This window comes from Notamacropus eugenii, chromosome 4, assembly GCF_028372415.1.
Source record: "Notamacropus eugenii isolate mMacEug1 chromosome 4, mMacEug1.pri_v2, whole genome shotgun sequence".
Classification (NCBI taxonomy): Eukaryota; Metazoa; Chordata; class Mammalia; order Diprotodontia; family Macropodidae; genus Notamacropus; species Notamacropus eugenii.
Window position 1 is genome coordinate 34588919 of NC_092875.1, and position 288358 is coordinate 34877276.

General features: G+C 41.9%; 3 protein-coding genes and 2 long non-coding RNA genes across 18 annotated transcripts in view; 2 read left to right on the plus strand and 3 right to left on the minus strand.

The window, feature by feature from the left end:
• Positions 1-12292: 12292 nt before the first annotated feature.
• On the minus strand, positions 12293-17200 carry LOC140499269 (uncharacterized). The gene is made up of 4 exons (XR_011965333.1): positions 17031-17200; positions 14360-14492; positions 14090-14267; positions 12293-13391 (listed from the first exon to the last, which is right to left on the minus strand). It is a non-coding gene; the product is annotated as an uncharacterized lncRNA (long non-coding RNA).
• Positions 17201-24578: 7378 nt separating this feature from the next.
• ATXN2 (ataxin 2) lies at positions 24579-143519 on the plus strand. 8 transcript variants are annotated; one of them, XM_072600448.1, is made up of 25 exons: positions 24579-25208; positions 52516-52552; positions 53438-53497; positions 54052-54123; positions 59217-59367; positions 92421-92545; positions 95286-95377; positions 95826-96023; positions 96532-96710; positions 98366-98575; positions 101573-101755; positions 104987-105184; positions 111210-111317; positions 113696-113766; positions 116186-116490; positions 117963-118026; positions 118908-119060; positions 119541-119607; positions 126123-126307; positions 126856-126988; positions 132219-132272; positions 138252-138397; positions 139529-139756; positions 141940-142108; positions 142930-143519. In XM_072600448.1, exons 1-25 carry the CDS (start codon positions 24931-24933, stop codon positions 142956-142958), a joined length of 3495 nt encoding a protein of 1164 aa, XP_072456549.1. In that variant the 5' UTR covers positions 24579-24930; the 3' UTR covers positions 142959-143519. The 8 variants fall into 8 exon arrangements, with proteins under 8 accessions (XP_072456549.1, XP_072456544.1, XP_072456547.1 ...); XM_072600443.1 differs by having other exon boundaries at positions 24580-25208; positions 119541-119601; XM_072600446.1 differs by lacking the exon at positions 141940-142108 and having other exon boundaries at positions 24580-25208.
• Positions 143520-146560: 3041 nt separating this feature from the next.
• On the minus strand, positions 146561-237394 carry SH2B3 (SH2B adaptor protein 3). Of its 5 annotated transcripts, none has more exons than XM_072600453.1 (8): positions 237308-237394; positions 214897-215700; positions 149707-149808; positions 149493-149584; positions 149068-149165; positions 148640-148854; positions 148350-148521; positions 146561-148246 (listed from the first exon to the last, which is right to left on the minus strand). In XM_072600453.1, exons 2-8 carry the CDS (start codon positions 215671-215673, stop codon positions 147942-147944), a joined length of 1761 nt encoding a protein of 586 aa, XP_072456554.1. In that variant the 5' UTR covers positions 215674-215700; positions 237308-237394; the 3' UTR covers positions 146561-147941. The 5 variants fall into 5 exon arrangements, with proteins under 5 accessions (XP_072456554.1, XP_072456553.1, XP_072456552.1 ...); XM_072600452.1 differs by having other exon boundaries at positions 237248-237341; XM_072600451.1 differs by lacking the exon at positions 237308-237394 and adding an exon at positions 235706-236223.
• A 23423-nt stretch (positions 237395-260817) lies between these two features.
• Positions 260818-272248, minus strand: LOC140499274 (uncharacterized). Of its 2 annotated transcripts, XR_011965334.1 has the most exons (5): positions 272159-272245; positions 270819-270933; positions 263273-263408; positions 262856-263010; positions 260818-260982 (listed from the first exon to the last, which is right to left on the minus strand). It is a non-coding gene; the product is annotated as an uncharacterized lncRNA (long non-coding RNA). The 2 variants fall into 2 exon arrangements; XR_011965335.1 differs by lacking the exon at positions 270819-270933 and having other exon boundaries at positions 272159-272248.
• Positions 272249-272493: 245 nt separating this feature from the next.
• Positions 272494-288358, plus strand: part of PHETA1 (PH domain containing endocytic trafficking adaptor 1) — a 26883-nt gene continuing 11018 nt past the window's right edge. Inside the window, exon 1 of one of the 2 annotated variants that reach the window (XM_072600457.1) lies at positions 272494-273098. In XM_072600457.1, coding sequence (XP_072456558.1) covers positions 272611-273098 — 488 coding nt within the window. In that variant the 5' untranslated portion in view covers positions 272494-272610. Of the gene's footprint in view, positions 273099-273184; positions 273487-288358 lie in introns of those variants that run through there. The other variant, XM_072600458.1, reaches the window with a different exon arrangement.

Below are 288358 nucleotides of genomic sequence, written 5' to 3' on the forward strand. Positions count from 1 at the left end.
ATGTGACTTTTACCTGAATTCAAACCAGATATTGACGAAGAAGTTTTCTAAAGAAGTTTTCTCCTGGTATACCTACTATGGGTCAGTCTGAAAAGTTCTGACTTGATATTTTTACAGCCTTGTCCTTTATCCTTCTTTTATGGCAGGAAAACTTTAAGGGTTTTATAATTAATCTTATTGCTATAACTTTGGATTTGACTGTGCAACATGGGAGACACTGGCACAGGACTGGCATGCCCACATCAGAAAGAATGCTGTGCTCTGAACAAAGCAGAATTGAGACAGCACAAAGTAAACATAGGATGTGCAAATCGGGGGTATCCACCCCAAATATTCACCCGGACTATCTGTGCTCAACCTGTGGTAGAGCATTCTGAGCTCGTCAGACAAGCTGAAATTTCACTTTGTCATGGTGATGTCATTTTGGTCCTCTTCGAAGGAGAAGGACAACTACCAACCAACCAACCAACTATAAGGAGATGAAAGTATGTAGGACCCTGCTGTTTTTATTTTTATCGTTCTAAATTTCTGACCATCTTCTGACTAGAGAAAATCAATTGTTAGACTTGCCATCTTCTTGCTTATTAGTTTATTTAGTTACATGATCACATATAAAATTACATCCATGTAGTATTACATCTTTTCCGAATGATATGAAAATAAAATGTATCTTCCAAGTGGAGGATATAATGAAGATGCCAATTGGTAAAGATGTAAAAGCTTTAAATTTAATGGAGAGTAAATTGCAGTTTGAGAAAAACACTAAGATTAGGTTGTTTATATACTATATGTGATTGGCTATCAAATATTTTCTATTGAGTAAAAGAATATACTTAAAGGACTCCTGATTGTTGCAATTGTTTTAGTAGCCTTATAAATTCTGCTGCTGTGCCAATGAATATAATAACAAAAAGCTAAGTAAAAGTGATGGTTCTAAATGATACATTTTAAATTTGATCCTGGAAGTATTAGAGACTATGGCTAGAAAAGATAGATCAAAGTGCAGAATCTCCTTCAGGTCCATTTGAATATCTGCAAATGTCATGAAAATGCCTAATATCTATATCCAGGATATAGATATAATCTATATCCAGGCTTTGGATATAGTTTAAATTGTCTGTAAGGTTTCAAGTTGGTTTGAGGCTCCCATATACAATTGTTTTAATTAGTCATAAAGAAACTTTTAAATCATGATTTTTTTTTTCTGTTTGTGATCTCTCTGCAGATAAGGATTTATTTATAAAGCCAGGTCCTTAAAGTTTTTTTTTTCCTAAGATGATTCCTCTAATTGGTAGATAGCACTGTTCATACAATGTATAGGGCTCAACCAAAGATGGTATTTGAAAACTGAAACTCTTCAAATTTCCAGATTGGATATAGGTGGCATAATTTGATGTTCTTCCTATAGCTCTAATGTTCATAAGGTTCATTGTTGTTCAGTCATTTTTAGTTGCATCTGACTCTTTCATGATTCCATTTGGGGTTTTCTTGGCAAAGATACTGGAGTGGTTTGGCATTTCCTTCTCCAGACCATTTTACAGATAAGGAAACTGAGGCAAACAGAGTTAAGTGACTTGCCCAGGATCACATAACTAGTAAACGTCTCAGGCCAGATTTGAACTCAGGAAGATGAGTCTTCCTGATTTATAAGGCACCACTCAGCTCCCCTTGTTCATAAGGTTAACTAGCTCCATAAATTTTCTACTGACTTTCACTACACAAACTGTTTACTGGAAGGCCAATGTAATTAGGTTTTTTAAGATCCCATTAAATTACAGTCTTATTATTAGCAGGTTTAAGCAATATTATCTGGAAAGTCTCCACAAGAGGCTTAGAATCTGAAAAAAATCTTGTCTACTGGAACCAAATGCCTCTACAAAATTTGCAGAAATAATGTAGAAGGCCTATTCCAGTTACTATTAGCAACTGACATCCAGTTAAAGACACCAAGATGTTGACTGAGGGATGCAAGCTTCTGAGTCTGAGTGAACCAAGTTAGACAATTTCTGGACAGTGTCTAGGACAGACTCCTTTGACACGAAATTTCCAAGGGAAAATGTTTCCCAGAAGTGGATGACTTCATATAGTAGATAGCAATTCCCAAGATAATGAATCAAGAAGTCTATTGTTAAAATGGACATTAAGATGCATAACTATTCTCTGTTTTTCTCTTTCTGGTTATAGTTATGTTTATTGTCCATTGTTTGTTACAATACCCTGACCCTTTTGGAAAAGTACCTAGAGGTCAGATTTAAAACACAACTGCAAATTTAGATTCAGGTCTTCTATGTTAATTCCTTGTAAAATTGTTAATTATATCTCAGTCTGTGATTGTGAACACCTTAAGTCTCCATAAGATACTACACTTGAGGTCTGGATTCTCCACCTTTGAGGGTGGGTTGTATTGCCAGATAGTTACAGCTGTTTAAATCAGTAGCACCAGAATTAGCGCAGGGTGCCATTGAGTTTTGGACCCTCCAAACTTGTTAAGAGATTTTGTTTAGACTACTTTTATTTTCTATTCCTTGTCACATTTTCTATGGTCTGTACAGATAACTGTCTTGTAGTTATCAATCTACAATCAATCTTCAGATGGCCCAATGATTTAAAAAAAAAATTTTTATTCAGGGCCAAAAGTGGATTTTTTTGGAGAACATAACTGACTTAATTTTGTGCCATATTTGCTGTTATTATAAAAAACATACTGAGTCTCCAGTACCTCCATACCCCCAATCTCTACAGTTTCAGAAGAAAATTCATAGGACTTTTAATAGTTCTAGGAACTTACTCACTTTTCTTTATTCTGTCTAATAAAGCATATAGAGGAGCATCACAAATGCTGACTGACAAAACACTATTTTCTTTGGTCTAGTGCAAATGGCTATGCTAAAAACCTTTGTTATAGTTTTAACATCCTTTTTTGGCTAAAAATGTACCTCTTCATGTCTACAGGCCCTGCCTGATCTTACCCAAAACAGCTTTGTAACCCTGCTTACATGATACAGCTAATGTTACTCAAACTCTCGATTGCGTAGTTCAGGGGGTGAGACTACATAGTCATCTGTGAAATTATGAGATGCTCATGTCTATTACCTTACTGAGGGGCAAGGTGATTTACCTGCTTTCACATGGATCTATGAACTGCAGCGTACTTGTCTGTAACTGTTGCTGTCTTATTTGTGAGTGGTTAACAAGGACCCAGAAAATTCTCGTGAACAGATGGAGGTTCAAGACTTTTTTCATTCTCACCTTTTGTGTGTTGCTAAGGTAACATAACTCAAATAGCTTAACTTGAAAAAAACAATATGTAACACCATTTGCCAAATACGAGATTCCAGGAAATCTTCTGTCATTCTTTTTTTGTTTGTTTCATTCATTAAAATATTTTCTTAATATCTTTTGTTTCCACCTATACCCTTCTCCTTCCCCTCTCCTAGAGAGCCATCCCATCTAACAAAGAATTTCCTCCTGTATCATTCTTGTTGAAAAGTCAAGGCTTTATTGGCATCCCTTCATTTTGGAAACGGCTCCTCTACGTTTGTCCTCTTACAGTAGTCTGGCCTCTCTCCAAAGCCTATAAGCAAAGTTTCATCCCTGAAAAACCTGGAACTAGTTGCTGGGTTAGTTATCAAAACCAACACTATATTTTTATTGGACACTTTCCCTATGATTCTGCTGGGATTTACAAGGACTTTTCTTGCTACTACAACCAAGAAAAACTCCCACGATGAGGGAGTTAAAGGCTGTTTTCTGCCCTAAAAATATGGAACTCCTGCTACAGTTGGCAATGAGACTATTGACCCAATAATGATACATTAGCAACTGACACTGGCCAGAATGTGTCTTTCTTCCTCCTTCAGAGATCTCAAAGAGGTTATTTTTGTATTTGGCTCTCCATCCCTTCTTCTGCTGCAGTTTCTTCCCTTCTCGTAAACTGGGTGATAGAACAGCCAAGTTATATCCAGGTAGGAGAGAAGGGAAGGAAGGGGAGGAAAGGAAGTACTTGAGGGCTGGTTTGATAGTATCTTTAATTTCCCTTTCCCTCAGTCATAAGCACGTAGGCATGAGTATTTTTTGTTTTTTGCTATCATTTTTCAGCCCTCTCTGACTCTCCATGACTCTCTGCGGCATTTTCTTGGCAGAGATACTGGAGTGGTTTGCCATTTCCTTCTCCATGTCATTTTACAAGTGAAGAAACTGAGGCAAACAGGGTTAAGTGACTAGCCTAGGGTTAGACCACACAACTAGTAAATGTCTGAGGTTTGAACTCAGGTCTTCCTGGCTCCAGGCCCACCCAGTGTTCTAACCACTGTGCGACCTACCTGCCCCCTTGGGTTACTTTAGAATGGGGCAAGTGAGGGAAGTAGAAACACTCTTAAAATGTTTAATCTAAAGCAAAAGTTCTTAACCTTTCTTGTGTCATGGACCCTTTTGGCTGTCTGGTGAAACCTATGGTCTCCTTAAAATAATGTTTTCAAATGCATAAGATAAAGTGCACAGGATTGCAAAAGAATATTGAAATACAGTTTTCAAATTAAAAAAAAGAAAAACAATGAACTCTATCTGGTTAGTCCCTTGTCTAAAAAGATCAAGGCATCAGAAACTGATAGCTAGAAAGGCCCCCTATTTTACATATGACAACAATGAACCTCATGGAGGTTGGAGAGAGTTGCTGTAGCTCACTCACTTATTAAGTGGCAGGAGAAGCTGTTATGAGGCCACGTTCTTTCTTCTGTCTCTCTCCACCATCCCAGAGGCTTGTGCTCCAAGTCCAACAGACAGTAATTGAAGAGTCTAAACACAACTGCTCAATTACCCAGAACCCACAACCAATCCTGGCTAACCACTAAATGCTCCTATTTCCTAACAAAAAAAGGAAACCCAGCTTTTATGGCTCCAAAATACTTCTCAGGAATATTAGTTAACATTTTGTCTTCCGCCCTGTTTCTCAGTTCAGCTCTGGCTTCTTGACACATAGGCAAGAAAGGGTGAGAAAGTTTACTTCTCCATATTGAAGGAACTTCCTTCTGGCCCAGCAAAAATCACATCTTATGATCTACCAAGTACACGGGAAAGGCAGAAGATAATTCTAAATTACATTTGCCTCATCAAGGTGGATTGCCTCAGAATTAGAATCACTGGGTAGTTGTTGGTTCAATTACATTTTGGCTAACCCATATGTTTACATGTGTTCCTCAGTAGTTCAGGGAGGACAGAGTGGACTATCTCTCCTAGAAATTCAGCCTAGTGACCTCATGTAATGAGAACCGTTTATTTTCTAATGGTCATCCCACCCTGGTAAAGAGCTGTGGCCTTATGTGGGTCACTCCTTAGATCACAGAGAAAAACAGTTCTATGACAAAATGACAGCAAATGTTTTTTCCCTTTGTTTTTATGGCCAACTGTAATAGTAATTTAAGGTTAATGGTGGGATGGGGGAAGAGTTAAAAATCTTCTCAATACCTTTTGTTAATTTCCATTGAGGCACTGGGTCAGAAAGTCCTGCCCTCCAGCTCTGAAAAATGTGTAAATGCTCTGAGGTGAGGTTTTACTTTGGGGTTTACTCATTGGAAGTATTTGTTTGGCCACATGAGACTCTGAGTAGCTGCTAAGGAGCCCCCTGGCTTTGAAAATCCAGAAGATGTTGATGTTTCTCTCTCTGATAACTATGTATATATTGCTTATGGTCAGACAGTTGAAAACCCTGTCTGTTGGTTTTTATTTCTCTGTGTTTTCTCTGACATTCAGGGCACTGACTTTTCCCCTGAACTAAGTGAATGATATATGTGCTTGATTAAAGTAGATTGTTGACCCCTCAAAAGTTGCTTTCCTTTTATAAAAGCAGATCTAAGAACCTATACAGCAGGCCCTCCTGTGTACGTCAGGGTCCTTGTTGTTACACCAACTCAGTATTTCTGGAGGTAATTATTTAGTATCTCACTATATCAACTCATTTACTCTCCTCTCTCCTGCCCTCCAGACTTTTGGATGCTACACAGCTCATTAACTCTTCCACCAGAGAAAGAGGGAAGAACCAGAGGTGGGGAAAATCAAACCGATTGATTTGATTTGTTAGCTGCTTGGTAAGAAATCTGAGGATCTAATCAGTCAGGAGGTTGACATCATCGGGCTTCCACTGTGAATAAAACACTAGAGATAATGGAGTAGGTTGAAACCCTTAGCTACAATGGAATTTTTACATCATAGGTAGATTTCACTGACACTTATTAACCCTCACTCTAAGGTCATTAAAGTGTGAGCATGGACCAACTAGGGAAAGAGAATAGGATGAATGGAGATCCCTTTATTATCAGGATGGATATTGTTTTTCTCTTCTCTATCCTCAAAACTTTTTGAGTGATATTTGGCTTAGAAAAGATAAATAATATATTTTTAAACCACTGAGCCTTTTTACAAAGCCTTTGACAATATTTCATAATAAAATTCAATGACTTCTCGATAACTTAAAGAGTATGAAGTGACTTGATTTGAAAAGAGTCCAATGCAAATAAAATAGGATGACCAGTAGGACCAAAATCTCAGGATTAATTCTAAATGGCCCAATGATTTAAAATTTGAGGCTTCCTCATCCCAACCTCATTCCAAGGAGTCCTGGGGGGTTAACTTGCTCAGGTCAGAAATGTTCTCAGCTGTATAATTTCATTGAAAGCTGCTATACAAAGTTACTGTGAAGGAAATTAAATGGAATCTCTTCCTTGAGTTAGTTGAATGGAGAGTTAAAAATAAAGTTTAGAGTAGAAAGGTTAAATGTTAGCAAAAATAGCTAGTGTTTATATAGGGCATCTAGGTGGCATAGTGGATAAAGTGCCAGACCTGGAGTCAGGAGGACCTGAGTTCAAATCTGGTCTTAGACACTTACTCTCTGTGTGACTATGGGCAAATTACTTAACCCTGTTTGCCTCAGTTTCCTCATCTGTAAAATGATCTAGAGAAGGAACCCCTAACAGGGTCATAGAGAGCCTGAAACGACTCAAGAAAAGCATTTATATAGAACTTTAAGGTTTGCAAAGAGTTTTGGAAATATCTTATTCTAGTATTATGTTTTGGTTTGTTTTATGACTTTTCCCATTCATTTTAGTTCTATGCAACATGACTAAGGTGAAAATGTATTTAATAGGAATATGTGTGTAGAACCTATATAAGACTGTGTGCTGTCTCAGGGAGGGAGTGGGGAAGTAGGGAGGAAGGAAGGGGAGGGAGGGGAAAAAATCTAAAATATATGGAAGTGTTTGTAGAACACTGAAAACAAATAAAATAACAATAACAATAATTTTTTAAAAAGAAAGAAATACCTTATTCTGTTCTCACAACAACCATAGAATATAGGCATTAAGTATTATTTCCATTTTACAGATGAACTAATTGAGGTTAAGTTACTTTTTCAGAGTCCCACAGCTAGGAAGTTCTGTTGCCAAATTTGAATTCAGTCGTTCTTGACTCCACACCCATGACTCTATCTACTGTACAATCTAGCTGCCCAAGGCATTCATTTAAAATACATTTATATAACTTGAAGCATAGACAGAAACAGACCTTTGATGAAAATGAGATCCCTTCACTTACCCCTCCTTAAGCCCACAAAAATATTATCCATTTAAAATAATTGAGATATTACCTGATTGAAATACACACAGCTTATGGTCCGCTGGGCAAGCAAGGTGTGTATTCATCCTTTGTTGCCGAAGAAGACCATGCCATCAGATAACTGTTGACATGACTTGCACTTGACTTTGTTTTGAGTGAGGGAGCGCTGTGCAGGTCACCAGCCTCACTTCTCCAGAGCCATCTGAATGCAGTGACCAGATATTCATCAGGATGACTGGAGATGACCCAGGATGAGGCAATTGGGGTTAAGTGATTTGTCCAAGGTCACACAGCTAGTGAGTGAGATTTGAACTCAGATCTTCCTGACTCCTGCACTGGTGCTCTATCCACCGTACCACCTAGCTGCCCTCCACTGGGCAAGAGCCTAGTTGAATGGATGAAGATGTTATAGAACTGGACCATGTAGCATTTGGATAATAGCCCAAGGTGAATTTCTACTTTTAATTTTAGACTTTTATGTCAGTTAACTATCCTGGAGGATAGGGCTTTGGAGATGTTCAGCTATTACCTAAATCCCTGTATATCTATTCCTTAAAGAATCTGCAGGAAAAATTACACTGGTGAACATTCCTAACCACACCTACTTGAACACATGTATAAAAATATATAAGTCTGGGAGAAAAATATACAATAGAAGCCAAGCACAGAGTTGTAACACAATAAACAATTCATTGAAAGAACACAATATGATGTTACATAATCCTTGTCAGCCTACCCACTTTTGACAAAAAAGGGGTTACTGCCCATATTATAGTATATCAGCAAAAGTAGGTTTTTTTGTAGAGAAGTAATTAATGTAGAATCTTGTGAATCTGAATATGGGCACCATCTTTGGGAAGCTGGACTCCATTCCCTCAGGCTTATAAATGCTACAAACTGATACAGGTATTAGAACAGTGGCAGACCAGGGACTTCACCTGCCTCTCTCTCAGACAAACTCTCTAAGGAGCCAGACAAAGAAATACAGGGATTTTTGTGGATGCTAGACCACGTTAACAAAGCTGTATTCTGAAGTGAGAGGGCATGGGGGCATAGAGATGTTAGAAGGTCCAGGGGAATAAGTTAAACTGATTTCTCAGATGGTTATTAAAGAGGATCCAAGATGACAAACTGCAAACCTAACTCTAAAACAAGGCAAAGTATAAAATGACCCAAATTTGATGAGCTGAGATGGTGTTGTTAAACACATGGCATAAGATCTGTTTTTAGACCCAGTTGATTATTTATACAGTACTATTAAGAACGGAGCTAACAATGAATGCCTTTCAGGGGGTTGGGGACAGAAAGAATGTTAAGACCAGTTTGGAAAATGGTGCATTTGTTCAGTATCCTAATATTCCCAAATCCAAGAGCTTGATAGATTCTTCAGTCAAGTCTTAGAAGAACAGTGGGAAAATATTGTATATTAGTATATATGTGTATTGTATATATTAATATATGTATTATATGTGTGTATATATATGTCTGAACCTTTAACTTGTGACATATAAAAAGTTAGAGAGACATAGTTTCTGGGTAATTAATCATTTCATTAGTTATTGCTAGAAGATAATTTTAAAAAGGGGTTTCTTGAATACCGAAGACCAATCATGGTGGCTTCTTAACTCTTATACACCTTTGGAAGAGTGGGTGTTCTCAACAGAGGTAATCAATACTGATTGTGTAACAATTAATGAGAAGAATGAATATTATAATGAGAGATGGACCTACTCTAATGAGAGACTAGGGGATGTGACTGATTAAGTCACTCTTCCTCTCTGCACACCCACAATCCTGGGCAATCTAGACAAAGATCTTAACCACCCACCCACCAACCCCAAGCAGGAGGAGAACACCACAATGGACTGAAATTCACTCAGTTTAAATTCTTGGTAAACATCTCCACCTGGATAAGATGGTCCAGGTTGGGCAAGGTCAGAGATCTCTTTGAAAGACTGGACTTTGAGTGAGGAAATAGGAAAAAGGAAAAAACCCTGGATCTCCTCAATAATTGGTTATTTAATAATCATTTCTCTCAAACTTCACCATGTGAGGAACTCTTGTTGTGTAAATTTCTTCCATCGAGGGATGCAGAAGAGTTTTCTGCCACTTAAAGTTTTAGGGACCTGTTTGAGGTACTGAGAGGTTAAATGACTTTTCCACAGTGACAAGTCTCAGTTAAAGTCCTTTCCTAGTCCTTCCCCTTCCCCCACCTCTTTGTAATGCTATGCATTTCATCTTATGCTTTTAAAAACGTGATTCCAAGCAGGGGTCCCTCCACTTCCTCAGCACGTCAAAGTGCTTCAATGCCCAAATGATGTGCAGAACCCTAGTATTAGATAATACCTGACCTTTATCTGAGTCTTTACTATTTGCAAAGCAATGTGTAGACTTATTCTTTATTTTCTTCTGAAACTTCTCCCGATTTTCTTGTGTATTTCTTGTTTGTATGAATTAGTCTGCATATTGCCTCTCCCATCAAACTGTGAGCTAGCTCCTGGAGCACAGGGACTGGTTTTCGTTTTCTCTTTCTTTTTTAATAGTGCCTGGCACATAGTAGGTACTTAATAAATACTACTTGACTGATAGTAAAACAGCCAGTTTTTTTCAAATGCAGAACTTGAACTCTGGTCTTTCTCAGTGCCAGCTGATCTCTATCTACCTTAAACTTCTCAAAGTCTCAGTTTTCTCATTTGTGAAACAGGAATAATATTTTCTGTAGCACAATGCCTTCCTTGCCCACAGTAGGCCATTTGTTCCTTGGCTCTGGGCATCCTCTCAAGCCTGGAATGCTCTCCCTCCTCTACCCTGACCTCCCTGGTTTCCTTTAAGTTCCAGTTAAAATCTCACCTTCTACAGGAAGCTTTGCCTAACCCATCTTAATTCTACTGCCTTCCCTCTGTTAATTATATAACTACAGATGTAGGATAACCAGTGTAGAGAGTACAGTAGGACTTTCACGACTCTTGTTAAATTCGATTCAGTAAACATTAATGCGCCGGGTCTGAAGTCAGGAAGACTCAGCTTCCTGAGTTCAAATCAGACCTCATATACTTACTAGCTATGTGACCCTGGGCAAGTCACTTCACCCTTAGATGTATGTGTAGATATACATGTGTATCTATACAATATGTATGCATATACACACATACTCATATACATTGTGTAGATGCACATATACATACATACACATATGTATTGTATATACACATATATGTCTATATACCACGTGTGTATGCATTGTATATATACACAGGTATGTGTATGTACATGCATATTTCTATGTGTATGTGTATGTGTATATATACATGATTGATTACTTATTACAAGTTCAATTTCAAAGCCACAGAAATTAATTCAAATCAAACACTTTACACACACACACATATATGAAACTGTCCTTTCCAAATTGTTCACACCAACCCTCATTAAGGAAGAGCAGGCATAATCTCCGAAATAGGAGAGCAGCTAATTAAGTTGGTGGTTTTAACCATGGTTACTCAGAATTCTTAGAGACTAATCTATTTGTAGACACTCTAGGAATCCCAAAGGATTGAAAGTAATGAAAAAGAAAGAGTGGAGGTAGGAGGGGGAGGCTGTGGCTAGGATGGCATTATTTATACACCTTACTTATAAAGTAGCGGTTTTTCCATAAGAGTGTGGGCGGTGTGCTACAATAGGAAACAGCATGGCTACATTATTTGAAAAACTTTTAAATTAGACTTTCTTCTCCTCCCTTTCCCTCCCCCTACGCTGTTGCTCATCTGGTTGTTTAGTTACTTGTTTTGTTTTTACCTTGTGGGACTGAATAACGATGTGGTGACATTATTCACCAGGCAAAAGCTAGATGCCAGCTGAAACACACAGAATAAAGAATTCTTTATCTTGTACTGGAAATGTTCGTGCTGTGCAGAGCCAGAAATTTAAAGAAACTCAGCTTTTGTTTTTCGACTTTTTTCCCCCCTTCCGTCTTTTGTGAATTTTGAAAGCCGCTGGTGATTTCATGGCCAGAGAATTATGGAACCCAATGTCTCTAAATATGTACCATTTGGAGAATGTAGTCATGGTTCTGAGTCCTGTTTGTACAGGAATGGTGACAGCTAAAATAATTAACATTTAGGATTTTTGCAGATTTGCCTTGGAATTCTTAAATCTGGCAAGAAAAGAGAAACCAAAAAAACCCCACCAGAGAATTATGTCTTAATTAAAACTTCTGTCTATGCTGATATTTTACTACCAGCCTATCGACAAAAGAACATGAATTTTGAATTGTTTCTGTGCTCTGCGACAGATTTATTTGCACTCTCACCTCATCTCTCGTGTGACTAGGAACTTGCATTTTTAAAAGGGCTGGCCTGGAGTTAAGAGGATAGTCAGTTTTCATGGAACAGAGTGAAGCAATAAACTGGCACATAGACCAAAGTCATGCCTGATTAATTAGTACAGTGCACAACTCAAGTGAACTAACTTAGCTACTCACATACATGTGATTGCTTTTCTTGATGCCTTGAGTATGTGATAATTTTAAAACTGAAAATTCCCCTTCATGAAGCCGTCCTTGAAAGTTATAATTAGTATAAAACTTCTAAAATAATTTTATTCCACAGAAACTGTCCATTAACTCTAGGCATCAATTCTCAGGCATACTATGGTGAAAATAAAACAAGAGTTCAAAATACAACCAGTATTGTTTTCCAGAATTTTAATGTATTACATGGTATTTTCTCCTCAAGCTGGTAACTTTTTTTTAGTAGTATTTTATTTTAAAAAGTATTTTGAGTCAGAGGACTGGGGTACAAATCTCTCTGCGCCTTACTTATACAACGCTGGAAAAATCATTTAATTTTTCTGGCTCTGTTTTCCTCATCTGAAAAGTGAGGGGGGTTGGTCTAAATAGAAGTTGGTCTAAGAAGGAGGGGTTTTTAACCTGTCAGTTTTGTACTTGTTTTAAAAAATATTTAGGTAACCATTTAACTACTTACCTTAGTAATACTATATATTTTATGCATTTAAAAAGCTGAGTCTAAGAAGGGGTCATTAAACTTCACAAACTGTCAAAGAGGTCCAGGACACAAGAAAAGGTTCTGAACCTCCGTTCTGAATCATCCGTAAGGTACTTAACCATCTCTAAGTTCTAGGATCTTATCACAATAATCATTACAAGGTAGTAGGAAACAAGGGCACAAGCAATTGGAAGGATCAGGAGAAAGTAGTATTTGTATAAAATCTTGTAGAAAGGGATTCTAGGAGGGGGAGGAAGGAAAAAAACTGACATAAGTGATTTACAAATATCTCATTGATCCTCACAACAGCCCTGGGAGGTAGGTGCTGTTATGACTCCCCTTTTATAACTGAGACTGAGACAAATAGAGGTGAAGTGATTTGCTCGGTGACAGACAGCTTCCTGCCCTCAAAGGGCTTACCTAAGAATAGTTAACATTTATATGGTTGATTGGTTGGTTGGTTGTTGTCTTTCTGTTTTCCTTTTTTCTCAGAAGAGGACCAAAATGACAACACTATGGTTACAATGCCTCCAACTGCGGCGGATCAGATCGTCAGTAACATTTATATAGCTTTACGTAGTTTACAAAGCATTTTGGATATTCCCTTCTTTGATCCTCCCAAAACCATAGCTAGGTGGCGCCATAATGAAAAAAGCGCCAGGCCTAGAGTTAAGGAGACTCATCTTCCTGAATTCCAATCCAGACTCAGACGCTTACTAGCTGTATGATCCTGGGCAAGTCACTTAACCCTGTTTTCCTCAGTTTCCTCATCTGTGAAAAGAACTGGAGAAGGAAATAAGACAGTATTATAAGGATTATAAGCTAAGCCACTCCATTATTTTCCCAATAAAATCCCAAATGGGATCACACAACTGAAACTACTGGACAAATGTGTATGTATATGTGTATTTTCATATCTAAGTGTGTATATGTGTATGTATATGTACGCGCATTGTGTATTTCCTGACCAAACAAGTCCATTTAAAAAGAAATTGCAAGAGATAGATGGTGGATAAATAGCCCTCTCAGAATCTAGAAGTTGAAGTTTAAAAAAAAATAAAAAGAAATTATGGCCATGGTTTGTGGCCATGGTACTACCAACTATCCCATGGTAGTAAATGAGGATGTGGATCACAGGATTTCTAGTTTACATCACTCCAGGGACGATAAGGACTTATAGGTCAAACAGAAAGGTCAGGGAGCTTGCTGAGGCAGGACAGAAGAATTTGGGAGGAAAGAGAACCCAGATGACTAGATTTCTCAGTCTTCCCCTTTTTGCTGGATATTTCATATCTACTTTTCCTTCTGAAATGCTGGTCATTTGCAAAGAAGAACATAAGGTCCCTGATGGTTGCACTTCTGCTGAACATATCCTCATACACTCTTTCGATCATCCCTCTCCCCAGTATAGCACCTGACTGGCAACAAACATTAATGTTTGTTGTTGAATTGAAATGAAACAAAATAAAAACTACCCATACTTCTATTTCGGTGAATCTGTGATCTCATAGCTGTAGGAAGGACCCCAATCAGGGTAGAAAGATGCCTTTTCACCCTGAGATGTTCTGGACCACATTCTTCCATGAATCCTTAGCAGAGGGCCCACCTCACCCACCGTTCATTTGATATATGCCTGCCAGTAGATCTTTGCATGTTCACCTGTAAGAAAGGGAAGTACTAGATATCACCCTATAGGATGAGCACAGATCTTTTTTTTCCTGCTGTTTACTTTCTTAAGGATATAGTCTTACCTCATTTCTTGTGCATAGACTGTCAGAGGAAATACAATACACCCCGACTGGGCATCCCATAGGTCTCTCAAAGGCTCTTTGGGTCCCCACGAAATTGTGATTCCTTCAAATTTAAAAGGATGTCTTGGTTTTGCTAAAATTAATATTTTGAAATAGTTACAGAGATTAGTCTAGATTTCATACTCCATCAGTTAATATTGATTATTGATTTCAACATTTGCCTTTAAAGAATTTCTAAGGCATGACAACTTTAGAAAGTTTTTCTCCCCTGAAGCTTTCTTTCGGTGCTAAACTCTTTGAACATTACAGTTGCTAATAACAGCTACAAATTCAATTCAATAAGCATTTTTTTCATGCATATACTGTGTGCAATACACTTTGCTAAATGCCAAGGGGAGATATGGAGTGAGAACTGGCTTCAGCTTCGAAGGAATTTAGCCTAGCTTGGAACAAAGGGTTCTTTAGGAGGAGGGATGCTATCTCAGTATAAATACTGGTTGGTTGGTTGGTTGTTGTCCTTCTTTCTCGAAGAGGACCAAAATGACATCACTCATGTTTCAGTGTGTCTGACTGTGGCTGATCAGACCAATACGAGCCTGGAATGCTCTACCAATTTGGGGTGGATACCCCAAATTTGCACATTGTACATTTACTTTGTGCTGTCTCAATTCTGCTTTTCTCAGCACAGCACTCTTTGTAATGTGGGCACACCATGCTGAGCGGTCCTGTACTAGTGTCTCCCATGTTGCACAGTCAAATCCAAAGTTCTTGAGAGAGACCTTGAAAGTGTCCTTGTATCGCTTCTTCTGAACACCATGTGATCACCTGCCCCATGCAAGCTCTCCATAAAATAGTTTTTTTGGCAAGCGTACATTTTGCATTCGAACAACGTGGCCAGCCCATTGGAGTTGTGCTCTCTGAAGATCGTTTGAATACTTGGTAGTTCAGCTTGAGCAAGGACTTTAGTATCTGGTACTTGATCCTCCTAAGACAGAATCTTCCTAAGACAGTTCAAATGGAAGTAATTCAGTTTCCTGCATGGTGCTGGTAGACTGTCTATGTTTCACAGGCATACAGCAACTAGGTCAGCATAATGACTCTGTAGACCTTCAGCTTGGTAGTCAGTTCAATACCTCAATACCTTTTCTCTCCCAGACTTTTCTTTGGAGCTTCCCAAACACTGAGTTAATTTTGGCAATGCATGTGTCAACCTAATGTGTATATCCCTGGAAAGTACACTAACAAGGTAAGTGAACTTATCCATAGCATTCAGAACTACTCCATTTGTTGTAACCAATGGTTGCACATATGGATGGTGTGATGGTGGCTGATGGAGCACCTGTGTTTTCTTGGTGTTAATTATTTGGCCAAAATTAGCATAGGCAGCAGAGAATTGATCCATACTTTGTTGCATCTCAACTTCAGAGGCTGCACTGAGTGCACAATCATCTGCAAACAGAAAATCATGCACCAACATCCCCTCCACTTTGGTCTTGGCCTGTAGTCTTTTCAAATTGAAGAACTTACCATCATCAATGTGGTAGCTGACCTTGATGCCGTGTTCCTCCTCGTTGAAAGCATTTGACATCATGACTGAAAACATCATGCTAAAAAGCATGGAAGCAAGCACACAGCCCTGTTTCACTCCATTGGTGACTGGGAAGGCATGAGAGCATTATCCACTATCCAGAAAACCCTGATAAACATGAAATTGATGTACGACACTGACGAACTTCTCTGAGTAACCAAATCTTGACATAATTTTCCATAATCCCTCATGACCAACAGCGTCAAAGGCCTTGGTCAGATACACAAACATGTACAGACCTCTGTTCTGCTCCTGGCATTTCTCCTGGAGTTGTCAGATAGCAAACACCATATTGACTGTTTCTTGGCCCTTTCTTAAGCCACACTGACTCTCAAGTATATGGCTATCTTCCAGGTGAAGGATCAGCCTCTAGGCAAGAATCTTACCAGCAATGACTAAGAGACTCCCCTGTGGTTATCACAGGACAATCTGTTCCCTTTGCCTTTATAGAGATGGACAACAGAGGCATCCTTCAGCTCCTAGGGGAATAACCTCCTCTTGCCATATAACCTGGAAAATTCCAGTCAGCTTCTGTATGAGCAATGGTCCCCCTACCTTGTAAATCTCAGCTGGAATAGAATCAGCACCAGGTGATTTGCCACATGAAAGGAGCCCAATGGTCCTCAAAAACCTCTTCTTCAGTTAGAAGTTCAACTAAGGAGGGATTGACTTCAACCTGAAGTAAATGGTCTATGGCCTCAGCACTGATTGACAATGGTCTACTGAGAACATTATGGAAGTGTTCAGCCCATCTCTCTAGGATCATGTCCTTATCACTAATCAATGTGGCTCCATCAGCACTGAGTAGTTGTGATGCACCATAGGTTTTTGGTCCATAAATAGCTTTCAGGGAATCATAAAAGCACTTTGAATTGTTACTACCAGCATAAAACTGAATTTCATCTGCCTTCTTACTGAGCCAAGAATCTTGCATCTCTCTAAGCTTTGTTTGTACTGTCCTTTTGATGGAATTAAATGCTGCCTTCTTAGAGGTGGATGAACTATCCTACTAGTAAATCCTGTGGAGTTCTTGTTTTTCATTTAGCAGCTTCTGAATTTCCCCATCATTTTCATCATACATACCAGTCTTGGTGTTTGTGAGTGTTGTGACCCAGATGAGCAAATGCAGTGCTGTACACCAAATCTCTGAAAGCTGCCCACTCCTTTTCTGCTCCACTATTACCAACTGTGTGTTGGCTCAACCTTTCCTCCAAGTTAGCAACAAACTGTTCATGCTCAGAGAAGAGCTCTAATTTGTTGACATTATTAACAGCCTAGCTTGAAACAAAGGGTTCTTTAGGAGGAGGGATGCTATCTCAGTGTAAATCTACCAATAAAATGGGAATAAGACTGAGACAATGGAACACTTTCTCTTGTTTACCTTCTAGCTTTTTGTCATTTGCATAATGATTTGATTTGTAGAGATTAGCCAAAAGGTTTTTTTTTTTTTAGGATTGTGGTTCTCAGAGTTCAAAAGTTTTCAGAGTCCCCAAACCAGAAAAACTGGTATTCCTTTTATTCTCTTCTGTTTCTGAGAATTGAACCAGGTAGTAGCAGTGAAGGGAGAGTTCTTGCAGAGGGAGGTTTTGGCTTGATATAAGGAAAGACTTCTTACCAAGTAGAGGTCTCCCAAAGTGATATGAGCTGCCTTAGCAGGTTCCTCCTCCCTGGAGGTCTTCCAGCTAAGGATGGATGACTACCTGTAAGGGATAGCTTGGATTTGATGGTCTCTCAGAAGGAGTTTTCTAATACTGAGATTTCATAATTAACAGGAGGAAGCATGGCAGATCACAGTCAAGAGCCTTTGGTACAAGTCTTAGGGTCCAATACTCACTAGTTGTTTGTTATTCAAAACTCTTTTTCTCAGCCCTTTTGAGCCTCAGTTTCCTTACTTTCTAAAATGAAGATAGTAACATACCACCTACCTCACAGGGTTGCTTTGAAGACTGACCTATGCTAAAGAACTAGATAAACAAAGTTAATACCACAGGAAGAAACAGTGACTTGTACAGGACTGCCCAGTTAGGGAAACAGAATGGGATTACTGCTTAGAGCACTGATTTTGAAGTTGGAAGAACCTTAGGTGATAATCCTGTTTCTGCCACACTTGGTAGCTTTGTGACTTTAGATATATTTTCACCTTCCTTATCTACAAAATGGAATGAGGTGTTGGATTAAATGGTGGATAAGGTCCCTTCTAATTTAAAATTTTATGATCCTAAGAACTGTAGTCAAAACCCAAACCCAGGTTTTCTTACTCTGAAGATAGTTTTCTTTCTCCTAGACCTGAGTCTAATACATGGAAACAAATTTTCATTGATAATGGTAGTCCAGACTCTCATTAAGTTAGTGATATATGTATGTAGGCTCCATTCCCACACAGAAATGAGCCAACTTCTGCGCTAAAGAAGAGTAGAGGACAGAACCTTCTACCCCACATCAGTTCTCCCTTCACTTTCTCTATCCCTGGGTTTAACTCGAATTTAAATCTGAGCCTCACTCCTGGGATCTTGACCCCAGTGGTAGTGAGCAATCAAACTAATTAAATCTTGAGATTAACTCTGCTTTATCGTATTCTTAATATAACCTTTGAACCAGAGGTTTAAAGAAACTCCACAGATAAGAATATAAACTCCTTGGGGTCAGGGCCTTTTTTATTTTGTCCAGCATAGTCCCTGAGACATAATAAACACTTAATAAATATTCCTGGAATTGGATTGAATTATTAGTTAATGTGATGTAATGAACACTCGATGGGGAGACAGAAGACTTGGCCTTGAGTCCAGTCTTCTGCCATTTATGAGGTACGACCTTGAATAATTCAATTCACCAAACATTTATTAAATGCCTACGACTTAAGGTGCTAGGCACTGGGGAGAGAATTCAATTCAACAAGTATTTATTCAACTCCTATAACTCAAGTTGTTTGGTACTGGGGAGAGAAAGACAACTGTCCCCTCTAGTAACTGCCCTCCAGGAGTTTATCTTTTATGTGGGGTGGGGGTGGGGATTAACGCGATAAATAATAATGACAATAATAATAGTGTTATTAGAGCTAACATTTTTTAATAGTGCTTTAAGGCTAACCCTAAATGCCATCCATTATCTCATTAGTTTCACCTAACAACTCCAGGAAGGTCGATACTATTATTACATTCTTATTTTACAGAGGAGGAAACTGAGGCTCAGGGTTAACATCGTATGTGTGCCAGGATTCAAATCCTAATGTTCCTGCCTCCTAAATCTGGCGTTCCATCTTCACAAACACAAGCACATCATCTCAGTAGGGTTGCTCGGCTTCTTGGAACCCCTAGCTACCTAGAGGAGCTAGAGCCATGGATTTTCTTGACTCCTCTTCCCCACTTGTTGGTGATATCTTCTCCAAATTACTCTGTGTTCATGTTGTTCCCCACACCCCAGTGATGTGCAGGTCTCTTGAAGTCAAGGACAGTTGCTTAATTCAGGTTGAACTGAATGGACTTGTCCATGGTCACATAGCTCGAGTGCAGAGGCAGGATTCCAATCAGAGTCTTTTGACTCCATTTCCTGAGGTCTTACAGTCACATAATGTTACTGCTTTTCCCAGATAAGTAAATATAAGATAAATGGGCAACTCTAACTCACCCTCACTTATCCTCCCTGGGCTCGATTTTCACATGGGGAAAATGAGGACCTTGGACTAAGTGATCTCTCAGGTCCTTTCCAGTTCTCTAACATTCATTTCTATGGTTCATTACAAGATGTCCATCCAATCCTCATTGGAATATCCCTTTCGCCAATAATGGGGAAACAAAATGGGTTTCTGAATGCCTGCAAGTACATGACCAAAGGAAGTCTCTACAGTTAAAGCACAGAACTTTGATGACCTTAATTTGGTCAAAGATTATTTTTACCTGAATTATCTTTTTGTTTCCCTTTATTCTAAATTCAATGAGTGGAAAGACCTGGCCTAATCCTGCTCCAAATTTGTTTTGATTTTAAACAATGGAAGAGATCACTGGTGGGGAATATGGGTATTTTCCCCAGCTACTGAGGAACCTCTACTGATTAAAAACAATTGGAGCCCAAAGGCACATCTACATAAGAAGTAGTTAGATGAAGAGTTTCCAGTTTAAAATTCAACTAGAGCATTGATCGACTCCTGTGCAAGCTGGCCAGCTACCCAAGTTAAATTAAAACTCAAAAGGGGCCAAGGTCTAAAGTTCTTACTTTTTTTTTTTTTTGTGAAGTCCAGTTTCTTCTACTTCCATTAAGGGAGATCCAGCTATTTTTATCTCCTCATTTCCAAATCCTACTCACTTCCCTATTGCCTGTGCCTCCCTCTCATGATAAACTAAGTGCTACTGGTCAAATGTCAAAACATTCTAAGTTTTTGGAGGGGGCAGCAGAGCAATATGGTGGCCTTACAATAATCTTGTGAGGCGGTTGTGCAAATTTTACTCTTCCTGTATTAGAAATGAGGAAACTGGGACTTAGAAGGTTAAATTACTTGCTTTCAAAGACACAGCCAGTAAGTATCAGGGCTAGGATTTGAACACAGGCCTCTGCCGACTTGAAGGCCACTGCTCTTTCCATTGTAGTGTACAGGAATACCTCATCTTATTGTGTTTTGTTTTTTTTCGCTTTGTAGATAGTGCAGTTTTTTTAAAACAAATTGATGGTTTGTGAGAACCCTGTGTTCTATTGGCACCATTGTCCCAACAGCATGTGTTCACATCTTGTCTCTGTGTCACATTTTGGTAATTCTCACAATATTTCAAACTTTTTCATTATTATTATATTTCTTATTGTGATCTGCCATCAGTGATCTTTAATGTTACACTTGTAACATGCCCATAAGTTGTTGAACATAGTTGATGAATGTCGTGTGTGTATGTGTGTGTGCGTGTGTGTGTTATGACTGCTCCCCTGACCACCTGTTCTGTCTCTCTCCTCCTATTCTTTGAGACACACCAATATTGAAATTAGGCTGATTAACAACCTCTAAGTAAGTGAAAGGAAGAGTCCATCGATGCCCCCAGCTTCATGGCTGTCTTATTTTAAGAAATTGCCACAGCTACCCCAACCTTCAGCAACCACCACCCTGATCAGTCAGCAGCTTGTCAACATCGAGGCAAGACTCTCTACAAGCAAAAAGAAAAAGACTCGATGAAGGCTCAGATAATGAATATCATTTTTTAGCAATAAAGTATTTTTTCGTTAAGGTATTTACATTTTTTAGACATAATACTATCAAACACTTAAGACTTCAGTGTAGTGTAAACATAACTTTTACATGAACTGGCAAAACAACAAAATTCATGTGACTGGCTTTATTTCGGTGGTCTGGAGCTGGACTTGAAATATCCCTGAGGTATGCCTCACATCTCTGTGGTCATCTATAACTGTAAAACCCATGGGCCTAGCTAATCAAGCCTAGTTGGTCTTCAGGCGCTGAAACATTCCAATACTGGAAGGTAAAGTTATCTCTTCAAAACTGATTTGTAAGCATTAAGGTCTTATATAAGTATGAGTCATTATTATTAATATTAGCTAAATGGGCAAGACATAGAAATCTGTAAAGTGAGGGGGTTAGATTATATGATTCTATAACATGTGACTTCAATACCATGGGAAACCCTGACATTCCTGCCCCTCAAGTTTCCCTTCCTGGATAAATTCAATTTCCTTTGACTGGTGGGAAAGTCATTTTCTCCATTAACGCTGAGGAGAGGCACGTGGACATCTAGTCAGAAGACTCCAAGGGATCAATGATGAGGCATCTTCTGAGGTTTTTTTTAAAAGGTAAAAAAATATGAAACACAGACTTATCACGTAGTGCCTTAAGATTTGCAAAGCATTTCTCTCACATAGCACTGATAGAGACTGTAATTTTTTTTGGCCTAGAATGACTCCAGTGCTTAGTACAGGCCTTGTCACATAGTAGGTGCAAAATAAATGCTTACTGACTGACAATAAAAATAATGTATTTATGGACTGGCATCCATAAAAAACGTGGACGTTCAGGAGCTCACATCATAGTGCATGAAACAGCGATGCATATATACTGAGTAAGATTAGTAAATTCATAAATTATATCTTAGGAAGAGTTGCCTAGACACTGAGAAATTGTGTCTTACCCAGGTCCACACTGCTGGGATGGGTTATGAATAGGATTTAAATTAGACTCTACTTAGGAGTAGCCTTAGTTCTTGTTCTCTCTTCTGAATTGAGCAACATTTATTGAGTACCTACTATGGTCCGGATACTTTGTGGACACCAATGTAAAAAAAAGTTCCTGCCTTCAAGAAATTTATTTTCTATTGCGAGACAAATCTTTTTTTTTAATTTAACATTTTATTTTTCCCCTAATTACACGTAAAAACAATTTTTAACAATTATTAACATTTTTTTAAATTCCAAATCCTCTCCTTTCTTCTCCTTCCCCCCCCCCAAATTGAGAAGGCAAGGAATTTGATATAGGTTATACATGTGCAGTCACATAAAACATATTTCCATGTAAGTATGTTATGAAAGAAAACTTTGTGCTTTGTGCTTTGATCTGCATTCCGACTCCTTCAGTTCTTTCTCTGGAGAGGTGGATAGCATTTCTCGTTGCAAATCCTTCAGAATTGTCTTGGATCACTGTATTGTTCAGAATAATTGTCATTCACAGCTGATCATCACACAATATTGCTGTTAATATACATAATGTTCTCCAGGTTCTGCTCATTTCACTTTGTATTGGTTCATTGAAGTCTTTCTGGGTTTTTCTCAGAGCATTTCTTACAGCACAAAAGTATTCAGTCACAATCATATACAACAATTTGTTCAGCCATTCCCCAATTGAAGGGGATCCCTTCAATTTTTAATTCTTGCCACCAATGAAAGAGCTGCTATAAATATTTTTGTACATATAGGTTCTTTTCCTTTCTCTGTTTTTTCTTTTGGGATACAGATCTACCAGTGGAATATCTTGGTCAAGGGGTATACATGATTTTACAGCCCTTTCGACATAATTCCAAATTGCTCTACGGAACGGCTGGATCCGTATACCACTTCAACAACAGTGGGACACAAATCTTACACTTTAACCCCTCTACACACTTTGTGATCAAAACCACATTGGCCTAGATGTTCCACTACAGGACAATCCATTCCTGGCTCCGCTGACCTGCACCTTGCTTCCTTCAAGACTTAGCTCAAATCTTGCTGTTTTCAGAGAGGCCTTTCCGCTTGTGCCTTTCCCCCTGGATTACTTTTCATGTACATATCTTGTATGTACTAAGTTATTTGGGGTAGCTAGGTGGCAAAGTGGATAGAATGCTGGGCCTTGAGTCTGGAAGACCCCTCTTTCAGAGTTCAAGTCTGGCCTCAGATACTTCCTAGCTGTGTGACCTTGGTCATCACTTCACCTGGTTTGCCTCAGTTTCCTCATCTGTAAAATGAGCTGGAGAAGGAACCAGCAAAACCGCTTCAGTATCTTTGCCAAGAAAAACCCAGATGGCAGCGCAAAGAGTTGGACACAAATGAACAGCAAAACCTTTCATGTTTGTCACCCCCGTTAGATTGGTAAGCTCCTTGTGGGCAGAGACTAAAACTTCGCCTTCTGCTAGATGCCCTTCCTTCATAACCACTCTTAATGCCAGTGACTATCTCCAACTGATCCTGCATCTGTCTTGTTTGTACATAGCTGTGTCTCCCTCTGTAAACTCCATGAGGGCAAGGACTCTTTTATCTTCTTTGTGCCCTGTGCCTGGCACGGTGCCTGGCACACAGTAGATGCTTAACGAACGTTTGGCGGCTGGTATTTTGTACCCTTAGCACTAGGGTTCGATTAATAAATGTTCAGACGTTCTTTGGACCCCAGCTCTTAGAAAGGGCCTGGCACAGGGTAGGCACTTCCTAAACTTGATGACGGACCTTCTTCGGACCAGCAGGCGCTGACTCAGGAGGCCTGGCCCCCGCGGCCCCCTGCGGAGAGGGGCGCAGCCCCACGGGGATGCTCCTAGTTATTACACTGGAGGGCAGCCAGGGGTACAAGGACTCAAGGACTCGCTATCTCTCGGGGTGACCTTGGCCAGGGGCTGCCTTTCTCCTTAACTGGAATACGGAATATAGGCTTGGCCTCCAGGTCTTCACCTGGGTTTCCCCTTGGGGTCCCCCGCTTCTCCCTCCCGTCAGGATTCTCCCTCCTCAGACGGGTGGCCTGTAACCCCCAGCCCGGGCTCGGGGTCGGGCGGCGAGAGTCCGGCCCCTTCCCTGAGCTCGGGCTCGCGTCCGAGAGGCGGGGCCTGTTACGGCCCCGCCCCCTCTGGCACCGCCCCTTCTGAGACTGCCGGCCGGTCCGCGGGAGCCCCACGTGCGGCCCTCCAGCTCTTGCTTCAGCTCCGGCCGCAGTGCCGTCTCACGCTCCCCTTCCTGTCCGGCCCCTCCGACTTCCGGAAAAGAATCCCCTCCGTCCGACCTCCCTGGACCACTCCCCACACCTGCTTTCGGGGAACATCCCCTCCTCCGCTCTTTCCTCCTATAGTGTGACCGGCCTTTGGGTTCAGGAGAGGGGTGTCTCCTTTTGAGGGTCGGCAGACAAGGGAGCGAGCAAGCGCGCGCGGTCGGAGGAGGTATCCTTCCGCCGCCGCTTGTTCCCAGGCGTCCCCCGCGTTCCGTTCGCGGCAGGTCCCCTCCGGGCCCCCGTCCCCCTCCCCCCTCCCGGCCGGTCCTTCCCTCCTCCCTCCTCCCTCCGCCCGCCTTAGACTGTTTTGGTAGCAACGGCGGCGGCGGCTCCCGGCAACTCGGTGTCGTCGGTCGGTCGGGCGGCCTTCCCCGCCCCCGACCCTCCCCACCCCGCCCCCTCCCTTCCCTCGGGCTCGGGCTCGCGGCCGCCGGCTCCTCCTCCTCGGTCTCGACCTCGGCCTCGGCCTCCTCCTGCTCCGCGGCCCCGGCCTCGCTTCTCGTCAGGCGCCCGGGCCCGGCTCGGCCCTCGGTGTATGGGCAGGTCAGCAGCATGTCCCTGAAGCCGCAGCCCCCCCAGCAGCCGCCGCAGCCTCCGCAGCCTCAGCCTCCGCAGCAACCGCAGCCGCCGCCGGCCCCGGCGCTGCCCCCGGCCCAGGCCCAGGCCCAGCCCCCGGCTCAGGCCCAGCCCCCCGCGCCCGGAGCCCTGGCGGCGGCGCCCGGGGGCGCCCGCAAGCCCGGCGGCCTCACGTCCTCGGCCTCCTCGACCTCGGCCTCCTCATCGTCGGCGGCCGGTGGCGGCGCCGGTGGAGGGCGGCAGAACCTGGGCAGGTGGGTGCGGGGGACCCCCGGCGGGCTGGGGAGGGGGGCATCCCTGGGCGGGCGGGGGGGATGGGCCGGGCCCGCGGGGTAGCGGGAGCCGCAGGAGGAGGGGGCGGCCGGGACCCGGCCGTCCTGCCCCGCAGTGGGGGAGGGGGACCGGTCACCTCGAAAACGCCCCGCGGCCGCACGGGCCGCAGCTCCTTGCCGTCGTGGCCCCGCGGCCCGAGCCTCCCAAGGGCACCGGGGCCCCTGGGTGGCGCCTGGTCATCCCGGGCCTACTGTCCCGACCGAACCTTTGGGAGACGTGTTGGCCTGGCCGCGAAGGGAGAGGGCCCCGGGGTGGGTCGGCCCGGCCCTGGCTCAGCTCGGAAAGCCAGACGGGCCCCTGGGTGGCCGAGGGACTGCAGTGGGCTCTCTTTTCCTTGGCCCTACCCAGTTATCTCTTTAACCCTTCCGGGGGAAAAAAGGACAAACCTTGAGCCCTTCGATGTTTGGGGAGCTCCGTTTAAAGGGAGGTTTACCCCGTTATTGAAACAAGAAAGCCAGTCCAAATGAATGAGGCCGTAGCTATTCCGAGGGTGATTGTGAACGCTTTTTAAACTTCGGGAAAGTCGGGCGCAGGTATTTAAAAGTTTCCAAATACTATCCAAATAGCAGACATTTCCTTATATCCCTTCCTAGGTAGCCGATTAAAAATCAGTCTGCTGCATTAGGGGGGTCGGTCTGGCGGAATATTTATAAACAGACCGGGTGGGAGAGTGGGGAGAGCCCCCGTGCCCGCGTCAGGACGTGGCCTGTGGGGGCTTGGACCAGATGACCTCAAAGCTGGCGTCCAGCTCCAGGGTTCTGTTAGGTCGCCGGTCTGACGGCCTGGGTGAAGTGGGAGGGCCACAGGGGTGGGGTGAAGGGGAGGGGGGGACCAGCGGAGTGCCACGGATTCCTTCCTACGGTCGGGAGGTTTTCTCTTAGCAGAGTTTAATGCTGTTTCCCCCACTAGGGCCTTTGTCGTAAGAGCCTTCGTTTGGCCCCTCATTGCTGTAAGCTAGTTTTTGATTTCTCCTTGCTTAAGAGTCCTTCGGTCCCCATCCTTTCAAGAACTGCATAAGATTTCTTTTGGAACATGTTGTCCCGGGGTTTGTATCATGTGAATTTATATCCTTGCTGCCGACCTCTTATTAATACTTTTAGAATCACCTTCACTTTCAGTATTATCTGAGTCCTTTTGTGAGGCTAGAAATAAAATCAAATTTCCTAGGGCTGTTTGGCTACCCCTATTTCATCTGAGTTGGAGATAAAAGTGGGTAAGACTGCACCGTAGTGAAAAAGATCACCAAAGTTTGACCTTTATGCATAGTAAGTAAAAAGACAAAGTGCAACATTAGTACATTATAGTGTTTTCTGTGAAAATGAGAACCTCATTTTCAGAAAAAAGGTTTTTTTGTTTTTAATTAAAACGGCTTTAATTTCTACTGTAGTTTGTTTCTTCACAGCACAATATGCTATGCACACAGTAGACTCTTAAATGTCCCTTTTATTGTTGTCTGAGACTCCTGTTCTGCTGACTACAGTTGTGCACATAAAAGGTGGCCTCTCTTTAGTGTGAATTTTGAGTAGTTTGCAGAATCCCTTAGGGGGTAATTTCAAAACAGAAAAATACAATCAGAATGATTATTTGAGTACTTACTGATACGTTCAGAATTAAGTGCTTTTGCCTATTATCCGGTTCCATATTTTTTTTTAATTAAAATTTTGATGCCTTTTGTGTTTCCATCAGTCGTTTCCCACATTTAATCTTTGCCTCCCCCTCATCACCCCCTTTCTATGTTGCTAAGAACCAAAGGACACAGTAACTACTTGTTACGGGATATTCAGCATTCTGCAGTCTGAGTCTCCCACCTTCAGGGGAATCAGTTAGTATTGCTCAGCACCTGCTGTGAGCCACGCTCTGGGGATATGAAGAAGGTGAAAGCCAGCCCCTGCTCTTACGGTTCTCAGTCAGATGGAGACTACAAGCAAGTAGCTGTGTACAAACAAGATGTATGCAGGGTAAATTGGAGATGATCTCCAGAGGGAAGACGTGGTGATTAAGGAGGTCTGCAAAAGACTTTTTGCAGAAGTTGAGACTTTCAGCTGAGGATGGGAAGCCAGGAGGTGGATGTGAGGAAGAGCATTCCAGGCATGGGGGATAGCCAGGGAAAATGCTCATAGTCTGTAGATTGGGGAGTAGAGGGGGGTGTCCTGAAAGGAGCAGCCAGGAGGCTGCTGCCACTGGATCTCAGTTCTGTGGAGTGGAATCAGGCATAAGAAAAATGAAAAAGTAGGAGTCGTTCTGCATGTAGAGGGATTTAAAAACCAAATAGAATTTTATATTTAGTCCTGGAGACATTGGGGAGCCAGTAGAGTTTATTGAAAGAAAGGGAAGGCACTAAGGCTCCTCCTAGGTGATGCAGTGCCTAGGGTGCTTGGAGTCAAACAAGATGTGAGTTCCAATCCAGCTCTGACACTTGCTGTGTGGCCCTGTGAAATCACTTAATTTCTGTTTTCCCCAGTTTCCTCATCTGTAAAATGGGGATAATAATAGTACCTACCTCACATGGTTATTGTGAAGATCAAGTGAGATAATAATTGTAAAGCACATATCTGGTACTTAGTGGAGACCCTTAAGTGCATATATTCCCTTCTTCTGCTCTTAGGAGTTTTCCCATTTTTTTTAGTTTTATGGTATGTCTTATGGTAAATACTTCGATATATTCATATATTAATAGCTTGTTAAACTCTTCACCATTAATGTGCACCCACTTTGCATTTTTTTTGCCACCACAAAAAGTGAAAATGTTGGTTTCTGTTTGACCTTGTTGGTATATGCCTGGCTGTGGGCTCTCTATGTCAAAGGGCATAAGCTTTATTGAATAAACTTCAAGTTGGCAGAGTAACTGACTTGAGGACATCCAGTGTGCTATGTAAGTCTCTGGGAACACTGAAGTTTTAAGGTTCTTTTAAACGTTTTTACTTATGCTCTCCCGTTTCAGGGTATATTTTTAGTAACTAAAATCCACCAGCAAGTAGTTTTTGTTTTGTTTTGGACTTCATTTGAAGCTTTTTGGGGGAAGTCTTTTTGTAATTCATGGCATGCCTGAGACAGCTAAGTGGTTAAAATGCTCACCCCTGGGGTGGATGGTTTTTTCGTGAGGGGCACAGTAATCTTCTGTATACCAAGTAGTTTGACTTAGGGATCCCTTTGCATACAGCATGTTTTATTAGAGTAGATTTTTGTCTTCAGTGCTTTTAATACTTCCTTTTCCTTGGAACTTGCAGATACAAAAATAAAAACTAAGAAGTGTCCCAGTACTTTAGAAGATTGGGTATTGCTTTCCTTTTTAAATATTGGTGAAGTTTGTGTATTTAAATTGGACAACTTTAAAAATGGCTGAAAGTCTCCTATGTTCATGTCTTTTACTCCACATTGTTAAAGCGTGCTACCTTATTTGCCATGGATAATATTAGGGTGCCATATCCGTGGTTGTGGTTTACATGCTTGCATAATATTCACATGTAAAGATCAGTCAAAAAATTAACTGGTACTTAGATAATGAAGGGTACAAATGGAACCATTTGTTAGCATAGGAAATATTAATGCTTCTCCTAACAGAATACTGTGTTGTAGTTATAATTTCCATCATTTGACATTCAAGTGAATTTTCATTTTATGCCACTGGAAACTACATCATGCACAATTGGGAAAAGAACTAAAACATTTATGTACTAAGTTTCTTAACATTTTCACTAAGCAGAAAAAGACTGTTCAGCCATAATGGAAATTGGGCTATCCTTATCCTTTTGTCCATATTATGGACAATGCACTTAATCCACAAGCATTCATTTCCTCTTACACTGTGACAGGCCCCATGCTAAGTAATGAAGATAGGAGGAACATCAAACACACAACAGTCCCCGCCTACTGGGAGATTGCCTGCTAATGGCAGCTAAGGGGTGCAGTGAATAGAATGCCAGGCCTGGAGGCAAGGAAACCTGAGTTCAAATTTAGCTTCATGTGCTTATTACCTATGTGACTCCAGGCAAGTCAGTTCACCTCGGTTTGCCTTAGTTTCCTCATCTGTAAAACGGGGATCATAATGGCACCTACCTCTCAGGGTTGTGAGGAAAAAATGAGAAAATAATTGTAAGGTGCTTACCACAGTGACTGGCACATAGAAATGGTATATAAATGTTAATTATTGTTATTAATGGGGGAGACAACATATAAATAAGTAAGTACAAACAAGATACAGCATATGTATCTTAAAAGGGAAAGTGCAAAAGTAGAGGGAACGAAGAGGGAAAGCTCAGATACAGCTCCCTCCAGAAGGTAGCCTTTGAACTTTTGAAGGAAGCCAGAGATGGTGGAGGTCAGAGGTGAGGAGGAAGAGTATGCCAGGCAAGGGGGACAGCCAGTAAAAAAGCACAGAGATGAGAGGAACACCGAGAAGGTTGGTGTGGCATTCATGGAGAGCAGTGAAGAACTTGAACTGGATGAATAGAGGGAATAAAAATTTATTAGGCACCCACATGCTTTGCAAATATTGTATCCTTTGATCGTCACAAAAACCCTGGAAAGTAGATGCTCTTTTTATCCTCATTTTAAAGATGAGGAAACTGAGGTAATTAAATAATTCAATAACCACATAGCTAGTCAGTGTCTGAAGCTGGATTCGAACTCAGGTTTTTCTGACTCCAGGTCCAGCACTCTGTATGCTGCACTGCCAAGACAAATAGAGGATTTGACATTTGATGCTGGAGGAAGTAGAGAGCCAGTGGAGTCTACTGAGAAGAGGGATAGTGACATTGTCATATCTGGACTTTGGGAAAATCACTTTGGTAGCTGAGTGGAGTTAGGGAGACCAGTGAGAAGACTATTGCAGTAGTTGGTCCTCAGTGCTGAGGTTGTATTGTGTTTGTCCTTCATTCTGGAAGAGGACCATGACATCAGAGAGGTGGTGATGTGACTTGCAGTTGACTTGGATTTGACTGAGCGAGGGCTGTGCAAGGTCACCAGCCTCACTGTCTCTTCCAGAGCCATATAGGTCCAGTGGCCAGATAGTTATCAGGATGACTGGAGATGGCTGAGGAGCTGAACTGTAGCAGTTGTGGCCGTGGGAATGGAGAACAGGGGAGAAATAGGGTGGATGATGTGAAGGCAGAGAGTACAAGGTTTGGTGACAGGATTACTTATATGGAACAAGGGAGAAATGAAGGAGGACAAACCTCAGTGACCGACTGGTAGGCTGATGGGTCCCTTGATAGTAGGAAGGATCTTGGAAAGATTTGGAGAGGAAAGAGTTCATATATCTTAGACTTTTCAAGTTGTAGCTGTGGGATTGAAGCTAGAGACTAGCTTGGGTCTGTAAACTAGGAATCATCTGCTGAGAGATAATAATTGAGTCTAGAGATCACCAGGTGAGATAATAGAGACCAGAGGAGAGGGCCCAGCACCAAGGACAGATAGTGTGAATGGTCAAGGGAGTTGGACTCAGAATTAAACGGGAGGAGAGCAGATTAAGTTACATTGGGGAAACTGCAGTTCTTGTAAAGGCCATGATATCCTTCCTGAAACAAAGTCTCATCTTCATGATACCAATATTCTACTAGTTGTGATATTTGGCTGTGCGTCATGGAATTAAAAATGTGAGTAGGGTTCAATGGAAAGGAGCTTGGTGGGTGTGGGCAGGCTACAATACCGAACAAATATGGAACTGCCAAGAAGAGCCCGAATAAAGGATGTTGGCTAGAAAAAAAGTTTGATCAAGGACATGGCTGATCATGTGGTGAGGAAAGATAAAAATGGATACTCCACATGGTACACTAGTTATTTCCTTGACATGTCAAGAGAAAGTGAGGACAGCCATCAGCACACATTGGTGAACAAATTGTGGAAAGATGGTAGAAGGATATGGATAAGCTATGATCAAGAAATTGAATGGGAAACTGCAAAGTTCTTTTAATGACCATAAGATCCTCCCTGAAACAAAGCCCCAGCTTTTTAATACCAACATTCTACTAGTTGTGCGAGTATAGTGGGCTTAGGGCAGCTAGGTGGCTCAGTGAATAGAGAGCCAGGGTCTGGAGTCTGGAAGACCTGAGCTCAAATCCAGCCTCAGACACTAGCTATGTGACCCTGGGCAAGTCACTTCACTCTGTTTGCCTCACTTCCTCATCTGTAAAATGAACTGGACAAGGAAATGGTAAACCACTCCAGTATCTCTGTCAAGAAAACCCTGAATGGGGCCATGAAGAGTTGAACATGACTGAAATGACTGAATAACAATGTCTTCACGGTTACCAGCCAGACTTTACTGGTGGAAGGAGCTTGCTAACTAGAGTTTACTACATACAAAAGGGAAATCATAGATTCATCAAACAAAGATTTTTGAGTACCCATTTTTGAAGTCAGATTGTACAGTGGATAGAGAACTGGGCTAGGAGTGAGGAAGACCTGGGTTCAGAGTCTGCCTCAGATAATTAGTTGCTGTGTGACCTTGGGCAAGTCACTTCAACTCTTGTCAGCTTCAGCTTCCTCATCTCTAGAAACAGGAAAATGATAGCAACTCCCAGGGTTGTTGTGAGGATCACAACAGTATTTGTAAAGCTCTTAGCACAGTGCTTGGTATGTAGTAGGCACTTAAGAAATACTTGTTCTGTTCCCTTTCTTATCAAGAGGATGATAGACTGAGCTACAGTGGAAAAATTATTTTCTTATTGTGATGATAGTTTTTTTATATCTTGATTGAAATTTCCAACTTCATACACCTTTATCTAGAATTGCTATTCTCCATTTTGACTAGATGGCAGGTATTATTTCAATAGCCTCTAAGAAGGGAATCTGCTAAATTTAAACCACATTCTTAAAGTTGTTTTGTGGCAATTAAAATTCATTTTTGTCACTGTTAATTTACCAGTCTAACTTTGTTTTAAAATTATATTTTTTATTAATGTTATAATTTTACATGACATTCATTAGCTCACATTTCTGAATATTTCCTTCCCTCCACTGGGATCCTATCCAGTGATAAATTCCCTTATAAAAAGAAAAGAAAATGACAATTAAGAGACTGTTGGTAACTGTGGAGAGAACCATTTCAGTTAAGTGAAGAGTTCTGGTCCAAAGTCAGATTGAAGAAAGAAAGGAGAGGAGAAGTAGAGCCAAGGAGTAGAGATGGCTTTTTCTAGGAACTTGGCTTTGTGAAGAAAGAGGAAGAAGGAAAGAGAGCTTGAAAGGGGGGGCAGGCAGGGTCAAGTGAAGGTTAAAACATTTTTAGTGATATCTTTTGTTCATATAAGCTTTGACGAAAATTGTACCTCAGCCCACCCCATCCTGTGCAAAGAAGGGGCAAGTGACATTTTCTCCTCATAGGGTCAGACTTGGTCATAGTTAGAGCAGGCTTCAAATGAAGGGGTGTTTTTTTGTTTTTTGTTTTTAATGAATGGAGGAAAGCCAGCACATGTTTGGAGGCAGCAAGGAGGGAACTGGTAGAAAGTGAGAAATGGAAGGGGATGCTAGTGGAGACAGTAGACCTAAGGATATGGAAAGGGATGGGATCTAGGGTATAAATAGAGTGGGTGGTGGAGCATCAAACTTGGAACCAGGAAGATCTGAGGTCAAAAACTACCTTAGCCCGTAGGTGAGTGATCTTGGGCAAGGTATAACCTGTCTCACCTTATTTCCTTATCTGTAAAATAGGGTTAATAAAGTCAGTTCTGCTATAATGCTTGTTTTGAACATGCAGATTTGTTCCAACATTATTGGTATATTAGGGAATAATTTGAGTTTTAAATTTGCTTATTTGAGATTTTGTCCACAAAAAAAATAGCTAGAGCACATTAAATTGCACCACTTCAAAATAACTCACAAGCTTGCAATCCTAAAACCCACTTCCATAAGCAACCTTCAGGTCTTTTTCAAGGTGGAGAGTCATTTGGTATAGCTTCTGGTGCAGTAGGAGCTATGGGCTTCCTCCTCTTGAACATCCACCTTATCTGGATCCCCAAGACTCATCCCCATAACTGGGGACTTTACCAGCACCCAGTTCAGGCCCTGTCCTGGGGCCCTTGAGATCAGCATTCTCAGGTCATGGACACTTGTCACTTTTACTGTAGTATTTATATGTTTCTTAACTATATAACATGCATAAAAATGTACTTCCATTAAGATACATATCTTTTAAAAATATGTCACTGATGATATTTTTGAGTCTTGTGCCTCCTACCCCATTTTTTCCATAAGCCCTGTGGTTTCTGTTGCTCTGTTTTGCATAGCATGGTGACTTTTAGGAACACAAACCTCAAGTTTTAGCTCAAGTGCTTCTCTTCCCTTCTCCCTTCCCCCTTTTTCGTAGCAGTGCTGACTAATGACACCTACTTGGGCTGTCATGAGGAGCAGATGAGGTAAAACACTTTACAGTAAAATATGAATGCCCTTATTATGGGTCCCGTAGAGGAGAGAATGGCCAGTGATGACCTGGAAGCTTTGGGCAAATGGTCTCTAGTTTTCCAGTGAGTGGGAGGTGTGATTCCCCTCCTATGAGGCTGGGAGGCTTGTGTAAGAGAACCAGATTTACAATTTTGTGGGTTCTACACATACATTCTTATTAAACACATTTTCACAATAGTCATGTTGCAAAGAATAATTAAAATGCATGGGAGAAACCATGAGAAAAACCCAAGCAAAACAAAACATTACACGAGAAAATACTCTGCTTCATTCTATTTTCCAGTTACATAATTCTTTCTCTGGAAGTGGGTGGTATTTTGCCTCGAGTCCTTTGGGAATGTTTTAGGTCCTTGCGTTGCTGTGAAGAGCTAAGTCTACCAGAAAAATTCCTCGCACACTGTGGTTGTTGCTGTGTACAACGTTCTCCTGGTTCTGCACGTTCACTCAGCATCAGTTCATATAAGTCCTTCCAGGCCTCTCTGAAGTCCTCCTGTTCATCATTTCTTATAGCACAATAGTATTCCATTGGATTCATATACCACAACTTGTTCAGTCATTCCTCAATTGATGGGCATCCTCTCAGTTTCCAGTTCTGGGCCACCACAAAGAGAACTTCTAGAAATATTTTTGTACATGTGGGACTCTTTCCCATTTTTATGATTTCTTTGGGATACAGTCCTAGAAGTGACGTTGTTGGGTCAAAGGGTATGCACATTTTTGTAACCCTTTGGGCATAGTTTCAGATTGCTTTCCAGAATGGTTGGATTAGCTCACAGCTCCACCATCATGTACATATTTTTCATAGATGAAATACATATTTGTGAATATAGCAAATCTGTACTAAATTTTATTTCTATGTAATATTTTCTTAAAATTTTCATTATGTGGGCAAAAGCAAAATATTGTATGACATAGAGTATATATATTGTGGTATTCCTACTAAATATATAGAGAATTACATAGAACCAAGTAATTTAGGGTTAGAATGGACAACAGAGGTCATCTTGTAAAACTTCCTCACAGGCAGGGAAACTGACTCCTAGAGAAATGAAACACCTTGCCTAGAATCGCACAACTAAGAAGTAGCAGAATTAAGGTTCAAATTCTCATCTGACTCCAGTTCTCATTTGAATGTTAGATAAACCTCAATTTCTCAGTTTTGTGTATGCAAACAAAACCATCTTTCTTTCAGAAATGTTAAGAAACTACTTTAAGAAAATGTATATAGAAAGTTCAGAAAAAAAGCTAAGCTCCCAAATGGATTAAGGGTAGTAACAAGTATAAAATTGGAATCAATCTAATGAAGGTCTTTGTTTTTCCCCATTCCCTGAAAGGATCAGGGTATTGATCTGTGTGAAGAAGGAAGTCTTTTCTTATTTACTTAAGTTCACTTTTGACCGACTGTAAAGAACTCTTAAAAGAAGTGGTCATAGAGAGATTGAGCGGTTTTCAGAAAATGATTCTCTGACAGTATACCAAAAGTTAAATGATTATTGTTCTGTTTGATGGAGCAACTCTTAACTGAACCGTTAACCTAAACTGGGCCAATCTTAACTGTTGAGAATCCTGTAAATTGGAACTTCTAAATGACTTGTATGTTGAAGAGATGTCCAAGAGTGTGAAGGGAATTCTGTCATTTGGGACAATTGTTTCTCTGAGTAGAACAATGTTTGGATTAGACTATGATAAATTAATAAAAAGTGTTCCTGGCAAGCTTGTGCCCACGATTGCACAGTATAGTTTTTTTTCCCTTGGTTAGACTGGTTTCACCAACATTTAAATAACTTTAAATGTCAAATTCAGTCCTGACTTATGTCCTTTGTATTGCCTTCTAACTCACTTCAACCTCTAATTCAATAAAGATATAGAGCAGTTGCAAAAACATAAACCGACATAATAGAAACCACTCATGGTGGAAGTTGACCAGCACCAGGTGTTGTATATGTTACTGTATACAACACTTAAACATTTATCTAGGAAAAAATAGGAGTCCTGTTATTGTAACAACCTTCTGAGTTATTAGTTCCTCAGAAGGTTTTAGCAAAATGTAAAGGATGAATTGTTATAATACATCTAGATTGTTTTTACCTATTTCCACAAGACAGAAATAGTAGGTAATCCTGTGATATTTAGGTGGAGTTGCAATATAACATACTTTAAGCTTTTGAAATAAATAGGCCATACAGACCCCATACAGTTTGTGGCTTAGTGTTTAGTAGTGTCCATTGTCACAAAGTGTTGATGGAATTTTATGATATTAACAGAAAGCCAGGATCCCACTTAATGAGGTCATAGGTCTTTGAAAGTGCTTAAGAGATCTAATACTTCCTCATTTTATAGATGAGGAAACTGAGGCCTTAGAGAAAAATTTCCTACTGCAGTTGAAGCATCCTATAGGCTATCATAGGATCTTCCACCTATTTAGAGTAGAAGGATTCAAAATCTGGCATTGGCAGGTCTATTAGCACAGGTATGTAGTTTCCTTAGCTGGACAATGAGAGAGTTAAACTAGTCTTCTGAGGTCCCTTTCAGGCGTGATCTGTGAAATAAAAGTGAACCTTAGAGGTCACCTAGGCTAACTCTTAAAGATTAAGCCCAGAGATCCAGGAAGGACTCGCCCAAGGTATTGGTGGCAAAGTTAGGATTTAAAACCAATTTCTCAGGTTCTTAATCTAGCACTCTTAACCTACTAGGGAGTAAGGGGTTTAGTAACTGCTTAAAAAACAAAACAAAACAAAACACAGCCTATAATTCCAGTTCTTTAGAAAATGTTTTCTTTGTGTGGGTACTTCCTGCATTGATGTAGGTCCCATTCAAGAGTTGAGTGTGAAAAATGCATCACTGTGGGTTGTCAGTCAGGTAAAGCTCTTGAAGCTTAAACTACTCTTAAAATGTGATGTACAGTTCGTAAGCAGGTTTGGTCACTTAATGGGACCTGCCAGAACGAGGACTCCACTGACCAACCCTTGGAGAACTCATTGCCTGTTCTGTGCGAGGGTGGCCCATCATTTTGGGATTTAGAAGAGATTTAAAAACTTCCCTGAATTAGCACATCTAGGGGAGACTTACCCCACTCCCTTTACTGCTTTTGAGCCTCTTGAACACGATCTATAGGAATTATAATGTTTACTAAAAAGAAAAAAAGTAAGTAGTAAATAGATCTTGAGGTGATCCTGAATGCGTATGATGCAGCAACTGACCTTTACATATTACTTTGCACAGTCTTTTACACTTAATCTCATTTGCTTTCATCAACCTTATAAGGTAGTGGTTAGTTACTGCTGCAGTTATTACCTGTTCTGAACATAAGAAGTTCAGTGATTTGCCTATAGTCACACAGCATGTAGGTGTCAGAGAAGGATTTGCACTCAGGTCTTTCTAAACTCAAGACAGATGAGCCCCAGATGAGCCACACTACTTCACCCAGGGGAAAGTCTACCAAACTGTTGAATGTAAATTTTATTGAACTAGACTTGGAAGGAATCAGAAATTATGTAGTCCCTTTGTTTTTCAGACAAACAAGCTTCTGGTTACCTTAAATAGCAGAAGACTAATCCATGGCAGAGCTGTTGCAAGAGCTCAGGTTCTAGTGTTTTGACTCTCAGTCCAACATTTTTTAATGGTTCAGCAGTGAGGGTTGTGGTACTTACGTCTGATTGATTACTTATAAAGTTATAGTTACTATAGCCACAGTAATTTCCTATTTTATATTTCTATTGCATTAATTATTTGAAATTTATTTTTGTATAACAAAGCTAACTTAAACTTGGGATTTCTTGCTTATGGAATGTATATTCTTATACAGAAGTAGTAAAAGAGTATTGATTTTGGTTCTAGTAAGCCTGGCTTCAAGTTTTGACTGCTGCTTTATTAATTGTTATCATGGGCAAATTAATTAAATACTCTTGCTACCAATCTCATAATATTGTGAAGAAAGTTTTACATATATATGTGCTATTATATACCATTAAATGCAGATTTGTAAATTATTCTCTCTCCTTTGCATCTGGCATTAAAATTATTTACAGTTCAGATCACTAAGAGTGGGAGAAAATTTTATTTTTTTCTCTTCTTGGCAACTTAGTGACCTTGAAATTTTAAATGTTGGTGAGAGTTGTATTTGTGTCATGAACATAATAAGACCTTATTCTTCATTCTCTTAGGATAGGCAAGAGCAGCTTTAAAATGCACAGATTGGAACTGCTGTCCCAGGGTTTCTCATTAGTCAGTTTTATCATGCTTCCCAAGATGCCTGAGATTGGTGTTGGCCCCATGCTTTGGTCGATTGTGTCGTTAAGCTTTCCTAATACTCTAGCTGGTGGCTATAAAAAACTGAGTTTTGTATGTACATACTGCTACTGGAGGAAAATGGCTGAGTGCCTTTTTTTTTTGTTAATGACTTGGATGGAGACTTGGAAGATAAGCTTATCAGATTTCTGTATGACATAGAGTCTAATGTGATGACTGAGCCAGGAGATGTGGACATCTCAGGGAGCCAGCAGGATGTGAAATGGAAAGGCCTGTCTTTCTTGAAAGCAGGCTCACTTGCACAGGTTCCCAGAAGGATCTCATGGTCTACTACAGGAACATGGTCCTCTGGCCCTTTTGTACCTTTCCAGTCTTTACATCTTCCTCTCCAGGCTTCCTGTGCTAGTTCCAGCTTCGATAGTTAGCACACCTCTGTACTTAAAAAACAACCGTGTGACTTTGAGTCAAGTCACTTCACTTCTCTCTTTCTCATTTTCCTCATCTGTAAAATAAGGGAGTTGATGGGACTAGGTGACCACAAGGTTTCTTCCAGCTCTAAATATATGATCCAACTGCAGTAATGTTTCCATGAATAGAGGAAGAAACAGAGACTCAGGAGAGGCTAATGACTTGCCTATGGTCACAGAGCTGAGTTGATATTGTAAGCCAGGCCTTTCTGACTTCTCTCTGTGCTGTTTTGCTTCTCCTTCTTCTTGAAGGAGAACATTGTCCAACTGAAAAAAAAAAGCACACTAAGTGGGAGCTGGGATGCTTGAGAGGACTTTGGAAAATTTCATGGTTGTTTTCAGTTATTTGAAAAACTATCATATGAAAGGCACTGTCAAACAGCAGAGAGTGGGGAAGGGAAGGGAAGAGGAAGTTATAAAGCACCTACCATATGCCAAGCACTGTGCTGAGTGCTTCACAGGTCACTCATTTGAGCCTCACAACAACCCTGGGAGGTAGGTGCTGTTATTGTCCCCATTTTGAGGAAACTGAGCCTGAGGCAAAGTGACTTGCCCAGGGTCACACTGCTAGTAAGTGTCTGAGGTCAGATCTTCCTGAGTCCAGGCCCAGTATCCTATCTGCTGTTACACCCAGCTGCCAACACTTGGATTCTAGTCTTGGCCCCTGACACATACTAGCTTATGTGATTCTAGACAGATCATTTAATCTCTCACTCCTCTGGACACCTTTCTTTAAGTTGATAAGAAGGCCTTAGCTTGCTTTGGTAGAAGGAATTTCCTTAACCAAGTGTTCACTCTATTAATGAAATTGTAGGTGCATTCCCATTTCCAGTCCCAGTGTGGGAGAGGGAGGTGAATTACTTTTTCCCCAAATTTATTAATTTATTTTGTTTTCAGTTTTCAGCAATCACTTCCATAAGCTCCAAATTTTCTCCCCCTTCCTCCCCAAGATGGCATGCAATCTTATATGGGCTCTACACATACATTCCTATTAAACACATTTTCACATTAGTCATGTTGCATAGAAGAATTTAAAGAAATAGGAGAAGCCATGAGAAAAAAACCAAAACATAACAAAAGAGAAAATAGTCTGCATCATTCTGTGTTCAGACTCTAGTTCTTTCTCTAGATGTGGATAGCATTTTGTATTATGAGTGCTTTGGAAATGTTTTAGGTCCTTGCATTGCTACGAAGGGTTAAGTCTATCAGAAACAGTCCTCTCACACTGTGGCTGTTACTTTGTACAATGTTCTCCTGGTTCTGCTCACTTCACTCAGCATCAGTTCATATAAGTCTTTCCAAGTTTTTCTGAAGCCCACCTGCTCATCATTTCTTACAGCACAATAGTATTCCATTATATTCACATACCACAACTTGTTCATCCCTCCCCAGTTGATGGGCACCCCCTTGGTTTCTGATTCTTGGCCACCACAAAAAAAAAGCTGCCATAAATATTTTTGTACATATGGGTCCTTTTCTCCTTTTTATGATTTCTTTGGGATATAGTCCTAAAAGTGGTATTGCTGGGTCAAAGGGTATGCACATTTTTACATATATCTTTGGGCATAGCTGAATCATTTTTTGTGGGGAGGTGGTTCTTTGACTAGATAATATCTAAAGTCCCCTCCAACTCTATGATGCTCTGTGTTGCTGAGGTGGGCAGAACTAGAAATAACAAATGAGCATCACAAGAAAGCAAATTTTGTCTTGAATGTTACACCAGTTAGAGCTTTTTCTCAGTAAAATAGACTGCCTTGTAAGCATGCCTGTGTGACATGTAACATGTAACATTCCTTCCAGATCTAAATCTGTGTGTGGTCCAGGCATCATTCTCATTCTCTTCCTGGACTCTAGTAAGTAGGAAAGAAGTTATTTCAAGACTAAGCAATTGGAAGTTCACAGTCGATGAATTGAAATTGAGGCTTGGTATTAAGCCTAAGTGCACACAGTCACAAAAACCCAGCAAACACTGTTTGTTCATAGAAGCAGGGACCTCTTTGAGTAGAGCACAGTAGTGTTTGAAGCCCATGGGAATGGCCACTGACTATGTCATGTGACTGCTGAGTCAGGGTCGGCACTTCACTCTGACTAGCTTTGGGCTCTTTTGCTGGAAGAATTAAAGGGGGTGGGGCAGGCAGCAAGGGCTGATTAGGCTCCCTCCTGGCTGCATCCTCTGTGCCCCTGGGTGTTAGACAAGGGCTTATCCACACTTTTCCGTCTGTGCTTTCGTCCCTCTCCATATAGTTGACTTTTGTGAATCCAGACTTGCATCTCTCTCTGCCTTGGTGGGGTCACTCTTTGACTGGCCTATCAGCATATCTAAAGCAGGGTCTATCTTCCCCCTAAGTTAGTCCTCCCTAATTATCCTTGGTCCCAACACTGTTTCCATTTTAGGAACTTGAAATCTTTCTCCTCCCTCATTTTGGGTATCCGGTCAGTTATGTAGTGCTGCTGCTTCCTTTGATTTCCACTTCCATCGAGTCCAGGCCCTCACACTACCACTTTTCTGCACCCTTGTGGCAGCCTCCTGTCTCTTGGGCTCTGCTTTCTCCCTGTCTGCTCTGTGTTTTGAGTTCCTCTACCTCCTTGTCTAGAGGCTTAGGTCTGGAACACCTTCATGTCACTCACTTGAGTTAACTCAGGCGAGGTGTCTCCTCTTCTCTTTGGGAACCTCCTCTGATCGGATCACACTTTGAACTCTCCGTTGCCTCTCCGTTGCGTGCTCTTGGGTGTTCTGTTTTGATGCCTCTTATGCTAGCTTTGTACTCATGTTGCAGAACGGTTCTTATTTTTGTTAGACTGTAACCTCTTATTAAGGCAAGGACTACCTGGGCTATTTACTCTGCCAGGGCTTAGCACTGTGTTAGGCACATAGACACTGGTTACAGAGTAAATAAATGTTTGTTGTATCTCTGTTCCGTTTTTCAAATGAATGAAATTAGTCCAAACAGGTGTCAAGTCATTGATTTTATCAAGTGAAGAAAAGTGCACATTCAGACTTAGTGGTATGAAAGTAGGAGAGGAACTGTATAAGAAACAGTGGAAAATTGTTAATTAGTTGAAATATTATGACCAAATTATGGAATTTAAAGCTATGTACATTTTGGAAATGTAGGAAAAAGTAATGGTAATGTTTCTGTGGGGCAAAGACACAAAGAAAAATCAAAACTTGGACTCTAATACTTCCATCTGCCTCATTTGTCCTCTTTTTCCCTGTTAACCTGACCCAGCCCGCATTCAGTCAGCATCTCAGATTGGAAAGGGCTTCTGCAGCTGTCCTGTGCAGCGTAGCCCTTCTGTGTATGACACAAGGGCACTGAGGCTGGCACAGAGGAATATAGCTCTCCTTTTTGAAGTGCTCCCTGCCAGGAACTGTTTATTCTTGGCCAGAAAAGGCTTAGGACTACTTTTTACTCTCCTCAGCCCCCTGACCATCTGAAGATAGGGACCATGGTGACTTACTGGATCACTTACCTATCATGTGCAAAGTATTCCTTTAAGTGCTAGGGGAGGTGGGAGGTGGGCTACTACATACAAAAAGTTAGATGATTGTCCATTGTAAGGTAATATATTCCGTTACATTTACATACCACAATTTTTTTTCACTTATTCTCTCATTAATGGATACCCAATTTTACTACAAAAAGATATTAATATTTTAATATAGATAGGACCTTTCTGCCACTGCTCTTGGGTGGTAGACTATCTGGTGGAGATGTACACATGGTAGTGGTGTCATTGGGTCAGAGGTTATGTAATGTACTATTTAGTGACTTTTTTGTTAAAAGAATAACTTCAAATTTTCTTCCAGAGTGGTTGCACCAGTTCACTGTTCTGGAAACAGCCTTTAGTTTGTAAAATTTACAATATTTTGCCAATTGAATAGGAGTGAGGTGAAATTTTAGTTTGTTTTAATTTGCATTTCTTTTATTGGTTGTTTGAAGTACTGTTTTCATGTTTGTTTGATAGCCTGTTTCACTTTGAAAACCTTCCATAATGTGCTCCCTTCCTACTTGTTACCTGCCACATAGGACAGTTTAACTACTTGTGCTCAATTTCTCCTTGGTGGCTTTGCTTGTGTTGTTCCCTTTCACCAGATTATCCAAATCTGTTGAAACCCAGAATCTTCCTTGAAACCTTCCTTCGCTACTTAGTCTTCTTTTATATAGACTCCTACGCTGTCTTGAAACTGTGCTACATAACATGGCACCTGGAGGCAAGCCTGCTCTTTGGGAGATCTTGAAAACTGAATAGTGACTATGAGAGAGCAAGTGACTATTTTCTCCAGTTTTGAGTGGAGGCCAAAGCTTGCAGTTACTCTCTTCACCACTAGATGGAAGAAATGACAGGTGTGGATTCTGCTGTGGGTATTTTTAGAGCTGGAAGGAGCCTTAGATCTTCTAAGGCGATGAGGCTTGGAGTGAAGAGACATGTTTATACTCTGTCCCCACCAATTGGTGGGATCATGGGCAAATAGCTTCACCTTTTTGAGCCTGTTGCTGCATTTATAAGGGGAGATTATGCTACTTCTATTACCTATTCGAGGTACTCTGGGGAGAGAATTTTATAAATCTTAGAAGTGAGAGATTTTCATTCAGTCAAATCCTCTCATTTTACAGAGTAGGAAAACGAAGTCCTAAAGTGGTTAAGTGACTTATTCAAGATTGCATGGCTATTTATTGGCATGTTCGTTGACTGATGGGAACTGATGAATGTTCTGAGGATTGTTCTAGTTGTGACATTCCTTCTTAACTCTGTAAGGTTTAGCGAAGAACAGATCTTTTCAAGAGCCTCTTTCTCCTTCAGCACTTCAGCGTAATAAGGAGAGAGAAAATCTTTAACATCAGAAAGAGGGACTAAGAGAAGACATGAAGCAGCAGGGCAGAGAGTGGAAAGAACACTAGATGTAGATATTAGAAGACCTTGGTTGGATTTGTGTGACTAGAGTAGATTGAGCAACAAGTCAGCTTCTCTGGGCTTCATCTTCATTCACCCTTAAATTGAAGGAATTTGAGTAAAGTCATCTTTAAGGTCCCTTCCGACTAAGGCGTTGAAGAAATAGGAATGACTTTTTAGGCAATGTTTGAATAGATTGGCAAAATGCCAAACTTTAGTCTTACTGTAATGTCATGTTTTGCATTGTGCTATTTATTTATATTATCTGTATTTGGCCAACTAGAAGTTAAGCTTTTGAAGGTAGGATTCCTGATTTATTTTTTTCTGTATTCCCATGGAATCTAACACATTGTTTAGCACATAGGTATTCAGTAAAGACTTTATTGCTAATTGATTGAAGGTATTTGTGACAGCTTTGTCCTAAGAAGCTAAAGGTTCGTGACTGTCAGTATTGCCATATTGCAAAATTCCTGGGACAAAGGCATAGTAATTAGATTTTTATATAATCAGTATAATGCTGGGGAATTGTAATTTTTTTCTCCATTGATGATTTTAAGAAGTTAAAAGTCACAAAAACCAGATTGAATATTACCTAGATTCTTTGTCTACATCAATCATATAATTTGAGGTCCCAGAAATGACTGTCTGTTTTTTTTGGAAACTGGGGAAATAAGTTCCCACCCCCATGCGAAAAGACTTTAGAAAAAAACGTCCTTCTCTCTGGCTCTTCACATGTCAATTCATATCTTCTACATAAATTTATGCAAAAAGCATTTTAACATAATAAGCACAGTAGATAGTATGCAGTGTTTTAAAACTGGCAAAATAATCCTATATACAGTGTCACTTTGTGTCAGTGTATAGTGGTTAAGATTCTGAATCTTAGCAAAATTAATCGGCTTATCTCCTACAAACAGCTAATTAGCAAGATTGATTCAAAATGTAGAGCTCTGTAAAGTGATAGTTGATAAAGGAGGGAAATTTTAGTAGTAATGCTGTGGAGTAGTATAGATGCCAGTTAATCCACAAGCATTTATTAAACATCTAATATTTATGGACCAGTGTGCCATTGGAAGCTAAGAAGATGTGTTTGTAATACAGAAGAAGAGGTAGAGAGTGTTCACTTTATGGATTCATAGGATGAGTACATAGCAATCTTCTCTGTGGATATTGCTTTCCTGTGCCAGTACTCACACAGCAGAGAAATCTTCTGGATGTTGAGAGTAAGCTTGAGCAAATTTCAAACCAAGTCAGTGTCACAGCATGTAAAACAAGCAGCATGACGTGGTGAAAAGAGCCCTGAATTTGGAGTCAGAAGACCTTTGTTCAAATTCTGATTGACACATCCTACCTGTATTGCATTGGTCAAGTTGTTATTTCTTTCTGGGCCTCAGTTTCCTCAACTAGGAAATGAGAGAGTTGAATTAGATGATATTTAAGATCTCTTTTGTTTCTAAATCCTCTCTCTAAAATGCTTTAAGTGACTTTAATCAGTAGTTACTTTGAACTAAGTAGATAAATGTGTATTAATATGAAATGTGCTTCATCTATCTTCAGAGATCATTTAACCCTCTGCTTCTCTAAAACTCTTCTGTGATAATAGAACACTTTTATTTGCCAACCGCATTCAATTTAGACTTATGTGGAAATTATTATCCTTAATCAGAATTTCACCATCCTTCAAGATCACATCTGCCTTCAAACCACTTTCTTAGTACCTTTCCCTAAGGCTCGTCCCTCTGTCTGGTTGGAAAGTGTAGAGGGGGGAAAATGAAGAGGGGGTTCCCAGATCCTTTACTTAAGGGCGTGTGTGTGCCTAGGACAGTCAACTCAACAATTTCTCACCCACTGCATCTCATCATTTGCCACCCTGATTGCCTTCTTCTGGACTTCATCATGCCCCCTGTATAGGACATCCTCTCTCCTGTGTATCCCCATTTTCCCCCTTTGACTTGGCAGGTGTTTTCTTTCCCTATTAGACTGTCTATCTTTTATTTAGTTCTTTTTTTTTTTAGTTCAGCTTTTTGTTGTTGTTCTCTTTACTTTTTTTGTAGTCTTTATTGTTTTCCTGGTTCTGATTTCTTCATTCTGTATCAATTCATATAAGTCTTTTCCATGCTTCTAAATTCTTAATATTCCCTCTTCCTCATGGCACAGTAGCATTTCAGTACATTTATGTACCCCAGTTGTTCTTTAAACTATTCCTCAGTTGATGGGACATCTACTTCATTTCCATTGCTCCCACAAAATGTGTATTTCTTATAAGACTATTTCAAAGACCTTTAAAAAAAATTTTTTTAATCAAAGTTAAAAAAACAGCACGGTTTCTTTAAGACATCTCCATTGCATTAGAAAAATCTTGTAATAATAAATTTTTTTTTGCAGTTTGACTAGCTTGTCAAAGAAAAAATATACTTTCCCCCCCTCCCCCATACTGTGAATATTGAATGAGTATGTTGTTTTGGAAGTAGCCAAAAATACTTGACTTTATAACTTCATTTTGATGATAGAAATGCCAAAATAATATTTCAGTAATGTGTCTCTTGTAAGCTTTTTTGGGGGGGCGGAATTCCTTAAATTTATTGAAAACTGGACTAGAGAGGATTTTAGATTATAGATTAAGATTTGAAAGAGATGCTAGAGACATCTCTTCCACACCTGCAGGCCTACTGTATGCTAGGCACTGTGCTAAAGACAGGCAAAAGACAGTCTTCAGCAGGGGAGACAACAAAAGAATTGGGAAGACCCCAGTTCAAATGTGACCTCAGATACTTAATACTGGGAAAGTTACTTAACCTCTTTTTGCCTTAATTTGTTGGAGACAGAAATGGCAAACCACTCCAGTATCTTTTCCCAGAAAACCCCATGGACAGTATGTTTATGAAGAGTCAGGCACAACTGAACAGGGAGATAACATGCAAAATAACTGTACAAATAATATAGAGACGGGATAAATTGGAGATCTCAGATTAAGGGAGATAGGGAGAGGAATGCATTTTTCTTTTATGGCAGTGAAAGTGCTTTTCACATCTCACCTATCCCTAATTTAAAAAATTTTTAAATTAAAAACTTTTTCTTATTTTTTGTTTGTTGGTGATTTGTTTGGATATCACATTTCCTAATAGATTTCTTTCCTCCTCCCCTCACAGATAGCTATCCGTTTTAATAAAGAATTTTTAAAAATAGAGGAAACCTATGGAGTTAAACACATTAACCAAATCTGATGTTGTTTCTGCAATGTTCCATACCAAAAGGGAAGGAACATACATTTATTAATCACCTACTATGTGCCAGGCATCGTGCCAATAAGCATTTTACAAATATTATCTCATTTGATCCCCAGAACTCATTTTACAGTTGGGAAAACAGCATACCTACCCAGAGTCACACAGCTAGTAAATATCTGAGGCTGAATTTGAACTCAGATCTTCCTGACTCTAGTCCAGTGCTCTATCCACTATGGTCTGTCTTATAGTCCCCTGTCTCTGTAAAGACTGAAAAGAGAAGTATATTTCTTTTTTTTGGAGGGGGGCACTCTTGGTGATAATCTCATTCAGTTAAAAATTTAAAATGGATATCTTTTTGCATCACCTACCTTTCCCAATTTTTCCGTTCTCTCTCCCTTTTCCAAAGATCCTTTCCCTATAACAAAGAATAAAATGGAGGTGGAAATGAAAAGATGGTAGCAGGGGACCATGGAGAAATTAAACAAAATTAACCAATATAAGGAAAAAGCTTGTCAGTATTGGCTACATCTGTAGTTTTTCTTACCTCTACAAATAAATGGCAGGTGGGGATAAGGGAGGTTTCTTCTTGTCTCTCTTACTAGCAGCTAATCGTCATCATTCCCATTTTGCAGATTTTACACTTGCCTTTTGCTTAGATTTAATTTTTTTCAATGAATTATATATACGTACATATGTATATATGTGTATGTGTGTAGATGTATATCTATACATCTACACACACACACATACATTCTCTTCCCCATCTTCCTTCCCTCACCTCATTGGGGAAAAAAACAAAACTTTTGTAATAAATAGAAATAGTCAAGCAAAACAAATTCCTTCACTGGCTATTTCCAAAAAATACATGTCTTGGCAGTCTTCATTCTCAGGCCATTGCCTCTCTGTCAGAGCTGTGTGCAGTTCTTAAGTCTCCCAGAGTTATTTGTCTTTACGGTATTATTGTTATATAAATTGTTCTCCTGGTTCTGTTCATTTCATTGTGCATCAGTACGAGTCCACCCAGTATTCTGTGAAACAATCCCTTCATCATTTAATAGTGATGATGATGATGACGACAACTAAACTTTGTATAGACAGACACTGTGCTAAGTGCATTACATATATCATCTTATTTGATAGGTGAGATAATTATATCATAATTACAATATACATAATTTATAATTATCACAGCACAATAATATTTTATTACATGCATATATACGCATTAACGTTCAGTCATTCCCCAGTTGAGGAGCATTTCCTTATTTCTAGTACTTTGCCACCAAACAGTTGCTCTCCTTTTGTACCTGTGTGTCCTGTTCTTCCTTGATATCATATTTCTGGGTCAGAGGGTATACAGAGTTTAGTAACTTTAGGGGCAGAGTTCCAAATGACTTTATAGAATGGCTGGACTAACTGACAGCTTGAGTAACTGTATTGGTGTATAGTTTTCTTGTAGCACCTTCAGGATTTGTCATTTCCTTTGTTAATAACTTTGTTCATCTGATGGTTGTTACATTTCTCTAATTAGGGATAGGGAGCATCTTTTAGTATAGTTTTTTTTTTGTAAAATAAGGTTTTATTGATGCTTTGAGATTTTTTTATTGTCAGAATTTCCCCCAGTATCCTTTCCCTTCCCAAAGGATAACAACAAATTTTTTAAAAGACAAAATTGGCAAAACTGATGAATAAATGACAAAAGTCTGAAAATATATGCAGTGTACTATACTTTTGGACCTCCCATCTTCGCTACGTGGCTGTTACGGTGTGTGCTGTATAAATGCTTCCTCCCTTCCCTTCTTCCCTAAGGGTTGATGCTGTCTTCTCCTTTCTTTTCTTGGGAGCCTTGCTTGTTTATGATTTTGTAACATTGACTTTTGATTTTTTTTTTTGTGGTCTTTGTTTTTATACTGTTGGGGTCACTGTGCATGCGTTTGTGTAAGTGTGTATATACACAAAAATTTACATATATATTTTTATCTCTGCTCAATATGCATCAGTTCGTGTAGCTCTTTTCCATGATTTTGTATTCATCATATTCATCAATTTTTACAGCTCAGTGATCTTGCATTACATTTATGTAACTGTTTTGCCATTTCTCAGTTTTGGGGCAGGCATTCACTTTTTTATTTCAGTTCTTTGCTGTTGTAAAAAAATACCACTATAAATATTTGGTGTATATGGGTACTTTTTTCTTAGTAATGACCCTCTTGGGGTATGATAAGCCTAGTAGTTGAGTCTCTTGAGTGATTTTACTCCCTCCCAATTTCTCCAGTACATTGCCCTCTCCGTCATTCCCAAAATCACTGCCTACCTTTCCTTGTCTGCTGGCTGCTTTCCTGCTGCCTCCAAACATGTATGGTCTCATCATACTCAAAAATCCATCACTTGATCCATCCATCCTCACTATCTCTGTTCCCATATATCTTCTGTTTTTGACTAACCTTCTTGAGATAAACTTTGTAAAGCTAAGTGAAATATAAAAATTCATTGGTAAGAAATATAGATCTACAATCTCTAGGATAATTTTAAAAAAATAGAAATAAAGAGGCAGTAGCACTTTTAGACCTCCAGTTATACTATAAAATAGCAGTCATTGAAACTGTTACAAGTTAAAAGAGGAAAAGGAGAACACTAGAACAGACTAGATAGGGAGAATTAGAAAAAATTAAACTGAATTACTCATTCATAAATCTGAAGATCCAAATTATTTGTAGATAAGAATTTCTTAGAAAACTAGAAAGTAGTTCGGCAGAAATTGCCTCTTGAGGTCCATATACCACATGTCACGATAAGCTAAAAATGGATACTGGACCTTAAATGTTAAAGGTTAGTTAGTTGATGGGTTGTTGTCCTTTGTTCTCAAAGAGGACCAAAATGACATCACCATGATAAAGTGAAATTTCAGTGTGTCCAACTGTGGCTGATCAGACCAAAATGAGCTCGGAATGCTCTACCATAGGTTGGGCACAGATAGTCCATGTGAATATTTGAGGTGGATGTTAAAAGGTAATACATCTTCAAAAATGATGAAAGAACCAGATTAGAGACATTTCAGTAGTTAAGATAAACAGCTGAGCCAGGAATAGACTCAGTCATAAAAGATAAAATAGATAATTTAGATTATGTGAAGTTGAAAAACTTTTGTACAAACAAAATTAATGCAAGTGTGTTAAGATAAAGTGAGCCTTCAGTTGTTTAGAAAAAAAAAGAACCCTTTCCTTTAAAATCCTTATGAAGGAATAAACATGTCTCTATTTTGGAATTTGGGGAACAGATTTAAGAAATTGATTGTTAGCTCGCCTTAGCAAATCACCAAGTCAGTTATTTTTAAAATCAGTTGATTAATGAACAATTATTAATCACCTACAGTAATGGTGAGGATACACTATAATGAATGAAAAGATCTCCACTCTACAGGAGCTTATGACATTCTAGTGGGGGAGATAACATATAAGTATATATGAAATGGTCAGAATGCTGGACCTGGAGTCAGGAAGACCTGAGTTCAGATCCCTCTTTAAATTTATTAGCTGTGTGAGGAGGAGAGAGTGTGCCCTTTGACTGAATCCAACTTCACAGAACAAATCCCCTTAATAAAAGAATTTGTTCTGTAAAACTTGGACTCAGTCAAAAGGCTGAGTTCGCCACCCCAGCTCCAGATGAAGGAGCATGCCTGCTAGAATTAAGATTATGGCTGTGCAAATGGAGAGAAGAGGTTAAACCTTCAATAATTATTGTATAGGTCTAATGACCTGCCGCTTCCCTCAATGACCCTCGCCACTGATACTCTGCCTAGAGTACACTGATTCTTCAACACATAGCATACTTCCTTCCCCCTTACACTCTCTCTAACTCAGTAATTCAGAGTAATTCAGACTTCAAAACTGCAGATGTACAAGTCCTTTTTACCTTCCCAGGTGCCTGTTTCCTTACTCCTTCCTCCCTCCACCCTTCACGGTCTGGATCTGCTTGCCTCTTGTGCTCCTTCAGTTTTATGACACTGAAATTTGGCTTCCGTCTCTTGGTTACATTTCTTCTCTGGCTGCTTTTCAGGCCTTGACTACCCTTTTTCTTATACTCCCTTCATTACTGTTTGTGGTAAAGGAATCACTATTCCCGGCTCCCCATTGCTACTTGGAGACATTGTGCCTACCACCATCACTCAGCAATCTCTTCTCCTTTGAGGTATAACTTTGTCAGCTGGTCTGTGTCCTTTTGTCCGCTTCCTTCCTCAGTGAGGTCAGTGCTTGGCTTTATACCGACTAGTAAGATATGTTAACATCTATATTGACATTCCCTCAAATCATCTCACTTTCAGTTCCTCTGTCTAATCAGTTCCCATAACCTATTCTACCATATTATTATAGATGCACCCAAAAAAAGGTCATTTGATTTTTGATTTTTATATCATCTTCAAGTGTTCTACTTCTTACCTGTCTGATGGCTCCTTTTCAGTCTTCTATATTATATTTTCCATAAATGTTGCATCTGCCACCTGTGGGTTCTGTCCTGTGCCCTTTTCTCTCCTATGTTGCATTTTGCTCTTATCAGTTCCCATGGATTCAATTATCATCTCTTTGCTGATGATACTGTGTATGCAACCCTGATCTCTCTGTTGACCTCCAGTCTTGCATCTCTGACTTTCTGTTAAGATATCTTAATTGGAGTATAAGCATAGGACTTAGACTCAAAGTATCCAGAAATGAACTCCCCAACCCTCTATTCTTCCTTACTTTGTTATTCCAGAGGAGATTACCAATATTCTCCTAGTTAGCCTGACTCACAATTTGGGTGTCCCTCTCAACTCTTCCATTTCCCTCCTACTGCCAAATAATGTTTCTGCCTTCATTCGCATTGCTCTTATACCCCTTTTCCCCACTTTCCTCTGATAGCTGTCAGAACTCTCCACCATCCTAGTACTTAACTGGACTATTATAATAGTCTTTTGCTTGCTTTCTGCCTCAAATTTCTACCCACCAGTCACTTCTCCACTTAACTGTCAAATTGATTTTCATAAAGTGAAAGTGTGATGTATCTTATACACTCGCATGTGTGCTCACACACAGTCCCATTCAGTTAGAATCAGCTAGATGATGTAGTGGGTAGAGCTCAGGAGTTGGATTCCTGCCCCTTGGGCAGGTCACTTAACCTCTGTCTCAGTTTCCTCACCTGTAAAATAGTTACATTAAGAGAGATAATGGGGCTTATCACATTTGCCTAGCAGGATGGTTGTGAGGATCAAATGAGATAGTGTTTGTAGAACACTTTGCAAACTTTAAAGAGCTGAATAAATATTTGCTATTAATCAAATCCAGTGGTTCCCTAATGCCTTCATTCTTAAAACCTTGTTTGGTATTCAGAGCCCCTTGTAACCTGGCCTTTTGCTGCCTTTCTAGCTTTCTCACACCTTACTGCATTCTCTCCCATATGCCTGCCCTCCATTGTCCTAGAATCCAGTCATTCTGGCTTTCTTGTTTTGCTTTGAAGAAGACATTCGATCTTCAGACTGTGTCCCTTGGTTGTTCCCATGCCTGAAGTGCTCTTCCTCCCTCTTCATCTCTGACTTCTCTGAATTCCTTCAAGTCCTAACTAAAATCCTACCTCTTACAATAAAGAGGCCTTTCCTGATTCCCTTTGTTTGAGTAGCTCCAGCTTATCCCGTTTATGTCTAGTGTTTGCCCATGGCTGTTGATATGTTTTCACTGTTAAGACTGTGAGATCTCTTTGAGAAGGAGGACTTTTTTTGTCTTCCTTTGTGTTTCTAACACAGTGTCTGGCACATAATAGACTCTTAATAAATAAATGCTTGTTGACTTGACTGTCTTCCTTACTCCTCAGTTTTCCCTTATCAAAAGACAAAAAGTTTTAACCTCTCTTGTAAGCATGTATTTTTTCTTCCTATAACTTAACTTTAGCTGGGTTATTAATATTTAATATTTCTAATTTCTTTGTAGCCTATTGCATTTTTAACACATATTAAATCTTTTCAGGGGCCGAAGCAGTGGCAAAGGACTTCCTCAGTCTACAGTAAGTAAATATGAATATTTTAATTTGCTTTAGGAAACAAATTAAATAAAAATTAAATTTCATTGACTTAAATTATAAACTTTAGCTGAAAGAAAAATGATCAGTCATACCAATTTCACATTTTGTAATTCAGATGTATACAGAGCTAGTTAATGATTATATTTTTTAATTTATCATGTCATTTATCTAACATCATCTGAGAACATAGTACTTGGATCCATAAAATAGAGAAAATCTTTATAATCCTTTGCTTAAACTAGACAAATTTAGATTAGGAGTTAGGATTAAGGAAAAATCAGGAATAGATATGGGAAAAAAACTATCAATTGAAATCGTAGTATTTTGAACTCATTCTGGTTTATAAATGCTAACATACCTTCTTTAAACAGTCAGCTCATCTCTCTCCCCTTTTATCTTTCTTCATTGAAAAGAGCCTTCTGGTCACAGATTTTGTCAGTTTTAGGGTAGCTTCAATATGATTAAGTGAGATGTCTCAAATACTAATAAATTTACCTTTTTTCTAACAAGTACAGATTGTCACTATGAGAAATATTAATTCTACTTAATGGGATAGGAGGTTACTCGGACTTTGGATTTCTTTTTGGTTCAGGAGATGGTAGCTTTGAGAGAAACGAGGATAAAGAGGGTAAAGTCAAAGTTCAAAAAATAATTGTTCTTTATATCCTATGCAGTTTTCATGTGATCGATACCTAACACTAAAATTCATTTGTATAAATTTACTTGTGAATATGTGAGCTTCTATAATTCTTCAATAGAACAGGAACCTTGATTTTAATTTATAATCTAAATAAAATTTTCCGAGCTATATTACAGTTGATAAAAGTAAACAAATATGTTTTTCCAATCATTCTTTTTACATTCCAGATTTCTTTTGATGGCATCTATGCGAATATGAGAATGGTTCATATACTTACATCAGTTGTTGTAAGTTTTCACAGTATTTCTTAAAATTGTGTTTTTGGTGGCATAATGAAAGTACAGTGAATTGTGAAATTGCAATGTGTGTGAAAAGATACTTGAAACCATTACTTCATCTGGGTCTTTAAGGAAAAGTAAGAGTGATGTTTACCAAGGCAATTTGAAAGCAGATTAGATTAGGAGTACTATGTATAGCACAGTATAAACTATTCTATTCCTGATGTCTTTTACAAAGGTTGGCATTTGGTATTCTTGACAGTGGTTCACACTCTCCTATCCCTTATATTGCCAAATTAAAATAAATTTAAATTGGAAGTATTTGTACAAACTATTTAAACTGACAAATATGCTGCCAACTTACTTTTAGATAAATATATTCTTTATATCTGAATCATTCAATAAGATCCACAGATGCTCTTCCCCCCCACCATATCTTATCAAAGTCCTTTATCTACTGGGATAGATTTTAGTTACCTCTTTTGAAACATGCAAACTAAATAAAAGTCATACTTCATGGTTTTATAGATATCTTATTTGATTTTTTTATTTTATGTTTTTAGGGATCCAAATGTGAAGTACAAGTGAAAAATGGAGGTGTATATGAAGGAGTTTTTAAAACATATAGTCCTAAGGTAATGGAAGAAAACCTGTTTTTCTATTTTGTTTGTTTTCTCCAGACACTGTAATTTCTAAACTACTGTGCATTCGCAGTGTTGCTGCTTAACTGACATATAATTAAGATTCTTGAATTTAGTATGTTACAGTTTTGACCTTTGACCTTTCTGGGGCAACTAAGTAGCACTGTGGATAGTGTCCTGGACTTGAAGTCAGGAAGAGATGAGTTCTTGCCTCAGACACTTAATGGCTGTTGACCTTGGACATGGCACTTTTCATGTCTATAGGGTCCGCTTCACACTGTTATTTTGAGGATTAAATGAGATAACATGTGTAGTGGTTTATGAAACCTGAAGCACTCTACAAATGCTAACTGACACCTAAGCCAGGGAGAGATTAATCAAAGAAAACTAAAACTGTGGACTAGTATCTTGTGAGTATTGTTGTGAAAATATTCAGTAAAATAATAGAAATGAGTTTAAACAATTAAAGTGATTATTCCCTGTGATCATGTTGGATTTGTACCTACAATGTGAGCATTGTTCAGTATTTGAAAAAGTATAAATATAATTGACTCTAATCACCTTCCAACCCCCCACAAGTCAGAATTATATTACTAGATATATTTTTTCACCAACTTTAAAATTTTGGTCATTACCTGAATAAATAAGTCTTTCCTTAAAATGATAAAAAGTGTCTGTCAGAAACTGAGAGCTAACATTATCCCTGCATTGAAGAGATATTAGAATACTCTAATAAGATCAGAGGCAGAGCATGGATAGGTGTCTGGTGTCATTACTTTTATTTAATGTTCTAGAAAATTCTAGGCATAGTAATAATAATAATATTAGCAACAATAACGTTAATGATAATAATTAACATTTACATAATATTTATTGTTTACAAGGCACTGTGCTAAGCGCTTTACCGATATCTCATTTGATCTTCACAACAACCCTGGGAGGTAGGCAGTGTTAGTATCCACATTTTATAAATGAGGAAACTGAGGCAAACAGATGAAGGGACTCGCTCAGGGCCACAGAGGTAGAAGTGTTTCTGAGGCAGGATTTAAACTCAGGTCTTCCTGCCTCCAGGCCCAGTGTTTTATTTACTGCACTACCCACCTGCCTCAGTAAGCAAGGAAATAAAATTGAGAATCTCTGCATAGGTAAAGAGAAAACAGAATTATTACTAATTGCATATATAATGGTCTAATTACAGAATATTAAAGATTCAACTAAAAATTTAATGGAAACAATAACATCTGTAAAGTAGTTGGCTATAAGCTCACACATGTAAGCTTATTTGTGTTACTAAAAAAGCCTGTCTTGAAGAGACAGAAAAAGGCATGCCATTCAAACTTAAAGAATATATAATGGGGCTTGCAGTCCACCAACCAAAACACCCCCAGTACTTACATGAGGACAACTGCAGAACCTTTTGTACAGAAATACAGGAAGTCTTGAACAACTGGAGTGATATCAACTGATCAAGGTTGAGCTGTGTCGTTATGATAAAAATGGTGATAAATATGCAGATCAACTTATAGAACTGATGTCATATTATTCAAACTACCTTGGATTTATTTGTAAATCTATTCAAAATAGCAGAATTTAAGAATTAAGATTCTCAAGAGAAATAAGTTTTGTTTTGTTTTTTTTTTAAGGAATGGAAAGGTCCTGGTAGTACTAGATTTCAGATTGTACTATAAAGTAATCATTAAAAGTTTGGTCCTGATAAAATTGGTCAGAGGAAGTAAATAGCACCTAGAAGCAATGCAGTTCAATAGTAATGTGTTGGAAGGTAAAGATTATTTTTGAATGTAAGAAAATTGCTGAGAAAACTGAAAAGTCACCCAGCAGAAATTAAGGTTAGCCCAGAACCATTTATTGAGCGTACACAAATTCCAACTATATTCGTGTCCTAAATATAGAGGGTCATATCACTTACAAACTGTACAAAAAAGGAAGAGATGTATCTTTCTCATTTATTCTCACCTAAACAAGGATAAAGATAGTCATAACAGATAAAATATGTAATTTTGGTTACATACAATTGAAAAGCTTTTACACAGCAAAATATAAGCAATTAGATCCAGAAATGTAACAGTTTGGAGAAAATCTGACTCCCCCATCTCTTAAAGTTCTAAGTTATATAAAAAATTAATAGAAATATATTAAGAACCATTTCCAGTAGGTTAATGGTCATGAACATGAACAGCTAATTCCCAAAAGAATAAATGCATACTCTCAGTGGACAGCTTGGTGATGCAGTAGATAAGAGTGCTGAGCTTGGGGTTGGGAAAGCTCATCTTCCTGAGTTCAAATCTGGCCTCAGACTGTGACCCTGGGCACATCACGTAACTGTGCTTGCTTCAGTTAATTCATCTGCAGAATGAGCTGGAGAAGGAAATGGCAAACCGCCAAGAAAACCCCAAATGGAGTCAGAAGAATTGGACATAACTGAAAAATGACTGAACAATCAATAATTTGTTGGGACAAAGCTGCATTCACAATGGTTAATGCTGAAATGAGTGAGAGGTTGTTGTTCATAAGTGTGCACTTACCACACAGTTGAAAAGGGAAGCAGGCACAAGACTGAACCTTAATCTTAGGGATTTCTAGACAAAAAAATGAGTCTAGGATTCTGTTATACAGATACCAACAAAGTGAAAAGCTGTTATCAATCAGTATGTTACTATGTGCCAGGCACTGTGCTAAGTGCTGGGCAAACAAAGAAAAGCGAAGTCAGTCTGTGACATTGTGGAACTCACAATCTAACAGAATCTTCTTGGGAAGATGGGACACTTAGGAAACCCAAGAAGTTTATCTCTGTAACTAAAACAGTCTTTTCTTAGAATAAGAGGAAAAGAGAAAGGACAGACTTGATTGCATATCTCAAAAGAAAGCTACCCATGAGTAATATGGTTATCCCTTCCACATTGCAGCTTCTCCATTGAGGTTTCGATAAATCGTGGGTCAGTATAAGAAATTAAATGGGAATTTTTGAGGTGTTCTGTAGAAGCCACAGATGACACTCAAAAGCCAGCAGACGAGACAAAAAGTTTAGAAACTCAGAAATGCATGAAGTGTATGTATGGTATTGTATAGTATCAACCCAAATTTTACAGTAAGGTCCTGTAAACACCCCATGAAAAAAAAGAAGGAACTTAGACTTCTCTGATATGAAGGGAGGGCCAAAATTTTTTATGCAGATTTTCCAGATCACGGGGGCACTGAGCTCCTATAACCCCTGTTATGTGGAAGGGATAACTAGTTGTCTACTGTCTTAGATTTTCCTATCATCTCTTTTTTAACATGTACCATTAACTGTCCTCTTTAAGTTGGTTTTATCAGCTGGAGAATTTTGATCATGAATGGCTATAAATGAATTATACAGATTAGTTAAGCTTAAAAGAACATGATTATGTTTACTTTGTTTTGGTCCTAATTGCAGCCACAGGTTACCATGCTTTTTTATTTTAAAAGATTTGGTTAGGGTTGGCGTTCAATTTAGTTGTTTGTCCAACCTTTATTAACTAAGGCACTTTTCCCCCTCTACCTCAATATTGTGGAAGATTTTTTTTTTTTGAGATCTGTTTTAGCATAATGTATTAAATAATGGGAAAGCCTGCTTAATAGTTTTGTATACTTTAACCTGTGGTGTTCTTTGAAAAAAACAATGCCATTGGCGTGGGAAAATTGCAGATGATAGCCTTCATGCCTCAGGTTTTTTCAGAGGGAAAAACTGAAGCAGGTCCACTGAATTCAAACAAAAGTAGGCATTCCTGGTTTAAAATTCTCTAATTTTACTCTTGTTGAGCAGCCTTATTACAGTTCTTTGATTAAAATACTATATTTCATTTTGGTTTAGTATAACAATTTTAAGTAAAGGGTATCATCACGTTTCATATTGTGAGTAATCTTTGAATGTCCAGTGCTCAAGAGTTCTGGGTGGTCAAGGTCCACATAAGAGTTCAGTTATATAGATGGCTTTCTCTTGTGTTGTATATCTAGTTCAAGCTAAATTATGTCTCACAGTTTGCTTCAAAAGTCTATTTAATTTTCAGTTTGCAAAGGATATAAAGATATATCTTCAGCACAAATCTGAACTACAGCTATAGAACCAATCATTCGTACTCTTATGTGGCCAATCTCTTGATCTGTCCTACTTGACTATACGCAATACACATATATGTATACATACATGTACATATATTGTTAGGAGTGAGATGGGGTATGAAAAATAAAGCATTTTGTAATCATCTGGGTAAGATTGTTTATCTTATGTATGTATTTAAAACCTAAAATTCTGTATGTGGTAGGATTTCAGTTTCTGATACTGTTCTCTGTCCTAGTCTTTGTGTTTTGCAGTATTTAAAAAACAAGAATAACTTTTAAGCATAATCTCTAATAGAGTGACAGTGGTTGACTGAGTGTGCAATGTTCACTGGCCACCTCCAGGCCTGGAATTCTGTCTCACTATCCCTGCCTCTTGCTTGAAGATGCAACAAGACGCTGGCTTCTTTAGGAAAACTTTCCTATTTCTCCTCTCCTAGTATCCTACCTCCCAGATTACCTTTTATTTAATTACTCTGTATATATTTGTATTTATTCACTTAATCTTTATGCTCCACATAATTTTATGTATGCTTGTCTCCCCTGCTAGAATGTAAGTTCATCACAAGTCAGGATTATTTCATTTTTTGTACAGTTGATGTGCTCTCTAGGACCTAGCACAATGCCTAGTAGCCTAGTAGGTACTTTACATTCTTATTTGTTTGATTCTGCACTCCTAGTTTGCAGCCTCTCTAATCAGAGCAAAAGTATTTCAACATTGATGACCTTATTTCTGTCTCCCAGAGAAGTAGGCTTGTCATATTGGAAATTTGAGTTGTTTTCAGAAGAGCTGGGTTCAAGTATTTATTAACTCTTAAGGAAAGATCGGACCATTGACCTAGGCTAGGGAGTAAATGATTTTTCATGTACTGTTGAGACAAGTTAATTAAGGCCAATCCCCTCATCCCCTCCCCACCTTGACAAAGTGCATTGTAAAATCTATCTGCAATTTGATTTTTAACACGTTTTAATACTTCTATTTTCAATTTTAGTGTGATTTAGTGCTTGATGCTGCTCATAAGAAAACAACAGACTCCAGCCCTGGGCCAAAGCGTGAAGATATCGTGGAGAGGATTTTGTTCAAGTGTTCAGACTTTGTTGTGGTGCAGTTCAAAGACATGGATTCCAATTATGCCAGAAGAGGTAGGTTTAAGTTGGTGCAGATAGCAGCATATTACTGAGTAGGCTTATTAAAATTGTTTTTATATATTTATAATGTATTTTTACTGATTTGGTTTTCACTAATTTGACTTAAAAATGACTTTTATAAAATTAAGGAGACAATGTACATTTTAATCAGTCTTGATAGAAAATACATTAATTAGGACATCTGTATCTTAACTGGATTCCAATTAAACCATACTTGAAAACATTTTTATTGCACTTTTGAAGTTTCTTGAAGTGTGATATACTTTATTCTCTTCATGGTTTAGAGTTTGCCATGGGACATTTAGTTGACAGTTTACTTAAAAGGTTTGGAAAAATTAGTTGATGTTGGAAGGGAGATTGATAGAGAAGAGCTGGCACCTGGTGTCCCATTCTTAGCAGGGGACAAATAAGTTGGGTCAACAGATAACCAGGCTTCAAGGAGTCAGTGAGGAATATACTTCCAATCAGAAAGGGTTGTGGAGGTTTATGGAAATTGAGTTCAGTGCTATTGTCCATTGAGAATGTGGGAATTTGTGGTTTATTATAATAGAGAACATAGTCTTCCAGGCTCGGTAGCTTTAGTAATGCAGAGAAAAGTTTTCAAAGGCAGTTGTCAAGTATGGGTTTTTAAGTTATTATTTTTTGCACTTGAAAAATAAATAAACTTCATTATTGTTTGCTAAAATTAACACAACTTGTAGTGTGACTTGGACTATAGTTATTTATGTATGTCTTTACTTTTCCTCCATGTCTTGTAAGCTTCCTTTTTTTTAACTTTCACAGTGTTTTTGTTTTTATTTTTCCTTTAAAAATTCTACAGAATGGTGCCCCCAAAATTCACTAGAATGTTTAAGCACTTAAAAAAATATTCAGACAAACTTGGAAATTCACAGTGAAGTTAATGTATTGGCTACAAATGTACACAAATGTATGTCAGTTATAAACTGATTCGTTTTTGATGTTATAAATTTCTGCCCAAAAAAAACTCAAGAAAAAGATTTCCTTCCCTCTTATCTGTTGCTATGTTATCTTTGCATTCTCAAGTTGGCCAAAAATAGGGGGGGAAAAAAATGAAACTATCTTTTGAAATCTTTGAATATTTTTAGCAGAAATATTCTCATTCTTTTTAAAAAAAATTTTTCTAAACTATTATTTGTAACAGTTAAAAATAAATTCTCTTCCTCCCTCCAACTCCTCCACCTATTGAGAAGGAAAGCAATATGATATCAGGTATACGTCTAAAATCATGCAAAGCATATTTCCATATTAACTGTGCTGCGCAAAAAAGCAAGAAAATAAAGTGAAAACATATACATCAATTTGTATTCCAAGTTCATCAATTCTTTAGGTAGCATTTTTCATCATGCGTCCTTCAGAATTTTCTTGGATCATTGTATTGCTCAGAGTAGCTAAGTCTTTCACGTTTGATCATTGTTACAATATTGCCCTTACTGTGTATAATGATCTGCTGCTTTTGCTCTTTCACTTTAGTAGTGCATGAGTCTTCTCAGGCTCTCTTGAAGCTGTCTCCCTCAGCATTCCTTGTAGCATAATACTATTCCATCATAATCACAGGCGACTCATTCGGTCATTCTCCAATTGATGAGCATCCTATCAGTTTCCAATTCTTTGCCACCACAGAAAGAGCTGCTGTAAATATTTTTGTACATGTAGGTCCTTTTCCTTTTTCTTTGATCTCTTTGGGATATAGACCTACTACTAGTGATATTGCTCGGTCAAAGGATATGCACAGTTTTATAGCTCTTTGGGCATAGTTCCAAATTTTTCTCCAGAATGGTTGGACCAGTTCACTATTCCACCAGTGGTAACATTAGTGCCCTCTTTTTCTACGTTCTCTCTAGCATTTGTCGTTTTCCATCTCTGTCATCTTAGACATTGTGATGGATATAAGGTGGTATCTCAGAGTTGTTATAATTTGTATTTCTCTAATTATGAATGATTTAGAGCATTTTTCCATGTGATTATTGATAGCTTTGGTTTCTTCCCCTGAAAACTACCTGTTTGTGTCTTTAACCATTTGTCAATTTGGAAATGGCTCTTATTTTTAGAAAATTGACTCACCTTCCTCTGTATTTAAGAAATGAGGCCTTTATCAGAGAAACAGATTTTTCCCCCTAATTTTCCTGCTTTCGTTCTATTTTGGCTGCATTGATTTTGTTTATGCAAAACCTTTTTTACTTTCATGTGCTAAAATTATCCAGTTGGCTGCCTGTGATCCTCTCTATCTTTTATTTAGTCATAAACTCTTCCCCTATTCATAAATCTGACAGGCAAAATTTTCTGTGATCCCCTAATTTGCTTATATCATCTTTTATGTCTAAATGATGTAACCATTTTGATCTTATCTTGGTATACAGTGTGGGATGTTGGTCTGTACCTGGTTTCTGCCAAATTGCTTTCTAATTTTCCCAGAAACTTTTTTTTCTCCCCCCCCCACCTCCCGAAATTTTTGCCAAATATTGAATTCTTGCATGCAAATCGTGGATCTTTAGGTTTCTCATACACTTGATTACTGTGGTCATTTACTACTGTGTATTGTGTGCCTAATCTGTTACCTTGATCTTACATTCTATTTCTTAGCCAGTAGCGAATTGTTGTGATGATTACGGCTTTAGAATTGTAGGACTCTTGAAGGAAGAGATTATCTTAAGCATGCCTTGCAATGCTTAGCTCAGTAGACAATAACTAATTATTGAATTAAACTCATGCCAATTTTTGTCTTGTTCTTAATTGAGCACAAAAGAAAAGTGCCTTTGTTTATACTGTTCAATTTTTTTTCCTTCTGGCATAGAAAGTAGTTTTTAAAATCCAAAGCACTCACTGGGTAGTTTTTAATTAAAAAAAAAAATTTGCCAAATAAGTTTGAAGTAAGTCAAAAAGAATTACAAGGGATTGTTTACTGTATTGTTGAATATTAGACTGTTATTAATTTCCAGTAATTCATATCCATTAAAGTTTTTCTATAATTCATGGCACTGACCCTGGGTATTTACTGACTCTACCTGTGGAGCATAGTCTATCTTGTGCCAGAGACTTTCCCAGTTCTTCTTAATGTTAATGATCTCTCTGAAATGAATCAATTTATCTTGTGTTTATCTTGTATGGACATATTTTGTATATTTGTTGTCTTTTCCCATTAGAATGTGAGCTCCTTGAGGATCAGGTAGAGTATTGTGTTATAGTCAAGAGCAAGCATTTAAATAAGCACATTCAGGGATGCAAAGACAAAATGAAAGCATGATGGTTGCCTTATTTCAAGGGAGACAGCATGTACACTGACAATTACATACAAATTAAGTACTAGGAAGAGAAGGCACTAGCAATTAAGGGTGATCAGGAAAGGAAGGAAATTAGAGCCAGAAGGGAATACCAGGAAGTTTTGGGAATGGGAGACAGCTCGTGCGAAGGTATGTAGATCAAAGTAGACGTCATGTATGAGTAGACAGCAAGAGAAGGCTATAAGACTTAGCATGTGAATGGTAATAACAAAGTTGGTTTGAAACCAAATGGTGATGGACTTTAAATGCCAAATGCCGTTTTGTATTTGATCCTAGAAATAGGAGAATTTATGGAGTAGGGAACTCAGTGAGTATGTATAGGAGAGAAGGGAGGTTACATGGAGGGAGATCCTTCGGGAGGCCATTGTCATAGTGAAGAAAAGATTGGATGAAGTTCTAATAGAGAGTGATGGCTGAAGAAGGAAAGGGCAGTGGAGGTAATTTCATGGAGTCTTAACAACTGATGTGAATGGAGGAAGGGAGTAAATGAGAGGAGGATGGTTCCAAGGGTCTAAACCTGGGTATATGTATGGTACTGAACTGAAGTAGGGAACCTTTAAAAGGAAAAAGTTTGGAGGCTAAGATGAGCAAAGCATTCCGTTTTGGACAAGTCAAGTTTGAGATGCCTGTGGGAGATTTGTTTCTAAAATATTCTGTGGATAGTTGGTGATGGCAAGACTGGAGCTTGTCAGAAGTGACTAATATAAGGAGAAATTGAACAACTTTTTATTTTTTAATTAATTTATTTTTAGTTTTCAACATTCACTTCCATAAGATTTTGAGTTTTAAATTTTCTCCCCCTTCTCCCCCCCATAAGATGACATGCAGTCTGATACATACTCTACTTATACATTCATATTAAATACATTTTTATATGTGTCATGATGTAAAGAAGAATTAGAACTAATGGGAAAGGAACCATGAGAAAGAAGAAAGAAAATAACAAAAGAAAAGGAGATCAAGTAGTATGCTTCCATCTGTATTCAGACTCCCAAGCTCTTTCTTTGGATGTAGATAGCATTTCCCATCATGAGTTTTTTGGGGTCTTAGATCTTTGCATTGCTGAGAAGAGCTAAGTCTGTCAGAATCAGTCATGAAACAGTGTGGCTGTTACCGTGCATCATGTTCTGGTTCTGCTCATTTCACTCAGCATCAATTCATGTAAGTCCTTCTAGGTCTCTCTGAAGGCTTCCTCTTCATCATTTCTTATAGCACAATAGTATTCATATACCACAACTTGTTTACCCATTCCCCAATTGATTCCCCTCAATTTCCAATTCTTTGCCACCACAAAAAGAGGTGCTATAAATTCTTTTGTACATGTAGGTTCTTTTTCCTTTTTATGATCTCTTTGGGATACAAACTTGGGTCAAAGGGTATGCACATTTTTATATCCCTTTGGGCATAGTTTCAAATTACTCTCCAGAATGGTTGGATCAGTTCACAACTCCACCAACTATGCATGAGTATTCTAATTTTCCCACATCTCTAACATTTAAATGTTAGCCAATCTGATAGGTGTGATGTGGTACCTCAGAATTGTTTTGATTTGTATTTCTGTAATCAGTAGTGATTTAGGGCATTTTTTCATATGATTATAGATAGCTTTAATTTCTTCCTCTGAAAATTTCTATTCACATCCTTTGACTATCAAACAGGGAATGACTTGTATTCTTATAAATTTGACTCAGTTCTCTATATTTTAGGAATGAGGCCTTTATCTCAGACACTGGCTGTAAAAATTGGTTCCCAGTTTTCTGCTTCCCTTCTAATCTTGGTTTGCATTGGCTTTGTTAATACAAAAATGTATCGATTTATTTATTTTTTAAAAAATATTTAAATTTATTTTTAGTTTTCAACATTCATTTCCACAAGATTTTTAATTCCAGATTTTCTCCCCATCTTTCCTTTCCCCGAGATGGCATGCATTCTTATTACCCCTTCCCCCAGTCTGCCCTCTCTCTTATCCCCTTCCCCTTTACTTTCTTGAAGGGCAAGATAGATTTCCATACCCCATTGCCTGTATATGTTATTTCCCAGTTGCATGTAAAAATGATTTTTTAAACATTTGTTTTTAAAACTTTGAACTCCAAATTCCCCGCTTCTTCCCTCCCCACCCACCTCCACTGAGAAGGCAAGCAATTCAGTATAGGCTATAAATGTGTAGTTATGCAAAACACCACCATAATAGTCATGTTGTGAAAGACTATATTTCTTTCCATCCTATCCCAGTCCTCAATTATTCTATTTTCTCCTTTGACCTTGTCCCTTTTCTAAAGTGTTTACTTCTGACTACCTCCTCCCACAGCCTGCCCTCCTTTTATCCCCTTCACCCCTACTTTTCTGTAGGGTGTGAGTGTATACATTAGACCCTCCTTAAGCCAAATCTGATGAGAATAAGGTTTACTCATTACTTCTCACCTCCCCCCTCTTCTCCTCCATTGTAAAACCTTTTTCTTGCCTCCCCTTTCTCCTCCCAATATATTTCTCTCTCACCCCTTAATTTTGCTTTTTAGATGTCATCCCTTCATATTCAACTCACCTTGTGCCTCGTATCTGTCTGATCTATATATCTGTCTATCTGTCTAATCTATCTAAATTCTCCAAATACCACAATACTGACAAAGGTCTAATGAGTTACAAATATCGTCTTTCCATGGAGTAATGTAAACAGTTCAGCTTTAATAAGTCTCTTATGCTTTCTCTTTCCTGTTTACCTTTTTATTCTTCTCTTGATTTTTGTATTTGAAAGTCAAATTTCTGTTCAGCTCTGGTCTTTTCATCAATAGTGCTTGAAAGTCCTCTATTTCATTGAATAACCATTTTTTTCCCCTGAAGTATTACACTCAGTTTTGCTGAGTAGGTGATCCTTGGTTTTAATCTTAGCTCCTCTGACCTCTGGAATATCATATTCCAAGCCCTTTTGTCCCTTAATGTGCTGCTAGGTTTTGTGTTATCCTAGTTGTATTTCAACAAAATTCGAGTTGCTTCTTTCTGACTGCATGCATTATTTTTTCCTTTACCTGAGAACTCTGGGATTTAGCTACAATATTCCTAGGAGTTTTCCTTCTAGGATCTCTTTCCAGAGGTGATTGATGGACTCCCTCAATTTCTATTTTAACTTTTGGTTCTAAAATATCAGGGCAGTTTTTCTTGATAATTTCTTGAAAGATGATGTCTACGCTCTTTTTTTGGTCATGGATTTTAGGTAGTCCAGTAATTTGTAAATTATATCTCCTGGATCTGTTTTCCAGGTCAGTTATTTTTCCAGTGAGATATTTCACATTGTCTTCTATTTTTTCATTCTTTTGGTTTTATTTTATAATTTCTCATGAAATCATTAGCTTCCATTTGCTCCATTCCAATTTTGAAGGAATTATTTTCTTAAGTGAGCTTTTGGACCTCCTTTTCCATTTGGTCAGTTTTGCTTTTTAAGACATTCTTCTCATTGGCTTTTTGGACTTCTTTAACCATTTGGGTTAGTCTATTTTTTTAAGGTGTTATTTTCTTCAGTATTTTTTTGGGGGGGATCTCGTTTAGCAAGCTGTTTACTCTTTTTTAATGATTTTCTTGCATCACTCTCTTTTCCCTTCCCAATTTTCCCTCTACTTCTTCTACTTGATTTTCAAAATCCTTTTTGAGCTCTTCCATGGCCTGAGACCAATTTATATTCCTCTTGAAGACTTTTGATGTAGGAGCTTTGACTCTGTTGTCCTCCTCTGGTTGTATGCTGTCACATTCCTTGTCACTAAAGTAAGATTCTGAAGTCTGAGTTTTTTTATGATGTATACTCATCTTCCCAGCCAAACATTTGACTTTCTAATTCTTTGTCAAGGTAAAACTTTCCAGTGAGGGTAGGGGTGGGGGCGGATGTACTGTTTTAGGCTTCTGGGATTTTGTATTATGGGCTTGATTTCCCACCATCTGTGGGCCCAAAGCTCCGGAAGCAGCCTCTGCTGTTGCCCCCACTGTGACTATGACCTGACCAGACCACTCCTACACACTCCTCTTTCATACAGGTCCCTCAGAGTTTTCCCACTGACTTTTTTGGTATTTATGAGTTGGGAACTCTGGAAACTGCCACAGTTGCCAATGATTCAGTCCCCTGGGGCCTGCTCTGGCTGGTCTGTGCCTGCAAGGTATGGCCCTCTGCTCCCTTTCTGGTATGAAAGACCCTTCCTGTCTTCTTTGCATGCTATCTTGGGCTAGGAAGTTGTTTCACTGTCATTTTGTGGGTACTATAGCTCTAGAATTTGTTTATTAGGGTCATTTTTTACAGCTATTTGGAGGCTTTTGGTGGAGCTCAGGATTTTACTCTTTTTTTTTTTTTTTAACTCTCTGGTTTTACTCTGCCATCTTGGCTCGGCCTCCCCCCCCCCCCCCCCCCCCGCCAAGTTTCAGTTTAATGTAATCAAAATTAATCATTTTGCATTTCATAATCTTCTCTATTGTTTGGTCATAAATTCTTCCCTTCTTCCATAGATCTGATAGGTAAATTATTCCTTGCTTTCCTAGTTTGCTACTAGTAAGAAACTGAATAACTTTTAAGAACTTAGGCAAGAAAAAAGACTGCAGAACCGGGAAAAGAGGAAAAACAGTGATTATGACTATAGAAACAATACTGAAAGGCAGGCAAACTTGGTCTAGTTGTAACCAGTCTTGATTCCAAAGGAAAGCTTAGGAAACATCTATCCATCCAGTCAGTGAAGTTACAATGGATCATGTGGTGCTTGTGTTGAATGAAAGGACATGTCTAGCATGTTTGTTTTGTTGTTTGGCTTATGAAGAGGCAGAGGACCTAGTGAGTGGTGGTAGAGGGGTGACCATATGGAAAATGAAGGGTATAAAAAATGAAAGGTGTTCGTATGTTAACTAGAAATACTTTTGTTTTAGAAGCACTTCACATGACAACTGTCCAAATGTTGTTTAAAAAATAGAATTCACTGTGCCTTCTCAGGAGCCTTCTAATTAAGATAGGTTACAGTTATCTGTTTATGAGGTCAGGTTGCCCCTGGGGCCCAGAGTCAGAATTAGAAGAGAGGCTAAAGATGAGACAGTCAATGCATGTGCCTTCTATGAGCTCCAGCCTGACTTGACTGAATAAGCTGTTTAGAAGTGGACAGAAATGAAGACGCTGACTCTAGGACCATTTTGAGCAGAGTTTAAACTCAGTATGTAACAGTCTTCACAAGAGAGAGAAGGAACCCTCAGAACTGTTGTGGCCGGCAAACAGAGGACTCTGTGACAAATGGGAGAGCCAGAACAGTGAAAGACGGTATCATTTGAGGATATAAGTTTTTTTCTCTTCAAGATTTTATGAGGTGAGGAGGGTGGATCTTTGCCAGGAAAATCACTTTATAAGATGGTGAAAAGAAGATGAAGAGACGTGATCCTTCAGGAATGTGGTGTGAGACTTGACTAAAGATCTTTCCAAGAGCCTTTCTAGATGAAACTGAAAAGGGAATAATTAGTTGAAATGAAATGGTACCAACCTGGCATTTCAGTGACAATTGTTTCTCATAGATTGAGTGGAATTACTTTATTTATATACCACCTAATGCGTAGCAGTGAAAGTGTGGCAAGTGACCCTTCCATGTTGAAGTTGGGTGAGAGGAGAGCTGGGCTGTGTGCCACATACAGTTTTAAAAGTGTTCAGGGATCTGTTTTCTGGATATTTCAAAGAGAAGATACCAATGAATTGGAAAATGTGGAAGAAAAAATAAGGTGACTTTAGATCACCTCTTTTACTCTCTTGGTTTAAAGACACTTTGTTCTTTTCGTTTATTGGGTAGGTTACTGCTGGATTTGTAGTCAGGAAGACCTACGTTCTGATCCTTTCTGGCTCTGTGAACCTCCAGGACTCAGTTTCTGCATCTGAAAAATGGGGACTGATAGTACACTTGTTGAATTGTTAGCCTGTCTCATATGATCATTAGGATAGTCAAATGAAGTAGTTTACGTAAAGTATTGAAACAATGAGTTATTATTCTGTACATATCAAAGTTGTACCTGATGAAAACATGCAAAAGCAATAGGTCGGCTTTTCATAGAGTAGGTGTTTCCTACAATATGTTACAGACCTAGGGAAATTTTTATACATTCATCTACAGAAATGACTTCAGTGAGATGCTTTGATATCTTTGAAAAGCCTGACATTAAAAATCTACAGGAAAATACAATTAGATAAAATTAAGAGCCATTCTCCAATAGGTAAGTGGTCACAAGAAGTACTAACAATCACCTAACAAAAAGTTCACAAAGCTTGATAATCCAAGAAGTACAAATTAAAACTGCCATGTGATTTTTTTTCTTACTCCGATTATGCTAACAAAAGGTGATAGAAAAGGTAAAACTCAGTGGTGGAGGAGCTGTTGAAACATGGTAATATTTACCACTGGTGAAGCTTTCCTGTACAAAATTTTGGAATTGTGCAAGAAAAGTTTAAAATTTAAAAAGTTTTAAAAATTGTTTATGCCTTTTGACCTAGATATATCACCAATAAGATTATATTCCAAGAAAACTGATGGCAAGAAAAGACCCATATGTTAAAAAAAAATTGTAGCATCATTATTTATGACAAAAAAGGTAGAAGCAGATTGCTTCCAATGGATAGGAAGTAGCTGAACAGGTTGTGGTATGTGGATACAGTGGAGTCGTTCATTCTTTAGTTTTTGAAGAAGATCAATGATATCGTAGGTTGATGTTTTGACTTTAGAATGAATTAGGTTTAAGTGAGGCAGAGTTGCACAGTCATCAGCCTTATTCTCTCTCCCTGAGTCATTGAAAGTCCAGTGGCAAGACAAAAGTCAAGAAGGCTGGTGATGACCCAGGATGCAGTGAATGACCTTGGAGTCTTCAATACCTTTGAAACTCTAAGCTCTCCACAGCACCTGCTTCAGCTTCTTCCATGGCTGTTGGAACAAGTTGTTCTCATCTCCTCCTTCCACTGGGGAAAGTCTTCACATGCTTAGGTAGACATCTCCCTAACTCACTGACAGGTTTGAAGCCTACAATACAGTAGTGGAGTATTGTTAATTGTAACCATAAGAAATAACAAATAGGAAGAATTTAGGGCACAGTTGAAAGATTTTCTTGAAGAAGTACTGATAAAGAAAGCAGAATACTATGCACGAGTTGTTTCTGTGACTCTTCTGGACCCTCTTTGGGGTTTTCTTCGCAAAGATAGTGGAGTGGTTTGCCATTTTCTTTTCCAGCTCATTCTAGCGATGAGGAAAATGAGGCAAACAGGGTTAAGTAACATCCCAGGGTCACCCATCTTCTTAAGTGTCTGAGATTAGATTTGAACTCTGATGAGATGAGTCCTCCTGACTTCAGATCCAACACTTTATTCACTGTACCACCCAGTGGCCCCAGTATGCATGACTGTGACAGTATAAATGAAGTCAACTTAGAATATGTGGTCAGTATTATTATATTTTCACATTTAAAGAATACAACGTTTCTCAACATTTAGAAGAATGTACTTTGGCAGAAGGCTTTTGTGTGTGTGTGTGTGAATCGTCTATTATAATCAAAACAAAAGAACTTTTTTTTTAATCTTCTCATCAAAGATATTTTCTAGTATCCTGGAAGTTATCCTGTACAAAATCCACAGAGGTGGGGATTCCCTAGCTGCATAAAAAGTTTTGCAGATGTTCTGTTTGTGAATGATTATGTTTTTATTACATTAGCTCCCAGATTACTACCCAGCCTCATCCATGCAATCAAAGATAACTCAAGAAGGATTGACTTAAGTCATGCACACAAGATAAATGAATAAACTGTTGCCCAGAATATATTGCATGTAGTTGGGGGAGCTCATGGAGTTAAGTGTAATAATGAATCTGTCTTGGGAGTCCAAATGGATAATGAACTGAGCTCACAATGGAATAATGGGAGATTGGGCTGCATTACGACATGTAGATGTTTTGTGGAGGTTAATGGCAAGACATGGACACTGAGAAAAATACCACTTAAAATACTCGGTGTCTAAAATGATAATGCTGCCACCTAAAATTGCTATAAATTTGGTTGCTCTTAACAGTAATAGTGAGTAGCTGTGGTTGCAAGAGACATCTATGCTAGTAAAAAACCACAATGGTGGAAATTGTGATGAATTACAATCTGTACTGGTAGATGGATTTTTTGATGCTAATTAGATGGTAAATGCATTTAAATATTGGTGTAATCTAAAGTACACTTTAATTCTTTAAGCATTAATAAATTTGCATTCCCTGAATATGGAGGAAGAAATAAAAGCAAGGAGTTTTAAAAAATTTTAAAAAATACTGCTTCAAACTGAACATTTTTTGGATGGATCTCTTTGTTTACTTGTGTAGATGTATTTTGGTAACCACAGTTACTCACTATTACTGCTAAGAGCAACCAAATTTGTGATAATTTTGGTTTTGTTGTCAAAATAGTTGATTTCTAAACCGAGAAATTTTAAAAATTCACCTTATATAAAATAGCTTCTACTGCTCTGTGACCTGAAATAGCAGAAAATTATATGCCTTATTTTAAGAAGCCTAGGGAGATAAAAGCCTGATACCTTTAATATTATTGCAGAAGTTTCTGTCTTTATTGAAGAAGGTAATTTAAGATATAATAGCATAGGGAGATACAGAATAGTTACTGGTGTTTTCCAAACCAAGTGTTCATTTGTTTGAAAAGAAAGCATTTTACCAAATAAGATTCTATTAGAATTAGAAATAAGAAAATCCTTATCTATCCCTTCACATGAAAGGACGTTTTCATTTGCTTCATTTGGTGAACCTAGAAAAGATTACTTCTGCTACTAGTAAAGTCTTTTGGGAATTTTAAGATACAACCTTCCTACTTTCCTTCTTTGCCTTATAGAGACAAGAGTTGGAAAGCTACCACAACAGCCATCTATTCCAACTCATATCTGAAAAAGATTCCCATTCACAACATAGCCATTCAGTGATATTTTTACTTTGAAGTTCCACCACCCATCTCCTAGTGGCTTTACTCCATCCCATTTCAATAAACAGATTTGGGGAGTATTTATTAAAAAGCCTCACTGTATTAGACAATAAAGACAGAAAAATCATTTAGTCCTTGACCTCTGGGAACTAATATTTTGCTTGGGCAAATGGAATATAAGAAGGAAGTATGACAGTGTACATAGAAGTACAATTTGACAGCAGTAGGGAGTGAGGAAGGAAGAAGAGAGATCTAGAATCCTCTAGGACTTAGGAAAGGAGAGAATGATTAAAGCTGGTTGTAATCTCAAAAAAAAAAATAAATGGAGGAGGTGATCCCTGAGCAGAACTCTGGAGGAAGATTCTGAAATGCAGAAATGAAATGTCACACACCCCAGACATATGTTCTGTGAAAGCAGAAGTGGGAGAGAGCTTGTCAGGTTTAGGAAGGAGGAAATTGTTCTGTTTCCTGGAAAATAGTGTGGAAGCAAAATTGTATGAAATAAGACTGGAAGTTTGGGTTGGAACCAGATGTTAGAAGACTTTAGGGAAATCTGAAGACTAGAGCAGGAAAATGAATTAATTACTTTAGTTGCTTAAGAGAGTGACTTCCTTACACTTCTTTTTGAGAGGATACCACCCTGAAGCTAATTCTCTAGAAATGTTGATAACCTACATGAACTCATCCTTCTCAGTAATTAGCACATTCTGATCTGGTCATCTGTGCTTCTGAACCCTTTCATTTTGCACATCCATTATGAATTACCTGCTGCACATGGCCTTATTCCCTTTCACCTCCACCCAACCTCTTGAATGTCTTACTTTAAAGCTACCCCCTCCCCAGAATTGTTCTGTAGTCAGTGAACTTGCTTTTATCTTAATCTTTTCTTTTTTCCCCTCTTCCCATTTTCTGGTTTCCCTGTGACTTGATTCTGTCTTGATGGCTTCTCATCTGTAGCATTGATTGTACTTTTTACTGAACTTCACCTCTGACTCACTGGTTGAGGTGGTGGAATTGGACTGCTCCTTGCTCCCCATTACCGCTACAGGTTCTTCCTCTGCTTCCATTACTCGTAACTTCCCCGCCTTAATTTTTTAACATTCATTTAAAAAATTTTGAGTTCTAAATTCTCTACCTTCTTCCAACTCCTTCCAGAGTTTAAGAAGCAGTGGGTTAGAGTAGCTAAGTCTTTCACAGTTGATGATTGTTACAGTGCAATGATCTCTTGGTTTTGCTCACTTCACTTGGCATCAGTTCATATAAGTCTTCCCAGCTTTTTCTGAAATCTCATCATCATTTCTTATAGTACTATCATAATCATAGACCACAACTTATTTAACCATTCTACAAGTGATGGGCATCCCCTTAGTTTCCAATTCCTTGCCACCACAAAAATGTAAATATTTTTATATATATAGGTCCTTTTCCTTTTCCTTTGATCTCTTTGGAATATAGATCTAGTAATGGTATTTTGGGGTGAGAAAAGTTCCAACTCTTTCTCCAGAATAGTTGGAGACCACTTCACAACTCCATTAAATTTCACTTCTTCTCTCTCTACCACTTATTCGGAATTCTGGCAACTGTTGTCTTCTGATCTCCAGGCCATTCCTCTGAACACCTGCACTCATACTAAGGGACTTCAACATACAACATGCAACATCCCAGATCCTCACTTTACTCATGACCTACTTCTCCACCCTGCCTTAGTCACATACAGAGATAGACATAGCTTTGATCTTGCCATCACATATCCATGTTCATGAACTCTGAATTTCTTTTAACTGATCATAATCTGTTGTCATTCTACTTCTTTCCCTGTATTGCATCTCCAAACCCTGTTCTTTTTCTTCGCTGTGATTTCTGTTCTTTTCAACTCTTAGTTCTTATCCAGGCTATCACCTATGTACTGACTACACTGTCCTTCTTTGCCTATCTTGACCAAACTTGTTCAGTTCTACAGTGTCTTCTGGACTCAAGTTCTTGTTCCCTTATCACCAACCAGTCAACCATATCTCAGTTGAGCTCTCAGTAAATTAAGGTAATCCTTTTGTACCTCCCTAATTGACTCACTGTCCCACTTACCACACCTCCAAACCTTTTATATCTTCTCTATCCTCCCATGGCTACTCCTGCCTTCTCCCTTTCAGTCAAGTCTTGCCTCGTATTTTACTGAAAAAATTGGGACCATTTGCTGAGAGCTCCTTTTCCCTGTCTTTACTATTCTCTCAGATCGCCCAGACACCTTTTAACACTATTTTGTTTTTCACTCTTGTCTCCTTACCAAGGAAAGCCCCTCTAAAGCCCCACAAGGAATTTTATTCCATTTCATATTTCACCAGATTTCTCTGTTATCCTTACTTTTTCACTTGTTTTCAGTCTCTTCTTCTGTACTGCCTATAAACATACTCATGTGTCCCCATTTTCAAAAAATGGATTACTTGATCCATTTATCCCTGTTGACTGTCATTTAGTTTTGTGGCTAAACTTCTTGAGAAAGCCATCCACAATATTACCTCTAATTGTTCTTTTCAAAGTTAACAGTGGTCTCTTAATTGTCAAATCTGCTGTCCTTTTCTCAGTTCTTAGTCTTTTAGACCTTTCAGTAGCCTTTGACACTGTTGTTCATACTCTTTTCTTTGATTTCTCTCTGACTCTGCTCTGTCCTGGTTCTTCACCCACCTGTCTGATCTTTCCTTTTGTTTCCTTTGCTAGATCTTTTTCTAGATCATTCCTCCTAATGGTGGGCATTCTTACAGCTCTGTCCCAAACCTTGTCTTCTCCCTCTGTACTGTTTCATTTAGTGATCTTATCAGTTCTCATGGGTTAAGTTATTATTTTTTGCTGATGATTCCCAGATCATCCTGTATCGCTCTCTCTCTCTCTCTCTCTCTCCCCTCTTCTAGACCTGGATTTCCAAATGCCTAATACATATCTTAATAAACATTTATTGGGTGCCTATTATTAGGGATACAAAAAGAGGCAAAAGACAGTCCCTGTTCTCAAGGACCTTACAGTCTAACAGGGGAGACAACATGCAAACATTTACACATACATACATACACACACTACACAGAAGGTTATATATAGGATAAATAGGAAATCATTGACACAAAGAAGTTACTGGAATTAAGATGGGATTGGGGAAGGCTTCCTGTAGGTGGGATTTTACTTGAGATTTAAAGGAAGCCTGGGAGATCTATGGTGAGAGCTGAGGAGGGACATAACCCCCAGGATGAGGGACAACCATTGAAAATACCTGGACCCAAGATATGGAATGCCTTATTTGTGAAACAGTCAGGAGTCCAGTGTCACTGGATCCAAGAATATGTGGTGGGGAGGGAAGGTAAGGTGTAAGGAGAGTGGAAAGGTAGGCGGGGTCAAGGTTATGAAGGGCTTTGATTGCCAAACAGAGCATTTTGAATTTGCTCCTGGAGGCAGTAGAGGGCCTTGTGGATGTGATTGAGTTGGGTAGGGTTTTAGGAATGTCACTTTGGACTCTGAATGAAGGATGGACTGGAGGCAGGCCAGCCTACCAGCAGGTTTGAGCAGTAGTGTAGGTGCAAGGTAAGGAAGGACTTGCACCAGGGAGGGAGGTGGTGTCAGAGGAGAGAAGGGGCTACATTGGAGAGAACTTGAAAAGGTGACATTAATAGGCTTTAGCAAACAGATTAGATTTTGAGGGGGGAGGGGCTGGTGAGAGTGACTCCTAAGCTGGAGCCTGAGGTACAGGGAAGATGGTGTTGCCCTCTACAGTAATAGGGAAGGTAAGAGGTGGGAAGGGTTTGGGGGAAAGCTAATCCGTTCTCTTTTGGACATAATGAGTTTACAGTATCTACTGGACATCCAGTTGGAGGTTCGAGACTGGAGATCAGCAGAAACCTTAGTGTTCTGAGTGAACAAACATAAAATCTACAGCATAACTTTAAATAAAAATTAGATAATATACTTTGTAAATCTTTATAACCAGGCATATCAACTGCAGTGCATCACTGTAGCAGACAAGCTTTGGAGCATTACTGTCAACACCCTTTCTCCAACATTGAGGAATGCCCACTTTTTCCTCATGTCTCCCATACATTGTATGGCCCTGTGTATATATCCTGTATGTGTGTGTGTCTCCTGTATGTTGTATGTGACCCTCTGATATATGGAGGAGGAAAAAGGAATGGGACACCAAAGTCAAATTGGGTAAAGCTTAATCTTTATGTCAGAAATAATGTAGAATTCTTATAAAAGGGGAATACAATCATGGAATAAACATTGAAGTACCTGCTGTGTGCCAGGCACTCTACCGAGTGCTTTACACACACCCGTTTTTTAAGTTTAACACATTCACACACACTGCTGTTGGGGTTAATAATAATTATTACCTTATTCATTTAAAAAATGCTACTGCTATAATAATTTAAGTTAACTAGTATAATAAAATATCAACTGCTAATATTTATCCCGAAATAGAAGTCAGCCTTTACAGGGCATGAATATAGTGATTATCTTTAGTCTCATTTACATAATTTCATAGCCATATTCTAGATTACTCTTCTGTGCAACCTACTTTGTTTTAAGAACATAGTAAGTTCTTGAAAAAGACCATAACATCAGGGAAATGATGACTTGCAGTTGACATTAATTTGAGTAAGGGAGGCTGCGCAAGGACACCAGCCTCATTCTCTCCTCCAGGGCCATCTGGGTGCAGTGGCCAGATATCCATCAGGACAACTGGACTTGACCCAGGATGCAGTGAGAAACCCTGGCCGTTTTAGTCTAAGGATTTTCAGGTTCTCAGTTTGAATGAGGTAAGGCCTATTCAGTGAATAGGCCTCTAAGAAGTGAGTCAAGGGATGACCTCTTTAATTAAAAAACAAAACAAAACAAAACACAAAACAAAACTGGGAAGGGAAGACCTTTAGAGCTGCTATGAGTAATCCCAACTCCCTGAGTGGGGACCCAGCTAGTTGGGTAACTCAACTCCTTGCCTCTGCCCCTGTCCCTGCATTCCAAAGGAAGATAAATTTTGATGGCTGAAAGCTCCTAGATAACTTGGGGTTTACTGTCTAGATCTCTCTCTCAAAGACCAAGCCTTAAACCCATTTCACTCTGGAGCTCGTAGATTGGACAATAATAGGTCCCTGCCTAAACTCCACTTAATGAATATTTTTTGGGCCCTCCAGGCTCAGAGTGAATGTCAATAGTAACTGTTTCTCCTTTGGCCAACAACCCTGAGGATCTTCCCTCCTGGGTTTTGTTTTTAATTAAAGGTGCCGTCCCTTGACTCACTTTTTAAAGAACTGCTGTGTGTTTGTCCTTCGTTGCCAAAGAAGACCATGCCATCAGAGAAATGATGACATGACTTGTACTTGATTTTGTTGTGAGTGATGGAGGGCTGTGCAGGTCACCAGCCTCACTTCTCCTCCAGAGCCATCTGAATCCAGTGACCAGATATTCATCAGGATGACTGGAGATGACCCAGGATGAAGCAGTTGGGGTTAAGTGACTTGCCCAAGGTCACACAGCTAGTAAGTGTCTGAGGTGATATTTGAACTCAGGTCCTCCTGACTCGTGCCCTATCCACTGCATCACCTAGCTGCCTCTTAAAGAGGCCTGTTTACTGAATAGGCCTTACCTCACTCAAAGTGAGAATCTGAAAATTCTTAGTTTAAAGGCCAGGGTTTTCCATTACATCCTGCGCCATCTCCAGTTATCCTGATGAATATCTGGCCACTGGACCCAGATGGTTCTGGAGGAAATGTGAAGCTGGTGACCTTGCACAGCCTCCCTCATTCAAATCAACACCAACTGCAAGTCATGTCATCTCTCTGATGTCATGGTCTTCTTCAAGAGTGAAGGACAAACACAACAGCAGCAACTCTACTTAATGATTATTTAGAATACAGTTCTTTGCTTTCTAGGGAAATGCCATGTGGGGATTGTGTTCTCCTACCAACATGTTATTTCTAGCTATTGGACCAGTTAGGAACCAAAAATAGAAGAGGGGGAATAACTGCAGCATGATCTCAATCTGGGCAGGAAAAAAAACCCAACCAAGTTTGAATTTGGTTAGAAGTAAAACCCAGTATTTTATGTATCTTCCCCTTCTTTCTCCTCCCTTTCTACTTTCTTTTTTTTTTTAAATTCTAATTTATTTATTTTTAGTTTTCAACATTCATTTCCACAAGATTTTGAGTTCCAAATTTGCTCCCCATCTCTCCCCTCTGCCCATCCCAAGACAGTGTGCATTCTGATTACCCTTTCCCCCAGTCTTCTGTTCCTGTTTCACCCTTCCCTTCTCATATCTCCATCCCCTCTGTTTTCTTGGAGGACAAGATAGATTTCTATACCCCATTGCTTCTATATCTTACTTCCCAGTTGCATGTAAAAACAATTTTTAACACTTGTTTTTAAAACTTTGAGTTCCAACTTCTCTCCCTCCCTCCCCATCCATCCCCACTGAGAAGGCAAGCAATTCTATATATGTTATACATGTTTAGTTGAGCAAAAGACTTCCATAAAAGTCATGTTGTGAAAGACTATATTTCCCTCCATCCTATCCTGCCCCCCATTTATTCTATTTTCTCTTTTGATCCTATCCTTCCTCAGAAGTATTTACTTCTAATTATGCCCTCCTTCAATTTGCCCTCCCTTCTATCATTCCCCCCATCCCCTGCTTATCTCCTTCTTCCCTAGTTTCCTGTACCGTAAAATAGAGTTTCATAGCCAATATGCATGTTATTCCCTCTTTAAACCATATGTGATGAGAATAAGGTTCACTTTTTCCCCTCTTACCTCCCCTCTTCCCTTCCATTGAAAAAGGGGGTTTTTTTTGCCTCTTTTAGGTAAGAGATAATTTGCCCCATTCTATTTTTCCCTTTCTCCTCCTGAAATATTCCTCTCTCACCCCTTAATTTTATTTTTTTAAGATATCATTCCTTCCTATTCAACTCACCCCCATGCCCTCTGTCTATATGTATATAATCCCTCCAACTATATTAGTACTGAGAAAAATCTCGAGTTACAAATATTATCTTCGTATTCAACTTTAGTAAGTCCCTTAGGATTTCTTTTTCCTGTTTACTTTTTCATGCTTCTCTTGATTCTTATGTTTGAAAGTCAGATTTTCTATTCAGCTCTAGTCTTTTCATCAAGAATGCTTGAAAGTCCTCTATTTCATTGAATGACTATTTTTCCCCCTAAAGTATTATACTCAGTTTTGCTGGGTAGGTGATTCTTGGTTCTTATTCTAGTTCCTTTGACTTCTGGAATGTCATATTCCAGGCCCTTTGACCTGTTAATGTAGAAGCTGCTAGATCTTCTGTTATCCTGATTGTATTTCCACAAAACTCGAATTGTTTCTTTCTGGCTGCTTGCAATATTTTCTCCTTGACCTGGGAGCTCTGGGATTTGGCTACAACATTTCCTCCTTTTGGGATCTCTTTCAGGAGGTGATGGGTGGATTCTTTCAATATTTATTTTGCCCTCTGGTTCAGGGCAGTTTTCCTTGGTAATTTCTTGAAAGATGATGTCTGGGTTCTTTTTTTTGATCATGGCTTTCAGGTAGTCCCATGATTTTTAAATTGTCTCCCCTGGATCTGTTTTCCAGGTCAGTTGTTTTTCCAGGGAGATATTTCACATTATCTGCTATTTTTTTAATTCTTTTGGTTTTGTTTTATAATTTCTTGATTTTTTTTCATAAAGTCATTAGCTTCCATCTGCTCCATTCCAATCTTTAAGGAATTATTTTCTTCAGTGAGCTTTTGGATCTCCTTTTCAATCTGGCCAATTCTGCTTATAGGGCATTCTTCTCTTAATTGGCTTCTTGGATCTCTTTTATCTTTTGTGTCAGTCTATTTTTTACAGTGTTACTTACTTCAGCATTTTTTTGGGGGTCTCCATTAGCAAGCAGTTGACTCATTTTTCATAATTTTTTTGCATCACTCTCATTACTCTTCCCAATTTTTGCTCTATTTCTCTTACTTGATTTTCAAAATTCTTTTTGAGCTCTTCCATAGCCTGAGACCAATTCATATTTTTCTTGGAGGCTTTAGATGGAGGAGCTTTGACTTTGTTGTCTTCTGTTTGCATGGTTTGGTTTTCCTTATCACCAAAGTAAGTTTCTATAGTCTGATTCTTTTTTTGGTTTTTGCTCATTTCCTGAGTGATTTACTTGACTTTTGAGCTCTTTGGTAAGGTAGATCTCTGCCTTCCAGTGGGGGTGGGAGGAGTGGACTTGTCAGCAGCTCAATCCTCCCACATCTGGACCTAGAGCTCTGGAAACAGTCCATGCCTCTGTCCCTGCTGCGGGTTCCTCAACTCCCTTTCCCCCTGCCACTATGGGGCTGGGGCTGGACCACTCCACTCTCCTGTACACCCACAGGCTTTTTCTACTGACCTTCCAATTTGTCCTTGGTGTTTTGGGGTCCTGGAGCCTGGAAACTGCCACAGGTGTGAGAGATTCAGTCTCCCTTCCTGTCTGTGCCTGCTCAGCACACGTTAGATTGTGCCCTGCCCCCAGTGTGGCACGATAGACACTTCTTGGCAACCTTCCAGGCTGTCCTGGGCTGGAGATTTTCCTCACTCCATTATTTTGTGGGTTCTGCTGCCCCAGAATTTGTTTAGGGCCATTTTTTACAAGTATTTGGCCGGTCTTGGGGGCAGCACTCTAGAAAGTGTGTGCTGTTACTTTGCCATCTTGGCTCTGCACCCTCTACTTTCAAAAATTTGGAAACAGTAGACATCTCCACAGATGGATGATGGAATTGGCCTTAAGTCTGATATTCTGTATCATTGTGTTCTACTCTTTTCTTTAGAAAATAATATTGACCTATGACTCCTTAACAGTGTTGGTCAGAATCTGTTTCAGGTAGCTTACAAATTCCAGAGAGCTCTGAAGTACTGATTTTTGTTTGTTTTCCTTGCATGGCAAACAACAAGCACCTGTAGCTGATGCCTCTTGTTCCCTCATCTACCCTTTTGCTCATCTGAAAAGTGCTATCTTCTTTGGATGATAATTTTACTTTAAGGCATAGATAAGAGTATCCTAGGTTCCTGTTCAGCACCATCTTCTTTTTCATACCTTCTTTTCCTTGGTAATCTCATCAGCTCCTTGAGTTAAAACCTTTTTCTTACTCCTTACATCTGGTTGCAGAGTCTTGATTCCTTCCTGATTACATAGCATCCTTGGGCACCCTTTCAGGCACAGTTTACACATTCACTCAGACTTCCTTCCCCCAACCCAATGGTCATAGTTGGGAAGTCTGAATTGTTTTGCTATTTCCTAATTCTCTATCACCATCACTTGATAGCCTTTCATTCTTGAAGGTTCATTCAATCCATATTTATCATCCAGTCAGGATTTTGGCAGTTGTTATCTATTGACTTCATGGATGCTCCTGTTGTCAAAGAATTCTATGCTTGGTTCATTATCTTCCTCTCAGTGATGTCTGAAGTGACGTCAGCATCAGGAACACTGTGGTGTTCTATCAGTGGATACAACTTGTATATCAACCATTAAAGACATTTTGCCTACCATGATGTGTGTCTGTCCACCTCTTTCTAAGGGAACTCCTTCGTGGCAAAGAGCCACACTGGCTTTCTTGCTGTTGTTGTGCACCAGGCTCTGCTTCCCAGGTCTGAACCTTTTCCCCTAGCTGTCCCTGTGCCAGGAATGCTCTCCTTAATCTCCTCCTTCTGGCTTCCTTGGATTCCATACAGATTCAGCCCTCAACCTACCTTCTGTCATTGGCCTTTCCCAATCCCCATTTCTCTACTTCTTCTTTACTCCCTTGCCTTCCTCCTCTTTTTCTTCTTTTAAATTTTTTTATTTTGAATATAGATACAAAATGAGAAAAGGAAAAAAAAAACATTGCCATGTACACCGCAGACCATAAGAGAAGATTGAATATAAAGCAACAAAATTCCATTTTAAGAAAAGCTGTGTAATAAATACTACACATTGTTTTCAAAGCTTCTGGCTTTTCTTTGCTTTCTTGTTGGTTTCCTTTCATTCTCTGCTGTATACTTTGTGCTTACTCCCTTCCCCCCACTACGTTTAAGTGTGGAGATACACATACTGTAGCTATAAAAACACACTTATATACTTATACGCAAAAATGTAAGACCATACTACGAGCATCTTCCTTCATAGGTCCAAGTCTTCTAAATCAACCAGCTCATCATTTCTTACACCATAGCAGTATTCCATCCCAGTCACATCGTATCTGAGAGATAATCTATTAAAGTATTTCCCGTAGATTTTTGCATTTCTTCTATTCTTGGCTACATAGGTTTTATTTATACAAGAAAATTTTAATGTAAAAATAATCAAAATTATCCTTTTTTACACTTCAACAATATTCCTCCCTTATAATATAGTTTAAGGTCTGCTACTGTTGAATCTGCTTCCTTTACATCTTTTTTCCTGGTTTCTTTGAAGTTCCTAACCATTTGCTCTTCCAAATGAACTTTTATTATTTTTTCTAACTCAGTAAAATAATTTTTTAGTTAATTTAGTTGGGATGACATTGAATAATTAGATTAGGTAAAATTGTCATTTAAAATTTATATTGGCTTTATCTACCTATGAACAGTAAATATTATTTTTCAGTTATTTAGATCTGAGTTTATTTGTGTGTAAAGTGTTTTATGCTTGTATGTTCCTGTGGCCGTTTTGGCAGGTATATGCTCAGGTATTTTATACTGTCAAGGTATTTTAAATGGTCTAAAACAATCTTGCTGACTCATAGTGTAGTTTCTTTATTTTTCGCTTTTAATTAAATATTTTAACTTCGAGATCATGATTATTATCCCTGCTTTTTTTACATAATAAATTCCATTCCTGCCCTTTATTTCCTGCCCCTTTGTGCGTATCTCTTATTTTTATGATGTTTCCTGAAACCAACATATTGTTGAATTAAAATTTTTAATCTGCTTTCCATTTTTATTTTATGGGTAAATTCATCCCATCACATTTTAAGCTACAGTTACTTGTACATCTTCCTCCTCCCTATTTTTCCTCACTATGCTTCTCACCCTACTTACCTTATTTCTCCTCACTTCTTCCCGCTACCTTGCCCTCCTCTTCTTTAACCTATCTTTTCTCTCTAAAAGTCTCTCATCTGCTCACCCTACCCTATCCCCTTGCTTTATTTCTTTCTGAATTTAGAAGACACAGACACACAGAGAGACACACATGCAGACAGATAGATATATATCTCCCTCTTTAACCTACTCCTGGTGAGAATAAGGTTCCAGCATTACCTGCCCTCTTCTCTACTTGCTTCTTCCATATCAGTTTTTCTTTTTATGCCTGATTCATATGAGGTAATTACTCCTTTTTATCTCTCCCTACACAGTTCTGTTTTTTAGAATCATCCTATCATGCTGAGCTTGGTCCAAGCCTTTTTTTCAAACCACCCAAATAATAACAGTCATAAGTGTATTGCTAATATTTTTATATACGAAGTAACAAATTTGACCTTATTTGAGTCCCTTATAATTGGTCTTTAATTTTTACCTCATATTTCTCCTGTGTGCTATGTGTTGAATTTTCCCCTAAGTTCTGGATTTTTTGTGACAAAAACCTGAAAGTCTTTGAGTTTGCTAAATGTCCATTTTTTTCATTCAGGATTATAATACTTAACGTTGCTGGGTAAGTTACCCTTTGGCGTAACCCAGCTCCTTTGCTCTATGGAATATATTATTTTAAGACCTACGTATTCTAAGTTATTCAGTAAAGTAGCTCTAGGTCTTGTGTAATCCTTATTGTAGCCCTACTGTATTTAAATTGTTTTCTTCTTGTTGCTTCCAATATTTTCTCCTTCACCTGGGAGCTTTGAAAGTTGACTATGATATTCATGGAAGTTTTCTTCCTGGGATCTCTTTCAGGTGGTGATTGGTGGATTTTTTTCTATTTCTGCTTCATCTTCCCATTCAATAACTTCAAGGCAGTTTTCCTTGATGATTTCTTAAAATATTGTATTAAGATTCTTTTTATTAATTGTATTTTTCAGGTAATCCAACTATTCTTATTTCTCTTCTGTTCTCCAGATCAATTGTTTCTCTGATGTTTCACTTTCTCTTCTATTTTTAAAAATTTACCTCCTATTTCACTGTTTCTTTTGCATGTACATAATTGTGTTGTTGCTCCCATTAGAATGTTATCATTATTATCATTGTCTCTTTCTTGAGAGTGAGAACTGTGTTTTTATCTTTGTGTCCCCATCACTTAGCACAGGACCTGGCACATAGCAAATGCTCAGTAATTATTTTCTTGACTTGACTGCTAACTTTATAGAGATAACTCTTGGATCTATGCTTGCTGCCCCAAAAGTCTTACTAGTTCACAGCTCTTATAAGTTTTAGGGTATTGTACATACCTAGCCTTTGTTTTCCTCTTGAACTGCCTATGGGGCATCCAGTTAGAGAGACATCACCCTCGGCATGAGTGCAGCAGTACTTTCTGGAAAGTATCCTTTCCCCTAACTCTCCCCATTTCTTTATCATAAATACCTTAGATCTAGAGCTCAAAGGGACCACCTAACACAACCTTTTCTTTTCACTAATGAGGAAACTTAGGCCCAAAGAAATTAAGTGACTTACTTGAGGTCCCATAGGCAGCAGCTCTGATGGGAGCTCAGGCCATGGAGCTCCATGTCCTTAGTTATTCTCAATGCATTAGCTGTGAGTTTCTCGTTTTGTGGATAGCACTTTGCAGTCCCCTAGCTTTGTCACATCAGAGACAAAGACATCTCCCACATCGACCCTTCCCTGTTCCTTATAACTAATCCATTGCCAAATCTTGTCCATTCCACCTCCAGAACATCTCTTGATTTTATTTTCTCTTCCCCCACGTCATCACCATCCTTGTTTGGGAACTTACCTCCTCTCAGGTGGGCTGTTCCAGATCTCTCATCTCTTCTTCCTGTTGCAGATCTGATCAGCAGATCCTCTGCTCCCAAAGCTCTAGCTACTCCCTTGTACCTCTAGAATCAGATCCATTCTCCTGTGTTTGGCATTGAGAGCCATTCTTGCTGCCTGCTGACTGTTAGACTTTCTACAGTTGGCTTAAGCTGATTGTCTTTTTCTCCCATAGTTGTTCTTTTGCACCTATTTTTCTCATTTCTGAAAAGATTTCTCTACTCATGTCTTCTGTGAACCTGTAGTTTCTTTCACAGTTCAGCTCATGTGCTCCTTCCTATCTGAAGCTTCTCCTGACGGTCTCATAACCATTTAGAATACCCTTCTCTCTGAAAATTGTGTAGTCTTTCTTTTCTTAGGTAGATGTTGTTTCCTGTTTTCTTACTCACCAGTAGAAAAGAAGTTACTTTGAGGGCAGGGACTGTTGTTTTGTTTGTGTCTTTTTGTCCCCAGGACCCTTCACGGCCCCTAGTGGACACTTAGTAAATATTTGGTCAAGGGAGGAAACTCAAAGGGGGAATAAGTTGGTCACCTACGCTGGACTACATTATTGTTTGGTCAAAGAAAATGACCCAGTACAGCAGCTTAGAAAGGGAATAGCCGCATGCTTGGAGTGAAAGCTGTGACTTTGGTTTTTGTGTGCTTGATCTTGGGATTACAGACTTATTTTATCAGATGCCTCTTACCTTCTAAATAGTTTTCATTCTCTACTTTTCAAGGGAGTAACACTTCTTAATTTAGATTTTGAGCAATATGACCACTGTTACTTCCAAATGACTGAGTTTTCCTCATAGCTCTTTTAGTATTTTGGGTCCAGAACAAAGTCTCACAGACAGGATTTTACTTTTTTGTGAATTTTGGATAATCATTATAATGGCTAGAATTTACATAGTGTTTTAAGGATTGCAAAGAGCTTTACTTAATATCTCATTGCTTCTCTGAATTCTGTGAGGTGTGGGTATTATTCTTATTTTTCTTTTATAGTAGAGGTAGCAACAGCCAGGTTTTGGATTTTGAATCTTTGCTGTAATATGTAATATGATGGGAAATTGGAAGTGAAAAGATCAGTCAGTTCTTCTTGTATGCTATCTTCAAACAGCTTCCAAATATTCTCTTAAAGTAACCTGTAACCTCAGGGTATATAATAGTTGTACTTTTTGGATTGCCAGATGGTTGTTGTCTAAAAGAATTCCATGTAGTAATTCTCTCTCTCCCAGGCCTAACCTAAAAACCTGGCTGCCACGTTTGTGGAGATCCCAGAGCAGTTGTGAGATAGCAGCATGCAGTTATGTCCCCGATGGGATCTTATGTTAGGAGTAACCTAAGACTCAGTACCTCAAGTTGATGAATTAGAATTTTCTCTGTGTCCTGAAGAGAAACTGATGACAGGCCCCAGGAGGAAGAAGTCAAAGTAAAGACAAATAGGGTACAGAAAACAGTTGCAGAGTCCATTCCTTAGTGGTTACATTGTAGACTTTTAGTATAGTCCCATTTTCTGAATTTACATTGAGGTTATTAGGAATCTTCGTAACTTGTGGCTACATATATTTTAGATTCCTCTTCCTTGAGACTATCTCCTTTGTAAGCAGAGTAATGTGGAAGAAAAAAACCTAACTAGCTATTAGAAGTCAGTTCAAGTTGTGGTTCTTCCTGTTTATTAGCTGTTTCATCCCACCCAAGTGCCTTTGCCTCCCTGGGCCTCCATTTACTCACATGTCAAAAGAAAGTTTGCATTAGATGATTTTTCAAACAACTTGCCATTTTCAGTGTAGGAAAGGAAGGGGGGGGTGGAACAAGCATTTATTATACACCTACTCTGTGCCAGGCACTGTGAAGTGCTTCACAAATATGTTCTCATTCAGTCCTTGCAACAAGTCTAAAAGGTAGGTACTGTTATTATCTCAATTTTACAGTTGATAAAACTGTGGCAAACACAGGTTAAGTGACTTGCCCAGGACCACACAGAGAGTAATGATCTGAGGCTGAATTTGAACTAAAATCTTTCAGACTCTAGGCACAGGGTATCTATCCACTGTGCCACCTGTCTGTGATTATAGTATGATGATCATGTAGTTACACAGCTGATGCCTTAAGATTACAGGATACCTGGAAGGAAGGAGCTATTCTGGTGGAGTATGCATATGTGCAGGAATGTTGAACCTTATTGGTGGTTTGGAAACAGTTTGATGAGAAATTGAGAAACTGCAAGCGCAGACTGAGCTTGGTTAGAAGGGGTCAGAGTTAGATGTAATGGCTGCACAAAGATGAAAATTATTTTGAGTATTATCATGATGGTTTCATATTATTTCAGAAACAAACTTAGAATGTTTCAAACATTCCTGTTATCCGAAAGAAGGATGTATTGAGATGAGAACTCTTTCAGCCAATGTGGAAAACCTGAGGGCTTGTCAAGCACTAAATGTCAAGCCACTGTTGTATCTCACTTGACTCACTGAATTTACAGTAATACATTAACACCTCAGAACATTTTCAGTTGAATTGTTGTCACCTCAAACTTAAAAAGTAAATTTTTTAGAAACTAAATACAAATTTTATATTTATTCCTATGAGAATTAGTTTCTTAATATAAATAACTTTTATTAGGTTTTTTTATTCCTGATTTAGCAGTCTACTATATTTTATATCTTTTCTGTCTTGGCTTACTTTGCAGTTTGATAAGCATTCCATCAATAATAACTTTATCAAGTCATTGAAGCCACCCCCAACAATTGCTTTTTGTTTCAGGGGCAGCCTGTGAACCATCTGACCATTTAGCTGCAGCTGTTTTTTGTCTGCTGGTTGGTTATTTCTCCCCATTACAATTGTCACTGTTGAGGTAGTTCAGTCCTTGCAGTAGTATTTTAACTTTTGGTAATTGAATGAAGGTTGTCCATTTGGAATACCTATTGTTAAATTAATGTTTGTAGATGGTCTAAAAAATGTGAGTATTACATCCTCTCTATACTTTACTGTCCTTGCACAAAGCCAGATAGATGGTTCCTTGTGAGCCTGAGGGCTATTATAGAACTTAATTTTCTTCTGTGGTTTTATATGGTCAAATAATTCTTGAGGCTTTTATAAACTGTCACCTCCAAGTTCACTCATTCTCCTTCTAGGATTTTATTTGAAGACTTCTGGCATGATGAAACCTGCAAAAGCTTGCACTTACCTGGTCTAGCTTTGTGGACCCAAGGCCACTTCCTTGTCATCATCAGGTGTTGAAATAGAACTTTGTGGAGGATTATGAATAAATATCTTTGTGGCAGCCTATTGAACTTATTCTATTTTTAGTAGTTTTCTGTTGAAACTTTTTAGGATTCCCCTTAGGTATCTTTGACTAAAGACTGACTTAAAATTATTCAAATTCAAAGTTATTCCTTTTGCCTGTAGAATTGCATATAGGTTGAATTAGCTCTTTTACTGAAGATGAAGGTAAAGGACCTTTATCAATCAGTTTTAAGTGTTTTTCAAAGGGGTCATTCTTATGTTTTAATTGTCTATGGTGAGTCACTCAAAATTAAAGAATGAACAATCATTTTTTTCAAAAAAAATTTTTAAAAAAGATTATATAATTATATATATAACCTTATTTACAACTGAATTATAAGTCTTTGAAATGCATGAATTCATTCTAAGTGTAGTTAAGAACTTGGTCTTTGTTCTCTGAAGAACAAGTAGTCCCAAACTACGTTGTATAGAATCCAGCAGTTCTGAAAATTCATTTGTAAATTTATTAGGAGCTCTGTTTACCTAATGAAGTAATATTATAAATGGCAGTTAGCTGTGTATATATTTGCAGTGAAAAATGTAGAGAACAACATTGTTATGCTAGTGATTAAGCAAAATAAATGAAATGGAATTCATTTTTCCATTTATCTTTAAGTCTGTTGCTTGACAAAAATCAGCTTTGGCTTACAAATGGCAGCAGTAATGATGGTGTAGGGCCCAAAAAAGAGAGAGAAAGAAACTACTTTGAAGTCACTGGGCAAAGATGGGAAAAATGGTGGGAATGCATGCAAAAGGATATTAGTGAGGAAGTGATTTTCTGAGATAAAATTTATTGTAAAATACTAGAGAAATTTGTAAAATATAGAGAAAAGGGGGTGGCAAGGAAATATCATCTTCAGAAGGGGAAGAGATGGTGATTAATTTTCTCCTTCCAGCCACAGAGTTGGAGCCCTTGGCTCAGAATACCTGATTTGTTGTGCCTTGGATTTTGGGGTGTAGATGTGGGGAGGAGAGGGAAGGAGAGTCCCCCTGCAGTGTTGTTTGTGTCTGTGGGATGTTTATGAGTTGAGTGTTTGACAGCAGAGGCTTTCTATAGTTTTGTATATGTATATATGTATGGGAGTGTGTACATGTACACATACACATGTATGTATAGATGTATCGAGATAGGCTTACTGAGGACTGAAGAATTAAATCTTTCTTGACTTTATCTGATTATTTTTTTTTCTCTTTCTATATCTGTAGTTCCTTCAGAAACAGGTAACTTTTTTTTTTTTTTTAGCAGTCTCATTTTGTTACTGCATCTTGCTGTCATAATGCTCGTTTCTCACTCTACTGTGTAATGGAAATGAATAAACTTGGCTTGTGTATTATGGCACTGTAAAAATCTACCTGCATGCCAGTTTCCACTGTCCTGTAGAGAATACCTCACTGCCAACTGATTTCCTTGCTATTCCAATATAATATCTCAAATGTAATACCAAAATAATACATATTACCACAGTGCACAAAATTAGAGTACTTGTTCAAAAGTATTTACAAATTATCTGTATGACAGTACAGAATGAGGTATGTAGTAAGACTTGGTCAGCCTCTACTGCCTAAAAAAGGCATAGGATGAAGTGATATGATTAATGTCAAAATTTTATGGTTGGAATACTGGGATCTTAATCTGCACATAGAATTTATTGCCAGGAAGCACAGTAGCCCTTCAAATAAAGATTTTCTCCAAAGTCCAACAAATAATAATAGATTCATCTTGTGCTTTCTGCTTTTAGGTAATGTATTTCCTAAAACTCATCTTTAGAGTGGGACTTTAATTCTGGTCAGAACCCTTAATGATATGAAAACTAATTATTTGACCTTGCATTTATTGAACTTTCTCCTTCTATTATGCTGTTTCTTGAACATGCAGTGAAGTTAATATATAACTGTTGACACTTGAATAGTGACTCAGAACCCCAAATTAATGATAAAAAGGAAGGACAAAGCAAAATAAAATAAGTTGTAGGATGTTTTCCTTATTAGAAATCAAATCATGGTCTGCCAAATCACTATAGGGTTGAAAAGTTGTTGCTAAGTGGACTCTAAATATATGGATGATTTTTCATGTTGGCTCCAATTGGGAAGTCTCCCTTTATTTTTTTTCAATCATATAAGCAACTTAAAGCTTTTTTTCTTTTACATATCAAAATTAGGATTTGAGGACAGCTTGTTGTGGTCTTGACCCTTTCCTAAAGGCAAACAAGTTATTTTATAGAATTCAGGGTACCTTTATTTCTGTACATGTATACCTTCTAAAAGGGAAAAAAGGAGTGCTCAATTTAAAAAATGTTTTTTCACTTGCTATTTGCAGCTGTTTTCACATGAGTTTTAGTTTCCTGCATCCGAAAGCATAACATCTTTCATAGTGGATACTTAATCTACAATGCCTTAGGTTTTTTTATTTGTAAATTTTTTAACAATTGTTATAAATAGTACATTAACATGAATTTGAAGACATCAATTGATCGTCCAATTACTGAAACTAGTAGTTTTAGTATGGGTAGATGGAGGTTTATTTATTTGAGTTCCCTTTTTTTTTTTTTTTTGAGTAGGAATTTAAATTCCTTTTGAGAAGATTGTACAAAAAAACCCACATTCTAAAAGCACATGAAATGAATTTCATTATTTAAATGACACTCAAAAAAGAAAGACAAATGTTGTGTTTTTGCCAAATCATCTACTTTAAGAAAAACAAGCAGCTTTCAGTAAATACCTACTATGTGAAATACACTACTACTATGCTAGATGCTAGAAGTTTTGAATCTGTATCCTTTTTGGGAGGTCTTGATTTGGAGCTGAAAGGAACAGTAGAAGTCCAACCTCCTTTTTATAGATGAGGAAACAGAAGCTTAAAGAGGTTAAAGGACTTACCTGGGGTCACAAAGCTTGTCTAAGGCCAAATCTGGGCTCAGAGCACCGTATCTCTGGCTCTAGTCTGCTGTGCTTTGATGAGATGACCCCTACATCCCCCTTTTGATCTGATGAACCCAGTTCTCTAAGGCAGATAGATAACTAATAGTATTTCTAAGGAGGCAGTCTTGATTGACTAAACTACTGGGTTTTTTTACCTGATTTGAATTCCGTCTTTATTAGAAACTCTCCTTTAAATTCTTTTAGGTGCTAGGGTTTGAATATTAGGGAGGGACTGAGAGAAAATGTTGCAAGTGATTATCATCCCTACCAACCACATACAGCTTTTTGTAATTTTGAAGTTAGTTTGAGGGAGAACAGCTGGTGTAGATGCTGTGGCCCTATCATTTCTGTGTTTTTTGACCAGGGCTCTTGAGGTACAGCTGCTATGGATGGTTTGTTCCCATGAGGTCCAATGTAGTTGTACTTTTTCCTTTTATTTTCTTATCTGAAAGAGGGTGTCTAGGTTCAATTGTAATATCCTTCTGTACGACATGCTGACAAATTCCAAGAGTGAAGATAGCAGTGTCTGACAGATTTGCTACACCTACACTTGGACTAACTGGGCCAGGGTTGTCAGCCAGCATTCTCCACCAGAGGGCATACCTTGATTGACTTGCAAACTGTTTCATCGTAAGATCATAACTATGTAGAGCTAGAAAAGAACGCAGAGGTCATCTCATTTCTAAATTTGCAGATGGCAAATGAAGAAAGAATTTGCCTAAGGTCACATAACTGGTAGATTTGATCCTCTAACTCTAATTGCTGCATGCTTAATGTCTGCTTGGTTTCTGCATTCCTGCTAAGAAGATGTTTCTTTAAGGAACTAATCACTTAGATTTTGCTGCCCTCTAGTTCCTATAAGCAGTTGTTGCTGGGTAACAGGAGAACAAGGTATTGATAGATTGCCAATGATTCACTGAGGAAAGATCCTCAGTAGTAGATTGAGAACAATTGCCTTTCAAGTTCTTAAAAAAGTGATTCCAGGCTCACCACTACTTTTACAGAATCACATATGACCAGTTTTAAGAATCCGAAGGGATTTCAGAGGCTAGTAGTCCAACTCATATGTGAAAGGATTCTCCATTATAATATACCCAACATGTTATTCAGCCTTTGTTTGAGTACTCCCTAGGTCTGAGAGAGTGGTTCTTTTTCCTTACTGGAATTTATGATGGTTTCAGTGGCCTTTTTTACACAAAGTAGTTTTACAGACACTTGGATTTTGTTCTGTTTGACATACTTTATTTGCCCCACTGAGTAAAGTAGCTGTCCCTAGCATTTGGATCTTTTATGTTTGGAGAATAAAGTCTGTGTGTTTTTGGCCATGGACAATATAAATGTATACATAATTGATTCATGAAGCAAAAGATTCCTTTATTAAAGATGGTATCTTTTTGTCACTTCAAAAATATAAAATAATTTATTTTAATATTAACTGTAGCAGCAAAAATAACATCACATGTCCTCAGATTATATTGGTTTATAATTATCTGTAGTAGCCATCCAGAATGATGTGTGATTTTCATTGAACTATATCCCAGTTAATTGAATTCTAAAACATCCTTATTGTGAATATTGTGTTGGCAAATCTAAAGTTGCATTTCATACTTTAACAGTGAACTTATGTAGTTGTCTTGTAACTTAGGAATATTCTTTGCAGTTATTTGTCTGATTTAGTGATCTTTCAATTAAAATCTTTTGTAGATGCTTTTACAGATTCAGCTATCAGTGCTAAAGTAAATGGTGAACACAAAGAGAAGGACCTTGAACCATGGGATGGAGGTGAAACTGCCACCAATGAAGAGTTTGAGGCTTTAGAGACTGATGTTGTAAGTAACATTTGCAATTCAGTTCATTAGTTACGTAGGCACTTGACTAGGTGTTACAATACTCAATAATTTAAGAAATCAGGTCATTATACATATGATTATCCTGTGTAATCCTATTTTTTAGAAGAATTAATTGAAGTGAATTTCCTTGAAATTGGTTAGTTATGTTAATAAGAACATTTCTTGATGCAAAAAGTTGCTGATGTAAGAACTCTCAATTTTTTTATAGTCTCATAGGAAAAAGATTAATTCCTAGTGAATTGTGTTTATGATTCAATATTACAAATAGCTTCTCCACTCAGAGTAATAGATGAAGAAGATAAATGCAATACACTTAGCTTGTGTTATACCTGGTTTCACTATCTGAGAAAAATGAAGTTTAAAAGTCAGTGGTGTTTCCACTGAATGTGTTTCATTTATGACAATAATAGCTTCCATTTAAGAAGCTAAACATCTCTGCTGTTGAGGGGGAAACGAGGACCTTACGCTTGGTCTCTCTGTGTGGTCTTTGTTATTGCTGTGGCTAAACAATCACATAATGGTCACCCCCTTTTGGTGGGGGGTGTGGGGACCCTCTCCTTAGTTAAACTGATTGTTGGGTGCCACTTTTGCTAGGCCTAGTTTTGTAGCCCATCCAATTGTATAGAGACCTACCAGAGCTTGCAGGATCACTTCCATGCATCTTAAGGGCTACAGGAGTACCCGAAGGGTCTGATTTCAGTGGTACTCTGCTTGCATCACTGAGGACATGGTTTTTAGGAGTTGCTGTGACTAAAAAAATTCCACATGTGATAGCTAGACCCTACGTTAAACCACCTTTCCAGTTGGAACAGTGCTCAAATAATGGACATGTTCTCTTTGTTACTAGACTAGTGCTTTAATCCTCTTCAGCTTCAAAGGATCTGGAAGAATCCAACCATAGTCACTTCATTGTAACACTTAATTATTATACTGGAGGATTAATTTTTACCTCCTAATTTTTAGCTTTCATGTGATCTTAGCCTATTAATAACCCATGCTTAGTAAAGATATGCCAAAACTGTATAGCCATCTGTTATCATTTTGTATATCAGATTTTTGGAGAAAAGAAATACTGAACTGTTTGTCAAAAACTGACAAAAACCAATATTCTTACTAGAACATCTAGCCAATAGTAAGTGAAGCATCGTTAATTATCTTGAGGTGATACTTTGGGGCATGGGACTGAATGTGGTAACTTTATTCCCTCAGAGGTGTGCATTGCTGCTAGTATCCAAGAGACTAATCTAGGAAACAGTATACTTTAACTTGCACCAATTCAGTTAAAAAAAACCATTTGTTGAACTCTTACAAAGGTCAAGTGACTGTTTTAGGTTCTCCTGATGATAAAGAGGTCTGACAGCAAGAAGCAGTCCCTGCCTTCAAGCAGTTTACATTGTGCCTGAGCTTATCAGTTAGACAGGTGACATGGTCAGATCTGTGCTTTAAGAAGATCAGTTTGACAGCTGATAGAGTGGGACAAGACAAGACAGGGAGACACATCAGTAGGCTGTGCAGTAACACAGGTGTGATGATGGCCTATATCAGAACAGTGGCAGTGTTAGAGGAGAGAAAGGAGCGGAGGAAAGGGATACATTGAAGGAAAAAACTGATAGGCCTTGAAAACTGATTGGATATGGGTGAAGTAGACTGAGAACTCAAAGATGGTGTCTGGGTGACTGGGAGATGGTGGTACCCTCCACAATAGTTTATAAGTTAGGAAGAGAGCGGGGAGGGGGATAATAAGTAGTTGAAGATGTGAGACTTGTGGTCAGAAGAGAGTTTAGGACTAGACTAATAGAACTGAAAATTGTCTGCACAGAAATGATCATTGAATCCATGCTAATTGATGACATTCCTGAGTGAAATAGGGTATAGGGAGAAGAGGGCTCAGTTAAATACTTAAGGAAAATCCACTGTTTGTGGGTACAGTGTAGAAGATGGTCCAGCAAAAGAAACTAAGAAGGAATGGTCAGATAGGTAGACATGAGAAAGTGCTTATTGTCCATTGCTGAGGCTTGATAGGACGAGAGTAGTGATAGGATGCAGCGGGGAGTAACTCGAGAGGAGGACAGTATACTCTTGAACTGGTTCACGAGGTGGTAAAGGTGGGGAAGGAAGGAGGTACATGTGCCAGTGCAGGGGAAGCTGACCTGGGAAGGAACTGTGGGTTTGAAGTACTGGAAGTCATGAGGTTTGGTGATTCAAGGCAGAGGGAGGTAGAATGACAATAGATTGTGATCAGATGAGGACAGTAAGTGAGTGAAGATTTGTGTGACCTAGTCACACACCATGTGGTGACATGGAGTTTTATGGATGTTAATTTGGCAGCTCTGTGGAGAGTCAGTTGGTGGAGAAGGAAAGACATTAAATGTAAAGAGATCAGTTAATAAAAGTGGGGGGCTTGGTTCACTGGCATAGGCATCATAGGTACAGGATATAGAGGTTTGTGAGAAAAAAAAGAGAAAATTTTAGGTTTTACTCTCATTTAAATAAAAAACCCTCTGTGTTATATCTACAAGTCATCATATAACTATTGTTCATTATAATGTAAAAATATTTTCATAGCTTAATTATTGTCCAACTTCGGTCCACCTATTTAGAAATTTTACTTTGTATATATAGTCTGCCTATTTAATATTAATTAAAAATTGAGAGCACAGTAGAAAGTTCTAAGGAGTAAAAACTGTCATTTTAAAAAATGAGCTTCATTTTCTTCCAGTCTAATGGATGGGATCCCAATGATATGTTTCGGTATAATGAAGAAAACTATGGTGTAGTTTCCACCTATGATAGCAGTTTATCATCATATACGTGAGTTTCAAAAGTTTTCTTTCATCTTACTTACTTGAGATTTTTTTTCTGAGTTTAGAAAGTTGGGAGGGAAATTGTCCTACAGGTTTTTCAAATAATAATTTGAATAATAGTTATTTCACTCTAGCTAAATGCAAATTTCTGTGATCAAAGAGGAAATGTATATTGTCTATGCAATAACTCTTCTCTCCCTATTGGGAGGGAAAAATTCTTGAAACAAATTTTTGTTAATCAGCCAAAATCTAATTGACTTTTAAGGCTAGAGGTTTGAGGGATTGCCCAATTTAAGCAACAGTGTTAGATGTTAAACTATCCTAAGGAATGAAAATCTTTGAATAAGTTTTTTTTAAAAAAAAAAACCTTCAAATTTATTGCTTTTTAAAAATGGTTTCTTAATGTTTTGAATTATGACTTTAAGGTGTTTGTTTTATTTTTCTTCCATGTTTAGGGTACCATTAGAAAGAGATAACTCAGAAGAGTTTTTAAAACGGGAAGCACGAGCAAACCAATTAGCTGAAGAAATTGAATCAAGTGCTCAATACAAAGCTCGAGTAGCCCTTGAAAATGATGATAGAAGTGAAGAAGAAAAATATACTGCTGTTCAGAGAAATGCCAGTGAGCGAGAGGGGCACAGCATCAACACTAGGTATTTAATGGAAACCGTGACCCTGTATTTCGGATGCCTCGTGCAAGGTCTGTGGGATAGAGCATATATCCTTAAAGTGACTCGTCCAAACTTATTTTCTTGTGAACAGTTTTGTGACTTGCACTAACCTTTTTTCAAGTTCAGAAAGATGATGGTCTTTATTACTAAAATCTCTTCCAGCTTTTAATTTTGTGGTCCTAAAGAGGAACCAGAAAGTGATGATAAAATCTTAACCATACTATGATGCGTATAATAAAATGGTGTCTTCTTTATTTGTTCCCCAGTGATTCTTAGCAATGGAGTTTGGTAAATGCTAATGCTGCTGAGATTAGAGTTTATCAGTTCATTTTGTGAACCTCTGAAACTCCTCTTACAGTCATTTAGAGTGTTTCTGTTTTGTTTCCTATTTAGCTTTCAGAGTATGACCTTTCAGATCCTAAATCCTGGCAGTTTTCACCTTTCCCAGATTGTATGTTGATAGAGTCAGTGAATTGCTCTTCTCTTTCAGGGAAAACAAGTACATTCCACCTGGACAAAGAACCCGAGATGTCATGTCCTGGGGAAGTGGTCGACAAAATTCGCCAAGGATGGGTCAGCCTGCATCCGGCCCCACCCCTTCAAGATCTGGATCTCATACTTCAGAGTTTAGCCTGAATTCTGCAGCAGACCAAAGAGTCGTTAATGGAGGCAAGTGTTTTGGCTCAGTCCATGAAGTTCATTGATTTTTGAGGCAGTTTGTTTTAAATTCTCTTTTAAAATTTCAAATCTTTTACAAATGATATGTACTTGTGTGTTCAATGATTTTAATAGTGTAGTTTACAATTTGCAATTTTTCTCTATTTTTATGAACCTTGAATTGATAAAAATCACTTTGTAGAACCCCTTTGCAAGTGCATTCGTTAGCTATATGCCACATTGATGCGGTATTGTCTATTAAGATATTTTATTGGTATGTAATGCATGACTCAATAGCCTAGATTTAAAGAAATTGGAAAAACTAAACAGTCTTTCAGTTTTAAAAATGGATTTATAATATTTCAATATAATGTTTCATGGAAACATTTTCACAGTGATGTAAATATTTGTTGTAAATGTATCATGCCTTAATAACTACTAATGAGTTGTTAAATTGATAGAGCTGCTGAAAAAAATGACTAGTTTAAGTAGAACTGAAAGGAAAGGGTACAAAGTAAAGAAAAAAACTCAAGTGGCATTGAATTTCTAGCGTCCTTTTTTCCCATTAAGTTTCTTTCTCCAGAATTCCTCTCCAGCTAAACACTCTTGAGTATTTTTTAAAGGGTAAGATGATCTCTGCAGTTTGCTTTTAACTACCTTAGGAACTGCTTTTGCTCTGAGCAGAACGTTGACATTTTTTGTCAATTTTCTTTACTCGTTGAGTAGAGAATTAGTGGTGAAGTAGCATCATGTTCAAAATTTTCCAAATAAAATGTTGAAAAGTGCCCTGAAGTTCAGGATACTCAAGTGTGGGGGATCCTCTGGGGAGGAGACCTGGAATGTTCCCCAAGTCAAGGTAAGTCTGATGTCATTAAAAATTAGAAATCCATCAATATCAGCACAGCCGTGTTTGGTTATAGAGTACTTTGTCGCTGCATTTTATTTTAGGTAAATTTTCTTTTGGTGTCTGCCCAGTGTTTGCATAACTTATTTAGGTAACTTCTCTTTCCCTTTTCCATTGAGAGGGCAGCTCGTTCTGGTCTTTCCTCTCTTTTTAAAAAGGCTAATGAATGTTAAGCCAGTTGCCATTGATAGAGATGTGCAAAACCACAGAAGTGAAGATTTGGTCTGCTCCCATGCCTTTGGAGTTGTAGAGGTTGGCTCAGCATCAGCAAGCGCTAGTAGACTTTTGAGATGGCGAGGAGCTGGATTGTTTAACTGTGTATTTAGGGGGAGCAGATGCCCCTTGCCTTCATTATGGTGTTACATTGGAAAAGGAAGAGCTGATTAGTCCATTACTTTTCTCCCTGAGTTTTGTGGTGTTTTATTGTGCGAAGTCCTCTGGTATGTTCTGTACTTGTCTTGACAAGGTGGTACTGAGAAACCTTTATAGGAACCAGGTTTTCTTCCTCAAGTAAGATGAGTAGATCTGAATTAACCCTTTGGGCACCTGTATTCATTTCAGCAGACTCATTTAAAGGAACTTGTGAACTTTGACTAGTTGTTTAACTATGCCAAAAACCAAATCATATGACTGTCCTCAAAGGGTTCAACGTACAAAAAAATCATTTTTGTCATTTTCCTTTTTTTTTCTTCTGTTTGCTTTTTTTCCCCCATGATTTTTTCTTTAGTTTTTATACTTTCCTTCATATCATTTGTTCTGTCAGGTGTTCCCTGGCCATCGCCTTGCCCATCTCCTTCCTCTCGCCCACCTTCTCGCTACCAGTCAGGTCCCAACTCTCTTCCACCTCGGGCAGCCACCCCTACAAGGCCGCCCTCCAGGCCCCCCTCGAGGCCATCCAGACCCCCGTCTCACCCCTCTGCTCATGGTTCTCCAGCTCCTGTCTCTACTATGCCTAAACGCATGTCTTCAGAAGGTACAATACCACAATTTGTTCATATTTTTGTTTGTCTTTGTTTAACTCCTGTGTGAGTTTATAATTACAAAATTGTTTCCTCTTCATTATTTTAGTAACCTATAATTTTCACATTTTAACTTTAGTTTAATCAAAACTATTTCTATTAACTTTTTGTTTTTACAAAGAAATTTTATTTTTAAAGAGACTGAAACTACCAAATATCCCAGTGGATAGAGAAGCAGAACTCAAAGCAGTATAAGAATGCTTGTTTTATAACACCAAAAAGTCAATTCCAGTACTAAATGAATTATTTTGCCCCCAATTCATGATTGAGTGTGAATGAACAAGCCAATTTCACCTGTTCTTTATTCTGATCAGAAATCTATCTGTATACATATCCTTTGGCAAGGCATTAATTGATTTAATGATTTTACTGTCAGCAGATAATAGAATTAGAATTGGAATCATTTTTGAGAGGCATATGTTGTTGTTGCCAGTGTATGTGTCTGACCTCATATTTCCCTATTGAACAATGGTTGGTAGTCATGCTTTTAGATTTACGATATAAATAAATTTACTTTTGGTTTATTCTATTGTGATTGAAAAGGCCACTAAATGATCCGGCTAGTTTACCCCCTGAAGTGGTTTGATGCAAAGAGCAAAGTGTACTTATAGTTCCCCTACACACTAATTCTAAAAGTTGATTCACTCTTCTGACAGATAATTATGTAACTATACATTTGGGTCTTTACTTATTTACATTTTGAATATTGTATTGTGTAAGAGGTACTTTAAGATGGGAGAGAAATTTAGATCAAGGTGTTGCTTAAAACTGACATAGAGAACTTTGACTATTTTTTGCTCCTGTTGAAACTTTGGATTTTATTCTGTGGCCTGATTCTATACTCGATACTAAATTCTAGTTTGTGACTCATCAAATACATAAGTGTGTAGTGCAGGAAGATTGCTTCTTGGTTCAGATGCAAGGAATAAACAATTTTTTTTAGATTTTGTAATTCTAGATGCCAGCTCAAGTAGTTTAATCTGCTTTTATAAAATTTCCATTTCAGTCATTATAAAATTTAGGTGGGGGGTAAGGGAATTAATGTGATGATGGCTTTATTTAAACTAAATTTTGTATCTTGGTCATATAGGTATCGTGCTCTTAATTGGAGCTGTTAATACCTAGACCAGCAGGTATATTGCTTGTTTTCCAAGGTCATTTGATGCAAAAAGGAAATGTAACATTCCGATGAAATATTGAACATTGTTTCTCAAATGAATATATGATCTTAATGCAGTGGACAAGGCATCCTTCATCTTAATGATTTTTGCATGACCATCATGTGTTATGATAGTTTATTTCAGTATTGTGTTGTTTGGACAACAAATGATTATAGAGGTATACTTTCTCTTACTTTGCATAATGCTTTTCTTTTACTTTTACCTTGAGTTAAAGGATCCTTTATTCATGTGCTTTCATACTGAAGCAGTTTGAACTCAGAATTGTCACTATTAAATTATGTAAAAGGCAGCTAGGTGGCACAATGGGTAAAGTACTGGGCCTGGAGTCAGGAAGACTTGACTTCAGATTCAGCCGTAGACACATACAAATTGTATCACCGGGCAACTCACTTCACCTCTCTCAGCCTCACTGTTCTCATCTGTAAAATGGGGATAATAATGGGCTCCTAATCCCCAGGGTAACATGAGGCTCAAAGGAGATATTTATAAAATGCCTTGCAAAATTTCAAGTGCTGTGTGAATGTTTTTGCTGTTATTATTATTATATTAATTTTGTATACACCAGGCTATATTACAGTAAACATTAGGATAGAAAAGACAAAACTTTTAAACTTCATTTAATTCCACAATTGTCCAAGATAGAATAAGTATTTTTATTGCTTAGAGAGTTTGTTGTGTTATACAATGTATAAGCTATGCAAACACGATTAAATTTCTACATTTTTCCTAGATAGACACTTTTTTTGAAAACCATGATGAGTTGTAATTAAGATGAGTTGGTGGTGGGTACTTTCCTTTTCATATCAGGAATCTAAAAGGCTGTACTTCGTGGTGCATGTGTGAAGAAACTCTGCAGTGACAACTCTGATTTTTTGATACCTGTTTAATTATTTTACTTTCCAATCTTGTTCTTGTGTAGAACTGTTCAGAAATAGCAGTCACCCTCTTTCTGATGCAGCTAATGTAATTCTACTTCTAGAAATTATGAAAGTGGGAGGGGAATTTGGGGTAGTGAGTGGAGAGACAGCTTCAGAGTCATTAAGATAAGGTTCAGGCATTGCCTCTGACACAAACTGACTGTGGAACCTTGGGTTGATCCCTAAGCCTCTAGATGTTCCCGGCAACTAAGACCATAAGCAGCAGGGCAGTCACCAGTCTGTATTGATTTCCTTACTGGGGAGTTTTCTCTATCAAAGAAAATGTCCACGAAGTAATGGTTGTCCTAATCTCATCGGTTACTCAGAATTTTAATAGAAATTTAACAGAATTTTCAGCACCAATAAAACAACAGCAACAAACGCTTGACTTCTTACATGAAGCCATGTTGTAATGTTTGGATTTTAATTTTAGATTATCACTTGATAGGGAGATTGTGGAAAAACTTTAGATTTATTAGCATATATTTCAGGAGACTGGTGGCTTCTGTTTTTCCTGGACTTACATTATATACCCTAGTAGTTTGATAACTATGATTTTTAAAAAATGCCCACATGATGTGTATTTAAATAAAATAAAATTAGTTTTGTTGGGCAGGTTTTACAACATCCATTCTTTGAGAGAATTGGTAGCCCCATTATAAAACCAAAATTAACAATTACTGTGATATTCTTTAAAAAAAATCAGCAATTTCATCCACCTCTTGTGTGATCAGTATCAAATTTCATAATTAGTATTCCTGTAGGCAAACTGCCATTTACATGTGCATCCATTTAAAAAGCAAAAAAATAGATTTTATAGTATTCACATGGTATGTGTTGTTCTTTTTTTTAGGACCTCCAAGGATGTCGCCAAAGGCCCAAAGACACCCTCGTGGTCATCGAGTTTCTACTGGGAGGGGTTCAATCTCCAGTGGTTTAGAATTTGTTTCCCACAATGCACCAGGCGAAGTACCTGCTCCTTCTGTGGCAAGGAGTAGCCCCTCAGGAGGAACGTGGTCATCAGTGGTCAGTGGGGGTAGGTAGAGTTTTGCTTGGGGGCATATGTTTGGAATTATTGGTATTAAGCTAAATATATCTTTCGGGGGTTTTGTCCTATTTACCATTTGACTGGAGAGAATTGAGGTAACTAACCAGGATTTAATTCATGGATGAGCACAATACTCTATGCATTTTGCCAAGTTAGGGAGATTGCAGTTAAATTTAACTTAAAGAATAGAAGCTCTTAAGCCTGTTTTCTCTCCTCCCCCCCTTCACCTATGTTGCCATATGCATATTTATACAGTGGAGAGGCACAATTAAATCTTTTCCATTGTCAAATTCCTGGATTATCTTTCCACTTGCCTGGAGTTTCAGAGGCAAAAGTTATACGAATGATTGGTTAGTTAGGAGAAAATGATCCTTAAGCAGCTGTACAGTGAAACAGGCCTCCTAGTTTTCTTTGACCGTATTCTATTTTTAATTCAAAGTTCACAGAATACATAGTTATATAACTCTTAGATATTTTTGTTGATATCTTTCATTTTTACCTCACCTTTCTTTTCAAATATGGAACCTCTGAAGTTATGGCAAACAGTTTTTGACACAGCAACAACAAAAAGTCCTATCATATTTTTACCTTGAAGCTCACTTATTTCCCCTATTTATGGCTTCTTTAAAAATTCCTTCATTGAGGAAAATGACTTTAGGGTCAGGACATTGTGATTCTCTCTCCTTTTCATGACCTTTTCCATTTGTCATTTATCTTCAGATTAAAGTTAAAACCAAAATTTTTGTGACAATGGGTTTAATTATTCAAGATCACATTGTTAATCTGAAGATGCTGTTGGATTTAAGACTGCCCTGTGAGCTAAGATCAAGAGCTAGAGGGGCATCGTAGGTATCAGGAAGCTGTCCTAGAGTGGTCTTCTTAGCTAGGGAAGTATCTGAGCTGGGATTTGAACTCAGGTTTCCTCTTTAATGTTTAACATCCTTCCTCCTCACTGGAAGAGGAATAAGACTAGAAAGAAACATTCAAAATACTCGACATTTACAAACTGACATTTTTTCTTCATTCTAATAGGATTTTGTAAAGTTCAAACAGATTTTATTTAATCAGGTGATTTTCATGTCCTTTTAAAGAGGAACATTAAAATAAATTAGATTAGTGCTGTTTTTTCTAACCACTTATAACTGGATATATACTGAAGTATATCACTTCTAGATACTTTCTTCCAGAGTTAGACACCTGAAACATGTTTTGAGTTGTCTACCCTTTTGGCTGCATGAGTGTTGCTAGTTTATGTATAGTGAGTTTTTAGGTGAGGAAAGCAGTGAGAGTTAGGTTATGTATGTTGAAGGGTTTTATAGTTGGGAAGAAAATGAGAGATAAGATAGTTAGCTTCTTACAGCTCTTTCCCCTACTTGAAAAAAGTTCACTAGGAAGAGAATCCAAGTATAGTAACAGTCAATCCCACTTTCTTGCAGTAAAGCAAACGTTAGCTAAATGCCTACTGTGTTGGATGTGGAGTAAAACTTTTTAGTATGGATCTGAAGAAACACCGCCTGATTCACGTAGTGTTATATAACACAAGAGTGTTGTGTGAGGTCTGATGGGATGAAGATGAAGGACACCTTTCCCCAGAGAGTTAGACTTTAGAAGGTACTTAGGTTCATATGAGGCATGAGAGCCTTCCAAGCAGAGAAGAAGCAGTGTGTGCAAGCAAAAGCTCTCACATGAGAGTGTTTCTGTGTTAGAGTCAGAGAGAGGAGTGTGGCTTGGCAAAAGCTTGGAGGGGAACACCGCCAGAGACAAGCAAGGTTGAGGACAAATCCTGGAGGAGCCTTCTGACAGGCCAATCACTTTGTCCTTTGCTTTGGGAATATTCAGGGGAGGGAGATAATAGAGCAAAGCGGTGTGTTATCAGACAGTAAGAAAACCCTCATTGGTGCAGAAAAGGCCTGGGCCCAGACTCGGGGAAACCTGAGTTCAAATCCATCCCCAGACATGAACTAGCTGTGTGCCTCTGAGCTGGTTACTTCCTCTCAGCCTCAGTTTTAACAGCACCTACCTCCCAGGGTTGTTGTGAGGATCAAAAGAGATAATTGCAAAGTGCTTAGCCTAGAGCCTGGCACATAGTAGGCACTATATAAATGCTAGCTGCTGTTGTCATTGGTAGAAATGATGTATTTCTTTGCCTTGGTGTGGAAACTAATCTATTTTCTTAATTTACAACTTTCCAGATACTCAGGGCCCTCTAGACTCAGAAAGGTTTGAGTCCAGGACTTTCATCTACCATGTACTAGCCTTGTTGTTGTTGTTCACTTGTGTCCAACTGTCTGTGACTCCATTGGGCTTTTCTTGGCAAAGATACTGGAGTGGTTTGCCATTTCCTTCTCCAGCTCATTTTACAGATGAGGATATCTGAGGCCAACAGGGTGAAGTGACTTGCTCAGGGTCACACAACTAGGAAGCGTCTGAGGCCAGATTTGAACTAAGGAAGATGAAACTTCCTGATTCCAGATCCACCACACTATTCACCGTGTCTTCTAGCCATTGTGCTTGGGACCAAATCATTTACCCTCTTCGTGCCCATGGCAAGTGATTTCACCCTCTACAGAGGGAGACACTTTGGGTTTAATGTTTCCCATGCCAATGAAATATCTGATCTGTATCAAAAGTGAAGCAAAAAATAGTAGTCATAACTCCCATTTGCTTGGTGCTTGTTTAAAGAACGCTTCAAGACATTTAGTGTAAATGTCATCATCAGTTTACATGGAAGGACACAGGTTCTGAGAGCTTTGGTTCCACAGGGTTATACAGTCAATAGGGCATGGGTAGAAAGAGGATGGATGGGATGCTGCCATGGCCTCTGGCTGTCTCGTTGGGTATCCTCATTTTTCAGGGACTGGGGGGCACCAAGATTGTGACCACCCAAAGCAGCAAGGAAGAGAATTGAGGCAGCTCCAGGGTCAGTGTTGTTCATACTTGGCCTTGAGTGTTGGGCCTCATCATAACTTATAATGCCATGGCTGGACTGTGTGCCGTATACGGACATTCTCCTTGTATCCAGACACATGGACCAAGTGTTGAAGGGCAAGGTAGGAGCTCTGCTACAAATCTCCTCTTTCCACTGGGCCACACGTCACTCAGATGTGCTCACCTTAATAGTAAAGGCTTGACCTTCAGGGAGTTTCTGTTGTCACAGCTCACACATGTGCTCAGCAGATATGGCTTGTATTATCCCCTCTCCATTTTTTTTTTTTATAGTTCCAAGATTATCTCCTAAAACACATAGACCAAGGTCTCCAAGACAGAGCAGCGTTGGAAATAATCCTCCTGGTTCAGTTCTCTCTTCTCCCCAAGCTGGGACCGTGCCCACAGAATCTGCTGCTGTGCCTGTGCCAGCTCCATCTCCTACACCTGCCACCCCTGTGTCTGGCCGAGCAGTGACCCCATCTAGTGACGGTATGGGCTGGGGAGTTCTTGGCACCTCTGTGTGTGTACAGTATACAGAACTGTCATGTTGTCATTACAAACCTTTATTATAGAGGATGTAGTTATAATCTTTTTGTGTTCTTTTCTTTTTTAACTTTAATCTCTGTTTAGGTTTCCTTGTTCTAAACCGTAATTCAGAATCCTGTAGTCCGCATTTGTTTCTTTTTCACTTACTCAGCATGTGTATATCAAACTAACTTTTTTTAAATTAAATTATTTTATTTGTTTTTGTTTATTTTGTTTGACAGTCACTTCCATGTATCTTAGATTCCCCCCCTTCCTAATTCTCCCCTCCCTCCCCATTCCCTCCCTGAGACGGTGTGCAATCTTACATAGGTTCTACCTGTACATTCCCATTAAATGCATGTTGCATAGAAGATTTAAAATGAATGAGAGAAACCATAAAACATAATACAAAAGAAAATGGTCTGTTTCTATCTGTGATCCAGTTTCATAGTTTTTTCTCTGGATGTCGAAGGCATTTTGCCTCAAGAGTCCATTGGAAATTTTTTAAGTCCATGCTTTGCAATGAAGTACTAAGTCTGCCAGAAAAATTCCTCGAACACTGTGGTTATTGCTGTGTACAGAGTTCTCCTGGTTCTGCTCCTTTCACTCAGCATCAGTTCATATAAGTCCTTCCAGGTTTTTCTGAAGTTCACATGCTCATCAGCATCCCCTTGATTTCCAGTTCTTGGCCATCACAAAGAGAGCTGCTATAAATATTGTACATGTGGGACCCTTTCCCATGTTTATGATCTCTTTGGGATACAATCCCAGAAGCAATATTGCTGGGGCAAAGGGTATGCACATTTTTGTATCCCTTTGAGCATAGTTCCAAATTGCTCTCCAAAATGGTTGGATCAGAACTCTCCCACATTCTTCTCCAACATTTATTATCTTCCTGTTTTGTCATGTTAGTCAATCTGATAGGTGTGATGTGGTACCTCAGAGTTGTTTTGATTTGCATCTCTCTAATCAATAGTGATTTAGAGTATTTTTTCATGTGATTATAGATAACTTTAATTTCTTCCTCTGAAAACTCCCTCTTCATCTCTTTTGTCCATTTATCAGTTGGGGAATGACTCGTATTCTTGTACATTTGACTCAGTTCTCTAATTTTAGAAATGAATCCTTTCTCACAGACATTAGTTGCAAAAATTCTTTCCCAGTTTTCTGCTTACCTCCCAATCTTGGTTGCATTGGGTTTGTTTCTATAAAAACTTTTTCAAGTGAATGTAATCAAAATTATCCATTTTGTACTTCATAATGTTTTCTATCTCTTGTTTGGTCATAAATTTCTCCATTCTCCACCAATCTGACAAATACACTATTTCTTGCTCCCTTAATTTGTTTATAATATCAATTTTTATACCTAGATCATGTATCCATTTGGACTTTATTTTTTCCTGTGTCAGGCGTTGGTCTGCGCCCAGTTTCCATCACACTTTTATCCAGATTTCCCAGCAATTTTTGTCAAACAGTGAGTTCTTATCCCAGTAGCTGGGGTCCTTGGTTTATCAAACCGTAGATTGCTATATTCATTGACTACTGTGTCTTGAGTAGTTAACCTATTCCACTGATCTACCCCTCCGTTTCTTAGCCAGTACCAAGTAGTTTTGATGATCTGGTAGGGCTAGGCCACTTTCCCTAGCATTTCTTTTCATTAGTTCCCTTGATGTTCTGGACCTTTTGTTCTTCCAGATGAATTTTGATGTTTTTTCTAGCTCTAGAAAATAATTATCTGGTAGTTTGATTGGTACGGCACTGAATAAGTAAATTAATTTAGGTAGAATTGTCATTTTTATTATATTGGCTTAGCCTACCCATAAACAGCTGATATTTTTCCACTTACTTAGATCTGATTTTATTTGTGCAAAAAGTGTTTTGTAATTGTGTTCATATAGCCCCTGGGTTTGTTTTGGCAGGTAGACTCCCAGATATTTTATAGCGTCTGCTGTAGCTTTCAATGGGATTTCTCTTTTTATCTCTTGCTTGGGCTTTGTTATTAATATATAGAAATGCAGATGATTTATGTGGGTTTATTTTGTAACCTCCAACTTTGCCAGAGTTTATTATTTCAAATAGTTTTTACTTGATTCTCTGAGATTCTCTAAGTATATCATCATGTCATCTGTAAAGAATGATAACTTAGTTTCTTCTTTGCCTATTCTAATTTCTTCAGTTTCTTATTCTTCTCATATTGCTACAGCTAGCATTTCTAATACTTTATTGATAACAGTGGTGATAATGGACATCCTTGTTTTACCACTGATCTTATTGGAAATGCATCTAGCTTATTGCCATTGCATATAATGCTTGCTGATGGTTTTAGGTAGATACTGCTTATTATTTTATGAAAAGTTCTATTTATTCCTATGCTTTCCAGTGTTTTCAATATGAATGGATGTTGTATTTTGTCAAAAAACTTTTTCTTGGTGGAGTAGAAAGACATATATGTGGGCTGTCCCCACACAGCCCATAAAATAACTGTAGGGAGGGACTCTCAACAAATTCTGGAGCAGCAGAAGTGGAGAACAACAGAGTGGAGGTGATTTCCAGCCCAGGTTGACCTGAAAGGCCCACAGGAAACATCTGTTGCACTGGAACCCAGCCCAGCCTTGGCTGCAGGGCTCGGCCCTGGGAGGAGGACACCTCGGGGCCGGAATCTCCAGGCCCGGTAGCAGCGGTTCACAGATCCCTCAACCCACAGGTGCCAAAGGTCAGTGACAGGGTTTTTTCAGCTGGCCGGGTAGGAAGGAGGGCCTTCCTATAGCTCCGGCCTCAGGCAGCGGCCACAGAGGCCACATAGGCAGGTGGCAGCAGTTCCCATAGCAGCCTGCATACGTTGTTGGATCATAAAACCCCTGGGGGCATCAAGCAGCCATTTCTTACCTCGGCCCTGTGTAGAGGTCCTGAGGCAGCTGATCTTTGTCTCACACTGAATGTAGGCTCTGCCTGTGCAGCTTATCTGAATCTCAGCCCCCAGTGCTGGCCTGGTGGAACTGGAGGCCAGGTGGCTGTGGAGAGGAAACTGCTAAGATTCTGGGCACAAAAATCTCTGCTTACTCCCAGACCAGTGTACATGCTTGATTGTGCCACCTTGGAGGAACTGAGATCTTACAGATTCCCCGAGTATACCCTACTCTTGACAAAGGACCCAAAAGTCAAGTAACTGGTTGGGAAAATGCCCAAAAAAAGGGAAAAAAAAATAAGACTATAGAAGGTTACTTTCTTGGTGAACAGATATCTTCTCCCATCCTTTTGGATAAGGAAGAACAATGCTTACCATCAGGGAAAGACATAAAAGTCAAGGCTTCTGTATCCCAAACATCCAAAATAAATATTGAATGGTCTCAGGCCATGGAAGAGCTCAGAAAGGATTTTGAAAATCAAATAAGAGAGGTGGAGGAAAAAATTGGGAAGAGAAATAAGAGAGATGCAAGAAAAACATGAAAACTGGGTCAACACCTTGCTAAAGGAGACCCAAAAAAATGCTGAAGAAAATAACACCTTTAAAAATGGGCTAACTCAATTGGCAAAAGAGGTTCAAAAAGCCAGTGAGGAGAAGAATGCTTTCAAAAGCCGAATTAGCCAAATGGAAAAGGAGGTTCAAAAGCTCACTGAAGAAAATAGTTCTTTGAAAATTAGAATGGAACAGATGGAGGCTAATGACTTTATGAGAAACCAAGAAATCACAAAACAAAACCAAAAGAATGAAAAAATGGAAGATAATGTGAAATATCTCATTGGAAAAACAACTGACCTAGGAAATAGATCCAGGAGAGACAATTTAAAAATTATAGGACTACCTGAAAGCCATGATCAAAAAAAGAGCCTCGACATCATCTTTCATGAAATTATCAAGGAAAACTGCCCTGATATTCTAGAACAAGAGGGCAAAATAAATATTGAAAGAATCCACCCATCACCTCCTGAAAGAGATCCAAAAAAAGAAATTCCTAGGAACATTGTGACCAAATTCCAGAGTTCTCAGGTCAAAGAGAAAATATTGCAAGCAGCTAGAAAGAAACAATTCAAGTATTGTGGAAATACAATCAGGATAACACAAGATCTAGCAGTTTCTACATTAAGGGATCGAAGGGCGTGGAATATGATATTCCAGAAGTCAAAGGAAGTAGTACTAAAACCGAGAATCACCTACCCAGCAAAACTGAGTATAATACTTCAAGGGGGAAAAATTGGTCTTTCAGTGAAATAGAGGACTTTCAAGCATTCTTGATCAAAAGACCAGAGCTAAAAAGAAAATCTGACTTTCAGACACAAGAATCAAGAGAAGCATGAAAAGGTAAACAGCAAAGAGAAATCATAAGGGACTTACTAAAGTTGAACTGTTTACATTCCTACGTGGAAAGACAATATTTGTAACTCTTGAAACTTTTTTCAGTGTCTGGGTAGTTGGTGGGATTTCTCACAGACACACACACACACACACACACACACACACACACACATACACATACACTCACACACACACACAGAGCACAGGGTGAGTTGAATAGGATGGGATCATATCTTGAAAAAATGAAATTAAGGGGTGAGAGAGAAATATATTGGGAAGAGAAAGGGAGAAATGGAATGGGGCAAATTATCTCATAAAAGAGGCAAATTAAAGAATTTTCAGTGAAGGGGAAGAGGGGGGAGGTGAGAGAAAAAACTTGAAGCTTACTCATCACATTTGACTAAAGGAAGGAATAAAATGCACACTCACATTGATATGAAAACCTGTCTTACAATACATGAAGGTGGGGGAGAAGGGAATAAGCAGAATGGGGGAGGATGATGGAAGGGAGGGCAATGGGAGGAGGGAGCAATTAGAAGTCACTCTTGGGGAAGGACAGGGTCAAGAGAGAGAATAGAAGTAATGGGGGGCAGGATAGGATGGAGGGAAATATAGTTATCCTTACACAACATGACTATTATGGAAGTCATTTACAAAACTACACAGATATGGCCTATATTGAATTGCTTTCCCAATGGGGATGGATGGGGAGGGAGGGAGGAAGAAAAGTTGGAACTCAAAGTTTTAGGAACAACTGTTGAGTATTGTTCTTACGTACAACTAGGAAATAAGAAATACAGGTAATGGGGTATAGAAATTTATCTTGCACTACAGGACAAAAGAGAAGATGGGGATAAGGGAAGGGAGAGATGTTAGAGGGGAGGGCAGATTGGTGATAGGGGCAATTAGAATGCTCAGCATTTTGGGGTGGGGGGAGGGGAGAAATGGGGAGAAAATTTGGAACTCAAAGTTTTGTGGAAATGAATATTGAAAACTTAAATATTTTTTAAAAAAACCTTTTTCTCCATCTATTGAGATAATCATGTGGTTTCTGTTAGTTTTGTTGTTGATATGATCAATAATGCTAATAGTTTTCCTAACATTGAACCAGCCCTGCATTCCTGGTATAAATCCTACCTGCGCATAATATATTATTCTCATGATAAGTTGCTTTGTTGTTTTTGCTAATATCTTGTTTAAATATTTTGCATCTATATTCATTGGAGAAATTGGTCTGTAATTTTCTTTCTCTGTTTTGGCTCTTCCTGGTTTAGGTATCAAAACTGTATTTGTATCATAAAAAGAATTTGGTAGGAGTCCTTCTGCTGCTATTTTCCCAAATAGTCTATATAGTGTTGGAATTAACTATTCTTTAAATGTTTGATAGAATCACTTGTAAATCCTTCTGGCCCTGGAGATTTTTTCCTAGGGAGTTCATTGATGGTTTGTTCAATTTCTTTTTCTGAGATGGGGTTATTCAACTTTCTCTTCTGTTAATCTGGGCAGTTTATATTTTTTAAAATACTTATCCATCTCATTTAGATTGTCAGATTTATGGGCATACAGTTAGGCAAAGTAATTTCTAATTATTGTTATAATTTCCTTCTCATTGGAGATTAGTTTCACCCTTTTCATTTTTGATATTGGTAATTTAGTTATCAGACTAACTTTTGATTCCTAAAATTGCCTTTCTAGCTAAAGACTCTAGGCTTCAGGACCAGAGGCAACATTCTCCAGCTGGAAACAAAGAGAACATAAAGCCGAGGGAGAGCTCCCCAAGCTTTGTAAAAGCAGAAAATAAAGGTTAGTATGTAGAACAGCTTACATAGACTATTCTAGCATGGAATAACGAGAGAACAAACATTCATTCGGAATAACCTCAAATTGTATAAATTCACAGAGAGTTAATCTGACAAGAGACTTGCGTAGTTTGTATCCATCTGAATATAAGATAAAACACAACTGAAATTATTGTAGAGGTACTGTCTGTGCTTGTGCCTTACCAATAAATTAAATTCTATTACCAATGGAGTATTTTCTAGAACTAGACAAAAGAGGGAGCAAAATTCACGTGGAGAAACAAATCTTGACATCTCAAGGGAAATAATGAGAAAAGATATGAATGTGAAGAGGGCACTTTTTGTATAAGGTCTGAGTGGTGTGGTACCAGTTAGAGAAGAGAAAAGGGGGTGAGTAAAACAGACGAGAACCACAGGAGACAGAAGCAAGGGCAAGAGATTACCTCGGATTTGAGATAACCAAAAATCTAAGTTTAGGGGAGAGCTGGAAGAACCGCAAAAGGACCCATTAAATAGAAGAGAAAGTTGGAAAGGATCTTTGGCAGCTACAGTGAGGGGAGAATTCTTCAAACAAAGGATAGGTAAGAACATAAAAGACTAAGTAGACAATTTTGATGACACAAGTAAAAAACTTCAGGAAACAAATAGAATTAGGATAAGAAAAATTAGTGACTGGAGAGTTGGGGAAAAGAATAAATAAATATAATATATATTAAATAAATGAAATAAAATTTCAACATCCAAGATACTTAGGGAATTGAGACAATATTTAACACCAAGAACTATTCTTCAGTGGATAAATGGTCCCAAAGATATGGGCAGATAGTCGTCAAAAGATTTGCATGCTATAAATAACAGTCCAAAAGTATGTTCCAAATCTCTGATAGTAAGAGAAATGCAAAAAACAAAACAAAGCTCCCAAACCCACTAGATTCTAAACAGATTGGCAAATGACAAAAAATGAAAATCATCAGTGCTGAGATGTAAAATGCTAAGAACACTCGCACTGTTGTGGGAGAGGCAGCAAGATGGTTTAGTTCTACGCTTCAGTTTTGATCTTTTTTGAGGAATATTGGCTAAAAAACTGGTAGAGGAATATAATGGAGAAATGACAATTTGATGAATTCACACAGATGTCTGAATTTGTATGAACTGATGCAAAAGTAAAAGTACAACATTTACAATGATAGCAACAATGGAAAAAGATCAGTGAAAGTTTGGTCAGATTCTGAGTAATTGAAAAACCAACTAAGGTCCGAGGAAATGAAAATGAAACATGCCCAGCATCCCTGGGACAAGCGGTTGTCTAGGTCGGAGGAGGTCACTGGATCAGCTCATTACTGGTGCACTTGACTTGCTTTATTATGAGAAATGGTTTGACCTCAGGTTGAGAGTCTTTCCTAGAAATGATGATATTGTAAATACCAAGATTTCCTCAAAGCTTGTTTTAAAATAGGCAAGCAGCGAGGGGGCGTAATTGATAGCATCGGGAAGATCTCATGTTCAGATTCAGCTCCTGACACTTAACTAGCTCGTGTGATCCTGGGCAAGTCACTTAACCTCTGCCTGTCTTAGCTTCTTTATAAATTGGGAAGAATAACAGACCTAACTTGAAGAGTTGTTTGAGGATCAAATGAGATGATACTTTTAAAGTGCTTAGCACAGTGCCTGGAACACAGTGGGCACTATGTGTGTGTTTATTTGCCCCTCTTAAAAATAAAATCAGCTTAGATGTGACAGTAGGCTCATGAAAGGAAGGAACAGAATCTCCATTTTCTTTTAAAGCACTCCCGAGTGCCAGGCACTGTGGAAACACCTAACATATAATCTTACTTGACTCAAATAAGAACCCTGGGAGGTAGGTGCTATTATTATCTTCATTTCAGGATATGCACAGGATTACATGACTAGTAAATGTGTGGTGCTAGATTTGAACTCGGGTCTTTCTGACTCCAGTTTCAGACTCTGGGGACACTCTGCTTCCTCTTACCCTCGTGGCATTTTTCACTATTCTAATATTTGTGATTCCAATGTCTCCTGGTGAGCTACATGAGCTTAATTAACATAAAAATTTGTTTGAAAGGAAGGATATGTAGGTGTGGGATGCTGTGTGTATTACCACACAAGTGAAAAGGTAAGGATAAGTCATTTTAGGGATGTGGCATTTTGATCACCTAAGTGGTGGTATAGATTTGCATGTACACCTAAATATGTGTATGTTCTGTCAAGTACATTTTGAATCTTACTGTTCTCTTAGTATTGTACTTCATTTTTTTTCTAGTCTCACATTCAGGAGCCTTTTTAAATAAAAATGCTATAAAGGTCTATACATCTTTACTTTGAAGGAAGAGTTTGAGTGTCTTACACCTTTTAATTTTTCAGGTATATCACCCATTGTTTCAGAACATAGAAAGCAAATTGATGATTTAAAGAAATTTAAGAATGATTTTAGGGTAAGTAATTTTTTTTTTTACAAGTGTTAAATATCTCTGGTGTCATACTGAAATAGAAATTATCCCTTTGGCTGTATATTGACTTAGAAAATCAAAAATTAATATTATCTATGCAGTATTATATTTTTATTTTTTTGTCAAATATTTCTCAAATAATCTGACTCTGGAACAAGTCTGCCACCTCTGTTTTACATAAGAAGATTGACTCTTTTATTTATTCAACACATAGCTACCAGTGTTTTTATCTTATTTTTGCAAAAGTGACTTATTTCTAGACACAAAGGTGGTTGAATGGTTTATGTTAACGATGCTGAATATCATTAATTTGTCCATATGTGCATGTTTGCTACTATATTTTAGCTTTGTCCAGTCTAATGTGGAAAGGTAGAATTTAATCAAAGATTTGAACTATTAATTCCTATATATATTTTCCAAAGCTTAAAGATTAGTCATTGAAAATTTGAGACAGGTTACAAGTCTTCAGATAGAAATGTTATCCGAGTTCTTCTGCTCTCCTACCAATCTGGGGCCTACTTCTTCTTCTCAGTTCTCTCCTTTGCTGACTTCCCCAAGATGATGCTGCCTTCCTGGCCATCCTCTCTCTTTGCTGCTCTGACTGGTGGCTGCTGCCATTGCTCCTTAGACATTCACCCAGCACAGATCATGGGGACTGTTGTCTCTGGAACCTTGGTCGTCCCACCTTCTCGGGAGCTGTTCAGCACTTGGCTCCCTAACTTCTGTCTCTTCGTATGCTTGCCCTCAGCCTTAATGGAATTGCATAGTGACCCAGGCCTCCCACATTCTTCAGGACCTTTGAAATCACACACTCCTCCTCTCCCCAGCCATTCCCAGGGATGATCATGGAATGGATTTCAGAGGTGCTCCTGCCTCAGATGCTTGATATCTGTGTGATGGCACAGATCTGCCTCCCTCAGCCTCTGTTTCTGTATCAGTAAAATGAGGTTGTTGGACTCGGTAGCCTCTAAGGGCCTTTCACCTCTGGGTCTCTGATCATTTGATTCTTGGTCGAATCACAAATTCCTCTCATTCCATTCTTTTGTTGTGTCATCCCTGATGAAGTGTCACCTTTGAGTCAACATCCTTTGTTGCTCATTCACTCTCCTTTTATCCAGCTTGTCTGGGCCCCAAGTCTACCTTCTTAGCATTAAGTTGAAATAGCTTTCTTTAGAAAAGACATTCCTCATCTTCCCTCTATTTTGGAAATAGCTTACTTCTCGTAAGTTTTTTATTTCTATTTGCACATCATTTTTCTGTAGCCTTCCCAGCACACTTTTCTTTACCCTTTCTTAAAATCTGGGCTTTCTCCTTCCCTCTGCTAGTCTGCCACCCCAGACACAAATACACCAAGCTTTTCTCAGCCCTTGCTGTGGGGCGCCCCGTCACTGTATTTGTGAAATAGGCCTACATATAAAACCCTTCTTTTTCAGTCCTCCAGAGGCTGGAGGGTCTCTGACCACTTCGTTTGGGTGGTTCTCCCATCAGTGCATGTCTCAGCCAGTCCATGCTTTCTCCTTCTGTGTAGTTGTGGTCAGTGTCCTTCCCTAAGATTCCCATGGAGTAGTCAGGCTCTTAGAAACACCTCGCTAGCCCACCTTCCTCACATATTGGTGGTCTGTAAATGTTACCTGTTAGCTATTATGTCATGTAAGTTTGGAGACTCATCAGTCCACAAGCATTAATTAAGAATCTACTATGTGCCAGGGAGATGAAACAAGAAAAGTGACAACTGTTTCTGCGTGTGCGCGCACGCACGCAGAGAGGGAATCTTTACACATCCTTGCCAAGTTCCATACAGAATTTCTTTACCTTTTATTCTTTTTGATACATACCATTATGAGCTTCATTGATCTTTTCAGTGATTTCTTTTTAGATTGTACTCACAATGAGCATTGTAAGACAGTGACCAAGTGTTCCATTAATGGTGTATTCTCTTACCTTTGAGCATTTAATTAAGCCAGCTCCTTTGCCTCTCCAAAGAGACTTAGTGATCCTTCCTTTTTTAGTCTGACTCCCCCTTTTGTATTCTGATTTTATTCTGTTAGAATATTGATCTTGATGTGGCTCAGGTCTGCTATTAGTATGTTAATTCATTAGACAGTGGACAAAAAGCTAACATTTGAAGGACCTACCATTCTATTAATGTTTGTAGTCAGGCTTTGAACTCTGATTTTTAGCACATTTCTTGCCTTCCCCCATCCTCCCCCCTACACGAACTTGGGGGGCTATTGTTTCTTTTTTTCTCTTTGTTTTTCATGAAGTGCCATGACCCAACTATTGATCATTTTGTGGCTGACCTAGGCATGAGCCAATTCATTCTAACTAGTTTGGGCAAAAACTCATTTGGTCTGCTTTGTTATAGTCATGAAAATAAGGGAGAATAATTAATTGCTTTTTTTAGTTACAACCAAGTTCCACCCCTGACAATGTGGATCACCTGCTCAACAAAAACAGAGAAGGAGAAAAGTCAAGAGATATGATCAAAGACCAACCTGAACCGAGCCCTAAGGATGTTCTCCTGGAGAACATTAGTGCCAGCTGCACAAGCGGCAGCAGCAAGCCGAGCAGTCCTTGCATTTCTCCATCAGCCAGTGGGAGCTCAGACCCGAAGAGAGGCCCTGAGGTCACTTCTCAAGGTGTGCAGACAGCCAGCCCAGGAAGTAAACATGACAAGGAGGATCAGGAAGACAAAAAAGATGCCGCTGAGTGAGTCAACACCTGTGGTGGACATGTCCCCTTAGCCTCGGTGTGGTCAGTTTCCACAGGTGCATTCCCTCCAGTTATTAAAGCACTGTGCATCTCAAAGGCAAAACTTTGATATTTAAGCAAATTGCTGTAGGTAATATACATGCTGAACTGTTGTTAAGAATATCTTTAATATCTTGAATCTTTAATGCCTCAATCACAATTTTTCCATTTAGGAAATGCTTTTGCAATATTTTCAATGCTGTTTATAGCCAAAAAAATTACATTACATCATCACAGGATCAGTGGCTCAGCCTAGTGCTGATGAGCTTCTCTGAACTGAGGATAGTTCTCAGTGACTGACTATTATTCCCTGTTACAGGAACCATGTTTTCAGCTTGGTAGTGAACACTTCCTGCCTAAGCTTGGACTCATTTGACCTGGAGAATTACCTCTATGTCAAAATGAGGGCTTTTATGGAAGAAAGGAAAGGAGAAAGAAAACAAGTACTTATTAAGTGCCTCCTAGGTACCAGGCACTACACTAAGTGCTTTGCCATTATCTCATTGGTCTTCCCAACAGCTGGTAGATAAGGGGCTGTTATTTTCCCTGTCTTAAAAATGAGGAGACAGAGGCAAACAGGTGAAGTGAGTTGCTCAGGGTCACACAGCTAGGAAGTGACTGAGGCTGGATTTAAACTCAGGTCTTCCTAATTGCAGGTCCTGGGGTCTTATCTGCTGTATTCACTAACTGTGTGACCTTGGACAAGTCACTTAACCCCAATGGCCTCATCCTGGGTCATCTCCAGTCATCCTGATGAATATCTGGTCACTGCATTCAGATGGCTCTGGAGGAGAAGGGAGGCTGGTGACCTGCACAACCCTCCCTCACTCAAAACAAAGTCAAGTGCAAGTCATGTCATCATTTCTCCGATGTCATGGTCTTCTTCAGCAGCGAACAAACACGCACCTACTCAGCTGCTAAGATTCCTATTTAGAAGGCTTCATTTCAACAACTTTTGATTGAATGTTTCTAAAATGTCTTCATCCGAAGTACCATGCTACCTTTGTTTTCCTTTTATAGTGTTTGCTTTACATGTTGTAATGCTCGGTGTATTGTAGTGCTATGGTTTTGATAGTTGTTAGGCAACTTGGTGATGAGGCAGGAAGACGTGAGTTCAGATCTTGCCTCAGACACAACTTCTCTGAGCCTCAATTTCTTTATCTCTAGAGTGGAAATAATAGCACCTACTTTGTGGGGTAGTTCTGAGGTTCAAATGAGATAACATGTAAAGATCTTTGCAAACCTTAAAATCACCATGTATATGCTGGCTGTGTAATAGTTATTAAATATGTTTATTTTTACAAGGGGGATTAATGCCCTTAAGCAAAATTGTATGTGGTTAGTAAATTTTAATTTGACATCTGTGAAAGAGCTTATAGGACAGAGAAGATGTTAGCATCGGGCACTTACAGTTTTCCTTTGTATTTTAGGCAAGTTAGGAAATCCACCTTGAATCCCAATGCAAAGGAGTTCAATCCTCGATCTTTTGCTCAGGTAATTTCATGCATCTGATTGAGACTACGTAAGTTGCGAAGTAAAGTATCACTGAAAATTGTGCCTCCAGGTTCCTTTATCTTCTCTTTCCTTTGTGTGATAGTTTATCTTTGTTACTAGTTCTTCAATTCTTCATTACACTGTTGGAGATAAGGAAGTTACAGCTGCAGTGTATTTGATATCTCATGTTTTTGGAAATGTTCTATTTCATAGTAGAATTTCTGATGACTCTTATTTTTTTAAAAATGTATTTTTACAAGCATTTTTTCTCTATCCCCCCACTACCTGCTTGCCAATAAAAGTAAGACACTCATAACAAATGTATATATAGCCCAGCAAAATTAATTCACACGTTGACCCTGTCCAAAATTATAACTTTTTTTGCATTTACATATTTATTACCTTTCTGGTAGAGGTTGAGTAGCATGTTTCATTTTCATTTGTATGGATTCATGGTTTACTGTTATATTGATTAGAATTCTAAAATCTTTCAAAGTTGGTTTTTTAAAATAATTGTCATTGTTTAAATTTTTCCCCTGCTTCTACTGGCTTCAATTTACATCAGTTCACAGATGTCTTTCCAGGTTTTTCTGGAACTGTCCATGTCATATATTTTAATACATACAGATCCTCTAAAGAAACTTTTAATTTGATCATTAATCTGTGTTAAGCACAACCTTACATCTGGATTTGGGCAGTCTGTTTAAAAGTTTGCACACCTTTCTGAATGAAGATGATTTTTCTTAGACTCATGTCAAGGTTTTCCTTTTTATTCTTAATCATAAAAGTAAACACTGAGAAAGTAGGTAAAAAACAGTGTATTATTAAAAAAGATCATCTCATTCCATTTACATAATTGTCTCACATTTTATTTTTTATAGCCAAAGCCTTCAACCACTCCCACTTCACCTCGTCCTCAAGCCCAACCAAGCCCTTCAATAGTGGGTCATCAGCAGCCAACTCCGGTATATACTCAGCCAGTTTGTTTTGCACCAAATATGATGTACCCAGTCCCAGTGAGCCCAGGCGTGCAGGTAAAGCTTCATGGTTGATGTTGAATTTTCTTAAATGAATTCTGAGTGTTGCTTAGTAGCACAATAGAGTGAAAAGCCTGTCCCTGTTGTTTACCTTGGGCATCCTTCAGCTTCAAACAAATTGAGTTTGTGGCATTGCTTGGATGGTGTGGCCAAAGTGGAATATTGTGCAGCTGTTTTCTTTGGTCCTTTAAAAATTAATAGGAAGTCCTGAGGCTTTTGCATACAAATATTTTTTTTTGAGGAGTGATTTCTTAGTGGAAACTACATGGAAGGACAACCAAGGATTATATTTTTTAATTTGTTTATCAACATATTATTAACCAAAGAAAAATGAAACCCTTAGGAGATGGAAACAAGTGACATTTGACAAAGTTTATATTTTGACTTAAAAAATGATGACTTGTAAATGTAACACAGGGTTTTTTTTTTTATTTAAATGAGAGTAAAACCTAAAATTTTCTTTTTTTCTCTCACAAGCCTCTATATCCTATACCTATGACGCCTATGCCAGTGAACCAAGCCAAGACATATAGAGCAGGTAAAGGTGAGAAGAATATTGCCTGGGTTTGGGTTCAGTCTGCATGTTGCATGATCTGAAGATCTGGATTTGGAAATAATTGGTAAACATGTTGTGGTCCAACCCTTGGCAAATAAACAGAGTGGTGCGTTGGAGTGTTTGAATTGCAGCTTCACCACTTACCTGGTGATCCTGGGCAGGTTCCCCTAACCTCTCCCAGAGTTTTCTGGCTCTAAAGCTATCCTCCTGTGGGTCCCAGTGAATGCCAAGATATTGGCAGTAAGAAGACAAGGGCAGTGTGCCCTGAAACCAACTTAAGTAGTGTATAAAATTGGAATTCTTAATCTTTTTTGTGTTATGGGTCTTTCTGGTTTATAGTGAGGTAGTGCTGGGCCTGAGACCAGGAAGAACCGAGTTCAGATCCCACCTCAGACTTGTGTATACTAGCTCTATGACTTTGGGCAAATCACTTAACCTCTTTCTGCCTTAGTTTCCTCAACTATAAAATAGGGATGACAATAATAATCTCCTAGGGTTGCTGTGAGGATTTGGTGAGATATTTGCACTGTGGTTATTGTCCTTCATTCTTGAAGGGGAGACCGAATGATGTCACTGTGTCAGAGTCAGGGTACAGTGTGTGTGGCTGATGAGACCAGTACGAACTTGGAAGGGCTACCGCAGGTTGGACACAAACAGTCCACATGAGCAGATGGAGTGAAAAATGTCTCTTACTTCCACATCTCATGTTTCTTATGAGCTACTCAATTCTGCTTCAGTCATAGAGTACAGTGCCTTCTTTGATGTGGGCATGCCATGCTGGGCAGTGCTTTGCCAGTGTCTCCCATGTCACTTGATCCATTCCATAATTCTTCAGAGAGATCTTGAGAGGGTCCTTGTATTGCTTCATCTCACCTCCAAGTGAGGCCTTACCTTGTGTGAGTTTTTGTAGAATAGTTTTAGAGGCAAATGTACTTTTGGTGTTTGAACAATATGGCCAGCCATTTGGAGTTGCACTCTTTGCAGTAGAGTTTGAATGCTTGGCATTTCAGCTTGAAAAAGGACATCAGTGTCTGGTACCTTATCTTGCCAGGTGATCTCCAGAGTCTTCCTGAGACAGTCCAAATGGAAACGATTCCGTTTCCTGGCATGGCGCTGGTAGACTGTCCAGTTTCACAGGCGTACAACAATGAGGTCAGCACAATGGCTTTGCAGACTAATACCTCTTCTCTTCCACACTTGCTATCCTTTCCTTTCCAAACACTGAGCTAGCTCTGGCAATGCTTGTGTCAATCTCATTATCAGTGTGTATATCCCTGGAAAGTATACTGCCAAGGTAAGTGAGCTTATCCATAGTATTTAAATCGTCTCCATTTGCTATAATCAGTGGTTCCATGTATGACTAGTGTGGTGCTAGCTTGGGGAGAACCTGTGCCATATTAGCACAAGCAGCAGAGAAACAATCCATACTCTATTTCTATTGCATCTCAGCTTCAAAGGCTGCTTTGAGATCACAGTCATCTGTGAACAGAAAGTCACGTACCAACTCTCTGTCCACTTTTGTCTTGGCTTTTGTAGCTTTTTCAAGTTAAATCATTTACTCTCAGTGCAGTAGCTGACCTTGATGCCATTTTCATCCTCATTGAAGGCATCTCACAACAACCACACAGCCTTGTTTCACTCCACTGGTGACTGGGAAAGTGCAAGTGCATCATTCATTATCCAGAACCTGTACTATCATAAAAAAAACTGACCTACAGTATTGATGAACTTCTCTGGTCAATTTTTGCCATGATTTTTCCCAAGCTCTCACAACTGACGGTATCACAGACCTTGGTCAGATTCTGGTCCTACCATTTCTCCCGGAGTTGTCAGGCAGCAAACCCCAAATCAGTCATTCCTCAGCCTTTCTGAAGCCACTCTGGCCCATCTTCCAGGAAGGATAAGTCTATTAAAGAGGACTATGTCAAGAACCTTGATAGCAGTAACTAAGTGGGGGGGGGGGGGGGCACCTTCCCCCTTTGTGTTTGTCATAGGACAACCTTTTTTCTTTTCCTGTAGTTTGACTGCAGGGTGGAATCCCTACCTGCCATGGCAAGGGTTAGGTGAAGCAGATGATTTTTAGGGTACCTTTTAGGGGCTGAACTTCCTTGCACCAGGAGTTGAACAGTAGTGTCTTTAAAAAAAAAAAAAGGTTGACTCAGATTACTTCGGGGGAAAGGGGTTCTGAATCCCACTGCTGTTTCAGTCCAGTGAAAATGTGATCCTTTGGCCTGGGCCACCTGTGTGCTGTGTTGGGACTGCAGCTGCCCTGCTTCAGCATTTGTCTGTTGCCACAGTTCCTAGAAAGCATTCTATAAATTTTATTTTATTAGTATTATTGTTAGTCTGGTTAAGCCTGTGGGACCCCCTTCTTAGAATAGTATGTTTGTTAAATCCATAAGCAAAAGATACTAAATTTGAGTTAGAGGTTAGCAAAATAAAGATGTAATTTTTTTCCTATCCAGGTTTATAGACACTTTGAATTAAGGAGTCTGTGGATCCCAGGTTAAGAACACCTATTATTTGATTGATGAAAATGTTCTTATAAAAATCATATAGATGTATCTTAAAAAGAAGCTTTTAAGGCTGCTGAAAAATTCTACAAAACTTAATTAACTACCTTGCCAATAGACATTCCATGATTTTCTACTGTATTACTAATGATCACTTTTCTTATTTGAGAAATAGAGGGAGTAGTTAATAGGGAATAGTTCTTTGCAGAAATAAGATAAAAGTTGATTTCAGAATATTTGATGATGACAATGTTGATATTTGGCTATTATAATTTTACTTGCATTTTCCTAGTAAAAATATTAGCAGTTGGATGTTAAAGTTTGAATTAAGAATAGTTTTGTAATTTCTACATGAAATTTTTTAGTAGATTTGCAGAATCCTTTAGAAAGCTCTCATACTGCTAGGACTTTTTTCCTCATCCTGAAAAATTCTACCTTTGGCTTATAAATATTTTTTAAAAGAAGGTAAAGAAAGTGTTTGATATTCATTTCAACAGTTGTGAATACAAAACCACAATATGATCCGTTATTGCTTATGTTCCAATGAAATGATTCATGTTTTGCTGCTTAGACTTTTAATTCTCAATACAATTTCTAAAAACCATTTAGAAGAATTTTTTGTAAAGTTGTACTTTATCAGATCATCCTATTTTCTATTCAGGGAGTAAAAGAAGCATGATGCCAGAACTCAGCATTTGTGACTCAGGGTGTGAATGTGTGGAGAGGAAGAATCAAACCTTCTCTAATCGTTGTCAGAAAAGTGAGGCATTGGCCTGTTTTCTGTGATTCATGTACAAAAGAGTTTCCTCTTTAAAAAAAAACAACCATTTTAGGGTTAACACTGGGCTTAGTCATGCTCTCTGAAAGAGTAAAATTTTTTTTTGTTCATACATATTTATATTTTTTTCCTCTTATATGAAGCATGGACTTCAGAGTCACAAAATCTGTTTTGATTTTCAGCTCTGCATCTTACTAGCTCTAGAACAATCGATTTCCAAACATTTATTAAACACCTATTAACGATCCAGGCATTGCTCAGCCCTGGAGACCCAAAAAAGAGTCCCTTCCCTCAAGGAGCTTACAATGGAATGGATGAGCCATCTGTAATCTCTGTGCATCTGTCTTGTGACCTGCCTCCCTGACAAGGTTCTTAGATGGAGGGTGTTCTGGAATCTGTCAGCCCTCCCCAGAGGGCTTCTCCCATTCTGTTTTATTCTTGTGAGATCATTGTGCATCACGGGCGATTTTTTTTGAGAGTGAAGGATGGAAATGAGTCCGATCTTGCTTATTCCATTTGGTGTCAGAAGCTCCCAGGGAGGAAATGCTGTCTGTCTTTCACTCTTTGATTCCCTGGGTCACTAAGAAGTCAAGGCACTTACCCTCTCTCACACAGCCAGGCCACATCAGAGCAAGGTCTTCCTGATGTTGAGCTCCCACTCTCTTTCCCCTGCAGCATGCTACCTTGTATTGGCTGGACATAGGTGCCCCTGCTTTTTAAAGAATTAGAAGACAGGCTTGGGGCAGGGGAGGTCACGAGCAGCTTGGGACGCTGAAAGCACTTCACTTCAGGATTCCACAGCTGCAGTCTAGGGGTAGCTAGAGAACAAAGTGGATAGAGTGTCAGGCATGGAGTCAGGAGGACCTGAGTTCAAATCTGGTCTCAGGCACTTAACTAGTTGTGTGACCCTGGCAAGTGACTTAACCGTGATTGCCTTAAAAAAAATTTTCCTTCTCCAGGATTTCTCAGCTGTAGTCTAATCTACTGTCCTCTTCCAGTTCAAGTCTGCCCAGATTACTCTTTAACTATTATACCTGCCAAAAAATTTTAGACTGCTGGTCTAATTGAGTGGGCTGCTCATCAAATGTCCAACTAGAATCATGTGTCTTTCCTCTCCTTAATTTGTCTAGCATGTGCAGATCATAGTTGTAAACAATTGAAGTCTCATATAATGAGTGATCAAAATTTGCTTTGTTCTTGGACGTCATTAGCAACACAAAAATAACATCGAACAAATTTACTAGACAAATATCCGTTTCTTTAATTGGGTGTATATATCATAGCCTAAACTTGCTTTTTGGTGGTGTTGAAAAATCAGTCACCTTCCTACAGTAGAAAAACCGTTTCAAGAAGAGCTATTTCTAACAAAGCTGCTGTCTTTAAGAATAAAGAACGAGAAAAAAATCAAAATTAGCAAAAGATTGATGCAAACTGTGTTCCCAGGGGATGTAAACTATAGTGGTCATGCCATTGGAAAAGGTAGCAAAAACTCAAAATCCTCCAGAAGCAGAAGTAATTTAAGAAGTATCCAGAAGTGAGAAGGGCACAAATTTGGTTGAGGTTGGCTTTTTCAACTGAATGTCAAATTCTTTAAAGATTCAAAAGCTATTTCTTCGCATCACCTGTTCCATCTGAATCACAGTATGGTTTTCGTCTAATCGTCTTTGATATATAGCGTAGATACAACCAGCTGTTTCTGAGAATTTAACCACAGAAGAGAAACAGCAGGGTCTTCCTCAGCTCATTCGTTGTATTACACGTTCTGCCTTGGAACCAACGTTCACACGCAGAAAGTAAATGATGATCGCACTTGCACATCTTTTGACTAGATGGAAAAAGGAGCAGAACACTCAGTATGCAGTCTTGGGAAAGTCCTGCAGTTGTTGCAGAAGACGGAATCCCTCCTTCAGGCTTCAGAGCAGAATGAAAGACCTGGATTCTGCTCAGTGTCTGCCTCCTGAATCTTGCTGATCAGACTCGTGGGACCCTGCTGGGGACTTCTCCCTGGTTAGGTTCTTCTGGCTTTTGCAGCATGGATGAAGGGAAGGACAGTTTGCATTGGTAAATAAACTAAATCAAGTCATGAACATTAGAAAGGGTAGAGAAGGTGTCAGTCTGGACAGGCCTTTGGTTTTCTGGGGTCTGAAGTTTAAAAAATAAAGCATCAGAGGCAGACAGACAAGATGAGACAGAGCTTGGTCATGTAATAGAGGGTCAACTTAGGAGTGTTGGTGCTTTCTTCCCTTTTTCCCTTCTCTTCCATTTCTCCCCCTTACATCCTTTTCTAATAATAAATTCCTTTTTTTTTTCTGTATCTGCTTAATATTCTCTGTAGGGTACTGTAATTCAAAGGTTGTATAAACCTTGTTTGGCTTTACTGGTAATTTTGGTAGTATGTTTTTCTTGTTTCTCACAGTATAGAAAAAAATATAAGCGTTCCTCAGCATTTAACCTTTCTCCATTGGTGATAAAACTAGAGCCATTTAAAATTCATTTAGTACATTTTAAATTTGTGGATCATCTTGGGCAAATAATTCATCACCAAAGGGGCCAAACTTGTTGGTGATGAGCTTCTGATTAATTAGCTAAAGTGTTCCTCATAATAGCAGTCTGTTATTAGATCTGCCAACAGTTACCTCTATGCCATGAGAAAACATTGGTATAGGACTTTCTAAATATATCTTAATAAACCATACTTTTTAATATGTCTAACTTAATAGCATAAGGGAGGGAGTAAGCACACTATGTACCAGGCAGCTGTGCTAAGCTCTTTCACCATTCTGTGATTTAGGTATTATGATTGCCATTTTATAGATAAGAAACTGAGGTAGACTGAGGTTTGGTGATTATCAGAGGGTCACATAGCTATTAAGTGTTTGAGGTGGGATTTGAGCTCATCTTTGTGATTCCAGGTCCAGTGTGCTATCTGGTGTACCACCTACCATCTCTAAAACAAGCAAACTTTATGCCATTTTGTGTGTGTGTGTGTGTACATATATATACCTAATAAATCTTTTGAATCTTTTTCCAGTTTTATTTCCTTACAAAATGATACAAAAACATAAACGTAACAAAATAACGCGGAAAAAACCCAACATATATTGCCACACCAGATAAAATCAGTCTTCTCCTGTCCCCACTCTACACCTTCATCTTTTACGTCTTTAGGCTCATGAGAAAGTTATATCCTAATAGAAATTTGTCTTTTGTAGTACCAAATATGCCACAGCAGCGTCAAGATCAGCACCCCCAGAACACCTTGATGCACCCTGCCTCGGCTGCAGGCCCCCCAATTGTGGCCACGCCTCCAGCCTACTCAGCACAGTACGTGGCCTACAGCCCTCAGCAGTTTCCTAATCAGCCTCTTGTTCAGCATGTGCCACATTATCAATCTCAGGTGAGTCTGTCCCTCCTTAACTGTTTTCATTTTCCTTCTTTCTTTCATTTGAATCTTAAGCATCATAGGATAGGTTCTCATTTCTCACAATACTACTTTTATCTTGTGCACTTAATCGTGAAGATTTCCTTCTGCCCCTTTCTATTCCTTATTCCAGATAGAATGATCACTTAGACTGGAAAAGAGACTTCAGTTTTCTTTTTTAATTTTTTTGTGTGTGACAAGCTCGATGCTTTAGAATGGCTTCATTTATTGTACAGTGTAGCTTCTGAAGAGTGTTTTTGCTCTACTTTCTCATCTTTATCGTAGAAAGAGTTAGATTTTCTTGCTTTTTTTAGTAGATAGCAATGATCCATTTAAAAGACTTAGGAAGAAGGAATTTTTTTCATTTGTTTAATAGCACTATGTAAATGTTTATTCCCTTCCCTATATTAAGTGAAGTCTCTTTCTGAAATGATAGTTTGTGAGAAGCTATGTAGCAAAGAGTCTTGACATCTGAGTCATTCTGTTTTGACATGTTTATGGTTTTTTTGTTTGTTTGAACACAGCATCCTCATGTCTATAGCCCTGTAATACAGGGTAGTACTAGAATGATGGCACCGCCAGCCCATGCCCAGCCTGGTTTAGTATCCTCTTCAGCAACTCAGTACGGTGCTCATGAGCAGACACATGCGATGTATGGTAGGAAGTGTTTTTATGTTCATATCGTAAATTGTATGAGATGATTTTTAATCTCCTTAAAGCTCTGAAAATGACTGTGGTTTTTAACAATTATGTGACATCCCAGAACATTAAGGATCAGTAAACTGTAGAAAAATGAATATAATTCACCTGCCTGGTTTGCTTTGTCACTCTAGGCAAATCACCCAATTTCTCTGTTTCATCTGTAAGGTGCAGGTAATGGTACTTCTCGCTTCTGCTTTTCCTTAGGATATTAGTACAGGCATGACAGCATATGTAATGTACTATATATTTTATTTTTAAAAGGTGCTGTATGAGTCAAAGTGTTACTGTTATCACCATCTTCATCCTTTGATTTTCTAATTAAGGCATGCTTAAAAGTGATTTAGTATGAAATGATATTAAGATGATAGGAAAAAGAGTCCCCAAATGTAGACCCACATTTTAGGCTGTATATCTCATTGAATTCTAATGGGACTTAAATATTTTTAAAGCCTATGAAAAAAATGGAAGGAAATGGAATAATGTACTCATCTTTATTTTGAAAGATAAATGACTTTTTAATATTCAACAATAGAAGGATTTGTGAAACCTTAAAGAAAAAAAGGTCTCTGTAGAAGGATTTAAATGCAGAAGTTTTTGTAATTACAAAAGACTGGAAGCAACCTAAATGTCTGGATGGAAAGGACTAAATCAGATGTGGTACATTAATCGAATTGGGTACTGTGGTATGAATAAGATTGATAAGTAAAAGCAAAATACTGAAACAGGATATAAAACACTGAAAAGACTTCTATGAAATAACAGTGAAAAAAATCAGAACCAGAAAAAATTACCTACACTCCAAATGAAGGAACCTGAAGAATTCTGATGGAGGAGGAAACTAGAAAAGTAACTGAATTTAGTTTACATATACAGTGATTAAGGAAGCTTAGTTATGGTGATGTTCTTATATAAAGTTTGTAACATCATTTAATTTTTTAGAAAGTCACAGATGTCACTGATAGCTTTTGATACTGTTGACATAACGTCAGGATACTACATCAGATGTAAATAGCATAGAAAGGTTGGAGTCGATATATTTTGAGGCTGGCATTTTGGTGTCTTGACACATAATATTAATAAATTTAACCAAAACATTTAATGCCATGAGTATACATTAGAATAAACTATAGAGCAAAATGTAAAGTGTGTAATCTTATCACGTATATAATAGTGTTTAAAAACAGCAGTCTTAGGATAGGGCTTTATTTGAGCCAACATAGCAACTTTCTCCTTTTGAAATTAATGCAAACTATTAAAAGTAACATTTGAAGTAAAATTTCTATTTGGCTATGTATATTGTAATTGGATTTACCAAATATCCAGAATTTCAGAGATAAAACCAGATTATTGAAATAATTTATATACGTTTCAGTGATACATTAGCTCTTCTTTGAAAGTGGGCAGCCACATTATGGTTAAATGTAGTCATTACCATGTAAAAATACCCATGATTACATTTTTTTAAAAATCAGTCGTTCAAAGGTCTCTCTTATGTGGGTTCCTCCCTATGCCAATAAAGATGTCAACCCCCTCAGTACCTTAGTAATCCATCTTCTTGAATTCTTGTGACTGGAAAAACAATGATTTATTTGCCAGTCCTCTGGTGAGGAGCCTTCTTTAATGTAATCAGACTTGTCCTTAGATGACAGATGTTGCCTTTCAACTTGGCTCTGTTTAAATCCCCTTTTAGAATTTGTACACTGCTGGTACAGCCTTGGAAACCTTTGGAACCCAGGATTCTAGTGGTACTTAAGGCAACAACATTTGTTTTAATTCCAAGTCCAAAGGAAAAAGTACGTTAGAAAAGGAGACTTGCTAAATTACAATAACAGTATAATGAGAATAACTTATTCTTTGTGCTCTTGTTTGACTTAACCTAACAGTAGAACAGAGTCATTGATTCAACTTCTGATGAACCTGTTCAAGTGTCATTTTAACTCTCAGGTTCATGGAACCTCAGGCAACTTTTTGTTTCATGTGTCTTCTTTTCATTGTCAATAGAAAAACACAAGCAGCTAAACATAGACAACTTTTTAGGGCTTCTCTAATAGGATTTTTATGAAAGGATCTGAATTAGAAAGCAGTTCACTGAATCATCTTCCACTTTGCCATTTACAAAACCTATTTCTCACCCATGTGAGAATCAAAGTAGGTGAATGTTGCTCAGGCTCTATGAGAATAATTAATATTGGCGGGGGAAGTAGTTGGGGTGAAATGACTTGCCCAGCGTCACACAGCTGGTAAATTCTCAGGCTGTATTTGAACTCTGATCCTCCTTATTCCACGGTTGGTGCAGGCTCTATAATTCAATTCTTAATTTAGTCCATTTCTAAACCAAATTGTCTTTAAGATCTCATGGCATAAAATCTAAAACAACTCAGCTTTTTGGTTCTTATTCTCAGCACTAAGGTATTTAAATCAAACCATACAGAATCTCTTCTAAAAGCAGTGCTTCTTGATGCAGTTTGTGTGCTCCAGATTATTTCCTTGCATGTTGAGTGGACTTCAGATTGCAAGGGGAATCAAGATTTTCTGTACTATTTCCTTTGGCTTCCACTCTAATCCTGGTCAAAATCAGTCTTCAGGATTTGTTTTAAAATGGGTTGTACATTTGTATCCCTGAATTTGTCATTTTATAAGCTGTCTTTCACTGCTATGCTTTTGATAGATGGCACCATCATCTTTGGGGTGATTAGACTATAATCACTGAATAGTATAGATTGCAGATATCATATTTTTAACAGTATGTTTTATAAGTGATTAGACTTTTTTCAGATGCTTCTTATGTTATCACTTTGGCTTCCTCTTTGGCTTTACAGTTTTCCAACAGCATATCATGTACTATATAAACCCTGATTGAGATCTGATTGTGAATTTTTATAGAGCTTAATTTTTCCAGAATTTTAAACCTCTTTTTCTTTTAAAAGATCACCATTGCAATGCCATCCACTTATTTTCACTCACAATAATATTGTGTAGATGAAAATTATAGGCACTGTAGTCCACGTGTTCTTTAATTTTCATCACATATTTTCTTTGTCACACTGGTTGATAAACAAGCTCATAAGCTTTTCAGTCAACTGACTTAGTAAATGTTTTATTATTTTAAATCATATTGAGATGTAAACTCATGAAGTACTTTGAATTCTGGCATTTGTTTGCTCTGACATAACCTAAAAAATGTTATTAGTGTAATAAGCAGAGATTTTATTTATCACCTGCCTTTAAAGATCATTATCAAACTGCTACATTTTTGTCAGTGGCACTTTGAAGGACTCTAATTTATGGTTTTATGATTTCATTTTCTTACCCTGAAAAGTAAAATGGGCAGAGGTAATTAGTCTTATTTAGTATCTTCAGGCATGGGATTCAGTATTAAGTTTCTTATCCATTGCCATTGTAAACGAGACATTGCATATATGTAAAAGCTAGAATTCTTCAAAGAGTTTTCAAAATCACTTTCTTGCAACTTAAATACATTTCATCAGCCTTTCAAGTGATTAAAATGCTTAGTTTGAAATGTTCAGTGGTGATGTCTTAACATATTTGGTGGTATTTTTGCATGTTAAAAAGATATGTTAATTTCCTACTTACTCTCTCAAACTTTGCCTCCCTTTATTCCCCAAGATAACCATATTCCAGTAGCATGTTGTTAGCTATGGCCTTTTTTAAAGAAAAAAACAATTGAATGTATTTCCTTGCTGCTAACTTGATTTTCTTCATTTAGGACAGTATGGTTTCAGTAGCATTAGGGTCAGTATGGTGCATACCTGTATGTTGAGAGCAGAACCTGTACGCCATAAAATCCTACTCTGATTTGGGCAAATAGAGGAGGTATTACAAAAAACAAGACTTGTGAGATGTGGAATCAACTTGGTATTAGGTGTTTTTTTTTCCCTCTTTAATTGCATGAAACAGCCATGTCTCCAGTACTTTTTTAGTAATTTGAAAATATTGGGCCTACGTACATTTGGAATGAGGATTTGGAGATTCTATATTCGTGTTATTGGGCTTTTCCTTTGGGTTCCCACAATCCAGAGTGAAATCTAGGCAATAATTGTTTTCTTCACAGTTATATGCCACACGTTTCATTGGTCGTGTGTGCTGTTCTCATGGGCTCCTCTACTATTTATTAAAGTGTGAAGAAATGTGTTTGCATAGTAGTGATTTTAAATGAACATACAGCTCTTTGGAGAAAGGCCTGATTACATAACTCATTTTCATTTAGACAGCTATGTTATATTTTAAATGTAACGTCTTAACAAGAAAGTCTAAAGGATTTTAATTGTTTTTGAATGTTTAGTTAATTAAAATTTCTAACGTATATAGAATGCTCCTCTGAACACTTAGTGTTACTTTTTTTACCTTAAGTGGTTTGTTAACAATACTGTTCAGCTGCAGATGTTGCAAATGGGTGCGCAGATATTGTCAGATTAGATGGAACCATTAATTCAGTCATTGCCCGTCTTTGAATATGTGTAAATGGCTATCTATATATATCCTTCAAGCATTAAGCACCTCCCATGGACTAGACACTTGTCTCAGGTGCTGGGGATACAATTGTAAAGGCTAGAGCTACTCTACCCCCTTCTTAGGAGGGATCCCTTTACCTCTGTTTGGTTTCTCTGATACAGCTTGTCTGTTGTTCTGTCTCACAAAAATGTTCACAGTGAAGTATACTCTCCCCTATTTAGCCACTGGGAAATGTGAATTCTTGTACATTTTTGTACTGTTGATGATGATAAAAAGTTATTAAAGTGCCCACTGAATGATACCTATAAACTTCTTTTCATAAAGGAATAATTTCTTTAAAATGTAATGTTCGTTATAGACATCATTTGAGTTAATGTGAATTCTTAGGTAAATATCTTATTTTGGTTCAAGATTTGCATCAAAGTTGTTAAGTGGTGTTTTGTTATATATTAATTTTATTCCTTTCAATTAGCAAGTCAACATGTGGACCTGGACCACCCCAGTACAGAAGAAAAGTGACTGTTGGGGCAGTGCCATATAATTTTAGTTAATTTAGTGATAATATTTTCAAGTACTGAATGTCAGTAATAAAATAAAGAAAATTCTGCATGAAAGCAATCTTGAAGAAAGTGATTGAATGTCATCCTTTCCAGAACATTAGGAAAGTGCACACCTAAAAAGGCTAATTTACCTTTCTATTTTCCAAATTCAGCATGTCCCAAATTACCATACAACAAGGAGACAGGCCCTTCTTTCTACTTTGCCAGTGAGTTGGGTTTTTTATATTAATTTTGATTGTACAGGAAAACACATTTTAAAGATTATATGTTAGAGGAGTAGACTTGTTGAATAATCTTGTACCAGATAAAGGCATTTGTTAACGTACTTAAAGGAAATGCTAAAGAAAAAAAAAGTCACGATAGCCAGTTTATAAAAGCTGGAGTTAATTGGAAAAGTTATTTAAGACACTAATTTATGTATACCAAGCAAAGATATTCACAGTCATCAAAAGTGTTGAGTAGTTTCTTGTTCAAAATTTCAATTGCAGTGAAAAAATATGAAACCAGTTTTTTTATCTTTTATCAGGATAAGCTAATTGTGTCCTTTAAAAGGAGTTACTTTGGGGACCTTAGGATTCAACCTGGAATTTTTTTGTTTTCTGTTTGTTTAAATTTTCTTTTGAAGTCTCCTGGTTAGAAAGGATTCTGTAACTTTTGAAGTTTTTAAGTGAATAACGTTCTCAAAGCAGAAACCTTTACATCTTTACAAAGATATGCTCTATTTTATATAAATGAATGGTAACAAATTTGATGGTTTTAAGTATACAGGTGGAGGGAAGAACAAATGTGTCATGAGCCAGCTTGGAATGAAGTGGGAAGATCTTTCCTAGAAACTTCTTTGGAGGAAACTCCCAAATGTATAATTTTCCAATTGAAAAGCCAAATATTTTTATCTGGCAAAGTGATGGATTTGGGCTTTCAAAGACCTGGTTAGTGATGCTCCATCTGCATCCCTAGAGCAACTTCTGTTACTCTTTAGAAGACACGTTAGAGTAATCCTTAAGATAGGAAAGAACAGACAGGAAATTGCTTAGAAATATTTATAATTATTTTATTAACTTTTTTTACTTTGTGTGAAATGTCTAATAGATACTTTTCTTTGTAGTTGGAACCTTTGAAAAGACAAATAAAAGTACTCTACAAGCCTATTGAATATCATATTCTTTTTAACAGATTTTTTTCATTTAGAGTTTGTATTTTCCTAAAGTGTAAGATTACTTGGTATCCAAAAATTACGTTGTTAAAATAGAACTTAGTATGTGCATATTTTGATTTGGTATATGGACATTTTAACAAGTTTAATCCTTTAACTGATACTCTTTAAAATGGAGTCTTGCTGTATGTATATACTCTTAAAGGGAAACTGTATGTATATGTTTACAGTATGTGAAAGGCATTGTCAGTTCTTTATTACTTAAATTGAGGTCTCCATGGTAGTTATCCTCACCATCTTACTGTCTCTGGCAGTAGTCTTGGAAGAAGTTTTCTGGTAAGTAGCTGAAAGGTCACAGTCTTTCATCATCGACACCTAAAGTGTAATTGTTCGATTCAGCAGAATTCTCCCCTCTATGAAAAGGGGAGACTGTCTTAGGTACTAACAGTTGAGTTGCTAATTCTAATGTCCTTTGTGACTTCATTTTTTTCCTCTAAATGTCAAGCCATTTTGTTATGGCTTGTTCTAGTTATCTTTCATTCACTTTCTAAACAGTTTCCAACATCTTTTCTCTTCCCCTTTTTCTTCAGCATTAATTTGAAACATTTGGATTTTGTTTTTCAAATCTATGCTGTATTGGGAGATCTCTCCCAGCTTGTGCATCCAAGGTCAAGATGGCAAAACTACTTTTAAAACAAAACACAGTCTTATATTATGAAACTTATTTGCATAAGGTCATGATGGCGACTTATTTTTGTATTTGTAAGCAGTTTTTTACTTGTAGTAAATTGGATGGTTTACTCTAGAGGGCTGTTGCTATTTATATTTAAGAATGCCCATCTCCGCCCTGACTGGGGTGGTGGTTCTCTGACCTCGCCCTAAGCTTTCTGGCCATAGATGTAAACATTAGAGCTGGAAAGGACCTTCGGTCTCTGCCCTCCCCAGAAGCTGCTATGGAATTCCCATTCAGAACTGAGTATTTGATAAAACGTGCTATGAATAATGTTGAATTGCTTGAAGGGACTAGTCATAATACCAAAGGTCATTTATAATTTTTCATTGACTAGTTAAAGTAAAGGAATTTAAATGTGACTGATAATTACCTCAGAATCTGCTCTACCTCTTCCTCTACTTACTGTTGTCTCTTTCTCCTATTCTCTCCTTTCTTTATGCCTCTTTCCACCATGTATGTCTCGTGCTTACTCCTAGTATCATTAACTACCTTTTCCACTTTCCTTTCTTTCCCCCATTTCTGTCTCTTGGTCATAAGTTAGAACTGAAATATATTTTTATTATGATGTTTGCCAAATATAGCTTCATAATCCATTTTCCTAATTTAAAAGGTAATGGAATTTTAAAAGTTTTTATTTCTCTTTTTAAAAGGAAAATTGGTTTCCCTGATCCCTCAAGTTGCTTTTAACTTATGTAACCTTCCTTTTTCTCCTCTCTCTCCCCACCTCGCCCCAGGCTCTCAATTCCCTTCTCTCAACCCCCAGCGCCACTGGTAATTCATATAAATATATGAAATTCTAGAATGTAGTAAAACCTGGTTTTCAAATTCTAGAAAACAGTGTTATTTATCCTCTAGTCAATAGAAATAATCTTTCTCTGTATTTGTTATAGAATCATAGATATTCCTAAGGCATGACCTTTGTAGGGAACAAATGATCTAAATTTTCAGTTATTACCAAGAGAAACAATTTGATCTTGACACATCTTTCTCTTTTAACTAGAGAAAAGGGAAAGAAAATGTCCCTAAGAACCAGAAAGTAGAACTTCTTTCATGCAATATTAATTCCTCTTTAAAACCTTTGAAGTTTCCTTCCTGGTGTCTGGCATTTTTTTAACTTATAAATGAGTAACTTTTCACTTTGTTTAAATCAGAACCTTGAGAAAATAATGTAAGCTAGAATTTCTTAAGTATTATTTGCATCATGCAATTAATTTTAAAATATGCCCCTGTTTTTTGTTTTGTTTTTACCCTATATGTCTTGGTGCCTTTTAACTCCTATTTTGCTAAAGTTTTGGTAGGGAAAAGCTGTGCGTTTTGTGTCGTTGTGAGTGAATTTATTTTTATTCTATAAAAATGTAACAAGTGAATATATAGAAATAAGAGCATTTGAAAATGCTTGTGTGAACCTGAAATGTTTCCATTACTTGGTCAAAGTTGGGATATGGCTCAGCCCTTCTAGAAGTATTCTTTATAGAACATACTACTGACTCTTCCTTCTATTTTGATTCTAGATCTGTAAGAGTAAGGGATGGTGGTATATCAAAGAACATAATCCCTCCATGATAAAAGATCTTTAAGTTGAATTCTTGGAGTAATAATTTTAGATATTTTTTTTTAACCTGCATTTATGAATTTTATTCTTACTCATTAACTTGCTTAATTTGACACATTTTCAGCATAAATGATTAGTATAGAAGCCAGGATTCCTGTTAGTGGATGTTATTAGTAGAGGAATTTGTCACTTTTTTTTTAAAATCAGTGCATAAGTAACAAGTAGAAAAAGGCTCCTCAACATGGTTTTAAAATACTACACTTAATTATGTGTATGGTAAAAAAGCCTTTTCAGTGCCTTTTTAGTCTTTGTATGCTATGTGTTTTTGGTTAGAAGCTAATTACAAACAACTGGTTTGAAGAACTTAATTCCAAGTCTTTTGGGTAAAGTAAATAAACCAGAAAACTTAATAAGTCTTTTTGTCCAAGACCCTCACAAAACCTTATAAATTGGGTTTTGAATGATTTATGATGTGCTTAGTTGGAGTTTATATTAGTGCAAAGTATGCTGTGTGTAGTTTCCCTATGATAGGAGTTTGGTCCTTCTATGAATGAGGCATTTAAGAAGTTTCTACAAGAAAAGTCACTGTTTTGTTGGTTTGAAATTGCTAGAGAAACTGAATGACTGAAGATTGACTTTATGAAACTTAACTTTTTAAGTCAAATTTAGTTACTTCAAAACAGAACCTGCCATTATAATAATATCTGTATAAAGTTTTAGTAAGGACAGGTAAGTCAAATTAATAATTCAAGACCTTTTGTGTCAGGTATTTTCCCCTTTACAGCTGTGGAGAATTATAGATCCTAAGAGTAAAAATCGCTGCTTAGACCAATAGCTGGACAGCTGTAGGAAAGGAGAATAAGCTTGTTGAGGGGTATGGGATGGTAGTTTTTAGTTAAGCCAGTGAGTTTGTTGAGACTGAGAAAACGCGGAACTGTGGGACTTCAGAATTTTTGTTTTGACCCCTTGACTCTAGAAATGACTCTCTTTGACTTGACTCTCTTTCCTTAAAAAGTGCAGACAATGAGAGGGTACAAATTTCCCGGGATGTAGAAGGGTGCAATGGAAAGAGCATTAGCTCTGGAGGCAGAAGACCTGGGTTCAAATCCTCTCCCCAGCCTTATTACTTTTGTAACCGTCAGCAGGCACTGAGCCTTTTTGGGGGTATACTATCCTCCTCTGTAAAATGAGGGGGTTGAACTTGATGGCCACTGAGGTCCCTTCCAGCTCTAGCCCCTGTCCTATCATCCTTCTTAGCACATTCTTCTGTCTTACAATCAGAAACCTTTTCCTAAAGGATAAAACCACATTCCTTTTGTTTGAATGCATTTAAAATCCTTGTCCCTAGGAAATCAAGTCCACTAATGCAGACTGTGTTTCTGGCAATGGATGCACAGGTGATCATGACATAACATAGTAGAGGCTCTTTGGTGTCTTCTGTGACACAGGGAAAACATGACCAGGTTTCATGACCCTTGGTTTTCCAGAGCCTTATATGTATCAAGACAGTGCTTAACTTTTGTTTCATGTACCTAACCCTCTGCATGATGCTCATTGTTAACTCCATGGTCACCTAGTCAAATTAAACTTGAGAACAGTGGATTGATAGTGACAGAGAAGGTTTCTTTTCTGCCTAAAATGGGCCATACAGGTATCCATAGTCCACAGTATTGTACGTTGAGAGACCAGAGGAACTGTTTTGGGGTCAGCTCAGCTTTTGAGAAATTTGCAATTTGTGAGTAAATGCAGATGCTCACATAGGTGAGCATTTGTTCTCTGTCCTCACTGAAGTCTCAGTCTGATTTATATTGCTTTCAAATATGCTGCCTTTGGAAGCCTTGGAGAAGAGAAGAAACTTTTTTTTTTAATATTAACCAAGATACCTTAACCCTGGCAACTCACCAAGATTTAGTTTTGTTCCTATCTGTAACAAACTTAAGTTTTAAGTTTAAATTAGTTCTTCCAATTTCCTTGGTGACTAGCAAGTTAAAACCCCCACCTTAAGAAATGGATAGTTTTGAATGGTGGATTTAATTTTTTTTACAGTTCAGAAAGTTTTATTGTCTCCATGTTACAAAATGGTGGTGGCTACCGGGATAGCCTCTACGAAGCTTTACAGAATGGCAAAAATGTTTTTTTTGTTTGTTTTTTTATCAGCAGAAAAAGATTTTCTTCATTTGACTGTAGGGAAAAATCTAAAGATAGATCTACATGGTTAATTCAGAATATTATGCTTGGCTTTTATAGAGCCCTAATTGTTCAGGTATACCTGTATGGGCATTTTGTATACACACCCTAGATAGAGGATGTGTGCACGCTGACTACTGTAAAACCAACACCAGAACAGTAGCATGGTGAGGTTAGCCAAATGAAGGCCTAGCAATGTATTTATGATCGTACTTGAATTGAAATTGTTGTATTCTATAGACAAACATGCACAATTCCACGTGTGATTTGCCTGTGCTTTAAAGGTTTCTTTTATAGTATTTATTTTGTTAAATTCAGATGAATTTGATTTCAGGATGTTTTAGACTGATCATTGAAATCTATACTAGTGAGCCATGTTAGTAACTTACACTTCAAGAGGGTTGTGTAAATGAGGTCCTCTTGAGAAAATGGAGATTAGCATTGGCAGAAACTAGACATTTTTTGACCATCAGATGCATAGTTAATGAGAGTTATAAAGGAGTAGTTAGTGTTACTGTACAGAGCAACGGCTATAGTCTTCCTTTTTTCTTTTGCTTTAGTTTCTACTGGTTCCCTTGCTCAGCAGTATGCCCATCCTAATGCTACCCTGCACCCACATACTCCACATCCTCAGCCATCTGCCACCCCCACTGGACAACAACAGAACCAACATTCGGGAAGCCACACTGCTCCCAGCCCTGTGCAGGTAAGGAGAATTCTAGGGGAAGGACCCCTGCCAGAGTTCACAGCAGATGGGTCTGAGCACATGGATGGCATGGTAGCTTTTTACTGTTATTGGAGCCAGTATTGAAAATGATGTAAAAAGATATTATTACTGTTTAAAACAAGGACTTTGTTTGGGACTGTCTTCCTAAAGATTTATATTTTTCTTTTGATTTTTTGATGGTTGAATTTATGTAATGTGAATTTTTATATGACTACTTATAAAACAGTTTCCTCTAAAATAGAAACTTAATCTTTAAAATCAATTTATGACTCAAAAATAAATTTTTTTCCATCCTCTAATGTGAGTAATCTGAGATCATTAATAATGATATTTAAGATAGCTCTCTAGAAAAGCCTACTTCTTCATTCTGTTTCAGTAGTCTGTAAATAGACATTGCTTTGTTCTCAAAAACTTTAGTTATGGGAGGTTCTGCTGGAAGACTAGTTTCTTATTAAAGATTAAAATGAAGATTTTAAGTCTGCAGAGATGAAATTATTCATAGAAAGAATTGTCATGTACAAGAGTTTCACAGGATTGGTTATCATGGATTGGATTGCAATAGGCGTCATTGGAAGAGGTCTCTAAATAGATAAGACCTCAGCTCCCAGCTCCATTGTTGAAAATGCACGAAAAACTCCAGGAAAGGGAAGGGAGGAAAAAGAGACTCTTGTTTTTCTCAGGCTTTGCCTGGATTAGGGCCTTGGTATTGTATTGCTCTGGTGCTCCTACTTGATCTGTACTGTCTCAGGGTCTAGAGTCTAACTAAGGGAGTTGGATCTTTTTCTTAGGGCCAGTATGTGATCTATGCAGCTGTTACTGAGCAATAAAAATTCTCTTTGCAACCTGAGACAGTTCCCCTGCACACCCATGAGCATCCCTATACTCTGATGTCCACCATTGCAGAAGAGAAGACGAGTTTATGTTTGCCTGAGACAGCAGCAGTTTTGGGTTGTGCCCTTCTAATTTTCAGGAAAATGATGTGGTTGGTCCCACCCTCCATTCTCTGCATGCATCCTCCTCCACTGCTGGTATTATTGCTAACATGAGTGTCTCTGCATGAAAGGGGAAAAGGGTGCTTGTCACTAATTCTTACTTCCTCTTGTTTTGTAGCACCATCAACACCAAGCTGCACAGGCCCTTCATCTAGCAAACCCCCAGCAGCAGCCGGCCATTTACCATGCTGGTCTGGCACCGACCCCACCTTCTATGACACCGGGCTCAAATACACAGTCTCCACAAAATAGTTTCCCAGCAGCACAACAAACAGTCTTTACGATTCACCCCTCTCATGTTCAGCCTGCATATACCAACCCACCCCACATGGCCCACGTACCTCAGGTAAACCAACTTTAACCAACTTTCTGAAGACCAAGTAGAATGTCAAGATTCTCAGATTATCAGCGAGCAACCAGACATTCTCCAAGCTAGAAAAGCCCATGTGTGAAGCTCTTTACCTGTCTCCCTTTATCCTTCAAATACATGTGATCTAGCCATCAATGAATGTTTGTGTGGTTTTATAATGGGAGAAGTTGTTTAGTAGCAAGTTCACTAATGTCCCACAGTTGAAATTTGAAGACTATCTTTAGAGTGCAACATGTTTCTTCCTTCTCTCTGTGTCTGCTTTGCTTTGTTTACATGGCTTTCTTGCTGTGAGTATGAAAGGTCTGGGGGCATCACACATCCTCTTTACTCTGGAGGTGACTTACCCTGGGTCTGGCAGCTGGAAAACTTAAGCATGTCCTCAAGATAAGTTTTCCAAAAAGGCCTCCTCCCTATCTGATTCAAGTTTCTTCTCAACTCAGTGTTTATACTTCACGAAAAGGCCGGGCCCTCAGTGTGGTGCAGCATCCTAAGGGTTGGAGAACGGAGCCTCTGTTCTGGAAGAATGTGGGGCTCGGCAGCTGCCTTAGGCTTCTCAGGGTGCCACAGGATGGCCAGGTCTCTGGGACGGCCATCTGCATTAAGAGACTAAAGGGAAAAGTTACGTAGCAGGTTTTTTGACTGCTGAGGGTGAAAGTGAAGGGAGGGTACGTTAGCACTGAGCTGCCTTGCAGTCAGCTTAGGAGGTTGGTCTGCATGGTTTTCTGTTAACAAAACCTTCTGGATATTATAATCTTCAAGTCCCAGCCACTTGGTACTCAGCACCAGTTTTGGTCAAATGGTGTGATAAGGTATATGAGTGTCTAGTGTATTTTCATTAAAATGGCATGGGTGGGGGAGAGGGTATCAGGATGACCTTCCAATTGAGGAATGGATTTATTTAGTCACCAAGTGAATTTCTAGGGATTTAAGATCGATAATGGTGCCTGGCATGTGTTGGGAAGTTTGGACCTCCTGGCTTAGCAGAATTTTTAGCCTAGGATACAGTGTCATGAGCATCTTATGGGGCTGGGGAAATGCTTAGATAATCTGAGTGTGGCTTGGACAATTAACATTTTAAGTATCTTTTCTGAAGAAGACTAGGCTCTTTGAGGTGCTCTGGCAAGTTTGGTAAGTTGAATAGGAATATAAACTGGAAGCCAAGGTGAGGTCCAGAAAGATTCACCTTGGGGTGATTTCTGAGCTATATTCTAGGAAGAGCAAAAGCACAAGACCTGGAAGGGAAACCAAAGGAGTGCCTAGGCCTTTCTGAAATGTTAGCAAGAAAGAGTAAAAGTTTTTCATTGAAGTCTTAGCATGGTCTCCAATGGCATTCATGATTTGAGGTCAGGACAAGGGAGTGCTCTTCCTGGCATCACTGACTCACAACACAACTTAGGGACAAATCCTTTGGCTTGACTGTTTTGGAACACATCATTCAGTTATCCATGGTCAAGTACGACCAAAGAATCTCTTCTACTTCCCATCCTTAAATCTCCTAACAGAGCTGCTAGCAACAGAAGAACAGATTTAATCCAAGTGTTCTTTAGTTCTCCTGGCCTGACCTTCATGGAGGTGTTTGTGAGTAGTAAGTAGGTACTATGGCTAGAAATTGGAAGGAGAAAGATAAATTGCGTATTTAGAGAATTCATGAACCTGAGAATAAATCTCTGAATAGTCAAGTTTAATGGAACATATTTTTCTTCTCCTGAAGAATTGTCTTTAAAGTAACTTAGATATCACATAACCTGTCAGCATTTCATTTGTGCCTTTGCCTCGTAGTAAGCTTTGAAAACTCAAATCACCCCTTCAGTTGCTGCTTGTTGTGAAAGGCTTTCCTCATTGAAAGTAGCATGAATGTGGTATTCAGATGGTCAGATATGTGTGGAAATTTAGGGTCTGAGATTCCCAGGATGTTTAGGCCCCAGTTTTCATCCAGATTTGTTTGGTGCGTGCTATTCTGTATTGGTAGAATTCTATCCACGGTTGGAGTATGTTTGCTACTCAGTCAATCGTAACAAAATAGGGAGTCCGCTCTGAGAAAGTAGGCCCTCAGTGTCAGACATAACACTCCTTCAGTCTTCAGCCAAATGAGATCACAGTTGACATGTTATTTAAGCCAAAGATGTTGCCTGTTTGCGTAAATGAGCTCTTTGTTTCAGGCTCATGTACAGTCAGGAATGGTTCCTTCTCATCCAACTGCTCATGCTCCAATGATGCTAATGACGACACAGCCACCTGGCGGTCCCCAGGCCGCCATCGCTCAAAGTGCACTACAACCCATTCCAGTCTCGACAACAGCGCATTTCCCTTATATGACGCACCCTTCAGGTGAGGCGTGTGTGTGTAGGGGCTGGTACACCACAAAGCGTTTGACTCAAATGTGGAATGATAGTGAACACTTCAGATCTTGTTTCAGAATAGGCCAGGATTGGTCAGTGTGTGCACCTGAGACCTAGTGAAACTCCTCTGGATACTCGTGTCTGTGATGTCAAGGAGAAGATGAGGCGTGTTCTCTGTAGGGAGGGCATGTAGGGTCTGGATTGTTTAGAAGCAGCATCATTCTGTGTAGCTGACGTATGCCTTGGACTGTGTTGGCTTTCCTAGTTATGACAGTGAGCAGAGCGGTAGTTTTCTTCCTGAATTCCCACAACTTGGCATGGGGGGGGAATTGCTATAGTATCGTTTGAATGGAGGCAGACTCTAGAAAGTCATGGTTGGAAAGAGCTGTGTGTGTTGTCCTTTGATTCCGAGCGCAGGGGCGGTAGCGTATCCCTGAGGGGAATAGAACCGTCCCTTCAGGTGGACTGTCCTCTTTGATGGCTGCTATGGCAGTATTTCATAGTCTGACCTTTTTAATCCAAAAGCAAATACTAGTGCTTGGCTAATTTGGGATAAATGTGGCTTCCCCTTCTTCCTCTTTCCCCATGAGCAACATGAAATCGTTCTTGGAGCATTATATGAAATGGTGTATCTGCCAGTTTGACCAGTGTGCCCCTGGTGTAGGTGGGTGGGGAAAAGTCAACCTGATTTTTTTGGTTTAAGCTGATATTCTAAGGATAGCATGAGGCTGTGTGTGTTGCCAAAACATTAGAGAAATTTGTGTGGTCCTGCCAGTTTTCTGTTTAAATATTCACTCTTCTTTTTTACAGTACAAGCCCACCACCAACAGCAGTTGTAAGGCTGCCCTGGAGGAAGCAAAAGGCCAAATTCCCTCCTCCCTTCTACTGCTTCTACCAACTGGAAGCACAGAAAACTAGAATTTCATTTATTTTATTTTTTTTTAATTAATTTCTCGTAACATCCAATAGGAATGCTAACAGTTCACCTTACAGTGGAAGACATTTGGACTGAGTAGAGGCATGTAGGCCCTTGCGGGTATCCCGTAATTCCATGCAAGTGCCCCAACTCTGCTTGCTGAAAACTGGAAGTTATTTATTTTCTAATGACCCTTCAAAGTCATGAACTCATCAGCTAGCAAAAGAAGTAACGAGTGATTCTTGCTGCTATTACCGCTAAAAATCAAGACTTGGAAAGCCCCTTTTACTAAACTTGAAAAAGGTTCAGTAAATTCTTATCGTCAAACTGATGGATTATTATTTATAAATCAAGTTTGATGAGGTGATCACTGTCAACAGGCAGTGGTGCAACTTTTAAGTTAAGGGAAAACACTTTTACTTTGTAGATAATATAAAATAAAAACTAAAAAAAAATTTAAAAATAAAAAAGTTTTAAAAACTGATACAAGTTAATGTGTGTTTGTATAAGCAACTTTTATTGTAGTTGATTATCATCTTAGCTTAATATAAACTACGAGGGATGATTAGCAGATGACCTTTAATCTGCTTTCTTCTTTTTTAGTATTGATCATGCCATTTTCTGAGCTTAGGACATATAGCCTTGTGTGAGAGAAATGCAAAGTCAGGATGGTTTTTCTGGTGACTTAGACGAATTGTGGTGTGTCTGCTTCAAGGAAGAAGGCTGTCCCCTAGCAGGTGGAGCTCAGCCTGTATCCTCCCAGAGGAAAAGGATTGCTGAACTGAGGCTGGCAATCCTCAGTAGTGGGGCCTTGTGTCCGGAACCACTCTGCCAGCAGGGGGGGGCATGAGGCTGCTCACGAAGCCTTAATGATGGAGTCTGTGGAGTTCCAATTGACTCTGGCAGGCCACATGGTGGGGGGCTAAAGGAAGCAAGCAAGTATGTTGGCAGTGTGTGGATTTCATACAGAAAACCACAAGATTAAGAATGAAAGCACTTTAGGATACTCAGTGACAACAAAGAGAGCTTCTGAAAATGGTTTTTAATTCATTTAGCAGTTTGTACATTATAGCAAAATCTGCATGATTCCAGAATAAGTTATTTGATTGATTACAGTTTGCCCATGCTTTCCCCTGGGGCCTGTTCTGTCACTACAGATGTCATATGGGCTAACCTTTCCCACAGGAGTAGTAAAATACATGGCAAATAGGCCAAGAACTTTAAAGATACAGGATGAATCTCCTTTCTGTGTCTTTGTAAAGTGCATTTTATACCTAAAAGAATGCACTACTCATTCTAGCCCAACAAATGCTGGATTGAAAATGCATGTTGGTTGAAAGACTAAGTCTTTCTAAGTATACCGTTGAGCCCCCATTGCTTGGGTGGGAGCAAGCCAATTGACATCTGTAGAGAATACAGCAAATCAAGGGCAGGAATCATGGAGGCAGTGGCTTAGGATGGAACCATCCATAATCATTTTGCAAGCTTAAGTAAATGTTATGTAAAAAATAGTGTTCTCTGGTCCACAGTATTAAAAATGGTTGTTATTCCTCTCTACCACAGGCTCCAGAAATTAACAGAGGCAGAGGATTTATACCAGATAGAACTATTTGGATTGCTGGTCTAGAATTCAAGGCAGGTTAGTGGGCTTAATTCTTTGGTGCTAATGGTTTTTTTTCCTTCTGAATTTCTTTGTGTAGTCTTAGACCAGATACATAAAGTTCCAGAAAGACAGATTAGGGTAGGGAGTGATGGTGTGTTGGGAGACAAAATATAGTAATTCTCTTCACTACAGTCAGGAAAAAATGGATGGAGTGGTAACTTAGGTGCTGAAACTATTCTCAGAAATGTGAAACTCATCCTTCGCAGGCAGGGATCTTGAGAAAAGCTGATGATTTGACTGTGTGGTTCATCAAGAATTATGTTGCTCAGAATAAAGGTGGGTTGAGGAAGGAGACTTGGTGTAATGGCACATGTGGCAGGAACTCTCAAGAAGGCGGTCATGCTTGTCCTCAGGACACTAGGGAAAGGAGGATGCTGTGAAAGCCATTGGGGTGGGGCAGCCGCCTGCCAAGAAAGACAAGGATATTTCCTCCAGTCCTCCTTCCATTTCCTCCAGCTGGGACTGTTGTAGAAGAGAGAGAAGACAGCAATTTACTGTCACCAAAGCTCACTTTTTGTGAGATAGATAACGCATTAGAGCCGTTTAATTAGGGAGCCATCAGAAAAAGAGTTTAAACACTTGGGATTAAAGCAGTGTGAGCGTGTGGTTGGACGAGAGAGTCTACCCTCTCTGAAGGAATCCATGCTCTTATCTACAGATATCTGTCGTTATGCTCTCCGAGGAGGATGTGCTGAGTAGCTGGTGAGAATACGAGGGCCTGGCTGCTGGATTATCTGGCTCAAGGAGCCTCCCTTTAGAAGGGCTGCACTAACGTGGCCATAGCCATTCCAGCCTTGCCTGTGTTGGAGGAGCCATGGAAAACTTAGATAACATGCCATTATGGACTCTCCACCTTCAGTGTCTTACAAGGGAATAGGTGTAAGGCCTGGACCTGCTATTTCATTGATTAGACCTTTAACTAATACAAGCCAGCACCTTCTCTGCATTTAGAATAAATTGCCTTGATCCCTGAGGAAGGAGAGTCAAGGACTTCCCCCACATGTGTCTGAGGCAGGACATGAACTCAGATTTTCTTGGCTTCAAGGTGGTCCCTTTATTCACTCTGCCAAACTGGAAGAGATGATTTTCAACACTGCTTAGAGTTTTTGATCACATTGTTACTTGTAGTACTGAGCTGTCGATAGGAAGGAGAGCTTAGAAACAGAAGCCAAAATCTCTGTTTCTTACAATATGAAATTGATGGTCAGTTGCTGGGACGACCGGAGAGAGGAAGGAGGATAGTGAAAGAGCCTTTGTCGCTGTTGGGCAGGCAGGTGCTATTTCAGTCCTCACTTCAATGAGGGTGGTAATAATGACTTTCATTTCTATGGCACTTCCCTCACAGTAGCCATAGAGCTAAATTTGGGATTATCAGTCAGGTTCTGAAATGTAACTATCCAAATTACTAGGAGGAAGAGGAAAGCTGGAATGATTAGAAATGATTAGAAATTCCATAAAATAAGAGGCAGAATTTGTTCTAAAAGCAGCTCCAGCACATGTAGATGTACAAAAGTGCAGGTGTTGAATATGTAGAGATGTTTGATTTTAGCTTCTGAGGTGAAACTACTAAAGTGGGGGAGTGGGGAGAAACATAGAAATAGCATCAGAAGGTGTCCAGCTCATCTAAATGCCAGGTCGTGAGAGCAGCTGTCTGTTCTATTGCTGTCATCTTTGTGGCTATTTCTCCACACTAAGGTTTTGTGAGCCAACCCCTGAGAATTGTCTCGTAGGTCAAAGCAAAGGATAGGCAGAGAGAATAGGAATTTTTAAGACCTCACTGGGATTTTTTTGTTTTATGTGTGTCTACACACATGCCTATTTCACCAAAAACACATAGATCAATTAAGCAGGGACCAGCTGGCTTGCAAACAGAACAGGAAGTTTATTACGCACCGAATATCTACACAGTCTTACTGGCCATGGCCCTGAAATCCTAGCTTCCATTTTAGGTCCCATAGTAAACATAAGTCATTCATGGGATCATTGGAAAAACTATCAGAGCTTTGAGTGTTGTGGGTACCCACCCCCTACCTTTAGTTAAATTCATTCAGAAGGCTCTGGGAATCACAGAGGGAATCCCCTCTTCCCCACTAATGCCCACCAAGAAACAAGCCATAATCCAGTTCTTTATAAATAAGGCACCAGGATAGAACTCTTCATCATCACTGTCCTCCCAAGGCAGTCAGACTTTTATTTCCCTCAAGATGTGACATTTCACTTTTTGCAGTTTGTTTCTGATGGCAGTCTATTGTCATTTTTTTTAGGATGGAAAAATGGTTTTTCTTGAGAATTCATTATGGGACTAAAACATGCCCATTTGGGCTTGGAACTATGAACTAGTGGAGTAACATTTGCATATGTCGAATTTTAACTACAAAAATAGCATTTTTATTAGTCTAAACAGTGCAATAAAAAGCAAGCAACCGTTTAGGTTAGAAACCTCCTGTAAGAGCTAATCTGAGGTAAAAATGTTTGTATTTTTTTGTTGGTTTTCATGTTAACTTTCTGTGTAAGCCTCCAACTTGCCCTTCCTTCTGAGAGTGCAGGTGGAAGCAGTGTTAGCCAAAGTGATGGCAAGCTGTGGCAGGAGACATAGCTGACCCGCCTTTTCCTCTTCCTTAGCTGGTGACTTGGGTTTCTATTGAAACAGAAGGAAAAAAAAATCTCAGTTTGTATTCTGGGGCATTAGTGTTTAGGGTTTCCTGACCCATTTATTAGAAATGTCTTTATTAGAATTTGTCTTTGCCCATTTGTTTTGAAAGGGAAGGTACATTTTCTGCCATGGCCTCTGGACCCCTGTCTCTGAACTCATTTGGATCCCTTCTTGTGCAGCCAGATGGCTGGGCTGGGCTGGGCTGGGCTGGGCTGGAGTAGGCAAGGGCAGACGTTGTGCAGGGTGAACCTCCCGGGCTCCATCAACAGCACTTGAAAGCAGTGGGGGGGTGGATCTGGGCAACTCAACAGCAACTACTTGTGTAAACAGTGATTAGAAAGTTGTAGAGTAAAAACAATAGTGAAAGGGTTAAACAGTAGACCCTTTAACAGGCCTAATAGAGTGGCATCCAAACTGGAATGAACAATCACCAACATCCCTGGTACAATCTGTCTAGCAAGAAGAAAGCTAAAGAGGTACATTCAGAAGTCCCCAGCTCTCCAGGTAAAAGTGCATGATGCTTCTGTGAGGTGGGGCTGGGCTGAGCGTGGCACTGCCAAGCAGAGGAGAAGTCTGCCACCACCCGTTCTTCAGAGAGGCGTGTACTGATTGTCTATGGCCCGGATGTGACCCCTGTTAGGGGGGTCTGTCTCATCATCTGAGTCCCGGGGTTGGCTTGCAGGCTCTGCTGACTGTTCCATATGCCGTAGACTGTTGGCCAACTCTTCAGGTGGAGGTAACAGGTGGAAGATCTGCTCAGAGGGAGAGGACCTTGAGGGTGGGAGGTCCTCAGGGATAAGCATGTGAGGACAGCCCGAGGAGCTAAGGTGAGGAAGACCCAGTTCAGAACTCCAGCGGTGGACAGAGAACGGGAACAGAACTGTGCTGCTTGAACCTGGCAGACAAGAAGAGATGAGAGTGGGAAATGAGCTGTAAGATTTAACCTACAGGATTTCTGCAAGGGATCATGAAGGGCTGCCCGCCTTCTGCAGCCTCACCTGGCGTGTGGGAGACGACCACCACATAACTGGAGAGCTTGACATCACAGGCAGCCCCGCACTCGAGGGGGATAGGGGAGCGCTGGAAGTGGTGCAGCATGTCGACGATGGAGGGAAAGTGTAGGTGCTGCACCCGGCAGTGTCCTCGCTCGGTCAGTGACAGGCGCAGATGCTGCCAGGGGAGGACGAGGGCAGAGGGGAGAAGGGCTGAGCACAGGAAGGCACTGGTCAAGGGCAGGGGTCCCCCTGCGCCTCCTCCCACCTCAGCCTAGAGCTCTCTTGCCCCATACCTTGGCTCTGCCCTGGAAGTTGAATGTGAGGACGTATTCTCCCCGTCTCGTCTCACTCTGCCGAACCAGGAACACTCCATGCCCTGCAGGACCCTGTAACTGCACTAGCTGAGCTGCCTTCACTCTGGAGATGGGGCCATGAAACCAGGGATAACAGGAGAGGAAGTGGTCCGTTTTCTGACAGGCCTGGTCAGGCAGTCCACCAGGTGAGGCACCTAGTGGAGCAGAGAATGTGACACTGAGGCTTATGAAACCTACCCTGCATACCCACATAACCTCCCATACCCCCCAGGGCCTGAGGCTGAATCTGACCCAGCGGGCCCAGCTCCCCTGCATCCTAGAAAGAGGCTTAAAGAGGGTAGGCAGCTAGGGTAGACTTTCCTCAGAGGATAAGAAGTGGGGACAGGCCATCTGTCTGGGAACTTTACCTTGGTTAAGGGAGTCGGTGCTCCCACTGGGGGAGTTGGATATACCAGGGTCTGGAAGTGAGGGGGCGTGTGATTCTAGGTCAGCTCCTTCTGATCTGCTGGAAAGAAGGATAGAAGGGTTAATTCCTGTGTTAGCCCTCACCTCTCACTGGAAGGACTGGGTTACAAGTCTAGCCTCTTGGAAACAACCAAGGAGATGTGAAGGTTTGCAGTCCTAGATTTAAAGGAGAGAATGATTTAAAAGACTTGAGATGGATCAGCTTAGAAAGAACTGAATGGAGTTGGGGGCTTCCTTTGACTCTTAAGGCCTCAGGATGGCTTGGTGTCATGCATTTGGTTTGGGCCCACAGGAGGAAAAGGATATTGGTCACTGCTTTGCAACTGGGGAAAGGAGGCTTTTAAGACTTACTCCCACAAAGCCTTACCCTCGGTTCATGCATTCTCTGATCTCTGTTGTCCAGGAATTCAGCTGCTGCTCATCTCCTGTCTCAAAGATGATGTCGGTTAAATTATTCACCTGGATGTGGAGGAACAGAGAGTGTTGTCACCTCTTGGGCAGAAGCTGTACGAAGGAGGGGTGGATGGCCAGGGGGTAAAATAAGGAGGGAGGAAGAAGGAGGCTGCTAGAAGACCGTCTACCTTAAGGACGAAGGTGTTGAGGTTGTCAGGCATTTCTAGTCGGGTACATCTCCGGATTTCATGAATGGAAGAACAAGCAGCCTGGAACTTGGGCTTCGAACCCTGTGGAACAAAGACAGGTTGCCCTCTGGATGCCAGGCAGTAACAGCTTCCTCAAGGCCAGATATCCCCAAAGTGAGCTATTCCTTGTTCCACAAATCCTCGAGTTGGCTTCTAGGCTCTGCCCTCCCTCCCTCCTTGAATTTCTTCTTTCTAGACAGCCTTGGAATGACATCCCAGGCCCAACATGTGCAAGCAATTCCTTCTTAGTCAGCAGGAAGGGTGCAGACAGGCTGGGCATGGGGCCTGCTGGCCAGATGGACTAGCCCAGTTACTGCCTTCTCTTCCCCATCCCCCTGCACCCTGGGGGCAGCTCCTGGATGCATGGAGCAGTTTAGCTAACCTCCATCTCAGGTTCAGCCTAGCTGGGGTTAAGGGTGTAGGTGCTGGGCTTAGCCCCACCAGAAGAGGGAAGTAAGGGACCTAGCCAGCCTGGCAATCAGAATGCCTGTTCCCAAATAACCTTCTGTGCCTCTCCAAGTCTTTTTGTACAGCCCAACTGGAAGCAGCTTCTATAATGTCCAGTGGTGTATGTTTAATACTTGCAGATCAAGGAAAGAACAGTAGCCTTAGCCTGGGGTTTGTTCATTTACATTTTGACTTTTGTGGGACTGCAAGTGGAGCTTCCTCAGGAGGCCAGGTTAAAGCTGCCCTCCTAGTGTTCAAAGTCTGTCTGAGAAGGTAAAGCCAACAATCTTATCTGAGCAAAAGGATGAGCTGTTTTCCCAGGGACCCAGGTCTTCTCTGTCTCCTCAGCCTCTTCACTCCCAACAGATGTTTCTGTTTTCCTACATTACCCCTACTCTCACACACAGTGGGGCAGAGGAGCATCCTGAGTCTGGGAATCCATCTACCAAAAAGCTTTTGGGGGACAGTAGTGGGGAGGGGTGTCTTTTTTGCTTCTTTAGTAATTCCTAGTCCCTCTGTAAAACTCCAGTCTCCTTTCTGCCTCTTCCCAGCCCCTCCAGATCTTATTGAAAGGACCCTGAGTGACTGAAGGTCAAAGTCTTTTCAGTGCATGTGCCTTCTCTCTTCATCCACATCCACACAATGTGGCTCAAGCAAGACCCAAGTGACAGCCACAGACTTGCCTTGTCCTGCCCCTGTGCTCCAGCCAGGGACTCGAGTGTTGTCCCCACTGAATTAGAGCAGCTCCTTCCTGAGCTGAAGCTGGTGACTCATCCATGGACTGAAAAAGGGGATGTGAGCCAGTCAGGATGAAACCAGATTTCCCTCCTGTGGAGGTTCCATGATCCTCATGGGAGCCCAGGGTTGAAGGCCAGTGGGGAGGAAGTGAACAGCCTGGGTGGAGGGATGGGTCCGAGGGGTCTACAAATGTCTCTACAAATGGCTTTTCTGACCCCCTCTTGCTACACACTCAGGTTTCCGTACTGCAGCCCAATTCTTTCTCACTCCCTATAGCTCTTCTCTTCCCTATATCCCAAGACAACTAACTGACTCCCTCTCCCATGAATTAGCCTGGCTTACTTCTGCTCCAGGTTAATTGAAAGAACAGTGCCGTAAGTCTTGTTTCTTCCTGTGATGTGAGGAGTTGGGATAGAGGGAAAATAAACGTCCTTTCCAACTCTCCATTTTACCCAATTACCTCAGGTTGCAGAGGAGAGGCTCCTTGAGGGCCCAGCAAGGTCCCACAACAATAAGGGGCAGAACTGAGATTTAAACCCATGTCCTTTTGAACTCCTCACCCAGCACAAAGACCTTCTACTTAACATTTTACGAATCTAACCAATCAGATGAATTTTGCCTCTTTTAAACCAATTTTTTCTCCAGGAGGGGGGAGGCAAAAGGACCTTGAGTTGTGGTTGCCAAGTTTCTGTAAGCACTTTGCTCACCCCCTGCAGAAACATAAGCAGATTTTGGAAGAAGGGAGTGGGGACGTAGAGGAAGTTGGTTAGGGAGCCTTTGATTTTGTTGTGTTTGGGGGCACCACGGACACACGCAGGACGACACACACACACACACACACACACACACACACACACACACACACACACACACACACCACGGACACACGCAGGACGACACACACACACACACACACACACACACACACACACACACACACACACACACACACACACACACACACACACACACACACACACACACACACCCCCACACACCCCCAAATGCTATTTTATAGATGGGCAAACAGAACTTCAGAGGTGGTGTAATGCCTCCGGTGCCCTCCAGCTCCCATCCCAAAGACTCACCCATGGTCACAGGCTTAGTAAATGTGAGAGGTGGGCTTTGAACCCAGGACTCCTCGTGACTACACATTCCACTAGCACAACCTACCACTACGTTGATTTCAGGCAACTGTCCCCTCTGCCTCCCTGCCTCAGGAGGCTGTGTGAAATGCTAGGAAGGTCCTGAACTGGGACCCTCATTCAGTGCCCTTGCTTGAAGAGAGAAGTCTGTGGCCCTTCATTGACATCAAGAGTGCAGCCCCAAATGACTTATGTCACGTAAAGGTATATTGGGTTCCTTTTATGCAATGGATGCATTCCTGGAAAAGAGCATAACCCTAATCTTATTTTCAGATCCCTCAGGGGCATTCCCTTCTAGAAAAGAAGTCCTCCTACTCAATCTGTGTCCCCTTTTCCTCCAAGTAAGCTACATGGGTGCCCTGGAAAGGGCTCACCAAGGTTGTCTTACAGATTCAACTTCTTAGGCTGATCTCTTGGGGGAGAGTCCCAAAAAGGTCCCCTAGCCCCATTTGGGGCCCGAGAAGTTGGTCAGCAAGCATTTACTTAGTGTCTGCTAGGCACTGAGCTAGACCCTGGAGACACAAATACAAAGAATGAAACTTCCTACTTGCAGAGCGCTTCCGTTCAAATGGGAGGCAAGTACTCAGCACAGTATAAAGTGAACAAACACATGTATGAGGCAGTTCAGTACAAGCTAGTGTGAAAGAGAGAAAGAACCAGGAAAGGCCTCGTACAGATATTGCCTTTACTGCATCTTAAAGGATGATTTTGTTGTTGAGTTGTTCAGTTATGTCTGACTCTTCATGACCCCATTTGTGTTTTCTTGGCAAAGATACCGGAGTAGTGTGCCATTTCCTTCTCCAGTTCATTTTACAGATGAAGAAACCAAGGTGACTTGCCCAGGGTCACATAGCTAGTAAATGTCTCAGGCTGGATTTGAATTCAGGTCTTCCTGACTAAAGGTCCTGGTGTTTTGTCCACTCACTGTACCACCTAGCTGCCCTAAAGGAGGATGTCCAGGATATGAAAGGCTTTAAAGACTAGATGAGTTTATATTGATCCTGAAGGTAATGGAAACCACTCACTGGAGTTGGGCATCCATGGAAATGCCAAGGAAAACTATTTTGGCTGTAAGGTGTAGGATGGCTTGGAGTAGAGAGAGACTTGAGGAAAGGAGACCATTTAGGAGGCCTCTGAAATGATCTTGGGGATGGGAAATGAGGGGACCTGAACTACGTGTGTGTGTGGAGAGGGGTTTCCCTGGAGAGGGCAGGAAGGAATGAGCTAGGCAGAAAGGCGCTGCTTAGGATGGGGCCAGCTTGGGTAGAATCCAGCCTTCCTGATTTCCTGGGCTTCGTCTGAAAATGAGGTCCAGACAGCAGGGCTGCTACTAACGAGCTTCTCTGGGCCTCAAGTGTCCGAGTCTGTAGCCTTGATGTCCATGTTTCCTACTGGAGTCCTAACCATAAGTCCCACAGGATAGACACCTTGATCAAGAAGGGGTGGAAGGTGTGAGATGGATGTGGAAAAACCACTGAGTGCTCTCCCTCCCCCCATCTCTTCTCCCTGCTCCCTCCTCCCCCTTCCTTTCCTCTTTATCATCTCTTATTTCCTTCTCCGATTATAAGAGTTCTCCTGGGTCATAAGACTAGTGAAATCTGCTATGAAGAAAAACAGACAAGAATGGGGGGGAGGCCTAAATGATAAGAACAGAGGGCACAGGTCAGCTGATCCCAAACCTGACATTTTTCCAGGCCCTGCTGTAGGGGCTCTGAATGGTGGCTATAAGACTCGGTGCTACATACTTTGGGGAAGCTCCCCACTCCCTCTCAGGAGGGAGGCAGTGCTCCCTCACTTGAGTCTCCAAGAATTCTGTTTGGTTGAGGTTATCCCTCTTGCCTTTTCCAGGGGCTTTCCAAATTCCTGCTCCCTGCCTCACCCCCTTAAAGTTTCATCCTTGTTTTCCCATCAAATGGGTACATTTGACACAGTGACTGTCTGATGATGTATGATTTATTCCGCTACCTCTCTGACAAGATCACTGGCCCTTTTCCCAAGGCTCTGCTCCCTTGGTTAGCACAGCAGATAGTGTTATGAGCATAGAAAACTTAAAAGGCATAGATTAAGACATGTCTGCAGCTTTCGGAAAGACCTGGGCTGAGCATTCTTTGTGATGTCAAACCCAGTGCTATACTGCCTGGACTTTCTCATCCCCCAATCTAAAATGGGAGGCCTCAGGAGTGTTCTCACCTCAGGGACTAAGAAAGCTCAAGAACCTACAGAGCCTACCCCCATTGAGTCCATTAGAGCCCACCCAAGGTCATCTGTTTCAAAATCAGTTTTCTGATAGTTTGAGAGAACAGTTGGTAACGGAGACCTCTGGATGCCAACATTCACACTGGGAAAAACTAACTTCCTGAATTAGCTCCTCCCTTCCCTTGTCTTCAACCCCCCCATTAGAACCTCATTCCTTTAGGTTAAAGCTTGTGAACCAGCATGATTTAGAGACAAGTGGTTAGAAGTGGAATTGGGGTCCTCACCCAGACACTGCATTTGATAAGCTGTATGACCTTAGATCCTTTTATCTATAAATGAAACACAGTAACACTAGCTGCACAGGGTTGCTGTAAGTTGAAATTCTCTGGAACTGACTCTGAAGTGAATTGTTTTAACATAGCAAGTCCTGGGGAGGGGGGAGAGGAGGGGAGAAGTTCTCCCTAAGGGTAAGAAAGGTGCTGACTTCCCAGATCATCATTTCTTAGCATCCTTGCTTTTGTGAATAACGAAAACTGATTGGGACATGGATATTTGGAGGTCAGGAGGTCTCAATAAGAGCATCTTCAGAGGCCAGCTCCCTGCATCCCTCTACACCCTCCCCACCTTCCTCCCCATCCACGTGAAGATATAATATTTGAAAGGATTAGAAACAGAAGAAGGGGAAAACATTCCAAGAACTCTGCCCCTAAATTCTCAGGCTCAGGAATGTAATCTCTTGCACCCGATGCTTCCTCTGAGCTCAGACGCTTGGCTCTGCCAGCTCTAAGGGAGGAAGGGATCACAGCTCTCATCACCACCACCCCCTGCTCCGTCCTCCAGGGCTAATTCAGGGTGTTGTACCTAAATCCCAGATGCAGCAGAGATTTTGCATCTCCTTCCTGCATAGTCTCTGAGTACCTGGTGGACTGCCAGAAAAGCCCAGGACAAGACCCCTATTCTTTCTACCTCTGTTTCTACACTATCCTCCTCCTCCAGAACCCTGCACACAGGGTCAATCACTGCTCTCCAGCCAGGTCCTGAAACAAGCAATCCAACAGACACTAGGTGCTCATCCTGCTGGGCACCCTGTGCCCCCCCACAACTACCTGGTTTCAAGGACAAGCAAACTCTTTGCCTGGACTGATGTGTCCAATGGTACAGCTCTGCATTCTTCAGTTCCTTCAGAGAATCAACCAGTCAGCATGCATTTATGAAATGCCTACTGTGTACCAGGCACTGTTAGGTTCTAGGGGGGAAAAAATGAAACTTTGCCCGCTATTCTTTTAAGGGAAAAATATATAAATGAAAGTACCAACAAAATTAATACAAGATAAATGGGGGGTAGGGGAAGTATCAGGCACAACTGGCAATGAGTGGGCCAGGAAAGGTGCTAGGGAGAAGCTAGAATTGAGTAGAATTCTGAAAATTGGAAGGATTCTGGGAAGTGGAGGGGAGCAGAGGAGGATTGGACATGGCTAAAAAGGGACTGGACACTTTGTAATAGGCCATGGAAGTGGACTCATAGCAAGGAGAGGGCAGGACTATGTCTTCTAGGTCTTCCACTGACATCCAGCACAGGGCATACACAGGGTGCACTTAACAAATGCTTGCCAGGTAGGCAGTGGAAAGGACTTTGGATTTAGACAGAGGACCTGGATTCAAATTCTGACTGTCCCTTTCCTGTGTGGCCTGAAGTATTTCCCAGTTTCCTCTTCTGTAGGTATGGGGTTTTCCTGGATGGTCTCTGAGGCTCCTTTTGGCTCTAAACCTACTATCCTATGACTGTGTCTTCAGTGCCCAGTGAATGAAGGGGAAAGACACTCATTTATGTGGAAAAACCTAGGATCCTAGGCAAGTTACTTCTTTCAGCTTCTTCATCAGCATCAGCAATAAAAAGTCAATAAACATTAAGCTCCGACTGTGTACTAGATACTGGGGATACAAAACAAGGCAAAAGACAGTCCCTTCCCTAAAGTAATGGGGAAGAGACACCAAGCAAATGAATAACAGAGGGAAGACCCTAGAATTAAGAGGTGCTGGGGAAGGCTTCCTGTAGAAGGTGTGAGTTTATTTGGGACTTAAAGGAAGCCAGTAAGATAGAAGTACCGAGCCTGCCATGCCTGGCCTGCTTCCTATCGAGGCTGTTTTAAGGACCATAGATTAGGAACTTAAAGGGATCTCTGAGGATCCTCTTCCTCGTTTTACAGCCTCCAAGGGTTCAACCTCCTCATTTTCCAGATGAAGAAAACTGAGGCCTAGAAAAGTCCGTTGAATTGTCCAAGATCACATAATATCAGATGAAATCATAGATGTGAAAATGGATCCTTAGCTCCCTCCACATAGACCTGTGTGGAAGTGGGATGTTTAGTTTTTAGAAATAAGAAAGTGACCCAAAGGGATCCGGCTAGACCTAGTGGGTCTAGATACCCAGGGGTTTCAAACCTGCTTTCTACCCAGCCTGTTCCTTTACAGGATAAGCAGACAGCCTCAAAAACCAACACTGTTTTTGACCTGGATGCCTAGCTTTCCCACCTGAGGGGGCCTACCTCCTGACTAGGGGCTGGGGATTTCAGTCTGGGCTGAAGTGGCGTCCAGATGAGGCCCGGGCCAGGCCAATAAGCCCCAGTTAAACTTTCTGTTGCCTGCAGGATTAAATATAAAATCCTGTTTGGCCTCTAAAGTCCTTCATAACCAAGATCTTTATTCCCCTTCCACATCTTTGGATGTCATTCCCCTTCACATATGCTATGGCCTGGCCACGAAGTCCATGTCCTTGCAATCTGTCTCAAACAGTACTCCGAAAATCCCACCTTCTGCAGGGACCCTTCCTATAGTGCCAGAGCCTTCACTCTGAAATTACCTCCCATTTACACTCTATGTATCTCAGACGTGCTTGTTCTCTTGTTAGGATGTGAGAGACCTCCTTTCTTTTATACCCTGCACTTAGCACAGGGTGCTACAGATAATAATAGCTTAATAAATGCTTGTTGACTGTTGAGCGACTGAATGAACATGGTATTTGTTTCCTATGAACAAAAATAACCCTTCCTCATGGGCTTTTTTCAGCAAGAAAATATGATAGGAGGCAATCCTCCTCTTGGCCCCTTTGACCCTTGGGCTCCAAAGAAGTTCAATTTTTATTTGAACGCTGAATATGTTTTCTCACATCCCTGGGAGGGAAGTAAACTGCCCTGCATGTCTTCCCTCTTCTCAAAAATCAATGACACAGAGGTTTTGAGTTCCTGAGAGTAAAGGGGGTTGGGGAGAGTCTTACATGGGACCTCAACCCCACAGGTTACTGGGCCCAAGCTGGTTTTCCCAAAGGAAAATCAAATGATAATGAGGAACTGCTTTCCTTACCCTGTAGGGAACAGTGGGGAGCCCAGTGTGGCCTAGTCCAGACTGCTTATCCACCACCTCCAGTGACCTTGGCCAAGCCAAATGTAGTAGAGCTCCTTCTCAACTAGCAGGCCTTGACCTCATCATCCTCACCTCTGGCATTTTAATTATAATAGAATTTTATTTTATTACAATTTAGTTATGATCCTATTACGGGGGGGGAGGGGGGGCAACAAAGGACTTCACTTCCTGATGACCTCATTTGGATCTTGTAATGGCTCTTGTGAAGGAGGCAGGCAGGGACCATTCCGTACCAATGGGGAAACTAAGGCTGGAGAGAAAGGTATTTCGCCAAGCCCATGCTGCTCATTGGAGCAGAGATCAGAGCCCTTCTGTCCTAGATCCATCTGCATCATTAAAGGAAAGACTTCACATCTTGGGATGTGAATGAACTTTGGGAACTTGAGCAGGTGTACACATCATGCCCTCCTCTCTGTTCCCTCTGCCACCTTCATTCCTTCACCAGCCAGCTGCAGACCCTCATTAAAATCTGTCTACTAGGGCATCTCCTGGGCATTTCTTCCTCTACGCTCTCCCTCTGGTTTAGAAAAAAGAATCCTGGCTCTGGAGTCAAAGGACCTGGGTTCTAATCTCACTTCTGACGCTTCTTAGATGACCTTGAACAAGTCACCTTACTATTTCTTCCACTATAAGGAACAGGAGGGGTGCTTAGCCTAGACTCCCACTGACGTCCTTAGGATCCTTCCTATCAACCCTGGCCAGGGAGTTGCATTGTTTTCGTACTCCAATGCCTGGCATTTAAGGGGTATGATGATTTCATTGATACGGGGAACTCCAGGGTGAGGAAATGCTCTCCACCAATGCAGGTGTGCATCCTCTCACCAACTTAGCCTTAGAAAGCGTATATAATTTGTCCAGGGTCACATAGCCAGAGTGTGCCGCAGGCCAGATCTGAACGCAGGTCTTGCTGGTTCCAAAACTGGATGTCTACTGACAATGATGCTTCTTACCTGTCACTTTCATGCCTTCCACCAGATGACCAAACTACTTGGCTCAAAAATTCTCAGTGGCTCTCTATTACTTACCAATTGAAAGTTCAAACTTGGCCTTCTACAATCTGTTGTTAACTGATCTTTTCAGCCTTATTTCTTATTATTTTCTTCTAAGTTCTGCAAGAAGAACTGGAAAGCTGAGAAACTGACATTTTTTAACAAGAAGATGGATTTCTGAGCTGTGTGTTTTGGGAGGCTATTTTTGCCTTTGTATGCATGGTGCCTGGCACTTAGTATGACGCCCTTCTGGAATTTTATCCCAGTTGTTTGTACTTTCCTCTCCAAAAAAACCCCCTAAACTTTATATGTATAATCTTGGGAAGGTCATTTCCCCAATCTGGGTCTCATTTTCACATTCTGTAAAATGGAGTGGGGACAGAGAATAATGTGAATTGGGTTATATGACCTCAAAGGCCACTCTAAAGCTCTGTGAAGCTCTTATTTCCCCCTCTGTAAAAGGAGTTTTAATGAGAATACCACTAAGGTCTTTCCCAGCTTTAAATTCTGTGATTTTATGATATTTATGGTCAAGTACCTTTAACCTGATGCTCAGAGACCTCTGAGGGGTCCGTGGATAACTTTCAAGGATCCCATAAACTTGGATGGGCGGAATATGAATATACGTGTGTGTTACATCTTTATTTTCACTAACGTCTAACTGAAATTTACTATTTCCTTCCATTATTAATGTATGCTACAAATCACAGTAGCGTTAGACTTCACTGAGGGTTTCATGATACAAAAAAATGTTGTAGACATGACTAATACAGAAGTGTGTTTTGCAAGACTACAGGTATGAGTTATATCGAATTGCTTACCTTCTCAATGAGGGGGAAGAGAGGGAGACAATTTGGAACTACGATTTTAAAAAAATGAATGTTGAAATTGTTTCTATACGTAATTGGGGGAAAACAAAATATTTTTTAAAAAGAACACCCCTGTTGTAAGTTCACAACCCTACTCCCCAAAATCCCATGCCAAGTATTAGAAAGACACCTCAGTTTACTTTATTAAAAAAAAAAAAAATCCTCTCCCACTGTGGCCTGCAGGGGTCACTGTCTGAGTCCTGGAAGGCTGGACAGGTCTGCGAGGAGAGATTTAGAGAGAAGGGTTGGGTTTCACATCCTTTCCCTCCATCCTGTGGTTCTGAGAAATTACATTCTCAATAGGATTTTTATGGAAAAGGCTGAACTAGGCATTGAAGTTCACTTTCAAACCGAAACAGGCCTTGCAAAGTGACCTTAGACGAGCCATTTAACCACTGTGGGTCCTAGTTTCCTCCATAGGAAGGGATGGAAAAATGGAAACAGTCAGAGGACCTGGTTTCAGCTCTGCCACTTTTTTGATGTGTGACTACCTACAATATGAAGGGATAATTTAAAGATGTCCGGTATTTTGGGTTGCAGCCAGATTGGATACCTGCATACCTGTGTGCCTGAGCCTAGAGTCAGGAAGACCTGAGTTCAAATCCAGCCTCAGAAACCTACTAGCTGTGTGACCCTGGACGAGTCACTTAACTCTTTGCCTCAGTTTCCTCATCTTTCAAATGAGCTAGAGAATGAAATGGCAAACCACTTCCGTATCTCTGCCAAGAAAACCCCAAATGGTGAAGATCACAGAATCAGACATGACTGAAGGAACTCAACAAAATCCAGAGGAGCTAACAGCTCCAGTGTACAATAGTGGCCTCCAAAATTAGGGATCACCTCCAAGGTACTCTCTGTTCCCCAGTCTGCCCTTTCTCCCACTGGGTCAGTTCCTGCCTTCACCACCACCATGTCCAGTCTTGGCAGAATCCCAAGAGGTTGAGCGTCCCCTTGTTCCCATGTTCTGAGATCCCTTCCATTCTATGATTCTGTATTTGAGGAGGAGCCTATGGGAGGCAGCAGTAAAAGCCTTGGCCTTGGGGGTAGGGAACCTATTTCTGACATTTTGTTGCTATGCTGTGGACCAGTTTCTTGCCCATCTGTAAAAAGGGGATAATAATTATTATTCATAGATAATTATCTGTCTGTCTATCTATGAAATCTATTTTCAAAGGAAAATGCTTCAAAGTGTCCCCTGTCACTACTTGGGGTGGGCCTTGAAGGATTGACTGGAGTTGAGAAAAACAAAGAAAAGAGGGCAAAGTAAGAAAATATGTGAAGGGGAACCTCTGGGGTCTCTGGAACGTGTTCATAACACACATCACAGAGAAGCCACGAATCCATGAGAGGCAGAGAGGTCCATGGAGGAGACTGGAGCCTGCCCCAGCAGAGAAGGCCTGGATCCTAGCCTCATGCTACCTGGGTGACCTTGGACGTTTAATCACTGCCTCTTTCTGCACCTCACTTTCTGCATTGGTAAAAGAAGAGCTTGCAACCGAAGCCTCTGAGGTCCCTTCCCCTCCAAGCGCCGTCATCCTACGGTCTGGTCTCAACTCTGGATCAGCTGTGAACTCTGGGAGTTATTGGCAAAGAACCATCATCCCAGGATTTGGTGGCAAGGGGGGGGTACATGGAACCTTATGCCCTCCCCCACCCCCTTGCCTGACTTTCACTTCCTCCAAGGGTTAAGTAACATTTAGAAGTCATGGCCACACACACACACTCCCCTTCTGCAACACCGCACAGCCCTTCCCCCCAAGCCTGGGTGCTGAGATTAACCAGCAAAGCCACTGGGCCACAGGGGTTTCACTCTGACTGCAGAGCCCTCCCAGTGTCCTTCCCCTCCCTCCCCCTTTTTCCAAGAGCCTCTGAATAGGCACCTGACAAAATCGCTGACCAAACAACTTTAGGCAGACTCAAACAATAAATCCCCACTGGCCAAGGCCCGGGTTCCTCTTTCTCAGAATAAGAACTGGAGGAAGGTTGAAACCACCTCCCTCCCCCAATCCCCTAAGCCTGAGCACCCTGCTGCCCCATTGGAAAGTTCTTAGAGCAAAGAAGATTATCCATCGGAGGTGTCCAGGTCAGGTGGGCAAAGATGGCATTACCCTCCTTGCCGGGCCCAGGGCGCAGGACTCTCCCAAACACACACACTGGAGAGAGCATGCATGTGGGAAGAGGGCCTACAGAAGTAAGATAGAGGACACAGTGATAATCCAGACCAAAGAAGGAGTTCTGGGCTGGGAGATAGGAGGTCTATTCCCGGCTGGAGCATTAGCTCTTTTGAGCCTTGGCTTCCTCATATGTAAAGTTGGACTATATAGTTTATAATGTGATGGACCCCATGGGCAGTCTGGTGAAGCTGTAGACCCCTTATCAAAATCATATACATTGGGTTACAAAAGAAATTATATATTGAAATGGTTATCAATTTTTTTTTTAAAACCAAGTTCATAGACACCCAGGTTAAAAACCCTTGACCCTATGAGGTCTCCCAACGCTAACATTCCCTGTTCCAAGGTCCCTCCCAGCTCTGACATGGTTCTGTGATTTTCTTAAAACCATAGACAGACAGGCCTTCATGGCCCTAACATTTTGCTTCCTCCTCAGCTGAGTGAGGTAACAGAGTTCAAGGAGGAAAGGGGGGAGGGGAACTTGAGAGAGCAGGCAGTTTGGGAAGGTGGAGGGACAAAGCCAGCTGTGTTTACCTGCCTGCCAGCAGCCCTCCCTTCCCATTCTTCCTTATCTACCCAAAGGAAATGGGTTGCAGTTTACTGAGGGTTATTTTGTGGGACTTTCCAGCACAAGGGAGAGAGGGCCACATGTGAGGAAGGACACCCATCCCTAGACTGGCATTGTGACAGCTAGTACCAGGTACCTTTGCCGAATCTCTTCATTTCTAATGGGATCACCAGGGTAACTCCCTTCCCTCCCTCTTCCCCAATTAATTTGATTGCTTTCAATTTAAGGCTCATGTATCCTCAGGCACATTTTCAAGGCTCCAAACCCAGGAGATGGGTCTTCCTGGCTCTGACAGTTTATGAACAGAGTCATATGGGGCAGAGTCCAGGGTGCAGGGCTGGTTCAATATTAAGAAAAAATATTAGGAAAACTCTTGGCATAATTGACCATATCAATAACAAAACCAACAGAAATCATAAGATTATCTTAGTAGGTGCAGAAAAAGCTTTCAGCAAAATACAACTCATTAAAAAACACTAGAAAGCATAGGTATAAGTGGAGTTTTCCTTAAAATGATAAATTGTTGATGCTGAGTTGTTTTCAATTCTCTGTAACCCCATTTGGCGTTTTCTTACTACAGTGGTTTGCCTTTTCCTTCTCCAGCTCATTTTACATATAAGGAACTAAGACACTTAACAGGGTTAAGTGACCTGCTCAGGGTCTCGTAGCTTTTAAGTGTCTGAGAAAGGATTTGAACCCAAGTTCTCTTGATTCCAGGGCTATCAACTGTGCCACCTAACTGCCCCCCAAAAATGATAAGTAAGCATCTATCTAAAACCATGAACAAGCATTATCTGTAATGGGGATAAACAATCTTCCCAGTAAGATCAGGGGGTAAAGCAAGGATGCCCATTATCACCTCTACTATTCAATATTGTACTACAAATGCTTGTTATAGCAATAAAAGAAGAAAAAGAAATTGAAGGAATTAGAACAGGCAATGAGGAAACCAAACTATCACTCTTTGTAGACTCTGGAGAATCAACTAAAAAACTAGTTGAAATAATTAACAACTTTAGTAAAGTTGCAGAATATAAAATAAACCCACAAAAAATCATCAGCATTTCTATGCATTGTGTAGTGTCCAGCAGCAAGAAATAAAAGAGCAAGTCTTGGCTTAGTGACTGTGTAATCTTAGACAAATCCCTTTCCTACTCCAAGGAGCTTACGGTTTCATGGGGGAGACCACATGTCAACAACTCCATACAAACAAGATACAATCAGGATAAACTGGAAGAAAACCAGCCGAGAGGGAAGGCGCTAAGATTAAGAGGCTTCAGGAGGGCTTTCTACAGAAGTTGATATTTTAGCTGGGACCTGAAGGAAGCCAAGGGGTGGAGATGGGAGGCAGGGAGTGGTGGGGGGCGGGGGAGATACAGATGGTTAGAGTTCTTAGAAATTATCTATTTCTCTCCAAGACTCTACCCTCCCTCAGTCATCTAAGACTTGTCACTTTCACTCATCCCACATGACCAATCAGTTGCAAAATCTTGTCTCTTTTTCCTCCATCTCATCTCTCCCATCCCATGCCCTCTTCTTTATCAATAAGAGCATGTAACTCACAGGATAATCATCTCTGTAAAGCTCACTGCAAACACGGAAACACGCAGGGCTGTCATTATCCATTCACACAACCACCAGCTTGTTGGATTAGATGGAGCTGTCTGTAAACTCTGCTTAACATTTATAGGCTATATAACATGGTCTAGTGCAGAAGTTCCCAAACTTATTTGGCCTACCATACTCTTTTCAAAAAAAATTACTCAGTGCCACCCTGGAAATCTATTTTCTTTAATGCTTTAAGAGTTTTTTAATTTGAATAATTTCTTAAAAATATGAAATGTTTTTTTAAAAAATATCTTAATTTTAAATTTAATCTTAAATTTAATAATTTATTATAAATTTGTGAGGTTTTTTTTCTCCATTGAAATTTTGATGATGCAATATTGCATCATGTAACCTTATACTATCATATTGTAAACAAGTCATTACATACACAGATTCCTGGTGATGAATGCTAGAAGTTCCAATAATGTGTAATATGCTAGCCTGCCAACACTTGCTTGTTAAGACCTGTTGCTGGACTTGACCACTAATTGCTTATAACTTGTGTTATGTGTGTTTATTTGGAAAATAATGTAATCACTATGACTTTAACTCAGTTACACAGCTAGAGGGCAGCTAGATAGTGCAGTAGACAGAGCACTAGTGCAGGAGTCAGGAGGATCTGAGTTCAAATCTCACCTCAGACACTTGACACTCACTGGCTGTATGACCTTGGGCAAGTCACTTAACCCCAAATGCCTCATCCTGGGTCATCTGCAGTCATCCTGATGAATATCTGGTCACTGGATTCACATGGCTCTGGAGGAGAAGTGAGGCTAGTGACCTGCACAGCCCTCCCTCACTCAAAACAAAGTCAAGTGCAAATCATGTCATTATTTCTCTGATGGCATGATCATCTTCAGCAATGAAGAACACAGCAAATGAAACATGTATGAATGGTTTTTCAAAATTTTCTTTCCTTATGCTTCCACCATTCCCTTATTTTTATTTGACGCCCCCTCCCCAATCCTCCCTGGATCTTTCCAGCACCCCTCAGGGGACAGTACTACCCACTTTGGGAAACGCTGATAATGGAAAGAGAGCTGCCTAGTTTGAGATGCAGAGAATCTGGATTTGAATCTAACTTCTAATGCTTACTATTTGTGTGACCTTGGGTAGTCAGTGTCCCCATATAGAAAATGAAAAGAGTTGGAATAGATGGAATAGTTTCTTCCAGCCTCAAGTCCATGAGTGTGACCACTAAAATAATCCCCTCATTGGTTTTACCTCTCTCCATTCCATCTTCCACACAACTGCCAAACATATTCCTAAAATACAAGTCTGACCAGGTCACTCCCTGGCTCAAGAATCTCCAAGGCTCCCTCTTGCCCTTAGGATAAAATGCAATCTCCTTTAGAAAACTTCAAATATTAGCTCTCTTAGCTTAGTTAAACTGGGGCAATGGATAGAGCACTACACTTGGAATCAAGAAAGCTCATCTTTCTGAGTTCACATCTGGCCTCAGACACTTCCTACTTGTGTGACCCTGGGCAAGTCATTTAACCATTTGCCTCAGTTTCCTCATCTGTAAAATGAGATGGAAAAGGAAATGGCAAACCACTGTAGTATCTCTGTCAAAAAACCTCCAATGGGCATGAAGAATTGGATACTGAAATAACTGGACAACAAAACATTCCAGCTGCTGTCATATGCATGATGTTTCATCTCTGGGTCAGGAAGGCTGTTCCCCTTCCCCCGCTCTCCCGCCTTTTGCCTTCACTCTCTCCCTTCAAAGCTCAGCTAAAATAGCCTTTCCTCTTTCCCTTTTGCCCACGATTACTGTGTATATGTTTATCTGTATCCATGCTGGTTTTCCCCCAGAAGAACAAAGCACAGTGCCTTATACACAGTAGGTGCCTAATATATACATATTAACTGACCAACTGAATGAATGGATAGACACTGCTTGGAGACAGAGGCTGTTTCATCAATGTCTTTGGTGAAAGTGTGCAGTATATGGTATACAGTAGGTACATAAAAAATACTTGAATTAGTCCCACTCTTTCATTTTACAAATGAAGGAAACTGAGGCTCAGTGAGAGGAAAAGTGAGATGCCCAAGCTCACAAAGGTAATGTTCTCTCCCCTGCCCCATTATATCAGTTCCTCAACCAAGGGTAATATTGAATGAGGAACTTTTTCTAAGTTAAAAAAGTACCCCTCCCCCTCCCCCAAATCCGAGATTAGAAATCTCTCTCCCCCACCACCGCATACACTGCAAGGAGGAAGCGATGAGGTCTCTGATATGGGAGCCTTGTCAAGTCAGGCTCAGGAGACAGGCCCCAGCCTTGAGGAGGCACCCAGCCAGCCCCAGCCCACAGATAGGCCTCGATAGGGGAGAGCAATACCCAGAAAGGGATTTCTCAGTAACCAGAAGAGCCTGCAGAGGAGGAGCTCCGAGGCTGAGGTGGAAGGCGCTGGTAGAGTGAAGGGACCCCAGGGACACTCTCATGGGGAGACTCTGCAGACCCTGGGTCAGTAAGAAGAGAACAGAGAATCCTAGAGGCTATCGAATACAGGGGGAACCTGAACAGAAAGCCTGCCCTCAGCCTTGGAAACAGGTCATGGGGAGGGGGGGGATTATTCAGTCCTCAAACGTGTTAATCACCTATTGAGTGCCAGGAATAAAGGCCAAAAAACCCCAAACAAAAAATACAGGGAAGAGAAGGAGAGAGGGAGCTAGTCAGACACAAATATTTTACTCATATATATATATATAGATATATATACATGTGTGTACACATATGTGTACACATGTATATGTACACATACATGTATACATGTGTTATATGTATGTGTGCACACACCCCAAAAGGCAATCAATAAGATGTAATAAAATATTTTATAGCTGTGGGACTATGGGCAAATCACTCATTCTCTCTCAGCCTCAATTTCCTTATCCATAAAATGGGGATAATAATCCCCTAACTCTCCAGGTTATTGCAAGGATCAAATGCGATAACATTTGGTAAAGCTCTTTGCAAACATTAACATCCTACTATATCCATGCCAGCTGGCTATCGAAGTAGTGCCAGAAAAAGGAGATACACAAAGACTGCAGTGTGAATGGAGAGAACAAATAATAGAAACCGAAAGTTCTGAACGTAATGACCAAACTTGGCTCCAAAGCAGAGACAGGAGAGGCAGCTCCCTCCCCACACACACACATTTCTTGGTAGCTGTGGGGGACTATGGGTGTGGAATGCTGCATATGCTGTCAGATGGTGTACTGTAGAGCTGGGTTTTTTTTTTCCCTACTCTAATTTTTTTGTCATAAGAGATGACTTTCTAGGAAGGAAAGGGGAGAGACTCATTGGGAAATGCAGATGACCAAAAGCAAGCATTTTTTAAAAAAATAATAAAGTACATTGAAATTAATTTTTAAAAAGACATCCAAGCTTCATTCAATGACCTTTAGCAGTGGGGAATCCCCTGCCTCTCAAAGCAGCCTGGATTAGTTGTGGCATCTCTAATTCGGTGAAGGCCTCCCTGCCTCTTCTTCTCGTTGGCAGAACCCTTCTAATATTTGCAGACAGCTGGCATGGCCCCCTCTAGCTCTACATTTATGACCTAGTGATCTCCCATCACCCAAGCCCTTCTCTTCTCCAGGTCTCCAGTGGCCTTCTCAGACCCTCCCATACTGTGGTTTTCAGGTTTCTCACCATCCTTTTTTTTCTCCAGAGAACAGGGGAGTTCCAATTTTTCAATGTTCTTTCTTCCTACAGTACCAGGGTGCTGATAAGTGTTTAACAACTGACTGGGGTGGGGGTGGGGGAGGGAGGATGGGGGTGGAGGAAGAGATGTACCCAAGACATACTTTTATTATTATTAACATATTCTTCATCACTTTTTTGAGTTTGGACAATCAACAAAACAATAAATTAGAGCAGCTAGGTAGTGCAGTGGATAGAGCACCAGCCCTGGAGTCAGGAGGACCTGAGTTCAAATCTGGCCTCAGACACTAACTACATCACCCTGGACAAGACATTTAACCTCAATTTCCTCCAAAAATAAAGTGTCAACAATAAACCAAGTCCTGATTTGTAGCATTTGCCCATTTCCCAGATGTAAATGCTCCCATTGAAAATTTGACAATCGGCTTCTCCAGAGGGAGGCAGAGGGAGGCAGACGAAGGCAGAGTGCCACCTGATGATGGCACCTTTTCTCTTGAATTGCAGGATCCAAGATTCCATGTCACACTACTGACTCCTTCTGAGTTTGGGGGTCCACTAGAACTAGAACATTTCTCACAATGTATTTTTTCTCCCCTATCATTGTGCAGTTAATTTTTTGAGGTGGGGGGAAGGAACTCTACTACAGAATTTTACTCTCATTTTTATTCAATTATATCTTGCTAGATTTGGGGATCATGTAAGCTCATTGGAGGATGAGTCTGCTTTTTGCTCTTCTTTTTGTGTTACCTAACATAATGCTGGGCATAAAGCAGACTTAACAAATGTTTATTGAATTTAATCTTTCCGGATCCCCTAATCTAAGGTTGTTTAGCTGCCTCCATTCAGTACCATTCAGTACCAGGCAGTGGCTCCTTGCTGTTCCTCAAACAGGACAGTCTCATCTCCAGTCTCTGGGCATTTTCTCTTTCTGTCCCCCATACCTGGAAGACTCTCAGACTTGGAAGCCAGGTTTCCAAGTCCCCGTTAAAGTCGTACTTTCTACAGGAAGCCTTTCCCAATCCCTCTTAATTCTAGTTCCTTTATCATGTCTTTTATCTCCTTTGTACATAGCTATTTTCACATTTATCTCCCCCATTAGATTGTGAGTTCCTTGAAGGCAGGGGCTATCTTTTGCCTTTCTTTGAATATCCCAGTGCTTTCCACAGTGCCTAGGATGAGGAAGGCTCTAAATAAATTGACTACCAATGTGATAAGCTATCTATGCTGTCATCTAAGCCACTGATAAAAAATTGAATAGAACTAGGTGTAGACCAGATTTTGGGGGCCCTCCCCCAGAGATCCCTTCCTTCTGGGCATGGACCTTGACCAGGAATCACTGACTACCCAGCTGATTCTAAATGTAGCATCCAAACACTTTCCTAGGTGGACTATGTCTCTGACTCCATTATCCTGATCTGCCAGTTTATACTGGCCAGGAACCCCTTTACTGGCTCTGCCCTATGCACCCAGTCCCTCCTTCTTCCACCTACTAGATTCTGACTCAGACAGGGGAAACCAAGAGTATTTGGGGAAAATCATCCAAGATGCTTGTCCATCTAAGAAGGGGAGAGGGGGGCCTCCCAAGAACTTTCTGCTTGATCTCAGTCACCTACCAGGGATGCATAGCATCACAGTTACACAGAATGTCAGATCTGGGAGGGGCCTTAGAACAGAGAACACTAATGTTCCCTTCCCAACTTGATAACTAATTAGTTAAGAATTCAGAAATTGCAGAAAAAAAATGCTCTTTAAAGCTTCAGTATTCCTGTTTGGCCATCTGTCCCGAATCCTCACCTCCTTACCCTTCCTGGGTGTTTCTGGGATACTCCTTTGTCCCCAGCACAATGGGACAGAGAACATAGTGAGTGACTCCACAATTTTCCATGGAATAAAGCATGAATCAAGAATGGAATAGTGAACAAATGAAGCTATCACAATAGAACATTCCCAATACTCATAGTATTTTGCTTTCACCTCTAAGTCTCAAAAGGTAGACTTTAATCCACTCCATTGTGATTGAATCTATTACCATGAAACTGTTTTCAGGATGAACTACCTCTAGTGACTTCTCAGAATGCATTGAATTGCAGAGTTGGAGGGGCCTTCAACAGTCATCTGACCAAGCCCATACATGGGAGGAATCCTCACTATAATGCACTGGGAATGTGGTTGTCCAGCTTTGGCTTAAAGATCTCCAGTGAAGGAGAACTCTCTCCCTCTCAAGTCAGTTTATTCACTTTTAGGATGATTCTAATAGTCGGGAAGGTCTTCTCTACATCAAGGCCAAATCTACTTTTGAATTTTCCACCCACGGCTCCTGGTTCTGCCTTCAGGGTCAAGATGATAATGATGATGGCAATGATGACAGCATTTGAATAACACTTTAAGATTTGCAAAATGCTTCAGAAATGTTATCTCATTTGACCCTTACAACAGCTAGTAAGAGTCTTTCTGACTCCCAGTCTGGCCAGCACTCTGTCCACTGTGCCGATAAATACAATAAATAGCTCTGAACACTGCTCTGTTATGACAGCCCTTCTAATACTTCACAGTCAGAACAATGGCCTCCCTCAGTGTTCTCTAGGCTAAAGAGCCCCAGTTTCTTCAGCTGAGCTTTGTAGGATTCAGATGCAGGCCCCCTCCCCATCCTGTTGCCTTGCACTGGACAACCCCCAGCTTATCAATGTCCTCCTTAAACTCTGGTGCCCAGCACAGATTTACACTAAGAAATAGTTTGAAGTTTTAAGGGACTCCTTGTTCCTGGCATCCTGGGACCTGGTAATGAACAAGTTAGTATTCACCCTAATTGTGCTCCCTCTGATTCTCTCTGGGGGTGGGGAGGGGGAGAGAGGAGAGACTGAGAGGAAGAAAGAGAGACAGAGGAAGAAAGAGAAGAGGAAGAGTGAAGGGAGGAGGAAAAGAGAAAAAGGCAGAGAGAGAAGGGAGGGAGAGACAGATACAGAGACAGTGAGAGAGACAGAGGAAGAGTGACAGAGAGAAGACAGAGACAGAGTAAGACAATGAAAGAGATGAAAGGAGAAAAGAGACAGCTTCCTCTTCTGTCACAGAATCATGGAACCTCAGAACTGGAAGGGCCCTCAGGGTCCATCTACCAGCCCATCCCTGACCAAGCATCTCCTCTACAATATTCTTCAGAGATGGTCTCAAGGATCCACCAAGAAGAGGACCCCAGCCTCTTCTGGGGGCAGTCTATTCTACATGGGCCAGCTCTCATGGTTAGGACATTTGCATTGACCTTGTGTATTTTTGCAGCTTGCGTCCACTGCTCCAAGGTCTACACTTCAAATTCTACCATCATGGAAGTCTGAGAACACATAGAAGAGCCCGGTGTGTATGGGACTTAAGGGACATCCCATCATCAGGCTCCATCTTTAGGTTCAATAAATCCCCCTCCCTTGCATGTGGAATTTGACATCTTCCTGTGGGTCCATTTCAGACCAGGGGAGAAGATGATGGGGTAGAGATGAACCTGGGTAGCATCATCTAGTTCATCCATCTCAGCTTCCTGTCCTCTCCTTCCCACCTCTAGGGTTCCAGAGACAGGCATCAGAGCCCAGATGAACTGGGAATGCTCAGTTTAGGGGCTGACTGGCAGAATGACCAAGAAGAGACACCTTAAAAACCAGGGGTCTTAACCTTTTGTCATTGTTCCAGATCCCTTTGGCAGTCAATCTGCTGAAGCCTACAGACTTCTCAGAATCATCTTTTTAAATGAATAAAATAAAATGGCTGAATTATAAAAGAAGCCAAGTGTATTAAAATAGTTGTCAAATTATGTTTAAAAATTAAAACAAAACACAAGATTTAGGACCCTAGGTTAAAAAGTCTTTCCTGAAAGCCTTATTTTCCTCTTCTTACAATGCAACCAAATAAGTCTACCCTCCAAAATTCCCTATTTCTACTAATAGTACTATTATTATCACTCAGGTTCCCAACCTTGCCTCTTCCATCCTTCTCACCCTTTCCAGCCAGTCTGTCACCAAACTGTCCATTCTACAATATATTAATGATCAACTCCCTCCCACGAATACCATTCTAATGCAGACTCTGCAAATGAAACAATCAACAAGCATTTATTAAGCATTTACTGAATGCAAGTCTTCTGCAAAGATTATATGGGACTTATAAAGACAAAACACATCATTCCTCAAGGTACTTACATTCTCCTGGGGAAGACCACATGTACAGAAGTATATCTAGTTCTAACATTCCATTATCCTTAAGAAACAAATATAATCTCTATTTAGAACCATAGAGAGATGGGAGAGGCTGCTTTCTAGAAGCTGCATACATCTTGTTCCTCCCTGGGCAGGTGAGAGGGCAGACTCAGCCCTATGCCCTGCTGACAATTTCTCTGATTCAAGGTTTCAGCTTCTTTGGCTTGAGGCCTTCTCATCACAATCACTCTCCCCACAAGTAAGCCAAGACTCAGGATCATGGAATCACAAATTCAAATGTGGAAGGGACCTTAGGAGCCCAATTAGCTCAACCCCCTCATTTTTACAAGTAAAGGAAACTGAGGTCCAGAGAGATGAAGTGATACTGGAACTGGGCCATGATCACAGACTGAACCATGGTCACTGAAACAAATTATAGATCTGTGAAAATTTAAGAGCCTCCACCACATACTCACAATCTCCAACCCACATGGAACAAAAAACATTCAAAACATATAGACCTAGTAGAAGAAATGAAAACCACGTGGGAGCAGGAGGCAGTTTACATCCTCCCCATCATCCTGTCTGCTGGAGTTGTCCCAAGAATGCTTTCAATGAGCCTAGACAGGGTGAGCTTTTATTCAAGTATAAAAAAGCAGTGATTTTGTCTGTCTGCTTGAATCCTAGAATCTGAATGGATACAAAGGGGCAGTGACTTGGCCCAGAACCGTTTCTCTCTAAACCATCAGAAAAGAGGAGACCAGATAATAGTAACAGCAATGGGTTATCACTTTCAGAAATTATAAAAGGGTTATCCCAAAGAGCCCCAAATTATCAGCTGATTCCAATCATGCAAGGAAGCAGCACCAACTGTGCAACACATCATGGCAGGCTGAAAAGATTTAGCAGGGTTTCCCTGGTGACTAAAATTATGTAGGAAGGTAGCTGCATGGACAGAGAACAGAACACTGGACCCAGACTCAGGAAGACCTGAGTTCAAATCTGACCCCAGGCACTTATTAGCTTGGTAATTCTGGGCAAAGTCACTTAACCTTTGGGAAAGCCTCAGTTTCTTCATCTAGAAAATGGGGATACCAAAACAATTCTGAATGACTTATGATGAAAAATGGTGTCTGAATACAGATTGAAACAAATTTTTTTTTAACTTCATTTTTCTTGAGTTTTTTGGTCTGTTTTCTTTCACAACATGGCTATTTTGGATATGTTTTGCATGACTACACATATATAACATATATAGAATTGCTTGCCTTCTTAATGGGGTATAGGGAGAGAGGAAGAGAGAGAATTTGCAACTCAAAGTTTTGAAAGTGAATGGTAAAAATTGTTTTTACATGTAACTGGGGAAAAATAAAATACTAAAAAAAGAAAAAGCCAGAAAATGGGGATAATAGCAGGACCTACCTCCCCGGGTAGTGAGGATAAAACCAGATTTGGTTTTTCACAAATTTTAAAGTGCTATAGAAATACCTATTACTAGCTCTTATTATCATTACACACAAACATACCAAATACTCATCATATCCAAGCTACAGGCAACTTTTAAAACACAGAACCTCATTTAAAAAAGGATCCCTAGGCTAACCATAGCTTCATTTTTCAACAGGTTTCACTTGCAACTCTCTCAATCATTACCTCCCCCTTTTTCCTTTTCTGTGTTATCATCTCCCAATAGAATAGAAGCTTTTTGAAGGTAGGGATGGTATGTCTTTTTGCCTGTATTGCATCCCCTGCCCTTAGCACAATGCCTAACATTTGATAAGTGCTTCATAAATGCTGGTTGACTGCCTGGCTGACTATCCTCCTCACTCATTAAGTGAGCTTGATTCACACTTAATATAGCATGCTGAGCATTCTATGAAAAGGGAGAGGAGATACAAAGCTTGGATAAGATAGAGTCCTCATGGAGCTGATGGTACAATAGAGTGTCTTCGCCCCACTCAGACAATTTTAATACAGAATGAATTAAGAAGGGATGAACCAAAGTCTGATCATATCACTTTTGATCCTGTGACCCAAGTGCCAAGATTCAAGTCATGAATGACTTGAAGACTTATTTTATTCTGGCAGCTAGGTGGTGCCATAGTGGATAGAACACTGGGCTTGGAATCAGGAAGACTCATCTTTCTGAGTTCAAATCCAGCCTCAGACACTTACTAGCTGTGTGACCCTGGGCAAGTCAATCACTTAACTTTGCAGGGCCTGTTTTCTTATGGGTAAAATGAAAATGTTAGCCCTTCTACCACTAAAGCAGCAACCCTGGGATCTGCAACCCCAGGCAGTAAAGGGCAGTCCAAGGCAGATAGATCAACACAAAGGCCCTTTGCAGCCCCAGAACCCAAACTCCTCCAGCTTCTTTCCAGGGCCCTCATTCCACCTCCCAGTCTGAGGGCTTCCCCACAAGTATAAACAAAACCCCTTTGATATGCAGAAGAGCCTGGGAAGTCATTTCCCCTCTCTCGCCTCCTTTTTGGCTTGGCCTGGGAACCGGCTGGAGAGGGCTGACTGGGAAGGATGGAAGGAGGAAGGGAGAGTGACAGAAAGGATGTGAGGGAAGGAGAGAAACCATCTCAGATGAAATCAACAATAAGAACGGCAGCAACAACACAAAAAACACCTCCAGAACAGAATGATCAGGAAATCTAAAGAAACGTGCCTTCATTTCAGGATGTGGGCTTTTGGCTTAGATACAAGCTGGGGCTAGGGACAAGATGTGGCGTGCTCTCTCCTTCTCTCTCTCTCTCTCTCTCTCTCTCTCTCTCTCTCTCTCTCTCTCTCTCTCTCTCTCTCTCTCTCTCTCTCTCTCTCCCCTTCTCTCTCCCTCTTTCCTCTCTCTCCCCCTCCACTTCCCCATTTTTCTCTCCCTCCTTCCCTTCATTTTCCTTCCTAACAGAAGGAAACTCACCACACTCCAAAATCCCCATTTCTCCCCTTAAGCTAGGGGAGGGGACCGACATTTCCCTTCCCACCATTGACACTCCACCATCTCCTCTCTTCCCCCATAAGCTTTTAACTGTAGCCTTGTACCTCAATAACAAACACTTGCTTCCAAATAAAGTCCACCTGCCTACTAAGAAAATCACAGAAGTATCAGAATTGAGATAGTCCACACTGTGTCTCCCTTGATCAGATGCAATCTCCTAATGAGCAGGGATTGCTTCCAATATTTCTCTTTGTTGCCAGAACTTAGCACAGTGTTGGGCAACAGTAGAAACTTAATCAATGCTTGTTGAATAGGTAGGAATCTCCGAATCCAAACTAGACCCCAATAGGAATTCCTTCTGCACCATTCCCAACAATCAGAAACTCAGACACTGCCGGAAGACCTCCAGGAAAAGAGAACCAGTCACCTCCTCGATCAACACATTCTACATTGGGAAGGACAAAATTCAGGGTTTCTTGGACCTTGTCTGTTTCCTGGATCCTTTCTGCAATATGGTGGGGCCACCTCTCAGCTTGTGGTTTTAGATTCACAGAATAAAATATCATTACAACTGTCTGTCTGTCATCTCCTACCTCTATTGTCTAGGTCTAGCTCTCTCTCTTTCTATTTACCTGTCATCTATCTGCCTCTATCCCCTCCCTCTGTCTTTCTATTCATCTTTCTGTCCATCTATCTGTCTACCTACCTGCCTATATTATCTGTCTGTACGCTCCATGCACTGCCTCACCTAAATGTGCCCATAGCATATATTACTGAGTGTCAGGAAGCCAAAAGACTAACAACAGACAACAAGTGAAAGCAGTCCCTGCCCTCAAGAAATGAATATTCTAATTCCCAAGAAAAGACCAAGAGATTGGGAAGGGTTAACTCCCCTGGCACCCCTCTTCACTCCCTCCTGCATGTTTGCCACCCTATCTGTCACCAAAAGAGGGGAGGTTTTTGGGAGGGGGGTTTATTTTGGGGGGGGAGAGTCAGCTGGCTGTGACCTCCAGACCTTAGATATTATTGATCACACTAAAAACCCTTCCCTTTTCTCTCTCAAAGTAAGACAGTCAGATCTATACACACACTCAGGGCTGGATTGCTGAGAGATGCTGAGGCAGACCTCGAGGAAAAGCACCTTCAGTCTCATGTCTATCTAACGTGGGAAGGAGACAGCGCAGGCCAAGCCTAGTGGCCTGACTAGAGACAAGATCTCAAGGTCAGGTCAAGGTCACAGCTGTAGCAGCTCAGGGAATTTCCGGTTCTGAAAGTTGCTGTACCAAACAAAATATTACCCAGGACCCCTCTGAAGTTTACTTTCTTGGGACCTCTGTTTACTAATCATGGAGGAAACCTGCAAAATGGATGGGGAGGGGGTAGAAGAGGAGAGGGAAATAGTCGATTAGAAGTGTTCTTGGTAAGTTCTCGGCTGAAATTGGAAAAATAATCACAAAGTCAGTGCTTAGAACTGTGTGAAAGCTGGGAGGGGCCTTAGAAGATCTGGGGGAGGGGGGCAGGGGAACGGGGCTTAGAAAAGAAGACTTTGCCAGGTGTTAATGTCTTGTTAGCTAGTGTGGCAAGGCCAGATTTGGGAGAGGAGCTGCCCTACATATATATATACACACATCCACATTCTCTCTGTATCGCACTCACTCCTCTGTCTGTCCCTCTCTTTCCCTCACTCTTTCTCTCTCTTCCTTTCCCTTTTTCTCTCCTCTCTGCCCCATCTCTCTTCCTCCCTCTCTTTCTCTTCTGCTCTCCTCTCCATCTCTTTTTTCCTCCTTCCCTTTCTCTCCTTCCCTCTCTCTTCTTCTCTCCTCTCCTTCCTCCATCTCTCCCCTTTTCCCCTTCACTCTGTTCTTTCTCTTCCCTCTCTCTCTTTCTCCTTCCCTCTCTCTCTTTCCCTTCCCTCTCTCTCTCCTGCCCCCCCTTCCCCTCTCTCCTTGTCTCTCTCTTTTTTCCTCTCTCTCCGTTTCTCTCTCTCCCTCTGCGACCCTCCCCTCCCCCCCAGTCTCCCCTGCAGTCATGGAGCAGCATTCGCCAAGTGTCCCTGAAGGATGCACCTTTTAAATGCCTTCTTGTGAGAGGAGGAGTCTAAAATGATTTAGGTCAAATCCAGGCTCCATTCACAGATCCCAGAAACCACCGAGGCCCCACAGGAAGGGCTTCTGGCCCAGAGAATCATCCCAAACTGGGCTGATTGGAAGGAGCTTTCCTCTCTCCTTCAAACCCTCTTCCTGCACCTTCCGGAGATAGAGGTTGCAGCTTCTGGCCCTGCTCCTCACAAACAGTGCAATTGGAGGAAACAACACCAGCTTTCATTGAGATTTGGAAGTGGCTGTAGGGGGAGGGGATGGAGGAGGTGGGGAAGGCTGGAGGGAGGGAGGGAGAGAGAGTGAAAAGGGGCTCTGAGACCCTGTCTTCCCTGTGATCCCCCTCCACACCCTTCCACCACTCCCCAACTCCCTCGGGCAGGCTGGATTCGGAAATAAGACAGTGGATCTGTTTAGGCTGGAGATGGTCTTCACTGCCACTGGGAAAGTAGCCCATGAATGAGCCTTCAGAGCTAATCCTCTCTCCCAGCCCTGCCCAACCTCCAGGCCTTCCAAGATAGGGAGACATAGGCAGGCTGGGATGGGAGTCCTCTGCCCACCAAGAAGCCATCTAGCCACAGAGTCTGTTTTTTTGGGGGGAGGAGGGGAGGAGGCAGGAAGGAGAATGAAGGCTGATCCTTCCTGGAGACCTGAGCAGGGGCCTAAGATGCCCAGGTCTTGGGTTCCACCAGTCTGAAGGCTGTGGGCTGATCTGGTCATTTCTAGAGTGCACCCTTTCTAACTCCAGCCATTTCAGAGGGTTGGGGGAAGTGTGGAGCAGAGATGGAAACTGAGGCAACGAGAGATAAAACTCAAAGGACTCAAGAGTCAGGCAGAGCTGATATCAGCTTTGTGACACTTAGGCAGGTCACTTGAGCTTCTTTAGCCTCAGTTTCCACATCTGTAAAATGGGTGTAATGAGTCTCCCCTCTCCCATCTACCCTCCACACAGCTGCCAGCTGATAGTGATTCATAAAACACAGGTCTGACCAAGTCACTATATTAAATATTATTTAATTTGGTTATTGTTGGAATTACTTAAATACTGTATTTTATGATATATATCTATATGTAACATGGCAAATATTATTTAATAATAATTAATTATTTAATGTTATTTACTTGTATTTTTGTTAACTAGATCATATTATAATACTCTTATGATGTATTAAATATTTAATTTGATTATTTGTTACAATTATTTAAACATTTTATTTAATATATCATAATACTGCATGTAACATTGTTTAATGTAATCATTCATTTGTTACAATTTATTATTTAAATGTGAGGACAGCAGCCCTGGAAGGTAGGTAGTATTGTCATCCCTATTTTGTAGCTGAGGAAACTGATGCAGATAGAAATTAAGTGACTTGACTAGCATCACCCAGCTAGTAAGTATTCTCATACTCAGGACTTGAACTCAGGTCTTCCTAACCCTAGGCCTAGCACTCTATCCACTGAACCACAGAGGAACTGCACCCAAGCTCTATATTAAGTGCTTGATGTATGCAATCCTCTATCAATAGTCCTTTAGTGTCTTGTTTAATTAAACACATTGAGTGATGGTGAAGTCACCACCTACTAAAGACAGCACGTTCTATTCTGAGCTGACTCTAAGGAAGAGAAAGGAGATCCTTCCAGTGAGCTGAAATCTGCCTTTCTGTGACTTCCTTCCACCCACCGGTTGTAGTTCTCTCCCTTCCAGGACCTATCAAGAACCAACCAAACTCCTAGGATGGAGATCTTTCCTGACCTCTCCTGGCCCTGTGTTCTTAACATTCTCTTGAGTCTTAAGATTGTATCACATATAATTCCCAGGATCCTAGACTGAAAGCTAGAAGGGATGTCAGAGGCCTTCTAGCCTGAATCCCTTGTTTTACAGAAGAGGAAACTGAGTCCCAGGGAGCTGAAGTGCCCAAGGTCACAAGGGAGTAAAGGGCAGAGCTGTTAAGATTTGAACACAGGTCCTCTAACTTTAGAGCCTTTGTTCTTTTCACTCGCATCATGTCTGAGGCTGAGTGACAGAAATGGTGACATGAGGGCAGAGAGAGAGGAAGGACGTCTGAGGGCTAGAAAAGGTCATATGAGCTCTGAAGTCATTTCCCATCCTAGATCCTTGGATCCTGTCAATGATGCTCATTCTGGGCCTCCTTGGAAGCAGCAGCAGTAACTAAGCTACCCCAGTGATCCAAGCTCTGGAGATGGAAAGATGATCTTCCTCCCCACCCATCCAGCTATATAACCACCTACCCACCCACCTATCTACCTACCTACTCACCTATACTTACCCATTTCCCCTCCTACTTACTTACCCACCTATTTACTCATCCACCTACCCATTTATCTACCTACCTACCTATTGTCCTATCCACCTACCTAGCCACCTACCTTCTGACTCACCCACCTACCTACCACTGGAGTGGGGTGGGGGGAAGAGCTCTAGTTCCGTCCATGTTACTCTGACTGAGTGATACCTGTTCAATCTTACTCCACACAACTTCATGCATCCCTTTGGCACTAGCTCAGGTCCAGCCAAACCAGTATGCTTACTGCTCCTCTGGGGAGCCGGCCCCCTCTTCGGCCACCCCCCATGCCTAGAGGGGCTCCCCTCCCTGCAGAATCCCATGGTGCCCTCAAATCTGTGCTCCACCAGCATCTTCTGGAGGAGGCCTTTCCTGATTCATCACAAGGTATTTATTAAGCTCTTACTGTGTGCCAGGCACTGAGAATACAAAGTCTCCCTACTCTCAAGGAGCTTACGTTCTCACCCTAGACCACTAGTACCTTTGCTCCGCCCCTAATGTATTTACTTTGTATTATTTTGCATATGCCCACCCCCAAAAGAGTATCAACTTCCTGAGGGCAGAACTGTTTCACTTTTTTCTTTGAATCCCCTGTGTCTGGAATTGAGTAGGTGCTTAATAACTACTTTCAGTTGGACTGATTTATCCTCACCTCTGCCAAAGAACAGTCACAGTGGCAGACATCATCCACTAGCCCCTGCACTCTGCTGTATCCCTGGGAAAATGTAGGTGCTTTAAGGGAAGGGTAATCTCATTATTTGTAGCAGCACCTGTGGAAGGATCTGGCCCATAGTAGGTACTTTAAAAATGCTTGTTGATTAATTGGAGAAGGGAGAAGGGGAAAAGGAGGAGGAGGGGGAAGGAAGGGGAAAGAAGAAATACATACATGTGTAAATTGAAGCTAATTTGAGGAGAGCGCAAGCATTAAGGGCATGAAGAGGAAAGCCTTTCTAGAGGAAACTGAACCTAGAAAGAAGTTGAGCCTTCTGAGGCAAAGATGAGGAAAGAAAGAATTACAGGTCTCTGGGTGACGACGACCAGTCTGCAGGCATGGAGGTGAGGGATGGGGACCTGACAATGGGGAAAGGCCGGTTTGGACAGTTTGGACACAGAGTATAGGGAATAAGACCAGATAGGTGAGGTAGATTGCGGGGGGGGGCGCCTTCGAGTTCAGGATGAGGAGTCTGTTATCTTGTACAAGAGAAAATAGGAAGTCATCACTGATGCTCTTGAATACGGGCACAATGTGGTCAGACCTGAGACTTGGCTTTTCCACTGATCTCTGAAAATATCCAGACTCATTAGTTGAACAGGAGGCTTTATTTTCTCTTCCAGGATTCCCTTCTCCCTGCCCTAAAAGATAAAATAGAGACATTCCAGGACACTGTAAGCTCACTGAGAACCAGGAGGTGGACTGAGATGGAAAGAGCCTTGCCTCTGTATTCAGAGGACCTGGTTTCAAATCCTCCATTTCTGTGACCTTTGCCAGTTTTCTCATCTGTTAAACTGAGGGGGTTAGTATATCAAATCTGCCTTAATATTAATGTTACTACTTATAATAATCTTGCTACTAAATATATATTGTTGTTCAGTCACTTCAGTTGTATTCGACTCCTTGTGACCCCATTTGGGGTTTTCTTGACAAAAGATACTGAAGTGGTTTGCCATTTCCTTCTCTAGCTCATTTGACAGATGAGGAAACTGAGGCAAACAGGGTGAAATGACTTGTGCAGGGTCACACAGCTAGGAAAATCTAAAGCTGCATTTGAACTCAGGTCTTCCTGACTCTAGGGCCAGTGTTCTATCTACTGCACCGCCCAACTGGCCCTGCTTTTCTCACTGTTACCTTCTTCCCTCCTCTTGCCTCAGGAAGCACTTAAGATCCAGGATTTGTTGAATCCAGTGGCTTCCTGGTTCTGGAGCAGGCCAGGCCGGGTGGTGCTCTCAAGGGCTATCAGGGATCTGATGTGTCCAGAAGGCCAAGAAGCTGGCTCCTCCCAGTCTGGCAGCCTCTCTGGGCAGAGGGAGCTATCAGAGCGGGAGGGGGGCAAGAAGCATGTCTGGCTCCAAACCCCCTCCCGGGCCAGTGCCTGGAACACACTGGAAGGCGCCTCTCCCTGACAGACTCCTTTTGTCCATTCATAAAAATGTCGGTGGCCCCTGCCCAGCTTTGGTGGTGGCGGGGTATGAAGGCCTCAATGTATGGGGCCAAAAGTCTTCAAAACCACCATGTGCTTTCACTTTGAGCGAGGTTGAATGTCATCTATTCAGCACAGAATGGGAGTCTGAGCTTGGGATTATTCTCAGCCCTTTTCTCTAAGACAAGTTCAGAGCAAAGCCAGCACCCTGAGGCCCCAGTTACGTAACCTCCCCCCACCCCCACCCCCAGCTGCATGGGTCAGGCGCTGGGAGAGAACAGACATTCAAAGCATGTCCAGAGCTGGAAGAGTCCCCAAAGTCATGCAGTCCAACCCTCTCATTTGACAGATGGGGAAACTGAGGTTCAGCAAGTTACCTGACTTATAAGAGTAAAGATTTAGAACTGGGAAGGGACCAACTAATGTAACCCTCTCTTTTGACAGATGAGGAAACTGAGGCAGATAGCAGTTAAGTGACTTGCCCAAAGTCACATAGATAATAAGTGGAAAGGCTGGAATTTGAACCCAGGTCCAGTCACTCCAGAATCTGTATCTTTGCATCCATGAACCATACATACTATCTCCTGATTGGGTGAGATTACCTTTGTGGCTAGGAGGTAATAGAAGGAGGTCCTGGGGTTCCTTGAGAACAAGACCCAGGACATTTTTCATTTCTCCCCCTCCCTAAATTTATAAATTTATTTGTTTTCAGTTTTCAACAACCACTTCCATAAGTTTCAAATTTTTCCCCCTTCCCTCCCCAAGACTGCATACAATCTTACACACATACATTCCTATTAAACACATTTTCACATTAGTTGCGTTGCCTACATTTGTCATTTCTGCATAGGGGCAGCTAGGGAGTGCGGTAGATAGAGTGCTTAGCTTGGAGCAACCTGAGTTCAAGTCTGACTTCAGACACTCACTAGCTGTGTGACCCTGGGCAAGTCACTTCATCTGGTTTACCTCAGCTTCTTCATCTATAAAATAAGCTGGAGAAGGAAATGGCAATCTACTCCGTCTACAATTCCCCAAATAAGTAAAATTGAGAGTCAGAAAGGAGTCCTAGAGATCAAATGGTCCAACACCTAAATTTTACAGAAGGGGACACTGAGGCCCAGAAAAAGGAAGCCTCCTGCCAAAGGTCATACATCCAGTCACAGCAGCAGAGCTGGAAGGTCCTGGATGTCCACACAGCACCCTTCAACACGTCTGGAGGACAGCCCCACCTCAACTCCATTTCCCCAAATCCTTCCTAACTTCCCTTTCTAACTCAGTTCAGTCGCCCTTTGCTCCCAAGTCCAACTTCTCCATGCTTTCTTCCTCTCTCACTTTTTCTGGTCCCCAGCTTCAGGTACTTTCTCCCTTCTCAATACTGTACTTATCAGTGTAGCCACTATATCCTCTCAATACTGTACTTAGCTGTGTAGATGGCCCATCTTCAGTAGAATGTGATTTCCCTGAGAGCAGGAGTAGTCTGCAGCCTATCTTCCTCTTATCCAGGGCTTAGAACAGTGTCTTATAAGGAACAGGCACTCAACAAACAGCTTAAATTGAAACAAATTGAACTGAAAGTCTTCCATGTAATGAGTGTTTCTAGAAAGCAGCACATTTCTACTCAGTGGAAGGTAGAGCTGGGCATCTAGAGGGAAAAGGCTGGGTCTCTGACAGCTCCCCCTTCTCTGGCTTTATCTTACTTAATATTTGCAGAAACAAACTCAGTACAAGCTTGTTATTAGGAGTGACAACCAGGTAATGGAGGATTATATGCATGTTTCATTCACTGGGTGACTGGTCAAAATTTTAGGCCTCCCTCCCCAAATCCCACATACATCTGGGCTCTCTCTTCAGATCTGACTTAGTTCTGGGGTTAGCAGAGAAACGGGATCTAGGGAAAATGAATTCTGCCTACCTTGGCCATATTTTCCCACCTGTCTAAGGGTTTTGGCATAAGATAATAAAAATGGCACTTTCCATTGCTCTAGAACCGTATGGTTTCCAAAGAGCTTTCTCTCACATGAAAGAGATCATATAATGATTATTTTCCCTCATTTTACAGATGAGGAAATTGAGTCACTGAGGAACTATTCAAACCCCAGTCTCGTCTTTCCAAGCCCAGTACATTACTCAGTATGCCTCACTATTTCTGAGTACAGTCACCTTTTCTTAGGACACAATTTTTGACATATCCCTGTACTGCCACCTTAATTATCACAGGACCCTATCATAGGTAGGTGGTGGAGGGAGGCACAGAAAGGTCCTGTGATTCACCTCAGGTCACCCAGCAAGTCAAGATTTGAATCCAGGGTTCCCAGGTTCAAATGCTCTTAAGAGGACTGGAGTTTGCTTCCCAGGGCATCCTCTAGGGGAAGGGAAAAGCCCAGGCTACCATGAGGTGTTGAAGGTACTGAGCACAGAGACAGAGTCGTTTCCAAGGTGATACAGATACAAAGGGCTGGAGGGAAAACCAGGGCCTTGATCTGAAGTGAGATAACAGGAGACAAAAAAAAAAAAAAAAATACATAACCTGCCTGGTCTCCTGGGGGCCACGCTGCTGAGCTGCCTCAGCCCAGGGCAAATGGCTCATGGGTCCCCCCTCCACCATCTGTCTCGCTAGTTCCTGTTGTTTATCAGATGGCCTGCTGGTTTGATTTTCTTTGAAAGAAGGGGGAAGAGGGAGGGGATCCTTCCCCCAGTCCTCCTTTCCCCTGCCCGATCTATACAGTGTTACACCATCTAGACCTGGGTCCTTGTCCCAATTCTGCTCCTTGACTCTCTGGGTGACCTTCATATTAACCTCCATTTCTATGGTGCTTTCCTCAAAAACAGCCCTTTATGGTACAGGGGGCTGGCATTAATATTCCCATTGCTCAGATGAGGAAACTGAGGCCCAGAGATCACAGTCACAAATTACAAAATCATGGAGGTGAAAGGGATCCAAGTGATTGCCAGCTTTGTTCAGGCCACACTTTGCCCCTCTCTCGTATACCTGACAAACTTCAGACCATGTAGTCCCAGCCCTTCATTGTACAGATGAGGAAAACTGAGACCCACAAAGATTTAGTGTTTTTTCCCAAAGTCACCCCAAGTGAGTAGAGATTTGAACCCAGGGCTAGCAGTCTTTTGATTGTGCCACACTACCTCCTTCTCCGTTGCTTAAGCAACCTTTTCTTTAAGGGGAAGAGAAAGCTGAATCCTACCTTAGGGCAGCCCTTTCTACTTTGGAGTAGTTCTAAGTTTTCCCTTACATCAAACCTAAATTTGCCTCTCTGAAACTTACACTCATCATTGCTCATTCTGCCCCCGCCCCCTTCTGTGGCCATGGGGCAGTAAGTCTGGTCCCTAACCAGTTGTGAGACTGTCATAATAGCAACTCCCAATTCTCTAGTGGATTCAGATTTACCAAGCTCATCTGTCACAACAACCCTTGAGGCAGGTGGTTTGAGGGTTATTGTTATCATTCTTTTACAGATGAAGTAACCGAGACCCAAGGTGTTTGGTGCCTTGTGACACTTCAGTTAGTGAATGGCAAAGCTGTGCCAGCCCTTTCCCATTTCTGGGTCTCAGTTTCCTATTCTGCAAAAATAAAAGGGCTGGACTAAATGATTCCTAGTCGGAGATCCTAGAATTCCCTGATCCCTCCAGGAAAAGCAGATCCAAAGATGCTGATCCTGGCCCTGCTCAGGGGCCCAAATCCCATTCTTCCCCTACTGCCCTGCAGCTACTTCTGGGGTGGGGCACGCAGGCTGCAGCTGCGTAGGAAACACCCAGCAACACCCTGAAACAGTCTTGCCCAGGGAACCATGAAAGTCTTGAGTAGAGAAACTGCTTGCTCCTTTTTTTTACTCTTTAATTCTGCCCACGTGGAAGAAATTTGAACTCAAAACACTACTGACCATGACCTCTGCCCTGCACAAAGGAAACACTTCATAAACCTCTGTTGACTTGAACTGACCTGAATTGAATTATCAGTCCAAGCAAACTCTTGGGAAGAAAAACTCACAAGTCTGAGGATTATGGTTGTTACTGTCCTTCATTCTGGAAGAGTACCCTGAGGTCAGGAAGGGGATGCCATCACTTGCACATGAAATGAATTGAAGTGAGAAGGGCTGGGCAAGGTCACCAGCTTCACTTCCTCCTCTGGAGCCATCTGGGTCCAGTGGCCAGATAAAGATCAGAACAGGTGGAGATGGCCCTGCCAAAGCTGGGGAAGGCTTTTAGATAAGATGCTGATTCCAGAAGGGGCCATGAGAAGATATGCTAGCTAGGACAGGGCCACTAGGGCTCTGCCTCTGGGTGCCAAAACTTAACAGGCATCCATACCACTTCTCCTTCTTGAAGTAGAAACACCTGAATTAAGGACTGAGGAATAATTTGTTTGGACTCCTCTTGTGATTTCATTCATAGAAGGAACTCCCAGAGGTGAAATGCCCTCTATCAATGCTCGCTAGCATGTGCTCTGTGATTTATAGTTCGAGAAAGGCACCCAGGGACACTTTGACATTGACTTACTTGCCCCAGGGGTCACAGAAGCAAGTATGTGTCAGAGATATGACCTGATGAACTCAGAGTTCCTTAACTCTCTGAGGTCACCTCTTTCTCCACTACCCAAGAATAATTCTTTTAAAATGGAAGCCACTAGATGGGTCAATTTCTCTCCAAAACCAGTAACAGCACCTCAAGTGAACTCCTCCTAGACCTGGCCCCATTCATCACTCTCACTCACTGCCATTCAAACCCAGCAGTCATATTAACTGTTCTCTGCCCATGGGCCTGATCTTCCAAAGCATCTCTGTCTTCCTAACACTGAGCACTAACCTAAGGTCTCTCCTCCCACAGAACCTTGTGGTTCTGAGATCTAAGATCTTTTGCCAAAGTCTCCCTCACTCTACTGCTTGCCCCAGGCACCAGAATGCTTAGGTATGGTTCTAGGGACCCCAAACCCACTTCCAGCTGCTGGTTCCCTACCTCTGGCTTATGTCTCCCGTTACAGTTGACATACTGTAGAAACTTCCTAGTAGGGAAAGACCCCCAGGAAACATCTAGTCCAACCCTTCCATTATTAGAGAGGGGGAAACTGAAGCTCAGCCAGAAGCTGGGGACAGAGCCTTGACTAGAACCCAAATCCCATGACCCCTGCCTGCTCAGGGCTGTCCCTGGTCTTGGTTTTCCTCTTTCTGATACATTAATTCAGGGAACATCATGGGCCTTCCTGGAAATCATGTGGTCAGGGCAAATTCAGCCTCAGTTTCTAGTGGGGTCAAATAAACAACCAGGTGGATATGGATTCAGGAGTGGACAAAGTGATAAAGATCTAAGCCTATTTTAAATTCTAAATGAATGCCTGAGGGCAACTGTTTAGGGAAAAGTTGTCTCCAAGGGAGAAATCCTTCTGAAAGGTCAAGGATATACTTCCCTAGATTTAAGTGGTTGATAAACTAGAGTCTGGCTTTAAGAATGGAAAAGGTAGGTGGGGATAATCAAAATAATAGCTAACATTTAGACAACACTTTGTATGTATCACCATTATCCAGATCAAGGAACAGAGTCCACAAAATCACAAATTAACAGAATCTTGGAGGTGAAAGGCACGTCTGTGACCTGCTGATTCAGTCCCTTGACATATATCATCTCTAACCCTGGGAGGCAGATGCTATTATTATCATCCCATTTTACAGATGAGGAAACTAAGACAGAGGTTAAGTGACTTGCCCAGGGTCACATAGCTAATAAGTATCAGAGGTCAGATTTGAACTCAGGTCTTGCTGACTCCAAGTCCAGTAAGAAGCTTGATGAGGGCTCATAAGATCATTGACCTGGACCTGGGCCATCCCTGGAGTGGAAGGGGGCAAGGAGAGACAGGATTTAAAAAATCTCACCTCTTCCACCTTGGTTAAATCACTTAACCTCTGTGGGCCTCAGTTTCCTCATCTGTAAAATGAGAGGGTTGGACTAAATGGCTTTTGAGGTCATTCCATCTCCACATCAGTGACCTGGAACCGACCTAGGATATAATTTAGAGCTCCAAGGAACCTTAAAGGTCATCTAGTGTGATCCAAACTCCTTATTTTATAGGTGAGGAAACTGAAGTTCAGGAAAGAGACTTGCCCAAGGTCATGCAAGCTTTAAGATGAAATTTAAACTCAGGTTCTCTGGTTCCAGGTCCTGCCATTTGCCTGCTTCCTCTCTCAATTCACTGTGTGGTAGGGCTTTGGTAATGGTGGATATTAGAGGCTGATGTTTTGTTGTTACTTTTCTAAACTACCGTCACCTCTTCCCTCACAACCAGCTTCCCTGGGCCACTGCCTGATAGTTGGCAGTACCAAAGGTCAGCAGCGCCCAGCCTGCCAAAGGCTCACTAGCTCTGACGAACGACTCTGTGGCCAGCTCAAGCAACAATTCCTAATGACTTTTCCACCACAGAGCAAAGGAATCCTCTGATGAGCTCTGGCTCCTACTGGAGTTATTAAGAGGGAGACTAGAGTCAAAAACTGGGGTTCTTTACAAAGAGCCCATCCTGGTGAAGAGGGGATCCCCACCAAGAATCCTGGTCAAAAGGAGAGAGGGAAGGAAAGAGGAAGGGAGGGAAAGGAAGGAGAGAAAGGGGGAGAGAGGGAAGAGAAGAAGGAGAGAGAGGAAAGGAAGGAAAGGAGGAAGGAAAGAGGGAAAGAAGGAAGGGGAGAGGGAAGAAAGAAGAGAGGAGGAAAGAGGGAGAAAAGGAAAGGAGGAAGGAGAGAGGGAGAGAAGGAAGGAGGGAGAGAAAGAGGAATGGAAGGAAGGAGAGAGGGAAGGGAGAAGAGAAGAAAGGAAGGAGAGAGGAGGGAAGAGGGAAAAGGGGAGACAATGAAGGAAGAGGAGAGGGAGGGAGAGAAGGAACAAAGGAAGGAGAGAGAGGCCCCCTTATCCCCAGCTACAACACCTGGGAACTTTTCTCTGTGCTTTGAAAACCTACCCCTTTACTCTTCAACACCAACACCCACCCAGAAAGGAACTCTGTTCAAACTCTGAGGAGGCTCTGAGCCAGGGAAGGAGGGATTGACTTGTGCACATCTGGCTCACTGGCCAGATGTCAGGGCTGGGGCCTGGAATTCTTAACCCACCCTGCCTGCTGTTTCCCTAGGAGGTGGGGCGGGGTGCTTCCGATCTGAAACTGCTGTGGGGTGGGTAGTGGTTGTTTCAAAGTGCCCTGTCCCAGGCCAGAGGTCCTCGGGTTTCAGAAGAGAAAATATCTCCATCCCTAAGGTTCCAAAGTCACCTCCTGGCATGATTTAATGGAAGGAACACTTGTCTTGGGGGAGTGGGGGACAAGGAAAACAAAGGAGAGGCAGGAAGAAGGAAAGAGGGAAAGACTTGGGTCCTGTTCCAGGTGCTGCCACAAACTGGTCAGGTGATCTTGGGGAAGCCACCCTCTCTAGTCCTCAATTTCCCTTTCTATAAAATGATGAGGTTAAACTAGATGGTATCTAGGATTCAGTTCTTCTGAGCCCTGACAATCTATTCTAAAGCTCTTCTGAGCGCTAACATTCTGTTGTAAACTCTCTCCCAGCTCTGACATACCCTGTTCTGAGGCCCCTCCCAACTCTGACATCCCCTGTTCTGAGGCCCCTCCCAGCTCTGACATCCCCTGTTCTGAGGCCTCTCCCAGCTCTGACATCCCCTGTTTTAAGGCCCCTCCCAGCCTTGACATTCTCTGTTCCAGGCTTCCTTCTTGCTCCACAATGCTGCAATGCTTTAATCCTCATGGGGCAGGCCACTGAGGACTAAACCTCTGCCCACATCCCTGGGAAGTCAGTCTGCCTCCCTGTTCCCACAATAATCTGAATCAGTTCACAATCTCTCCAAGGGAGGAAGGAGGAGAAACCTGACCATGGAGAAGAGCAGGCCCCAGCCCCAGGTGCCCCATCAGCCTTGAGCTCTATGCACTGAGCCATGCATGTTGTCTCCTCTTTACACTTTAGAACAAAGACTCTTTTTTGACTTTCTTTGTGTTCTTAGCACTTAACACAGTGCCCAGCACATAGTAGAGACTTAATAAATTCTTCTTGATGGCCTGACTGCCTGACATGTGTCCTGACCAAGGCAGAGTAGAGAGGATGTACTACCCACTTGGTCTTAGAAGCTGTGACCTTTGTAATGACAGCCTGGATTGCATTTTTTATGATTCACACTGCTGTTTTGCAGCTTGCAGGCCACTGAGACCTCTGCATCTTTTTTTTTCCCAGAGTGCCATCAAACCCAGGCAAACTCATAAACTTGATTTCTTTAACTTAAAAGTGTTGAGTTCAGTTTCCTCATGTTCCTAGATTTCAAAAGCCTAACATTTTTCCTCCTCCCAACCTCTTTTTAGCAGTAGTGGTCCCTGGGTTTGAGACACTATAGTAGGTGACCCAAAAAGGAAATTCAGTGAGAAAGAAGAAGGGGAGGCCTCCCTTGCCCAGTAGTTTAGAATCAGAGGGGTACAGATCATAGATCTAGGCTGAGAGGAACCTCAGAGACCAGCTGATGCAATCCACTCATTTTACAGAAGAGGAAACTGAGGCCCAGCAAGGTTTGATGACTTGCCCATCATAAGAGATGGGATTTGAACCCAACTCAGAATGCTCTTCCACTATCCTACCCTATCCAGTCAAAGTCTTAAGCCTACTCACTGCTATTGTCTCTCTTAGCACCCAGTCACTCAGGGCCAGGGTGGAGATGGGGGGGAGGGTGTTGGGGGGAGGGGAGGGAGGAAGAAGGAGGGAGGCAGCAGCACAGCTGGGCTGCCAGAGCTACATCGGATTCTGACCCTCAGGTCTCCCACCGTCGCCTAGTGCCTTTCATAAATATTTCTCTTTGAAATATATACTCAGCCTTTAAACAACCACTTCCTGATCCCTAACATAAACCCAGCAGCCCACGCCTAGCTCATTTCAACCTGGAGGCTTCCCTCCCCTCCCCTTGCTTTTACCCTTCCTCTTCCTCCAAGCTTTGATCAAGCAGGGGAGCTGGGTCCTATCTCATTCAGTGCCCACTCCTCACCAAATCCCAAGCCATTCCTAGAGGTAGGGTGGCCCATGAGTAACCAGTGGCCTGGGATCCAAAGGCTCCTGGTAGGACTCCCTGGTTCTACCCCTTGACTAGTCTTGTGACCTTGGGTACATCATTTCTAGTCTCTCTATTCTCATTTTTAATTCCATAAATTAATTCCATAAGAAGGCATTGAACATGAATACAAAAAAATTCTTTGTTATTTGAGAGAGTTATAGAGGAAAATAACAAAAGACATCAATAGAAGATTATTTAAAAAAAAAAAAAACCAAAAGAGGCAGATGGGTGGTGGAAGATCTGAGTTCAAATCCTGCCCTAGCCACTAGGGCATGTGTGACTCTGGGCAAGTCACTTAAATTCTCCCAAGCTCAGTTTCCTCATCTGTAAAATGAGGAGACTGGACTTGGTGATCTCCAAGGCCTCTTTTGACTCTAAATTCATGAGTCTATGATTCAACACAGGGAAACAGGGAGGATCAGGAGGTATAAGCAGCTGCACCACGGACCAAGTACAGAGTTCCAAAGACAACCAGGACAAGAGGATGTCAGCAGGGAACAAGTGGCCTGTCTTCTCTTTCAATCCCATGTTTCCTGTATGACAAACATCCTTTCACCTGAGGCAGTGTTCCACCTAAGAAAGAGATGCATGGCAATGGGGGAGAGTGTGAGAAGCTTGGCCTGAGCTACTTGGGACAGTCAGAGAATCTGAACCTTGTTCCATGGCAAGGGATCCCAAGGACACAGCTGGAATTTGCCAGTGGTATCTAGAGGATGTGAAAAGAAAGGGGGAAAGGAGGACCCCAGTAAGTTGGGTGGACCCCAAACTTATGGGAGAACAAGTAGATGAGTCACACAGGATGGGCAGGTCTAGCTAGGTGGAGACCACCATCACTGGAGGTAACATGCTTATAGATGAGATCCCAGATCCAACAGGGAATCTGAGTTATATGCCAGCCTTGGCATTAAGAATGGGACAGGCAACAAACATTTATTAAGCACCTACTGTGTACCAGGCACTATGCTAACTATTAGGGGTCAAATGCAAACAAAAAGAAACACAATACCTCTAAGGAGCTCACATTTTAATGGGGGGGGGGGGGGAGGGAAGAGAGAAGAACAGGAAAACAATGCATAAAAAGGGGGAGGTAGATGGGAAGGTGCCAAAGTGGGATCACAGTGACCATGTCTGGAAAGTCCATCAGAAGTGCAGTTGGGAAAGGAAGAAAGAACAGCTTCCTCCAAAATGGAGCCCTCCCCCCCAGAAAGAATTCACTAATGGAAGAAGAAGGGGCAACAAGTTGAGAAGACCCCAGGCACTGCCGATATTCTGAAGATACAAAGTATCAAAGATACAAAGCATGGAAGATACAAAGTATCAAAGATACAAAGCATGGAAGATACAAAGTATCAAAGATACAAAGCATGGAAGATACAAAGTATCAAAGATACAAAGCATGGAAGATACAAAGTATTGAAGATAAATCTTTATCAAGATACAAAATATGGAATGTACAGAGTATCAAATATACAAAGTATCAAATATACAAACCATGGAAGATACAGAGTATCAAAGATAAAATTTATCTAAGCTATAAAGAGAAAACAAGACAGACCTTACTCTCAAATTTTAGATTATAAATACAGAACAAAGGGAAAGTGATTCATTGGTAAACGGAATTCCCAGGTAAGGAAACTCCCTTAACCAAAGCAGGTTAGCACTTTCTCAGGAGCTTATTATGGTCTTAGTTGCCTGCAGTTCTGAGAGGTTCTGTCAAGTGCCCTGGGTCGCAGTACATCACAGGCACGACTTCAAACCAGGTGCAATGTTGCCTCTTATAAAATATAAAGTAAATGGGGGGGAGGGTCACTAATAGTTGGAGGGAATCAGGAAAGACCTTGTGTAGGAGATGGACCATAAGCTGAATTTTAAAGGCATTCGTGAGGAGGGAAGACATTCCAGGTATCAGGGATGTCCTGTACAAAGGCACAGAGAAGGGAGATGTACTAGTATGTATTGGGAATATTAGGTGGCTTAGTCTGGCTAAAATATAAAGTTAGTGAGGGGGAATGATGTGAAATCAATGTGAGGAAAAAGGCTAGAGATGACAGATGATAAAGGGCTTTACTGGTCAAAACAGAGGAATTTATATTTCATCTTTGAGCCAAGGAAGCCACAGAAACTTCAGGAGCATTAGAATAACTTGGTTAGACCTGTACTTGGGTTAACAGAATCCCAGGATGAGAGAGTTAGAAGGGACCTTAGAAAGCCTGCCTCAGAGAGTTAATAGCTATGTGGCCTTGGGCAAGAGTCCCTTTACCCTTCTGGGCCTCAGTTTCCTCCTCTGTAAAATGAGGGAGTTAGATTTGATGACTTCTCCATCCATCCCCTTCTAACTTCACAATCCTATGACAGAGAATTCATTTGAACTCAGAAGACCCAGATTCAAATTCTGACTCTATTTCTTGCTACTTGGGACCTTGGACAGATTCTTTTACCTTCTCTGGTCCTTAGCATCTATGTTCTGTAAAATGAGGTGGATTAGACTAGAAGTCCAAGGCCTCTTCCAGCTCTTATAATCAACCACACAGGATTTAGACTGGCAGGTATCCCAGGAGCCTCAGAACTAAGCTTCCTGAGGGCAGGGAATGTTTCATTCCTGGTATTTATAGACACAGCAGAGTGTTTCCACCATGGGAGGCACTTAATAAGTGCTTGATAAACAACCGATTGATTCTCACAGAGCTTCCATCACCCTAGACTTACACACCTGACTCATCCCCACCTCTGCCCTCTTCACTCATCTGTTCTTCCTCTACTTAAGTTTCCAGAAGAGGCCCCTGATTATTCATTGATCTCCCATCTCTGACTGACCTCTTAGAAAGATGATAACTCCAATCCTATAACAACAATGAAGTAATCAGCTATTTAGTAATAATTAGTAATTAGTATTTGCAAGCAATATTTACAAAATCTTTTATTCTCGGTCTTAGAATTCCCAGAGCCTAGCATAGTACCAGATATGCAGCAGGAGCTCAATTAATGCTCTTTGATTTGATTGTATACCCCAGCATGTACTAGGGGATCAGTGCCAGGTCCTGTGATCAGCGAGCCCTGATCACCCTCCCAGTTTCCTGCCTCATATCATCTGATTTTACATTTATCTATGTACACGCTGTGTCCTTCAGTAAAATGTGACTTTCTTAAAGAGAAGACTGGTTTTTGTTTTTATAGTCATAAGCACCTTGCTCAAGGTAGGTGCTTAATAAATCAATTGAATTCAGTTGAACAATTAATGATTAACACAAAAGGCATCTAGGTGGTACAGTGGATAGAGAGTTGGCCTTGGATGATCATGTGCTTGCCATATTGGAGCCAATCAGTTGATAAATAATTATTAAGTTCCTATATGTGTCAGGCACTTTGCTACCCTCCCCTCCCCCCCCCCCCCCCCCCCACGGTTGTTGAATAGGGACAACATTCCAAATCTTAGGCAACAATCCCTTGTAGTTCCACAAAGATCAAGGGATTATCATAGTCACAAATCCAGAACAGAAATAGACTCCACTGAATTCAACCTCCTTTTTCTACAGATGAGGAAACTGAGATCAGTTTCTTTGGGCAGGGTCACTTTCCATCTCTGAAAGAAGTCAGAGTAAAACCAGGCTGAGAATCCAGATCAAAATTCTTTTCCAGGTTGGAGATGAAAGTTAATAAGTAAAGGACTCTGTTACTGCCCAGGCCACCACCAACCCTCAAGTCACAACCCAAGCAGCATCCTCGACTCCACCCATGCACATGCCCCTCAGTCTAACTCAGTGCCAAATCTTGTCATCCACACCTTCTCAACATCTGGCCACTCAGCCACCACCTAGTTCAAATAGGGCCTACATCTTCCCAGTGCCAGACCAGACACAAGTCAGCACTATTACACAAAGCAAGCATTTAGATGCTAATAGACTGGTTCAGTCCATTATTCATTCATCTGTTCATCCGAATGAAGGCTTAGAACCTTAACTGTCTCCCTCCCTATTATCTCCAGCACAAAATATAGTCATAGAATCAGAGAAGCCTCTGTATGACATTGAAGGCTCCCCACAATCCACCTCTCCTTTCCAACCTCACCCACTCTACATTCCACATCTCTCAAACTCCCAACATTCCATCTCTGCCTCCTCAAGCTCACATGGGCTAGAATGTGTTCTCTCCTCATCTCTACCTCGTAGAATCTTTCTGGCCTTCAAGGCTCAGCTCTAGTGCCACCTTCCCTATGAAGCCTTCTCTGAGCCCTACCCCAGCTGACGATTCCTATTCTTCAGTTTTATTTGATGGCTTGCTCTGGATTTCTGCTTGTGTCTTCTGTCCCTCCCTTCTTATACCTATCTGTGTAAAGGTAATTCTCTTTATCAACACTGTTGTATCTCCAGGGCTGCCTCTCTTCTTTCCCAATGGATGAGGGTCTGGGGGTCAATGATCATATCATTTTAAAAATGCTTTTATCCCCAGCACCTAACACATACATGGTCCTGAATGAATGTTTGTAGAATAAATTCATTTTATTTATATATCAAAATATTTATTTTATTAAATTATATTATCAAAAATTGAAATATTTATTTATTCACAAACCAATTACTGTCTATTAAGTACCTATTATGTCTAAAGTTTTGTTCTCAGTATTGTAAGAAGCTTAAGAAATAGGTCTTGTCTTCTAGGTACTAACTGACCCCCTGCGTGGGGCACATGCATGTGTGTTTTGGGGGAGTGAAGTAGGGGAAGAGATGAGACCAGAATCACAGAGAAAGAAATATCTGGAGGGAGGGGAAATTTTTCTAGGCTTAGAGCAGGAAGGGATCCCAGAAGGCACCTACCTAGACCAATACCCCCATTTTAGAGATGAGAAAATAGAGTTGTAGTGACTGGTCCAAGGTTCTCTGGGGAGTAAGCAGCAGAGGCAGATTTCAAACCCAGGTCCTATTACTTTAGAATATTAGGCCCAAGAACTCAAGTTCACTGCTCTTCCCACTGTATGGTCCTGCCTTATATTACCAGACAGCCACAGAAGGTTCAATAGTCCCTGAAAGGAAGAAAGCACACATACACACAACCCCAAACCTACTTAACTCAGCGTCTGTGTGTGCATCTACACGTACATCCGTAGGAACGCAACGGCAGGCCCTGTGAGGCTCCCACCCCCACCCTTGCAGGTTGAAAGTACGTGTGTGTGTCCCTGCAAACACCAACCAATCCGAGCATGTTCCATCCCAGAGGTGTCCTTTCCAAAACAAGATCTGTCAGCCTTCTATGCACTGGAACGGTGTGGGGCGGGGTGGGGGTGGGGGTGGGGCGGGACTCTTACGGTGGTTTTTTTTTTTCCATACACAACCAAAGATGGAAAAAATTGTGGTCAATAAATGACAAATAACTTTTTGTCACTTTTCTCTCTCAGGCTGGGGCCCTCAGAACACATACTCTCTCTGTGAGAGACAGCACAACCCTTACCACTGAAATCTCAAAAAAAAAAAAACACCAAAAAAAAACCCCAGAGCCTGTTGCCTTCGAAGAACAGTGATTCAAATAAAAAGTTGAAAGTGCTATTCAGGGAGGGGGGAGGGGGGTAGGCTCCACACCCTGAGCTTGAAAAACCAGAGGTCCCGCTATCAGGGCCCCAGAAGGCTGGATCTCTGCCCAGAGGGCAGACACAAGCCTTGTACATATAGCTAAGTGTGCTGGGCTTGATCCATACCTGCGGAGCCCAGAAAAACAAATCTTCCACAAAGCCTCTCCTGGGAGCTTCTTCATTCCTGAATTCCTATGAGCACTTTTAGGTTCCTACAAGGTATCAGAAGGCATGGTACTTTAATTAGGTGGGATACTACTCGCTTCTATTTGTTAATCATTCTCCGATTTTATGATCAGTGTGTCCAGTATTTGAACCAGGATGCTCCCCCAGTGTCCTACTCATTGCTGTATCTCCTACAGTGTCCAGCACAGGTTCAGGCACACAGAATCATCAGAGGTCAGAGTTAGAAGAGACCTCAAAATATAAGATATCAAGACTAGAAGGAACTTCTGGATACACAATGTCGGAGTGGGGAGGGGCCTTAGAACAGGGAATGTCAGAGTTGGGAGGGACTTCTATTCAGTTCAACAAGCATTTATAAACAGTGCCTCCCTTCAAAAAACTTATATTTTATTGTAGCTTAAGATGCAGAATGTCAAAGCTGGAAGGTCTCCTAGGAATTATCCAGCCCAATCCCTCCATTTTCCAGGGAGCTGCCAAAGGGAAAGTGATTAAGGTCATAGCCACCCTGTTTATTGCTGGGTAACACAGTAGGCACTCAAAGTTTTTGATTGTTTAAAAATTGACATTGAAATGAAATCTGCTCCCCTCCCTGTGGTGATTTAAGATTTGGTGCTTTCCTCTGGCCCTTGGAATCTGCATCGGAGCAGGGGCACCTAAGGGGCTCCCAGTTATGGGGGAGCAGCAACCTCTGGAGCTGCTCCAAGGTCAAGGGAGGGGTATTTACTTCCTGGGGTTGATCCGGCTGATGGGCTGGCAAAGCTGACCAAACCTTCTATTCTCAGAACTCTCTTATTTGCTTTTTTTCTTCAACTCTGAGCTTATTCTAACCCTTTCCAGGAAACCTGAAAACCAAAATATTTAATCAAATCTCTTGTCCTTCCCTAAGGTATGAACCACAAATATAGAAAGAAGGGTGGCGGCGCCCAGTTGAGGTGAGGCTTTGACTCTAAATTCAGAGGGTGCTGCGATTAAAAGGGGGGCCACCAAAGAAGAGATGGGAGATCTCCTCTCCCACCACCATGACTTTGTAGAGTATGGGGGGATGAGAAGGGGATCTCCATATAATGTCACATTGTTTTGCGATTGACATTGCTGAAATTTTTCTCTCCTTCCCAGTTTTCTTTTTCTTTTCAAAAATGAAGAAAAAAAGAAACATGCTTGGTCCCAAAAATGAGGTTCCTGCATAAAGAAGGAATATAGGGGAGGGGATCCATGGATGTGGAATATTACATATAATATCAGGTTTTTTCAGTGTATTAATTGGTTTTGTTTTATTTTTTTCTTCTCTCATTCCTCTGCTTATTTGCTATGTTCATATGGGTTATTTGAATGAGTAGATATGGCTCATGGTTTGTCATAAGGGATGGCTCTCTGGTTGGAAGGGAAGGATATAAAAACAAAAAAAAAATCGATTTTTTAGAATCTATTTTTTACAAAATCAAGGGGACAGCATTAGGTCAAGCCAGGCACCAGGGAAGGAGAAAGAAAGGGCAAACAGAAGCTGTTCTGGTCAGCTGCTACAGGAATCAAGCTGAGACTTTTCCTTGTTCTTGAAAATGTTCTCCAGTCCTCTGCCCTTCATACACCCCTTCCCCCCATGACTGACTACTCAAAGATCAGGAGCCTTCCTTCTGATATCTCTATCAGCGAGGCTTTTCTGTGCCCTGGGGTCAAATTGACCAGATCTCATTTAGAGGCACTAGATGCCCATCTTGGACTGGACTTCATATCCTCATTCATTCAATAAGCATTTAGTAAAGTCAAGTCATAGGGAGGCCCTAGGCTAGGTGCTAGAGATACAAGAGATGAAATAATAGTCCCTGCCCTCAAGTAGCTTCTAGTCCACTAAATAGCAGAATGTTAGAGCTGGAAGAGACCTTAGATTCAAGCACATTCTCCCCTTGCCCAATTTTAGAAATGAAGAAATCAAGACTCAGAATGTGAAAGTGACTTCAGAGACCAACAGAGTTGGAAAGCACTTCAGTGGACAGCTAGTGTAACCCATACCAGAGGAAGGATACTCCATCATGGATACCCCATGCCCCATCATGCCCAGAGGTGGATGGTCATCTAGTCTTGGCTTGGAGAACCTCCAATGACAAGGAAGCAGCCAGGTCTATTTTGGGGCAGCTCTTACTTTACGAACTTCACTCCCGAACAATAAGCCTCAGGGGGTCTGCCTTTTGACAAGGTCCACACATTGTGCTGGTTACCAAAGGTCCCTCTCACTCCTACACTACATTATCCTACCTTTTTTTTTTTTTACCTCATTCTAACCATGCCAATCAGTGAAGATCAGGTAGGAGAGAAAAAAATTCCAAAGCTAAAGTGATGTGTATTTTGGATCAGTTGTTATTGGAGATCACCCATCTTGCAGTACATAGACAATGGAGAGTGGACTGTGTGTCCCTCCTGTTAGGAAAGAGGGTCATCTCCTGTCTCTGGGGCTCCAGGGATTACGCTGGGTTTTCCAAAGACCTTGTCTGGAGTGAATGCTTAATAAAAATCTGAAAATGTCTACCGGTAGATAGAGAGGTGATGGACAGATTGAGGTATTTTTTTTAAGGGGGGAAAACATGGCCAATTTGGCAATTTGTTATTATTTTGTTTGACTATGCAGAGCTGTAATGAGTTTTGTTTTTCTTGCTTTCACAAATGTGGGGCAGGAAGAAGAGAGTGAAGACCTGAAAAGAAATAAAACTGAATTTAAAAATAAAGACAGATTTGAATCAGGTCTTCTGACTATAGGTGGCACAGTGGATAAAATGCCAAACTTGAAGTTAGGAAGACCTGAGTTCAAATTCAGTCTTGGATACTTACTATTTGACCCTGGGGCAAGTCCCTTCACAAGGTTGCCTCAGTTTTTTCATCTGTCAAATGAGCTGGAGAAGGAAATGGCAAATCACTCCAGTATCTTTGTCAAGAAAACTGTGTGACTGAGCAAATCACTTCACCCTGTTTGCCTCAGTTTCCTCATCTGTCAAATGAGTTGGAGAAGAAAATGGCAAAACCACTCCAGTGTCTCTGCCAAGAAAACCCCAAAAGGGTCACAGAGAGTCAGACCCGACTGAACAACAACCTCTGGTACTAGCAATAATAGTTCACTCTCCACTAAACTACACTGTTTTCCATATTTTTGAACCTGGGGTCATTCCAGGCTTAGATGGCAAATGTCCCGGCCTTCCAGGTTTTCTGGCTAGATCACAAATTTGAAGTCGGAAGACCCAACTGTGCTATCTAGTACCTATATAACCTTGGGTGAGTCACTTCTCTTTTTTGGGGGGAGGGGGCACCTCAGGTTTCTCATCTGTTTAAAAAAAAAAGGTGAGGGGGTTGAGCTTACTCATCTCTAGAGTCTCTTTCCAGCTCTTCATCTTATGACCCTATAAAGGGAAACCCTGGGAAAGGAAAGGAGTCACAGGGGAGGGGAAAAATAAAGGCAAAGAAAGCGAGGAACAGCTCTGGGCCTCAAGGCCCCACATCTGAGCAGAAAAGAGGAAGGGGCCGGTCAGTCCATTGAGAACCAACAAAACATCAAGATTTGGCGGTGGGGTGAAGGGGGGTGTTTCCTTTTTCCATTCACAGAGAAGCGTGGGTGGGGGATTTCCACTCTGCCGGCTGCTTGGGGGAGGGGCCAGCCACAGAGCTGCCAGGGCGGGGGCTTTGGGGCCCATTCCAGCCTCATCAGTGGTAAGGTAGGGTGGGAAGGGGAGAGCATGGGAGAAAGGAAGGAACGTGTATACGTTGGGGGGGGGGGGGGAGTGTCTGGGAAAGAATATCTATTGACTATGTATACCCCAGACACTGAGCTTAGTAGCCTGGACCCTTTCAAGGTTAGGAGAACTTAGCCAACCGAGGTGTATTGGGGTGTAATGGAAACAGTCCAAGGAGCCTGTGTTTTCATTCTTACCTCTGCTATTATCTTCTCTGCAACACTTGGGAAGTTCATCTCACCTCTTTAACACTCAATTTTCTCTCTAGTAAAGGAGGGGGCCATAGGATCCTAATGTAGAAGGGACCCTAAGAAGTCAACCCCCTCATTTTACATTTGAGGAAATTGAGATCCAGGGAGGTAAAGTTGACTTGTCCAAGGTCACACTGGTAAGAAGGGTCAGAGGTAGCATTTGAACCCAAGTCTTATGGCCCACAATATCTCCCTTTATAGAATGTAAACTTTTTTTTTTCAATTTGAATATAAGCTTTTTCCAGCAAGGGCTATTTATGAGGCTGCTGGGTGACTGCAGTAGACGGAGAACTGGAGTCAGGACAGAACTTTCTTTGGAAACCTGCAGGCTCTGTGACCTTGGGCAAGTCAACCTAACTTCTCAGGCTCAGTTCCCACATCTGCAAAATGGGAAAAAACGATAGCAGTTACCTCAGATTTTGGTTGTGAGGATCGGCTGAAATAACACATATAATGTGCTTTGTTAACCTTAAGGCATCATAGAAATGCAATGTTCTTATTATATTTTTCACCCTTACTTTGTATTCCAAGGGCTTTAGCGTAAGAGCCAAGTAGAAGGAGCAGAAAATAGACTGCATGGCCTGGAGTCAGGAAGACCTGAGTTCAAATCCAACCTCAGACACTTGTTGATTGTAAGACCCTAGGCAAGTCACCCAACTTTTGCCTATCTCCATTTCCTCAGCTGTAAAATGGAGATAATCATAGCACCTCTTTCCCAGGGGCGTTGTGAGGATCAAAGGAGCTATTTCTAAAGCACTTGGTATCTGGCACATAATAGGTGCTCAATAAATGCTAGTTGTTTCTCCCCTTCCACCCTCCCCTCTTATTAAATTCTTGTTGGTTGATTGTATAGAACATACGGTCAGACCTGGGTCATTCCCAAAGGTGTGCTGGTAAACATTTAACAACCAACTCTATTGGGAGGGGGCGGGGAAGGTGGGGTTTGTAACTGGAATTATTTTTTTCATTGCTTTCTTAAGAAAAACAATAATTCAAGCCCTAATTTGTAGCATTTGCCGATTTCCAAGGTGTAAATACTCCCACCGGAAATTTAACAGCGGTCCGTTTGGTCCAAGCCAGGTTCATAGCACTCCTGATTCCTCCTGGTTCTCCAGCAAATTGATCTAGACCTCTCTAGAATGGCTGTGTGATCTAGAATGAGCTCCTTCCCTACTCTGGGCTTCAGTTTCCTCTTCAATAGAGAGAGATGGGGTTAGCGCAGTGAAACAATCATTCCCAGGGGATCCATGATAAATATAACCATATGTAAGACACCTCATCCTGGCTTAGGCACTGTTTATTCCTGGGCTTATTGGAAAAATACAAATATGGCAAGAATAAAAATTATTCCAGTTTACAGAAGATGCCCTGAAGGTAGACAGGGATGATCTCCGAGGTCCTTTCCCAGCTTTAAAATCCTGAGACATCTGAGTTTCCACCCACTGGTCCTTCTTCCCTCCCTCTGGAGTAACATAGAATCCATTCAACCCCTCCTCCATAGGAGAGGTTCTGGAACATTTGAAGCAAGATGCAGTGGGATCCAGGGAGAGGGACAGTAATAGCCAGAGACTCAAAAAAGGTACCTATAATCCCTTACATCAGTATAAAGCTTTACAATTTAGGCAGTGCTTTCCATCTGCTTATTGAAACTCCCAGACACAGGCCAAACAGAAATGACTAATAACAGTAGTAATGATAAACACATTTATGGTGCGTTAAAGTTTGCAAAGAGCTTTACAAATATGATTTCATTTGATCCTCACAATGCTTCAGGGAGGGATTATCCCAGATGGTATTATTATCCCCATTTTACAGATAGGGAAATTGAGGCAGAGATTAAGTGACTTGCCCAGGTCAAACAACTAGGAAGTGTCTAAAGAAGGATTTGAGATTCCTCACCCTATCCCTTGAGCTGTGTCTCCTCTCACCCAGGTCAGCACTCAGGTGAGGAAGCATGGGGTCCAGAAAGGCTCACAGGGTCATAGAGTTTAGGACTAGCAGAGACTTGAGAGATCAGTTAGTATAATCTAATTCTATTCTAAAATGATGGGGGTAGCTAAGTGGCCCAATGGACAGAGCTCCTGGACCTGGAATTAGAAGGACCTGAGTTCAAATCTGACCTCAGATATTTACTAGCTGTGTGACCCTGGGCAAGTCACTTAACCTTGACTGCCTCCATAATCATAGTCACGACAAAGATGATGGAACAAAGGTGACAACGATAGGTTAAGAATTAGACCTGTGATTGCACTGGAATAGGGAATTCCCCGATGAGGGAACCCCCTACTCTCAAAGCCTGCAGGCACCTGCTTCATAATCTACAGTTTTTGGGAAGATGTCTGGGGGCCCTGATGAACTAACTGGTTGGCTTTTGCAGGATCAGATCCCAGTATGTGTCAGAGACAAGACTTGAATCCAGAACTTTGGGGTTTCATAGTCAGGCCTCTAACTCCTCTGCCATTCTGTTAATAAAACCAACCAACCAGCATGAAAGGAAAAGATATCCAGAGAGAAGAGAGCAAATGAGACATGGTACATGTCCCCTCCATCATCCCATCTGCTACCAAGTTGTACAGAAGGGGACTTTACAAGACAGCTGCTTGTCCCAGGATCCTTTGTGATCTGAACCCTACTAAAAAAGATGAGTCTCTCCTTCCTCACCTCTATCCCCTGGCTTCCTTTAGGTTCCTGCTAAAATCCACCTTCTACAAGAAGCCTTTCCTGATCCCTTTTCATGCTAGTGCATTAATTATTAATTAATGCTCTTAATTATCTCCCAAGTTATTCTGTCTCTATCTTGTTTACAGGTTGTCTCCTCAATTAGACTGAGAACCTCTTGAGCATCACAGTGCCTGATGCATAGTAGGTATTCAGTTATTGACTGAATAACTGAGAATTCCTCAAGAACAAGGGGCTAGATTTTGCCTTCTTTTGTACCTCCAGAACTGATTACAATCCCTGGCACATAGTAGCTATTTAATAAATGATTTGACCTGTTGATTTGACCTGACTCATTTAACCCTCATCTCTATGAAGGAGACCTTATATTATAAACCCCATTGTACAGATGAAGCAAGTGAGGTCTAAGGAAGGAAAGTGACTCACTTAGGACCAATAGGGAGTGTCCAAACTGGGATTTTAACCCAGGCCTCCTCATACCTGGGGGTATTTTGCCCACTCACTGCAAAGTCCCTCTTTGGCTGTTTTGCCCAATGTGACTTCACACACACACAACACTAGAACAAAATTCAGGATCTCCCCCTTGCTCAGGAGTTCAGAAGGGAAGGTCCATTGAGATAAAGCTGGGGATGAACATCTAATGAAAGTCTAAAACAGGTACATGTTTTAAAGAAAGCTAATCCTCAAGCAACTTCTTAGGATCCCAGCTGGGTATCTCAGAGGCCTAATGGAGAGAGAGCTGGATCTGGAGTCAGGAAGACCTGAGTTCCAAAGTGGCTTCAGATACTAGCTGGGAGACCCTGGGCAAGGCATTTCACCTCTGGTCTGCCTCAACTGTAAAACTGGGATTAACAATAGAACCTACTTCCTAGAGTTGTGAGGATCAAGTAAGATGATACTGTAAATTAGTGTCTTTAATAAATATACTTTCCTTCCTTCCTCTTAAGCTAGAAAGGACCAACCCCCTTCATTTTACACATGAGGAAATTGAGGCCTGAAAGGGTAAAGGGACTCCCTTGGTCTTCTGAGTCCAAATCCAGCATTCTTTCCGAGATATTACCCTGCCTTTCCCTTCCCAGAACCCCAGCCCACACACACCAACGCCTACCACCATTCCAGCAATGGGAAGAAAGTGGTCAGTCCTTTGGCCTCCAGGTTCCAGGAAGTGGGTGGGGAGGGGGGGGGCAGTGCAGCTAAAATGGCTTCTCTCACTGTGCGTCACTACCCAGGCGGGGAAAATGAAAATCCCTTCTTCTTCCTGCCCTGACATCTGGACTCAATAACTGTCTGCCTGGGTTTCCGCTGCAAATCCCAAATTTCATGGGTTTATAACTTGGCTGTAAGAATTCACTCAGCTGAAAATTGGCCGCCGGTCAGCCCCAACAAGCATGTTCACGTTTCCTCTAGGTATGTGTCCCTGTCTTCTATATATAACCTCCTCATCCCCAGACTTTGGGACCCGGCTGAAGATTTGACCTGAGGCCTCCCTAGAGGGATGGAACAAGGAAGGCAAGAGAGAGACTAGCTAGGAATTGTGTTCCTGGGAAACTGAGGCTCAGAGTCATTGTTAGGCTCAGACTTACCACTTATCATCCAAATAAGTCGAGGTCTCAGATACCCAGGGAATATAGAAGCATGGTGTTTGAGAGGTGGATGGACTCAGAATAGAACAATGCATTAGAGCAAAGGTCACATCTGGGAGGGCCTTTAGAACACAGAGTATCAGAAATGAAAAGGACCTTAGAATGTAGAATGTCGGAGCTGGGAGGGACCTTAGAACAGGGAACCTCACAGCTGGGAGAAGCCTTTAGAACATGGAGTGTCAGGGTTGAGAGGGGCTTAGAACAGAGAATTTCAGAGCTGGGAGGGGCCTTAGAACATTTGGTCTAACTATAGTTTTAAAGATGAGACAAATGAGTCTCTAAGATGAGATGCTTCTTACCCCAAGTCAACTCAGAGAATTTATGGCAGAGCCATGAATTCAATTCAGAGGATGATAGATTTGAAGTGAGAAGGGTCGTCAGAGGTCAATCAACTCCAACCTCTTTATTTTACAGATGAAGAGACTGAGAAAGAGAAAGTTTCAGTAACCTGACCAGGGTCATATGGCTAATGTGGGGGGAGGGTGGGGGGGGGGCAGGATCTGAACCCAGATCTTACTAGCTCCAAGTCCTCTGCCCTATCCATTATACTAAGGTAATCCCTTGTTCAGTTTAGCAGGAATTTATTAAACATCTACTGTTTTAACTTCCCCAAGTCTCAGTGTCCTCACCAGTAAACCTAAGGGTTAGGACCAGATAACCTCTGAAATTCCTTTCATCTGAAAATCTAACGATCCTCCCTGACAGGCACTTTGCTGGGCAATTGAGATATTAAAAACAAATCCAGTTCCTGCCCTCAGAGAGATTCCATTCTATTTGATGACCGTATCCTTAGTGCCTGCCACACAGTAGGGACTTCATGAATTTCTTGTCTGTTGGTCAATGGCGTCTACAAGACCCCACAGACCAAATCTGCAAGCAGTCGTATCCAGAAATCATCGGATGGACGCTGGGGAAGGCCTCGATGAGAGGTATACCACCTTCCCCCATGGGCAGTTCTAGGGCAGGGCCAGCAGCCTTCACCTGCTCTGCAGAATATCCCCCTTTACCAGTACCACCACCCACACACTCGCACACACACACACTCTCCTTATTCACTGATCCCAAGTTTTATAAGCCCAAAGTTGGACCCTTTTCCATGAACCCACTAGGGCTCAGCCACCACGCTCAAGCATCCTTTGCTCTTTTCTATCTCAGCTCCTGTCCGCCCTTCCCCCAGGCCCCTGGGAGGGAGCAGACTCTCCCCAGCTGTGTCCTGGGGCCGGGGGAGGAATGCACACCCGCTTCCGACAGAGAGCTATTTAGGAAGCTGGTGCAGAGGAAGTGGAGAAACCCCCCCTCCCCATCCCTCGCAGGCCAGGGCTCCCTGGGGAATCAGGAAGGGGCCGCTTTCTAAGACAGCTTTGCAGAGACAGGCCAAACTGGGGGGGAGGGGAGTCGGGGGGGAGTGGGGGCTGGGGAGAGGCGGGATCAGGAGGTGAGAAGGGAAAACACACAGCAAGAAGAAATGAGACATTACTTTGTCCTCCAGGCTTCCTCCTGGCTCCCTTCGAGCCATGTTGTAAGCAGGGCACTCGGTGGGTGGGGGCTCCAAGGCCTGGGCGGAAAACTGGCCAACACTGTCAGAGTCATAACCACTTTAGAGCCAGGGACCCTGAGGGCCAGACAGCCAGTCCGGGAGGTCTAGCTCTAACTTAGCCTGGGCTCCTTCCCTCTGACTGGGTGCCACTCTCTCTCTCCCAAGCAGGGCTCCCCTTAGTTCGTACCCCTTCACCTCCTCTCACCTAGATTACTGCAGTGGCCCACAGTAACAAAATGCTGAGTGAGGTCTGTCTGAACAGGGGGTATCCACCAGGGAGATCAGGCTTTTCAGCTGGGCTTTAATGGGTGGGGAGTAATTCAAAGTAGTCCCCTTAGGAAGCCTCTGTGAGCCTGTTTCTTCATCTGCAAAATGGAGTGGTTGGACTTAGTGGCTTCCTCTAGCTCTAAACCTATGTTTCAAGGATCCCTGAGGGGCACACCCCTAAAAAAGCCACCACCTAAAACTTCCAAAATAATTCATAACAATAACCCCTATTTCTAGGGCGCTTTCAGGCTTACCCAAAGCATGGTGACTGGCACACAGTGGGCACTTGAAAAATGTTTGCTAATGCACTCACTTGTGACAATACACTTTCTTTCCCACAATCCTGTGAGGGGAGCAGTGTGTTGCTGTACCCATTTCTCAGAGGGGGAAGCTGAGGCTCAGACAAGGGAAGGGACTTACCTAAGGGTCACCTAGCTAGAAGGATACCTTTCTTTGCTCCAGAGACTCAACTTTGAAGAGAAGTCTGAGACTTAGGAAGGCCTAGGGACCCCACTTCAGTCACGTCACAGTCAGGTGGGTCTTTATGTCATTTCCAGGATGGTTTTGTTCAAATACTTTTCTCTTAGCTTCTTCCCCTTCTATTTTCATCCCTTCCTCTGTTAGAATAGAAGCTCTTTGGGGGAGAAGATTTTTTTTCCCATATATGTGTCCCTGGTGTCAAGTACAATGGCTTATATACAACAAGCACTTAATAAATGCTTCCTGGATTGAACTGAAGACTTTTGAGTCCAGTCATCTTTTCTACTTTATCACCCTACTTTTCACCCTCTCCCATTTCTAAGGGTCAGAGATCTCAGAGTTGGGAAGGCTCCCATATGAATTTTAAGGTCCCTTCCAATTTGGAATTGGAGATTTAGTCCAAGAGGTATCTAGAACCCATATAAGATTTCATGCCTTCTCGAGGAGAGGGGGGAGGAAATTTAAGACTTATGGAAGTGATTGTAGAAAACTGAAAACAATTCTTTAAAAAAAAAGAGGTGTCTAGAACGTCAGAGCTGGGAGAGCCCTTAGAACACAGAATGTCAGAGCTGAGAGAGAGGTCTTAGAACAGAGGATGTCAGGGTTGGGAAGGGTCTTAGAGCTCCGAATATCAGGGCAGTATGGGCCCTTACAATCTCATGTAAGATGAAAAAACTAGGGCTCAGAGAAATAAGGGGACTTGTCCAAAGTAACTCAGCTAGTTAGAGCCCTATATACTCTCTTGACACCAAGGTTCCTCACTTCTTTGTGACACCATCCACATGGACAAGACCATCAAAGGAGATCTCATGTTCTGAGGGACCCTCTTGAGAGGTCTTAACAAGGAATATTCTCTGCAGCATCCCTGACAAGGGGTTCAATCAGCCTCTGTTTAAGGTTCTTCAGTGACAGTGAAGTCACTACCTGTGGCAGTGGCCTATGATACTTTTGGATGGCTTCAAGGAAGGCCTTCCTTGAATTCAGCCTTTGAGCAACCTCATCTGTACATTGCTGGTGGAGGTACTTCTGAAGACCTACTGTCTGATTCAAGAGCCTGATAAAAGGGATGGGGGCTGGCACACTTCCACCCTCCCTGTCCCTGGATGTCCTTGACAAGCTGAGGAGTGACTTTCACTTCTGCTTTAATCTGCACACCAATCTGCACACCCTCCCCTCCTTGCCCACACTGGGCATCCCTGAGCCAGAAGAGAGGGGAGGTCTTAGACAAAGATTCAGCAGTGTCAGTTCTGCTGCCTCCGGCCCATGTCCCATTCATCCTGGTGACCCTGCTCACTCTCCTTCCCTGGCCTGCCTCTTGGCTCCGAAAGGAAACCGATCGGGGCCTCCACAGGACGTCCCTTTCATTCCGAGCTGAAGGGCGGCTTCCGCTTTCCCACAAATACAACTTCTCTCGCTGAGGCCCCAGGAGAGAGAAGGGGGAGGGAAAGGGGAGAGGACTCCTCAATGCTCCCCCCCACCTCCCCATACACACATACACACACACACACACACACACACACACACACATACACACACACACAGACATATAAGTAGCCTAGTTCTGGAAACAGACTGGGATATTAACTTAGGGGATCTGGGTTCCAGACCCAGCTCTGTCACCATCTGGGTAACGAGGCTTTTTCTCCTTCTCTAGGGCTCAGTTTCCTTATCTACAAAATGAGGTCAGATTAGGTGTTTCCCTAAGGCCCCTCTGAGTTCTGATATTTTCTCTTCAAGCTCTGATGGCTTTTCTTCTAAAGATTTTCCCTCTCCAAGTTGTGAAATTCTATATCCTAAAGTCCCCCTCAGGAGGAGTTCATGTAGACCATGGGGCTTGAAGTCCAGGTATGAGCATCTTTTCCCACATTCTGGGAGGATGCTTGCCCCAATAGGGGCAGTTGGGGTGACAGAGCCCTCAGTAATCCAGCCCATGATATCCATCCCTACCGATTATGCAGTTGTTCAATCGAGCAATTGGTCAATCAATAAACACTTATTAAGCGCCTACTATGTACCAGGCTAAGCTACTAACTAGGTTCCTGAAATGATATGTATCTGAGGGACTATCCAGGGAACTGGGGTCAGGCTGACTCTGCCATGGAGAGTGAACTAGTATCAAAGGGCAGACGTTTCAGGGAGGCAGATTTTGGTTAGAGATAAGGAAATAAAGGTCTGACTGATCAGGGCCTCCCCAAAAACATAATCGGTTCCCTAGTAGTGATGTCCTCATCTGTGGAAGCATCCCAGCAGGGGATGGAGGACTGTGTATCTCAGTTCCTAGCACAAAGCACTTTGCCCAGAATAACTCCTTAATATCAATCTCCATTTACAAGGAGCACTGTGCCAAGCACACAGTAGGTGCTTAATAAATGTTTACAGACTAACTTTAAAGCTGCAGATCAATAGTAAATGCATAGAGCTGCAAAGCACTTTACATGCTTTCCTTTCTCACCAGTTTTACAACAATTCCAAGAAAGAAGTTCCAGAGGAATTATTATCCCTCTCTCCCCTTTGTAGAAGGAAAGTGAGGCTCAGAAATGTTCATTCCTTTTGAGTTCAGTCCAGGATGGGAGGCAGGGTCTTCCTAACTCCAAATCTAGCATACTGGCCTTAAGTGCCCCATTATTTCTGCTTGTGAAAGGTTACCAGGGTAGCCCTAGGTGGAGGGTTGGTCTAAGGATCCTTAACTCAGGTTCTAAGAGTCCAAGAACTTTTTTTTTTAGTCCAAGAACTTTTAAAAAATGGAACCATGTTAAATGCGTGAAGATTCCCCTGACCCAGCCATCTAACCAGCAATTATTAAGCACCCACTGTATTCCAGACACTGAGGAGATAGATAGATCTGAAACTATTACTGGCCTCAGGAAAAATATATTCTATTAGAACAGGGGTTCTAATTAAGCTGGGGTCTGTAAGCTTATATACATACTATACACACACACATACACACACACACACACACACACATATATATGTATACATATATACATATGTATACAGAGAGAGATATATATGTTTTATTTTTTCCCCCAATTACATGTTAAACTTTAAAAAACCTTTTGATAACTCTAATCCACTATAACTGGCTTCCTTTGCAATCCTATATATTTTATTTTTTGGTGAGGCAACTGGGGTTAAGTGACTTGTCCGGAGTTACACAGCTAGTAAGTATTAAGTGCCTGAAACTGGATTTGAATTCAGGTCCTCCTGACTCTAGGGCCAGTGCTCTATCCACTGCACCACCTAGCTGCTCCTTTTATATTTTATTTTATGCATTTAAAAAGATTTTTCTGGAAAGATTCACCACGGATGAAAGGAGTTTGTGACATAAAATTAATTAAGAATTTTAGAAGGCTAGAAGAAAATTAAATAGCTAAATGTGTGTATATCACTTTTAGGATCCCAAGGCACTTTTTTTACATTATCTCATTTGACCCTCACAACAACACTACAGACAAAGGTGCTGTTAGCATTCCCATTTCACAGATGAGACAACTGAGATCTCTAATAATCTTCCACTTCTGACCTCAAATAAGACTTTGTTCTGTTTTCTCTGATCTATTTCTGGAACACTATGTATTCCATACACAGCACTCTTTGTTTGTGTTTTCAGCAAACCAGGAGACCCATATGAGGAAGGAGAAGAGGAGAGCAAGTCACCTCACACACTCCCCCAACACCAGTGGCCAAGGGCACTCCCGCTATGAATTCTTCCTCTGCAGCTACCCCCTGCCTCCCAAGTAGGCTTTCAGACTCCTTAGACCATACCTCCTTGAGCTCCTGACTGTAGTATGGTCTACAGGGCATCAGTGGACACAACCTTACCACCTGCTCCTGGGTCTGACCCCAAGGGAGGACCCTGAACATTCAATTCCTCTGCTTCTTTCAATGGACCTCTCTTCACTCACTGATTCTCTGCCTAGACTCATTCCTCAATGGTTAGCACTCTATGACTTCTATTTTCCCAATCCCAGAGTTACTCCTCATCTCTACTTTCTGACTTCTCTGACTTCCTTCAAGTCTCAGCTAACATCTCAGTTTTTCCCAATCCCCCTTAATGCTCCTCAGGTTAGTCAGTCTCTAGGATCCCTATTCAGGCTCTTCACCTCAGGTACACACTGGAATTGGGACCTTGACCATAACCCACAATGCTCCCCTTCCAAATTAATGAACTCTGAAATAACTTGAGCTGATCATAATCTTTTATCACTCTCTCTTTCTGGATGCTTTGTAACCTCTAATAATGTTCTTCATCCTCACTGTGGCCTCTGTTCCCTTTCTATCATTTCTTTTCCAGCCCATCATCATCATCGCACTGTGTACATACTCTCTTCCCAACCTCAGCCCCCTTGGTCAACCATAATATCTTGCCTCCTTGTCCTATAAAGCATCAATCACACTTTGCCAAAACGCAATGCTTGTTTACTCCTGCCACCTACCTCTCCTGTTCCCATTCACACACTGCAAAATAGAACTGTCAGCATACAAATGGATGCTACCTGCTCTGTATTGGGCCCTCACTGCAGCAAGGCAATCCTCACACTACTCCCTCATTGATTTTTTATCCTACTCATCACATAGGGGTTGCTCCGAGCCTTCTTGTCTCTCTACCCTCAAATTATTGAGGGCATTCACCAAGACAGTGTTCTCTCCTCATCTCACACCTTTCTGACATTATCATCCCCTACTAGATAACCCTTCACTCCAGTCTCAGGGGAAGTGGCTCTTCTCCTTGCCAAAGTCAACCCCTCCATATATGACTCCATCCCCACTCATGTTCTCTAACAAGTTGCTCCCAGTCTCTCTCCTAAATTCCTCCCTATCTCCTGGCTCCTTCCCAGCTGTTGACAAACATGTCCATGTTTCCCCCTTGTTGACAAAATCATTGCTTGATTCTCCCTTCCCCATTAGCCATTGACCTAAGATTCCCCTCCTCTTTCCATCATTATTCAGTACTTTCTGCTTCTGCTCCTCTAATTCTGTTTATGTTTCACTCGTTTCTCTCACTTTACAGTCTGGCTTCCAACCTCACCATTCAACAGAATGGCTTGCTCCAAAATTACTAATCATCAATGGTCAAATCTAATGAAAAATAGCAGTAGCTAGTATTTATACAGCACCTACTATGTGCTGGGCATTGTGCTAAGCACTCTACAAATATTATCTTATTTGGTCCTCACAACAACCCTGGAAGAGTATGTACTATTATTATCAATCCTAGTTTTACAGAGGAGGAAACTGAGGCAGAGCCCAAAGTCACACAGCTGGTAAGTATCTGAATGGCCTTTTCTCCTTCTTGACCTCTCTTCAGACTTTGATACTTCTGATTACCCTTTCCCTTTGGATTCTTTCTCCTCTCTAGGGTTTCATGACACTCCTCTCCATTCCCGGTTCTTCCCCTATCAGTCTGAGCACTTGTAGAGTCTGCTTTGCTGCATATTCATATGGGTTTTGGCCACTACATGTGGGTGTCTCTCATGGTTCTGTCCTTTTAGCTTGGTACTATTTCTCTATCTCATCAGTTGCCATGGGTTCAATTATCATCTCCATGCAGATGGATTCCTGAATCTCTATATCCAGCTCTAGTCTCTTTCTTGAGCCTTACACACCCACATTACCAATTGCCTTTTGGATATCTCTCATTGGATATCCGATAAGCATCTCAAATTCAATATGTACAAAACAGAACTCATTCTCTTCTCCCCAACCCCAAACCTTCCTCTAGCCTATACTGCCTACTGTCATTGAATACGCTACCACCATCCCAGTTCCCATCGCTGTCTTTGACCTCTTACTTGAATTTATTCTACTTTTTGTCACTATGATGCCTCATTGACCTCTCAGGAACATCCATCAACCTCTTCAGACTTCTCACTGGGGAACGCTCCCCTTTTCTAGTGCTGCCTCCATTTTGGAGAGGGGTCCAGGATGGCCAACATTCATTCCCCTCTTGGCTTGGCTTTTGACTTTTCAGACTTAAAAAGCAGGTCATGGTGTGTGCACCTCTTGTCCCTGCCACCCTCCCCTGATGCCAACCTTTTCACTTTTTTGTACATACTGTTTTCTCCTACTAAAATGTTAGTTCCCTGAGAGCAAGTACTCTCTTTACTTTTGCTTGTATTTGTATCTCCAGCACAGGACCTATTATAGAGTAACCACATAATAAATGCTTGTCGCCTACTTGTCTGCAAACTCAAACCCTTGCCAAAACCTTCTCTTTACTCACACAACTATGACCCCATCTTGGGCACTCTTCACCTCTCCTCTGGACCTTTGCAGTAGGTTCACTGGTCTGCTTCCAGTCTCTCCCAGCTCCAATCTATCCTTCACAGAGCTACACAACTGAGAGAGGTGATGGGAGCTCATAGTAGAGCAGGGAGGTGTTGCTATGGATAGAGTGCTGGGCCCAGAGTCAGGAAGACCTGAGTTCAAATCCAGCCATAGACACCTACTAGTTTTGTGACAAGTTACAAATGCTATCTGCCTCAGTTTCCTCAACTGTAAAATGAGGATCATAATTATACCTACCTTGCCAGGGTCATTGTAATGAGATAATATTTGTAAAGCACCCAGCACACTTAATAAATGCTAATAAATTCCTTCCCTCCCTATGGTCTGAGGACTTCAGAGACCAGCTGGGTGCACCTGAGACTGACCAGGAATCCTCTCTACATTCTCCAGAGCCTCTGCTTGAAGACCTCTGGACTGCAGAGTGCTGTTCCCTCCCTCCCCATGCAGGCCATGCCTGCCAGAGCTCTCTCACAGTTAGGAAGTTTTCCTTGGACTGAAGAGAAATCTAGCTGGAGCATCCAGTTCTGCCCTTGGGGGCCAAGCATAACAAGGCTAATCCCAATTCATCAGGCAGCCCTTCGAAGACACACAGACAGCTATCTTGTCGTGTATTCCTTCCATAAAAAAGAACACACTGAATGTCAACTTCCTATGGTCAGAGGGCCTATGGTAGAGACTGCCTCCTTCTGCCCTCCTACCCCCACTCTCCCGCTATCCCCTCCCCCTGGATCTGGAATAGTGGCTGAGCCATGAGATCTTGAGTCTGAGGACTGAGTTTGAATGCCAGTTAATAATGACAGTTGGTATTGATACAGTATTAGTAATAACTAACATTTCCATAACCCTTTGTACAAGTGATCTCATTGATTGGATCCTCATGATGACTTTGTGATGAACTGCTCAAGAGGCTCCCTTCTAATAAAAACATATCCCTTTCAATGTCATCCTTAAGAGTTATAGGAATACTGCCCACATGCATTCTTCAATCACCTTTCTCATTGCATCGACCCTATCCAAGGGCAGACTGAAGCTTGACTCACTTCTCAGATAAGGACACAAAAAACTGAAGCTAGGGGCTTAAAAAAGAGAGAGAGAGAGAGAGAGAGAGAGAGAGAGAGAGAGAGAGAGAGAGAGGAAGGAGGGAGAGATAGAGAAAAAGAGAGAGATAGAGACACAGAGAGAGAAAGAGAGCAAGCAGGAGGGACAGAGAGGGGAGGAGATAGAGAAGGAGAAGAAAAAGGAGAAGGAGAAGAAGAAGAAGGAAAACAAGGAGAAGGAGAAAGAGAAGAAGAAAAAGAAGGAGAAAGAGAAGAAGAAAAAGAAGGAGAAGGAGAAGAAGAAAAAGAAGAAGGAAAAGGAGGGGAAGGAGAAGGAGAAGAAAAAGGAGAAGGAGAAGGAAGAGAAGGAGGAGGAGAAGGAAGAGGGAGAGAGAAGTTGTTTGATTTCCAAGGCAAGGTCCATGGCCTAAAGCTCCCATCCCCAGCTCCTCACTGATACCACACCATAGCAGAGCTGGTATAAGCAATTCCAGAAATACACGGACCCTTGAGAAGACCATCCAGAGCCCCAGCACCAGAATCAGAGGGCGGTGCCTCCTTGCCAAGTCAATGAAGGCCAAGCTTGTTCTGAGACCTCCTCTGTCCTTCCCCTCACCTCCAAATACCTCCTGGGACCTTAGTCACCCTGTGAGTTCACAGCACCCTTCTCTAGCAATGTCTTTGACCACAAGACCATGGCCTTAGTCACTATGGAGACCCTAGCAAAGGTATGGTCAGGAAGCAAGGTTAGTTCCTTGACCAGAGAAGAGAATTCAGGGTATTTGAAACCTAAACAACATGAAGAGCTATTGCTTTTAGCTCATGCTGATTTCCAGACAATGGGCTACACTGCAGAAAATATACTTCCCTAAAGATGGACCAAGTATTGATTTGAGGGAAGAAAGGGGTCAGCACTTACCTTGGGGGGATCAAACAGCTCCAGGATATAGTCTTCACCACCTTCTGGGCTCACTACCTTCCTCAATACCAGCCGGCCCCGCTGCCTAAGGGCCCCACTGTCCATGGTGGTTTCATCCACTAGGCCATATTTGAGGACACCCTCCTTTCGGGCCTCAGGAACTGGCTCCCTGGACAGGCTCCAGGGCAGGATTTTCTTGGCCAGGCCTTGTTTAGAAGGGGGGTCACCCACCTCACCCTCAGCTGTTCCTTCCCCAGTGACCAGTGTTTCTGAGGGGCGGCGTCGAAAGATATGGCGAAGGCTCCTTCGAAGGTGATGGAAAGAGTAATGGGCAATGGATCGGGGGGAGGCCAGAGGTGAGGCCCCTCCTGTGAGCTCCTCTGAACTCCGGGATTTGGGCAGGGTCTGCAAGGTGACTTCGGGGGCCCGCTCACCAGCCTCTGGAGGTGCCTCTGCCTTGGGAGGTGCTGCCGAGCCATCCGTGTGCCTCCGGCCTGTCTCTCGATAGTCCCGGACCCGGGAGGTAATGGGCCGCAGCCGTAGCTGGTGCATGGCCCAGCCCTCTCTCACCTCGTGTCGGAAATACTGCTGGAAGAGGTCCGTGAACTGCAGCGAGAAGTGGTCAGCCCCCAAAAGGTCATGGTGGGGGTGCTCGCTGGCAAACAGCCAATATTGCTTGGCCAACTCCTTGGCCGTGGCCACTGCATGAAGTTCACAGAATTCACTCCAGCCCCGGGGGTTCGAGGAGGGTGAAGGCTGAAGGGCTGGCCCATTCATTGCCGGGGCCGAGGCAGGGAGACTGAGCTGTAAAGACACAAAAAGGGAAGGGGGCTGCTGAGTAGGAGGCAGAGGCAGACCTGCTCGGCCAGGCCTTTGAGAACATTCCGAGCTGGGCCTTCCTGGAAGATGCCATAAACTCCATCTGGAATGCCCTTCTGTTCCCTCATAACCTCATCCATTCTCAGGAACCCCACAAAGACCTGGGTTCAAATTCTACCTTTGACACTTACTAGCTATGTGACTCTGGGCAAGGCTCTCTAGGTCTGTTTCTTCAGCAGTAAAATGAAGGGGTTAGAAGAAATGGTTTTAAGATCCCTTCCCACTCAGTATCCTGACCACCCCATTCCCCAAGCTCCCTCTCCCCTGAACTCTCAAAAGGCTAGTGTTGTGAAATCTGGGTTCAAATCCAGGGAAGAAGACAACCTATTGTCCTGTAGTGAAAGAAAACTGTCAGAGGTCAGGAGACCTGGGCCCCAGCAACACCCTCCCTCCTACTTAGCGCTCTTTATAGTAGAATCATAGACTGTCTGAGCTTGAAGGGTGTTAGAACATAGAACATCAGAGACAGAAGGGACCTTAGAACATAGGACAGAGTTAGGAAGGGCCTTGGAACCTAGAGTGTCTGAGCTGGAAGAGACCTTAGAACATAGGATGTGAGAGTTGGGAGGGACCTTAGAACACAGAATGTCAGAGCTGGGAAAAGCCTTAGAACCCAAAGCATCAGAGCTAGAAGAGATTTAGAGTAAAGGATGTCAGGGCTAGGAGTGACCTTAGAATATAGGATGTCAAAACTGGGTAGAGGGGCCTTAGAACAAAGAATATCCAAGCTGGGACGGACCTTACAGCACCAACCCCTCCCTTCAGGGGCCCTGAGTTTCCTCTTTCCTGGAATAAAGGGCTAGGGCCTGGGGCCAATTCATTCATGAGAGTGAGAAACTCTGAAAGATGATGGCCTGGCCTGCCTCCAGGTGAATCACTCTCCTCCTGGCTGGGCCAGCCTCCAGCATCCTGGTCTCCAGCATCTTTCATGAAACTCACATTAGCCATGACCACCCTGAGTCAAAAAATTGAGCCCAGAGATCCAGAAGCGAATTTCTCCCACAGATCTGAAGACTTGTGTTTGCCTCTTGCCTCTTGATCTTTTCTAGTGGTAGGGGAGAAGAATCTCTGCAGAATTTACCCTGCCAGATTCTTAGGATGCCTCGTTGGACAATGGATGTAAAGCATACATTTCATTTATATGCTATTATCATTATTATTAATGACCATAGAGGGCACATTGGTGCTGGCCAGAAGATGCAGTCCACTTGCTTCGTCCATAGGAAGGTGAGGTGCAAGGGGGCCTAGAAAGTGATGAGATATCAGAGAACTTTCTCCAGAAAGAGTTTGGGAAAAAGAGTTTGGCATCTGATTCCCAAGCTCTCCCCACCCCTTGAATCCCCCATGGAACAAGCTGCCAGGCTAGACATGCTACGTCAGGGTCAGACAGCTGCATCCATACTGTTGAATGTCTACACCCACCTCCCCACCCCAGCCCAAACTGGGCCGCATCAGGGTTTAGGGGACCCTGGGAACTCCAGTGAAAGGGTCAAAAACACAAGTACACCCAGAGCCTAGTTCAGAGGATCATAGATTTCAAGCTAGAAAGGATTTCAGATGTCATCTTGTCCAATCCCCTCGTCTTACAGAGGCAAAGCAGCCATCCTATGATTCGTGCAGACCAGTAAGGGAAGAGGGGGGTCCGAACCCAGATTCTGTGAATTCAGAACTTTTCTTAAAGTCCCATGATGACACATAAATCTGGGACCTATTCCCGTAGAGGGGTCCAAAGCAGGAGAGGAAAAGAGGGGGGAAAAGATGACAAAAAAATCCCACATTGTCCCCAGAATCTTACTGTAGTCCTATTAAAACTTCAAGCTTTCTTCTTTCTCATGGTTCCTCTCTTTGGTTCTAATTCTCCTCTACAACATTGCTAATGTGAAACTATGTTTAACAGGAGTGAATCATCAGATTGCATGCCATCTTAGGAGGGAAGGAAGGGGGAGAAAATTTAAAACTCAAAATCTCATGGAAGTGAATGTTGAAAACGAAAAATAAATAAATTAAAAAACTTACAGCTGCATGAAGACTTTTGGGGACCCCTCCATATGTACTCCTCTGCTTGATGTCACAGTCTGTCCCCAATCTATTGGTACCCTTCATGCTCTCAACTCTCTGACAACATGATATCCCCCCCCATGCCCAATACCCCTTGGCTTTGTACAGATGACTCCTCCCCTCCTCCCCCCTGCCTCTTAGAAAAAGGTCCAGTTCAAGACCTACCTCCTATCTGATTCTTTTTTGGATTCCCCTTGGTCAAAAGCTCTTAACCTAGGGTCTGGGAAACTTGGGTTTTTTTTGTTTTGTTTTTTTTAAAACTATATTTCACTGGCTTCCTTTGTAATTCATGTATTTTAATTTTATGCATTTAAAAACACCTCTAAGAGGGAGTGCATAGGTTTCAATAGACTATCTTCCCTCATTGTTAGGGTAAATGCTTCCATTTGGAAGATTATATTTGTGATGTACATTTTTAAAATTTATTTTGTTCATATTCTCTATTGACTTGCCTCTGAATATATTGTAACCCTTCCCACACAGTCCATATGTATGACCTGCCTGAGACTTTTGTCCTTGTATCCCTAGTGTCTACCATTTAAGTAGTAAGCACTTAATAAAATGCTTGTCGCCCAACGGATTGGATGAAAGAATGAATGAATGAAAGAAAGAAAGAAAGAATGAATGAATGAATGAATGAATGAATGAATGAATGAAGAACATCCTGCCTGTGTGGAGAGAGAAAAAAACCAAAACCGAGTCTCTTGGGTAAATTCAGCCTTAGCTCAGAATCATTTTTCGTTGACCCAGAAAAGCCCTAGGAAAATTTGTATAGTAAATGAAATTTATCTAACACTTTAAAGCTTGTAAAACACTTTATAAAACTGTCCCATTTAAGCCTCCAGGTGTCTTGTGAGGTAGGCACTGCAGGTATTATTATTAACCCCATTTAATAGAAAGGGAAACAAACTCAGATGGGTTGATGGGATCCTAGCTCAGATACTCACTGCCTGCATGATCCTGGGCATTCCCTCTTGGGGCCTCAGTTTCCTCATCTGTAAAAAGAGGGAGTTGGACTAGGTGGTCTGAGATGTCCTTTACAGTTCTGTCTAGGTTTCAGGTCCCTATACCTCCTTGGTCCTCAGTTTCCTCATCTGTAAAGGGGATGTGTGGAGTAGAAGACCTCTGGGGTCCTTCCACCTCTATGGCTCCTCAAGAAGTGACCATCCAGGCTTTCCCTGAACACCTAATCTGATGAGGTGCTCATTTTTTCACAAGACAACTCATTCCATTTCTGGATAAATTTCTATTGGTCCAAGGTTAATGCTGCTAATCAGAGTCAAAACCAGCACTTGAATCCAGGCTTTGTGACTTCAAGTCCTGTGCTCCTTCCACTAGGTGGCCCAAGATCTAGAAGGGAGGTCAAATCATGGGAGAGCAACCCCCCTGAAGCAGCAGAAGTCAGGCCCAAGGCAGGGCAGAAGAAAGACCAGCTTGTCCTTAACAAACATTAGGCTGTGAAAACTGAGCCTCTGACTCTTCCCATGCTGAGGTTCTTTCCAAATTTGGGAAATCAGAGGCATCCCAGAAAATACTCTGCAGAGGACACCTTGAGTCATGAAAATGATCCACAGCCATAATGCCTCTGTTTCAAACTGTACTGTAAAGTTCTAATGGTGCCCATCCAGGGACATATTAAGAACTAGGCACCAACTAGAACTAGGTGAATTCCAAGGTCCTCTCCCTGGTCAGTGTGATGAGACATTGAGTCAAAGACAGGTCTGCGGACCTGGCATCACTCTGTAGAATGAATGCAGTTGTTTTGTTCTCTTTAGCTGTAAAGGGAGGAAGTTGGATTCTCTAAAGACCCTCCCCACTCTAAAATTCTATCACTTCATGCCTTGACCCTTCTTGCTCTTAAAGGTAGAAATGTAACAGATCTTTAAGAGATGAAGAGAGGTCATTTAGAATGAAATGGATTCAATTCCACAAGCATTCATTAAGCATCTCTCTGAGCTGGGCTTTGTGCAAGACCTCGGACTTACAAAGGCAAAAAATAGAATCCTGGCTTTGGAGAAGCTCATTTTGTACAGTGCAATATTCGTCTATTATATTCTGCTTCTGTGGGATAACACCACATCCTGACCTGGCTAAAAAACAAACAACAACATTGAATTTTGGAGTGAGGAGATTAAAGCAGGGAAAGGTCTTAGAGGGGAAGGGAGGAAAGGGGGATAAGCATTTACATAGCACCTACTGTGTGCTAACCACTTTTTCCAAATGTTGTCTCATCTGATTCTTGTAACCTTGCAAAGAAGGCGCTGTAATTATTGCCATTTCACCACTGGGGAAAACTGAGGCAGGCAGAGGTTAAGTGTCTTGCCCAGGGTCACATAGCTAGTAAGTGTTAGAGGCCACATTTGAACGCAGATCTTGTTGATTCCAAGTCCTGCAGGAAGTCTGATGATGGCCTGGTGCTCTATCCACTGAACCACCTTAAACCTAGTCTAAATATTCCATGTTGCAGATGAGGAAACTGAGACGCAGAGAGAGTATGGAACTTGCCAAGGTCAGCCAAGCAGTGAGTGGCAGAGGCAGTGATAAAGGTAGGATTTCAACTCCTGTCCTCAGGATCCCAAGTTACTCTTTGTTCTTTTCATGGTATTATAGTAATTTGGGTCAGATCTGGGTTCAAATCATGTTTCTACCCTTTACCAACTATGTGACCTTGGATGAGTCTCTTCTCCTCCCTAGGCGGAATCAAATGATTACGAAGCACCTACTATGTTCTAGGCATATGCCAAGCCCTGCCCTCAAGGAGGGTACACAGTAGGCGCTGACAGTCTAATGGGGGAGACCATGTGCAAACAAATACCTACAAAAGTACACTCTAGAGGGGATAAAATTGCAAATAATTAAAAGAGGGAAGGCACTGGAATGAAGAGAGGTTGGGGAAGGCTTTCTGTAGGAGGTGGGATTGTAGGGACTTAAAGGAAGCTAGGGAGGTCAATAACAGAGGAGGGAGAGAGTTCTGGGCACGGGGAAGCTAGAGAGTCTCATTCACAGAATAGCCAGGAGGCTGACAGAATCAAAGGGTTTTGGAAGTAGATGGTAGGTGGTACAGGGGATGATAGAAAGCTGAGCCTAGAGTAAGGAGAACCCAAGGTTAAATCCAGCCTCAGATACTAGCTGTGTGACCCTGGGCAAGTCATTTACCTTTTGCCTCAGTTTTCTCAACTGTAAAATGGGGGTAATAATAACACCTACCTCCTAGGGCTGTTGATCAAGTAAGATAATATTGGTAAAGCGCTTAGCGCAATGCCTGGCACACAGTAGGCATTAGTTTCCTTCTTGCCCCCCTGCCTTTTATCCAGCCTTAAAGCATCAGTGTACCCTTGGGCTATTTCAAGGGCTCTTCACCTGGGGTTGGGGGTGTTCCATGGAAGGGGTGCTCCCAAGAGAGGCAGGCAGCTCTGTCACGGGAAGAGAAACCCCAAGTCTGGCTTGGGAAAAGTGAAGGAGTCCCACGTCAAGGGCTGGCTAAACCTTCTCAGGCTCCCCCTGCCCTGTACCGGATGTGCCTAACTCCTCATCAGCCGAGCTGGCCGGGTCTGCCTCACAGAGAAGAGCTGAGAACAGGGAGATTTACTGACTTTCTTCCGGAGCCTGCTGGATTCCAGTCAACCAGGGTTACCATGGGGCATTGGTCCAGGGCTGGCCCTCGGGGACACTCATGGCTGCCATCGCCCTTTCATGTGCAGCCAAGGCCCAGCTGGGCCAGCTTCCACATTAGAATGCCTGTGCCCCTAGTGCCCTTCAGATTCTATAGGGCCAAAAAGGGCTTCGGACCCAAGGCTCGAAGAATGAAGTAAGTACAACAAGGAGAGATCACCACAGAACCCAATTTTGAAAAATCAAACATATATTTAAGGCTAGGCATCTATCCCACTGGCAATTAGGCCCCATCCTATGAGGTCAACCCAAGGGCAGCATTCAGGGGGTCAGGGCACTAGAACAACTCATTCCTCCCCCTGCCCTCAAAACAGACCCAAACTCTCCTCTCCCCAAAGGACACCTTTGTCAGGGCACCCAAGCCCCTAGGACAAAGATGCTTAACCTGGAGTCCACAGGGAGTCCATGAATTTGAAGTGGAAGGGGGAATTATATCTTTATTGTAATCTAATTGATTTCCTTTATAATCCCATATATTCTATTTTATGCACTTAAAAACACGATTCTGAGAAAGGGTCCTGAAGTTTCTTCGGATTGCCCAAGGGGTCCAGGACACCTAAAAAGGTGAGAACTCCTCCTCTACGCATATCTCAGCCTGTCTTAACATGGAAGCTACGTTAAAAAAACAAAGATCCTTTCCCTTAGGAGCACACACTTAAAGCCAAGGAGCCATCCAGTCCAATCTATCCCCAAAAGAAATTCTCCCTCTAGTTTCCCAAATAAGCTGGCATTCAGCCTCTGTCCAAATACCTTCAACAAAGAGCAACCAACTACTCTATGCCTCCAACTCCCCCGAATTATCTCATTTGCTAGACATATTTTATGACAATAAGATAAATACAGCGTGTTATCTTTCCTGTTAGAATGTAAGTTCCCTGAAGGCAGGCACTGTTCTATTTTTGTCTCTGCTTCTCCAATCCACACAGTAAGTGCTTAATAAATGCTTTTTGGTTGACTGATAAACTGACTGACCACAGACACCCATCCAACTTTTGAATGGTTGTCATTGTTAATTTTTTTTCCCCTTCTTAACAGTAAGCCCAATATACCCCCTTCCTCTTTCTATCCCTTGTCTCCGGTGCTCCTGCCCCGGAGAGGTGGGAGTAGGGGAGGCAGAACAGAACAGAACAGAATCGCCTTCATTTTACAGATCAGGAAGCTGAGGCTCCCAAAATTGACATAAAAGAGATATAGAAGAGGGGTCTAGGGATCATCGACTCCAGCCTTAACTCTCTCAAACCTTTACAGCTGTGGAAATTGAGGCCACAGAGTTAAGTTCCTTGCTCCAGCCCACATAGCTTCTAAGTGTCTCAGGCAGGATTTGAAACCAGGTCTTCCATACTCCAATTCTAACACTCTTCCCACAACACTGGACATCTTGGTTTGCCCAAGGACACACGCTAGCTAATAAGTGGCAGGTGTCAGATTCAAACCCAGACCTGACTTCAAATGCAGAACTTTTTTCCACTATGCCAAGCTCTTCTCGGACGCTGGGCTCAAATTATTGGTTAATAATTTTAACATGCACTTTGTAAATCTAGCAAATGAGATAATTTTTGTAAAGAACTTAACACAGTGTCCAGCACATAGTAGGTGCTTAATCAATGCTTCTTCTCCTTGGGGTGCTCCATTATTGTAAATTTAATATGATTATTAGATGGAATCCTTGTGAAAGATTTGTGGGAAGAGAAAGTGCTTGCCCCTGGAAATTACTTTGCACAGTCAATAGAATATAAACTCCCTGAGGGCAGGGACTTCCTTTTTCTTTGCATCTACATAGTATCCATTTAATAAATTGTTGATTAACTGACTGTCTAAATTTTGTGCTTTGTTTTCTATGTACATGTTGTCTCCTTCAACCTCCCCCCAACCCCCCAGCCATGTAATCTGGAGGAAAAGGATTCTTTGGTTTTTCTCCTTGTATCACTAACTTCCTTATCCACCAAATAACAGATGAATTTAATATCCTAAAAGGTTTCTTCCAGCTTTACATTTATTTTTATAGATGATAGAACTGAGGCTGAGAGAGGCAAATCTCTTGATTTGCCTGGGGTCACAGAGCTAATTAGTGTCTGAGGTGGGATTTGAATTCAGCTCCTCCTGATACCAAGACTAGGAACTGAAGGGAAAAAAATGCCACCCAGGCTGTTGTGATATGAGCGCTTGTCTCGCTAGTCATTTTGCTCTGAGCACAAAAATCAGAACGAAGCCTCACTCTCCCAGTCTTCCTCTGTCCTGTTTCCCCAGAGAGCCTGGCCCCCGGCCCGGGAGCAGGAGCCAGGATAATCTGCCAGTTCCCTTGAATGGAGGAGTCTGGCTCAAGGGATCTCAAAAGGTCAAGATTTCACAGAGCACCCCCAGTGGGGGAGGGAGGTCTTAGCATCTCCTCCTTCAGGAGCAGGCAGCCTAAGTGTCCCAAAGAGGCCCCTTCCCCCATTCTGGCCTCAGTTTCTCCACTGTAAAAATGGGGAGAAGGACCTTGTCCAAAGATATAGAATACGAGCCAAGGCAATAAAGGCCCCAGGCCAGAGGCTGAAAGAAACCGAAGTGAGGGCAGGGAAAGTTTAGGATGTGGGGCTGAGTTGAAACCCCTGCCCCAGGGCTTCCTCCCCAGCCCAGGCCTGTCCGAGTTACCCAGTTCAAAGCAGCACACACTGTGGCATTCGCAGGGTCAGCCCTCAGTGCGGAAAAGTGTGGGAACATTTCTGTGGCCTGGAGGCTCAGGAGGTCTATGGGGGGGTGGGGCGGGAAGGAGGGGGTGTGCCTTAGGAAACATATCAACAGAGTCAAACAATCACCCAGCTAAGGCTCCCACAGCCAAAGACCAGGAGCTGAATGTGCTGACTATGGAAAATAAAGGATGGAGCGGTCACTAGTCTTTGGCTGCGGGGGAGGACCCAGAAAGCCAGAGTCTTGGGGGACCTCCTCTCCTTACACCCACCAAGGAAATTCTCTGAAACCAAGGGGTAGAACTTAGGTGTGGTTCACAACAGGGAGGGCTTTCCAAGTCTAGTGCAGCCATTTTACAGATGAGGAAACTGAGTTGGAAGATGAAGAGATTTGCCCAAGGTCATACTGGTGATAAGTGATCATGCACCATAGTCACAGAGATGGGAGGAGAATTGTTTGACAGATGAGGAAACTGGGGTTCCACAAAGTTAAGGGACTTGTCTAACGACATCTAGGTAGTGCATGCCAGTTTTCGCTTCCTCTTTCTCACCTCAAGTATGTAGCCTACTGCAGCAGAAACCATCCCAGAGAGTTGGGATGGTGGAGGCCTTGGTCTGAATCACTGAAAAGTACTGGACAAGTCAACTGACACTTCTGAGCCTCAGTTTCCCTATTTTTAAAATGATGGAGTTGGACTAGAGGAGGGTCCCTTCCAGCTCTGGATAGATGATCCTACACTAAGCCTTAGTTTCCTCAGCTGTAAAATGGGTATAGACATCCTTGCACTCTACTTACCTCCCAAGGTTATAAGGAGAGAAGCACTTTATAAACCTGAAAAGGTTAGTTAGAACAAAACATAAGCTGCTCTATTTCTTAACCATGAAGTCCTGCATAGCAGGTTCTGAACTAGGCTGTCTCATGACCCAGGGATTAAGAGTAATTAGTACCAGCCTGAAATGAGATATAGGCAGACAAAAACCTGTGAAAAGTGCACTGTGGAGAGAACGTCAGCTATGGCTGTAGGGGTGGAAGAGAGATGGAAAGCCATTCAGCCTGACGCCATCACTGTACACAGAAGGAAACTGAGGCCCAGAGCTAGAGGGAGATTCCCCTCCTGCCCTCAGCTGCAAGTGGAATTTTGGACAGAACCTGCTCTGTCCTGCCTCTCGCACTCCCACAGGTGGGAAAGCTGGTGGTATCCAACTGACTTCTGAGAACAGGAGTTCAAATCCTATTCTACTCCTTGGGACCTTCATTTTACCTTTCCTGGGCCTTAGTTTCCTCAGCTGTAAAGTGGAAGTGTGGGGGGAATTGAATTAGATGGCTTCTACTCTTGGCCTCAGTTTCCTCATTGGTAAAATGGGAATGGAGGCAACTAGACCAAATGATTCCTAAGGTCCCTTTGGGCTCTAAATCTTTGCTTTGCTAATCTTTTCCTGGGCGCACAGTGTCTGGGCCAGGTACTGGGGGTTTGGCCTGAGCTGTCTCCCCCCTCATTCATCTGCTCCCCACTCCCTTCCCAGATCCCAGCTGGGCAGCCCTGCTGGAATTTCCCAGGCCAGCCCCCATCCTGTTGAAATTAATAGTCCCACCAAGAGCCAAACTCCACACTCTTGGCTCTCAAGGAGGGACAATTACTGTGTTGTTCCAGGAGATCTTATCTCCCTAATGAACAATTTAGAAGCACCCAGGCAATTACACAGCCTGCCTAAGGAGGAGTCCCGGGATCGAATCACACGGCTCCCACTCCCAGCCCTCAACCCCCCTCAAACCAGAGGCCCCATTAATAGAGAAACTGTGAATGCACCATGAAACCTTTGATTCAGAACCATCTGCTCCAGGGCAACTCTGTCCGTGCCACCCACCCTGACCCTCCATGGGACATCTAGTTGGTAAGAGACCCTTCGTTCCTCTGGGAAGCAGGCAGGCAACCCAGGAAAGAATATAGTCTAAAAATAAGGAAAAGAAACGAGACAAGAGAGAGAGACAGAAAGAGAAAGAGAGACAGAGACAGGAAGAGTCAGAGACAAGGAGAGAGAGGTAGGGAGAGAGAGATAGGTAGAAAGACAGAGACAGAGAGATACAGAGGTAGAGAGAGATAGGGAGAGACAAGGAAACAGACTAGGTGAGAGAGGTAGGAAAGAGAGGGAGAAAGAGATAGGGAGACAGAGACAGGAAGAGACAGAGACAGGAAGAGTAAGAGACAAGGAGAGAGAGAGGTAGGGAGAGAGAAGTAGAGAGAGAAAGATAGGGAGATAGAGACAGAGAGGTGGGGGGAGAATTGGGGGGGGTGTCTCAGTGACCAAACTGGCCAGGACCCTTGAAAGAAACAATCCATCATCAACTATTTATTAAGGCATGCCTCCTCCTTCCTCTCCTGAGGCAATGGGGGCACCAAGGGTAGGTAGGCATGTGGTCCCTTCTGGACTAGGGGAAGTTGGCTTGCACTCACCTCCTCTCCTCCCTCCCCCATTCACCTCAAGTTCTCCTCTCCTCATCTAGGATGATAGAATTGGCTCCTTCCTGTCCCAGGCTTTCACTACTGCTTTCCTGTCCTATGTATTGTGGCTGCCTCCGGCCACTTCTGCAGAGTTGGCATCTCAGCTTTGGTACCCACTAAATCTCCTCCCCTAGAACCCCTCCTCCCCCAAACATCTTCCCCCCTCCACTTCTCCAAGGGCCCTGGGCCAAAGCTCAGGGCTACTGTTCCCTTACCTGCTGACCTAGCAATGGCTCTCTGGTCTCAAGGGCTCAGTCAAATGCTACCAGATGGGCAAGCAGAGGTTGCTCCCCTCCCCCCCAAACCCAAAGCCCAGCTCCAGGTCCTTCTCCACCCATGCTGGGGGCCTGCCCTGCTTCCTCCACCTAACGTCAGAAATGAGGGCAAGGTGAGCATTTCCCAGTTAATTATAAGTTTTGAGCTCAAGGGGGATGGCAGGGGAGGGAGGCCAGGGGAAAAGAGAGTTTTCCTATGGTGAGGAATCCTGTTTTCCTTTCCACAAGTGGGGGTAGGAATGGTTCAAAAAGCAACCCACAAAGATGGCTTAGCACAAGGTAGAGTATGAAGAGAAAGTTTCAGCCTAGGAACACAAGAGAGATGCCTCTTCCTTCAAGTCTTCCTTAATACCATTCATTCATTCTTTGGATAAACATTTAGTAAGCGCCTACTGTGTGCCAGGCACTACACACTCCAGCCAGAAAAATTTTCTAAACCTTCTGACTTTTTTTTCCCCTAATACTAATTGTCATCGAATTGCAAACCTGCTGAAGTCAGGAATTATGTCTTTTGTTGTAGCCTGGCACACAGTAGGCATTTATCAAGTGCTTGCTGCCAATGCTACTCCTTTGGTCATACTTTGCCCATATGCAAGTCTCTTAACCTCTCTGGGCCTCAGTTTCCCCATCTGTAAAATGAAAAGATTGACCTGGAAGACTTCAAAGTTCCTATCTAGTCCCAATACTATGAATCTATGATACCAGAGGACATAGAATATGAGAGAACATAGCTGGGAAAGAACTTGGAACGCTGAATGTCAGATGGAATATTTGAATTGGGAGGGGCCTTAGAATGCAGAATATCAGATCTTGGGGTGGGGAGGAGGAGGGAAGCACTTTTAGAACATGAAATGTCAGAGCTGGAAAGGCCCTTGGAATGTGGAATTAGCTGAACTTTAGAGGAGGAAGGGAACCTAGAACCTCAGAGCTGGGAGGAAACATAGCTACCATTGTAGTCCAAATCCCTCATGGTATAGACAGGACAACTTAGGTCCAGAGACAGAAGTGACTTGTCACATGACTGGGCAGTGGTAGCTGGATTTGAACCCAGACCTGATTCTAAATACAGCCCTCTTTCCCATAAACCCCAGATTTGTTGGGCTGGAGCGAGGACCACCGAGGTGTCCAAGGCTGGGGGAGATAGCTCAGGGTGCTATGACACGCACCCCATGGCCTGCTCTGGGCTAAAATTCACCATCACTCTCATTGGGGTTTCCTGCGTTACCTTGGACTCATAGAAAACATTTATCGGGCTTGCACATGCTGTTAGAACAGGAAATGTCCTCCCGCATCCTCCCCCCCATACCCTCCCCCCACACCACTGCATGCAGGGACCAGGAAAGCTCTGGGTTCTGCTACCTCCCCAATCATCCCCTAGCCAGCTAGAGGTCAGAGGCAGAGAAACCGGCTAGATCTTAGAGGTTCAGATTCGTACTCCTCCATTCATCTGGCTTCCTACCCCTAGTGCCAATGACCATGTCTGGCATATAAGTTGCTTAATAATTGCAAAATGCTTGTTGAAATGAACTCGTCCCTCTAAAATTAGGGACTGTGGGGTTGGGATTGATGAGCCCTTGACGCCCCGTACCTGGGAGAATGAAGTAGAGACTTTTAGACACTGGAAGCCCTTTTTTACAATTTTTTTGGGGGGAGGAAATACCTCATGCCATTTCTTAATCAGCTCTTTTCACTGGGATAGTGTGTGGTTGAGTGGGGGTCAGGAGTTCTTGGTTCTAGTTTCAGGTCTGCCAACTATCTATCCAAATGTGTGACCTTAGGGTTTAAGCTACCTAGTCACTCTGGGTCTCCACTTCCTCATCTGTAAAACGGGGACAGCAATACCTTCTCACCCTTGAAGATAAAGTAAAAAATACACCCATAAATGTTCTGGAAAATTAAATGTTCTATTTAAATCGTTGCATCATAGATTGAGAGCTGGAAGGGACCTTAGTGACTAGTGAGTTCAAGTCCTCTCATTTTACAGATGAGGAAACTGAGGTTGGGAGAGGTTCTGAGGCAGGATTTGAACCCAGGGCCTCATGACACCAAGTGCAGGGCTTTATCCATTTATACCACATTGCTTCTCCAAAGGATATTTTCTTCCTCCCTTATTCCAGAAGACTACTGTTTTCATCCCCTCTCCCTCCTCATATCCACCGATTCCTAACCTCCCCCACTTCTATCAGGGCTGCCAGCCTGTCTGTGAGTCAGCAGCCTAGATGGGCTCTGACTTCCTACTACAGGCAGCCAGAGGTTCCCCCCTCCAAACCCCTGGGGCTGGAACTTCCAAGCAGCTGTAAACACCCCTGGACGAGAGTTGGGATCAAGCTGGGAGGCTAAGAGTATACCCAAGCTCAGTTCTGGCAGACCTAGAGAGCTGGGGGAGGAGGGTGCACTAGACATGCCCCACCAGAAGCAGCAAGAGGTTGGTTGCAGGCTAAACAAACTCCTCAAACAACCTCTCTCTCCCCTGCTTGGTCATATTGTGTCTCTTACCCTCCCCCTTTCCCCCTCCCCCCATTTCTCCCAATCCACTCCCCTTTCCAGGGGCCTGCCAGCTCAGTGAAGCTGGTCCAGATTTCTTGCGCACCCTTGGCTAAGTCTCCTAACCTCTATGAAACTTTAGCTTTGCACTCGGGCAGCTGAGTGGTGCAACAAGTAGAAATCGCTGGGCTTGGAACCGCGAAGACCTGAGTTCAAATCCCACCTCAGACACTTACTAACCCAGGCAAGAAGTCCCTTAAGCAATTTCAGCCTCCATTTCCTTATCTGTGAAATGAGGGGGATTTGACAGCACATAGAGTCCCTTCTTGCTCTAAATCCCTGATTGGTGAAGATTCCACACACATAAATTTAAACCTCATGGCCTTTCCCCAGGAAGAGTGTGGTGAGTTCCAATGTGGGTCAGCACTTTCTCTTCAATTTACAAAGTCATCTAGAATAACATCCTCAAATTCACATCCAAACCTAAGTTCTCTGCATACTGGCTTAGAAAATCACATATCAGCATTATCTATGTTCTATTGTATTTTTATATATTTTGTTAAATATTTCTCAATTGCATTTGAATCAGGTTCAGGCTGCACTCCCATGCCTCTGGCCTAAAGCACAGAGAGATTAAGGGACTTTAGGGTCACACAACCAGAACAGGTCAGAGGTGAGATCTGAAACCAGGTCTTTCTTACTCTGATGGAGGCTGACTCTATCCAATACACTTTGCTGCCTCTCCTGGTCTTCTAGATAAGAAAGCAGGCTCAGAGAGGCCAAGAACCTTGCTCAGGGTCACAAGGGATAAAAGATCAGAGGAGGAATCCAAAGATGGGTCTCCACATGCACTGTCCTGTCCATTGTACCACAATGCCTCCAGAAAACATTCTCCTTATGTCTCCATCCCCTTTTGTCCTCTCACATCCCTCACTGGAATGAGAGCTGGAAGGGATTTTAGAGATCATGTAATATAACCCTTTTGATTCTACAGATGGGGAAACTGAGGCCCAGAGAGAGAGGAAAGGGCTTGACCCAAGGTCATATACTCCAAATATCCACATACCATCCCAGAGCCTGTAGGGAGAAATCTGCATGTCCAGGATGGAGGTTGCCTGGTCAACCTCACCTCCCCCACCCAGGCCCCTCAAAAGTAGGGACATATGGGGGGCCCAGAGGGAGCTCCATTGGTGTTTCCATTCTGGAACTGGCCTGGGGCTAACTCTGGATGCAGGCAGGCAGTCACATGACCTCCGCTGGCCATCGATCACCCCACCCTCATGTGTCATCTGGGTGGCCCTTCTGCCTGGACGGTCACTGACACAGAGGGGCACTGACTCAGTCCCTAGTACCCAGGGCCTCCAGAAGGCCCATGAGCCTGGGAACTCAAACTCCTGAGTTCAATTAGATCCTGACTCACTGCCTGACCCGAAAGGAGTCACTTCCCTTCCTAGGTCCTCAGGGGAATGGGGAATGAGGATCTTCAGGGGAAGGATGAGCCCCCCTTTGGCAAGAGAATCTGGCAGAGACCAGAGCATTCCTTAAAAAAAAAAAGTCACTCCCTGGAGTGACTTGTCTACCTGCTCCTGTTGCCTTACATTGTTTTGGTTCTTTCCTAAGTCTCTCTTCTTCTCTTCTCTTCCCACCTCCCTTTTCCTGCTCCTTCCTTCCCATCTCAGCTCTGCCTGACCTCTCTAGGGTTCTATGACTCCTGCTCCCCCTTTCATGTAAAGCAGGGCAACATACTGTTTGTCCATCCCTACCACATGGTAACAGTTTCTATTTTGAAGACCCAGGCAACCAAATAAGATAGGAGTTTTTCAGGAAACTTGAAATAACAGTCCTTCTAGCTCTGGGAATCTAGTATAGGACTCCCCTTTGAGGTCTCTTCTTTGAATGGCCAAATGTTGGGAGATAATACTCTCTATAAAGTCTGGAACATCAAAGGGACCTGGGCCAGATTAAGACGTAAGGACAGTGTTTCCATTTCACAGCCTCATGCCAACCTGGGACGCCCTCATTCCCTAACAATGTGTCTACTCCTGGCCACTTTTCAAAGGATACTACTGGTGGCAAGAGAATTATGGCAGGCACTGAGTACCCCCTGCCTGCCAGTTTGTCTGACGCTGACCAGCTCCCAGCCAGACCTCTCGGGCATTCCATTCCCCCAGCCAAAACTCTCCCAGATTGCCAGCAGGCAGGGCATGCCTCTATTGCCATCAGGTCAGGCAGGAGAGCAATTCTAAGGTACCCAGAAAGCGCAGACCCTGAATGCCAACCATAAGCTCTTCCAAGGCCAGCCAACCCATCAGGAGAAGCAGTGTTGTCTCAGCTCATCCAAATGTCAGGGTACCCTGGCACCAAGTCAGGACAGGCAGGAGGTCCAAGGAGTGCTAAGTTGGCAGCAATGCCATCTGGAAACTGTCAACTTCAGAGAGCCAGTTCGAATAAATTTGGCCAACCTCTGCTACATTTTGATTTTTTTTTTTAAAGAAATTTATATTTATAGGAAAAAGCACCGAGCCTAAGCCCCTGGGGGGATACTCCACAGTATGTTTTGGAGAAGAAAGGGGAGGAGATGTGAGAGTAGAGAAGGCAAACAGACCTGATTCAGAGCACAGGACAAGACATTTTTTCTTTCCCAGACCCTGGGAACCCAAAGCATTTCTTCCTAAGATTCTAGGAATCCACAGCCATCCATCAGCACCCTCTGCCTCCTTCTTGGCCCCTCCCCAACCATCATTCTTTGTTATAGCTATATTAATAATAACAACTGACACTGACCTAGTGCTTTAAAAGTTTACAAAGCACTTTCTAAGTATTATCTCCTTTGTTCTCCAAACACCCCACAGAGATTGGTGCCACCAGACTTAGAAACAGAGAAATCAAGTATAGCCCAGGGTCTCACAACTGTTAGGGGTTGGAGACTGTATTCTAACCCAAATTGATCCTGATTTTCAAGTCAAGCATATACACACTGGCTCTCTGGTCAGAAGAGACTTCCAAAGCTTTCATCTATTCGTTCCAGCTTCAAGATTGGTCCCTGTACTACAGACTGGTCTCCTACCTCCCCTCTACCACCTCATTCTAGCCTGCTTCATTAGAGGACCATGGGATTTGGAATTTGAAGAGACCACAGGACTATCACACACTAACGACCATGGATTTATAATTTATTAAATTCAATCTCAAGAGAATTTGTATTTGCTTTCATAGTCCCTTCACCACCCACAGAGCCTGGCATGCAGTAGGTGCTTGATAAATACTTACTGATTGGTTGTTTTAGATATGGATGGGTTCCTGGAGGTCACCCAGTCATAGCATCAGAGAACTTTGAAACTGGGAGGGACCCCAGGTGCCATCAAGGCTAACCTATGCCTCCCAAAGAATCCCCTCTACAACCCCAGTGGTAATCCAGCCCTGACTTGAATACTTCTCGTGATGGGGAACCCACTACTTCTAGAGTTCCCCCTTGGGCAGCCCTAATAGTGATGAAGGTTTGGTTTACAATGAGCCTCAATTGACAGATTGAGACTCAGCAATTTCTACCCCTTGTTCCCAGTTTTGTACCAGCTAGCCCCTTCATTTTACAAATGAGGAAACTGAGGCCCAGAGAAGGGAAATGAGTCTCCCAAGGTCATGCTTAGTTGAGCGAGAACTTGACAAAGGGCCTCCAACTCCACAGATCCAGGAATCTCTCCATTCCACTACATGGCCTCAACTTTGTAGGTGGATGGTCAGATGAGAGGAGAACCTCTCCTCTTCCCCCCTCTCCCCCTCCTAACACACAGAGCAGTGGGAAGGGAGGCCAGATTTGCAGGACCTGGATTCAAACCCCAACTCTGCTACCACCTGAGCAAGTTTCTGGGCTTCAGTTTGTTCTTCTGTAAAAGGAGGACCATCTGCTGTCCCTTCCAGCCCTGGGATCTTGGAGTCCAGTTAGTCCAAGCCTCTTGTTTTAGAGATAAGGAAAGAGGAGATCAGAGAGGTACAGAACTAGAGGGGACCTTTAAGGGCATCTACTCTAACCCTCCCATTTTACAGAGGAAAAAGACTCGATGAGATGAGTGACTTGTCCAAGGTCACACAAACATCAAAGGTGGTATCTGAACCAAGGTCTTCTTAAACCCAAGCCCGATACCCTGTTTATTACACTATGGCTCCTCCCAGCTCTAAATCCTATGAACTCTTATATGACTATAAATAGGAAGGGGGGGGGATGCCATTCTCTACGTCTGCTCAGGACCCCAGTTTCGACTGAGATTCTGGCTGATGTCACAGTAAAGGCTCCCTCCAAAGCAGCTCTGAAGGACTTTGAAAGGAGTCCTGTAAGGCACTCTGAAAGTGTCTGGGGGGCGGGGAGGGGAAGAGAGAGAGAGAAAGAGAGAGAGAGAGAGAGAGAGAAAGAGAGAGAGAGAGAAAGAGAGAGAGAGAGAGAAGAGAGAGAGAGAGAGAGAGAGAGAGAGAGAGAGAGAGAGAGAGAGAGAGAGAGAGAGAGAGAGAGAGAGAGAGATATGGGAATCCTTTTTGGGTTTTTTAAAGGCCCAGAATTTAAATTTCTGTTCTGGGAGATATCCCAGGGCTCTTCTGGGGCACATGGGGATAGGACACCCATCTCCTTTGCCATCCTGGGACTGAAATGTTTAAAGTCCCATCTGTGTTCCCTTAAATGCACTCAGGGAGGGATGGCCCAGTCAAAGGACGCTGGGCTACTTCTCTGTCTACCAACTGAGAATAGTGGTGGGGAGGTGCCCCCTCCAGTCCTGGGATTGGGGGAATTGGAAGGGAAGCCCACAGGATCATAGGTTTAGTTAGAAGGGTCCTTGGACAACATGTAATCCAGTTTCCTCATTTTACAAATGAGGAAACTGAGTCCCAGACTAGGGAAGTGACTTGCTTTTAAATGGCAGACAGTATTGGGCCTTTGACTCCCAAGTCAAGTTCTAAGGCTCAGACTACAAAAGACAAACAGAGATAAGATCTTTCAGTAGAGTGCCTGTTCTTCCTCTAGGCTGATCCAAGACACCCGAGGGACTCCCCCTTCCTCATCTTGGGGCCCAGCAGTCAGGCAGTCGATCAGCAAGCATTTAGGTGCCAGGGCCCCCTCCTCTACTATCTCCAGGCTGGGGGATGGGGAGCAGAGGGGGAGGGGGCATAAGTGGGTGGGGGGGGGGAAATGTCAAAAGAGGATGGGGAAGAGAAACAAGGAAATATGGTAATCAGGAAAATGAGCCAGGACTTGGATGTGCGCCCCCCACTCCAAGTTCCTCAAATCCTCAAATGTCCCCCCCAAACACACTAAGACTGGCAGGAGGGGATTTCTGAGAGACACATGACAATCACCTAAAATACCCTATTCTGTGGGGAGTGATGAAAAGCTTAGACAACCTTCTCTCCTGGGGAAACACCTCTGGTAACATACTCTGACCCACAGACAGCAGTAGCCTGTCCTGAGAGACATACACAGTTGTCAACCAGGTTTGGGAAAAGTGGTTGGGTCCTGGGGAAAATAATTCAGCTGCTACTGGTGGGGGTGAGGACTTTCTTTCCTTGGGTCTCCTTTCCAAGGCTACCACTCCCACAAAGGTGCTTGGAGAACAGAAGAAAGAATGGGGAAGAGTGCTTGAGTGGAGGAAGAGCGAAGGGCCTGCCGTCCAGGGCCCTATTCTACCACCTCATCCCAGATTTATCTCCTTGTCAAAAAGAAAAGGGGCATAGGATAAGAAACCGAATAGCTGAGCATCCCCGGGGACCGGCAGACTATACTTTCACTTTCTAGAAACTCATAGCAGAGAGGACTCCCTCTTCCCAACAACCTTCTCCCTGAGCCACGATCTGACCCTTTTGCCAAGACTTGGTCAGCTTAACTCCCTTGCCCCAGGGATTCAGGATGCGGGTGTTAAACAGACAGTGTCCCCCCCACCACCCAGAAACCATCAGTGCCTTAAAAACCAACCCCCCACGGGTTTGCAAACCCCTTCCGCCCTTGTCCTGGAGCTGTAACACGTGGGTGTGAGGGTGGTGGGCGAAAGAGAGGAATGGGGTCCGGTCCCAAGTCGGTGCCCGGGGCTTCTCAGCCGCACCACCCTAGCTTGGGGCGGGGGGGGGGGGGTAGAGAACCGCGAAAACGGAGGACTTGGAGAGCTAAGACTGGGCACAAGAGGATGAGGGAGTGCCCACCACCTTCGGGGCATCAGTCTCATGTCCCCCAAATCCTCCCTTTCCCCCCGAGGCGGACCTTTCTCTAGGAGCCAGGTTTGGGGAGCCTTACCTGAGAGAGAAGCCGTGGGGGTGTAGCCGGTCCATGGTCTCACTTGTCATCCGTATCCTCTCCCACTCCCCCCAATCCAGTTGTCCCCTTAAGCTCTCTTTCTCTCTCCAGTCTCCTCACACACGCGCGCGCACACACACGTAAAACACACGCGCGGACACACACACACACACGCACACACACACACGCACACGCACACACACACACACACACACACACACACACACACACACACAAACTCACACCGGGCTCAGGAAGGAAACCCGGACTCGGAAAATGGCCAAGGTCTCATCATTTCCGCTGACAGCGCTTGACAGTTGAAGATGAGTCCCTGGGCCAAGCAAACTTTGCCGGGGGCCAGGCGAGACCCGGCCGCGAACCCGGCTGGAGCGGGCCGCGAACGGCGGCCTGGGCTGAGCCCTCGCTCGGGCCGGGAGCTCCGAGAAAGGCGGAGAGGACAGAAGGAGCAGAAGGCAGCAGTGGCGGAGGTTCGGGCAGCAGAGACCATGCCTCCCTCCGTCTGTCCCTCCCTCTGTCCCTCCCTCTCTCCCTCCCGCCGGTTACGTAAAAAGGGTCATTACTCCGAGGGACTAGAGACCAGGAGGACTGCAGGGGGTGTGTGCCAGGCGCGCCGTGTCCCCTCCCCTGCCAGCGGCTATGGGTTCGGATTTGGATTTGGGGCGCGCTGGGGCTGGAGGGGGTCACTGCGGGCTCGCACCCCAGACCGGGAAGCTTAGCCAACCGAGGACGCAGAAGCAGTTCCCCTGGGGCGCTGGGCCGGAGGGGAGGAATTTGGATGGGCGCCTACGCCTCCTTTCCGAGACTAGGTCACCCCGAGGGGTTAGAATCTGCGGGGTTAAGGTCCCTAGCTTCCCACAGCACCGCCCCTCCCTCACCCTAGGGGGTCTGGGAAGGATAGTTGAGTGTGCCCTGCTTCCTCCACCGAGGGCTGCCCCCAGCCCACCCACACCCCTCAAGGGCACCTAGAAACACGTGTCAGGGCCCCTGGGCCCTGGGAAGCCATCGAGTCACCGCCCCCTCCCTGCAACCACACGCGGCGCCTGGCTCCAAGTGCCGCTTGTCCGGATTAGAGCTGCCTCTGACCAACGCAGGCAAACCTAACTAGTCTCACAGATGTCGCACTGGAAGGAATGCCAATATTCCAGTTTCCACAGATAAGAAAACTGAGGCCCAGGGAAGGGCAGGTTGACACACAACTGATGTAACATCAGAGCTGGAGTCCCAGCTCTGGTCTTTTTACTCTACGATCTTTTCTCCTTCCCCAAGGTCTCGCACACAGTTGGTGTATAATAAATGTCTGTGGAACTCGCTATTCGCTCTTCCAGGTATAGAGGAAATAACTTGGTCAAAGTCCTCGGGTCGGCCTTCAGAGCCCTGCCCAGTCTAGTCCATCCGTAGTCCCCTCCTCCCCAACCTCAAACCTTCGCTCCAAGGCCGTCTAAAATTCCTACACCCCCTTTCCAGCCCTCCCCACCTCGGAAACCGGTTTTCCTCACCCCTACAGCCACACTCCCAACTCACCTACTCTCTAGTGGCTTAGGTCACTCACTGGCTCTGCTTGGTATCAGGACACAGACGTACCCTTTTCAGACGTGCCAGTCTTCTCTCCCCGGGATATTTTGAAAATTTCCTTCAGCAGGGGTGGTGTCTTCTACCTTGTGTCGTCCTCCCGGGCGCCTCGCCCAGTGCCGGGCATTTGGCAAGGTCTCCATGGACGCTCTTGAGAAGAAGGCACGAAAGCTGCCTGGGTAAGTGGAGATGCTCCCCTGAGGGGAAGAGTGCCAGTGGCAGACAGGGGCTGGAGAGGGGGCGGTGTAGTCTGGGTACACAGCTGTCCTCGCCCCCGCTCTGCACTGCCTTTAAGCGCCCCCTGCAGGGCCAGGCCCAGGACAGTCCACGAGCATTTATTTTGCCCCTGCTAAGTGCGGGCGGGTGAGGGGGAAAGGGGATACAGAAATAATGAAAAACTAGCCCCGAGCTCCAACGCGTTTACATTCTCCTGGGGTAGTCCAACTTGCAAATAGATAAGAAAACTGAAGATAATTTCCCCCGGCTTTCCCAGGGGGCGGAATAGTTGGAAAACTTTCCAAAGTGGAGGAAATGTGACTCCGCCGGATTCGGGAGAGAATTAGCTGGCAGGGGAAGGGTCGGAGCCCCGACTTACAGGTCTGGGACTCTGCAGTTCTAAGCAGGGGTAGTGCTTGGAAGCAGCAGATTAGCGGGATCTCCCCACACCTGCCCGGCCCAGGGGCCGCCTTCCCAGTTCGGTGTCTGGGGCACCCGCTGCCCCAGAGCGGCCAGAAGGTGGAGGAGGAGATGCGGAGTGCGACCGAGCGGAGCCCAGGGAAGGTCGAAAGGCGTCCCAAAGACCTGCCGCACACCCCCGCACCCTGTCCGGCTGCTTTCATTTTCGCTTTTCAGCCTCTCTCTGGTCGCTGGGAGCTACAGGAAAGCCTCCCAGGGCCGTGCGCTTAGGGGTCCGAAGAGCCAGGCTACGTGGCGAGATTGCCCCCACCCCTCACGAGCCCCACCTTCCCAATGCTGCCCCCATGACCCAGCACCCGATTCCACCTGCCAGTGCGGCGGTACCTGGCGCCTCACTGAGAGTTCTCCTGAGGGGTTGCCCTGGAACGCCCTCCCTCTGCAGCTTTACCCTAGGGTGCTTCCCCACAATACTGACCTTGTGCCCCACCCCCAGGAGGGCTCCTTTTGATGCCCCGACCTTGGGATCCTTGGAGGGACTTGACCCAGATCTTTTTACCCAGGCCCTTCACTGTCCCCTGCACAGGTGACCCCACCTTCCAGCAGGGCTGCCCCAGGCCAGGTGTGCAGGAATTTACTGCTCTCCATCTGGAGAAATGGGCCTTGGCCCGCAGCAGTAGGGGTGGGGGATGAGGGACTTCGGTCAACCGCAGAACGAGCGTTGGGTCTGGGGATCTAGATTCGAATTCTAGTCCCTGTGTGACCTTTGGAAAGTCACTTAAGTTTCATCCTCTGTAGAATAAGAGGTCGGACACTAGACTTCCTAGGTGTCTGCTAGTCCTAAATCTTGTGAGCCTGTGATCAATTTTTAACCAACCAACAACTATTTTTTAAGCGCCTACTACGCACCAGGTACTGGGCTAAGCACTGGCGATACAAACTGAAATGATGGTGTCTCAGACCTGGCCACTCACCCCCAGCCTAGCACCTATTTGGCGGGTTCCAAGAAGCCCCAGCGGTTGGGTGGAAAGAACACGGAGGATTTATGTTCAAATTCTGCTATTAACTGTCTGTGTAACCTCAGGCACTTGATTTCTCAGATCCAGTTTCTTCCTCTATAAAACCGTGGTGTTGGCGTAGATGATCTCAAAAGAACCTTCAGGCTCTGGATCTGAGATAGCATCGTTCCCCCAACCCAAGGAACAAAATTCTTTGACTTTGTGACAAATTGTGATAACATGAGAGGGCCTGGGGTAGGAAACATCGTTTTTCCTTCACCAGAGCACCTGGGGAAAGAGTTTAAGTTCAAACTCTTACTTTCTTTGCATCGGTTCTCCTCCCGCCAGAGGGTTTCTATTTATCCTCCTGCCTCAAGGATCAACCAACCCCAAGGAGACCCCTTTGCATTTATTCCATGTGAAGGCGTTTTACTTTATGCATTTAAAAACATGATTTTGAGAAGGGGTCCAGAAGCTGCCCAAGAGGGTTAGGACTAGAAGGGATCTTAGTCTAGTCCAGGGATGGGGAACCTGGGGCCTCAAGGCCACATGGTGTCTTTGGTCCTCAGGTGTGGCCTCTGACTGAGTCCAAGTTTTACAGAATAAATCCTTTTATTAAGGGGATTTTTCTGTGAAGTTTGGATTGAGTTAAAGGGCTACACTTGAGGACCACATGTGACCTCAAGGCCCCAAGTTCCCCACCCCTGGTCCAGTCAAACCCCCTTATTTGATGATTCTCCAGTCTACTTATTCTGCCCTCTTTACTGACCTGCCTCGTGTCTCCAAACTACCTTTCATGTGTCTGGAATTGGATGTTTAGTAGACATCTTAAACTCAATGTGTCCCAAACTCAGCCTTCCCTTTTACTGTAGAGGGCACCGTCATTCATACTTCCAGTCCCTCAGATAGAAACCTAGGTATCATCCTCAACTTCTCACTCTCTCATCACCGCCCCCGCCCCCTCCCCTCCATCCTCGACATGGAATCTGTTACCAAGGCCTGTAAATTTCACCTTTGTAGTATCTCTCAAATTTGCTCCCTTCTCTCCTCTGGTACTGCCCCCACCCTAATGCAGACCCTCATCATCTCAGGTCTGGACTGTTGGTATAGCTGCTGGTGAGTCTGCCTGACTGAACCATCTCCCCACTATAGTCCATCCCAATCCTTGCATTCCTTCAAGTCCCAATGAAAATCCCACCTTCTATAGGAAGCCTTTCCCAAACCCTCTTCATTCTAGTGCCTTCCCTCTGTTAATCTCCTGTTTATCCTGTCTATAGCTTTTGTGTACAAATTTGTTTGTTTATTGTCTCCCCTGTTAGATTATAAGATCCTTGAGAGCAGGGACTATATTTTGCCTCTTTTTGTATCTCCAATCCTTAACCACATTGAGTAGCACATAGTAGGGGCTTAACAAGCATTTATAGGTCAACTGACTGGTTATTTTACAGATGAAGAAACTGACAACTGGAGATGTTAATTACTCTCCCTGTTAGGTCACAAAGACAGTAAATAGAAGAGCTAGATTTTGAACTCAGGTCCCAGGACTTGACATTTAGCACTCTTTCTACAGCATCACACAGTTTTAGAGCTGGTAGGAACCTTAGACATCATTTGGTCCATACCATTTTATTTTTTCTACCTTAATTTTATTAAATGTCCTTTGTTTTAAATCGCCTTCATTTCTGAATTATATCCCTCCTCTCTCTCCTATATAACCAATCATCTCTTATTTTAAAAAAAATCAGTAAATCAACCAAAGCAATTTTACACATCAACCTCATCAGATAGTATATGCCATGTTCTATACCCATAGTTGCCCACCTGAAAAATTAAGGGCAGGAAGTACAATTTCTCACCTGTTCTCTGAGGTCAAGCTTGTTTATTATAATTTAGGATTATTGTCATTGTTGTTTTAAGTCCCTCCATTTTGCAGTTGAGGAAACTGAGGCTGTTACTTTCTAAGTGACATACAATGACTTTCCCATGATCACAAAGGTTGGTAAGTGACAGTGTCTAGACTGGAATTCAGGTTCTCCAACTACAAAATTGTGCCTGCCACTGAATTCTTTGTAAAAACTGGGACTCTACCAAGCAGGGATCTTTCTGCTTTCCCTGTAACTTCAGAAAAGGGAAATGTTAAGAGGTTAGGGCTGTAAACTTGCTGCTTGTGTCTACCCTAGTGAAACATATGGCATCTCAGCAATGGAGCTGGATCTGCCAGGCTTCAGTTCCTGCCCCTGTTTGATCCTGGGCAAACAAGAATTGTTTTCTCTGGCATCTTATTCTCCACTTGGAAGGTAGAGATAATACTAACTGTCCTATTCTCTCCAGGAGGTATCACATCATAGGTACAAAGCTGGAGGGGACCCCTTGGGATATCCCTTAAATACTACTTGAAGTCTATCCCCACTCTCCTCCCCAAAAAGAACCTCAGATCATAGAATAATAGGACTCACCTCAGGCTTCTACTGAGTGGTATGACATTGGGCAACCAATCAATCAACCCACAAGCATTAATTAAGCACCTATTATGTGCTAGGCACCATGCAAGGCAGTGGAGTCCCAGAACCAAAAATAAAAACTTTCTTGCCTCAGGGAATTTACAATGAAGCCCTGCCACTCCCCACTCCACCACTATGGTCCCTGTGCGCCCCTCCCCCCATCTCTATCCCAGCCTGATTTCTTTTAATCTTGTCCTATTTCCTTTCCTCTCTCTCCTAGAATTCTGGGCCTAAAGAAATGGGAATTCCCATCCCCACAGAATTCTATCCTCATTCAAGGCAGGCTATGGTTCCTATTTAAGATGTCAGGGTCCTGTAAAACTGCCATCCAACATTCTTGGTAAAGGCAAAAAAGATTGTTGAGTCTTTGGGAAATGAGCTCTCATGAATGAATGAGAGTTGTGTGCTCTTGCTAAGGTCATAGAATCTCAGGCTATCAATATCCTCCCCTCTTCTCACCTAAGGAAGCTGAGATCTACAGGACTTAAGTGATTTGCTCATGTAGGATTTGAATCTAAGTCTTTCATGACTGTATGTTCAGTGTCCTTTCTGCTGGCCAAAGTGGCTCCTTCAATAGTCTGCCACTTTTCCAGATAATAATAACTAGAATTTATGTAGTGTTTTAAGATTTGCAAAGTATTTTATAAAAGTTATCTCAGAGATTGTCTTTTTGCCTCTAGTGTTTAGTGCTTGGCACGTAGCAGGCACTTAATCAATGTTTATTGATTGATAGATCACTTGATCTTGAGAAGTAGTGTGTTATTATCCTCCATTTTACAGATCAGGAAACTGAGGCTGGGAGAAGCTAAGTGGCTTGTCCTTGATCACATAGCTGGTGGGTGCTGAGGAAAGATTTGGACCCAGGTCTGTCTTAGCTCTGAGTTTAGCACTTTATGTCCCCTAGTTGCCTAGGTGGCTGTCACTTCTATGATCTTCCTCTGTCATGGAGAAGAAACTTTGACAGATGTGCTTAGAGTCAGAGGATGTGGCATCAACATTTGACTGCCTTGTTGGTTGTGTGGCCTTGGGCAAGTCGCTCAAACCCTCTGGGTACCATTTTTTTCCTCTGTAAAATGAGCAAGTTAAAACTGATGCTCTCTAAGGTTCCCCCCAGCTCTAAGTTAATTTTACTATGATTTTCATCAAAGGCCTGTGAGGAACATAGAAACATATTATTATCCCCACTTTTTGGGGGGTAGAGGGTAAGAGATGGTCTAGAGTCTAGACCTATGATTTCATAAGTCTAGGGAATTCCCAGAAAGAATATCCCTCTATTAATGCAGATAAGTAGCTACTCTGTAATTTAGAGTCTTGAGTAGTGGTTACATAAGGTCATCCTCAAGTGAAGACCCTGAAGTCATCTGATCATGGGCTGATTTCAACAGCCCTTTCCCCCACTCCCACCGATTGTCTGATTGGACTTATTCAATCTTCATTAATATATCCCCAGCATCCCAGCACCTGGCACATAATAGGCATTTAATAAATGCTTATTAATTAGATTATGCCCTAATGAGTAACATACTTCCACCCCTTTTCACTCTCCCTATCTCATTGCAACAGAACCCAAGCTGTCAAAGAATAAATCCCAACCTCATTTGTCTACTTCCTCATTGCTGTCTCTTTCCAGTGTCTCACTCCGTGTCTTCTACTGTGCTTTCTGGAATGCTTGCTCCATAATCAACAAATTTCCTTTCATCTTAATCAAATTTTCTTTCATCATTTTCTTTTCCTTATTTCTTCCATTTTCTGGCACTCGATGAAACCAGACTCCCTTCTGCATCCCTGCACACCCTTTTAAGCACTAATTGTACTATATTCACCCCACCCCTTTCTTCCACCATCTTCCATTATCACTTCCTTCACCTTGTCTCACAAGAAGAGATAGTCTTTCTCAATGCCAAGGAAAACCCCTTACAAGCAAAAGTGATCCCCTTGTATCCAGTCTTCTATCATCCCCACTCTCTAACTTTTCTTCCATCGCTGCCTGTCCCCCTGGCCTCTTTTCTACTGCCTATAAATACGGGTCTCCCTTTCAGCCTTTAAGAAACAAAAAACAAAACCAAACAAAAATAACAAACTCTTCATTCTTGCTAACTATTATCACATATCTCTTCTCCCCTTCTTGACTAAACTGTTTGAGAAGGCCATCTATACTAGATGCCTCTCCCCGCTCTCCTAGATCTCTTCCAAAACATCTGCACTGTGGCTTTACAATTCATAATTTAATTAAAACCGCACATTCCTAAGTCACCAATGACTTCTTAACGGCCAGATCTAATAGCATTTTCTCCATCCTCATCCTTTTGACTTCTCTGCAGCTTTTGACACCACTGCTCACCTTCTCCTCCTGGATTTTTTTTCTTCTCCAAGTATTTGTGATACTGTGGTCTCCTTAGTTCTCCTTGGACCATTCCTTTTTAGAATCTTCCACCATGCTGCCTTTCAACCACTATTTATGTGCCTAATTATGTACATGTTGTCTTCCCTATTAGAATGCAAGCATCTTTTAAATGAATTTATTTTAAAAAACTTTTAGAATGTAAGCTTCTTTTTAAATGAATTAACTGAGAATTTTTTAGAAAGTAAACTTTCTTTTTTAATTAAATGAGAATTTTTTTTTAGGATATAAGTTTCTTGAAGGCAGGGACTATCTCTTTTCCTTTGTATCCTCAGCACTTAGCACAGTACTTGGCACTTTGTAAGCACTTGATAAATAAATACTTGTTAATTCATTGTCAGAGGCAGGATTACCAAGTAAGCCCTCCAGATTCCAAAGCCTACCCTTTATTCCCTGGGCTGTGATGTCTTTCACTTTAGAGAAGAGGAAACTTGAGCCTCAGAGAGGTAGAGCAAGTTGTCCAAGGTGCCTCTGCTGGTTAATGGTCTCCTGGGTTAGTGTTCAGACTATTTTGATGGAGGCTGATTCAGCCTGTGTTTAGTATTTGGATGGTACAGTGGTCTTGGACAATGATTCCGCCTCACAGATGAGACATAGTTATAACTGACATTCACATACCAGTCCTGAGGTCTACATTTCTAATCTCTGCTTGAAGATCACCGGTGGGGAAGGACATATTGCTTCCAAGGTAATCCATCCATCTTGGGATATCCCTAGGTTTTAGACAGGTTTTTCTGACATCATGCCTAAATTTGCAACTTCTACCTTTTCTTCTTCCTTCTGGGGACAAACAGCACAAAGACCATCCCTTCCTGACAATTTTCCAAATAAAAGAGAGCTAGTATGACCCCTCTAGGTCTTCTTGTCAGTTGCCAAACTGGAAAGTACATAGGAGTAGGCAGCTGGCTATTGGGTTCCAGGATATTGGGATAGAGTTTAGTGTATTGGATGCCACCTACTGTGTGACTGTACAAGTCCCTTTGTTCTCTGGGACTCACTTTCTTGTGGTTTTGTTTTGCTTTTTGGTTTCCCCCTGTAAACCATTTCTGAGGTCCCTCCCGGCTCTGGGTCTTCCGTTTAAATCAAGGACTATTTACTGAACCATTCTTAATGGGCAGAGAGAAGCTAGCTTGTGGAAAATGCAAAACAATTTAAGATTGAAGCCCCTACCTTCAAGTAACCTGACAGCCTTTAGGTGGGAATAAGCATATCAAAGGGGAATATGTTAAATACCAAAGGGGAGGTACAGATGGAGGCTAAAGGATTCCTAGGACTTAGAATTGGAAGGAATTTGAAAGATCATCTAGTCTAAAGCCCTCTTTTTACAGATGGGGAAACTGAAGCCAAGAGGAGGGAATTGACTTGTCCAAGGTCACAGAGGTTGTAATTAACAATAGTAATAACAGAGCCAGAATTCCAGGGGAGAAAGCAGTTCAGTGTTTTCTCCACATCTGGCTGATGGGGCCCCTAGCTTCCCGGGGAAGAACATGACCTTGCTGTGGTATTTGCTGAGGATAACCGGAACAATTTTTTTTCCCACTTGGGCTCTTGCCAGGTAGGAAAGTAGGTTACTGAAGCTGAGCTGTTAAGTAGCTTAAGTGGGCTCTCCTGGGGAGGCAGCAGCAATGGAGAAACAGGCCAGAGAACCTGGGAAATCGATTTCCCTTCTGTGTCCCCATCCCAATCTGGCCCCTGTGAAAAATAGACAAAGAATGTGCTGAGCCCAGACATGCAGGACTGTAGATTTAGGGCTGCAAAGGACCTTAGTTCATCTATTCTAACCTCTCTTATTTTACAGATCAGGAAACTGACGACAAGAGGGGAATACCAGGACTGGACCAGAATTTGTCTGACCACATGCATGCATCCAGAATTAAGACTCCTTAGGGAGAGGGAAAAAGGGGAGTTCCTTTGCCCCTTGGGGCTGGTGACAGTTCTAATGGGGTAGTATTTAAATGTTCTGTACTTTATCGAATTTGATCCTCTCAACAAAGCAGGTATTATTTGGTTTATTTACAGTCTGGGAAACTGAGGTACAGAGAGATTAAGTAATTAATTGAGAATCACACACCTAGTAGGTATCTGAGGTTCAGAAACCAAGTGTCTCATTGGAATAGAAAATTATATGGAGAACTAGTTTCTTTCCAAAAAAATATATTCCCTACTCCTTAACCCAGCAATCCCTGGACAAGGCATATATTCCAAGGAAACTAAAAACAAAATAAAGGTCCCTAAAGCACCAGCAGATTCATTTTACTGCCACATAGCACTTTATGTGGTAATAAAAAGCTGTAAACAAATAAGTTTCCTTAGATTGGGGACTGGCTGAACACACATTTGAATGTAGTGGTATAGTTTGGGGTCCCAGGGGGTAGAATGTGAGAACCTGGAGTCAGGGAAGCCTGAGATGGAGGGAATTTTGCCTTAGACACTTGTTAATTATGGCAATTCACAGTCTCTCTCAGCCTCAGTTTCCTTACCTGTGAACTGGGGATAATAATAGCATCTATTTCTCAGTGTTGTTGGCATCAAATGAGATAATATATGGAGACAGTGAGGCTGGTGACCTTGCATAGCCCTGCCTCACTTTAATCCAATTCATGTGTAAATCATGGCATCACCTCCCTGATATCATGGTCCTCTTCCAGAATGAAGGACAAAGGACAGGAATGACTCCAAAGATCATCTCTATGCAGATGACTCAGTCACATTTGTTCAGCCCTGACCTTTGTTTCTACTGACTTCCAGTCCCACATTTCCAACTTCCTGTTGGGCATCTTACACTGGAAGTCTCACAGGTACCTACCAGAGTCCTCTGAATTGCCAAATCCAGTGACCTTTTCTCAGTCCTCCTTCCTGAACTCTCTGCCAACTTTGGCACTGGCGATCACCCTCTTTTTATGATTCTCTTTTCAACAGGTTTTCATGACACTTCCCTGGATCATTGGTGACTTTGTAGAAAGTGATTTCAGTTGAATGATGAGGTTGGAAGCCAGAGTGCAGTTAAGAAGAGAGTGAGAGGAAAGGAAGGAGAGGTATCTTTTGTACATGGACTTCTCAAGGAATTTAGCCACAAAGGGCAGGAGAGATACAGAACAATTATAAGCAGGGATGAATGGATTGAATGAGGGATTCTGAGGATGGGGGAGGCATGGGTATGATTGTAGGCAGTAGGGAAGGAGCTGGAAGATGGGGAGAGAGTGAAGATAAGTGAGTGGGAATAACAGAAAGAGGGAGAAGAGGGGATGGGTTAGGGTGACTTCTGCAGGTAGAGGGGTTGACCTTGACAAGGATAATGAACATCTCTTTATGTGAGACAGGGCTGGAAGAGATAATGTCAGAGGCATCTGAATGCAATGGATAGCTGGGCCTGGAGTCAGGAAGATCTGAGTTCAAATCCCACCTCAGATGTTTACTAGCTGTGTGACTCTGGGCAAGTCATTTCACCTGTGTTTACCTCAGTTTCCTCAACTGTAAAGTGGGGATAATAATAGCACCTAGTTTTCAGGGTTGTTGTGAGGATCAAATGAGATAATTATAAAGCACTTAGCATAATACCTGGCACACAGTAGAACTATATAAACGTTAGCTAGTATCATTATTATCTGAGTGATATGAAATGAGGAGGAGGGGAGAAGAGGGAACTGTCAGATAATAGCCTCAATTTTTTCAGTAAAGAATGAGGCAAAGTTCTCAGCTGAGAGAGGAGGGCTAGGGAGGACTATAGGAAATTGGAGGAGAGATGAAAAGATTTGCAAAAGGGGCTATTTTAAGTGGGATAGTGAGTTACCTAAGGAGGTATAAAAGTATTGCTTTGCCTCAGGGAAGTCCCCATTGAAATTATGTAGCACAAATTTGTAGAAGACCCAGTCAAAGTGGTTTGGTGATTTTTTGCCTCACTTGGAATTCCCTACACTTATGAAATTATTCCAGGTATTGAACAAAAACCAAACCAAAATGAAAGAAAAAAAACCCCTTTCAATTTACTGACATATGTATATGTTATTTCTCCTACGTAAGGTCCTGCTGGACAGGGGCTTTTTGCTTTTGTCTTTGTATCCCCAAATACAGCCCAGTACCTGGCATGTAGAGGGCATTCAGTAAATGCTAATTGATTGACTAGCTTTCAAAGTATCCTGCTGTCTTCGGATGGTAGGTCAGTTTCAAGTTCCTTGAAACAGGATTGAGGCTAGAGGTCAGGAGTCTGCGTTCCTCCTCCTTCCATACAGCTGGGGCCCCCGGGGTAGGAGCTGGGGTACATCTTCAGTCCAGCTGTGCAGCCCAGATAGGGGCAGGAGCACCTGCAGGGGAGTCCTGGGAGAGCAGTGTCTCTGGCTCATTTAAACATGCCTTGGGTGCCCCCTGGTGGCACTTGCATCATTAAGGTTGGAAAGACCCTGGAGGTTGGAATTTCAAGAAATGAGAGAGAATGGAATCTGAAAATTGTAGGGAAGTGAACCGGACTTGGATTCTTGACAACATTCTGATGACAATGACTACAAAGAAACAAAAAATAACATTTTTGTAGCACTTTGCGCACATGATCTTTCCGAAATTGTACACGTCTTAATGTTGAGTCCAAGTCTATGGCTACTTATCCACTTAGCCTGTGTTGTTTCTCAAGTTTTCCCGCCCCAGGTTCAAAAGGAAAATGCTCACCATCCAAGACCCAGTTTAGCCGCATACTCTCTTAAGACAAGCTGCTCCCATCCACCTCCTCCCTGAAAAGTCCCTGGTATTTGTCCTGGGCAAGATGGGACGCCCTCTCCAGACAGGTCTGGGCACATTCTCAGAATTCCAGGCCACCAGAAAGACTCCTCTCTGGCCTCCTAATTGGTGTGATGGTTAGGAGTCCCTGGGAGACTATGCTTCATTCTCCTTCCCCACTGATGCCTGAAATAATGTATTATTATTGAGAAGGATATTAATAATAACAAAAGAGAGGCATATTTAGGCTTGACACCAGGAAAAACTTCCTCCCAATCAAAGCTATCTCGAGGTAGAATAGGTTGCCTCTTTTTGGAACACCAGTCATCAATTGCTTTTTGGATGTCCCATAGACATCGCAAATTCAACATGGCCAAGACTGAACTTGTTATCTCTTCCTCAAAATCCTCTCCTATTCTGAACTTTCTTATGATTGTCAATGACACCACCACCTTCCCAGTCACCCCGCTTCCACACCTCAGTGCCATCTTCAATTATTCTTTCTCATTCAACCCCCACAAGCAAACTATTTGCAAGTTTTGTCATTTCTACCTTTAAATCTTATATATTCTTTCCCTCTTCCCCATACACTATTTCAAGCCCTCATTATCTCATCTCTGGACTAGTGCTTCAACTGCTGATGGGTCTCCCTGCCTCTACCAAGGATGAGAAACCTGCGACCTCCAAGGCCATGGGTGGCCCTCTAAGTCCTTGAGTGTGGCCCTTTGATGGAATCCAAAGTTGGGTGGTTCCCCACCCCTGCTGGTCTCTCTCTACTCAAGTCTATTCTCCACTGAGCTGTCAAAGTGATTTTCCAAAAGAGCAGGTCTGAGCATGTAAAACACCTCCCCCTCCCACACAGACTCAATAAAGTCGAGTGCTCCCTATTGCTTCCAGGTTCAAATGCTTTTTAAAGCCCTTTATAACCTGCCCCTTCCTACTTTTTCAGGTTTTCTTACATGGTACCCCCTTCCATGGACTGTAGAGCCTGGCCACATTGGCCTTTTTACTGTTCACATAATTTATCTCCTGACTCAGTTCTTTTTTTAAAAAAATAAATTTTATTTATTTTTTGCTGTTTTAATTTCCAAACTGCCTGCCTCCCCACCCCACACTAGAGAAGACCACCATTTGAAACAGATACATACATATACTCACATATGTGTGTACGTATACATACTTATAAAATATATATTTATAAATATTATACATAATAAACATACTATACATACTTCTATTTATCAGTTCTTTCTTTGAAGGTAGATGGCATCTTCCTTTATAGATCCTTTGTAGTTTGAGTATTTATAATACTCAGAATAACTTAGTCATTCAGTTATTCTTTGAACAATATTGCTGTTTCTATAGATAACTCAGTTCCTTTTTGTTGGCTGTTTCTCATGCCTGGAACATTCTTCATCCTCATCTTTGACTCCAGAATTCACTGACTTTCTTCAAGGTTCAACTAAAATTCCACCTTCTCTAGGAGACCTCTCCCACTGTCCCCTCCTCCACGGCCAGAGCATTCCTTCTCGGAAGACCTTCCACTTACACCACATGCATCTTGGATGTACCTTGTTGTTTTCATGTCCTTTCCCCTGTTAGACTGTAAGATCCTTGAGGGCAAGGACTGTTTTTTTACTTTCTTTGCACCCTCAGCACTTAGTATAGGGGATGATAAATGATTGATATTGACTTAGGAGTTAGCACTCTTCCCTGGAGGTCTTCAAACAGAGACTGTTTTCTTTTCTTTTCTTTTTTTTGCAAAACATTTGGGGTTAAGTGACTTGCCTAGGGTCACACAACTAGTAAGTCTCATGTATCTGAGGCCGTATTAGAACTCAGGTCCTCCTGACTCCAGGGCTGATGCCCTATTTACTGCACCACCTCCAAAAGGTACCCTCCAGAACTTTTTTCAAACCATAGCAAGTGCGGGGTGCGATAGATGACCTCTAGGGTCCTTTCTGGCTCTGGAATTCTTACTATTGTTCATTCATGTCCAACTCTCTGTGACCCCATTTGGGGTTTTCTTGGCAAAGATCCTAGAATGGTTTGCCATTTCCTTCTCCAGCTCATTTTACAGATGAGGAAACTGAGGCAAATAGGGTTATGTGATTCACCTAGGTTCGCACAGCTAGTAAGTGTCAAGCGTGCTAGGCTGGCTTTGAACTCAGGTCCTCCTGACTCTAGGGCCAGTACTCTATCCACTGCACCACCTAGCTGCCCCCTGAGATTCAAGGATTCAATAGTAATGGCTTATCTTTTCATAGAACTCTAAGTTTTGTACGCATTAGCTCATCCGAGTCTTTAAAAACCTTCTATGCAGTGGGTGATGGGGAGTAGCTTGGTCGTATTTGTAGATTATTTCTAATGCTTCCTTTTCTCATCAGTTTCACTGGTTTATTTTTCTGTTTTAACCAAAAGAGTTGTAAGAGGAGGACTAGGTTAATGATGACCCGTTCCTCAGAGCATGCACAGTATCTGCCTGATGTCAGTCTATGTGGAGGCTTAGCAAGTCTACTTCTGTAAACTCACAATGGAGGGGCCCTTTCTCCCCTTGTTCCAGATCATGGGCAAATACTGTCTGACCTATTTCCTGTGGGCTTCATGTGTAATGACAAAAAGCCTTTTAATCAAGTGATGCGCTGGGATGCCGTTTGTCTACAAGAGGCTAGAACAGATGAAACTTCTCTTTTTTCCCTGGTGTTTTTTGAGTGTGAAGAAGAAATGCTGTGTGCCTCTGGATTGGGGTGGCCTGCCACCTGTCACCGACTGCCTTGTCCCCTCTATGTGGTCATGTTTTGGACTGTGTGTTCCTTTTTCCCTCTTTTTATTTTTTAAACATTATTTTATTTGTTTTCAGTTTTCTGTAATCACTTTCATATATCTCAGATTTTGTTTCCTTCCCTTTCCTTCTTCCCCCTCCCTGCCCCTCCCTTCCCTGAGACGGTGTGCAGTCTTATATAGGTTCTACACATATATTCTTATTAAATACGTTTTCACCTTAGTCATGTTGCATAGAAGAATTAAAATGAATGGGAGAAACCATAAAACAAAACATAACACAGAGAACCTGGTCTGCTTCATTCTGTGATCCGGTTCCATAGTTCATTCTCTGAATGTGGAAGGAATTTTGCCTCAAGAGTTCATTGGGAATTTTTTAGGTCCTTACATTGCTGTGAAGGACTAAGTCTATCAGAAAAATTCCTCACACTCTGTGGATGTTGCTGTGCACAAAGTTCTCCTGGTTCTGCTCCTTTCACTCAGCATCAGATCATATAAGTCCTTCCAGGCCTCTCTGAAGTTTTCCTTTTCATCATTTCTTAGTACAATAGTATTCCATTACATTCATATACCACAACTTGTTCAGTCATTCCCCAGTTGATGGGCATCCCCTTGATTTCCAGTTCTTGGCCACCACAAAGAGGGTTGCTACAAATAGTTTTGTACATGTGGGAACCTTTCTCATTTTTATGATCTCTTGGGGATACAGTCCTACAAGCACTATTGCTGAGTGAAAGGGTATGCACATTTTTGTAGCCCTTTGGGCATAGTTCCGAATTGCTCTCCAGAATGGTTGGATCAGCTCATAGCTCCACCAACAATGAATTAGTGTTCCAACTCTCCCACATCTTCTCCAACGTTTATCATCTTCCTGTATTGTCATGTGGGCCAATCTGATAGGTGTGATGTGGTACCTCAGAGTTGTTTTGATTTGCATCTCTCTAATCAATAGTGATTTAGAGTATTTTTTCATATGACTATAGATAGCTTTAATTTCTTCCTCTGAAAACTGCCTGTTCATATCCTTTGACGATTTATCAATTTTTTCCCTCTTTTTTTTGAAAAAAACTTCTTTCCTGATCTTAGGCAAATGAGTATCAGAGATGGAATGGACCAGGTGAATTTGGAAAGTTGGAAAATCAATCAGAAGTCCAGAAGCTAGAGGCCATGACAATGTCTGCTTATGGCTGCCACAGCCAAATCCAGTGAGAAGCTAGCATTAAGGAAGGACCTGCTTGGTAGCAAGGTAATGACTTGTCCATGGGCTATGTCAGACCCAGGAAGTGAACTGGGTGGGGGGAATCACATTGAATTTGGACCCATGGAGAATCTATAGGGATTGAGATGATAGCAGAGAGTGTGTTTCTGGTCTGGGACATTTTTGTAGTTCAGTTTTTGATATGTGTGTGTTCGTCCTTCATTGCTGAAGAAGATCATGCCATCAGAGAAATAATGACATGACTTGCACTTGACTTTGTTTTGAGTGAGGGAGAGCTGTGCAGGTCACCAGCCTCACTTCTCTTCCAGAGACATCTGAATCCAGTGACCAGATATTCATCAGGATGACTGGAGATGACCCAGGATGAGGCAATTGGGGTTAAGTGACTTGCCCAAGGTCACACAGCTAGTGAGTGTCAAGTGTCTGAGATGAGATTTGAGCTCAGGTCCTCCTGACTCCTGCTCAGTTTCTGATATATCTTCTCAGTAAAAATCTCTTTGTAAAGTTTAATTGTTAAAGATAATATTTATAACTCTTGAGACTTTTCTCAGTACAAGAGTAGTTGAAAGGATTATATACATATAGACAGAGGGCACCTGGTGAGTTGAATAGGAAGGGATGATATCTAAAGAAATAAAATTAAGGGGTGAGAGGAATATATTGGGAGGAAAAAGGGAAAAAAGGAGAAAAAAATGGGGCAAATTGTTTCTCACATAAAAGAGGCAAGAAAAAGCTTTTTCAGTGGAAGGGAAGAGAGGGGAGGTAAGAGGGAAAATGTGAACCTTACTCTCATCACATTTGGCTTGAGGAAGGAATAACATCCATAGTCAATTTGCAATGAAACTTTATCTTATGCTACAGGAAAGTAGGGGAGAAGGGGATAAGCAGGGGGTGGGGAGATGTTAGAAGGGAAGACTAATGGGAGGAGGGCGTAATTAGAAGTAAATACTTTTGAGGAGGGATAGGGTCAAAAGAGAAAACAGAATAAATGGGGGGCAGGATAGGATGGAGGGAAATGTAGTCTTCCACAACATGGCTTTTATGGAAACTGCATAACTGCACATGTATAACAGATACCAAATTGCTTGCCTTCTCAGTGGGGATGGGTGGGGAGGGAGGAAGGGATAGAAGTTGGAACTCAAGGTTTTAAAAATGAATGTTAAAAATTGTTTTTACATGCAACTGGGAAATAAGATATACAGGCAGTGTAGTATAGAAATCTATCTTGTCCTCCAAGGAAATAAGGGGATGGGGATAAGAGAAGGGAGGGGTGTGATAGAAGGGAGAGCAGATTGGGGGAAGGGGTAATCAGAATGCACATTGTCTTAGGGTGGGTGGAGGAGAGAAATGGGGAGAAAATTTGGAACTCAAAATCTTGTGGAAATGAATGCTGGAAACTAAAAATAAATAAATAAATTAGAATAAAAAAATAAAATCTAATTGTTATTTACTGGTCAACTGATATTGGGGAGATGGTTAACTGGTTGATTGATACTACAGGAAGCACACAAGATGGAAGACTCAGGTGTGAGCCTACAGGAAATCCGCTCCAACTCCTCAGTATTGCCCTAGAACCCAAGGGGGAGCATAAGGAGCCCTGCCTTAGGGAATCAACCTACTAGTCTGAGTGTGGGTTGGGAGACTGAGCCCAGGGTCTGTGCTACATAGAATATAACTTTGCTAATTACTATTTCACTCCCTTTTTGGCGTTGAGGAAATCCTTTCACCACTCTCTAATTGATCCTTCATCCCACTCCTCACAGACCTTCTCTTATCCCTTCAGTCATCCACACCTCCCTCTCTCTGATCCCTCATAGCTGAGGACCTTGCCTCATTTTTTTCGACTGAGAAAAATATTTTGTGCAAGTCTTTCCACATTTTTCTAAGATTGTTGAGCACATCATTTCTTATAGCACAGTCGAATTCCATCACAATCGTATACCACAAGTTGTTCAGCTGTTCCCCAACTGATGAGCATTGCTGCAATTTCCAGTTCTTTGCCACCACAAAGAGAACTGCTATAAATATTTTAAAACACATAGGTTCTTTTCCTTTTCCCTAATCATTTCTGGAAATAGATCTAGTAAGTGGTATTGCTGGGTTAAAGAGTATAAGCAGTTTAATAAGTCTTTGCGCATAATTCCAGATTGTTCTCCAAAATGGTTGGATCAGTTCACAATTTCAGCAACAATGAATTAGTGTCTCAGTTTTTCCACATCAGCTCCAAAATTTGTCACTCTCCCCTTGAATAATTTTTGCTATTCTGGTAGGTATAAAATGATATTTCAAGTTTGTTTTAATTTGCATTTCTCTAATCAATAATGATTTAGAACATTTTTTCATATGACTACAAATTATGTTAGTTTATTCACTGGAAAACTGCCTGTTCATATCCTTTGACCATTTATTAATTGGGGAATAACTCACATTCTTATAGACTTGACAAAGTTCTTAGTGTATTTTTGATAGGACCTTCAACTGAGAAATTGTTTGCAAAAATTTCTTCCCAATTTTCTGCTTTCCTTCTGATCTTGTCCACATTTTTTATTTGTACAAAATCTTTTAAGTTTAATATAGTTGAAATTATCCATTTTATGCCTACTGTTGCTCTCTGTTTCTTCTTTATTCATAAACTGTTCTCCTCCCCATAAGTCTGATAGGTAATATGTTATATGCTCTTAAAATTTTCTTATAATATCTCTCTTTATATCTAGGCTGAGTATTCATTTTGACCTTATCTTGGTAAATAGTATAAGATTGGTCTATGCCCAGTTTCTGTCAGGCTGCTCTCCAGTTTTCCCAACAATTTTTAACAAATAATGAATTCTTATCCCCAAATCTTAAGTCTTTACTCTTGTCAAATACAAGGTTATTGTGTTTATTTGCTGCTATAAACTGTATGTCTACTCTGTTCCATTGATCTACCTTTCTAAGAAAATAGAGAGTATGCATTATGAACTCCCCATTCTTCCCCTCTCTCCAGCTCAAAAATCTCTTGACATTATCCTTCGTTTTCTTCTCTTTTGTAGAAGAGATAGCTGTTGCTAAACCCAACTCCCCTTGATCACATCCAATCCCATTTCATCCTGTCAGATTGTGCCAGGGATATGCTAATATCTGACAACCTCTCTCCAGGAAAAAAGATACACATATGCAAAATACACTCAAGTTTAACTGGCATTATCAACATTTTCCCATTGCTTTTTTAAGTCTAGAAAATCAACAAAACAATAAACCAAGCCCTAATAATGCAGAATTTTCTGATTTCTGAGGCATAAGTGCTCACCCTGAAAATTTAACAATGGACTCATGAACAGCTGCTTCTAACACATCCTTAGATTTCCTCCACAGCTATTTCTTCTTGATAAACTTTCATTTTTTATTAGCTCCTTCCTTGTTATCTATCAACCTGCCAAAGTCTCCTCCATCTTTAACTGTGCCATCTCTTCAAGATATGATGCTCTGTCTCTCCTCTCTCTCCTAATCAAAGACCTAGAAAAAGTTGTTTCCAATTGTTCTTTCAGTCCTTCATTCTTTGCAGTCTGGCTTCAGATATGATAATGCAGATGAAATTACTCTCTCCAAAGTTACCAATGATGTCTTACTTACTAGATCGTATGGTTTTTTTCCCCAGTCCTCATCCTTCTTGACCTTTCTGCAGCCTTTGATACTGCTGAATCAACTTCTCCTCTTTTATAATCTCTCCTTTCTGGATTTTTGTAACATTATTCTCTGCTCTCCTCCTATTTGTCTGACTACTCCTTCCTTTCTTTGAATCATCAATTCATTCCCCAGTCATCTCCATCTATGCTCTTCTTCCATTGGAAATTGACCTCAAGCCCCTGAGACTCTGGAAGCCCCAAGCTTTCCATGAAAGTAAGAACTTATTCTTTGCAGTGTCAATATTTTACTGATGTTGTCATGTGGCAGTGAGACCTGGACCACCACTGCTTCTGGAGAACTAAAGCTAAACATCACCGAGAAGGCAGGAAAGATTCATGGTGGATCAGAACAAGTTGTGTCCTATTACTTAATCCAAAGATCCAGAACAAGACAAAGCATCAAGGAAATGAATGAAACAAAGAGAAGGACTGATTATGGAAGGGGCAAGAGCAAGGGATGACAGGTACTAGAGAGTCCTTTACTGGTACTCACTGGATGTTGGGACGAAATTGAGGAGTCTCCTCTAGCATTAATAAAAAAATCCTCACATGAAGAGGGGTCCCTTTACCTTACCAAGGATAATCCTTCTACCTACACAAATGATCTTATTCCATCCCATCTCCTCCAACAGATTGCCCCCTCTGACATCCCCGTGCTTTCATTTATTTTTAATCTCTTCCTGTTTACTGGCTCATTTCCTACTGCCTACAAATATGCCCACATCTCTCCTATGCTGAAAAAAACCCTTCACTCTATCATTCCATTCCCATTATCTATCATCCTATTTCTCTTCTTCCCTTTGAAGGTAAACTCTTTGAAGAGGCCATCTACTTTCTCCTTACCCCATATAATCAGACCTTATTGTTCTGCTGAAACTGTTTTCTCCAAAGTTACCAATGATCTCTCAGCTGCCAAATCAAATAACCTTTTCTCAATCCTCGTTTCTCCTTGACCTCTCCATAGCCTTTCACACTGTTGGCTACTCTCTCCTGGATATACTCTTCTCTTGAAGTTTTTGGGGAAGATGACATGGATCCTATTAAGCTCTAAACCAATGATCTTAGAATCCATTTTAAAATAAGAAGTATAAAACTGTTAGCTTCTTTCAACTCACATCTAGCAAATTAACAAAGAAGACAAAAGACGAAAATAGCCAATGTTGGAGGGGCTGTGGGAAGACAGGCACACAATATACTAATGGTAGAGCTGGGAATTGGTTCAGTTGTCCTGGAAAGCAATGAAATTATGGAAAGTGACCAGTATTCTTTTGAACCAGAAATTCCACTAGGCTGAGAAGATGCCAAACTGTATTAATAAGAGGAGTTTCCTCATTCTATACTAACTCTCTCCTGGGTCTCCTCTTACCTATCTGACCACTCTTCACTTTACTGGAACTTCATCCATGTCACACCCTCTAAAGGTGGGTATCCCCCAGGACTCTGCCAATTCCCATGTATTTAATTTTCATCTCTGTGTTAGTGATTCCCAGTTCCACTTATTCAGCCCCAATCCCTCATCAACCTTCAGGTTTTATTTTTCTTGCCTTCTCAACAGATGGGGAAGAAAAAGGGGAGGGAGATAATTTGGAACAAAAATAAAGTTGAATTTAAAAAAATGCTGAGTGACTAGGCAAGGCATTTTTTGATGCTGAAGTATTTTATAGAGCCAAGGTGACCAGAATTTGTTTTTTCCAGGCCTTTAGTACCTGTGGCTGCTGAGGAGGTTGGGGCTGCAGGAACCACAGAAGCAGGTACCAGGTCCTATATCCATCAGGGCTGATTCTTTGATGATGGTTGGGTAGGGGCAGGTGGCATACTGGAAGCAGAGCCAGTGGTCATTCAGAGTTGACTCCCAGGATGATCACTGTGGAAGCTGGGCTGGAGGCAAGATCTCTGGTTTGGGGTGTGCATCCTATTCAAGGGACTCTTGGACCTAGCTACTTGATGGCAGCAGTTGGCCAGTGGTTGATGTTGGTGGTGTCAAGGATGGGAGTGTCCTTCATAGAGGTTGCTTCTCTCAATGCTTCTCTTCAGGGCTCCTGCTAATAACAGGATTGGTAGCCTTAAGGGCATTGCTATCCTCAGGGTTCTTAGGCTGAGAATCCTGGGCTGCCTCCATCACTAAGTACCCTTACTTGACAAACTCACTTAACACATTACTGCCTAGTACCTTCCCCTCAGGATGCCTTATTGCTTTCCCTGTTTCTAAACAGGGCTTGCTAATCTGAGGTCTCCACATCCTCAAGGGGTCTGTGGATTGATTTCAAGGAATCTGGCAATTAATATGGGAAAATTACATTTTTAATTTTACCATAATTTGTGCCTTTTGGCATTTTGTTTTATGCATTGTAAAAACAATATTCTGAGAAGGGGTCCATAGACTTTACCAGACTGCCAAAGGAATCCATGCCTCCTCCCTGGAATGCTTTCCCTCTTCTCCTCCTACTCAGGACCCCTAGCTTCATGTACTTCCTTCTCCAGGAAGCCTTTCTGGAAGGCACCAAGTTGTTACTACACACTTCTCCACTTACCTTTTATTTAGCTATCTATATTTGCTGCATTCCCCCTAATAAATAGACTAAACTCTAGGGGTCACAGACTGTCTCTTTTTTCTTTGAATCATCAGGGTCTTCTCACACATACCACATATCTCTATGTTGTATTCTGGGTAATGTGAATTTTCAATTCTTGTCTGAAGAGGACATTCCAACCTATCCTAAGTAAAGGTTGGGATGTGGGACTGCTTTCCAGAAGAGGGTCCACAGCTAGTGGGTCATAGTGGAAAGTGGCCAAAGTTAACTCATGGTGACAAATATTAAGAAAGTCTCTTTTCTGCCAAGCCTTCAAACTATCAAGCTAGTCCTTTTTTTTTTTTTTAAAGGATATCTATATGACTGTCTTTCATTTTTACATTACCTACATTTTCTAATGTTTCCTCCTCTTCTTCCTGTCTCTTCTCAGAGAGTCAAAGAAGGGGTTAGAGATTGGACCTTTGGTACAACGAGTATAGGGTGAGGAAACTTCTTCTATTAATACAGTTTGGCATCTTCTCAGCCTAGTGGAATTACTGGGTCAAAAGAATATCGATCATTTTCTTTCCATAATTTCATTGCTTTCCAGAATGACTGGACCAATTCCTGGCTCTATCATTAGTACATTAATGTGCCTGTCTTCCCACAGCCCCTCCAACATTGGCTATTTTAATCTTTTGTCTTCTTTGCTAATTCCCTAGATGTGAGTTGAAAGAAGCTAACAGTTTTACACTTCTTGTTTTAAAATAGATTCTAGGATCATTGATTTAGGGCTTGATAGGATCCATAAGTGATCTTCCCCATCCTCTTCATTTGGCAGATGAGAAAGTGACTTGCTCATGATTTTACAGGTAATAAGGAAAAATGCTAGGATTTGAACCCAAATTCTCTGACTCTAAATCTTTATTTATTTCACTAGAGGCATATGTATATATAAAGAAATATTAGTAAATCTACTTCATGAAGACTGCTCTCTTTCTACCTGATATCCCAGACCTTGAACTGGGATTGTAAACTTCCCAAGAGTGCAGTATTGCCCCTACTGGGCTGGTAACTCTCCAAAGACCTGTGTATTTTTAAAAAATTTAACTTTTAGTTAATTCTTTAGTATTTCTTTAGTATTTTATTTTCCCCCAGTTACATGTAAAAATAATTTTTAACCTTAATTTTTAAAACTTTGAGTTCCAAATTCACTCCTTTCCTCCCTCCCCATCCCTGCCTCCCCATTGAGAAGGAAAACAATTCAATACATGTTGTACATGTGTAGTCATGCAAAACATTTCCTTAATATTCATATTGTGAAACAAAACATAGACCAAAAAAAAAAACACTCTTCAAGAAAAATAGAGTAAAAAAAGGATGCTTCACTCTGTATTCAGGCACTATCAGTTCTTTCTCTGGGGATGGATAGCATTCCTGCAGAGCTGTCTTGGATTATTGTATTGCTGTGAATAGCTAAGTCATTCACAGCTGGTCATCTTACAACGTTGCTGTTACCTGGTATGCAGTACATTTCACTATGCATCAGTTCATGTAAGTCTTTTCAGGTTTTTCTGAAACCATCCTGCTCATCATTTCTTATAGCACAATAGTATTCCATTGTAATCATATACCACAACTTGTTCAGGTTTTCCCCAGTTGATGGGCATTCCCTCAATTTCCAGTTCTTTGCCACCACTAAAAAAAGCTGCTATAAATATTTTAATACATATATATATATATATATATATATAGGTCCTTTCCCTTTTTGTTTTATCTCTTTGGAGATACAAACTTACTAGTGGTATTGCTAGGAAAGACCTGGATTTTAATCCCTGTGTAACAGTGTAACAATGGGCAACCAGGGGGCACAGGGGACAGGGTGGGCCTGGACTTAGGAAGATTCATCTTCTTGCATTCAAATATGCCTTCAAATACTGACTAGCTGTGTGACCTTGGGCAAGTCACTAAACTCTGTTTGCTTCAGTTTCCTCATCTGTAAAATGAGCTGGAGAAGAAAATGACAAACCATTCCAGTACCTTTGCCAGGAAAACCCCAAATGGGGACATGAAAAGTCAGACAGGACTGAACAACAACAAACAAAAGATATGAAATTCTCTTTTTCCTTTATTAGCTCTGAGCCCCCAAGCAGAGGCTGTCCTCCTGGCAAAACATCTCGGTATTAGATCTAGATTTCTCTGTCTCTTCTCTCATCATGTCTCCCGCCCCACTTTCAGTTTCTTTTTCGGGATAGCATTCCCAACAAGTACAACTCTGTTAAGCAATTAATTACAAGAGATTATTACTTTTTATAAAGACAAAATAAACATTTAAAACAAAGAAAGGTAAACAAACTTCCCAGATGCCTAAAAGGAAAGGCCTCAGATTTTCTCATGATAGAACTGAGAAAGAAACAGGAGATACAGGATTAATCTTGATATCTGTGGTTAAGGTCTTTCGGCAACAAAGCTTTTATCTCAACATACCTCATGCTCCAGCAGACTCTCCTTGCGAATCCTGACCCCTTTCTTTGTCTCATATTTCTCTTCTCTGAGCTCTACATGGCTTCTTATAATTTCCAGTTCCAGGCTTTTTCTTCTCCTCCCTTAGGAGCTGGGTTCCTCAGTGCAGTGAACTGACTTTTAAAGGCACAGCCTATCATTCCTCATCCTATTCCAAACTCCCTTTTTGATTGACTCTGGGCATTAACTTGTTCCTTTACTTATTTATACATCAGAACCTCACCACGTGGGGCTTGGTTCTGTGATATTATCTTCCTTTATGCCTGTCTTATTACTTCCTAGTTGAGTGAGTCGAGGAAAGTTGCTTTCCTTTTTTTAGACCTCGGTTTCCTTTATTGTAAAATGGGGACCATGGAATCACCCAGGGATAGGGAAGAGTTTTCCTTTTCTCCCTGAGTAATTTCCCTAATTTTTAAAAAATTTATTTGTTTTTGAAATGCAGTTTTTAGGCCTTCTAGCAGGCAAATTACCATAAAGTCTCCCTTTTCCCTGTCCTCAGTCTTTTGATAGTCCCATCTGGGGTCACTCGTGGGAACAGCAGCTGTTCCTGGGGGATATTTTATGGGATTATTGCTAGCCATATGATCCCCAAACTTTTGGGCACGTTCCCAAATTCTCCCCTTCTCCTCAACGGTACAACAGACAGAGAAAAGAATATGCAGATCCTTCCAAGAAAGTTCAAATTGTAGGGATATGTCCCTAAAACTCTCAGTGAACCTAGTGGGGTCTTCCAAGTATCTCCCCAGTTTCTCTTTAATCTGGGTGAGATCAGAGAGAGAGAGAGAGAGAGAGAGAGAGAGAACAGAACCTGTACCCTGATTGTCCCACTGGGTGGGGTAGGCACTTCTCTCAAGGGAAACAGCCCTGACGGCCCAGTGGGGACAGGGGCTTGTGGAGGAAGCTAGGAAGTCCCACTTCTTGTGAGGGAGGGGCTGGGGAATGCCTGCTGAACTGGATTAGGCTGCAGGGCCAGGGGATCTGGCTGGCAAGGGGAAAGATCTGCTGGTACCTGAGGAAGAGTAGAGATCAAAGGGGGAGATGCCCCAGAGAATGCCACGGGAGCGGGGCCTAAGGCCTGAGTGAATATTGCCCCAGTGAGAGGGGCTAGAGAGGGAGGCACCCCAGTAAGGCCCGTAGTTGGGGCCTGAGGTAAAGTCCCCAAGGAGGGGTGGGTTACAGGCAGTGATACTGTAGAGACTGCCTTGGGGGTGGGGCCTGAGGTCTGAGTGAATGTTGCCCCAGGGAGAGGGACTGCAGAGGGAGGCACCTCAGCAAGCCCCGTGGCTGGGAACTGAGTCGGGGTTGGGAACGGAGATAGGGGAGGAAGTGAGGCCGAGACCCTAGAAGCCATAGACAGGGGGTCATCCAAAACATCCAGTTCACCCCCATTTCCCTTTTCTGGGACGGCTCTAGCTACAAGCATCTTACAATCTGTTCTAAGAATGGGGTCCTGAGAGAGTTCGACAAAGGCCCTTATGTAAGGTATTTCTATCCATTTTCCCTTTTGGAGGCAATATAATTGTGATTGTAAAAGGATATTACATTGTAAGGTCCCAAATATGGGCCACACTTCGTTGTCCTCCAGGTGATACTGAGGCCAAAGTGTGTTGCAAAAGAATACCAACCTTTTCTTTTTAAGGTCTTTAGAGAAGTTAAATTTTTTTCCAATTTTGTAAAAGACAGCCCAAAGCCTAATTCCTTGGAATTGATGAATTTTGATCCATTTCTTGGTATGGGCCTGGAAGTCCCCCCCTCCTTAAAGGAGGACGTGGAAGTAAACCTTGAGAAAAAAAACAAGAAGACAAAAATAATCGAGTTTTCTCTGATTTCCTTGGGCCCAGGAAATCCAGAGAATTGGGCACCCACTTTATGCCCAGGTCCACTGCCTAACCAATGCACCGACAACCTGAGTCTCTAACTCTCTAGCACCCAGAAAGTTCAGACACTTTATCTGATACTGGGACCTGAAGCCAGGTCCAAAAATTGCTTCCAAGGGGCTTGGAGAGCAAGTAGGGGATAGAGAGAGGGGGAGGCTTACATACCTTCCAGTTTGAGCAGAAGAAATTGAGATTAGCAGCTTTTCCCGGCCAGGGAACCATAAATGAAGAGGTTAAGGGGTGAAGGGGGACCCCAAAACACCAACAGTCCGGGTTATGCTTGAATGAATTCGACTCAAACCTTTTTAAAGCCAAAGAAAACAAAGTTTATTAAAGATTCGCCAAACTGGGTTGCCCCTTAAGGAGCCTAAGCATTTGTAAGGCTTGTATTCACAAGTGGGCCAGATAGAATCCCAGCTAAACGGAGTCTGAGCTGGATTGAATCTGAGCCTCACCCAGGGATAGGGAACCTAAGGCCACGTGTGACTCTCTAGGTCCTCAAGTGTGACTTTGACTGAGTCCAAGTTTTACAGAACAAATCCTTTTATTAAGGGAATACTCTGTGAAGTTTGGGTTCAGTCAAAGGGCCAAACTTTGGGCAATTCATTCTTTTTCTCTTTCTGGGCCTTAATTTCCTTTTTTGTAAATGATAAAATTAGACTGGATTATCTCTATGGTCAATCCCAGCCCTAACATTCTGTGTTCTTAGGTCCCTCCTAGCCCTGACACCCCATGTTCTAAGGTCCCTCCCATCTATAATATTCTGTGTTATGAAGTCAAAGATCCTGGTCCCAGACCTAACATTCTATGATCCTATTTGTCTCCTTCCTCTGACTTTCCTGTCTCATCCTCTTCCCCACCTCCATCCCAAATCCAGGACCATGTCTCTGCTCTTCCAGATCCAGTAGAGGACTCTATCCAAAGAGGCTGGCCAGTCTTTTTCTTAAACTCACACTGAGGAATTTCTCCTACCACGTTTTCCCCCTCCTACTTTGTCTCCTGGCCTCTTCTTTAAGGGTGGTATGGCCTGTAGGAAGGGTAGGAGAAGGAGGAAGAAGGAGTGGCAGAGGGAAAATCTCAGTTCCTCTGTTGTGTTCACCTTTAGTCTTACTTTGGAACCAAAGCAAATCTTGTGGATGGAAATTCTCCTTTAGAGATCAACTCCCACCACTGTCCTCTTCCTTCCCAATCTAAGAGTCTGTAATTCTGTAACTGATTGTGGCTTTGGGCTTAGGGAAGTGGAAGTGGTTAGGGTAGCATGAGCTCAAGAACACAGTGGGAAAGACCTTTGGTGATGGGAAGGGGAAGAAGGGGAAAGGATAGAGATGGACATTAATGTGCAGAAGAGTCTCAGGGACCCAACAGAGGGGCCAACAGAGATCTTACAGGTGCTCAAAATCAGACCTTCACCCTATAAACCACAAATGCAATCTTAGCTCCCTCCCAACCTCACCTGGACTTGTGCCTGGCTTTGTGCCCCTTATCACATAGGGAGACCTAGCGAGCCAGGCAGCTCTGATGCCTAGCCTCTCAGCCAGCATCATCAGCAATCCCAACTCTAGTCTGATAACTGCAGAAACTGGGTAGGGGCTTACTGAATAAATGTCTGTTGAATGAATAAATGATTCACTGACTGAATGAATGTAGTTTCAATATCCCCAGCTGGCTACACTGGGAATCCAGCCAACGTGGCTGGGCAGACTTCCACTTCTGTCTCATTTTCTAAAGAATTGGAACTCATTTGTATAGCATTTCTTATTTTTACTGGACTTTTGACCTGGTGAAGATGAACTAGACAATAAACATTTCTTAATGTTTTAAGAAAAGGGCTTAGCCAGTGCAGGACATAGAAAGGCCGGATGACAAAAACATAGAATCTCAGACCCAGAGGAGACTTCAACTACCATTTAGGACAGCCCAGACCTGAACAATAATCCTCCTTACAACTCACCCCCCCCAAGGCGTCAGTGTTCAGTTTTGTTTGAAGAGAGTCACTGTGTTAATTAAATGTTTAGGAGGACCTGAGTTCAAATCTGACCTCAGACACTAGTTGTGTGACTCCAGGTAAGTCATCTCCCCTCTATTTGCCTCAGTTTCTTCATCTATAAAACAAGAATCATAATAGCACCTACCTCTTAGAGGTCTTGTGAGGATCAAATGAAATTAATAATTGTCATCCACTGGCACAGTACTTGGTACACAATAAATGCCAAATAAATGTTCGCCATCATCAGCATCATTATTACTGTTAGTGTTGCTGCTGTTACATGCCAGGCACTAGTCATACAAAGAAAGGCCAAAACATGGTACCTGCCCCCAAGGAGCCCACACTGAAATGGGGAAAATCACATGTAAACATCTATGTACAGATGAAGTGTGTGTTCGTCCTTCGTTGCCAAAGAAGACCATGCCATCAGAGAAATGATGACATGACTTGCACTTGACTTTGTTTTGAGCGAGGGAGGGCTGTGCACATCACCAGCCTCACTTCTCCTCCAGAACCATCTGAATGCAGTGACCAGATATTCATCAGGATGACTGGAGATGACCCAGGATGAGGCAATTGGGGTTAAGTGACTTGCCCAAGGTCACACAGCTTGTGAGTGTCAAGTGTCTGAGGTGAGATTTGAACTCAGGTCCTCCTGACTCCTGCACTGGTGCTCTATCCACTGCACCACCCAGCTGCCCCACAGATGAAGTATGTATAGTGTAAATGGCAGGTAATTTCTGAGAGAAGGCAATAGAAGTGGAAGGATTGGGAAAGGTCTCCTACTGTATCTTTAGGGATCAAAACAGATATGATATCATAATATACAATATACTATAATTAATATAATATAATATAAACACAATACAACATAATATAATACATGAATATAATATGTAAAATGCTTTACAAACTTTAAAGCGCTGTGCACGTATTATTATCATTCCAACCAACCAGTCAGTCAACAAGCATTTATTAAGCTCCTACTATGTGTGGCACTGCTCCCAGTGCTGGAGAGGCAAAGGCAGAAGTAAAACAGTCCCTGTCCTCAGGGAGTTTGCTTTTGGTTTTTGCTCTAAAAGAGAGGCAACCTAGCACAGAATGGGGCAAGGAAATAAGTTATATAGTACCTACTATGTGCTAAGAGCTTTACCCCTATCTCATTTGATTCTCAGAACAACCCTTCAAGATAGTTGTTATTTTAAATCTCCATTTTTTATAGTTGAGAAAACCAAGGCAGATAGTGGTCAGGTGACTTGCCCAGGGTCCCACAGCTAGTGAATGGCTGAGGCTAGATTTGAACTCAGGTCTTCCTGAAGCTAGGCCTGGTGCTCTATGTACTATGGCGCCACCTAGGTGTCCTTTCCATTCCTTAAAAGACTTCAAATATAGATTTTCCCAAAAGTCTCAGGGAGATTTGAAGGAAAGGTTCAAATTATGCTAAAACTTTTGGGATGCCCTGGACCCACATAACACATGTTCTGAAGCTCTTTATCAAGCCCCACTGCCACTGACAAACCAGGTCCCTGGAGGGTAGCTGCTAAATCTGACCCCTACCCTTGTATTTGAAGAGATAGTTCTATCTCTCCTACTCTTCCTTTTCCAGGCTAAACAACCCCAGTTCCTTTCAAGTCATCCTCATAGGCATGATGAGACATCATGTGGCACAGGGAATAAAAAATATCCTTGGAATCTGGAAGATCTGAGTTCAAATCCTTTCTTCCACATTTACCAGCTTGGTGATCCTGGGCAAAGTCATAACCTCTCTCTGCCTCAGTTTCTTCACATATAAAAAGGTATAATAACAAAAGAACCACCCTCCTCTCAGGGTGAGGATAAGGAGCTGGACCCCAGAACTTCACTGAGGTCACAAACTACTTGGGAAAGGATTTTCTTCTGCCAAGGTAGGTTGTGCCCTCTTTTCTCCAGCTTGGAGTCTTAGGTGGACTGATTTGCCCAGGGTGACTGGCATGGATAGGACTTGAACCCAGGACTTCCTGGCTGTAAGGTTAGCTCCCTGTCCTCCATACAGTGCTGCTGAATGACACTCTAGATATGCACTGATACACTGCCTACACACGCTATAACTACATTAGATAATGCATGACATACTATAGTGATTATTTTTTGTCATTTTGAGTCTCCTCACCATTCTGGCTGGATGGTCTCTCCCTTATCAATGACCCTCCTAAAATGTGATGTCCACAATTGAACATGGTACTCCAACTTGTGGCCTCATCAGGGCAGAGGATGGTGGACAGACACTGTCATGTCCCTAGTTCTGGGCATGATGGCTCGCAACAACAGTGGGGAGACCAGGAAGGATTGGCTTAGTCAAGACGCAACATCCAAGTCACGGGCTTTGTCTGGTTGCTGGCAGACATGCCCAATAAAGTGAGGAATGTGGAATGGGGAGAAGTTGCCATCTTTAGTCCTTGCCCTGGGTTTACCTGCATGTCAGTCAGGAAGTGTTATGAGAGTTGATCATCAACCCATCGATCTCAGCCATCCCCTAGGAACCCCGTTAACTGTCTTGCACGGGGCTCTCTAAGTTGAGGGCATGATGTATTGGATTCAAATCCTACTGCACGTCAATACTGGGAAAATCATTTAACTACTCTGTCCCTCAGTTTTCCTTTCTATTTATCTCTATACTTGGGAAAATACATTGTTGTTAATTTTAAAAATTAAATAAAAAAAAGCTGTTCTCAACTTGGCCCCTTCCTACTCTTCCAGTCTTCTTATGCCTTACTCCCCTCCATGACATCAGTGTTCCAGTGACCCTGGCTTCAAACAAGAAACTACATCTCCCGACTCCATGCCTTTGCACTGACTGTACCCCACGCCTGGAATGCTCTCCCTCCTCCCCACTGGCTCTTGGTTTCTCTGAAGCTCAAATCCTACCTTTCTGTAAGAGGCCTGTTCCAGCCACACTCGTTTGTGTCTTCTGAGATTATCTTCTCTGGTTATATCTGGTGCATCTGTATCAAGTGATTTCTGGATTTATCTCCCCCATTAGAGAGTGAGTTCCTTGAGGGCTGCCTTTACCTTTCTTGACATCCTCAGTCCTTGGCACAGTGCTCAGCACACAGTAGGGGCTTAATAAATGCTTGTTTGCCTTTTGTGTCTCTATCCTCAGTGCTTGGCACTATGCCTGGCACACAGTAGGAGGTTAATAAATGCTTGTTTGCCTTTTATCTCTCTATCCTGGGTGGCCAGCACAGTGCTTGGCATCTAGTGGTAGTTGCTTGTTGACTAAATGATCTCGTAGCACTATTAAAAGTAGCACTATTATCTTCCTCATTTTATAGATCACTCATTCAATCAGCAAGCATCTATTAGATACCTACGACATACAGTCAAGCATTATGTTAGTTGCTGGAAAGACAGACAAAAGTAAGAGATCATGCTGTCACAGAGTTTACATTCTATGGGGAAGACAACATATATATAACAGGAAGGAAGAGTGCATTTATTAAGCACCTACTATGTGCCAGGCACTAAGTGCCTTACAAATACTATCCTCATAACAACTCTAGGAGGAAGATGCTGTTATGATCTCCTAGTTTATAGAGGGGGGAAACTGAGGCAGAGTCACAGGTAGGTAGTGTCAGAGGCAGGATTTGAACTCTGCTTTTCTCGACTCCCAGTCCCACACTATCCACTGCATCACCTAGCTGTCCTCATAAGACCTCACCCCGTCACCATGAGGAAAGGGAAGTATGCAGATTCCCTACTGAAAGCGGAACATAGGACCACTATGTTGGGACTTGAACCCAGGTCTGGTCTAATTCCTTCATTATACAGATGAGGCAACGGAGGCCCAGAAAAGTAAAGTGATTTGATCAAGGTTATACAGGTAGCATTGCATAGGTAGGAGGCAGCTCGATGGATTAAAGGATAGGTCGCTGGGTCTGAAGTTAGGAAGACCTGAGTTCAGATCCAGCCACAGACACTTACTTAGCTGTGTGACTCTAGGCAAGTTACTTAACCTCTGTTTGCTTTAATCCACTGAAGAAGGAAATGGCAAACTACTCTGGCATCTTTGCTAAGAAAAACCCATGGTCCATGGCTGAGTAATACCACACAGGTAGTAAATGGTTGCAGAGCCAGTGCTCTTTACTCCATACTACTCTAGGTGAGTTATCGTCACATGTGAAGGGTTCCAGTGAGAGGGGTCTTAAAGCACAGGCTGGGGGTCTGCTTCTCAGGAATATTGTAGAGGGATTTCTAGATGGGTTTGATGGCTTCTGAGGTCCCTTCCCACTCAAATTCTGGGACTTTGAGTTCAGCCTCCTCATTTTCTCATAGGATCTACATAACTGGAAAGAACTTTGGAGATCAGCCCTTCCATTTCACAGATGGGCAAACTGAGGCTCAGAGAGATGACCTGACTTTCTGAAATGGTAGGCGAGCTCTTCACAGAGGATGCTACAGAACTGTTCTTCAGGGACGTGGGAGGGGAGTTCTTATTAAGCTATGACTCGCTCTCTGAGGTCCCTTCCAAATCCTCCATTCTGTGTCTTCCTCATGTTCTTTCTGCTCCATTCAATCTCTATCCTTCCACTGCTTCTGCTGCCATGAAGCCACTTCAGGGACCTTACACCTTCCTCTTTCTACAACCAAGCCTGGAAGCAGTGGATAGAACCTTGGGTTTGGAGTCAGGAAGACCCAGGTTCAAATCCCACCTTGAGCGCTTACTAGCCATGTGACCTTAACATCCTTGTATCTCAATTTCTTCCTCTGTATAATGGGAGAGTAGGAGTCAATGGCTGCAAAGTTCCCTGACTGATCTCCTAATTACTACCTGTTGTGACCTTGGAGGAGTCACTTTAACATCTGTCTGCCTCAGTTTCCTCATCTGCAAAATGGGGGTCATAATAGCACTTACTTCCCAGGGTTGTTGTGATGATCAAATGAGATAATTGCAAAGTGATTAGCGCAGTGCTTATATAAATGTGAGCTGTTACTATCTGAAAAATGAAGGGGTGGAATTACATGATCTCCAATTAAATGGTCCCATCTTTAAATTAAGGATCTGATAAGTTCTTCACGGACAGCTGGGTGGCACCATAGCGTACAAAGCGCCAAGCCTGGACTCAGGAAGACTCAACTTCCTGAGTTCAAATCTGGTCTCAGACACTTACTAGCTGTGTGACGCTAGGCGAATCACTTCATCCTGTTTGCCTCAGTTTCTTCATCTGTAAAATGAGGTGGAGAAGGAAATGGCAAACTACTTCAGCATCTTTGCCAAGAAAACCCCAAATGGGGTCATGGAGAGTAGGACATAACTGAAAAAGAAAATGACCTTTCTGGGTCTTAGTTTCCTACTTTGCAAAATGGGTTTTGTGTGTGCAGGGGTGGGGTGGGGATAGACTGGATCAGAGGCATCCTTCAGTTCCAAATCTATGATCCTATGACTTTTCTGGGTCTCAATTTCCTAAACTGTAAAATAAGGAGGATGGAGCTGCTGAATTCTGAGGTCCCTTCCACCTTGAATTTTTTTGATCCTATGATCTTAAAGGATGATGAAGCACCAGAGACAAGTCTTGACTATTTTCCAGTGATTTCCTCTTCAACCTCCTTATCACCCTTTCCTTCCTGATGCCCAGGACTCAAGGGCTATCTGCTCTCTCCGTGGGGCAAGAGGAAGTTGAGGGAAGGAAGAGACGTCGGGGATAAAGAGGAATGGGGAAGAAAAATTTCAGGAAATGAAGACCTCACTGGAAACTAGAAGAGCCTCTTGGACAGAGAATATGTCTCATGGAGGAAATGATAAACACATAACATCAGGAGAGAAATCAGCACCGAAAGAAATATGGAACCAGTGACCGCAACCCTGTAAATGAAGAAAACGGTAATAAGGAAACCTCATTATGCACATGGGAAAAAAAGTTCAGAAGGGGAAAAATGAACAGCATGATTTTATTATTACAAGAGTAAAGTTATCATACATGACTTTAGTGGTGTGTGTGTGTGTGTTAACAATCTGTAAAATTTTTAGAAGTTAATGGCTAAAAACAAAAAAACAAACACCAAAAAACTAACTAAATTCTATCAGAGTCCAAGGAAAGAAGCAAGCTTGGAACTTTCTGTCTCATATTTCCCACCAGTAGGAGGGGAATGACCTCCCTAGAATTGGCTGGAGGAATGAACTGGAGCTCAGGCCCCTAGCTTGAGATCCCAGGGGCTCAGTTAACTCTCATCCTCTCTCCTAAGCCCTCCCTGTGAATGCTAAGGACATGAGAACAGGAAGGGTAGGTAAGAGAAAGCCTCAGAGCCAGATCACTTTTTTTTTCTCCCCCAAAACGCTTTCCTTAATACTTTCTAAGAATCTGACTTTATCTGAAGCATGTCTAGATACTTCTCTCAGTTTTCTCACCTATAAAATGAAGGAGCTGGTTCAGATGGCTTCTGAGGTCCCATCTAAGTTCCATATCTAGGATCCTATGATTGGCTGGTGTGCACAACTCAGTGAGTTAGGTGAGGTGGGTGTTATTACTATCCACAAAGCACTGTGCTCAGGGCCTCAATTTCTCACTCTGTAAGATGCAGGGGTCAGACAAGAAGGCTTCTAAGATGTCTTCCAGTTTTCCATCTGTGATGTATGAATGGACCCCTATTTTGTACAAGGGGAAACAGAGGCACAGGGCCTCCAGAGGACATCCAGATGTGGTCACAACACATTAGTGGAAAAGATGGAATTATATTGATTGAATCTCCAGAGGATAAGATAAATTTCTGATTTATGTCACTTCAGATCTACAAGCTATATGACCCTGGGCAAGTCACTTAACCTCTGCCTGCCTCAGTGTTCTCATCTGTAAAATGAGAACAACAAAGCATCTCTCTCCCAGAGTTGTTGAGGATGAAATAAGATATTTATAAAGTGCTTAGCAAATCTTAAAGTATTTGGTTTCCCTGCTTTTAGATTTTCCTTTCCTCCACTCATCTGATATCAAATGATAATTTCAAAAATGCTGATCTGATCATGAAACTTTTTTCAAAAATATTCTGTGGCTTCTTCCACAAAACACAAGCTTCTCAGCCAATCGGGCTCTCACCTCCAGTCTCCACAGACTCTTCATTTCAATTATTCTGGCCTCCTGCTCATCTCCGTCCCTCTGAGAGCACAAGGGGACCACCGGGTTTGGAATGCATTCTCCTCTCTTCCAAGCACCCTTGACTCAGGTGCCCCTCCTGGAGAGACCTTTCCTGATCCCTACAGTCATTGGCTGAGACAGCAGTCTCAGTATCCCGTAGTAGATGAGGAAGGGACTTTGGAAGCCAGGCTAATCCAACGCACTCACTGTACAGATGAAGAAACTGCGGCCAACTTGAGATGACTTACTTGTGCAAGGTTAGATAAGTAATGGACTCAAGGGGACACAGTGGATCCAAATTCCACTTCTGGTTTCACCTTGGGTAAGTCACTTAGGGTGAATGTTTCAGTTTCCTCATCTGTAAAATGGGGTGGTGGGGGGGCTGAGCATGGCTAGCCCCTGAGGTCCCCCCCATGTCTGCATCCCACGAACCCAAGTCTTCAGGCTCCCCACGCCGCGCTCTCCGCACCGAGACGAGCCAGCGGGCTGGGTCACGATCACGATCACGATCACGCGGGTCAGAGTTAGCAGCGCAAGCCGCGGCTCCAAGGCAATTGATCCATTTCACAGAAGCCGGAAATGAGACTTTCCTTAAGTCACGTGGGCAGTCCGTGGAAGAGGGGCAGGGAGTGAAACTCGACCCCAGGGCTTGGTCCAGTACGGGTGAGCCCGTGGCGGGGCAGGACTCGGCGGGCAGGGACGGTTCCACCTCAGCACTCGGGTGCTCTCCGTTAAAGGTCCACGCAGCCCTCCGGCTGCAGCCAGGGCTCCCTGTGCCACCGGGCCAGAGCGACTCCTGGGCTGGGGTCTCTTTAAGAGCGGAGAGCCCCCTCCCCATTCCCCCGGAGGAGGGGCGGAGTCCCCAGGGGGGCTCTCGGGGACTGGGGCGCCGGCCGGGCAGGTAAGGGTTAAAGGGGCGAGCCCGCGGGTCTGTCCGGACTCCCTCTCCCTCCTCCGGGCCGGGCGCGGGGCGGGGCGGCCACGGTTGCGGAGGGGGCAGGGCTGCGCCGCTGCCACCGGAGTCGAGCCGGGCAAACAAAGCGTCCGTCCGTCCGCGCGGTCGTGCGTCCGTGCCGGGGGTCGGAGCCGCGGCCGAGCGAGGCGTGCCTAGGGGCTCGGGCCGGGGCATGGCTGTGCCCCCCCGGCCGGCCCCAGCCCCCGTCCGAGCCCCGGCCCCAGTCCTGGCCCGGGTCCCGGCCGCAGCCTCAGTCCCAGCCCGCGTCCCAGTCCCGGCCCCAGCGCGATCGGGGCGCCCCGTGCTGCCGCCTTAGCCGAGAGCCGCCTGCCAGGTAAGAGCTGGGGACAGGACCGGACCCGGGCCCGGCCACCTCCGGCCCAGCCCCTGGCACCCGGGGTCCCGGGACGGGTAAGCGGGACAGATTCCCCAGCCTGGAGCCCGGAGCCCGAAGAGCTCGGCTTCCCGGCCCTCGCGAGGAAGATAAGAAGGTAAACACTGCCCAGGGCCCCCGGGCCCAAGCAGCCACCGGGGCACCTCCCCCGTCCTGGCCGGGCTGCTTTCTGTTTGCGATGACACCTGCAGGCCTGACAGTTGGCACCAGCGAGGTCAGGGGCCATCTAGATGTTAAGAGGGAACGAGAAAGTTTTCTGAGCTCAGTATTGGGTGGCAGACCCCTTGTGCCCATTGGAGCCAGGCGTATAACGCAAACGCACCCCTCTTTTGTTTGGGGAGCCCTGGGTGCTTGCGCCTGGCAACTTTGTTGCCCTCGGCTCTCGTTCGGGACAAAGAATAAGAAAAAAAAAACCCCAAAACTACCGAGCTGGTGTTCGATTATGGGACTAGATCAGCTAGTAAGGCTCCTTTCAACTCGGAAGAATCCCAAATTCCATGCTGTTGTGCCAGGCCAGATTTCTCTTCCTTGGCCTGGAAGGGAGCTAACCTTTGGGCAGGCTAGGTGCAGAGCCTGTCCAAGGCACAGGGAAGTTTCTGGGGATGCCAGACACTATGATGCCACTTCCTACATAGGCATGGTGTAGTGGAAAGAGTTCTGGATTTGGTGTCAGAGGATCTGGATCAAAGGGCCTTTTTTTCTGTTAATTCTCTCCAGTTGGTCCTGTCTACTTGGTCCATAGCTGTTTGCATGTTCTCAAACATTGTGGAATGAGCTGTGCATTTGGAGTCAGAGGAGCTTTGCCACTGTATGAGACTTAAGGCCTCCTGTGTGGTTTGACCAAATGGTTCTTGAGGTCCCTTCCGGCTTGAAATTGGTCATTCTCTTGAGCACCCCAGGACAGGGGGAAATTGAAGATTAGAATGGGCACCATCTACATGGAAAATCCTTGACCCAGGAATTGGAGGGACATGGGATTTCCCAGGTAAAAGGTGCTTCTGTGTTTAAAGCAAAAGGGAAAAATGAGCCCTGGTGAATTTAGAAGATTTAGCTTTAGATTAAATTGTGAGCTCTTTGAGGGCAGGGGCTGTCTTTTGCTTCTTTTTGTATCCCTAGTACTTAGCACAGGGACTGCCACATAGTAGTTACTTAACAGATGTTTGATGGATGGATTGATTTGAGCCCTCTCACTCTACCTTGCTGTATGACATTAGGCAATTGTTTGAGATTTCATTTCTTTTTCTAGAAAATAGAGTTGGTCAGATGAACTGATTTCTAAGAATTTTAACAATCTGGGGATGTGATTCTCTGTGATCTTTGCCTCCTTTGGTCAGTGTAGCTAATGAATAAGTGAGTACTGAGAAAGGAGGAGTCTAGACTTCTTGGAAAATATCAGATGGACAAACAGGGGCCTCTGAACATGTCTCCTGCCCAGCAAGTTTAGTTTTCTTCCTGATTCTGACACATTATTCCCATTCTTTGTAAAAATAGAATAAGAAATCTGGAGATCTAAGTATTAAATTGTGCCATTGACTCATTACGTGACCTCAGGCAAGCCATTCCATTTCCTTGACTGTAAAATGGGGAGAATATTAATTATCTCCTTCTACCACTTACCTCATGAGAAAGCATGGGCTGGCTGTGGACTTAGGTAGACATGAGACTGAAGTCTTGCCCCTGATCCACATTGACTGAGCAGTCTTAGGTTATTAAAATTATAATTTAATTTTTTGGCAGTGGTGGTGGTGGTAGGAGGCAATTGAGGTCAAAGAGAGGAAATCAGGAAAAAGAAATTGAACAAGCCATCAATGAACTCCCTAGGAAAAAATCTCCAGGGCCAGATGGATTCACAAGTGAATTCTATCAAACATTTAAAGAACAGTTAATTCCAATACTACATACACTATTCTTGAAAATTGGGGAAGAAGGAGTCCTTCCAAATTCTTTCTATGATACAAATATGGTTTTGATACCCAAACCAGGAAGAGACAAAACAGAGAAAGAAAATTATAGACCAATTTCCCTAATGAATATAGATGCAAAAATTTTAAATAAGATTTTAGCAAAACGAATACAGCATCTTATCATGAGATTAATACATTATGATCAGATAGGATTCATACCAGGACTACAGGGCTGGTTCAATATTAGGAAAACTATTAGCATTATCGACCACATCAACAACAAAGCTAACAAAAACCACATGATTATCTCAATAGATGCAGAAAAAGCTTTTGACAAAATACAACATCCATTCCTACTAAAAACATTGGAGAACGTAGGAATAAAGGGAACTTTCCATAAAATAATAAGCAGTATCTATCTAAAACCTTCAGCAAGCATTATATGCAATGGGGATAAGCTAGATGCATTCCCAATAAGATCAGGGGTGAAACAAGGTTGTCCATTATCACCACTATTATTCAATATGGTACTAGAAATGTTAGCTGTAGCAATTAGACAAGATAAAGATATTCAAGGAATTAGAATAGCCAAAGAAGAAACTAAGTTATCACTCTTTGCAGATGATATGATGATTTACCTAGAGAATCCCAGAGATTCAAGTAAAAAATTACTTGAATTAATAAACAACTTTGGCAAAGTTGCAGGGTACAAAATAAACCCACACAAATCCTCTGCATTCCTATATATTAGCAACAAAGTTCAACAGCAAGAGATAGAAAGAGAAATCCCATTTAAAGTTAGGGTAGACAGTATAAAATACTTAGGAGTCTACCTGCCAAAACAAACCCAGGGACTATATGAACACAATTACAGGACACTTTTTGCACAAATAAAGTCAGATTTAAGTAAGTGGAAAAACATTAGTTGCTCATGGGTAGGCCGTGCTAATATAATAAAAATGACAATTCTACCCAAATTAATATACTTATTTAGTGCCATACCAATTAAACTATCAGACAATTACTTTCTAGAGCTGGATAAAATAATATCAAAATTCATTTGGAAAAACAAAAGGTCCAGAATATCAAAGGGACTAATGAAAAGAAATGCTTGGGAAGGTGGCCTAGCGCTACCAGACCTTAAACTGTACTATAAAGCAGCAATTATCAAAACCACTTGGTATTGGTTAAGAAACAGAGAGGTAGACAAGTGGAATAGACTTGGCACTCAAGATGCAGTAGGCAAGGAATATAGCAACCTTCTGTTTGATAAACCCAAGGACCCCAGCTTCTGGGATAAGAACTCATTGTTTGACAAAAATTGCTGGGAAAACTGGATAACAGTGTGGCGGAAATTAGGCATAGACCCATACCTGACACCGTACACAAGAATAAAGTCCAAATGGGTACATGATTTAGGTATAAAGACTGATACCATGAATAAACTGGAGAAGCAAGGAATAGTGTATTTATCAGATCTATGGAGAAGGGAAGAATTCTTTACTAAAGAAGAGATAGAATGCATTATGAAATGCAAAATGGATAACTTTGAGTACATTAAACTGAGAAGTTTTTGCACAACCAAACCCAATGCAACCAAAATCCGGAGGGATGTAGTAAATTGGGAAAAAATTTTTACAGCTAAGCTCGGGGATAAAGGCCTCATTTCTAGAATATATAGAGAACTGACCCAAATGTATAATCATACAAGTCATTCCCCAATTGATAAATGGTCAAAGGATATGAACAGGCAATTTTCAGAGGAAGAAATTAAAGCTATCTATAATCATATGAAAAAATGCTCTAAATCACTATTGGTTAGAGAGATGCAAATCAAAACAACTCTGAGGTACCACATCACACCTATAAGATTGGCAAACATGACAGAACAAGAAAATGATAAATGCTGGAGAGGATGTGGGAGAGTTGGAACACTAATTCATTGTTGGTGGAGCTGCGAGCGCATCCAACCATTCTGGAGAGCAATTTGGAACTATGCCCAAAGGGCTACAAAAATGTGCATACCCTTTGACCCAGCAATATCGCTACTAGGACTATATCCCCAAGAGATCATAAAAATGGGAAAGGGTCCCACATGTACAAAAATATTTATAGCAGCACTCTATGTAGTTGCCAAAAACTGGAAGTCAAGGGGATGTCCATCAATTGGGGAATGGCTGAATAAATTATGGTATATGAATGTAATGGAGTACTATTGTGCCATAAGAAATGATGAACAAGAAGACTTCAGAGAGGCCTGGAAGGACTTATATGACCTGATGCTGAGTGAAAGGAGCAGAACCAGGAGAACTTTATGCACAGCAACAACCACAGTGTGTGAGAGTTTTTTCTGGTAGACTTAGATTTTTGTAATAACACAAGAATTTCTGAAAAAAAAAAAAAAAAAAAATCCCAATGGTGGACCTCAAGGCAAAAAGCCTTCCACACTCAGAGAGAGAAATATGGAAGTCACTCACATAATGTAGCAGATCATGTTTGTGTATGTGTATCTGTTTGTGTATCATGTTCTGATTTGTTATACGGATTCTTTCATTTATCTTAGTCTGACTACATAGCATGACGATAGTGAAAATATACTCAATAGGAAAGTATATGTAGAATCTATACAGAATTGTATGCAGTCGTGGGGAGGGAGGGAGGTAGCGGGGGGTGGGTGGGGAGGGATAAAATCGCAATTGTATGGCAGTGATTGTTAAACATTAAAAAAAATAAAAAAATTAATAAAAAAAAAAAAAAAAAAAAAAAAAAAAAAAAAAGAGAGGAAATCAGATTCTCTGACTGGCCAATTTGCCCATCATAATCCTAGTCAGACAAGGGCAAATGCATGGATGTGGGAACTGATTCTTGTATGCAAACGGGGTTAAGTGACTTGCCCAGGATCACACAGCCAGTATGTATCTGAAGATGGATTTGAACTCAGGTCCTCCTGGACCGCTTGCTCTATCCAATTTGTTCCCTAGCTGTCCTAATAATAATAATTAATAGTAATAAGGATTTATATACCGCTTTAAGGTTTATGAAGCGCTTTACAAATGTTATTCCATACTCTGGGAGGTAGGTGCTGTTATTATCCCCATTTTAGAGATGAAGAAACTGAGGCAGAGAGAGGTGAAGTGATCTGGCCTAGGGTCACACAGCTAGTTAAGTGTCTGAGGCTGGATTTGAGCGTGGGTCTTCCTGACTCCAGGCCCAGGCACTTTCAGTACCCTGGGCAACTCTGTAAGTTGCCTGTAAGTTACAGGTCAGTTGCTGCCCAATCCATTAGTTGGCTGGCATTTATTAAGTGATCACTGTGTGACAGGAGCTATGCTAAGTTCTGGTACTAAAAACAAAATTCAAAACCAGACCCTGTCCTCGTGGCGCTTTCATTCTAATAGGGGAGTGCTATGCACACATATGATCCTCATCCTCTGTTGGCTTCAGGTGGGGAGGCTGTGTGTGAGTGTGTGTGTGTGTGTGTTTGTATATGTGTTAGTGTGTGAGTATATATGTGCATATATGTGTATATATGTGCATGTGAGTATGTGTGCACATGTGCGTGTGTGAGTATATATGTGTGTGTTTATGTGTGTGAGTATATATATGTGTGAGGGTGTATATATATGTGTATGAGTATACATGTGCATGTGCATGCACATGTCTGTGTATATGTGTGTAAGTATATATGTGCATATATATGTATGTGAGTATGTGTGTGTGCATGTGTGAGTGTGTATGTGTGTATTTATGTGTGTGAGTATATATATGTGTGAGTGTGTATATGTATATGTGTGTGTGTATGAGTATGCATGTGCATGTGTACGTGTGTGTGTGTGTGTTAGAGAGGGGAGGGCAGTTCCCCACCTGCATGAAATTGTTGCTCAGGACCAAAGCTTAGCTTCATAGAGCATTATGGCGCTCAGAAGCCATGGTATCATCATAGATCTTAGGCAGCTAGGGGTGCCATAGTACACAGAGTTCTGGGCCTGGAGTCAGGGAGACCTGAGTTCAAATGTCACCTCAGACTTTTGAAAATAGGTGACTCTGGACAAATCACCTAACCAGCGTTTGCCTCAGTTTCCTCGTTTGTAAAACAAAGACAAGAATAGCGTGACCCTCCTAGGGTTGTTGTGAAGATTGAGTAAGATAATATTTGTAAAGCGCTTTGTACAGTGCCAAGCATCTAGTAAACCCTATATACATGTTAGCAATTATTATTGTTTTTTCATCCTCATTTTCCTTACTGGAGAAATGAATATAATATTAGCACCTACCTCCCAGAGTTGTGAGGATAAATTGGATGGTGTTAGTAAAGTGCTTTGCAACCTTAAGACTACATAGAAATACTGATCATGATGATATGAGGCTGGAAGAGACTTCAGATCTCCTCAAGAAGAATCCCCTCATTGTACAAAGGAGAAAACTGAAGCCCACAGAGTTTAAGTGACTTGATCAGGGTCACGCCAATAGTTAAGGCTTAGACAAATATAAAGCTAGTGTTTTGTTTTTAAATTGGGCAAAAGAACGTGCAGGTGTCTCCAAGTCACCAGGAAAACAATCTCAGTCACTGCCTTTGGTATGAGGAAAATGCTCCCCTGACCTTGTCTTGAGGAGCCTTTAAGTGAATTATAGTTCTTAGGTAGACCTGGCCTTCAAGGACCATAGGATCACAGATTTAGGGCTACAGGAAAGTTTAAGGCCCATCTAGTTTGATCACCATCCTTTTATAGGGGATTTTTTTTCTTCATTATGACTGAAAGGTGGCTGGTTACAGTTATGACAGCTCACCTTCCAAAAGCCCACCCAAGGTTTGTGAAACCTTCAGAGACTCATCTAAGACTCTGAGCCCCACCTTGGGGGGTGGGGAAGGGGGCATTTATTTCCCTCATTTTTATTTTCCGTACTTCAAATTGTCCTCAAGTTTTATCCCATCCAAAAGGGGAGAAGGGAGAAAAATGGAGTTTTTGACTCAACCTACCTGGAATAGATAGAGAATGAATTGGCATCATGGAACTTTGACCCTGGAGTCCCCTTACCTTTGTGATCCTGGGTAAATCCCTGTACCTCTCTGGGTCTTAGTTTCCCCATCTGCAAAATGAGAGGGTTGAACTAGATGGCGTCTGAGGTCCCTTGTAGCTCCAGAGCTCTGCTCAGCTCTCATCATAGCCAGTAAAAGTTCAGCTATAGACCACCTGCCCTCCAAAGGTTTGTTCCCATTTTATAGAGAAGGCTGAGGCTCTGAAAAGTTAAACGACAGCTAGTGTCAGAGGCAGGATTGGAAACCAGATCATTCTTGGTTCTCAGTGCCTGGTGCATAGTAGGTGCTTCACAAATGCCTGCTGATCGATTTTTGTCTGCATTCAAATGGGGCCCATAGGAGCCCAGGAGCATTGACTGAGTATCTGGCCTGGTCCTGGGGCAGGGTCATGGGACCCCCTCTTCAAGTTGGAGGAATGTTAGGCTCCATGCTGACCCGATAGTGTTCCTTGGCTCTCTGCCACTGGCCTCCCCCTAGACCTTGACTCCTTCCCTCAGTTCCCTCGGTTGGTGAGTAGCTGGCCTGGTTTTGAATTCTGTGGCCCTGTGGTTTCTGTGGGAACGCAACAACTAGCTGAAAATAAAAACTAACTAAGGAGTGGAATCCATGGAGGGAGGATTGAGGAGAAATCTGTTTTGAATTGTGGGCCCTCTGAGACCCAACTTCCTTTTGGCTGAGCTAGAAAGCTATGTCTCAAACTGTTCGTACTCTCCCTAACTCAATTTAACGATCTTGGTTCAGTTGTTTCAGTCGCGTCTGACTCTCTATGACCCCATTTGGGTTTTCTGGGCAGAGATCCTGGAATGGTTTGCTGTTTCTTTCTCCAGTTCATTTTACAGATGAGGAAACTGAGGCAAACAGGGTTAAATGACTTGCCCAGGGCCACACAGCTAGTAAGTGCCTGAGGCCAGATTTGAATTCAGGTCTTCCTGACTCCATGCTGCTCAACAAATACGTATAATCAAGTAAAACATATTCCTGCATGGTCCATGTCCAAAAGCGTACATGTCTTTCTGCACCCTGCGTCTGTTATCTCTCAGTCAGGAGATGTGTCACATGCTTCATCATCTTCTGGTTCTCAGAAATCATGGTTGATCATCGAGGTAGCTTCCTTTTTGGCTTTTTGGTTTTTTTTTTGAGATTGACTATCCTTGTCTTGTCCAAGTTGCTCGAGACCTTTGTTTCCAGCAGTGATCAGCATGGAAGCTTAACTTGCTCCATATTTCCAACCTGGACCAGTTCACCCTTCCTGAGGTAGCCTGGTGACCCCTCCCTGCTTCTGGGGGCTCACCATATGGACCAGCCTTAGTGAGGACACCCAGTCATCTGTAGCCCAGTTGTAGCTCCAAACTCCTGAGCTCAAGAGATGCACTGGCCTCAACCCCTCAGCAGCAGGGATGACAGGTGTGCACCATCCTACCTCCATCTAGGTCACCCTCTTCCCTCCCCACATCAGTCATTCAGCAAACATTTCTGTAAAGGCTTAACTAGTCAGACAAGGTAGGTGATGAAGATATTCTTGTTCCCATTGTATGGATGAAGAAACGGAGGTTCAGGGAACTGAGGGTACTTGTCTGAAGGCTAGTGCGTGGCTGAAGGGATTTGAGCCCAGATCTTCTGGCTCTAAGACCTGACCTCTTTTCTAGTATTGCCACTTTGCCTCTGCTGAGGGGGAATGAAGGGAAGCCCAGGAACTTCCTGAGGGTCCCCTGCTGCCTGGGGAAAGGTAGTTCTCCCTCCCAGGAGGCCTGCCTGGAGGTGGATTTGATTTGGGTCTTTTTGGGCCCCACAGTGCTCTCTTCTTCTCTCTTCTCTGGAGTTGTTGACTAGACCTGCCACAGACCCCTGGCTAGTCCCATCGCCCTCTTTAATATTTTAACTGAGAAAAGAAAAGATTTCATGGGCTCATAGATTTGGAGCTGGAGGGATCTTAGAGACCATCAATGAAGATCTTAGAGATGAAGTAGCTGATGGATGCCCAGAGAGGTCAGGGACCTTTCCTGGCATAGCACAGGTACCATATGACAGTCCTGGGGTATGAGCCAGGGCCGAAAGAATTAGAGAGGACATATTTCATCTTCAGGTCAATCAATCAAGTTAAATTTACTAAGTGCCTTCTATATACCCTGTGCTAAGCACCAGGGACACAAAAGGAGGCTGAAGACAGGCCTTGACCTCAAGGATCTTGCAATCTAATGGGGGAGACAGCATTCGTGCAAACACAAACATACAAGCAGAGTATATGCAGGATAAATAGGAAATGATTAATTGGGGGAAGGCTCTAGGATGAAGAGGGACTGGGGAAGGCTTCCTGGAGGAGGTCGGATTTTGGTTGGTTCTTAAAGGAAGCCAGGGAGGTGAGTATTTGGAGCAGAGGAGGGAGAGCATTCCAGGCAGGGGGTCCCAGTTAGAGGGAATGCCCAGAGCCTAGAGATGGAGGGTCTTGTCTGCGGAACAGTCAGGGGTCCGGGGTCCCTAGATGAAAGAGGACGTGGTAGGGAATGAGGCATAAGGAGACTGGAAAAGTGGGAGGGGGCTGGGTGAAGGACTTTGAATGACAAACATAGGATTTGTATTTGATCCTGAAAGTAATAGGGAGCCACTGAAGTTTATTGAGTAGGTGGTGACTTGATTGGATCTGTGTTTTAGGAAAATTACTTTAATAGCTGAATGGAGGATGGATTGGAATGGGGTAAGACTTGAGGCAGGCAGATCCACTAACAGCTACTGTGACAATGCAGGCATGAAGTGATGAGGGTCTGCACCAGGGTGGGGCAGCATCATAGGAGAAAAGGGGCACATTCTAGAGATGTTGCAGGGGTGAAATCAACAGACCTTGGCAACAGCTTGAATATTGCGGAGGAGGGAGTGAGGAATCCAGGATATCTCCTGGGTTGGGAGCCTGGGGGACTTGGAGGATGGTTCTGCCCTCTACAGTAATAGGGAAGATGGTGGTGTTGGGGTGGGGGGTTAGGAGAAAAAGATAAAGAGTTCTATTTTGGACATACTGAGTTTCAGATGTCTACCGGACATCCTGCCCAAGATATCCGAAAGGCAGTTAGAGATGCAAGATTGGAGGTCAGCAGAGAGATTGGGGTGGGATCAGTAGCTTTGAGAATGATCAGCCTTAAGATTATTAATCCACAGGAGCAGATGATGAGATCACCAAGTGAAGTAGTATAGAGAGAGAAGAGAAGAGGACCCAGGATAGACCTCTATGGTGAGAGGATGTGATTCGGAGGAGGACTCAGTAGATGATCCAGGAGAGGTCAGAGAGGTAGGAGGAGAACCAGGAGAGCCCATGTCCTGAAAACCTAGAGAGAAGAGATTATCCAGGAGGAAAGAGTGACCAGCAGTGCCCAAGGCTGCAGAGAGGTCAAGGAGAATGAACATGGAGAAATGACCTCTAAGAGATCATTAGTAACTTTGGAGAGGGTGCTTTTGGTGGAATGTTAAGGTCAGAAGTCAGAACATAGAGAGGAGAAAGAGAGGAAAGAGCATATAGGCACCTACTGTAGACTGCCTTTTCAGTGAGTTTAGCTACAAAGGCAGAAGAGATGCAGGATGATAGTTATTGAGGATAGGGGGGTCAAGGGAGTATCTTTCCAGGATAGGGAGATGGGGGCCTCTTTGGAGGCAGCAGAGAAGGAGCCAATAGAGATCGACAATGGCCTATATATAGAATAGGCCTTTAATATATAATGTATTGTATTTATACATAGAATAGGCCTTTGATGTATCATGTAATATATCATATATGATATATATAGAATAAACTTTTAATATATAATATATATTATATTTACATATAGAATAGCCCTTTAATGTATGAGATCTTATATTTATATATGGAATAAGCCTTTAATGTATAGTGTATATTTTAATATAACATTACATTTATATATTTATGTATAGGCCTTTAATATATAATGCATCATATTTATATATAGAATAGGCCTTTTTCTAATGGCCTATTTTGGGCCAGGCATAATGGATACTAAGACAGGACAAAAAGTTGACTGGGGAATATAAATTATACACAGAGCAGTGAAAGGGAGATAATTGGGATCCATAGTGAAAATGAATTACTAGAGATGGAAGCCAACTTGCCATAGAAGGTACACTGGGAAATGGTGCCTGAATGGAGCCTTGAAGGAGGCCAAGGATTCTGAGAAGCAGAGATGAGGAAGGAGTGTGGATTCCAGGCATGGGGCACAGTTGGTGCAAAGATGAGGAGGTGGAAGATGGAACTCCAAGTTTGGGGAACAACCACTTTGCCTGGAACGTAGAATGTGTGATGGAAAATAATGTGAAAGAAATTTAGAAAAGTTGACTGGAGCTGAATTGTGAAGGGTGTGATGAATTTGGCTTCAAGTACAGTCTTTTGACACCAGCTCTGTGACCTTGTTATTTAGTTGTTCAGTTGTGTCTGACTCTTTGTGGACCATACTGTCCAAAGATAGTGGAGTGGTTTGCCATTTCCTACTCCAGCTCATTGCATAGATGAAGAAACTGAGGCAAACAGGGTTAAATGACTTGCCGAGGGTCACACAGCTAATGAGTGTCTGAGGCCAGATCTGAACTCAGATCTTCTTGACTCCAGGACCAGTGCTTTATCCACTGAGCCATCTAGCTGTATGCCTTAAAGTAGGTCAAAACATCTCTTCGAGCTTGAGTTTCATCAGCTGTGGAAGGGAGTCAGTATTCTCCAAGACCCTTCTGCCTCTAAATCCTTTGATCCAAACTGAACAATTTAGATTGTATCATAGGGGAATTGGGGAGCCACCCTTGAATAGGAGAGTGCCGGGGTCAGACTTGTACTTTAGGACTTTTATTTTGTCAACTATGAAGAATATGGATTGGAGAAGAGAGAGAATGGGGGTCTGGAAATAGGGAGGCCAATTAGGAGGCTAGTGCATTGGTCTGGGAGAAAGGTAAGGAGAGCTCAGACCAGAGGGAGAGAACCACATGAGTAGGGAAAAGGAAAAGATTGTGAGATAAGAGGTGGACTTGGCTGTGGGGGTGAGGGACTATGCCTGGGACAGATACCCAGGCTCGCCAGCCAAGACTCCAACCTTCAACTCTCTCTTCTTCCTCACTCTTTTAGCAACAAAATTGAGAACCAGGAGAAGTAATTTCCTAAAAGCCAAGGAGGAAGGAGAGAGTGTCTAGAAGGAGGTGCTGTTCAGTAGTGTGAAAAGGATGAGAGAGAGAGAGAGAGGAAGAGAGAGAGGGGGGGGGGCGGGAGAGGGAGGGAGGAAGAGGAAGATCACTGGGGAGGGGCCGTGGAGTCTTATAAAGGGTAGTTTGTTGTTTTGGTTGTCTGAGTGTGGGAAGACCTGGGTGTGTTTAGAGAGGAGAAATGTTAAGAGGCTGAAGAAGGAAATAGTCTTGCAGAGGAATTGGGAGGGCCAGGGATCAAGGACACAGAGGGCTGGTCTTGGCCAGGGGATGGAGATCGGAATAAAGGAAGATGCTTCAGGTTCTGACTAGTAGAATAAGTGAGAGGAGGGGCCCAGAATAGATTCTAACTTCCCAGGCGGGTAAGAGGCAAGGTTGACTTTGGATGGGGCAGAGAGGGGAAGTCCATGCCTTGAGCTGTTCCCCATCCCCAACCCCCTGCTCTTCTCCCTCCAATATTTCCCTCTCTGTTCTTTTTTTGCGGTGTCTCGTCCCACCCCCAGGACTCTTTGGTTTTGAAGCCTTCGGAAGAGAGCCAATCCAATCTCCTTCCTGTGTAGTTTTGGCTTCTGTTCACCGTCTCAATTGTGGATAAGATCAGCTGGAGCCGAGGAAAGAGTGCTGTTGAATTTGAAGGCCAAAGGTCCATGGTTCAAATATCCCAGCTTTGTCGCTGTGTGACCTTGGGCTAATTGTTCCCCCTCTGGACTTCATTTTCTGTCATTATCTGTCAAATGTTGGGGAGGGGTTCAGATTCTGAGGCCTCTTTTGGGGTAAGTCTCTGACCCTAGTCTACTTGCTTTTAATTTTTTTGCCTGTATCTTTGGTTTTTATATTAGCTGTGTTTCTTGGCATCTCCCTCCCTTTTCCCACTTCTAGAGAGCTTTTCCTCATAACAAAGAATAGGGGATGGGAAATGCTTCAGGGAAACTCCCAGGTGAGGAAGCTGTCTGCCAATGCTGGACTCCCCCTTCTTTCCCGGAGAACTGACAGGGTAAGGCTCACCCAGATAATATGTGCCAAGGGTTCCTGACTGGCTGTCTTTTGTCTCTGCCACACTATCTCTTGTATAACAAGGAATTAAAAAAAACAACCAAAAACCCAGTTCTGCAAAACGTCTGTAATTCATCGGCCAAGTCTGACTTTGTGTAGAGTCCCACATCCATAAACACCCTCCTGCAGAGCAGGAATCCTTCCTTAATGAAGGATTCAGGAGGGCTGGGAATTGCTTCTTTTTTTACTTGAGTCTTGTCCAAGTTTCTTCTGGTGCCTGGCCCTCTCCACACACTGATGACTGCCTCCAGAGCCTTGTTTGGGTGTCTAGGGGCCACATTTTTGAAAGGTCCCTGAAGTCCAGCTAAAGTCTTTCTGCTGATGGGGAAGGAGTTGTAGGAATCCTAGTCAGGACTGAAAGGACCTCATTTTAGAGGCAGAAACAGAGACTTCCAAAGTCATATGGATAGTGCGTTGTTCGAGGCGGGATTTGAACCCAAAGTCCAGAGCCCAGTGTTCTGTCCACTGTGCACATTTATTTCCTCTCCAGGAGTTCTCCTGGCCTTTGAAGAGGCCAGCTTGGAGGAGATGATTGAGTCCTGTTGAGTGCTGAGGTCTTGTGATATCCTCTTCTCCATTCTGAGAGCCTAGTTCTGTGGGCAAAGGTTTGGTGATCATGGTGGGACGTGGCTGAAGATGCCCAAGTCTCATCAGTGTTCAGGTTTCAACAACATTCTTTGAATCCATTCCCTTCTCTCTTGCCTCACTGCCACAGCCCTAGTCCAGGCTTTTGTTATCATCCAATGAGACTAATTTTTAAAATGCACCTGTGCTGTATGCCAGCTCCAATTTATCCCTCACGTGCCATCTTGCCAGAGTAGTTTAATTCAGTTCCTATGTAGTAGCTTAATTCAGCTCCAAGATCTGTAGTGGGTCCCTCTTGCCTCTAAAGTAAAATTCAAATTTTTTTGCTTAGCATTCAAGGTCTGCTATAACCTTTTGTCACCCTGCCTGTCTAACCTTTTCTTCTAACCTGGAAGTGTCGGGCCCCTGACCCCATCCTAAATACCCCGGGCAAGTCACTTGTTCTAAAAAAAAAGAAAAAAGGACCTTTACAAAAGGCCACCACCTCTTGGCAGCCTTCCCAGATCTATCTGGTGGGAAACTACTTTCTCTCTCTATGCCTCCTGTAGTTCTTTGTTCTCTCTGATGTTTTTATTGTGGATTGTTGTATATCACATTATCTGTATTGTACCACTTCTGTCTTCTTGATTATAAGTGTCTTAAGGGCAGGGGCCTTCTTGTTCCTCAGACAGGACACTCCATCTGTCCCTAGCTCTGGGTATTCTCGCTGGCTGTCCTCCATTCCCAGGATGCCCTTCCTCCTCATCTCTGCCTCTAGGCTTCTCTAGCTTCTTTGAAGTCTCAGCTAAAAATCCCACCAGCCACAAGAAGCCTTTCCTGATTCCCCCATCTCTCCACAGTTATCTTTACTTTATTCCACACATATATCTTGCCTGTACCTAGATGTTTATATGTTAGCCCCTTCACGTCCCTTAGACTGTGAGGTCCTTGAGAGCAGGGACTAACTTTTGCTGTGCCAGGCACAAAGCAGGTGCTTAATAAATGCTTGCTGACTGACTGCCACAGGTTCTAAGAGACAGGGTGAGGTGGGCGAGCATCTTAGGAATGAGGG

Bases quoted from the DNA above. Each gene is read 5' to 3' on its own strand.
- ATXN2 (XM_072600448.1), top strand. From the start codon at position 24,931: ATGTCCCTGAAGCCGCAGCCCCCCCAGCAGCCGCCGCAGCCTCCGCAG. The intron at 53,498-54,051 runs GTAAGTTTTCAC...TTATGTTTTTAG, and splicing joins ATATACTTACATCAGTTGTT to GGATCCAAATGTGAAGTACA. The intron at 119,608-126,122 runs GTGAGAAGAATA...TGTCTTTTGTAG, and splicing joins GACATATAGAGCAGGTAAAG to TACCAAATATGCCACAGCAG.
- SH2B3 (XM_072600453.1), bottom strand. From the start codon at position 215,673: ATGAATGGGCCAGCCCTTCAGCCTTCACCCTCCTCGAACCCCCGGGGC. The intron at 149,585-149,706 runs GTAGACGGTCTT...CTCCACATCCAG, and splicing joins TCAACACCTTCGTCCTTAAG to GTGAATAATTTAACCGACAT. The intron at 149,166-149,492 runs GTAAGGCTTTGT...CCTTCTTTCCAG, and splicing joins AGAGAATGCATGAACCGAGG to CAGATCAGAAGGAGCTGACC.